Below are 288358 nucleotides of genomic sequence, written 5' to 3'. Positions count from 1 at the left end.
CTTTTTTTTCTTAACTGGTCTTTCGTGTTCCGAAAGGGTCATGTTACGGTCCTACTCGTGTAGACTCCGCTTTGGTCTTTGATAGTTATTTGACGCACTGTTCGTCAGTTTTTATTGCTTGATTGTACTCTAACCGCATATGTAATTAATGAGTGGTCTATACTTACACTTCTAGGTAAATTGACAACTCTTTCTTGTGAAGGCGAGTAAAATATACACACATATTTCGATCCATCATACCCAATTTTTTTTTCATTCCTTTTTGCTGGTTGCCTAAGGGGCTATATCAGCTATGCCCGGAAGGGTAGGTGAGCTCACGGGCTAAACCTGAGAGAAGTTGCTAACACTAGCCCTGGTAAGAGCAGTGATTCGGCGAGTCTACCACCGGGTCGGAATCGCGACTAACTGAGAAGATCCGGCGAGAAACTCATTGGGTTGTGTCTATGGGTTAGTTCGTATAGACGTCGAAAATACCCCAATATCTTTACTGCTAGTAGGGCAATTTTTGAACACACAGTAACAGGTACCGACCTTCTATTTCTGATCTAAAACAGGAAACATTCATGGCTTTCGATATGAAGGAAGGGATAATCGGCTTACAATTACAATTTCGGCTTCATTCCTCAGCTAGGTAGTGACATTCACGTTGTCATGTCTACGGGCCTTGGTATTTCTTCTCTATCTACTTCTACTTCATATCAGGTAGAACATAAGCTCGTTCATCCATTATCAGGATCGAACGCACTACGATAACTTACAGCGCTTTTCAAGTATTTTTTACAACTCATTATCCGGCTTTTTGATTGAATCCCGCTCATTGATTGGTATCCGAGTGCTATGACATATCCTCCCTTGAACCGCATTAGACAGGAGTTATTTGGGGTAGCCTACGATTTTTCTGTTCTCCGCCACTGCTGACATTTATACGGCACCAAAGCATCTACTATCAAATGCATACGTATCTCAAGAGATGAGTTTCCTTTGGGTTGAATTTTAAAAAGGGACAATGCTGGAAAATTCTCTTAAAAAACTGGGTAAAATTATTATTTTATTTGTAGCTATCGTAGGATGTTGGAAATACGGTCCACCTGATGACAAGTGGTAACCGTTGCTCTTGAATATCAACAATGCTAGAGACACAGCCGAGCCATTGTCAGGATTAATGAGGTAAAGTTGTACAAAGTATTTAGTGGAATGAAGGATATTATGTCAGCGGGCTACACGAATTACTCCGTAAATACTGGAATCAAATTGGATATAGAAACAAGCATGGATAAGTTACCCCATTTCCAAGCGCTGCCATAATGAGTAAGTCTTTTGTATAGTGCATTATGAGGGTCTCGGAATAGTTCGAAGACCATTGTTCCAGGCCCGGCAAACCGGTATGTGCGAGAGATTTTAAGACCACGTGTTTTGTAAGGGCTGATGTAGTTTTACGCTGAATGCATTCTGACGTCATAATAGCTAATAATTATATCTACGAGTGAAAAATTTTCTTTTTTATTGCTTAGATGGATGGACGAGCTCACAGCCCACCTGGTGTTAAGTGGTCACTGGAGCTCTTAGACATCCATAACGTAAATGCGTCACCCATCTTCAGATATAACTTCCGAGGTCTCAGTATAATTACAACGGCTGCCCCAACCTTCAAACTGAAACGCATTACTGTTTCACGGCAGAAATAGGCATGGTCGTGGTTTATCTACATTATTACTATTATAATTGCAAGGAGTATCAATCACAGAAATAATAGATCTTGATTTATTTCTGTGGTATCAATACTAACAACATTTGGTCACAGTAAATAGACACATCTTTTTGTACCTAAACTTGAAAAATCACGTTTATTTTGCTTTTTAGATATGTTGTTTTCCAAAGTCGATTTTAAAACAAATCTTACTGGTAGGCAGCAGTCAGATTTTATTGCCAGCATCACTGACACTGAAAGATTTTGGAAGCAAACTGGCTCTGCCAATGTACGGTATTTCAGTGATACTGATGTTCGGATAAGCAGATGCCGCAACGCAAATGGTATCACCCATTTTACAATAATATGTCGCTGAAGTTTCCTACTCCCAGAACAAAGGCTGTTTTATCCTTACCTAAGCCATGCTAACCGTACCAAAGTTATTAAAAATTCGTTCCATTACAATTCGAATTCGAACATGTTACGCGTAAAACAACACTCCGCTTTTCACCACGTGCAATCGTCACGTGTTTAATTCCATCCATCGAAGTAAAATATCCAAACATGGCATGGTCTTATTGTGGCCAGAATATTTTAGGCATTAAAATCTAGGCCCTATAGCTTTGTCCAGATTGTAAAGAGAACGTTCTCTATCTCCAAATGGTACTAAGCTACGGCCGAACGTGAGCGAAAAATAATATTCATTTACAAATAGTAAATCCTTGTTGATTTTTTTATTACCCTTGTAGGCAGCCGAGCATACAGCCCACCTGATGGTGAGGGGTTACCGTCGTCCATGGACTTCAGCAAAGCCAGGGGCAGAGCCAAGCCTCTGCCTACAAAATAAATAATATCCAGGTAATAAAGATGGATATTATTTATTTTGTAGGCAGGAAAGTGATTGAGATTAATGGGGCTTACTTGTTAGTGTTACAAATCATCATATCAACTACCTATTTAATGCTATGACGCGTCTGGAGATCAAACCTGAACATTGAGTTACTGTGTGTGTGTTATTGTTATGAGTGTGTTATATAAAGATCAACATCCTTGAGATCTCGTGAAAAATTAAGTTAATAAGAGCCGAGGGAGTTGAAGTCTCTCAATGTGATGCCATATAAATCTATACACTGAATACTATCTGTAAAATACGGTAGGCACCATCGTTCCGCCTAATTTTATCGTAGTCCTGTTTTGTCTAGAAGGGTGTGACAGGGGCTATTTAAATAAGACTACGAATGCGTGTCTTAAGATGGTGGCAGTAATTACGTGTCACCACTTCATCATTTAACTTTTTTTCATGATTGAGGGATTACTGGTGGTCCGGAGGCCTTTCCAGTTTCACCAGGAAACTCAATTTGCTGATGTATGGGTTAAGTTGCATGTCGAACTCTTTGCCGAGTTCGGCGAGTAAGGTTACCAGAGTCCCTAAGCTTGCTCCTAGTGCTAGAGCTGAATGCAACTAATGGAACTGTTGTTAGATCTGATGGACCCGTTAGGACGTGTAGGTACCATTTAACATCAGCCGTATAATAATCTCGTCCACTCATATGTGCAATGAAAACAGAGCAACAAGTGACTGACTTGAGCCATTTAATATTGTGCTTAATAATAATATCGCAAATGTAATATAATATGAACTACATCCCAACTACAACTGTCTACGTCACGAAATACCTGAATCTGAATTCAGTATTAGGTATCCTCATTAACACATAATACTATGAACGATAAGAGGCTTATTGTTAGACGTGTATGTAGTTTCATATCAATTACTTAGGCTTTAAAATCACTATGTAGAATCTAGATTAATTTACAGCGAAATTATATGGTTGTAATATGTAAATTTTGCAATATATTGGTCGAAGTGGAATGGCGAACTCACAGCCTATCTTGAAATACGAGGTGGAAATTTCGAGTCGGAATAAATGTCAGTCGAAAGAGATGGTTCAAAATGTGCAATATCACACCCCATTGCCGGTATATAGACTTTCAAACATCATCACGATCAGCCCAATGGTAGAAATAGACGCCCAAATTTGCTTTTCCTTTTGCCTACCAATCTGCCGATATCTTCAAGAGGCTATTTTGCCTTCACTATGACTGTAAGAATTGCCAAATATTGCCCTACCAAGGGCAGTTCTTCGCTGAATCTACCACCGGGTCGGAACCGCGACCCACTGAGAAGAACCAGCGAGAAACTCAGTAAGTTACCAAACTCTCGCTACTGAGTCCAATTTTTGAATATCCTCAGTCGCCTTCGTCGCTGGTCACTTTTTCCATGTATTCACTATCAGCAAGAAACAGTTCACCAGGATCAAAACCTTTTAAAATTCAAATTGAACTCACAACATACTCAAAGCTAATACTTTCAAAAGGTAGTTTAATCGCAGTCATCGTTCAAAAATCGGTAAAGGACAGCCCTCGCCAAAAAAATTCTTAGAAAATAACCTCTGTTTCTTGGAAGCTACCTGCAAGCTACAAAAAAAAAACAGATATTTCAAACAACTAATATTGTTAGACCTCTACGCCTAGATGTATGGATTGTGTATCTATTAGGTTAGAGTTGCATCCAAACAATCTTTGGGTCTCCACATTTTGGATTTTAGTTAGGGTAGCAAAAACATCTCCGAAATAAAACAAAGGCATACATCATTTTCTATCTGCGCGGGGGCTGTCATAAATCACTCTTCCATATCATAATGTTTGGTATTTTTGGATCTATAAGGAGAGATCTTATCGTGGATAATCCATAGTTGGTTGAAGGTATCTTGAAAAGTTTTTTAGTTGTACTTGAGTCGCGGATTTAATGTAAATTATTTACTGAAAGAAAGGAAGTGCCAATCGTGTATTCCAGAATCTTGTGGCCCAGTGATGTCACGCATGCTTCGTATGCAAGAAGTAGCTGTTTTGAAGCTATATATGGTCGCGTATCAACCATGATTTGTTCATAGCACGACTTGTTCGAAACTTTCGTGGTAATTTATGAGTAGACTCTGTCATCATGACTCGTGATCATGGCGCGTAAAAACAGCTTCGAAATAAGCAGCATACATCAAACCTGTAAATGGTCAAAAACCTGTTGTAGTGTAGTACAGTATAGTGTTTTTAAAGTACGTAGCATGTAATGTGCTGATGCGCTGATCGTTTCAGGGACCTCCTAGTGGTTACCGGACCAAACTTTAATTGTAAGTTTCTTATGCTCCAAGTTTGAAGTCCCAATTCGTATTGTACAACGGCTATCCGACCCTGCGGAACCGGAAGGCAACAGCAAAGTTGGCCCTATACGGGCTCATCATATACTAGAACACCAGTAGAAGTTATTTGAAGTAGGCAAGAACTATGCAAGCCCACACTGTCATGTCTCATAATACGCTCAACCACAAGTTGCTACTCAAAAGCATACATTTTGAGCGCTTGTTTAAAGTTACACTATATTATTCCTTAATTGTTGAAGTTCTTCTTGATGACATGAGGTGGTTAAGAGAGTTTTAACTATGACTGTGGACGACTTCAGAGGAAGAGGTAGACCTAAGAAAAAATGGATGGATTGCATGAAAAACGAAATATGTAAGAGGGGAGAGGAGTGAAGCAATGGTATATGAAATGGAAGGAGAAAACATGTTGCGCTGACTCCAGGTGACTGGGTGAAGGGCGGGAGAATGATTTTTTTTTTTATTGCTTAGATGAGTGGACGAGCTCACAGCTCACCTGATGTTAAGTGGTTACTGGAGCCCATAGACATCTACAATGTAAATGCGCCACGCACCTTGAGATATAAGTTGTAAGGTCTCAAGTATAGTTACAACGGCTGCCCCACCCTTCAAACCGAAACGCATTACTGCTTCACGGCAGAAATAGGCGGGGTGGTGGTACCCGTGCGGACTCACAAGAGGTCCTACCTACCAGTAATAAAATGATGTGGTAGTTCTTCTTGAACACATTGTCATGTTCTCTTTAAGCTTTTAAGGCTTCAGATTTCTAGTTAGAATTCTCGACGATTATCGTACGATATACGTACCCAAATAGATCAGGTGTTTTCTATTTGTCGACAATTCAAATGTCCCTATTCATTTGCTTGTTTAAAATCACTGTACTTGACTATTTATGGAAAAATTGTTCAGAAATCAATGGCAGTTACTATATTATATATTTCCATTCAAAGACGGATCAGAGCCCGTTTCCATCATGCACTAATTGCAGTCCTCCATGGAAATTCCCTACAAAATCCTCAACTATTAACTGTGTATGAAATAAAGTTCGCTTTCACTACTAAAGGACGTGACCTCGTGACGTTATTAAAATTTAAAGCCGGTCTTTAAAGTTGTTAAGGATCGACAGTGGTCGTTCTTACAGGTTTGGGAGTTTATTTATTGTTCATCGTGGGTCCTTTAACTCGTTTTAAATTTATTTTAGTTCGTCGCTCGACCCTACCTACTTTTCGTTTTGTGAAGAACGATATGATATCACTTTAGGGGTCAAACTTAAACTAGTCATCTTTGATAGCTAGTTACCGAGGCGTCCCATCCCGATCGAGAGAGAACCCATTTACGCCGAAGGGGGCGAGATAGTTTGAAACCATTTGCTGTCTGCCCGAATAATGCATTGTTACATGCATCTTGAGGATGCTCCAGTCGATTAGAACGTGATTCACCAAGCGTGGTCTTTTCGCGCCCGGGTATGAGCGCGCAGTTAACGCGTTCTTCTTAAAACCGCCTGGAAAAACCAAGATAAAGAAGCATCCGAAATGCTTGAGGTCGAGTTTGGCTTTCCGTGATGCGTCAACAAGTGTCGTAGCCACAACGTTGGGTAGCGTACTGTCTCACAAGCTAGACATAGTATGTTCTGCTGTATCTCGTTCATTTAACTTATAATTGCTAAGACTAAGTGCGTCGCCCTAACTGTCCGCAGATCAATCACTTAAACCACTCACCATTTCGATCCCAGTTTTAGTTCTACTAAAAATACCCTTGTAACACAAAAATGTTCTTACAAAATTATGAATTTTCGGAAATATCCTTAGTGAAAACGCACCTGTCATCTGACGTACTCATCGACTGCACTCGTTTACTATATAGTTAAATCGTCGAGGGAGCGGTGGGTAATTAATCGGGGTTGTCGCTGCTAGGGGCCAATGCTCATTGCGCAATAGATATAGGATATATATTCGAAATCATTGTTCATATTCGTGTCAGCTAACATTAAACCCAATTCGTGCTAACGATATTTATAAAACCTTTGACATGTTGCGTTACTTCTTATAGTGTGGGATAATTATCTGGTCTCATGGTGCATGAGTACTTCGCAATAGAAATTTGAATAGGTGAGGATTGTTTTGATGGTTCCATCATCTCGTTCTTACCATCACACCGCCCGCCACCGGCGCAAAATTCATCCATACTACCTAGGGCCACTGCGTTCATCCACGTTCCAGAGATCTTTTTTACCACGTACCGTCCGACTTTGGAATGAGCTCCCCTCTACGTTGTTTCCCGAGCGCTACATGTCCTTCTTCAAACGAGGCTTGTGGAGAGTACTTAACGGTAGCTTGCTGTAACAGCTTGGCTCTACCTCTGGCATTGCTGAAGTTCAAGGGCCAAGGTAATCACTCACCATTACGTGGGCCGTATGCTCATATGCCTGCAAGGGCAATAATAAAATAAGAAGGAAATAAGGTCATTTCTGCCACAAGTACCCACTTGTGGCAGAATGACCTTGGGCTTACTCGTATGCGCTCGGAATACGTCCCACCTCCATTACTACACTCGTATCTTCTAACTGATACCAGTCGGCCGGTCTTGAACTCACGACTAAGATTTAATCAAATGATACCTAAAACTTTTGGATCACAATTACAAAATACACTTAACAATAGTTCCAAAATAACGAAAGCATCAATTTGTACAGTATTTCAGAGCACAAGCATTACCTAAGTTCCAATAACTTGAGATTCTTCTTAATTAGGAAAACTAGAGTTAGCTAAACAAATAAATACAAGACAATAAAATAAACTTAAAAATCAGAGCTCTTGAAACATAAAATTGCCAATAAAAGCTCAAGAACAAAGCTCCGTAAGTTAACTATGTAATGAAATGAGAACAAACATCCAGATAAGTTCAATTAAGTCGAGTGCCGACTGTGCTTTTGGATTGCTGGTAATAATTTAAAGGAGATGTAGACTGCATCCTCAAAGTACACAGTACAATAAAATGTACAGCTTGGCAATAGTGTCTATGTATACTACTGTTTAGATATTTCAGTAGTTAAAGTTTTGCAGGTTTTATTTCAAAAAAAACTTGGGATTACTTACTTACTGCGATTTGGTGTACGGCTTGGAATAGTACCAGACCATTTCTTCGCGTGGGTATTAGATGAACCAACTAAAGATTTTATCGGCTAGCATTCTTTGTGATCCTGAGGCCCTGGTTAATGTACCACTGGATCCTGTTTCGATTCTATATCACTGTTAAACTTATTTGGTATCCGGTACCCTGAGGACACGAGAAATTCTTGGGTATGATGAATGTTTGTTTTTTGAAACCGCAATTGTTAATTAATGTATTTCTACACTGGAACCCTGATGCGTTTTTGTTTCAAATGAAGTAAATGCATCATGATATACAATTGAGGCTTTGACCACGTGTCTCAAGAGTGAAGGTTGTGTTGTTGCAGGCCTCAATCATTGCTTATCATGAGGGGGGGTTGTCAATTAATCGTTGAGACGTATTCACATTATCAAATGTAAATTTTCTCGATACATAGAAACCTTGTGATCTTGTACTTGATTATATAGTAAATACTTCAACATAATTATTTCGCTTCGTTTGACAATCAGAATATCCCCAAGCGAGAGCAGAGCACGGTATGAGCAACGCAAAGGAGGCCTTTAAACAGACAAAGTGAATAGATACGGCATTCGCTTATTAGATCCGATCGGGTCCAAAGGATTGCCGCTTCTAATTGTTGTATAGGCATTCCGGGCTGCGTATTGTTTTACACGGTACTCTGTTGCCTCGTGGTGTGTGGTCCAAGCCTTTAATTGAAATGGTTTCATGATTTTTCATTATTTGATGGAGTTTTTTCATAGATTGGGTCATTATTGCATCACCTCACTTATTTAAAATATATTTAGTTAAAGAAATAATTACATGATGTAGTAATATGTTTTAACATATTTTAGTTTTATAATGTTTATTCCAGAAGGTTCAAACTCGGTCGAAGAGCAAAAGGCTATGCTAGGAGTTTCTGTGCGAGCTCTAATCAGGGATTAGAACATTTGAGATTGGACTGAGATTATGCTGTCCAAAAGATTACTAGAATGAACTACCAGTAGGCAAGACACATTAGTCGTAGAAATTATTGCCGTTGGAGCCAAAAAGTTGTCGAGTGGCAACTACGCACCGGCAATGAAGGTCGCAGGAATCCCCAGGATTGAGTTTGAATTTCGATATTTATATCATAGAAGGAAAGTGTATGCGTGCTTTTTAATTCATTGTGATATTTGATATTCATTCAGAATTCATTTGATAACGTGATAATAACAAATTAATGTTTTGTATTGATGATTTGTACCGCCATCTTGTTTTTGTACAGTAGTAAGCTCATTATCGCTACCGCTCATAATATAGACCCATCAATAGAGGTTCATTATCATTGCATGGCATGTGTCGCCATGAATATTTCTCTTTGATTAATTTGTGCGCCAGTGACGCCTGTGCGCGCAATGTATAGCCACCGTACACAATGCGAAGCTTACAGAATATTCACATATTTCATGCTTATTTTTCAATTTAACGAAGATTTTTATTCGTTAGGTGGATGGGCGAATAAGCTCATCCGGTCTGAAGTGGTTATCTGGTCTCAAATGAATTATGTAGCTGCTTCCTGATCCTTCAAACTCGAATGCACGATTGCTTCGCAGAGAGAGGCAAGGTGATACCTTCCCATACGGATATCTTGGTCTTGCGTGTCTTTTATTCAAGAATCTAGAGGCGACGTATATATTGTGTTGTTTTTTTTTTCCAAAAATATTTTCGATTGTAGAAATAGGGCTTAATATTTTTTTCCGAAGATATTTTCAATTGTGGAAATGGAGCTTAATATTTTTTCCGAAGATATTTTCAATTGTGGAAATGGAGCTTAATATTTTTTTCCGAAGATATTTTCAATTGTGGAAATAGGGCTTAATATTTTTGCTGCGACTAATAGTAGGTATTCCATTGAAGTGCTTCATTTATATAGCAACAGTTTTCTAGTAAATTACAATTGGACTTGGTCATCCTAACTCGAATTACGAAGTTGCCGTAATAACAAACTAGAAATGAAAACCATGAAAAAATTTTAAAAATTATTTATGTGTAGGTATTTAGGACATGTAAATTATAATTAAATTTTAATTAATTAAAATTATTGTCACGAAGAAGAAGGTTTTTGTTATTACAGTTAGGAGGACGGGACATCTGTGTTGCTATATAATTGAAACTTTTTTTTATTGCTTATATGGGTGGACCAGCTCACACCCCACCTGGTTTTAAGTGGTTACTGAAGCCCATAGGCATCTACAACGTAAATGTGCCCCCACCTTAAGATATAAGTTCTAAGGTCTCAAGTATAGTTACAGCGGCTGCGCCACCCTTCAAACCGAAATGCATTACTGCTTCACGGCAGAAATGGTCAGGGTGGTTGTACCTACCTGCGCGGACTCACGAGAGGTCCTACCACCAGTAATTACGCAAATTATAATTTTGCGGGTTTGATTATATTACTTCTTATCTTAAAGTGCCATTCAGGACCATTCCCTTGATAAGATTGAAGGCGGGGACATCTCGCATTGCGTTTTCAAACCGTCTGTTCTCGTTATGACTGCGGAGCCGGGAATACAGCTTTATTAGTTCAGCGTCAGAGGTGAGCGCTTTGTATAATTATTGTAATGCCACCATTAATCCTCGACACAGCCTAATTAAGCGTTACACGCACGCCGCCGCTCAGAAGCCCCGCGAGCAGCTCGCTTCGAGACCATATCGACCTAATGTTTATAATATTTTGGGGAAATATATATATATATAGGTATATTATATATATTATGTGGGATCGCGGTTCCTAATGAAATAAGCGAAATTGTTGATTTTATTTAATAATCAACTTACAAAAAAATTACGTCTTTTTTTTTTTTTTAATACGCTTTTTATTAGCTTCAGACGTATGTATGAACATAATTTTGACCCCCTTCAAAACGTCGGATTAACTCGAAATTTGGTATACGGTAGGACCGATGACAATTTAATATTTAAAAGAAAAGTTGAAAAAAATATTGAAAAAATTGAAATTCAACCAAAAAATGAAAAAGAAATAATAGGTTGGCGGTTGTTTGCATGAGTGTAACAGGTTCACCACAAATCGGGAGAAGTGACGATTGCCCGTGAGGCGCATAACATCTGTCCACAGCAATAATACTAAATGACGACCGCTTTGACAAGAGTGATACGAGAAAGGAAGGAATTATTCCTGATTCGGGAACGTGCTAGGTTCCTATTCCCTGATTTAAATAAATTGATTATATCTACTATGTCCCGGCAAAGTCGCATCTCTCGGTAAAAGCCCTCTCGGCATCTTAAAAATTAAATCACATAAACACTTTATAGTGACAGTTAAAGTTTATTTATATATGGACACAACTTTAATATTATTGTTGAATATTGAGCTCGTCCATCCGTCTAAGCCATGAAAAGAAAAAAGAAAAAATCTTGTGTTAATACAAGAAGAAGCACCATTTACAGTCGGCTTTGAGCGTGACTGTTAGACATGTGGAACATAATTTATCATCATTATCTTTCGATTTGCCACCCCCCAGCGAGATAAGCTGCAGATTTTATACGTCAACGATTACTAGCGGTTTATTAACTACTGGATGACGTATATTTGTTTGGCCAACTTCGAAAAACAGTGTGCTGTAAGCTGTAAAGTGCGTGATTACTTCGCACTGGATGTACCCAAGACTGTGGCCTCTAAGAAAAGGATTGGAACATGCCCTATAGTAGTATAACGGGTAATCAATCGGGTAATCAGGTAATCACTCAATCCAATTTGGAGAACAGAGCAGCAAATTAGTTTCAGTGAGAAAATTATTATTATTTATTTTTTTATGTAGGAAGAGAGGCCGTCCCAGAACAACTTGGCGTTGCTCGGTGGAGCAGGAGTTAGGTGTCTTGGGCGTGACGTGGGAGGAGCTAGAACAAACTACTCAAGACCGTAGTAAATGGCAAAAATTGATTCGAGCCCTACACCCCCAGCAGAGGGTAATAGGAAAGAATGATGATAATTATGATTTTTTATATAAGTCAATAATTATGTCAATAATCTTAACAAATCAAAATAATTTAACATAAATCAATTGATACAGTGCTATCCCCGCTATGACCTACGGCGCGGAAACCTGGACACTGACGGCAGGGCTGGCCCATAAGTTAAGAGTCGCACAGCGGGCGATGGAGAGAGCTATGCTAGGTATTTCTCTAAGGGACAAAATCCGGAACGAAGAAATTCGACGGAGATCCAAAGTCGACGACATAGCTCTCAAAGCTATCAGGCTGAAGTGGCAGTGGGCCGGTCACATCTGTCGAGCCAGCGACGCCAGGTGGGGGAAGAAAGTCCTCGAATGGAGGCCACGGATGGGTACAATGAGCGTGGGGCGTCCTCCAACCAGGTGGACTGACGACTTAGTGCGCACGGCAGGAAGTCGTTGGATGCGGAAGGCGGAGGACCGCATTATGTGGAAGGCATTGGGGAAGGCCTATGTCCAGCAGTGGGCAGATAAAGGCTGATGATGATGATGATGATGAATTGATACAGTAGAACAAATCTTCCAATGCGCTTAGAAAGAGGCACAGTTCCCAAGATACTGGCTGCGTTACCTCAGTGGTCAGCCAGACTCACTCTTTGCGCAAAGTATCAGCCAGCCTGAGCATCACGTGAACTTCCTTCAAGCGTTCAGTGAAATTAAATTTCAATTTCAAACTCAAGATAATTACGATGATCTTTTTTTCTCTGGTGATATTTTTACTGGTGGTAATAGAAGCATAAAGCTTATTGGCGTAGGTACCACCATCCGTCCATTTCTGCCACAAATCACGCGATATGGCTTAGATAGATAGCCGTTTCACAATAAAGTTTTCCGATTTCGATTTGGAATTTGCATCTTAACCTACCCACCCATAGGCGTTATCCACGGCCACGGACTCCGTAATTATCATGAAATAATTTTATATTATTAAAAGCGCACAGGCGAGCGATTAAAATAACTAGTGATAGGACCTCTTATGAATCCGCGCGGGTAGGTACCACCACCCTGCTTATTTCTGCCGTGAAGCAGTAATGCGTTTCGGTTTGAAGGGTAGGGCAGCCGTTGTAACTATACTTGAGACCTTATATATTGAGAACTTATATATCAAGGTGGGTGGTGCATTTACATTGTAGATGTCTATGGGCTCCAGTAACCACTTAACACCAGGTGGGCTTTGAGCTTGTCCACCCATCTAAGCAATAAGAAAAATAAAAATTAATAAGTTTTCACTGCTTCACTTTGAGTGGGAGTGCTAGTTTCCGAATCACAATACCATCACAGTACCACCACCACATAAGAGTACCACCGCTAGCCATCAACTGGGCGCAAAACTCTTAAAAGGACAAGTAAAAAAAAATACTTTCACTAAGAACGTTTAATTAAATGAAAAGGCCAACAAATCTAAACAGGGTTAAGAACGCTCCTACAACACGGCACTAATTCACAATTAATGTCCTCAGTAAACCGGATAAGATGCAGTTTAAACCGGCTAAGTACACCCCTGACTAATGGGGGACGTGTTGTTGAATAAATAAATCTAATGGAGGTAACATTCTTTTTGTTTGTTAGATCACAATCCTGTCTCGGTTTTTAATTGGTTTAGCAAACGCTTCGCGGGAGACACTGGATGTCGCCAAGCCTGCCATTTTTAGTATACGTAAATAATTCACCGCTTTATTTCTAGTCTTGTCTTGAAGGACGGGATTGATGTATCCCACGATATTTCGATTCTTAAGACTCTTATACAGATCTTGTTGATACTAAATGACATAGCATTAGAGGACAATATCTTGTTGACGGCTTAACCGGATATCTATATCCCAAGATATCTATTTAGTTCTTGTTAGACCGTCTCTTTCGCAGAGTATGTATGCATGGTTTAATTTTTTCATGCACAACGCCTAATCTTGGAGTCATTGGAGTGTTCACTTAAATTCATCTTGCAGGGATATTTTCCAGTACTTGAATGTCTAGTGAGCACCCCAAACAGAATCTTTGCTGACTTCGACATCGTATCTTAAAATGGACGATGAAAAACCAAACTTCTTGATATTTACTAGCTACGATAAACACTTAGCAACAGGTAGATAATGGAATAAAATCTAACTAGATGGGAAGAAGAGAAAACTAATATCAGATTTCTTAATAAGGCCTTTAAGATTATTGATTTGATACCGGTGGGAGAGCATCTTGTGAGTGCGTACGGGTAGGTAACATTATCCTATTTCTGCCGTGAAGCAGTAACGCGTTTCGGTTTTAAGGGTCCTTGTACTACAAAACTGAGACTTAGAAGTCATGTCCCGAGGTACGTGGTGGCATTTTGCGTTGTTGATGTCTATGGGCTTCAGTAATCATTTAATACTCGGTTGACCGTAAGTTTCTTCACACATCTATGCAAAAGAAGCCTAATTGTTGGAGAAAGCTATGGTGTTTTTATGTTTACCTTTTTTACAACATTGATAGATGTACGAGGGCGGCACTGAAAATTTCGGGAATTAACGAAGTGACACAACATTACTATTTAAAAATGTATTTATTGCTTTTCGAAGTATTCTCCGCGAAATTTGACACATTTTTCCATACGATGGAACCAATTATTGAAGCAACCATTCCATTCGGAAGTTGGGGTCTCCAAAATGGCCGTTTTGTAGGCGTCCACAGCTTCTTCAGGTGATGAAAATCTCTGTCCACGCAATTTATTATTTATTTTAGGGAAAGTATAGAAATCATTAGGGCTTAGGTCGGGGCTGTACGGCGGATGGTCTAATAATTCTATGTTTTCTTGCTCTAAAAACTCTTTTGTTCTGTGCGCGGTGTGAGAACTCGCATTGTCGTGATGGAGGATGATGCGGCGGTTGCAGTTCTCTTTACGGAGTTCAGAAACGACTTGTGGCAAACAAATGCTAGCATACCATTCTGTATCAACCGTTCTTTGTCCCTCAAGAGGAATAGTCGTAACATGGCCGGTTTTGGAGACAAACGTGGCCACCTTTTTTTTTGCAACACTCCGTGAACGAACAATTTTTGTTGGCTTTAACTCATTTTCGAACACCCAAACTCGTGACTAGTTTTTTGTTCCGGGTTCGTACGCGTATATCCAGGATTCGTCACCTGATACAATGTTGTATACAGCATTTGAGGATCCTGCGTGGAATCTTTCGAGAGTTCTGACGCACCAAGTAACGCGAGCCGCTTTTTGCTCTTCACAGAGCGAATGCGGTATCCATCGGGAAAACAACTTTTTTACACCTAATTGTTCATGCAAGATTATTTGTATTTGACTCATGCCAATGTCTAAAGTTGCTTGAATTTCGCGGTAGGTCACATGTCGATCTTACTCAATCAGCTTACGCACAGCATCAACGTTTTCTTGGGTGACTGCAGTTTTTGGACGACCTTGACGGGGATCATCACTGAACTTGACACGTCCACGTTGAAACTCAGCAAACCAGCGATAAATTGTGGTTTTGGATGGGGCTTCATCACCAAATGCAGAAATCATCCGGTCAACACACTGTTTTTGTGTTAAACCACTTCGAAAGTCATAATAAATCATCGCTCTTGAATTTTCTCGAGTCAATTCCATTTTCTCAACGACTAAACAAGTTTGACAAAACCTCGTAACAAGACCGAGAATCTTTTTTTAAATAAATAAATGGTATTCGATTTTTAAAACCAAGGAGTTTTCAATTAAAAAGATTTTAATATGACAGGAACAGTGGAAATATTCCATTCCCGATACTTTTAGTGCAGCCTAGTACGAGCTCGCGGTCCACTTGGTCTTTAAGTGTTTATGGGAGTCTGTAGACATCAACATACCTTCATAAATGCAGTTATTGTAAGAACCACGACTTATTTCGTAAATTTGCCATAACCTCAGGGCTGGGCGTCGAAGTATTCGTGAGCCACTTTCAAGTTTGACCTTTATACATATTGTTAATGAGGTCACCGTTACAGACGCGTGAACATAATTGACATTGCTGATGTCACTGAGCATCGGCAATTCTTCACTATCAGTTGGTGCTCGTTTGACTTTTAAGGCAAAATCTTCTTCTTCTTAGTCGGTATCATCATTGCTAAAAGTCGTGTCTATGTTGGAGGGCTGATCACTTTATGCACTATGCTTCCCCACGTCTTACTACCCTCAGCGGTCTTATAGCAATATAAATATAGCTTAAAGGCTTCGTCAAACAGAACGCGTAATTAGCGCGGCGTTAGTGTAGCGCTCTGACGCGCGCTAAGTACGCGTTCTGTTTGACGAAGGCTTAACGCGACCATCGCCTTCCTGGTCAACGGTGCTCATAAGAATAGGCTTGTGCCTTTTTTGTTGTTCCATTCGCAAGCACACAGCCCACTTGACGATGAGTGACAAACGTCGCTATTGGAGTTTAGTAATGCCAAGCCGCCGTGATTTACATGCGAGTATTTGTTAGTTAATTCTGTAAGGTTTGTTGTAAAATAATTAAAATAAAATTTATAATGTTAAAACTAAGACAATTTTCGGATTGCCAAATAGCAACACTGTTGGTGGAAGTAATGGCAGTAGCGGGGACGTGACATAATAAAAAAGGCGGTAGTCAGAAAAAACGAGAGAAAAAGCGGTGTATTATGTAGTGAGCACATACTTAAAAATTGTACAAGTGGAGTTAAAAATAAAGACAAAATTATTTGAACTATTACTACATACAGAATTAAGTGAACTATTACAATTCCTCTATACAGAATTAAGTGAACTATTACAAATCCTCTATACAGAATTAAGTGAACTATTACAAATCCTCTATACAGAATTAAGTGAACTATTACAATTCCTGGCTTTGGAAGCGGAGTTCTACAATTCTTATCTTGTTTGTTTTTTAAAGACTTAATTACCATTAATGAATGTACCATTATTATCGTGATGTCTATGAACTCCAATAAGTCGTAACAACAGGCGGGTCGGGAGGCTGCTCGTACAAAAAGTTAATATCATTATTACATCGGACTGTCATTCCAGAGTTCATAAAAAAAGAAACAACAAATCTTATAAAATGTTAAAGTTACTGATAATCTAGATTTTTCATTGAAATCATCAGCCATACATTTTGTGGAATCGCTTCGAACGGTCATGTAGAGTTCATAAGATTGCACAATCCATAAAATACATTATTAACATCCATAAAATTTCATGTGGAGCACACTCGAGTACGAATTCGGATAAGTCTTCGATTTATTTCCGACCGACTCTACATACGAATAGAGAGTTCAAAATAACAAACGTATTTTACAATACATAAAGTACTATATTTACATCCATAATAGCTCTACATACAGCGTGCATGAACTCTACCAGTCCAATTTATTCTCTCAATAGAAACTTTAAATTACGGCACCGTTCGAGCAACCCATAGCTTTTATGACTCTACCGTAGAGACTACGTAGAGCTTGTTGTACAAGACAGCATGTGCGTATGACGGGTCGATTTTCAATTAAAATCTGAACTATAAATTGGTGTTAATTGGTTTTTGACTTGCTTTGTCAAGTTTAATATGCGATGAGTCAATTAATGAGCTTAAGTGATTTTCAAGATATTTAAGAAAACAACTATATCGTCTAAATTTTTTATACAGCAAACGAACCAGAATTAAGATAATAAATACTTGATGTGACGTATTTTTAGGATGAGAAAAATCTGACAACCTATGAGGTTCCCGTGTTATTAGGGTGCATTACGTAATTACGTAACATTAGCGGTGGGCAGCGGCTTGGCTCTGCCCCTGGCATTGCTGAAGTCCATGAGCGCCGATAACCACTCACCATCAGGTGGGCTTTACGCTCGACTGTCTACAGGGACAATAAAAAAAAACGTATTTTTATTGTATCTTTTTTATTACGTTTTTAGGTAACGAGCAAATAACTCCCTTGTTTGTAAGGGGTCACCGTCGCTCATGGACATTAAAAATGCTAAGGGTACAGTCAAACTGCAGCTTATTGATGAGTATTTTTTTCAAACTTCGTCTGAAGAAGCACCATGGACGGAAGTTCATCCGATCCCAGATGGTCCGTGGTTAAATATAAAAAATGGAAGCTTTAGTTCTTTAGAATATTCTTTCTTGTCAATAAATTTTCTTAAGGAATTTTCTTGCATTAAGTATCAACCATGTGCATCAGTCTGAGTACATTATTTAATTCGAATTGATCTGACATGTCAATAAGCAGCAGACTACAAAATTTGATGCCTATGGACTACAAACACTGCTACAGTTGTGACTCATTGTTTATTTTTTTGTGATCGCGTGAAAAAAATATACCGATTTATTTATTATTATTATTAAATACATCAATCGGTTACTGCGTCACGAATCGGTTGAATCGTCAAAGAGAAACATCAAACAATCCGATTGGAAACTTACACGTCAAAGGCCAGAACGCAACTGGATTTAACAATGGTCTATTATCTTTCATTAATTTTCAAACAAACACGGTCGTACTATGAGAAGTCGAATTTGTTTTGAACCGAGAAATTTGTGACATCTGTCTAGTATTTAGTGATTTTTGGAGCCAATTGACGTTTTTTTTCAGTATAGATGGGTAGACGAGCTCACAGACCTAGTGTTATGTGGTCATTGGAGCCCATAGACATCTACAACGTAAATGCGCCACCTACCTTGAGATAAGTTCTAAGGTTTCAGTATAGTTACAACGGCCCCACCCTTCAGATCGAAACGCATTACTGCTTCACGGCAGAAATAGACAGGGTGGTACCTACCCGCGCGAACTCACAAGAGGTCCTACCACCAGTAAACTTGACGTACTTGCCAACAACGTAAATCCGGTCTTGATAATTATTTTTAATTGTATTTTAACTTGAATAGGCTCTCCCATGCTCCAAGCTCAAACGCATGTGCTTTCCGGTAGAAATAAGTCGAATAGTTACGGAAGTAACAGTTAATAAAGTAATTATTTAATTTTAGATTATGAAAGATCAAAATTGTTTGTTCTTATTTCATAGCAGATTCACTTAGATGACAAAAATAGTTAATAAAAAAACAATAAAATTAATTATCACAGTGCATAGTCGATTTAATAATAATAATTATTTTGACTCAAAAGTTATGGAAATAAACGTAGGCATGTAGCTATAAAAATATGATGAGCCTTATTTTAAACTAACGACCCGCCCTCGCTTCGATTCGGAAACATTAAATTTTAATATTAATTGATAGGCGAAGCCCGCCATGTTGCGCGCGGTACGACAATAACTGCAGGTGACGCCGCTGGGCGAAGTTAGTCTAAAAAAGTTAAGTCTAAGTTACTCCTTATATCATCAGCTACTTATCAGTGAAAGTCTTGTCAAAATCGGTCCAGCCGTTCCAGAGATTAGCCGGAACAAACAGACAGACAGACAAAAATTGTAAAAAATGTTATTTTGGTGTATGTACCGTATAGATATTCATATGCATGTAGTAAAAAGTGGTTATTTCAATATTACAAACAGACACTCCAATTTTATTTATATGTATAGACGAGCGACCCGCCCTCGCTTCGCTTCGGAAACATTAAAACACACATGAAACCAAAAAATAAAAATAAAAAAAAATATTAAAAAAGTAGCCTATGTTCATCAGGGACAATGTCGGCTTCTAATGGAAAAATAATTTTTCAAATCGGTCCAGTAGTTTCGGAGCCTATTCGAAACAAACAAACAAACAAATCTTTCCTCTTTATAATATTAGTATAGATAAATTAGAATCGAGTTTGAGTAGCATAGTACTCAAATCTAACTCCATCGCATTTCCTTTTGCGCGTAAATTTTACGTTACGCCGCAAAACTATTGTCCGATTTGTACACATTAGAACACACGTGACCGATGGAAACGCATTTATCAAACAATAGTAACAGTACGTGCATTGTTGATCATTACATATGTTATGTATTATTACTATAATAAAACTGAATTATAATTACTTTATTAGTTTCATTAATATTTACCTTTGAAATTTGTTTTAAGTTGTATAGTTTATTGATTTTTATATGAAACTAGCTGACCCGGCAAACTTCGTAATGCCTCAATCGATAAATAAAAGACCTAAACTTTATTTAATTCCGAGAATTTCTATATTTATCTACCTTTTAAACCTTCCCTGGACTTTCACAAATAATTCAAGACCAAAATTAGCCAAATCGGTCTAGCTGTTCTCGAGTTTTAGCGAGGCTAACGAACAGCAATTCATTTTTATATATATATTTATGATAAGTAGATATATCTTAAACCACAGCGACGTCATTTAAAAGCCTAATCAAACCCGCAAAATTATAATTTGCGTAATTACTAGTGGTAGGATCTCTTGTGAGCTTACACGGGTAGATACCACCACCCCGTCTATTTCTGCCGTGAAGCAGTAATGAGTTTCGGTTTAAAACAGCAGCTTGGGACAGCCGTTGCAACTATACTGAGAACTTAGAACTCATATGTCAAGGTGGGTGGCGCATTTACGTTGTAGATGTCTATGGGCTCCAGTAACCACTTAACACCATGTGGGCTGTGAGCTCCTCCACCCATCCAAGTAATAAAAAATAAAAAAGACGGTTTATCATTTTGAAGACCTATCCATTGGTAGAGCCATAGATCGCTACGAGTCGTAACATATAATAACATGCCCTATGCTTCAAGACCTGAATTCAATTCGTGGAAGTAAATCGACGACTCATAATACAGTTTTAGTGATGATATGAAAAATATAAATATGAATGCAGTCCTCATCGAGTTTCGTACTAAAAAGCCAGCTATCGCAGGATCGCAGTGCATCACACAAACGCTGAGTACACAAACGTGGTCGGCGTGAAACCACTGCGTTTTGTCGACCAGCCTCCCTGGAACGGTGATGCCCATTTGCGGGCCGATCGTCCACTGAAGATAGGGCTGACTGCATACCTTTATTAATACGCTTTTATTAGCTTCAGACGTATGTATGTAACGGAATCTATGAACATGATTTTGACCCCCTCTCAAAACGTCGGATTAACTCGAAATTTGGTATACTTATTAAGGACCGATGACAATTCAATATTAAAAAATAATTGAAACAATTGAAATTCAATAAAAAAATTAAAAATAAATAATAGTTTAAAAAAACTAACAAAATACGCTTTTATAGACAATCCAACTAAAAAATAGAAAATAAATTTTATTAAATTTGAATTAAAAATAGTGTAAGAAAAAATGATTTTATTGTAAAAAAAAGTGTGGGGTGCATAGTATCATCAGTAGTTATAAATAATTTATGAACAGATATAAGTGTAAGGGTTATTTTGATAATATCCTGAAAAGCATTCCTTAGTTGGATTTTCTTTAAAAGCGTATTTTGTTAGCTTTTTTAAACTATTATTTATTATCTATTAGATTTAAACTTTCGTTATTTACTTTAGTGCTATTATTAAATTTGGATGTTTAAATTACCATTGTTAACGGAAGACACGATGTTGGTCTACCCAAATCACTATTACTAATAACTCAAGCAGTACTGGTAAATTGATTTAACTTGGTTTCGTACGTTTTGTGTCCCTTTTAGGACCTCAAATCCCAAGCTCAGTTTCCAAGTCCAGAACATTTCTAAGAAACCGTCTGTACACATTAAACTAAAAATTAAAATCCTGATATTCTGACAAGAAAATACATTAGAGAATCGGGACATGTTAAAATTTGTCTAAATAATATAAATAACCACCAACCCTGAGCGAAGCCATGCACACAGAGTTCAAGTAACGCTGGTCTTTCGAGGACTTTGACGATTTACAACCGGCTTTGATTTACTGTTAATGGTGACCACGTAAATTGCTCATACCGTACATCAGAGGTCGGAAAAATTGGTATTCCACACCTAGCCTTTGAAATCGCGTTTCACTTCTCTTTATTTTTAAAGGATTTTGCACTTCAATAGTGGTTGTTCAGAAGACCGAAATGAAGTAATTATCGGTCTAGACTGGTAAATGCAGTTTTCCAGTTCGAGACGACTGTATCATCCGTTACATCAGCTGTATCCAAAGCCCACGTTTTCTTTCATTGTTGTACCGCCTTTTCATGTTATTCTTTAGACAAGCTTAGGAAAAGTTTTAGAGGTAAGCAGGGGCTTGGTGGGCCCATGGCACATCTTCGACTCACCTTCGACGGCAATAACATAAAACAAAAGATAACCTAAAAAGTCAGATCGGCATTGAACTAGGACCAGATTCTCGCAATATGGATGTGGCGATGCATTTCAAAAACACCCAACATTGGACACATTAAGTATATTCACGATTATTGATTCAAGACAAATTAGATAATAGATTCGATCGTAAAGGTTATTAATATTTCTTACCGATGTGGACGGGCACTCGAGAAATTAATATTACCAGACTCAATGTTAACAACTTAATAGCTGTTATTTGCTTTGAGAAATGAGATTAAGAAAGCCTACCTAGCCAGGCAGACTACCTATGAAATATGAAATCTATGCTAATATTATAAATTCGAATGTTTTGATGTTTGTTTGTTTGCTTAATCATGATTTGGAGGGAATTTCGCATAATTATAATTCATAGCCTGCATTTAATGTTTAGGACTATTTATCAATGGTAAATCATCAAACGACCAGGATATATGAAAAATAAATATGTTTGCTGATTTGTTATTTTTCATTTTCAGATCACAGATCGATTGTTTTTATTTTATTTTATTGCGTAGATATTCGCGTCTATCATAAGGCGTACGACGTAACTAAAATTATATTTAAGGTTTTGTTTCGAGCTTTTTATTGTCATTTAATTATTTACGACGTTTCAAATAACATACAGTTGTCGTGGTTCCGAAATATTTACGCCACGCCAATAATATAATGACAGTGTTGCGTCGTGGTAAATGGGCGTGGACTGTACTTATTGCTTTTGAGAAATTTATCTTATACCTTTAAACGAACAATTATTGTATACATGTATATAATCGGAATCTCGGAAACGGCTCCAACGATTTTCATAAAATTTAGTATACAGGAGATTTCGGGGGCGATAAATCGATCTAGCTACGATTTATGTTCAGAGAATGTTGTTTTATTCGTGTTTTCAATAATCAACTCTTCCCGACATCTATTGGCGAATAATAATACAATTTTTCTTAATTGAGGGCAACTAACCAAGATGGCGTTATCAAAAAAAAACCAAGCAAAGCTCGGTCATCGTCTAGTTAGTCCTTATGTGACAAATTAAAGATTGAATTTAACAGAAGTATGAAATGGATACGTCGCCTTTGGGAGCTGGAATTGAAAGGGAAAAAAGTGTCATAGCAGACGTCGCTTGTTGACACTTTTGACGACCCGTCAAACAGACAGTAAAAAACTTGATATTCAACTTTAAAAATAGTTTTAATTGTGCCCACGACTCGCGAGAAAATACCATAGTCAGAAGACATTGACGGTTAAAAAAAAAACAATTGACTGTATATTTAAGGCTTCCCCTAAAATGGAACCACTTTGACAGCTACAAGAGGTTTAGTTAGCCTCAGTAATGTAATATGCATATAAGACAGACGTAACAATGACAGGTGTCAGTCCTGACACTAATTATTAGGGGTTCGCGCCTGAATCCAGTATTACGCGTTACAAGCGTAATTGTTGCTCTATTGATTTTTGTATGAGTACAGGAAAAAGCTAGCTTTTATTTGGGCCTTGTTTGGAAATCGGACAGGAAACACGTTCCTTCTTATTTCTACCGAGAAGCAAACGTTATTTGTACGAATTATCTCATAGCAGCGTTTATAATGTTACGGAGTATAGGCTATTTAAGCCCTAAAGCTTTGAGTGGTAGAATTCATTTTGTAATGTCTAAGTGTTGTAATAGCCACTTAAATGTTAATCCAGATTCTAGAGAAGTAATTTTTTTTGCGTAGATGGGTGTACTAGCTCACAGTCCACCTGGAGTTAAGTGGCTACTGGAGCCCATAGACATCTACAACCTAAATGCGCAACCCACCCTTGAAACCGAAACGCAATACTCCTTCACGACAGAAATAGGCAGGGTGATGTTACCTACTCGTCCGGATTCACAAGAGGTCCAGTAATATAAAATACCTTTATCTCGTAAAATATATAAATGCGGGTTCATAGCACTAGTCAGGTTCAACACCGAGTGCTTTTGCTGGTCTTCCACATGGTACAAGATAGCGTCTATTAACTCTTGATAAAACAGACTTCCAGTAGAAATATTTTTAATTAAAATTTTATAAAAAATAAAGGGCTGCTTGTAATAACGGATATAATCCAGCGCATTTCGGTTTTCGCACGTCACGCGGTGTGAAAGATATTAAAGTTTAAAAAATCTGTGGAAATAATTTCTTATAAATTTATTTATAGATTTTTGTTTCAGATTATAAAAAATCTTGTTTTTTTATTGCCCTTGTAGGCAGACGAACAAACGGGCCTTCTGATGGTGACGGGTTACCGTTGCCCATGGACTTCAGCAATGCCAGGGGCAGGGTCAAGCCGCTGCCTACCATAAAGTTGTTTGTTAGTGGCAAGACTGTTGACTGCAGTTATGTAGATAATTGCAGATTGAACGTGTGATGACGCGATGGTATAGTTTTATTATCTAACTAGCGACCCGCCCTCGCTTCGCTTCGGAAACATTAAAACACACATGAGACCAAAAAAAAAATAAAAAAAAATAAAAAAAAAGTAGCCTATGTTCATCAGGGACAATGTCGGCTTCTAATGGAAAAAGAATTTTTCAAATCGGTCCAGTAGTTTCGGAGCCTATTCGAAACAAACAAACAAACAAATCTTTCCTCTTTATAATATTAGTATAGAAAAAGATCGTATGATCCCGTTCATTATGGGACTCAAAATATAATGACATCATCCACCTTCCAACGTCAAGACCAAGTCAAAAATGTTTAACGGCTGTCTCTGGACTTCGAATCCCGGTCATATATCTTTGCTGAGAGATTTTTTCATTATTCGGGATGAAATATAATTAGCTTCGTTTCACATATATACCCATAAAACCAGAAGGAAGTAATGGGTTAAGGTGGTTAAGCGCGGAAGGTTGTTTGAAGTGATTACCACTGTTGCGATTTGAATCTCGATGAAACGAAAAAGTGACTCTAAAAAGAGATAAACATACAACTATATAGCATTTAGCTTGCGAAAGAGTGAGATAGTGTTTTTTTTATTTTTTTATTTTTAGACGAGTGGACGAGCTCACAGCCCACCTGGTGTTAAGTGGTTACTGGAGCCCATAGACATTTACGACATAAATGCGCCACCCACTTGAGATATAAGTTCTTAGGTCTCAAGTATAGTTACAACGGCTGTCCCACCCTTCAAACCGAAACGCATTACTGCTTCACGGCAGAAATAGGCAGGGTGGTGGTGCCCACCCGCGCGGACTCACAAGAGGTCCTACCACCAGTAGTGTACTTCTGAAGGTTTAGACCTATATCACGTGTGAACGACACGCATAGTTTTTTGTAATTAATATTTGATAAAAATGTTTTGTTATATTTGCTTAATGGAAGCATACATTAAGGAAACATTACGATTAAAATAATAGGAGAATTACTCTGTCACCTTTGAAACATGAACCTCACGTCTGATGATTGACGGTATTATCTACATTCCACACCTTATCACGCTTAAAGATTCAAATATAACCTTTGATCATAAAGCCGAATGAAATATGAACTTAATAAATAAAATAAAAAACTAATGATAATTAATCTCGGATGTGAAGACGCGCACGTGTATAAGTTTCGCAAGTGCATTACGTGTATTATAATAATAATAAAAAATCGTATGTCGATTTGTGAGTCACGCGTGACAAGAGCGATAAGACACGTGGCGACAAAAAAAAATGGCGATTTGTATATCAATATCCTATATAAAATTAATGTTGCGGAGACATAATTTTTTTTCATGGAATAAATTTTTTTTATTAATGTACTGTGTTATGTAGGATGCCGAATACTGGCCGAAGTGGAGGAGTTTGAGTCGGAAAGCAGACCCTGGGACTCGACCGGAAACGATTCCCTACGATACTGTTACGCGCTGGGGTTCGGGATAAGTAAATGTTCCACTAAAGTTTTTTTAATTTTTTTTATTGCTTATATGGGTGGACGAGCTCACAACCCACCTGGTGTTAAGTGGTGTGGTTACTGGAGCCCATAGACATCCACATCGTAAATGCGCCACCTACCCTTGAGATATAAGTTCTAAGATCTCAGTATAGTTACAACGGCTGCCCTACCCTTCAAACCGAGCAACTTAAAACTGTATTTATTATTTAGAGCATTTGAAATTCTTAATTCACTTCTTCTGCTTCGCTTCATGTGATCCGTCCACTGTTTCGCTTTGAGTAGTTCCGATTACTAACTAACTGCGTGTCATCCCTGCAACGCTTTTATAGTCGATACGATATCCCTAGAATCGTCGAGAACATTCCTCACAAATCGAGTACTTTCGAGGTGTGTTTCCGCTATCTGACAATAAATGGCGTTGTACCTCTCGAGCGTTCTAGATGTTACTAGATACTTCGATATTCGTTCGGCTATTCGGCGATAGATGGCATTACTACCGGCGTAACAATACTATGTGATTCCCAAGGTTCTAGTTTCTATTAACTAAAAGTTCTATTAACTAAATAACTTCTACTAACTATTTAATGTATTGAACAGGCAGAAACAATGGAGAGCTTGTAATTGCAATTGAAACTGCAATTGCATCAGAGCAACCGATATACTGGTGGTAGGAAATTTTGTGAGCTCACACGAGTAGATCCCGCCATCCTACCTGTTTCTGCCTTGAAGGAGTATGTAATGCTTTTGTTGTATGTAACTCGAGTATGTAACTCGCGAGTATGTAACTCGTCTTTCTAGGGGGTGGCATTTACATTGTTTCTATCTATGAGATCCTCCAACTATCTAATCAAAAACATATTTAGTTTCTTCAAACTCGAAAGCAAGACATTCCAACAGAAATAGCCGGGGTTATTTTATATAACTAATAAACTTAAGATGGATCAGTTAGCTCGTAGCACCCTTTTAAGTGAATACCTCAGTCCACGGACATCGTCAATATATGCCATATTTAACTATATTGCAAAATTATCTTCTCCTTTCAAACTGTCGTACTAGTCAAACTTAAACGCGGCAGAAAAAAGCTCTATGGTAAAACCTCGTTTTAAAACCTTATTGCATTACGCTAGCTTTTAAGTCGAAGTTCGCAATAATTTATTAACTAGGAAACCTTCTATTCAGTTCCATAATTGCATAAGCGAAGTAGACTGCAGACCAATTACCTTATCAAATATTTACATCCCGTCTCGTTGTGTTGCCAACGTTTCGCTTTGTTTACGGGGAAAACGTAATATTGGAGTGTGCGGGAAGCTTGCTACGGTAATTGTAATTGTAATTGTCAGTTCGGGTTGTGTTCGTAAGCTGATGGAACTTGAAATCGATTGTCTAATATTTTCCTACCGCTAGTCGGGCGACGTTATGCCCCGACAGTATCTATTGGAGCGAAATATGGACACTGACCTCAATAAATTTTTGTAACCTAATTGTTTTTTCGGAATTTTATAGTTATTTTTTTATTGCTTAGATGGGTGGACAAGATCACGATCCGACTTGTGTTAAATGATTACCGGAGCCCATAGACATCTACAACATAAATGCCACCAACTACCTTGAGATATGAGTTCTAAGGTCTTAGTGTAGTTACAACGGCTGCCCACCCTCCAAATCGAAACGCCTGTTAAAATTCCGAAAATCAATAATTTACTCAATTATTTTACTGGTGGTAGGACCTCTTGTAAGTCCGCACGGATAGGTGCCACCACCACCACCACCCTGCCTATTTCTATTGTGAAGCACTAATGCGTTTCGGTGTGAATGGTGGGGCAGCCGTTGTAACTATACTGAGACCTTAGGACTAATATCTCCAGGTGGGTGGCGCATTTACATTGTAGATGTCTATGGGCTCCAGTAACCGCTCAACACCAGGTGGGCTGTGAGCGCGTCCACCCATCTCGACAATAAAAAAAAAGCATAGTAATGCGTTTTTTTAAATGCCTATTAATGCCTATATCTGCCGTCAAGCTACTGCTTAGGCAGAATAGGTGGTTGTACCTTCACGTGCAGCCGTTGTAACTACACTGAGACCTTAGAACTCATAACCTAAATGATTTTCGGAATTATAACACTCTACAATTGAAAATCTAGACACACGTACAAATGTAGAAGGAACTGACAAATGAGGTTAATCCTCGATTATTAATTACTCAAGTGAGGTACCATCCGGCTCTAAAATAAACTTCAGGCCATAGGCACAACCCATTGAGTCTCTCGCCGGATCTTCTCAGTAGGACGAGATTTCTATCCGGAAGTAGAATCAGCTAAGCACTGCTCTTGCTAGGGCTAGTGTTAGTTTTGAAGTTGAGCCCGTGAACTCACCTACCGGTCCGCGCGAAGTTTGAATAGCCGCTTAGGCTACCAATGATTAGGTAGGGGATAAAAAGGACTCCACAGCATTTTCAGAGCACTATGACATCATAGCCTTTTTCAGTCGAAAAGACACCAGAGCAGTGGGCAGCAGCTTTCTAGAGCTCTTGGCACCACCGTTAGGCGGCAAAATTCATAAAAAACGAGATAATTTGAAAACTCTGTTTATTACCTTTCAAATCTACAATCGCACGGACAAAAACGGAAAGGGCATCATTAGATAAAAAATACGAATTGTACAGTGTTTTATATTGCTTAGGGCAAATAAACAAATTAGTTCACTGAGTTTCTCGCCGGATCTTCTCAGTGGTTCGCGTTTCCGATCCGGTGGTAGATATTTAGATTCAGCGAAGCACTGCTCTTGCTAGGGTCAGTGTTAGCATCACTCCGGTTTGAGCCCGTGAGCTCACCTATTAGTTTAAGTTACGCTGAAATAGCCTCTGAACGCTATCAGCTTAGGTAGGAAAAAAAAAACAATTTATTTATAATTGTTTCTAGTGTGGTAACACATTAAAATGTGGCAGCATTAGTGGTTGTAGCTGTACAAAATTTCTGGTCATACTTAGCATGTGTGTTGTGTACCAATTGTGTACCAAAAAAACAATAAAAGGCCTTCTTTCTAAGTTATCAAGTTTCATTGATATTATCAATATTGAAGCTAAAATATTACACTCCATTGTGCTGAAACAGATATATTAAATTGCCGTCTCTAACTTTTTGTATTTCTTTTACTATTTTATAAGGACACCTGACTCGTGAGTGCTCTTTATAATCTGGATATTATTCATATGTATGTCGGGGCGAACGCATTATTAAGACCATCGTCAGACATCATAGAGGTGAATAGCTAGGGTGATCGGGTTAAGAGAAATATTGAGTACACGAAACACGTCTTAGAACACTTTAGAAATCTTCTCATGACGTTAGCAAACGAATGACAGTTCTTAGGATGGAGGCACTGCTCTTCAAGAAAGCTGATTGATCAGTAAAATGGCGTTTATACGTGCCTTGATCGACTAGGCTCTGTCATAGCATGAAGTTAGCGGAGCTTCGACGATATATCGATAAAATTTTTAATAGCTTAGATGGTTGGACGAGCTCACAGCCCACCTAGTAGTAGCTCAGTATAGTTACAACGGCTACCATACAATTCAAACCGAAACGCATTACTACTTCTCGGCAGAAATAGACAGGGTGGTGGTACCTGCCCGTGCGGACTCACAAGAGGTCCTACCATCAGTAATAAATCGTGTTGTCACCTCTCGGGTATCGTGCCGCGCCTCGTTTTGCTACCAAACTAATGACTGTTTCCGAAATTTAAATAAAATAGCTATTATACAGACAGACTCTATGGGTTTCTTGTGCCATAGATATTTAAATGCGGGACCAATCAAAATGTTTCTAATTGTAGTAGGCTTCAGAGAAATGGCATACCTCTGCCTTACCTGATTACAAGTCAGACTATTCGTATAAAAGGCGAAACCTCAGTAAAAACTCTCAGTAGAGTACATCCAGACTACCTGGAGCCACTGCGATCATTCACAGAGCGTTTTCAGAGATCTTTTTTGCCACCTACCATCCAGCTATGGAATGAGCTCCCCTCTACGGTGTTTTCCGAGCGCTATGATCTGTCCTTCTTCAAACGAGGCTTGTGGAGAGTATTAAGCGGTAGGCAGCGGCTTGGCTGTGCCTCTGGGATTGCTGAAGTCCATGGGCGACGGTAACCATTCACCATCAGGTGGGCCGTATACTCGTCTGCCTACAAGGGCAATAAAAATAATTAAAAAAAAGAATGCAAAAGTGCCGATGCAATATTATTAACACTTAAATACTGTTGAAATATACGGATGTATATGTCCGCCTGTCACCGTTGACGGTAAATAGGGATCGCGGTCATTCAACCCCACTGAATAACCAACCAGTGCTCGTAATATGATATGCAACGTGAATAACAAGTACAGACGCGTGGTAGTGACGTATAGACAGACAAGTTAATCGCGCCCTTTACTTAATATAATCTGATGATCGGATCTAAATTAATGCAATATGCGAGCCTCCGGTCGTGTTTGTATCTAACGCGGTGAATTCGCCTGAGGGTTGGCACGCCTGATGTATTTTTAGATATTTTTTTTGCTTTCTTTAGCACGCTATACAGGGTGTCCCAGAAAGAATGGATAATCCCGAAAACCTCATAGTAGAGCTATTGGGGACTCAGAATAAAAAATAAAATAAAATATTTCTTAGGTAGTAATCAAAATCATAATCGGTTGCTCTTGGCAGAGCAGTCGTGGTCATGTGGAATTCTTGCTTATTAAAAAGCCTTGACAGATTTTGTTTTTCATTTTTAGGTACTCAAATTAAAAATAAACAAAAAATGCCAAATTTCATGATTAAAACTTAACTTTTAACTTAGTAACTTAGCTTAGCTTAGCTTTTAACTAGTAAGTTATACTTTTATAAAAAAATTACACTAGCTGCTCATACGATTTCCTGCATATTCCTTAGTATAGTCCATGTAGAATATTATAACATCAAAAAGCTTATGTATTTCATTTATTTGTAGCTGCTGTATATTCCAGAAAAGCACAGCAGTATGGAAAATATAAACTTTTTTTTTAAATACCTAATTTGGGTACTACCTGAGAATATTTTTTTTTATTGTGTCCCCAATAGCCTACTATGAGGTGTCTAGGATTATCCATTCTTTCTGCGCCAGCTTCTATATTGAAGAGGACTCTATGTAGCTTGTTTGTTGAGGGATGTTGAATAAACGCTTGAGAAATACAGTGTTATTCCATTATTCCATGGCCGGATGGTTCACATCAAAAACGATCTGAAATTACCTCTGATGAGCGCAGAAGTTCCGCTGACAGGTAACGCAATAGTAAAAATGCATGTCAGGATTCTTGAACAATTCCTGGACACATTTCCCATAGAATAGATAGTTCAAATACCGCTCTGGAAGTTAATACTCAGCGTAGACCCATTTGCTCCAGAGTATTATTTATGGACAGATTAAGAGACGAGCTCAATACTTAATTCGGTAAGGAATAATGTTATTTTGAAAATCATACACGCTAAATATAGAATTTAGAATTGACAATACGCGAATTATAGAAATATAGAAATCACTATGTAATTGAAAATTTGACGTCAAATCTCAAGCAGAGTTTATTTTTATTGCATTCATTTTATTGCATTTTGAAGTCGTCATGGCCTAAAAGATAAGACGTCCGGTGCATTCGTGTTGAAGCGATGCACCGGTGTTCGAATCCCGCAGGCGGGTACCAATTTTTCTAATGAAATACGTACTCAACAAATGTTCACGATTGACTTCCACGGTGAAGGAATAACATCGTGTAATAAAAGTGAAACCCGCAAAATTATAATTTGCGTAATTACTGGTGGTAGGACCTGTTGTCAGTCCGCGCGGGTGGGTACCACCGCCCTGTCTATTTCTGCCGTGAAGCAGTAATGCGTTTCGGTTTGAAGGGTGGGGCAGCCGTTGTAACTATACTGAGACCTTACAACTTATACCTCAAGGTGGGTGGCGCATTTACGCTGGAGACGTCTATGGGCTCCAGTAATCACTTAACACCAGGTGGGCTTAGAGCTCGTCCACCCATCTAACCACCTAGTGTTAAGTGGTTCCACGGGTGACGCCATTAACGTTGTAATATTTTTGAACTACGATAATAATTTTATGGAACGTGAGCTTGTTTACCCGTTTATGTAATAGATAAAAATAACTTAAACAGGACAAGATTACTACTCAGGCGCTAGTAATTTAAAAAAAAAATTATTGCTTAGATGGCTGGACGAGCTCTAAGCCCACCTGATGTTAAGTGGTTACTGGAACCCATAGACATCTACAACGTAAATGCGTCACCCACCTTGAGATATAAGTTCTAAGGTATCAGTTTAGTTACAACGGCTGCCCCACCCTTCAAACCGAAACGCATTACTGCTTCACGGCTGAAATAGGTAGGGCGATGGTACCTACCCGCGCGAACTCACAAGAGGTCCTACCACCAGTATAGTAGTTAACAGTTAACTATCGTTATTTTATTATAACATTAAAAAAAACAAACAATTAACAACGCAATTAAAGCCTCCACGCAATTATCTTCAAAATAACAACAGCTTATCACGTGCCTTCTATTTCGTTGAAAGCTACACAAAAACTTGTAATAGCGACAAAGTTTCAAGGGAGTAGCTTAAGGCGAGCTTTCAATGGACGGAAGTCGCGGCTGTTAGAATGAGTTTGCGCGGATTTAGTCTGGCACCATCAGTACTAGCGACCTTTTGGTTATTTGACTACTATGTCTATATAGTGCATCTACTGATCCCTATTTCAAGACATAAAAACAACTTTAAAAAAAAGTATTACTAACAAAAGTAGAACAGAAATGTCTATTTTTTTTAAGAGCAGTGCTTTGCAGAATCTACCATCGGATCGGAAACGCGATCCAATGGGAAGATCCGGCGAGAAACTCAGTGGGCTGTGTCTGTGGGTTAATTCGCTCGTAGAGCCCTTCGTCGCAAGCGACGGGTTCGACGAGGACGGTGACCAGTGCTTGCGGTACCTAAAATCACAGTTAATGGATCGAGAAAATGACTGCATAATGTGACTAGGTGCTAAATTATGAACAACACAAATTTGACTGTTTCGACTTCAAATATCACGAGGTTGAAATTTTGTGTGGTACACATGACCCCTCCTGACCGCACTGTGGTACGTTCTGAGAATCTTTTTTTTATTGCCTAGATGGGTGGACGAGCTCACAGCCCACCTGGTGCTAAGTGGTTACCAGAGCCCATAGACATCTACAATGTAAAAGCGTCACCCACCTTGAGATATAAGTTCTAAGGTCTCAGTATAGTTACAAGGGCTGCCCCACCCTTCAAACCGAAACGCATTGCTGCTTCACGGCCGAAATATGCAGGGTGATGGTATCTACCCGTGCTACCACCAATGAGCTTTAGGCTACAATCGGCTATAACCATTAATATTTTCATTTCAATGGAAATGAAGCTTTAGTTTCGTAACAGGAAAGTCTGTAACGCACCTAATTTACGCAGAATCGTCACCGACAACGACACCGCTACAGATATGGCAATCTGTCACGCTATTTCCAACAGAACTCTTAAACAACGAACCTAAGAAATAATTTCACTTATCGCGCACCGGTCGGTATTTCCGTAATATTTTACGGAAATGCAGCTACAAGTTTGAACTCAAAGATATAACTCGAATTAATAACTGTTTATCTCAATTTCGTTTTGCTGTCGATTTTCGCACAAGTCACGTGATGCAGACATCAAGCTTAAAAAGTACCATCCAAGTGGCTTATAGAATTATCCGTTTGCTCTAAATTCAAACGCTCAAAAACCATCAGTGTATAACCTGTTCTTCTAAGTACATAGGTGCAATTAACTAAAATCTTTATTAAGTAATTATTTACATTATGAATCTATATTCTATTGTGTGTATGTTATGTATATTAAGTTGTTAAGCTTATACTTTAAGCCTTTATACTTCAGTTTTATTTATTGGTGGTAGGACCTCTTGTGAGTCCACACGGGTAGGTACCACCACCCTGTCTACTTCTGTCCTGAAGCAGTAATGTGTTTCGGTTTGAAGGGTGGGGCAGACGTTGTAACTATACTGAGACTTTAGAACTCATCTCAAGGTGCGTGACCGCATTTACGTTATAGATGTCTCTGGGGTCCAGTAACCACTTAATACAGGTGGGCTGTGAGCTCGTCCACCCATCTATGCAATAAATAAATAAAATGATATTAGTTCAGTAAAAAGTTAAATATCAATAAAAATATGTCCAAGTCCACAGTTTAAGTGCAAGCCACAAGAAGGCACATTAAAAGTTAAACTGTTAATTTCGTAGTAAAACTCATTCGTGCAAAGATTGATGAGGAAATGGATTCCGAAGTCAAGATAGCCGCCGCAATAATTATAATAATACTGAAGTTTCACAAGCTATTTTGGTACTGGGAAATAGCAGGTTATTTAGCGTTTTGTATTTGTTACACTGAAGCCTTAATTGTAAAGAGACTTGGCAGGTTAGATTTTTAATAGCAGATACAGGGTGTAAAGAGACCTTTTACTTGTCATGAACGGAAAATTATAGTATTTTACTATGCGTGTTATAAATATTTGAAGTAACGCGAACATAGCTAGCGAAGACCTTCGCCACATGTTTTCAATTACATTACGTTGCGAGTAATAAGTCTTAGCGAAATTTATATCGTGTATGATTGTTTAAATTGACAGAAATGAATCGTTCCACAACCTTACCCCTTTTTCAATAACTTACTTTCTACGTAGGAGCATAATATGCGTAAAATAAAGTGAATTTCACTATTAAACCTAAAACATAAGTCGGAGTTTCCATTGAATATCGACTAATCATCGTCATTATCCTACCCTTCTCCCAGTCACCTGGGGTCGGTACATCAGTCACCATGTTTTCTCATTCAATACTCTTCTATCATATACCATTTCTTCGCTCACTCTTTTCTTACTCATATCGTTCACGGAATCCATCCATATTTTTTTAGGTCTACCTCTTCCTCCAAAGCGTTCCACGTTCATAGTTTACGCTCTCTTAAAAACCTCATTGTCATTTCGTCTCATCACATGTCCATACCATCCCAAACGCGCACTTCTCAACTTCCCAGTCACAGATGCCACTTTGAGACTTCCTCTAACATATTCATTCCGTATTCTATCCATTCTCGTTACCATTGAATATCGACTGTTCCATCTATTAAGACCGACCGCATGATTGCTTCATGATAGACAGGCCGAATAGTGAAGTCTTCCGTGCGGGTTCAAACCATGTGCCCTGTCATACCCTTTTGGTAAATACCTTCAGTACCTATACGGGATCGCTGTGGTGAAATCGTTCGATTGCCGAAATGCAAAGGTAAGACATAGTGTATGCCACCAGCTTATCACATAAGATCTAAGTCTTAATGCTAGTGTAAAACTTCTGCATATCAAATAGGCTAGTGTGAGCATTTCGCGTCATCGGGTGCCAACGCACGAAGATTCAATTTTAATTTAACTAGAGCTTTTCCGTGCAAACACTCGTAACATTTTTAGCATTGTTTTAAAACCTAAATAGTTTACGTGAACGATTCAATACCGGACGGATCCGGATAAAAAATGTTATCCGGGCACAGAAAACATTTTTGCCTGGACAGCGAACAAAGTTTTGATCAACGCCAGGCTCTCAGCGGCCCGGGTAATAAATAAAAATAAAAAATCAACGTACTGCATCGCCCAGGGATATGCACTCACAATCGTTCAAACATATATACCGGAACATAATGTATACACGGCCACCATTTTATCCGGGTCCGGTAGCTTACACCGGGTTCCCGAAACCCGGTGAAAATGGCCGCCTACCTTTAAATATGGAGTTCAAATTATATTTGCTACCGATATATGACTGCGGGGGTTTGTAACTGAATTTTTATTTCCATTCATTCGTTTCAATATGGTTTTTATTTCGTGAAAATGAAACCCGCCAATAGGGAAGTTGAACGATGTCGTATTTATTAAAGCAATTGGAAATAATACTATTTACTGGTGGTAGGACCTCTTGTGAGTCCGCACGGGTAGGTACCACCGCCCCTCCTGTTTCTGCCGTGAAGCAGTAATGCGTTTCGGTTTGAAGGGTGGGGCAGCCGTTGTAACTATACTGAGACCTTAGAACTTATATCTCAAGGTGTGTGGCGCATTTACGTTGTAGATGTCTATGGGCTCCAGTAACCACTTAACAACAGGTGGGCTGTGAGCTCGTCCACACATCTAAGCAATAAAAAAAAATTATTTATTAAATTGAAAATGTATTTATTAAACAGCAGCTTACGGACTTTCTCGCTCTTTTTTGTTCAAGCTGCAAGAGGATGCTTTAAGCAATAATACCGCCATTTTACAAGTACATTGTTCTAAATATATTTTTACCATGCTCAGTTTTGTTAGCTCTTATATGCAAAAAAAACGTTTGTTATCAATTCGCGAGCAAAACTTGTGTTTAAAAATCTTCGTGAGAGCTTACAGAATGTTTTATTAACATTATTTAAGTTAGGAATTAGGGAATATTTATTAGAAAGACGATTTGACCCGTTAATCTTTTTCATTATTATTTGTTTTCTAAGGTAGATACTAAATCTTAAACAAAGCTTTTTTTTTATTGCCTAGATGTGTGGACGAGCTCACAGCCCACCTGGTGTTAAGTGGTTACTAGAACCCATAGAAATCTACAACGTCAATGCGCCACACACCTTGACATATAAGTTCTAAGGTCTCAGTATAGTTACAACGGCTGCCCCACCCTTCAAACCGAAACGCATTACTGCTTCACGGCAGAAATAGGCGGGGCGGTGGTACCTACCCGTGCGGACTCACAAGAGGTCCTACCACCAGTGATAAGTAGATACTGAGTCTTAAACAAAGCCTCTTGAAGGGTTTGTTTACTACCCCTGCTAATGAACTCTTTCAAATCATCCTCCTTAAACGTAAAAACAGCCCTGAAAAAATTAAACACATATGTTCACATTCCAATAAATATTCTATTTAATTTTTCCATTAGCGCGAACCCAGGCACATGTTTGCGTACAAACTCGAGCTTTTAAAAGCACATCAAATATATTTTCCAATTTCATATGGTAATGTAAAGGATTATTCCTTTACAAACAACAAAAAAAAATTTGGGACAAGGATTTGCGGACGCGGAAAGGGATTTTAAAATAATTTAAGCTCGCATTATATATTGTGTGCTCCATTTTGTATTTTTACAAATGAAATCGTACCTAGTAACGTAAGCACGTATGAAGTGTCGATGGGACAGTCGGCAGTTGCACTTGTCTTGAATAAAGAGAATAAAATCTATTCCTAAATACTTATTGAACTTGTAGCGTCAGCCATCATAGAACGTAAGACATTTGACAGATTCCTGAATCTCGCTTTCAACATTTTCAAGATAAGTCTGCATATATACAAGTTCTGAAAAATAACATTCCGACCGTCGGTCTACCGAGCAATATCACCCTCTCGTTGGAAGATCTTCCCTTTGTCGTTTATATCTACACATTAAATACGTCGAACGATACGAAATATTCTTGAACTCATTAAAACTAAGCATCGTGCTAAATAGCACGTTCAATAATTGTGTTTATTAAATAGCTCAAATAAATTATTTCGCTGATCGTTACAGATATATTCTATAGGCAATTTACAATCGTAGCCAAAAAAAAAGAATAAAAAGCATTAAATAAATTATCGCGGGTAAGGGTCCCCGCCGTTATACTGTGATACCTTAGAACTTATATCTCAAGGTGGGTGGCGCATTTACGTTGTAGATGTCTATGGTCTTCCAGTAACCACTTAACACCAGGTGGGCTGTGAGCTCATCCAACCATTTAAGCAATTATTAAAAAAATGTGTGGTGTCGTGGAACACCGGATAGGAACGAAGTTCCTTATTATACACTGTGTGCATTACTAATAAAAATCTTACGTTACGGAGGTTTTTTCCCGGTTAGGGTACCCCTCCGCATCGTCCCGTAAGGAACTTCGTTCCAAAAAAGACAAATAAATTAAAACATGTAAAATCTACAAAACGCATGTTTAAATGCATATTAAAATGCATATTGACTTTAAAATTATACAAAACCTCACCAGAGAAAACTGAATAAACTGAAAAAGGCTTTCATGAAAACGTAGTGCATGAATTAAATTATTTTTCACAACACAAAAGACAAAGATTGAAATATAAGTTGAGTTTGTTCCGGCTAAGTGGAGAGTCAAAGAGCGTATTACGAGAGCAAAAACTGTTTATCTAGACTCGCCGGACGCTGCGGGTTTCCTTGGTTTTTTTTTGTTTTTTTTTGTTTTTTTTCCATGCTTCACAACAAAAACCGGTAAGAGATCCGTGAATTGATATCATAAAAATACGATTAAAAAAAATAACTATACATTATCTGTTCTCGGATGAGGCCGTTTCCGGGGGTGGGGTGGCTTTGGCGGTGTCACTTGATATCGCCAATGCGTTCAACACCCTGCCCTGGTCCGTGATAGGGGGGGCGCTGGAACGACACGGAGTGCCCCCCTACCTTCGCCGGCTGGTGGGTTCCTACTTGGAAGACAGATCGGTCACGTGTACCGGACACGGTGGGATCGTGCACCGGTTCCCGGTCGTGCGCGGTGTTCCACAGGGGTCGGTGCTCGGCCCTCTTTTGTGGAATATCGGGTATGACTGGGTGCTGAGGGGTGCCCTCCTCCCGGGCCTGAGCGTAATCTGTTACGCAGACGACACGTTGGTCGTGGCCCGGGGGGGGAGTTTTGCTGAGTCTGCCCGTCTTGCTACGGCTGGGGTGGCGCATGTCGTCGGCAAAATCAGGAGATTGGGCCTCGACGTGGCGCTCAGTAAATCCGAGGCCATGTGGTTCCACAGGCCCCGGAGAGTGCCACCTGTCGATGCCCATATCGTGGTTGGAGGCGTCCGTATCGGGGTCGGGGTGCAGTTGAAGTACCTCGGCCTCATTCTAGACAGTCGTTGGACCTTCCGTGCTCACTTTCAGAATCTGGTCCCTCGTTTGTTGGGGGTGGCCGGCGCGTTAAGCCGGCTCCTTCCCAATGTTGGGGGGCCTGACCAGGTGACGCGCCGTCTCTATACAGGGGTGGTGCGATCAATGGCCCTATACGGGGCGCCCGTGTGGGGCCAGTCCCTGGCCGTGGGGGTAGCGAAGCTGCTGCAACGGCCGCAACGCACCATCGCGGTCAGGGTCATCCGTGGTTATCGCACCATCTCTTTCGAGGCGGCGTGTGTACTGGCTGGGACGCCGCCTTGGGTCCTGGAGGCGGAGGCGCTCGCTGCTGACTATCAGTGGCGGGCTGACCTTCGTGTACGGGGCGTGGCGCGTCCCAGCCCCAGTGTGGTCAGAGCGCGGAGGGCCCAATCTCGGCGGTCCGTACTGGAGTCATGGTCTAGACGGCTGGCCGATCCTTCGGCTGGTCGTAGGACCGTCGAGGCGATTCGCCCGGTTCTTGTGAACTGGGTGAATCGTGACAGAGGACGCCTCACTTTCCGGCTCACGCAGGTGCTCACTGGGCATGGTTGCTTCGGTGAGTTCCTGCACCGGATCCGAGCCGAGCCGACGGCAGAGTGCCACCATTGTGGTTGCGACTTGGACACGGCGGAGCACACGCTCGTCGCCTGCCCCGCATGGGAGGGGTGGCGCCGTGTCCTCGTCGCAAAAATAGGAAACGACTTGTCGTTGCCGAGTGTTGTGGCATCGATGCTCGGTGACGACGAGTCGTGGAAGGCGATGCTCGACTTCTGCGAGTGCACCATCTCGCAGAAGGAGGCGGCGGGGCGCGTGAGAGACGCACAGGCCCGCCGCCGTCGAGCGGGGGCCAGGGAGGCGGATATCGCCCAAGCCCTGGCCCTCTAAGTGTTTCGGGTCCCCTCACATGTCGGCCTGGGGACCGGCGAAGGGGGCCTAAGAAGACGACGTGCAAGCTGCTCTGCACGCGTTTTATGCATGAGCATCCGGGTGATGGAAGGCCGGCTATCCTCAACCCACGCTGGTTCTGACCCAGCGGGGTATTCCGTAGGATAGACCATTCTAACCGGCGCCATCTAGGCGGGCTTCGGATAGCCTGCCGACCGAGAGGGCTGGTGGTCGTGGCGCCGACGACCGCCAGTCCGGCGTCCCGAGGGGGAGGGTGATGGGAGAGATGTGCTCCGCACTAAACGCTTCACTTTCCCCCCTTTGCCTTTTCATGAGTTTTGTCTCATGCGAGGTTTGGACGTTGGTTGTTGAGAGACAGGAGGTTTTAGTCGGTTCGACTCCGACATGCCCCGCCCTTCATCCCCAGTGAAGGGCGGAAGTCCGGCGATTTCCTCCTGACAAAAAAAAAAAAAAAAAAAAAAAAAAAAAAAAAAAAAAAAAAAAAAAAAAAAAAAAAAAAAAAAAAAAAAAAAAAAAAAAAAAAAAAAAAACATTATCTGTGGTCAACTATAAAAAGTTCACATTTAAAAGTAGTTTCAATGGATCAACAAATTAACTATATTTTTGTAAAAACTGAATTATGTAAACGAAGGATGCTATGATAATTAAGTTAGTCTCAATTAGATAATGAAAGATAAAGTGTCATTTAATTTCTGCTTACCATTAGACCTGGCCGACTTCATAACTCATTTTTTATTTCGATTAAACCATCACCATAAGTCTAACCACGTAATTATGTTGTAATGTTTTTTAGGCTGCACAAAAATAAGTTTTTTTTGCGTCACCAGACATCAACCCCCCCTTATGCCGCCGCCCTCCCTGATATCTAAGTCCAAATTCTCACGGGTATTATATAACCGAATGCATTGCTACTTCGCGGCAGAAATAGGCAAGGAGGTAGTACCTATATTAATGCGGGCTCACAAGACGTCCTACTACCAGTAAAATATTATAATCTAAATTTAAACAGGAGCAAATTTTATGCTTTCTGTGCGTTATAAAAAGGTTATTGACCTATTTCTATAAAAAAACCGTTAACCGTAAAAAAAAATTAAGTATTTGTGTACATATTTTAGTTTTAAATTTTTTTCTTTATTTTAAAAATGTATTTTGTTATTTTCGTAAATATAATGATTTTTTTTTGTGATAATAAAGCCTTTCTCTATAGTACCCTAGTTAATTATTTAAAATGAATATTCATCTACTATGAAACACACAAGCGTACATACATTCATTTATAACTATTAGAGAATTTACAAGCCGACTAGAATGCTAAAGAGAATTTTTGAAAAGCTGTCGACATCCGAGAGCTCGCTAAGTAGCCTGAAATGTTTAAATACTGAGCTTAGTCGAAAGCTCAGTCGGACTTGAGTACTTTAAAGCACAGTGATATGAGCAAAAAAATGCGGAAAAAGCTCTTTCATTTCGTTGAAGGTTTTTAAGTGGGTTTGTGTCCTTATTATAGAAAGACTTTACTTTATTGTTCGCGAAAACAATAGATTAAGCTTATTACTAAATATAATTACATTATTTAAGAAAACAAAAATCGACTGGTTCTATATGAAAATATTATGTCAATGCTTTTTGTGTGCATTAAGGTTTAAAAAACTTAGTCTACTTCAGAGGAGACTTGAATAACGAGAGAGTTAATTAAAAAAATATATCTTATTGTCTCTTCATTAAGGCCCGTGTTATATAAAGGAACATTGATAAGGGCGGAATAACTAAGTAATTAATGATACATTAATTCTTCACATATTTTTCAATGAGAATAAGTCCAGTATGGACATATGAGAAGTTCAATTGAATCTACAAATTGGAGAAATACACGTAAGTATTGTATAATTGTATACAATGTAATCCTTAAAATGTAAGTTAATAAAGCTTTTGTAATTTCTGCTTTCACCTGGAAAATTATTGGGAAAGCTGTCCTTGGCACAGTATGTTCTTTTTCCTATTGTATATTCTAAATGTTTGCAATCGTTCTATGTGGCTTTTTATAAAATTCTGGCACATCTATTTCTTTTACTTTGACATATCGCTACCAAATTAGGCTAATTCAAAAGATTCCTGTAATTTTCATATAAATCAGCCCAGCAGTTTCGAAGTGTAACCGAAACACACATCGACTTTTCTACGGGTATGTACGTGATATAGATGTGCATTTATTCAAAGTTGTAGTCGTCGTGGCCTAAAAGATAAGACGTCCGGTACATTTGTATCGAGCGATGCACCGGTGTTCGAATCCCGCAGGCGGGTACCAATTTTTCTAATGAAATACGTACTTAACAAATGTTCACGATCGACTTCCACGGTGAAGGAATAGCATCGTGTAATAAAAATCTAAACCCGCAAAATTATAATTTGCGTAATTATTGGTGGTAGTCTTGCGAGTCCGCACGGGTAGGTACCACCACCCTGCCTATTTCAGCCGTGAAGCAGTAATGCATTTCGGTTTGCCGTTGTAACTATACTGAGACCTTAGAACTCCCATCTCAAGGTGGGTGGTGGCATTTATGTGGAAGATGTCTATGGGCTCCAGTAACCACTCAACACCAGATTCGCTGTGAGCTCGTGCACTTATCAGAGCAATAAACAAGGTACATACATAACCCCACAACGTACATTTATTAGGTCGTATAGAATTGAAAAAGTTTTTTTTAATAGCTATGCCCCAATGTAGGATTCCCTGTGTTGTAGTACCAGAGACTGATAAACATATTTATATAAGTTTAAATGTATACATATATACATAATAAACACCTAGTCAATGAGCAAACAAACCTGTTCATCACACAATGTTTTCCCGATGTGGGAATAGAATCCACGACCCTCGGTACAACAGTCAGGGCCGTTAGCTATTGCACCACTGAATCACTCAATCAGAAACCAGCCCACTGAGTTTCTCGCCGAATCTTCTCAATGGGTCGCGTTTCCGATCCGGTGGTAGATTCTGCGAAGCACCGCTCTTGCTAGGGTCAGTGTTAGCATCACTCCGGTTTGAGCTCCGTGAGCTCACCTACTAGCTAAGGTTACGCTGAAATAGCCTTTTAAGGCTAGATGTAGGAAGGCTTTAGATCAGGGGTTCCCAAGCTTATTTTGTCTATTGCCCACTTTGAGAATAAATTATTTTTGAACGCCCCCTTTTTTCACCTAATTAAAAACCATTTTAGCGAGAGCTAAGTCGGTATGTAAGAGTCCTCCTAGATGAAATTACAAATCTCCTCCCAAGCCTATACACAACGCCCCCTTTTTTTCTGGGTCTCTTACCGCCCCCCTTTAGGCCTGCAGCGGCCACAAGGGGGCGTTATCGCCCACATTGGGAAAGGCTGCTTTAGATGTAGAAAAAAAAAAGAAAAAAAATCAGAAATATTTGACATCATTCATTAGTTAAAGATGAAAAGGCGAATACGTATGATCAAACGAAAGACGCGCTTACTATTAGCGTCACAACTATTAAAGCCATTCGTTAGCTTAATTTAGCATTAAAATAACGTTTCATCGTATCAAATAATTACGTAGTTCGCTGACTCTGATACGTAAACTTAGTAAAAATCGTACAACAACACAAGCAATCCCTCCCCCTATATTAATCCACTAGAGTGTAGTAGGCAGTACTAGAAATCGGACAAGTACACTAATGGCCAGCATTTACGCCAAAGGGCCGTTTCCGACGAGTGGAAAGCTTTTTTAGATCAAAAGGAAATCTTTATATCTGAAAATATAGTGGAGCTTTGCGAAGATATTGGATCTTTTATCGACGCATGGGGTTGACGAGTTTATGGGACTTCTGTTGTTAAGTTTCATCAAAGCTCTTCGAACGTTTTGGGCTACCGCAAAGATTTTTTTTATTGCTTAGATGGGTGTACGAGCTCACAGCCCACCTGGTATTAAGTGATTACTGGAACCCATAGACATCTACGACGTAAATGCGCCACCCACCTTGAGATATCAGTCCTAAGGTCTCAAGTATAGTTACCACGGCTGCCCCACCCTTCCAACCCAAAACGCATTACTGCTTCACGTCAGAAATAGGCAGGGTGGTGATACCTACCCACGCGGACTCACAAGAGGTCCTGCCACCAGTAAATCTAAAAATATAGTGGAGCTTTGCGAAGATATTGGACCTTTTATCGACGCATGGGGTTGACGAGTTTATGGGACTTCTGTTGTTAAGTTTTCATCAAAGCTCTTCAAGCGTTGTGGGCTACCCCTAATAGATATTAAAATAAGATGTAGTGGATTTAGGAATCATGGTGTTGTATTGATTAAAGAGCTTTGTCTCTATGAGGATACTTGATGAGGCTGGAGTCCTATATTCGTATCCTTTGTAAGAGAGCTGATCATACTGTGATTAAAATATTTTAACCTATAACATTTCCGAGAAATGTATGGAAGCTTTCATTATACCGCTTACGTATTATAACGCATATGGGTATGGTTCCCACACTGGATTAATTGTAAAATATATATTTTTTTGTTGTAAAACAAGTATCTGTTAGGATTTACGGAAATAATGGAAAGCTCCACGTATAGCTCTGTATTAATGCTTAAATTGTAGTTGCGTCCCTATTTTTTATTATACCAACGAGCTTTTGTTCGGAGATTTTTGTTAATAATTCGTACTTTTGTGAAAGCTTTGTATTCGCGGTGAACTTTTGATCTTTCGGTAAATCAACTTTAATCGTATTAATTACTGAATTATTGAATGTATCGATAAATGTAAAGTAGATGCATTCGTTGTAGCTACACGCGCGCTGTCTATTGCACTTAGGTGTGGAAGAGTACAACCATCCTGCCTATTTCTGGTCAGTAGCTGACATTGCGGTGTGAAGTGAGTGTGCGGTGAAGAATCTAAGCAATAAAAACACGTCCGTCTGGTGTAGTGGTAAGTGACATGGTCACTACACTAGGGAGTCGCGGGTTCGAGTCCCGCCAAGGGAAGATATTTATATGATAAATATAAATGTCTTTTCCAGGGTTATGGATGTTATAAAATAAATGTACCTGTAACACAAGTTCTTTATGAACTTATCACGGGACCAGTTAACGTGACGTGATTGTTAGTAAAAAAAAAAAAAAAAAGAAGTATGAGACAGTGGTCAGAGCATTCAGACTTCGACTTAATATCACAACGTGAGCGGTAATATTCTGATTGTAAAATCAATGGGCACTTGGCACCGTGTGGCCCGTTAGCTCGTTCACCCATTTGTGAATTAATAAAAACCAGTGATCCTGCAGTAGTCGAAATTCGACTATAATTCTATTGTCAAAGACTTGCACTTCTTAATTCACAGATTTCACTAAGACTACACTATAGACAAATAATATTAAGGACAAACAATACATATTGATCTATTCTCAATTTGACAACAGACTTTAAATAATAAAAGTTTGACAATAGGTAAACAAAGTACAAAATAAATATATATATATGCGTGTGTGTGTCAAATATATGGTAGTGTGTGTAATGATTTTTTTATTGATTTAAAGTGTTTTTTGTGTATAATTTAAAAAAATATTAGCATTCTGCACTCCTTCTCTATATTCTTTATAAGTGTGGGAAATTTCATACTCCTCCGTCCGCGCAATTTTCGTAAAAAGGGATACAAAGTTTTTGCTTTACTTATTAATATATAGATATGTTAGATATGATGTTTATGCGACTTCTAATAAATCAAAGAATTTAATTTCAGATTTCTTATCGTTAAAGTTTATCTAAGCAAATAAAATAAACACAATAAAAATATCGACACGTGTGTAATAATAATAATATTGTTTATATTATCAGTTTGTACATACGCAGCGTCAGTGCCTACTGATAGAGGGCACACCTGTCTGGAAACCCAAAGGAGCACGTTCGGATCTTGTCGTATCTAAAGTAGTACTTGCTTGATGAAGATTCTTAATAAACACGGGCGTTTAATGAATTTAATTAAAATTTAAGTAAGTTAAGACGCATTTTTTTTATAGCTTAGATGGGTCGACGAGCTCAAGACTCACCTGGTGTTAAATGGTTACTGGAACCCATAGAAATCTACAACGTAAATATCACCACCTACCTTGAGATATAAATTCTAAGGTCTCAGTATAGTTACAACGGCTGCCCCACCCTTCAAATCGAAACGCGTTACTGCTTCACGGCAGAAACAGGCAGGATGGTGGTACACACCCGTGCGGACTCACAAGATGTCCTACCACAAGTCATTACGCAAATTATAATTTTGCGGGTTTCATTTTTATTATACGATGTTATTCCTTCACCGTGGAAGTCAATCGTGAGTGTTAAGAACGTATTTCCTTAAAAAAATTGGTACTTGCCGGCGGGATTCGAACACCGGTGCATCGCAAGGACCGAATGCACCGGACATCTTATTCTTTAGGTCACGACGACGTCATTATCATTTTTGTGGAAAAATCATGATGCTTTATTTTAAACAGAACTTACTGTAGAGCGTGTTGTAAGCCTATACGGCTAGGTACCAACATCCGGGCTATTTCTACCGCGAAGTGCCAACAGCCGATAACACGTCTGGCTCAAGGTTGATGTCAGCATTTATGTTTTGATTACTCCGGTATTTTTTTTTATTGCTTAGACGAGCTCACAGTCCACCTGGTGTTAAGTGGTTCGCCCATAAAAAATCTACAACGTAAGTACGCCACCCACCTTGAGATATAAATTCTAAGGTCTCAGTATAGTTACAACGGCTACCCCACCCTTCAAACCGAAACGCATTACTGGTTCAAGGTAGAAATAGGTAGGGTGGTGGTACCTACCCGTGCGGACTCACAAGACATCCTACCACCAATGTAGTTTAGCTTTAGGAGTGCCGTGAGCTCGTTCAAACATCTAAGAAAGAAATCTGTGGAATAACATAATTTAACTTGTCGAAAATTAAGCCGATTTAACTCTCTAATATATTATTATATCGTAATAGAGGTCCCGCAGTAGTCGAAATTCGAATATAATTAATTGGAATTGTAAGTTTGTACACTATTATGATTGTATTTTATACTTCTATAATCACAAATTTCGCCAAGAATCCACTATAAAAAATATTACCAAAGACAAACAATATTTATTCTCAATTTGACAACAGACGTCAAGAACAAAAGTTTTACAATAAATAGTATGTATGCGTGTGTGCGTCAAATACATGGTAATTATGTAGTGTGTGTAATGTTTTCTTTATTGATTTAATGTATCTTTTATGCATTATTTTAAAAAAAAAATAGCATTGTGCACTTCTTCTCTATATTCTCTATAAGTGTGGAAAATTTCATACTCCTCCGTCCGCGCAATTTTCGTAAAAAGGGAAACAAAGTTTTTGCTTCACGTATTAATATTATATTTATCGTATAAAACGATACACATAAATGAAAGAGTCATTAAAGTAATTTAATTGCTCGCATCAAGAGGTGCTAATGTCTCATACGATCGCAAGGAACAAATGCACAGTAAAAAAACGCTTCAGCCGTCTCGTAAACCCGTGATACTTCACAGAACGTTCCGAATTCGTATCACTGGGAATGCACAAACGATAATAATCTTCCGAAAATTTATTTATTACTTTTGGAGATCTGTTCAATTTGTAACGGAACCGATCTTTTCGTTATGGTTCCGGGATTACGATGAAATCAGTGGGCGATCCACCAGGGATGCTCTACATAAATAGAGTCCTATCAGAGTCCATAGACATTGCTACTTGAACGGCATCGCTCAACATATATGTATAGGGCCTGTATATAACTCTTGAAGCCGACAAGATAGCAGCAAAAATTTGCAGGATGGTGGTACCTATAAATCGGGTGTAGAGTAAAGTTAATAACGCAAACTTATCATTTTTGTATATTAGATTTTTATTACACGATCATATAATCCTTCATAGTGAAAGTCTTTCTTGAGCATTTGTTACGTATTTCCGACAAAAGGCCAGTGGATTTGGGTCCCGGCATTGCAGCATTCCTTGTTCCGAGGGTGTAACATTAGTTAACTTAAACTTTATAGCATGGTGACTTCTCTACCCTAACAAGCAACCGCTTTGGCTTCGCCCTCCTACCATTTATAGGGCGTTCTCTCCTGTTGTCCTCTCGGGGGTAATTTTTTACTATTACAGTACATATCCCAAAGGATTGCGACGTTACAGTGACAGTGGACAGGGCACATTTCCCGTAGAACGCATGCCCGTTGGAGGTGAAAAATTCTTGAGTGGCGACCGCGTACTGGAAGACGTAGGGAGAGTAGGCTTCCCACAAGATGGGCCGACGATCTATTGAGGTTCGTAGGGATCCCCTGGATGCAGGCAGCGCAAAATTGATCTTTGTGGCCAGGCTTATGTCCAGCAGTGGGCGTCTGTGGGCTGATAGAATAGAATAGAAACAGTCGCCAAATTAAACGTCTATTTTTTGTATGTTTCTATGTTTTTGTTTCGCTAGTGTTTTTATTTATTTATTTATTTATAATTATTTTAAAATATATATTAATAATTATTTTTCTCTAGTGTTTTTAATTTGTTTATCTTGGTGAAGACCATTTGGATTGGCTTTTTGTTTCTATTATTTGATATATTATTATACTATGTTAGTTGGCTGTTGATTCTCCTTGTAGTAAATAAATAAATAATTAAATAAATAATAACGTGTAATAGCCTGCATAGGACATAGAATTGGAACATTATATCTATCAAGTATAGAACACCTCAATATTATCCTGGTGGCTATAAACTGGACTGTTACTCTCTCAGACTCTCATCGATGAAATTTTAAGTTAAAAAAAAGTCGAGAAAGTGTTATTTTTTATGGCAAAGAAATTAGAAGTATCACTAAGTAGTTTTATTAATAATTAGACGGTAGTTAGCAGTCCGTACAGTAATAAAATATAGACGAATAATAAATTGGTGTTCCGTGACTAAGAAAACTATAAAATATTCGAAGCGACGAATATAATAAAAGTGAGATTACGCTGTAAATGTAGTTTTGACTGTGTTTTAGACTCGTGAACACCAAAGAAAAGGATAAATTAATGGTCCCTGAATCAGCAATGGCGATCGATCAGAAAAATTCCCACGAACCCCATCAAAATTTAAGTTAAGCTCCCGCTTGACCGAACTTTACGAGTTTTCAAAAAAAGCTTCATCCAAAGTGCAGATTGCATATTCATCTGTCTGGCATAAGCGGGCATTATTGCGGGTAATTTACGAGTATTTGGCATTTACCGCCGTATGTCAACTCGCGTCGATCCGTGTTTATGACCATGCGTGCGCTTTGTGATTCATTCGCCAGCTGTCATAGAATGTTGTATGTGTAGAATGGGTAAACGATAAATCTCTTTTAACTATTAATATACCTGGCGGTATACTGAAACAACGGAGATGAAGACAACGGGGCTAACATGGCTTTTTACTGGTGGTAGGACCTCTTGAGAGTCCGCACGGGTAGGTACCACCACCCTGTTTATTTCTGCCGTTTCGGCTTGAAGGGTGGGGCAGCCGTTGTAACTATATCTGAGACCTTAGAACTTATGTCTCAAGGTGGGTGGCGCATTTACGTTGTAGATGTCTATGGGCTCCAGTAACCACTTAACACCAGGTGGGCTGTGAGCTCGTCCATCTAAGCAATAAAAAAATTAAAATTAAACATGGCCCGAAGTAAAGGGCATAAGTTCAGACCGACCGCGATGACGAAATACTGTTGAAGCCCCTTTTTAGTCTATGAGTCGGAAAGGTTTTTCATATTGGTTTTCTTATTAGTAAAAAGGGACTATTTTATTTATACTTTATTTCTGTTTTTTTTTTAACCATAACATAGTTATATCAGCTATATCAGCTCCATGGAAAGTGTAGGCGAGCTCACGGGGCTCAGCCTGAGAGACAAACAGACAAACCTCATGAATTTTATTACTATTCATACTATTCATGAAATAGAAAACCAATACTTATCGACATTAGTAATACGAGTGGCAAAACCAAGCCCGCTGGCTTCCATAAAATAGAACGGGGATTAGAAACCCCTTTTTCAGCAACATTTATCCTGTGAATATCTTCATCACTCCTTTTTTTTTCATTTGAAAACAGAGAGAAGAAAATGTTACATCTTATGGTTTTCAAAAAAAAATCTATTACTTCTCTACACCCAGTGATATTAGGATTGAGATTAGAATGAAATGGCACCTCTAAAAATATATATTCTATGTCAAACATCTTTCAAAACACAAGATTAATCCACGTTCACGGCCTTACAATGTAAAAATACGCTGTACAATTTTACGACTCTTCATTGTCAGAAAAAAATGTATATTATTTTCATGTTACGATCACCTATTGTTGTAATATTTAAAAAGAAAAATTTATCTAATTGGACAATCTGTATTAAATTTTATAGTCTCTGTCATAAAATTTGAGTGAATTAGCATTGTGGTTTTATTGCTATTTTTCGGTTCAATGTCACCGGGTATTTATTGTTAGAAATATTATATGGTTCGGCTTTCGGCTTTTGTGGTCTCTTTTGCTAATAGCCGAACTCAGTCCAGTTCACTAAAGCAGATGAGCAAACAATTTCGGCTCCCATGTTATCGGAGCTGATGACGTCTTCTTTAAAGCAAGAAAAGCAGTAACATTTTTTTTTTATTGCTCAGATGGGTGGACGAGCTCACAGCCCACCTGGTGTTAAGTGGTTACTGGAGCCCATAGACATCCACAACGTAAATGCGCTACCCACCTTGAGATATAAGTTCTAAGGTCTCAAGTAAGTTACAACAGCTGCCCCACCCTTCAAACCGAAACGCATTCACGGCAGAAATAGGCAGGTTTGAAGTCATCGTGGCCTAACGGATAAGACGTCCGGTGCATTCGTGTTGAGCGATGCACCGGTGTTCGAATCCCGCAGGTGGGTACCAATTTTTCTAGTGAAATACGTACTCAACAAATGTTCACGATTGACTTCCACGGTGAAGGAATAACATCGTGTAATAAAAGTGAAACCCGCAAAATTATAATTTGCGTAATTACTGGTGGTAGGACCTCTTGTGAGTCCGCACGGGTAGGTACCACCACCCTGCCTATTTCTGCCGTGAAGCAGTAATGCGTTTCGGTTTGAAGGGTGGGGCAGCCGTTGTAACTATAATTGAGACCTTAGAACTTATATCTCAAGGTGGGTGGCGCATTTACGTTGTAGATGTCTATGGGCTCCAGTAACCACTTAACACCAGGTGGGCTGTGAGCTCGTCCACTCATATAAGCAATAAAAAAAAAAAAAAAAAGGTGGTGGTACTCACCCGCGCGGACTCACAAGAGGTCCTACCACCAGTAATTACGCAAATTATAATTTTGCGGGTTACATTTTTTTACACGATGTTATTCCTTCACCGTGGAAATCAATCGTGAACATTTGTTGAGTACGTATTTAATTAGAACAATTGGTACCCGCCTGAGATTCGAGCACCGGTACATCGCTCAATACGAATGCACCGGGTGTCTTATCTGTTAGGCCACGACGAGTTTGTGCTGGAATGCAAGACTGAATCTCCACAATAGCAATCGGCGATGATACCAACCTGTACGTGTTCATAAGATATATTTTACTATTATCAGCAGTCGTGTTAATTATTAGAATTAGTTACTGCAGCACTGTTTATCTTAATTAGGTATAGGAGAAACTGCCTACTAGGCGAAAGGTGGTTAGCACACATATTTCATCGTGAATAAATCTTAAAGGATAACCCTACCATGAAACCGGAACTCCTGGTGCCTTTTGGACGGAAGCAGGTACGAAATCAGTAAATTCTTTCCGACGAGTCCTTTCATCAGTCCTAATTAAAGGATAATACAAATACAGATGGAAGATAACAAACCAACCGACAGAATTTTGTTAGTAAAAACGCGCACCAACCATGAGCTATGAACGCAATTAAGCAGTGACCCTAGAATCCCATTGTTGCCAAAGTGTCCCTTCGCGTCTTTAAGTCATAAAATAGTGCTGGTGCCCTTATATTCAAGTTGGTATTAGAGCAGATGTGTTTAATATCCGTTTTTTACAAGTGCTGAGTGTGGGACATGTGGCGAGTGAGAAATGTCGCGGTTAGTCTCGAGAAACGGGCTTTTAGCGAAAATATAGATTATTTGCTGACTTTCAAGTAACATCAGCCAAACAGCTGCTATTCTTTTGAAGACTCCTTACAAACGACGTTTGAAGAGGCGCATTTCACAGCACTCTGGAATCACACTGCAAATGAGTTAATTCCAGTGTGGAACGATACATAGCATGAGCTATTTTTGAAAACGTACTGCGGATGAACACGATGTGGTTCCAGAGGGTTCTTCTGATGCAAGTGGTGAGATAATAAAAATCAAGTCACGGATCTAACTCAACAAATGTTGCAGTGGAAGTTGCAAGTACTTTGCACAGTACTAACAGTTCTTAAGGTAGAAATCAGGGGAGTAAGATAAATTATCAACGTAGAAATACATGATCCCAAAACAGAAGCAGTAGCCTAATTGCCTTTGTAGGCAGACGAGCATACGGCCCAGCTGATGGTGAGTGGTTACCATCGCCCATGGACATCAGTAATGCCAGGGGCAGAGTCAAGCCGTTGCCTACTGTTGTTACTGTATACAATTAAATTTTAAATTTGTCATATGCATCTTTGGATGCTATTATTTATGGCTGTTCTTGGGTCTGTACTGGGCTTGCTAATCGTAATATGGAGAACCCGAACGATTACGTATCATAATCTTACTTAATCCTAAGTCAAACAATTCATTCGTACTAGTTTTAGGGATAGGACAACTCTATAATAATACTATTAAGGCTTCCAGTCTATACTTGTTAGAAGATGGAAGCCATTTTGTGTTTCCTATGGACTTCGATAAGCATTGAACATTAAGTGAACTATGAGTTAATTTGGGAATTTAAGGATCATAAAAAAGTTATTTGATAAAAGCTGAACAAGCATTAACATAATACATAAAGCTACCTTTCTGAATGCTTATATTTAAAACAGACATTACAATTAATGTCTCAATCTAAACACACCTAGTGGCATTGTAATACATTATCTTATGCAAATACCTAAGATAGCGATCTCGAATATCAATTACAATTCATTGCGTTTCTTGTACTGATAACTCCAGTATACTTATTTACTATCCCTGTATTGGTTCGTTACAGTTTTTTTTTCCATTCAAACTGTGTGTGTCTTCGGACCCCACACTACGATCAGCGATTTTTTTTTTATTACCCTTGTAGGCAGACGAGCATATGGCCCACCTGATGGTGAGTGGTTACCCTTCGCCAATGGACTTCAACAATGGCAGGGGCAGAGCCAAGCCGCTGCCTAAAAATCCTCGTCGATTGCTATTTCTAAATTGGAAGTTGAAAGAACTAGGAATAAATTCTATTTTTTTATTTATTGCTCAAATGTTTGGACGACTTTACGGTTCACCTGAAGTTATTACTGGAGCCCATAGACATCTAAAATGCCAATGCCACCACCTTGAGACATTGAGTTCTAAGTCTCAGTCTTTACAGTGCAATGGCTGCCCCACCCTTCAAACTGAAACGCATTACTGCATCACGGTAGATATAGGCAGTGTTTTAGCACTTATCCGTGGACGTCCTCCCACCCGTGTCTGGGGGAAGAAGCGATGGTAAATGAGAGATGATGGAATAATTTCGTATTGAAGATAGTTTTTTTTATCACATCTATGATTCATTTAGTAGTAGAAAACGATGTTGTAGAAGTTTTTTTGTTTTTTTTATTGCTTAGATGGGTGGACGAGCTCACAGCCCACCCGGTGTTAAGTGGTTACTGGAGCCCATAGACATCTACGAGGTAAATGCGCCACCCACCTTGAGATATAAGTTCTAAGGTCTCAAGTATAGTTACAACGGCTGCCCCACCCTTCAGACCGAAACGCATTACTGCTTCACGGCAGAAATAGGCGGGGCGGTGGTACCTACCCGCGCGGACTGACAAGAGGTCCTATCACCATTAAAATAAAAAGTTAGTTAAACTGGATATGTTGTTGCCATGGAGAAAATTACACTCAAATTGAGCACGTTTTATTTTAAAGTAATTTAGAATAGGGAATTCGTTCAATATAAAAAAGCGAAGATAAAAATTGGAGCTTCTTAAACAAAAAAAAAACAGTTCCAGTTTTCAATTCCCCCCGAGGTTCGACGAAGGTTCAGAATTACCAAATAAACGCCAAATTTCCACGCCATTGTCCAGCGAGCAATTTGCCGTGACTTGTTTAAAATCCCGTTGATATTTCATTCGTTTTTCTTTAATAATCAACTCTTCGGTTATTTTTCGTGTTTTGAAATACTTCGCTCAGTTTTTTTTTTAATGCTTAGATGGGCGGACGAGCTAACAGCCCGCCTGGTGTTAAGTGGTTACTGGAGCCCATAGATATCTACAACGTAAATGCGCCACCCACCTTGAGATAAGTTCTAATGTCTCGGTATATATAGTTCAACAGCTGCCTCACCCTTCAAACCGAAACGCATTACTGCTTAACGGTAGAAATGGGCAGGGTGGTGGTACATACCCGTGCGGACTCAGAAGAGGTCCTCCACCATTCAGACCAGTCACCACCAGTTTTTATCAAGCGGGCTGTAACGAAAAACAGACAATAACTCTGCCTGCCTTTGAGAGGCGCAATATAAGTAGTGGCAGCGGGCTAATCATCTCACGAACATAACCGCCATTTCACATAATCATGGCTGGAATTAACCCGGAGCACAGTTAGTTTATCACTCAAAACGAATTGAGGCTAATATAGTTTTTTACATATGAATAATGTTCCAAATCGCCATAACGCAACGGTGTCACAGAACGTCGTACAAGTAATTTATGGCGACAGTATATTTAAAGCTTTAGAAGGTTTGGTTTCCTTCATTTTTCTCGAATAAATAAATAAATATATATATTTTATCGCTTAGATGGGTGGATGAGCTCACAGCTCACCTGTTGTTAAGTGGCTACTGGAGCCCATAGACATCTACGACGTAAATGCCGCCGCCCACCTTGAGATATAAGTTCGAAGGTCTCAAGTATAGTTACAACGGCTGCCTCACCCTTCAAACCGAAACGCATTACTGCTTCACGGCAGAAATAGGCGGGGTGGTGGTACCTACCCGTGCGTACTCACAAGAGGTCCTACCACCAGTGTGAAAATGATATAATTACCAACATCTCGTTTTTGCGGTTGGACACTTGGACCGTTGAAATTCATTCGTATCATCAAAAATGGATGCGTGTTTAGGTTTATGACGTGATATCCACTATAGCTACTAATCGGTAAGGTTCGTCATTGCCTAATGAGTAAGATGTGACTATAAATGCAAATACAAGTGAACATTCATACCAAATAAAGACAGTTTCTTGAAAAATTCCTACATAAACCTAGTGTCTAATACTGGTCCATTCTTGCAAATTTAGAAAAAAAAAATCCAACCAATCTTCTAACGATACCCCTACCAGACTTTCGCGCACAACAATTCATAAATTCTACACACCTAACAAATTACCAAAAAAAACTTAAATTTCTGAAACATAACTGCACTGTGTAATCGTAGTCTATGGCGTATGACCATCATGATCGAGCCATAATAATGGACATCTTTGTCCGAATAATTACATGCTACGGTTAATTGAGGTCCGTGGGCCCACGAGTATTAACGAAACGAGGTTGGCTTTGTATTCCGTAGAGGTGGAGTTCAAACATATAATTCAGCGGGTTCTGTTGTATATCTTGAAAGTAGAAGTCATTTGTGAACATGCGTTTCGGTTTGAAGGGTGGGGCAGCCATTGTAACTATACTTGAGACCTTAGAACTTATATCTCAAGGTGGGTGGCGCCCTTACGCTGTAGATGTCTATGGGCTCCAGTAACCTCTTAACACCAGGTGGGCTGTGAGCTCGTCCACCCATCTAAGCAAAAAAAAACTTGTTTAGGACCCATTGTTTTTGAAAAAGTAACACGTTAAGAATTGACCGACAGCATACTCGTATCGTGGTGATGATGATGCTTTTACAGGCAATTTCAAATCCATATACCACCGACTCGAATTGCAGTTGCACGACTGAGAAGAATCCGCGAGAATGTAACTTGGGACGCCCCCTGGCTAGGTGGTCCGATGACCTCCGAAGGATGGTCGGCAAGAGATGGATAAGGAGAGCCAAAGACAGGGGTAAGTGGTGTGGATTGGGAGAGACCTATGTCTAGCAGTGGACGACAGTGGGCTGATGATGTTGAGACAATTGCAGCCATGGTCACCATTTTACTATTACGTTTGAATTTTTATGAATTGCGAATTATCTTTAATTTTTTTTTTGTGGTCTAATCGTGGAATTCTCTTGGGACATTTAAATTAGAAAACTGAATTGTATAGACCAACCGTATAAATAAGTGTTGCGTAAATATTGGACGTCTTGTCAGTGGTTTCGGGTAAGTTTTACGATTCTCTCTCTCTTTTTTGTCTTCTTCATCCTATGTCCACCTAATGCTCTGTACCTTCACTCTGAAGGTTTCCTCATATGCACTCCATGCTTTTTGGTCTCTTGCCTTGCGTATCCAGACCTTACCTTATTTTGAAGCAATCATGCATTCCAATTTGATTTGTGGGATAGCCATTATAATAATAATACAATTGAATCTTCGACTTTATCTCTCATGGTGGCAGACGGTATTCTGCTCAACTACATACCTCAAGAACACAGTACAACAAAAGAAGACAAAAGTATAAGAATTCGGCGAGCTTTTAAATGGAATAAGCTATTTCTGGATTCGTCAAGTCTTTTGAGACTCTCCATAAAACCCATGGCTGTTCTTTGGAACATTTTAAGTCAGCATTTTAAGTCATCATTAAAACATGCTCATTTATATTCATGGTGCTGATTATAATTGAGCTAATGAGCATTCTAGCTTGAAGGCTGTGGCCACTGTTCCTCCTAATAAAGTCACTGCTTAACGTGAGATATACTATCAACTTGATAATTCATATAATAAGGGGTTCAGACAATTTTGGCTTAATCGTTCGGTTAATATCTGATCTGTTATCGAGATCAAACATAATCAAGGCCGATACAATTTCGAATCTTTTCCTTTGAAATTGATACTATCTGAAGATCGATCGTCTAGATTATCGATTGAGTCACGACATTGACCTCTGTGCTTATTGATTGTTTCGTTCCAATATCGATTTACAAGAACATAATTCTTTGAATAAATTACGGATGTTTTGGGTAGACTATAATGATAAGTATGACTTGTAAGTTTTTTTCTAATTATTAAGGTCAACGAACTTACGTGGTGGGTATGGGTAATTGTGTTTGTACAAACAACTTTCAGGACGAGGTAACATCGTCTGTCAAAATGAATACTAGTAATAAATGTCTGGTTCACCTTCTATTGCATTTTAATAAATAGGTAGACGCTAATCACGTATCGCTTATCACTAGTCTTATTTCAGTCTTCTTGAGGTAGTTTCTTTTTAATTGTTTAGATGTGTGGACGTGCTCACAGCCCACCTGGTGTTAAATGGCTACTGGAGCCCATACAAATCTACAACGTAAATACCGCCACTCACCTTGAGATATAAGTTCTAAGGTATCAGTTAGTTACAGCGGCTGCCCCATCCTTCAAACCGAAACGCATTACTGTTTCACGACAGAAATAGGCAGGGCGGTGGTACCTACCCGTGCGGAGTCAGAAGAGGTCCTACCACCAGTACTATTTCATCGATTGCTCCAGAATTAAACAGAATGGTAAGATCTACACATTAGACCTCATAATAGCACTCGTTGATACAACACGGCGTCTCTGTAACCTTTTGCCGTGGGATGACAGTGAGTTCATTATTTTGATCCAACTGCAATAGCAATCAAGTATGATTTCAGAAGAGAAAAGACCCAAAGTCAAATTGTTGTGATATCAGTTGTTGAAACTGTTCAAATTTACGTTACTTTTTTCGAATTCAACTGGTAGGATCTGGTCGGTCGGTAGGCGGGATATTGTATAATTATCATAGATCTTAGAATTGTAGTGTAGGAGTCTAATTAAAAAAAAACTATCGGTGAAAATTAGGTTTTTGCAAAAAGTACATTTTGTCAAGATTTTTGGATTAACTCATTCGTTCTAAAATCTTCTACTTATTGTATATTGTCAAAGCGTTGTCACTATATATAATATACGCTGTTGATTGACCTTCAAATATAATGCCAAAAAATTTTGAAGGTAGTGTGAAATTATAAATGCAATATTAAAAGTAACTTTAACTATACCTGTCATTAATGCGCAGAGATCTAATTTTATTTCTGTTACCAAAAACTCTAACTTTACATACATTTTCTCTGGTGATATAATAAAATGTAGAAGAAAAATCCCCACTCATAATCTTCCCCTAAATTTACATAAAAAGTCGTAGGTATCGGTGTCCTTTCGAGTAATCAATGTTACATATCCCTATTTTTTCCACAAAAAACTGACATAATAAGACGCATACCTATATAGATAAGTGCGATCACCTATGGAACGGACGGTACAGTTGTCAAAAAAAAAACTATGTTTTTTTTCATATTTTTTTTATTGTTTATATAGCTGGACGAGCTCACAGCCCACCTGGTGTTAAGTGGTTACTAGAGCCCATAGACATCACGCAAATGCGCCACCCACCTTGAGATATAAGTTCTAAGGTCTCAAGTATAGTTACAACGGCTGCCCCGCCCTTCAAACCGTAACGCATTACTGCTGTACGGTAGAAATAGGCAGGGTGGTGGTACCCACCCGCGCGAATTCACAAGAGGACCTACCACCAAACATCATTTATTGATGTTTCAGATAGAAAGGTATCAGTTTTCAATACAATGTATTTTAAATGAAATGTTGGTATGGAGTGTTCAAATAAAGAGTCCACCGTATCGAACACCATCTAACATCTAACTGGATCCCATACACATCTACAACGTAAATGCGCCAATGGGCTCCAGTAACCACTTAACACCAGGTGGGCTGTGAGCTCGTCCACCCATCTAAGCCATAAAAAAAAAAGTTAATACGAAAAACAGCCTTAAAAATAATTACGGTAGATATTTTTTTTGCTGTCGGTACTTCGAATCCCAACTGACCGAAGCTCGGTCGAGGGCGCGATCTAAAATAAGATATCCAACGCTGACCTGTGACCGGTACGCATAAATACACAAAATATTATTTACTTAATTTCAAACGAAAATATACCTTAAGCTTTAACAATAAAATACTTATTCCTAAAATGTGCATTTCACTTGCCCAAGCAACGACATATATTTGTGGGTATATGTTAGTGATATCTACGCTAAAAGGACTCCTTGGAGCTGGTGGTTCTAAAGCTCTGGCATAAAGGTGAAATGAAATGTCGTGATAGGATTTGTGATGAAGATATGCCCTGCCTATAACCGACTATATGTAACGTCAGTTAACTCACTCACCTTTGACCTGGAAGACAGGATTTCTTTGTGGCTGAAGTTGATATGGCTAGTACACTCACAGTACCCTATCACTGGGAACTAGGTACAATACCAGGATAGCAAACCAGAAATGTTGTGGCAAATAGCCATAGAAGCATTAACATTTTTATACCTCTAGACTTCTGACATTTAGAATTGACTTTTAAAAAACTAGTTACGATTAGATCTTTACCTATAACTTCTCATTTTCTTTTATATCTTTTTACTACGTCAACTTTTTACTAGACAGCATAACTCCAAGAATATCACACGACCGTGTCATCAGCATTTGCAAATTACATCTATTTTTTTAAGTTTCTTAAATGATGATTATCATTTATATATACAACATGAACAAACTAGGTAAAAGAAAAGAATACTCACCTGTGAACTCCACAAACTAATTCCCGTTGGTTGGGGATGCATGACAACTTAACCGCAGAAATAGGTAGGCGTCATGATAATCGCCTTATCGTTGCTACCGCTGACTACTTACAGAAGCCAGTCACCTTCGACGCCCTAGACACGTACGAATCCATCAGATCCAATAACCATTGCATTAGACGCCTTCAGCTCTAACACTAGGAGCCGGTTTAAGGACCCAGGTAACCGTACTCTTCGAACTCGACAAAGAGTTCGACGTGCAACCTAACCCATGCAACACCTCACTGAGTTTCTCGCCGGATCTTCTCAGCGGGTCGCGATTCCGACCCGGTAGTAGATTCATTCTCGAAGCCGCTATTAGCAAATCCCACCCCTCCGGACTGAGCTTTTGCTCGCCCACCTATCCCGGTGAAACTGGAAAGGCCTCCGGGCTACCAGTAATCCTTCAATCCTAAAAAAAAATATGTTGGGAAAAAAATGGTGGTACCTATGTCCACAATCTATATACCCTCTCATCAAGAATTACGTTTTGGAAAATTCCATACCTCTTGGCTGAGCCCATGCTCGCCCGTCCTGTTGCAATTGGAAAGGCCTCCGGGCCACCAGTAATACAAACTATAAAAAAACGCTTTGTAAATTTTGTGCATCAAACTTATTTGACAAAGTTACTACCTCATCGAGGAAGTGATTTGTAAACACATATCAGAAACGTATACACTTAGATCAGGGGTTCCCAGACTTATTTTGTTTACTGCCTACTTTGAGAATAAATTATCTTATAGCGCCCACATTTTTTCACCTACTTAATAACCACTATAGCGAGAGCTCAGTCGGTGTCTAAGAGTCCTTCTAGATGGAATTACAAATCGCCTCCCAAGCCTCTATACAACGCCCCCATTTTTTTCTGGGTGTCATACCGCCCCCCTTTAGGCCTGAAGCGCCCACAAGGGGGCGTTATCGCCCAATTTGGGAAAGGCTGACTTAGATAGACTAGGAACTACCAGAAGAACAAGACAAGCGGTATATTCACAACAGCCTCCTTACCTATTTTTCCATCATGGCTCTTGCTCAGAGCGCTAAACAGCTACAATAATTTTAATAAACTATCTCAAACCTTAACCCGTTTTGCGAAAGACCTCAACAACCTAAATGGAAAGGAAGAGATAAGAATAAACGAACATTTTATTGTTCGAAGTGAACATAAAATGAAACTGAACACTGTTCATTACCGATCGGGATCTGGTAATGAAGGAACAGGATATGTACGATGCCAATAAAACTTGTATTACTACCGTGGTATGATCGGATGGGATTATTCAAGATTGCACAATTCTTTAATCTGATTACCTGTTATTTGTTTGTCAGTGTTACGGTGCCGGCTGTATGGGCCAGTTGCTGATATAAAGAAAACTTGTGCTTGTGCTGCAATACGGTTTATTTGAAAGTTTATACACACACAATTCTTGTATACCTATATATATAATCAGAATCTCGGAAACGGCTCCAACGATTTTCATAAAATTTAGTATACAGGGGATTTCGGGGGCGATAAATCGATCTAGCTATGATTTATTTTCAGAAAATGTTGTTTTATTCGTGTTTTCTAATCAACTCTTCCCGACATCTATTGGCAAGTAATAATACCCTCAACTAACCGCTTTAAAGACACAACAAGATGGCGTTATCAAAAAAAAAACCGAGTTTGGGAGTTTTAACGACGAAAGGAAGATCTTCCACCAAGCAGGTGATATTTGCTCGGTAGACCGACGGTCCGAATGTTGTTGTTCGGAACTTGTATATATGCGCTTTATCTTGAAAATGTCGTAAGCGAGATTCAGGCATCTGTCAATTATCTTGCGTTGTATGATGGCTACCCGCCACATCACTCCCCTCCGAGACTGGAGGTCGTGTCATTTTTTTTTTAGTTAACGTTGTCCGTGCTGAGATTAGCTTGCAAGGGCCAGTGCTGCTCGAAGCCTGCGGTGAGTCGAGGCTGAGCTTGAATGCTGCGTGCGTGTCGCCAGTGCTGCTCGAAGTTTGTAGTGAGTCGAAACTGAGCTGAATGCTGCGTGATTGTCGCCAGTGCTGCTCGAAGTCTGCGGTGAGTCGAGGCTGAGCTTGAATGCTGCGTGCGTGTCGCCAGTGCTGCTCGAAGTTTGCAGTGAATCGAAACTGAGCTGAATGCTGCGTGATTGTCGCCAGTGCTGCTCGAAGTCTGCGGTGAGTCGAGACTGAGCTTGAACGTTGCGTGCGTGTCGTGCGTAGTCCATGTGTGCAGAGCTGCCACGCCGGAGATGTGTGACCCCAAGCGTTGATGATCCGGTCGTGGGCTGCGATGAACTGTAGCGGCGTGATGAGGCAGTGAAGTTGTGTGCCGTAGGACCAGGAAGCGCGGTGAGCCGGCTGCGATGGTCCTGTTGAGGATGCGATGCTGGCTTGCTGTGGGACGACTGTCAATTACGTGCTGCGAGAATGCGGGGATTGTGGTAGCCGAAGTTCTTGATGCGCTGATGATGAATTAGAAGGTTGCGTGTTCAAATCACGTCGGGGTCACCAGTTTGGGGAGATATATACGACAAAGGGAAGATCTTCCACCGAGCGGGTGATATTTGCTCGGTAGACCGACGGTCCGAATGTTGTTGTTCGGAACTTGTATATATGCGCTTTATCTTGAAAATGTCGTAAGCGAGATTCAGGCATCTGTCAATTATCTTGCGTTGTATGATGGCTACCCGCCACACGAGCAAAGCCTGGTCATCATCTAGTTTTATTAATATGATAAGCACGTCCGCTTGCGATGAAAAGTAAAAAAGGAAGACAGTGACATCAACAATGTTGCCAGTCATGTAATTTTATTTTCCATGCTAAAATGTTGGAGTTGCCAACAGTCAGGCACTTATGAAAACTCCTTCTTACATACATAATTCAGGGAATTGGAAAATGTATACATACCCGATTTCCATCACCAGCTTTTTCCATCTCATCATTAATGTACGAGAGGTGTTCACCTATTTTAACCAGCCTATTTTTGCCAGCAATCGCGTTCCGGGTCATCGGAATTCGGTCCGGTTATTTTAAAGCAATACCTTGGTATCCATCACATTATCCTAAAAGTACATTGCTTATTAATGTACTATTTTTGTACTTTTTCCTAAACTTTACAAAGGGAACTTTGGTATTGAATTTCATGCTACTTCCTTCAAAGTGACCAACTTCCAATATAAACTTTCAACCCCTAATTCACCCTCTTAGGGGTGAAGTTATGAAAAATGCCGATATACGTGTACATATTTATTTCTAACTCGAAGCAGGTGAATAAAAGTTCAAGCCACTTAGTTTGAAAATGACAAACTTTCTCCATAATAATATGTTCGTTTATTTCTTATTATACCTTGTTGGGGATGAAATTTCCGAAAATCCTTTCTAAGTGGCTGCTTAAAACAAAAAGATATCAGCTGCCAAAATCTTAAGTTAGTAGTCCAAGCGGTTTAGCATTGAAGCAGTCAGTCGGTCAAGACAACTAATTTTATGTTTCGATATTTGCGGATTCTTGGTTGGACTTGTGGTTATTTATTGGCAGCGGTAACCATCCAAAACCGAACAACACAAATTCACAATTGCAACTGACAATCTATCAGAACAACATTGAAGTTGTTATAAGTACCAAGCTACTTTATTTTTACGTATCATAGTGAATAAATAAAAAAGAATTACTGTCACTTTACAGCATTATCTGATCAGAGAACCAAAATAGTATAAAAGTGTCTTCTTATATCACTCCCTATTCTTCCAATAGCACCATTGATTGACAATGGCTTACATTCAAAATTGTAACTACGTCATACTACACACGAACTTCACCTCTACACCGTTGATGTAGCCATCAAAATCGCTTGCCAATAATTTTATTTACCCGAAATCATTCAGGCTTTCGGTGCGCTGTCATAAAACAGCCTATTTTCATAAAACTATTTCAACAAATTTACATTGATCTCTATTGTGTTCTTGAAAAGAGCTTATTTCGAAAGCGCTAAAGTTGCATTTCGTTTGAAATTTCAAAAGCCAGGTGTATGACTTTTGGTTACTTTTACTGAATAGTCAAAGAGATTTATATGATGCCCGATATGGAATTATTAGCAATTTTTTATTAAGTGAATGAAAAAATATTTTTTTATTGATTTCTTTACACAATTCAGGTTTCGTGCTTGTGCATCGCCGTTTCGGTTTATGGGTTATAACTTCGATTCGAGTATGATTTAGTTGTTATGAATTTATGATGTAGCTTAATTTGGGAAATGATTTACTTCTGTTTCGTAATTGTGTCTTACTAGGTCGGTGAGTCAAAGGTTTATCTGGCGATTGATGGTTACTGTAATTCAATGACTCAACGCGGACATTATTTTGAGATATGGAATCGTAGTCTCAATTTAGTATTTGTACTGATGATAAGGCAAAGAGCTGGGTGGATACTACCATCATGCCTACTTCTAGTACGTCATCGTTAAAAGCAGCTGAGACTTCGACCTGCCTTAAAGGAAGTAGACAAATATCATATAAGGTATAGGCTCTGCTAAACCTAAGATTAGATGGGTCGTGTTTTCGTTCACTCAACCCAAACTGGTATTAAAGGCACAGGTAAACCACTGCTTCATGTGAAGTATTTTTCATAAGCCTCATTTGAAAGAGCACGTGCTGTATCTATATTCTGATGATGCACCACGATGAGGAGTTGTAGAGTTTGATGGTACGGGGCAGGAATGACCTCTGGAAATACGCGGAGCATTTGTACCTGTAAAAGATTCCCGTTGGTAGGAATATGAAATTAATAGCAAGAAGACAAATACGTATGAATAACGTAATGAAAAAAAATAACTCAAACAATTCAGTACCGACCAAGTCTCGAACCATCGACCCCATAGTTACGAGACGAGCTTGATTCCGCTTGACGAATCCCAAGAGGCCCTGTTAAGTTGGACTCTTGTACATTTACAATGATTTTTGAAATTACACAGACCTACTGTGAATACTTCAATACTGTATACGTCCTAATAGCTTGAGGGGACTAGTGTTGTGGCCAACTAGTGTCGATGTTTTATTATATTTACTGGTAATAGGAAGTATTGTTAGCTCACACAGTCGCATTTTTGCTAAAAAAACCGTTCCAATTTGAAGGATGTGACAGCCGAATTACATTAAAGACTTATCGACCAATTTCTCAAGGCTTGAGAACAATCTAGGTTAGGCGGTAGGTAATGGCTTGGCTCTACCCTTGGTATTGCTAATATCCATGAGCGATAAGCCGCATGCTCATCTGCCTACAAGGGCAATAAAAAAATCTACTTGTTTTGAATTTCATACGAGTTCATACATAGATAATGTAAAGGTTGCATTAGTTGTATATCTGACGCGCTAATATCAAAATAATCCTTCCAGAGATACTAGCAAGTTTGCAAGGCCGTCTTTAGAATAATATAACAAGAACATCACTAAGCCCAGCCCAGCCCTTAGATTCTCCAAGCTCAGATTTTGCATTAAGGACAAGTATATAAGAATTGTGTAACTTAGCCAGAACATTTGCAGATACCTAAAGTTGAAGATATTGGTCACGGTGTATCGATATAATTTATCGATACAATTACCGAACAACACTAAGGCGAGTGCTTCAAGTCACGACTGGTTAACTTCTCGCAAAGAATTTTCCTTTTTGTTTCTGTGTTACATTTATTTTATTTTGTAGTCTTAAACATACATTTTTATATACATAAAGTATAATATATTATTACCAAATCCCCAAGAGTCGAATTTCCGGGCAAACATTAGCCCAGCCAGGTATTCAGCATTAAGAGATGTGGTTGAAGTACCGATTGGATTGTAGGACGGTAAGCTATTTTCCTATTTTTAAGAGTGGATTGAAAACCAGTATTCAAATTGGATTTCATGCCTTATTTTAAGCTGAAAGAGCTATATTGATAGGACTTTTTAGGACAATTGACAGTTGGTCTTGAAAACAGACTCCAAGGGCAAATGGTAAGTTTTCTTAATTCGTTGCTTAAAATGTGAGATTAAGCCATAAAAATAGTATCATACATATCTACGAGTCGCGAAGTATAGTATATGTTGGATATACTGGTCAAAGGCATTTGCCAAGAATTGTCCTGACGTACGTACTTCATTTTGTGTCCTAAGTTTTTTTTTTTTTTTTTTTATTGCGTAGATGGGTGGACGAGCTCACAGCCCACCTGATGTTAAGTGGTTACTGGAGCCCATAGACATCTACAACGTAGACGCGCCACCCACCTTGAGATACAAGTTCTAAAATCTCAGTATAGTTACAACGGCTACCCCACCCTTCAAACCGAAACGCATTACTGCTTCACGGCAGAAATAAGCAGGGCGGTGGTACCTATCCGCGCGGACTCACAAGAGGTCCTACCACCAGTAATTACGCAAATTATAATTTTGCGGGTTTGATTTGAGTGAGTTTCCGACACCCAAAATACGCGAAAGATCGGTGGCGTTAAATTTTGTTCGGTAGGGACGCAGTATGTCGGTGGCTGGGACTACAAACCCCTATTTTGTGTTAAGTGGTCGGACGTCAATTACCATGTTAGATCCTCAAGCCACATCTGATATATTTTATTTCCGACGATCACCCATTTTCCGGCCCCTCCACTCTCCACAGCTTAACTTTTCTAACATAGAGTATAATAGAAACACGAATAATATTACTTTGAATTGGAATCAGTACAGAACTTGCTTTTAATCTGAACTGATCGTGCGAGAGATATGATTTGATAGATGAACGCATGGATTCTGTAACCGCTGTTGCTGTGGACTTGAGACTAATTTGAATTAAGCTTTTTTAGTTCGATTGATCTACAATTTTAATGGTGGTAGGACCTCTTGTGAGTCCGCACGGGTAGGTACCACCATCGCCGTTGTACTGTAAAACTGAGACTGAACTCATTTCTCAAATTATGTGGTGGCATTTAGCTTGTTGATGTCTATGGGCTTCAGGTGGGCTGTGAGTTCGTCCACCCATATAAGCAATAAAAAAATAAAAAAACGTACAGATCAGTAATATCAAAACATTTGGGGCTCCATGATGTTCTGCGGCCAGTATTTCTTGGCATTATTTATGAAATTATAAGATCAATTGTTACTATTCCCGCTGCGTAGCGGAGTGAAGACAAATTTAGCATTAAGATCTTTGATTCTTTTTATTGGCGAGTTTATTATTTGAGAACTTAACCTCATGAGGATTCCTAAGCTCAAAGCTCTGTACGGATCACTTGTTTTCTTTCATCGTAAAGACAAAATGCTAAAAGTGTTTCCAAATTATGGCCAACAGGACAATGGCAATGAATTGAAGATTATCTTAAAACTCATTTGAAGTAGAACAGGTCACTTCGTTCAAGAAACACCATGGAATATTTAACCAAAGCCGAATGGTACGTGGCAAAAATGATACCTATAATCATTCCTACCTATGCTGATAGCTTTGAGAGGCTATTTCAGGTTCGCCTTGACATCTCGGTGAGCTCACGGGGCTCAAACCGGAAGGATACCAGACTCACTGTAAATGAAAGCAGTGGTTTCAGGTGAGGGATGAACTCAGTGACGATGGTACGATGATCGAAAAAGCGAAGTCAGGATCACTCTAAATAAATTCCCAGAGAATTCCTCCATAGAACATACGACACAAAACATAGATAAGTTTCAAATAGTAAGTAGTTAAGGATTTTAATATTTCTCTTTTTTTTAAATACACAGATTTTGTACTTAATTTTTTGCTTAGATGGGTGGACGAGCTCACAGCCCACCTGGTGTTAAGTGTTAAGTGGCTCCAGTAAGCTCATAGACATCTACAACGTAAATGCGCCACACACCTTGTGATATAAGTTCTAAGATCTCAGTATAGTTACAACGCCTGCCCCACTCTTCAAACCAAAACGCATTTCTGCTTCACGGCAGAAATAAGCAGGGTGGTGGTACCTACCCACGCGGACTCACAAGAGGTCCTACCACCAGTAAGTTTGAAATAGTAGATAGTTAAGGATTTTAATATATCTCTGACTCAAAAATACACTGATAATCTGCTAAGAAGCAGCGATTTATTGCTGTAAATGGAAAAATCGTTTAAGTTCTTAGTTTAGTGAGGACCGGCCTCCGTACGTATACCGGACTATCTCAGTCGACATTCATCATACCAATGTATCTACCGGTGTACTGTTACATGCGGTAACTTCACGACTAGCGCTTTCTGTGTTGCCAGAGAAATATTATTAAATGGAAGGCCAAGAGTGGATAGTAGAAAATGGCTGTAAGTTCTTCAGCCTTCAGAATCACATGTTTTTTTTAAATTAAGCTAGGAGATTTGGCTCTTGCTGCTGTTAAATGATATTACATCATATAATACCTCTTGTAAAAATGAATATTAAAAAAAAATCTAATATTTAAAAAAAAGGACATGCCCGCTCAGGTTTTTGCCAGTTCTTCTCAGGACGGAGGCTAGTTTTTGTGAATTGGCGGTAGTTCTTTTTGACGTTCTGGTACTTGTAAGTACTGTAGGTACTTTCATTTATGTTGAATAATATTTTTTTGATTTGATTTGATTACAAGTGTGTCGGCAAACTCCTTGACGTATAAGCTGCCTACTGTTTCAGATATAGGTAGATTGCTGATTTATATACCTGTGCTACTAATAGTAATAACTACTAATAGTAATAACGTAAATTTGTTAATTCTGTGGGTTCCATTTTTAGCACACGATGTCGTTCCTTAATGGTGAAGCTCGTCGTTGCAGACGTGCTTACGGCACACCTGATGGTGAGTGGTTACCGTGGCCAATGGACTATAACAATGCCAGGGGCAGAGCCAAGCCGCTGCCTACCGCTTAATACTCTCCACAAGCCTCTTTTGAAGAAGGACATGTCATAGCGCTCGGGAAAAACCATGGAGGGGAGCTCATTCCATAGCCGGATGGTACGTGGCAAAAAAAAACTCTGGAAACGCACTGTCGATGAATACGGCGGTTCCAGATGATATGGGTGAACTCACCAATCATCAATTTTTTATTATTACGTGAAGAAAAAAACAGGACGCGCATGTCAATTTACTTATGTTTGTAAAATAATTAGAGAGAGAGGGAAATAGAGTGAGAGAGAGAGAGAGAGAGAACATACTTTATTGTACACCAAAACACATAACATCAGAAAACAGTCAACAAGCAGATACGTTTGTACAATATGCGGTCTTATCGCTAAAAGCGATCTCTTCCAGACAACCGTTTAATTACCCGAAAATCTGGACAGATAAAGATACAGCAAGTATGTTGCGGTGTACTATTAACAGCTTATTATTAAAGAAAATACATACATACAATAAATATAAATATAAGAAATAGATGCAACCTCTTATTGAGTATTAACTTAGAAACAATTGATAGAGGAGCTCACGGGGCTCAACCTGAGAAGATTCGCTAACAGCAGTAAGAGAAGATGCGGCGAGAAACTCAGCGGGCTGTGTCTGTGTATATCGATATGAGTACCCATTAGTTCACAAATGCTTTGAATCCTGCCATAACAATAATACGATTACTTCGATTTAAACAATATACACAATCCCTTTAACCTCAAAATGCATTTTCCAAAATCATTAGAATCGTTCATACGACCACAACACAATAGCGAAAATATCAATTTCAATAAACGACAATCGATCAATACTTCATTCAAAATAGATGTTTACATAACGCTGTCGATTGAAGAAGACCTCCATGCTACATACAATGAATGATATAGGGGGGAGATCGAATTTCGGCCGGGTTATAGCTCATTACGTTACCGGGCATAAATCTAAATCAGGCAAAAAGCCACGTTTGCCGATAATCTGTTAAAGAGCTGGCTTTTTTTTGGGTGTCTTTACACGTTACGTTTTGTTACTGTATTATTTAGTGTTACGTGGTTCTTGTGTTTCGTAAATACATATAGAAGCGTATTTACACTCAATGTCAAGTGTGTATTGAAATATTACCAGTTTTTGTTGTTCGTTTATTTAAAACTAGTTTTTGGCCGCGACTTCGTCCGCGTGAAATAGTTACTTTGGCATAACCCTAAATTTTACCCGCCTCTTCAATTACGTAGAACGTGAAAATATTTTTGGATAATAGAATGTTAAGGCGCTATTTAAGGTTTTTTAAAACTCAAATTTTTTAACCGACTTTAAAAGAAGATGCTACCAATTCGACCATAATTTTTTTATCTATGCATGTTCACCGATTTCTCGAAAATGCTTGAACAAAAATCCCGATTTTGAAAAATGCTTTATCGGTGCTCTTCTTATTTTAGCGAGTGTTATATAGCCTTTCTCAATAAAAGGGTTATCTAACACTGAAATAATTTTTCAAATCGGGCCAGTAGTTCTTGAGATTAGCGCGTTCAAAAAAACAAACTCTTCAGCTTTATAATATTAGTATGGATACCTGATTTTTCACAGCAGATAGACACCGAGCGCACAAGCAATGCGTTACATGGTAACTCAACTGAAATCTGTGAATTTGAGATCCAAGTACACACACTACCCCCAAACCTGAATGTTGTTTACATTGATGGTTACAGTGATACTTTTTGTTAAACCGATAAATCGTATCGTCTTGTATAAAAATTATTAATGTATTTTATATTCATTTTTCTTGCACGTAAAGCAATAAATCAAGTATCTATTCATCGGTACATTAGTTGGATTGAGTGATCCCATTAGTTCGAGTTTTGCATATCCATTATCATGGGATCAAGGGATCGTTATTGATTACTCAGTGCTTTCCCAAAAAATACGGGACTTAATTGCATTAAAATCCAATACAAAATTGAACTTAGCTATTAGTATAGGATAGATTATTGCATAATATCGAGTCCACCACCCTGTCCAGTTCTATGGCGAAGCAGCAATGCATTCCAGTTTGGATGGTGGGATAGCCCTGGTAATTGTACTCATGTCCTTCAGCCATTTAAGTAAAATTAAAGACATGGGTAAACAGTAAGGTCAGCAATTGTTTTGTTGGTGCCGCAATTATAATCCGCGGTCTGAGACAGTTTTAAATACATATGTCTGTAAGGCCAATAGGCAAAGATCTCAATAACAGCAGAGTCATTTTGAAGTCGTCGTGGCCTAAAGGATAAAACGTCCGGTGCATTCGTGTCGAGCGATGCAACGGTGTTCGAATCCCGCAGGCGAGTACCAATTTTTCTAATGAAATATGTACTCAACAAAGGTGGTGGTATCTCAAGGTGGGTGGCGGCACTTACGTTGTAAATGTCTATGGGCTCCTGTAACCACTTAACACCAGGTGGATTGTGAGCTCGTCCACCCATCTATGCAATAAAAAAATTAAAAAAATAAAGACATAGGTAACATTAGCTTAATTGAATTTATAGGTATCAAATGCTGCGAGTATCATGGAATATCACTTGAACTGCTCTATTTTGTTTTTCATTGTCCCCGTAATTGTCAAAACAATGTACGTAGAAAAAACCGTATGGCAATTGAGGACTGCCGCGGTAAAGCTATTGCATTGCGTTTTTTATCAAGTTATGCAATTATAATTAGACAATAATAATTTAATATTTAAACAATAATAAAATAAGACCACGCTATATTTATAAACATTAACAAAAGCAAAATATTAACTGTCCCCTTCACATTCATCAGCTAGACCGCGTGAGAGAGAGAGATGGGCAAACTTTTCATGATGCGCATGCAGTGCGACGTCACGCCGCGCTTATTTACAAACACTACACAAGCGCAACGTATGAAGGTGTGAAGGTGTTGAACGCGATCTACATGGTAGGCGGGGTGGGGGTGTTAGGTTTTATTTTCGTTACGGAATTTCTTGATTCGCTCGCCGCGCACAAAGCCCGCGAAAAAAGCTATGCAATAGCTTAAAAAAATGTTTTGAAAAATAAACTGTAAATATATTTTTTTTATATTGATAATCATTACATGAAATGAGTCACCACTCCAAAAGATTTGCTGTCAGTACAAACTGACAGGACAACAATTATAGTTGGTTCAGTTAGACACAATAAATACGTTCTTATTCAAACGCAACGAATGGTTACATAAATTCACGAGACTTACACAGACCGTGGCGTAAACTTACATGGCGTAATTCCCCATAAAATATGGTGATACCGAAATTACACTCAATTTCAAATGGGCAATGATAAAACGCCGTAAAAGGCCGCTGATTCGTGAGAGCGCTTCACCTTCTCCACCTTGTTTCTTGGAATCAAAACACGTATTTCGGTTTTTAGCTCGGATAAGAGGTAATTATTTCTTGCTTTCACATTTACCTATTAGATTAATGCAGCTAGATAAATTGGATGCAGTAATATCCGATGAAACCGTTATGTGTTGGTGTCGTAATGAGCCGCTCGTCTTTCCTAGTGGTAGGGCCTCTTGTGAGTCCGCACGGGCAGGTACCACCACCCAGCCTATTTCTGCCGTGAAGCAGTAATGCGTTTCGGTTTGAACGGTGGGACAGCCGTTGTAACTATACTTGAGACTTTAGAACTTATATCTCAAGGTGGATGGCGCATTTACGTTGTAGATATTTATGGTCTCCAGTAACCACTTAACTCCAGTTGGGCTGTGAGCTCATCCACCTATTTAAGCAATAAATAAATAAATAAATTGATGAAATGTCATTCATGGCTAATCTGTTGTTTAATAGTTACAAAATCCATAGACATGACAAGCTGAACTGTATTATTTTGTATATATAGGCTATCCGATCCGCCAAAACGGACTTGGGATCAAAAATGAACACGATCAACTTTTACTTTGAAACTTATAATTCTGCAGATTCAGTTTTGTTACACATATTATGTATAGTCTATTCTATCATGGTGAAAGTCATCCGTTAACGCCTAATACATATTCTTTTTTTTGTTTTTTGTTTACGTTCTGTTTTTGTAATCTTTAACCTAATCATTTGGAGGCATGAAGTACGTGAACAGACGTGGTTATCTATTACAATAGTTCATTATAATAACAGGTGCAGTACCGGGGTTGGGTTCGCCCCGGGCGGCTTCAACGTGCGTGGTACGTTGCTCTTTGGGGAAGGGCCCGAGATATGCACTGAAGCTTTTTTTGGTATCATTTTGATGTAGTCGTTTATGGCTCTTGTTTTTGCTGAGCGTATGATATACACAAATACCATAAATTGTGCACTGGTGGTAGGACCTCATGTGAGTCCGCATGGGTAGGTACCACCACCCCACCTATTTCTGCCGTGAAGCAGTAATGCGTTTCGGCTTGAAGGGTGGGGCAGCCGTTGTAACTATACTGAGACCTTAGAACTGATATCTCAAGGTGGGTGGTGCATTTGCGTTGTAAATGTCTATGGGCTCCAGTAACCACTTAACACCGGGTGGGCTGTGAGCTCGTCCACCCATCTAAGCAATAAAAAAAAGTTTGAAGCTGTTCAAAGATACACAAATTTGCTTTGAGTAAAAACCGATCAGTCTTCTAAAGGAGAACATCGTGTAGCCTCTACGACTATCTCGACGAAGGAAAATATCCTGCAGACAAAAACCGCTGAGTTTTTCGACAAATATTTTAAATCAGTTAGCAAAGCACTGCCTTCTACTAGGGCAGATGCTACCAAACTCTCTCAGGCTAAGTCTCGTGAGTCTACGAGTCTGTAGAAGGTGGTATAGTCCTCTCAAGGCTAAATAGACATGGCGATTAGGTAAGGCAATAATTCTTTTCATCGCAGGAGATTCAGAGGTTGAAAGTGTGGTATGTCTTTTTTTGGTTCCCCAATTCGACATAGCGTTCCTCCCATAGTCCGTCCCGTAGTCGGTTGGCGGTAAATCATACCAGCAATTAATTTTGAAAGGTCAGTATTCGAATTCAATAGAGATTTTAGAATTTCGCATCTGCATTATACGCTTGCAATATATTTCCGAATCATGAACGTAATTAACAGAGATGACAGCGCTATCAAATTTCCTTTTCACTCTCGGATTCTCTGTGTTTGCACCACACACAAAATGCTTTACACAAGCCCGGCCAAAGTGATGTTGGCTTGTTTCACAGAACTCAAGCCCGAACCCGGCTTCAATTTGAGCACCTAATTGGCGGATCTGCATTTACTGGTTAAATACTCGTACGATTAAGCATCTACGTGTATGGCTAATTAGCTTTTTAATTAAGCTCATTTTTCGATAGTTTACCGTAGTATCGTTCTCCAGTGAACCGAGTAATTAATTGTATACGATTATGATAGTGGAAAATCGTTTTCTCAGGTGAATATAAGCTTTTATTGGTCATTCAATTGGAATTGCATTTATCATACCCACTTCAGGATTTTTTTGACATAGGCAACCACAGCTTTTTTTTGGGTTGTATTTGATATGACAGCAATATGGGTTCATGTTATAAATTAAAACTTCCAAAAACGTTTTCTTTATTTTTATTTTTATTTATCATCAAAGCTAGACTAGTTAGTACACAACTTATCATTGACTTTGGCAATACTAATGGCACAGCCGAGCCGTAACCTAAAGCTGAGTATCCTGTATAACCTGGTTTGAAAAATGGCATGTTATAGCTTCGGGAAATACGCTGGAGTGGAGTTTGGTCAAGAGCCTGTGGCGTTGTGGTGTCGAAATCAAGACTTGTGTTATTGGTCCAAAGATTGACGCAGCGACAGACCGAGTTTTGTTATTTAGAACTTGATTATTTATTGCATAGACGGGCGAGTGAGCTATTTGTTGTTAAGTGGTCACCAGAGTTCATGGACACCACAATGTGAATGACGCCACCTTACTAGAAGAATGGGGTGTAAATCTCAATTATAATAAACGCGCATCCACAATTCTAATTGAAAAATGTATTTAATTTACGTATGAGATTGCTTTTGGGTAGAAATAGACAGGTTACGACCGGTGAGGGGTTAAAACGCGCCCTTATTGGCAGCTTTACAATTTAACCCTTCAAGTTCACCTTGGATTCATTAGATATTTTTTGGTGGACAAAGGTCAAGCCATATTGTTATGTTGTATTTTATAGGGGTAAATATAATTTAAAAATAATTGTAACTTATTCTCCAAATTAAACATGCTAAGAATAATTACAGTAACAAAATTAATAATGTAAAGTACACCAAGCCTTTTTTATTTTATTTTTATTGCTTAGCTGGGTGGACGAGCTCACGGCCCACCTGATGTTAACTGGTCACCGCAGCTCTTAGACATCTACAACGTAAATGCCGCAACCTTCTTTGAGACATGAGTTCTTTAGGTCTCCGTTTTTATAGTAAAACGGCTGCCCCTACCTACAAACCGAAACGCATTACTGATTCACGGCAGAAATAGACATGGTAGTGGGATCTACACGTGTAGGCTCAGAACACGTCTTACCACCAGTATAATTCCCTTCACTATATTGTAAGACCCAAACGACAGATTTGGTCAGCTCGGTGGTCTGGTGCCATTAAATCACTGGGTTCGGCTTCGATTCCACTACTGAAATGTCGTGTCTAGCTTTTTAAGGTCCTGAAATCTGGACTTTAATTTTCAGATCAATTATTTAAACGATTATTACCGTATAACCACGTGCACACATAAAGATAGGGAACAATGCAATTTGTATTAATAATTCGAATAGCTTAAATATGGTAAGCCGGCCCTTAATTTTTTATTGCCTTTGATGATATATGATAGCTAACAAAAAACCTGATTTCGAATGGTTACAACGAAAGCCAGGGGCATAGATGAGTAGCCGCCTACCAAACGTCGACAAATGCGTCCCGTATTCCCCAGGCAAAGCTGGATGAATTATTTTACGGCAATGCACTGTCAGAACAGGTATCTGACCTATAAATACATGAATACTTTCTTTTCATCAGCCACCTGCTTTTGTCACGCGAACTTGTTTATTCATACAAGCTTTTGCTCGCAGCTTTGCTCACACTGTGTATAAGTAATTTGTTGATGGCTATATACGTACTTATGTATGTAATGAAAATAAAAGACAACTGGTTTAATTAAATATATTGTTTTATATATCGTTTAAGGCCATCAGAATTCTCAAATACCAAGGTCCCGAGGTCGCAAGGTCACTATAAGCTCTGAGCTATAAAGCAACTGTCTATGCGTCTTTTTATTAGGAGAATAGATTATACTCGTACGACCCTTGTTAGCTCTAACTATTGCTAGTTCATTCCGGTCAATCATCCGTAATATAATTATCCTTTTCACAATTTTTTTTATTGCTTAGATGGGTGGACGAGCTCACAGCCCACCTGGTGTTAAGTGGTTACTGGAGCCCATGGACATCTACAACGTAAATGCGCCACCCACCTTGAGATATAAGTTCTGAGATCTCAGTATAGTTACAACGGCTGCCCTACCCTTCAAACCGAAACGCATTACTGCTTCACGGCAGAAATAGGCTAGGCGGTGGTACCTACACGTGCGGACTAACAAGAGGTCCTACCACCACCAGTACCAAATCTTTCTTCTTCTCATATTTACCACTTAGAGCTAGATAAATATGAAAATTTTCGGAATTAAATAAAAATAACAATTCTGTTTTTCCTTTGATGTCCCCCCCGTCGGACGGGTTCCTTTTGTTTGTTTTAAGTTTATTTTATACAAAAGTTTAGGTCTTTTATTTATCGATTGAGGCACTGCGAAGTCTGCCGGGTCAGCTAGTCATACAATAAAATTCTACCTCGGAGAAGTCTTATGCGAAACGTTTCATTCTTTATTATTTAATTGTATATATATATTATCGACTGTTTCTATACGACCATGCGGAAAAGGTGCACATCCCTGATTCGCCGGGTCCGGGTCAGCCCTAACAGCATCCTGAAGGCATTAACAGACCGTTATGACTGTCTGTACTTGAACCATTGTACCATGGTTCACTTGCGGACTAAATAATAATAATAATAATAATGGTTGGTTCGAAGTAAGTATCAGTTGAATCGATTATTTGAGATGTATTCAACTGATAATTACTTTTAATAAATGTATCTTTTTTATTTGATTGGTTTTGTTAATTTTGAGTATGTTTCAATGATACTATGCACAAATATGAACTTATTGTTGTCTGAAATATAAGAAATCATTCATTCATTCATTATTTAATTTAATTGTATCATTAAGTATTGTAACGTGCATAAGAGACAAGACAAATTACTAGCTTTCTGTATTATGGATCTGACTAATGAAAAGTGAAATCGAAGTGGCGAAAATAAATGCAAATTTCGATTTTCTTATCTTAATATTAAAGACAAAATTTCCGTAAAGACAGGTGCGACTGCTCATTAATTGCGTTATTTAATTCAGTTTATCTGATCGGAGGATGCACCGGACTAAATAAGAAAGAAGTAGCGTTTGAAACAAAAATATGTGTCTGTTTAAAGGAAGACTGATTGATGTGTGATTAAGTTTGGCAACGTATTACGGGCATTGTTATTGGCGATGGATAAATAAAGCTGCTTACATTCAGTGGAACAATACATGTGTCACTTCTGTACAATCGTTTGCATAATGTATAAGTAGATATATTAAATGAATAATTTTACTGGTGGTAGGACGTCTTGTGAGTCCGCGCGGGTAGGTACCACCACCCTGCCTATTTCTGCCGTGAAGCAGTAATATGTTTCCGTTTTGAAGAGTGCGGCAGCCGTTGTAACTATGCTTAGACCTTACAACTCATATCGCAAGGTGGGTGGCGGCATTTACGTTGTAGATATTTATGGGCTCCGGTAACCACTTAACACCAGGCGGACTGTGAGTTCGTTTATACATCTATGCAATAAAAAATGTAATGAAAAACTTTTTTTTTATTGCCTACATGGGTAGACGAGTTAATCTGACATCTTGAAATTTACTTTAAAAACTACTTTGCAAGATTTCGTTACATAATGTACATGTAAAATCAATAAAAGTCGGTTAAGAAGAGACTCTCTCTCTTCCCAGCTATTTATCCCACATGGTGGTGGGGTCAGCTTTCCTGACTTTACTCCTCCACTTCGCTCTGTCTTCGACATCCTCGTCAGCAACATTGCATTCTCTCTTTTCCTTCAGCACTACGTCCCTCCACCTTGTCTTGGGTCTACCTCTAGGTCTCCGACCGGGGAGGTCGAGCAGTAGCGCCAAATGTCCGACGTAGTCAGGTGGCTTCCTTTTCACGTGACCATACCATCTCAGCCTACTCTCCTGCATCTTGTCGGCGATGTCCGGTACACCTAGACTTCCACGCACGTACTCGTTGCGGATTTTATCGAGCCTAGTCACGCCGCACATCCACCTCAGCATCTTCATTTCAGCAACTTGAATGGTATGTACGTTCCTTTTGGTTGCCGCCCATGTTTCGCTGCCACACATAAGAACAGGCCTTATTATGGTCTTATAGATCATACCCTTGAGCTGAACGGGCATCGGTTAAGAAGAGACTATTAATTTAAAAGTTATAAAAATTTATCATCTAATCTATTGCTAATCAAAGTACATGAGTTGAACAGTGGTCAACAGTAAATAAAGTGGCTGGCGCTATATTTATTTCGGGTGATGCAAATATGACTTCAAATCATAAAAGAATTACTAGTTTTTCTAAATAAATACGCCCGCAAAAGTCACCTTACGACGAAAAATCATGTGTCTGAATAATTAAATTAAAATCTGTAAAATTATGAATTACCCATACTGGGTAGTCGGCATGGGTAGTGAAGAGTACAGCAACTATCCCTTAAAATTGGAACGCAAGTTTATCTCGCAGCAGAAATAGGAAGGGTGATGGTAGACACTGACGAACTCAACTGCTGAGTTTATCCTTAAAAGAAAAGAAAATAAATTCCCAGTACGGCTGGGTTCAAATATTCTAACATTTAGAACCTTCGCGATAATACAATAATGCTCCGAGCATTAAGTTACTTTTACCTTTTAAAGAATATACTTCAAACTGGTCATATCCGGACGACTTTAAGCAAAGCGTCAACAGCTTTATTTAAACTGCATTACACGAAGTAAGTTTTATCGGAGACCATAGACATCAGAAGCGGCAATCATTGGCAACCTAGAGACATGGTTGAAAACTCAACAGGTTAGTATGAAAAATGACAGTCCCTCTCGTGGATTTACCAGCGAATCAGTCATGCTGATTAGCATGACTGATTCGCTGGTAAAATTCAAGGGTCTAATACGCCACCAGACACTGCTTTTCCTGTTGCCTCCTCAGGGTATTGATAGACTTTAGGATATGAAATGTGGAGTACATGGTACAGTTTCAAGGTATGTGGCGCATTTACTTGTAGATGTATATGGGCTCCGGTAGCCACTTAACACCAGGTGGACTGTGAGCTCGTCCACTCATCTAAGCAATAAAAAAAAACAGCTGATTAAGTGCACAACCTTTCATTAGATATAAAGCCTAGCCATACGGTTATTTATATTAAAACTATGTATCAAAATTAATTGAATTAAGACGATTAATGTAGTTTGCATAGCACCATCCACTCGACTATTAGCAGGGTTGTCACGCGCGCTATAAATGATAATAATCGGGGCTTTGAAAATGTCACATTTTGTGAGAACTACAGGGTGGCCCATAAGTCCTTTGATATGAAAAAAAATTTATTAAAATAAAACTAATTACATTATGAATTAAATTTTTATTTACATAAAAAGCTTAAAAAACGGGAATTATTTTTTGAAAATAACATCTCCTAAATGTAATCCGTTGCGATCACGGCACTCTTGCAAACGACGTCTAAAATTGTTGATGACTGCGCGGCACGTCACTGCTGAAATGCTTGTCATTTCTCTGCGGATGTTTTCTTTTAGGGCCTCAATTGACCGCGGGTTTGTGTCGTATACTTTAGCCTTAAGGTAGCCCCACAAAAAAAAATCCATCGGGGTCAGATCTGGACTACGTGGAGGCCAGGAAATGTCTCCTCTCTTAGAGATAACTTTGCCAGGAAAAAGTTGACGGATAACGGGCATAGCAGTGTTAGAGGTGTGAGAAGTGGCCCCATCCTGTTGAAACCACGTCCTGGCATTAAAGCCTGAAAAGTTTTGCAATTCTGGTATGAAAAACTCTTCGATCATAGCCACATATCGCTCCGACGTAACAGTAACTGCGCGCCCTCTGCCATCCTCAAAGAAGTAAGGCCCTAGGATACCATGGGCTGACATAGCGGCCCAAACAGTCACTTTCGGACTATGTAAGGGCTTCTGATGCTTAAGTTTTGGATTGATGGGGCTCCAATAGCGGCAATTTTGTTTACTAACATGCCCGTTAAGATGGAAATGAGCCTCGTCAGAGAACATTATGTTATTGAAGGAAGTAAACCGATTCAACATTTCATTCGCATAATTTTGTCTTTGAATACCGTCAGTTTCCTTTAATTCTTGAACCAACTGAATTTTGTAAGGGTGCATATGTAAATCTTTCTTCAAAATCCGTTGTAACGATGTCCTGGATACGTTTAATGCTCTGGCGCGCTTACGAGTTGACTGTGTCGGATTTTCGCGAATAGACTGTGTCACTGTGTCTATGTTTTGTTCCGTACGTGACGTCCTTGGGCGACCCAACCGCGGTTTATCTAACGTCGAACCGGTCTCCTCGAACTTAGCAACCCAGTTCTTAATCGTTTGAAGAGTTGGAGTGTCGTCAAAGTTGTGTAAACCTTTGTGTTCTCGAAATTTACGCCGCGCAACGGTTGCCGAATTGTCGTTTTTATAAAACTCGCGCACACAAAACGCACGGTCCGCTCCGGTAAAACGCTCCATCGCGACTAAATTCCCAGAAACCGAAGTTACTCCCCCCGCTTCCCCTGCACCGCTCACGCGCGCCCTGTTCGTTTTATTCAAATTTTACTTTTCAAAGGACTTATGGGCCACCCTGTATAAAGAAATAACGAATGATAATATTCTGCTCTTTAATACGTGATTTAAGAAGACTGTCCCATGTATAATCTACCATCAGCAACCAGCCTAGGCCTAGAGAACCCTTTAATGTTACGCGAGAAACACACTCTTATGAAATTTCTCCGTCATATGCGTCATATAATGATCTAATTGTTTTTTTCGTATCAAACATATGAGTATTATTGGAGGGGAGCTAACGGATGTCAGTATCGTCAGATATCGAAAACATTTTCAAACATTGAAATTTAGAACATCAAATAATTTCTAATTTAATTTTTTATTTCTACGCGTGTGTTCGTTCGAGCAAATCATTTAAACCGATTTTGTTTATATTTATTGTAAAGATTATATGATCCTAACTACGTCTAGAATCTATTATAGTGTATCATTTACCATAATATAATAAAAATTACGAGATACATAGTATATGTTTGGTCACTATCGCGATCAAGCCAAATCCTATTTTAAATACTTTCATCATCACTACATAGTATAAAACAAAGTCGCCTTCTCTGTCCCTATATCCTTATCCTATGTCCTTAAATCATTAAAATTACGCAACGGATTTTGATGCGGTTTTTTTTTAGGTTGGACAGGAAGGTTTATATGTGTAATAACATTCATTAAATAGTAAAAAAATCAATAATAAAGTTTCTGAAGCGAAGCGAGGGCGGGTCGCTAGTGTTTAATATTTTGTATTTAACGCGTTTGACGTATTGCGGGCGCGAATGCTTCCGTCGTCCTCAGTATAGAAGATCAGAGCATCATTTGTATTGTGATAACACCTTTTACAGCATTTATGGCATAACGCATCAGTAATTCTGCGCACGATCCGTCCGTGTCTTATCTAATTCCTATACATTTTTTACTGGTGGTAGGACCTCTTGTGAGTACGCACGGGTAGGTACCAACCCCCCGCCTAATTCTGCCGTGAAACAGTAATGCGTTTTGGTTTGAAAGGGCAGCCGTTGCAATTATTCTGAGATTTTAGAACTTATATCTCAAGGTGGGAGGCGCATTTACGTTGTAGATATCTTTGGGCTCCAGTAACCATTTAACACCAGGTGGGCTGTGAGCTCGTCCACCCATCTAAGCAATAAAAAAAATCATTGCCAGATGAGCTTAGAGCCGATCTGATATTAACTGGTAAACTGAACTAAAGGACATTTACAATCCTAGGAAAAGACGTGGAACTAGAAACGTCCTACTTCGCAGCAGAAATAGGCGGTAAATATGTTGGAGCCCCTGGGTCTGCGGAGGGACTTCGGTTCCCTCTGTATTTTGTACCGCATGTTCCCTGGGGAGTGCTCTGAGGAATTGTTCGAGATGATACCAACGTCTCGTTTTTACCATCGCACCGCCCGCCACCGGAGTAGAGTTCATCCATACTACCTGGAGCCACTGCGGTCATCCACAGTGTGTTTCCAGAGGTCTTTTTTGCCACATACCATCTGGCTATGGAATGAGCTCCCCTCCACGGTATTTCCCGAGCGCTATGACATGTCTTTCTTCAAACGAGGCTTGTGGAGAGTATTAAGCAGTAGGCAGCGGCTTGGCTCTGCTCCTGGCATTGCTGAAGTCAATGGGCGATGGTAACCACTTACCATCAGGTGGGACGTACGCTCGTCTGCCTACAAAGGCTATAAAAAAAAAATCGCGTTTGGTAGAGTCTTTCGTCTAGTAGAGTAATTTAACCAGAATAAATGAACTCCTCGCTCGGGGCAGGTTAAGTGATGGAATCTTCAGCTTAATTTTTTTATTTATTTATCTAAATTAAAAATCTAAACAGTGCCGGAGCCTATTACGAAATTTAAGGTTGTAGGGCACACACGCTCGTTATGCCTTCGTCGTGACTCCGGCGAATTAATTTGATTGTCTGTGTGTGCACACGAAATTAGATTCACGGTGCTGGATTTGAGAAAACGAACATTACGAGAGATGTTATAAAGGCTATTTTCGCTTGAGTTTACGATTGATTGACCAAAATAGATTTTTTTGATTGACCGTTGTGTTCTTGAATATTAATGCTGCTAGTGGTGGGGCATATTGGGAACTGGGGTTCCGGCTTAAATGATGGGATAGATGTTGGCAGCCATCCTAGGTGGATCGTGAGTTCGTTGGCTAATCTAAACATTAAATCTCCCGTTTTGAAGATGCTTATGACCCACAGAAATATTATCGTGATACTCAATATTGGTACACATATATCCAAAGAGAAGATTCCGTGACAATGTCTTCTGCAGCGGCCTATGCTGGGTAGGATACTTCACTACAAAACTCATAATTGGATCGTTAATAAACATTAGGACGTTTAGTACCCACCAATAGTGAATAATTCCACCTTTATTAAATTATCCATGTTTAAATCTAAAGTTTTTTTTTCATTGCCATTGTAGACAGACGAGCATACGCCCACCTAATGGTGAGATGTTACCGTTGCTCATGGTCGTCAGCAATGCTAATGGCACAGCCAAGTCGTTGCCTACCCCTACGTACTCTCCACAAACTTCTTTTGAAGAAGGAAATAATGATTTAGTGTCTTAATAGTTTTAATTTTCATCTTTAAATAGTTGAGAGATAGGCCAGCTTTTGTTTCTCTACATATGCTAATAGCCTTGAGAGACTATTTCAGCTTTGCCCTAACTTGTAGGCGAGCTCACGGAGCTCAAACCAGAGTGTTGCTAACACTGGCCCTAGCAAGAGCAGTGCTTCGTAGAATCTACCACCGGATCGGAAACGCGATCTACTGAGAAGATCCGGCGAGAAACTCAGTGGGCTGTGTCTATGGGATAATTTACTCGTCGAGTCCTTCATCGCAAGCGACGGGTTGGGCGAGGATGGTGATCGGTGCTTGAGATGCCTAAAAGCACCGTTAATGGATCGGGAGGATCCGTAATGACGTGTTTTGGGCGACGTCGACTTTTTACCATTCAGTCCATAGGATCGGGTATGATAGGCAAGCGGTGACAGTAAATAGACAAGACCAAAAAAATAATGTCACTGCATTATGGCGTCTAATAGATGATCAATGTAAAATGACCGTACCCTTAACAATAACACCATCAGTGTGTCGTATAATGCCCATGAAACTCCCTATAAATGTTTGATACTGGGGAATCAGCCTTAATTGACTCTGCATAGTTTAGGAGTCAATGATGTTTGTAAAAACGTTCAAAATACAGGACATTTTTTTGAGCTTGAGTCTTTTTCGAGATTGTTCAGATCAGACAAGGGTAGGCATTTTCCGCTACCTGCTAATAGTTGCTAGATACCTTCTATATGCTTCTATGAGCTCTAAGCCCACATCGATTAAATTCAATACAACGAAACTCATCGAGATACTACCAATAGTCTCCAAGTAAAATAATTGTGAAGTAAAAACAAATAAATAAATAATAATAATAATAAATATTTACTAACGATCACGCCACATTTACTGGTCCCGTGCTAAGTTCGTAAAGAACTTGTGTTACAGGTACCAGATAACGGAAATAAAGGCAAGATTTTTATTATACACATACATATATTTAATATACATCCATAACCCTTGGAAAAGACATTTTTTTATATTTATCATACAAATGTCTTTCCTTGGCGGGATTCGAACCCGCGACCCCCTTGTGTAGTGACCATGTCACTTACCACTACACCAGACAGCCGTTAAAAATTAATTGGCTTAAGAGTTCTCTTTGTACCTATTGGTAAAAATCAGTTCATGAAACAATTACAGTTCCATTAATTTAACAACTTACGGAAAATGAAGACACAAAAAGTTATATGGCATGTCACAAGTCTAATAAATGTCAGAAGAAACGCAACCGCCAGTTCTGAAAGATTTACAGTCCTCAAAACAACCTTCAGAATGAAGGCGGGCCTCTTTGCTTTGTATTAAATTTATTGATTTCGAATTCCATAATGGCGGTGGAAATAACTTAATAAAAGCGTGATAAAACAATGCAATTAAATGACTCGATCCCGCATCGTGCTATGAGATAAATATTTATTAATTTTGTAATAAGTTTCATGCACATACCGTCCTTGATGGATAAAATCTATGATAAGGTAGTAATATAACTTTTTGAAGGATGTTGCTGTGAAAGCAACTTGAGACCTTAGAACTTATATCTAACTTATATATATAACTTATATGATGTCTATAAGCTCCAGTAACCACTTAACCCCAGGTGAGCTCGTCCACACATCTAAGCAATAAAAATAAAATAAAAGCGCACATAAAGTTTCCCAAAAGATTTCTAGCTCCCCGACTCGACAGTCAATAATCAGGCGTATAAGACGAGTAATAGACAGTAACCCAGCTTAATTAAGTAGATGCCGTTATCTCGAGTTCATTACGTGTTTAGGCACCGTACCTAATCGGTCGGGTTATAGTTTTGCTTGTTTACGCAATAGCGCTCTCGGAATTGAAATAAAAAGTTTCGTTGACTCGTTGTTTGATTTTAAATTCAACGGAAATTGTCGTGGGAAATATCAATGGGAGTTCAATGAGCTGCCGAAAGATCCAGTGATTACTGTGGATAGATACTCTTGGGGAAAACTAATGCTAGGTGCATTGTCACCCCCGACCGCTCTGGGGGAAGGTGTAACGCGGCGCCATCAAAGCGGGCTCTCGGCCCGCTGAACGAGGGAACCGGTGGTCGTGTCGCTGGCGGCCACCGGTCCGGCGTCCGTGGGACGGTGGGATGGATGTAATGTGCTCTGCGTCAACCCTATCCCGCCGTTTCAATAGCCCCGACTGGGCTCCGGCCCGGTCCGAGGTAGGGCGCCGGTTGTGAGCGGCAGGAGTTTTTAGTGAGGTTCAACTCCCACATACCCCACCTGCCGCGCGGGTGGGGATACGGCGATTTTCTCCTGTGGAAAAAAAAAAAAAAAAAAAAAAAGTGCATTGTCAAGTCTATTGATATTTCAATATTGCGGAGACTTCGCGTCACATTGGTCACAGGGTCGCCTTTCTTATTTTATTTATTTATTGCTTAAATAGCATGAAGAACTCACGGTCTGCCTGGTGTTAAGTGGTTACCGGAGCCCATAGACATCTACAACGTAAATTCCGCCACCCACCTTGAGTGAGATATGAGTTCTAAGGTCTCACTTGTAATAGTACAACGGCTGCCCCACCCTTCAAACCGAAACGCATTGCTGCTTCACGGCAGAAATAAGCACACAATTGTGTTGCCAAACAAAGCCCACGTAATTCAAAGCTACGATATGAACGCCTACGTCCAACTTGAGCCACAAGAAGTCTAAGAAAGGCTCCTTCAGACTATGTATCGCATGATTGCTTCCGGCGGAAATACATAAGATTTTTATTTATTTTATTGCCCTTGTAGGTAGACGAGCATTCGGCCCACCTAATCGTGAGTGGTTACCGTCGCCCATGGACTTGTAGTATGGATGAACTCTACTCCGGTGACGGGCGGTGCGATGGTAAGGTGTTGGCGACTACCCGTATTGACGCATAATACTATCTTTAAAGTAATGACATTTACATATGTACGTGAGGTCAGTATACAGACCCGTAATCGCGCAAGGGTGATAAAATGAAATTTCAAAGGAATCTTAATGCATTTTGTTACCATCTATTGTATTTGATTATATGTTTTTTGGTCTTCGCTCTCCTCATCCACTTCTTGCCGCCCACCGTTCGGAGGTCATCGCACCACCTAGCCAGGGGGCATCCCACGTTATGTCTTCCGTTGCGCGGTCTCCACTCGAGAACCCGTCTGTGGTGTGGATTGGGAGAGGCCTATGTCCAGCAGTGGACGACTGTAGGCTGTTAATGATGGTATATTTTCCGACTGTGCGTGAAAATACCCGCCTGATTACTTACAAAAATGCGCTAATGCAACAATTCGAATTCTAACAGACAAATTTATAAAATATTTATCTGACTGTATTGACCAGATGCAGAATTCCAGGGAAATCATGGAACGCCATCACTCTGAGTACATATTCAGATATCCTTATATATAAAAATGAATATGCATAATGTATGTACGTGCATAACTTCAGAACGCCGGCAGCAAATTGAATAATTCTTTTTTTGGTGCGTTTGTTATTGTCAGGAGAAGGTTCTTATTTATATAACTATATAAGAAAATTGCCCGCGAAATTTGAAAATTTAAGAATAAATAACCACCATATTAAATTTTCTAATGATTTTCTAATGTAACCTTTGACATAGCATTGACAGAATGCGTGCTGCGAATATCGTAAAAGAGGATGTAAAAAAAAACGGAATATCGTTTAAAACAAATGTATAAAAGAAAATTCAATAAAATCAAAAACTAAATTATAGTCCCCGAAATGAAGCGAGGGGGGGGGTCGCTAGTACTCATTATAAAACAAACATATTTGATTATCTTCTTTTAATGATGTCCACTAAAAATATACCTGTATTCGTATTCAAGGAGGTTGAGCGTAGTTTAGCTGTGTGAGTTGAAACTTTGTTGCTGGCACTTGAAATAATATTTCTGTCATAGTACTATCAGCATACGACACGTGATAAGTTCAATAAATCAAGAGCCTGACTGGACTGGACTGGATGAAGTATGAAAGTAGCCCCGCTAATTAACAAGTTAAAGTTAGCGTGGTATGGACATGTGATGTGTAGAGAGAAGATGCATGTGACTAGGAGATGTATGGAAATGGTAGTGCAAGGTAGAGGGGGAAGAGGTCGAACGAAGAAGACATGGATGGAGTGCGTCAATGGCGATATGAGAGATAGAGAGAGTGCTGAGCTGACGGCTGATAGAAGAGAATGGAAGAGAAAAATTAGCGATCACTGAGAAGATCCGGCGAGAAGATTTGTGGGCTGTGTCTATGGGTTGATTAACTCTCCGAACCCTTCTTCGCAAGCGAATGGTTCGACGAGAACGGTGACCGCTGCTTGAAGTACTTAAAAGCACCGATAGTGGATCGGGTGGATCCGAAATGACGTGTATCTTACTCTCTTTTTATTTTCCTACCTAAGCTGATAGCCTTGAGAGGCTATTTAACCTTAACTAGTAGGGGAGCTCACGGGGCTCAAACCGGAGTGATGCTAACACTGACCCTAGCAAGAGCAGTGCTTCGCAGAATCTACCACCGGATCGGAAAAGCGACCCACTGAGAAGATCCGGCGAGAAACAACTTACTCTCGTTTAATGTTGAATTTTTTAAAAGCACGTTTAGCTTTATTAAGTTATTAAGTGTTTCTGCAACTAGCCTCGCCTTCTACTGCTAGATTCCATAACCATATTGTTAGAATTGTTGCATGTTAGATCGATTTCGGGATTCCGGGCGAGCACAATTAGTTAGTCAATCTATTTCTCAAATATCGGATATCAACTGATGACTCAGCGCCCAGTTTGCACTTTCGCCTGGTCGCAATCGTTTGTACGATTGGGGATCGCGATAGTTGGACGAAATACATTGATGCATTTTTTTTTTGTTTTTTTAAAGCTATTATTATCTAAATGGGTGAACGAGTTCACAGCCCCCTGGTGTTAAGTGGTTACCAGAGCCCATAGACATCTACAACGTAAATGCACCACCCACCTTGAGATATAAGTTCTAGGGTCTCAGTATAGTTACAACGGCTAGCCCACCCTTCAGACCGAAACGCATTACTGCTTCACGGAAAAAATAGGCAGGGCGGTGGTACCTACCCGTACGGACTCACAAGAGGTTCTATCACCAGTAAAAAAGGCTTTTATAAGACTCAGATAGAGGGGCGCGCCGGTTTTTATTGAATCCAGTATCACTCTGAGCATTACTACGGCTTCTAGAAATCCGTAGAAGGAGAATCATCGCCAATTTTTGTACTAATAATAAAAAACAAAAAACTCTGTATTTCTCTGGGATTCTTACCGACTCTACTGAATTGTGATCTGAATTCCGCATCAGTGGTAATGAAAACGCCCGTGAGGGTTTGATTCTCATCACGATTTTATAAATAAATTGGGATATATAATATATATATATATATATATATTTTGGTGCACTCAACGTAATCCTAATTAAAATTAGTTAATCTCCAACGCCAGTGTCCGGTAATGATTTTACTACTAGCATTCGCTCTAGGTAGTCGCTTTAAGAAAAAATCTCATACCATAAAGTTTTTTTCAGGGTAGTAAATTAATAGTACTAGTAATTAATTAAATTAATAGTAATTTTTTGTTTTTTTTATATTGTTTAGGTGAGTAGGCGAGCTCACAGCCCACCTGGTGTTAAGTAGTTATTGGAACCTCTAGACATCTAGGACGTAAATGCGCCACCCACCTTCAGATATAAGTTCTAAGGTCTCAAGTTTTTTTTTTATTGCTTAGATGGGTAGATGAGCTCACAGCCCACCTGGTGTTAAGTGGTAAGTGGTTACTGGAGCCCATAGACATCTACAACGTAAATGCGCCACCCACCTTGAGATATAAGTTCTAAGGTCTCAGTATAGTTACAACGGCTGCCCCACCCTTCAAACCGAAACGCATTACTGCTTCACGGCAGAAATAGGCGGGGTGGTTCTACCTACCCGTGCGGACTCCCAATAGGTCCTGCCACCAGCAGTATAGTTAGTATAGCAAGTCCGTTCGGAACTTAGCGAGTAATGTAAAGCATTCGCATAAATATCTCGCTCTGACTCACGGCTAGACGCACGCGCATCATTCGGCCGACGTTACGATGACTCATAGCATTTATTAAATCGTGTTTTACATTTATATTTACTTCTTTTTTTATCGTACGTGTCTGCTGATTCGTTGATTAGTTGAATTCTAGTTTACATTAGTTTGTTTGGTGCGATTTATCAAAATCATCTCTTTAATAATAATACAATTTTAAGAACTACGCTATATTTTGACTACCGTGAAACCTTTACTAAAAGTTCTGTTGCTCTGTGATTGGCTGCAATTGTTAATACCACATCGGTGCCGAGGTTTATTTTTTGTCTTAGGGACAGAATTCAAGAAACTTAATTTTACAATTGACATATGAATAGAAAACAGTCTACCGTGCTAAAGCCCACGCAATGAAAGGTCTCCCCATTAGTAAATAAATACCTTCAACGCCATCCTCTAACAGTATCTTACTGACTTAAGCGAGTATCGCTTTCTGGTTTCATATTGGATTCATCTGGATTTTGTATTTGAACTCTATGGTTTTTTTCTTGTTGCGTGGTTGGGTGGACGAGCTCACAGTCCACCTGGTGTTAAGTGGTTACTGAAGCCTATAGACATCTACAACGTAAATGCGCCACCCACCTTGAGATATAAGTTCTAAGGTCTCAAATATAGTTACAACGGCTACTCCACCGTTCAAATCGAAACGTATTACTGCTTCACGACAGAAATAGGCAGGGATTACTGGTGGCCCGGAGGCCTTTCCAACTTCCCAAGGACAGGTGGACGAGCAAGGGCTCAGGCAGAAGTGGCGGGATTTGCTAACAGCTACCCGAACGCCACCAAGAGAGACCTAACCACTCAAGAGTGAATGAATCTACTACCGGATCGGAATCGCCTAAGAAGATTCCCGCTAAGAAGATCCGACGAGAAACGCAACGGGTTGATATTTAGGTTAGGTTGCACGTCTAACTCTTTGCCGAGTTCGATGAGCACGGTTACCGGGATCCCTACTCCTAGTGCTAGAGCTAAAGGTGTCTAATGCAAGGGCTATTAGATCTGATGGATCCGTAAGGACGTACCTAGGGCGACGACGGTGAATGGCTCCTGCGTGATCAGGATTCAGGGAATAGTCAGAGGCGGCAACCATAAGGCGATTACCACGACGCATTGCCTTATTGACATATCAAAGTGAGGTGTTCACTTACGACCGCTATCATATCTATTGACTTTGCCAACTACTTAGCCAACCATATGCCTTAAGTTCAATTCCCCATTAAGCCCAATAACAAAAAAGCACGACAACAGAATAAACTATGTTTCAAGATGGCGGTAGATGCGTTGATAATAAACCCTTGTTTAATAAGGACGAGGAACAAAAATTCTGTTACATATACGATATGTTTCGTGCGGTTGGACAATGTCATTAATTCGTTTAGCGTGTCCAGACCGCCTAACGCAGTTACAAAAGGACAAGTGGCAATAATTTCTCTAAGTAATAAAGGTGAATACACATAAACGACCAGATATTGCGTGGCTATAAGAATATACCTATGTACTGTATCATTTTATTTATGCTGTCTAGAGTGAATGTGCTAAAACTTTTTGAATAATCTCATGTTAGCCATTTTTTCGGCACCGAAGGATTTTAAGGACAGTCTTAATAAACATGACTGGTAGTAGAACCTCTTGTGAGTCCAGGTAGGTACCACCACCCTGCCTATTTCTGCCGTGAAACAGTAATGCATTTCGGTTTGAAGGGCGGGGCAACCATTGTAACTATATTGAGACCTTATAACTCGTATCTCATGGTGAGTGGCGGTATTTACATTGTAGATGTCTATGGGCTCCAGTAACCACTGAACACCAGGTGGGCTGTGAGCTCGTCCATCCATATAAGCAATAAAAAAAAGCCTCCAAAAATGTCCTAATATGTATATGGATTGCAATAATTGTCTTGAAGATAATTTAGCATGAATTAGTTTTAATTTATTTGTAATTGAAGAAAATAATCTCGATTTTATTTATTTTATTATATAATTTTCGATGATATCAATTCTTTCATACTTAATGACTGCGTAGCCTGTGAATGAGCTTATAATGTTGTCGGTGAGTATTCACTGTCACTGCCAATGACATTGGGTTCGTTTAACCAATCAAATAAACTTTATGCTTGAAAATCTAACAGTTAATTCATAAGTTGCTTCGTCCTTTGAGTAGTAGCTCTCTGTATGACGTTACCTTAAGAATGTTTATATCGTAAATCATTTAGGAAATGGCAAATAAATGTTTTCGTTCTCCTTATACTGTGGACACTTTGGCAATTAGAGGAAAGCTCAAGTCGGATGAGCATAGTTTAGCTTTACTAACTTTGCTACATCCTCCAGTCAGAAAAAACAATTCAAATTATCGAAAAATATTTTTGAAGTGAAACTTCTTTATCGACGTAGGGAGGAAAAAACCTATGTAACGTTTTTCGGTTACACGCCATGTTTATTTTATTTCTATTTAGTTTGTTATCAACAGATGTCGCTGCACGTTGTTCAACAATTCCTGAATCGCGGTGACGAGATGTTACACAGTTGATAGTCGTTCTCGTATTTATCTTGCTAAATCAGTCATCAGGTTAGAGCCCCGTGAGGCTACTAATTAAGGCGATGCTGATATAGCCTCTCAAGATTATCAGCTTAGGTAGGAAAAAAAAAGCTAAATCATACCTACCTGGCGTCGGGATACCGTGATCGTGCAGGCGGTTTCCTCGGGGTGCGGCTGCTCCATTGCACTGCGGAGTGGTTGACTCTTGCGATTATTTTTATATTTTATAAGTTTTACTTCTACCGTGTGTGACTTGCACACACGCACACTTTTTTTCATTAAGAAGTCTCATATGATGAGCACGAGACTGTTAAGTACTTCCATGGTGTACAGTTTGTAAATTAAGCCGTTGCGTTGTGCCAGACCTTGTCAAACGCCTTCGTGATATCGAAGAAGAGGGCTCCCGTGGGGACACGGGTTTGCGTCTATTTAGCCCTACTAAGATATGCTCCGTTGCTGAATGCACGAGTGCTTTGCGAGGCATCCGAACTGTTCATGGGTCATGGCTTTCGAAGTGATGAAGTCCCAGAGGCGTTTGCGTATTAGCCGTTCGTATAATTTGCCCAACGCTGGGAGGAGGCTGATCGGGCGGTCACAAAATATTTACGCGTTGAATGATAAGTTATTTGCTTAAATATTATTTATAATTTAGAAACTGTGAACTGTAAACAAATAATAAATAATAATCTATCTATATACATAATATATAAAAATGAATCGCTGTTCGTTAGTCTCGCTAAAACTCAAAAAAGGCTTGACCGATTTGACTAATTTTGGTCTTGAATTATATGAGGAAGTCCAGAGAAGGTTTAAAAGGTAGACAAATATGAAAATTCTCGGAATTAAATAAAAATAACAATTTTGTTCTCCCTTTAATGTGTCCCCCGTCGGGCGGATTCCTTTTGTTTGTTTTAGGTTTAATTTATACAAAACTTTAGGTCTTTTATTGATTGATCTGCACTACGAACTCTGCCGCGTCAGCTAGTAAATAAATAAATATTTACTAACAATCACGCCACGTTAACTGGTCCCGTGCTAAGTTCGTAAAGAACTTGTGTTACAGGTACCAGATAACGGAAATACATGTAAGATTTTTTATTAAACACATACATATTATTATATTTAATATACATCCATAACCCTGGAAAAGAGATTTTATATTTATCATACAAATATCCTCCCTTGGCGGGATTCGAACGCGCGACCCCTTGTGTAGTGACCATGTCACTTACCACTACACCAGACGGCCGGAATGGACATAAACTTTTTTTTTTATATCCCTTGTAGGCAGACGAGCATACGGCCCACCTGATGGTGAGTGGTTACCGTCGCCCATGGACTTCAGCAACGCCAGGGGCAGAGCCAAACCGCTGCCTACCGTTAAAATAATATTAAAATAATTCCATAATTTTGTTATCGTTCTATAAAAGATAAGTACAACAAATATTATACTCAGTTAAGTTACTAAATCACAATACTTCCTACAGTGTCATACCGCGATCATTAGTAACAACAGACCACTAACAAAAAGCAATATGCATAAATTGTGTCTTGTATCGTATTAGAAACACGTTCCGCGTAGCCCAGAAGTGATCGAGTCGAAGACGATTTCTAACGTACGATACGATATTGGTACGATTCTGAAGAATTTCTATTATTTTTTGTATTTTGTATAAGTTTTCGTCGAAAAATAGCAGCGTCGCTATTTGCAGTTAAAATAGTCGTAATTTTTTATTTATTTATTGCCTAGATGAATGGACGAGCTCACAGCCCACCTGATGTTAAGTGGTTACTGGAGCCCATAGACATCCACAACGTAAATGCGCCGCCACCCACCCCGAGACAAGTTCTAAGGTCTCAAGTATAGTTACAACGGCTGCCCGACCCTTCAAACCGAAACGCATTACTGCTTCACGGCAGAAATAGGCAGGGTGGTGGTACCTGCCCGTGAATAATTTAACATTTTAGGCTTAAGGTTTATCTCTAATTCTGCTCATTGATAAGCGCATTACTCGTGAAGAGAAAATAAATCTTTGTGAAATTTAGACAAGGCATCGTTTCCCAAATAAGCTAATATTAGTTGACAGACATTTGGTAGATAATTAAAGTTATCAAAATTATAATACTGGTTTTGACGTAGATACGACATTAGGAAAACCTTGAGAGATTCAGTCGCCTTTTAGTCTATACCATACAAATGGAGTGTCTATTTACTTTCGGCATGATTAGCATTCAAGTTATCTTTTTGATTTCACTACTACTATAATCTTTTTAAATAATAAACACTATCTTGGATGTGTCTTGAATAATTTATTTTATTATGGCTTAATATCGTTTGTTATAAATGTCTTCGGGACCGGTTTTTATTAGCCCATGGCACTGGCCTGTGAGGGCAAGCGCAACACGATGGTTTATTGGATAAGCTCCGTGACCGAGGTTTCGGATTCTATTCCTGGTTCCACGAACACGTTTGTGAAGAATGAAAGCAGGCAAAAAAACAGAGCCCTTAGAATTTCGTGTAGTCCGTCTGTTTGTACGCGTGTCATTTTGTAATCGTACTATTGAGAAACTTATTTCTTAAAGCGAACAAGGATTATATTTTATGTACTGACGGAAAAAATTGAGAGATTTAAGATAGTATTACATAAGCTTCAAACTCAAGCTTTTAACTGTTAAGTAGAACATTCCGAGATCAGTTTATCATTAAATTATGGTACAATCAAATAAATTTTCTTCAAAAAGGACTGGTTTAAGTTAGATGCGTGAAGTACTTTTTGAAATATGCCCCATTTTTGATACAACGCTATTTGTTGTTGAGTTATCTTCAAAAGAACTTTATTATTACATTTACCATGTCTTTTAACCTTGAACGCCAGCTAATACGATTTTGTCCGGCTTTTGAGTACATAGAAAAGAGTATCTCTAATGTTTTAACGAAAAAATAATGTATTCATTCGAAAAATATATTCATTGATGTTTAATTAGCATTAGCATTAATGAATATGTTAGAGGAAGTCTGAAAGTGGCACCGGTGATAGAGAAGTTGAGAAGTGTGCATTTGAAATTGTATGGACATGTGATGAGACGAAATAAAAATGAGGTTGTTAAGAGAATATTTAACAATGAACGTGGAAGGATTTAGAAGAAGTGGTAGACCTAAGCAAAAATGGATGAATTGCATGAAAGACGATATGTGTAAGAGGGAAGTGAGCGAAGAAATTGTATATGATAGAGGAGTATGGAAGGAGAAAACATGTTGCGCAGACCCCAGGTGACTGGGAGAAGGGCAGGAGAATGATGATGGTATAAAATTAGCACCAACCGGTTTATCAACTGAGTTTGTGGACAAATCAGAACCCTACTTACGGACGACTTTTGCTGAAATATAATAATTAACTCTTAATCAAAATTAACTGAGACTTGAATTACGGCACACGTAACGTATACGTACGTACAGCATACGTGTACGGTTTTATTACATCGTGTAATAAAAATGAAACCCGCAAAATTATAATTTGCGTAATTACTGGTGGTAGGACCTCTTGTGAGTCCGCGCGGGTAGGTATCACCACCCTGCCTATTTCTGCCGTCAAGCCGAACTTATATCTCAAGGTGTGGCGCATTTACGTTGTGAATGTCTATGGGCTCCAGTAACCACTTAACACCAGGTGGGCTGTGAGCTCGTCCACCTATTTAAGCAATAAAAAAAAAACTTTAAGCGGCATCTTTCTTATAAGCTCCATTTAAGAAAATCTTTCGTTTGCATAAATAGATAGTGACAGTGAACTGGATTGGATAAACGTATGCATCTTCATATCTTTCAAGTTTCAATTGCAAGTTTTCTACTATGGTAATAACAGCTTAGTGAGTGGAAATCAAATGCAACCTTAATATAAACGAAATAAAGTTACTTACTTCATCCTGATTTCCGCTCTATTTATTCTCTTCATAGTCATTAGCATAATCGTTCAAGAAAAACGAAATGTATGCAAATAATATTTCTTGACCGACGTCGAAGCTATGATAACGTTTACAATGCCTTGCATATTTTAAAGCTGCGATCGGAATTGAGTAAAAATCTTTGTCGTTTTATGCAAAAACAGTAAGTCTATTTCATTTTTTCTGGACGTTGGAATGTTTTTTGTCCCTTAAACAATGTGAAAGTCACAGTACGAAATTAATGATACCGGTATAATTATAAACATTACTTACATGATTCCTTTCAATACGTAAAAACGTAAAAATGTCAAAAATTGATCTAGCATTTAATAAAGCAACGTGTGATATTTTATTGTCCACTATAATTTTAATGATTACAAGTATGTATTATATGTATATTACTGGTGGTAGGACCCCTTGTGAGTCCGCGCGGGTAGGTACCACCGCTGTGCCTATTTCAGCCGTGAAGCAGTAATGCGTTTCGGTTTGAAGGGTGGGGCAGCCGTTGTAACTATACTGAGATCTTAGAACTTATATGTCAAGGTGGGTGGCGCATTTACGTCGTAGATGTCCATGGGCTCCAGTAACCACTTAACATCAGGTGGGCTGTGAGCTCGTCCACCCATCTAAGCAATAAATAAAAATCTATACTATTTTTCAGTACAAAATCAAGTAGCGTCGATCATCATAATTTAAAACTTGCTTTATTGTTTAAAGTTACACTTGTGTTACTGTAGGTAGCTTTAAGCTTTAAATACCAAATTTTGTATTAGCTTTCGAAAGCCACATTCGCATATCTGTATTCCTATATCCATTGCCAGTGATAGCAACACTCCCGGCTTGAGCCCCGCGAGCTCACTTAAACTTCAAGGAGAAGCTGAAATAGTCTCTATAGGCTATCAGCATAGGTAGGAAAAAAAATGTATCCCTTGACTAATAGCTACACTCTAACAGTCAAAATTATGTTATTGAGTAATATATACAAAGTGTAGTGAATAAAAATGTATAAAATAAAATAAATAAATAAAATAAAATTCATTTAATTCAGACCCTCTTAAGTCCATATGTTGTAAGTAGAATAATACTTAGAACTATGTTAGTAAAATTAAAATTAGCAATTAAAACATTTAAACATTTAATTCATAAATCTGCGCTGCTTTGAGGCACCTGGTATATGGGTATGTATATGAACCCAGTGTCTCAAAACAGCACATTCGGGTTTATTACCTATAACCATCAGGATATTATTAGTAATCGCACGAACCAGTACTCGTATAACAGAGGTGAACATTAATTTGAAAACCAATGATATTCCAAAACGGAAAGAAGCTGTCGGTCCATCTTAATCCAGAAGCTTTATTAAGTGATTGAAACTGATGTTAAGTTAGATACAGGTATGATGCGGCTTATCAACAATTTTGGGCAAACTTTCGTATGGATAACAAGTTATTGCGTAGTAAAGATTTAGTATATTGACTATCCACTCATGAATTCGAGTCTAACGATGGTCGAGCGAAATTCTACCACGCACATAAATAAAATATCTTAAATCCCAGACTGCACCATTTCATTCGAATTCATTACGAATTCCGAATCATTATTTATTGACAGGAAATCTTAATTTAGTACCAGCGCTATTATAATGTCTTCCAATTCTTTTTCACTTATCTCAAAGCCCAGTCCAGTAAGCCTCACCATTCAAACGAGTTTAGTAATTGCGAGTGTCACACTAAACTGGACGATCGGTTCTAAAGTTTTATAAATTATTTATGCCCCAAACAAAAGCAAGTTATCGTAAATAATGTTTAATATACATATAATACGGAGTTGCGCGTAGTTCGGTAGTGGGACAGACTTCTTGTCGAACCGGTTACCGGCCAAGATACGAATTTGCGGTCAACGTTTTTTTTATCTCGTGGGTTATAAAGTCGAGTTTCCGCTGATCGTTAGTTTTAAGAGTTTTTGTTGTTTGCAGCGAGATCTGGTCGTTGTAAAGGGCATGAGGACGAAGGTAACTGTTGCTTTGGTTTATTTAGAAGTAGAGATTTGAAATTGAGACGATGTTTTTTTTTTAGTTAGTTTTATGCGTGGGCTAAGTTTAATTTAACTTGACTTTTTGTTGTTGGTTGTAGTATTTGATATGTAAAAGGTAAACGACCACATCCAAACATCTCAAGTATTTAAAAATATATATGATTTTAAAATATTCCCAACTCCTTGCATCGATAATCCTCAATGCTGAGGGTCGTGGTCTCATGAAGCTTTCTTGGTTGGGTCCAGTGTCTTTCCACGAGAGTGCTTTTGGAAGAGATTTAGTTATCCGATGCCGCTGAAGCCTTATTTGGGTCCGGCTGATTAACCGCCACCAGACATTCGGCGTTGACTGTTTTACGGTGGAAAGGTTAAACTCCAACTCAACCCTGATCTTTTCTCATCCGGACTTAGGATCAGCATTGGCAGAGTTAAATACTGCGAGCCTGCTAAAATCGGATAGAGAAGTAATAGCATAGTATACTAGTAATCTGTTTATATATATATGTCGGAGGCAGGGCGCCAGGGATGGCTAAGCGGTAGTTTCGTCATCACTCGTATTCGATTGAACTCAGTTTAGTCAATAAAACTTTTTAATAATAATTATTGAAACTCAACACCCACAACTTTCACAATGACAGGATAAACCGACAGTTTCGTTGCACATACCGACAGACCGACTGACTGACTGACTCACTGACTGAGACGGACGGAATTACTGTCTGACACGGAATGCCACGACTCTGTCCACGTACCGCCATTTTATAACTTTGGCGTTACGGAGTCTACCCTTCATTTTGTGATATTTATCAAAACAACATTTCATCATTTAAAATAATAATCAAAACCACCGTCTTAATATTACTAAAAGTCGTCAACCACGACACGGCCATTCTGTCACTTTGACGTTTGTGTATCGTTGATATTCCGAACTATTGACCCGGATGCGACATATATATCATCATCGATGTCATCAGTCTAATATTCGACCATACATAAGGTCAGCACATATCGATTTGTCTCTCATACCTCAATTAGCTGTTACTTCCACTAGCACCAAGTCTCTATCATTTATCTGCAGCAGTGAAATATCACCTCAAGTGCTCGAAGTGTGTTCAATGAGTCTGCAAGGGTCTTTATTATCGTCGTCGTCACCATCATCATCGTGGGCTTAAAAACATTTTCCGATTGAAGAATAAGTGGAAATACTGCCTTTATCTGGCATAGCATTAAATCTGTCAATACAAGGTAATGCAAGGCAACCCTCTTTGGAAACGGTAATAATGAGATGAACTTACTCAATATAAACGAAAAATAATTTATGTTTACTAAATTAAGTATACATAAGTAAGGTGAGGTAAGTAAGTAAGTACGGAGATGTATGGAAATGGTAGTGCAAGGTAGAGGGGGAAGAGGTCGACCGCAGAAGACATGGATGGAGTGTGTGAATGACGAGAGAGAGAGAGAGAGGAGTGAGCGTTGAGATGACGGCTGATAGAATGGAAGAGAAATGAAATTAGCTTTGTCGATCCCACCTAGTGGGATAAGGTGGAGAAAGAGAAGAAGAAGAAATTAAGTATACATAAAACTGGTCCTTTCAATTTCACGAAATTGAAAGAAGAACAAACATAGCCTGGAAGAAATTTTGGTCACTCAGAGAAATTTTAAAAGGAGACTACTCAATAAACCTTAAGAAAACTGTATTAGACACCTGTATACTGCCTTGTCTAATGTATGGCTGCCAAACTTGGGTATACACGACAAGAGCAAAACAAAGAATCATAACAACACAAAGAGCTATGGAGAGGAGTATACTAAACATAAGACAAATTCAAAAAGTCAGGAGCAAAGTAATAAGACAGAAAACAGATGACAGATGCCCTCACACAAGCTCTAAAATTGAAATGGCAGTGGGCAGGTCACGTATTGAGATACACAGACACCAGGTGGACAGTCAACACTACAATCTGGAAAGGGCCAATTGGCAAAAGAAGGGTAGGGAGACCGAAAAGACGATGGGCTGACGACATAACCGAAATAATAGGAAAGGACTGGCAAACGATCGGCAAGGACAGAGATCAGTGGAAAGGACTGGAGGAGGCCTTCAGCCGAGGAGGGGTCCATAACCAAATAACAAAAATTAACTCTTACTAACATTTAGACAATAAGCATTAATAACTAACTAAACACTAACAAATAAATGCCACATTGCAAATGAAAGTTCAGGATAAGGAAATACAGGCTTTTTTATTTTTTTTTATTTTTATTTTATAAAACTGGTCCTTTGAACGAAAGTCAATTTAAAAGCTGCTTATTTCAAAAGCGAGTCTAATACGAAATGAGACCAAAAAGACAATATCACATTAAATATTTTAATTAAAACCTTTTGTTAAAGCGCATTAATGAAATGGCTTAATGCTTCTCTTCGAAACGATCCAAAAAATAAAACAAGTTGATCACATCGTCACATAAGGTTTGCATTTTTGCTTTTAGCGGTTTCGGTAAAAAAAGTTGATGGCAACACTAAGCTCTACTGTACAAATAGTGACGTCACGGTTAGAAGCCACGGTGTTTTTTTCCCCTACCTATTCGCTGGTAGCCTAAGAGGCTATTTCAGCTATGCCCGGACGTGTCGCCCATAACATTAGAGTCTACGTCATTGACTCTGTTTTTTTTTTTTTTTTTTCCTACCTATGCTGATAGCCTTGAGAGGCTATTTCAGCTTCACCCTAACGTTAGTAGGTGAGCTCGCGGGGCTCAACCGGAGAGTTGCTAACACTGACCCTAGCAAGAGCAGTGCTTCGCAGAATCTACCACCGGATCGGAAACGCGACCCACTGAGAAGATCCGGCGAGAAACTCAGTGGGCTGTGTCTATGAGTTAGTTCGCTCGTCGAGCCCTTCGTCGCAAGCGACGGGTTCGACGAGGACGGTGACCGGTGCTTGTGGTGCCTAAAAGCACCGTTAATGGATCAGGAGGATCCGTAATGACGTGCTTTGGGCGACGTCGACGGTTTACCATTCGGTCTACTGGGTCGGGTATGTAATTTCCAGCGGCTACGATAAGAGGGTTCTCATGTCGTGCGGCCTTCTCAAAATGGCGCAGCGATGCCGACTGTAGATACTTACTAAAAGAGTCGAGTTCCAGGTCGTCGTGGAGATCCACATTCCTAAGGAACCAAGGCGCTCCGACGGCTATCCTGCAGAATCGTGATTGAATAACCTGAAGGGATTTCAAGTGGGTGCGGGCTGCGTGAGCGAACACTACGCTTGCATACGTCATGACGGGGCGTATACAAGTTTTGTAGAGAGTTACCTTATTACGGAGGGACAGTTTGCTTCGACTGCAAAGCATTGGATAGAGTCGTCCTAGAATAAACGCGGTGCGGTCGCGTACCGTTTTTATATGGGGACGGAATGTCATCCCTCTGTCGAGGGTGACGCCTAGATATTTGATCTTCGAGACCCACGGTATGGGCTGGCCAAAGAGAGTGATGGGACTAACGGCGGAGGTGTTTGCGCGCCTACTACGGAGTGGGATGCTCGAAGTGATGTTCGGAGGGCGACCCCTTTTGAAGAGCACCGCTGCGCTTTTCGTGGGGTTGATGTCTATTCGCCACTTCCGGAACCACTGTCCCATGGTGGCTACTGCGATCTGGAGTCGCCGATGAAGCAGCGACGTCTTCCTACACGAGTAGTAGATAGCCGTGTCATCGGCGAAGAGCGCTAGATGGGTCTCCGGAGACCGGGGTATATCATTGATATACAAACTAAATAATAACTGGGAGAGCGCGGAGCCTTGCGGGACTCCGGCGGTCAGTTGACGGGGACGAGAACGAGTTCCCTCGATATCGAAACGAACGGTTCGACAAGAAGTCTCGTATGATGAGCACGAGTCTGTCTGGCACTCCCATGTTGTACAGTTTATAAATTAAACTGTTGTGCCAGACTTTGTCGAACGCCTTCGCGATGTCGAAGAAGAGGGCGCCGGTCGGGATTTGTTTACGCCTATTTAGTCCTATCAGAATGTGCTCCGTGAGGCGGTGCACTTGTTGTACGCACGAGTGTTTAGAGCGGAATCCGAACTGTTCGTCTATGAGAATTTTGTTCGCGGTAACAAAATCCCAGAGGCGTTTCCTAAGGAGCCGTTCGTAAATTTTTCCTATCGTCGAGAGGAGACTAATCGGACGGTAACTAGAAGTTTCGTTTGTCGGTTTGCCCGGCTTATGTATACCGATAACGTCCGCTTCTTTCCACACCGCGGGAAAGATGCAGTGCGTCATAGCGGCATTTAAAATTGTAGCCAACATTGCTATAAGTTGGACTGGCAAGAGTTTTAGCGCGCGGTTGTGGATGCCGTCGGAGCCGGGTGCCTTCCTAGGTTGGAGGTTGTGGATCGCGTCTCTAACTTCGTCAGTGGTAATGGGGGGTAACGCGTCCGAGGGCGGCAGGGAAGCTCTGCGCTCGACCTCCCTGTCGACTAACTCGGTGTGTTCGGGGTCCGCGTGTTGAGTGCTGGTGGTGCACTGCTCTTGCAGTGCATCGGCCAGCAGCTCAGCCTTGTCATCGTCATCGAATGCCGGTGGTTGGCCTGAAGGGCGTATGAGGGGAGGCATAGTAGCGGTAGTTTCGGATTTGAGAGTCCTAGCTAGTCGCCAGTATGCTTGGTGGGAGGGCGCGAGTTGTTCTAGATAACTATGCCAATTATCGTTACGCGCGTCGCTTAAGCGGGAGTGGACTTCGCGTTGTAGACGACGCATCTGAATCCGGTTTGAATGCGTGGGAAGACGATCGTAGGCCCGGATTGCCGAGTTCCTAACTCTTAAGAGATTCCTAAGATCGGGGGACAGTCTGATGCGGTGGAAGCTGTCCTCCACATCGACTTCTTTTGAAGATCTAATGATCGCGGAAGAGATGTGATCGGTAATGATGTTTATGGATTCGACGGTGTCCTCGGGGGATGGATTCGAATCCGGGCCGCAAGGGAGGATTGGCGGAGCGGCGTCGGCTAGGCACGTGCCCAGCTTATTCCAATCCACCATGGTCCTCGTAACAGTGACTGGGTTGTGAGGGCGACCGAGCTGCATAACGACAGGTCGGTGGTCTGAGTCGAGCTCTGACATTGCTTCGATGGAACGCAAGCGCAGAGTTACGTTCCTAAGCAATGCCAGGTCTATAGTGCTCGGACGGAGCGCGATGTTATACGGATAACATGTTGGAGTTGGGGGACCGACTATTTCAAAGGTGAGGTCGTCTATAAACGCGTCGAGACGCCTACCGTTGACGTTTGTACGATGGCAGTTCCACCTAGTGTGGTGGCAATTTAGATCGCCTGCCAGGATGACAGAGTCTCCCATGCCGAACAGTGACTCGATGTCACTGCTCAGAAGGGGCTTGTCCGGGGGGAGATAAACGGATGCGATGACGATCGGCTGGTGTCCCGTCAGCGAGATACGGCACACTGACGCCTCGATATGTGAGAGCGAGGGAGTATCGAGAGGGACAACGTGCAGGGCCCGCCTATAGTAAACGGCAGTCCCGCCTTTGGAGGCGGTGAGTCTGTCATTCCTAACCATGACGTAATTCGCGACTTTCGGGTCGCGACGCGAGGGCTTCAGACAGGTTTCCTGCACTAATAGAATATCTACAAGATTATCGCGGAGGAATTCAAAAATTTGATCGCGTTGCCGCGCGAGTCCGTTAGCATTATAGAATGCTAACGTAAGGGAATACGGTTTTTCTCTACCTTTTTGCGCCATTGATTACCGGTAAAGATTTTATAACGTACGCGACACGGACTCGTAGACGTCCATGTGATCGAAAGCGGCCGCGAGCCGCTGTTCGGGGGTTACCGACCTACGTATCGCGTCTGCGAACGATCGCAGACGGTCGAAGTTGACCGCGGTGACGAAGTCACGCACGAGCGCGAAGTCGTTGACGGCAGAGGGTTGCGGGGGACGGAACGCGGGCGCGGGGCGAGGTGCGAGCAGGGGCTGGGGCGCGGGGCGTGTCACGAGCGGGGGCGGGGGTGCGGTTTCCGTTCCCGCCTTCGTATACGGCAGCTTTTTCCACGCCGAGACCGTGGGAACTGCAGCCGGCACGAAGGTGGGTTTCGGCACTGAAGGTGCCAAAGTCTTTGGGCCGACGGTTCGCGGAGCTGGGTGGGTTGGACGTTTTCGCGGAGCCCTGGGACATCCACGGTAGTTCGCGGGGTGCCCTTGCTTAAGGCCGTCATTGACTCAGGAATTTTAAGCACTATTATGTGTACTAGAGGTCCCGCAGTAGTCGAAATTCGACTATAATAATTAATTGGAGTTGTAAGTTTGTACATTATTATGATTGTATTTTATACTTCTATTATCACAAATTTTGCCAAGGCTACACTATAAAACAATATTTAATCTATTTTCAATTTGACCACAGACATCAAGAACAAAAGTTTGACAATAAATAGAATGCATACGTGTGTGCGTCAAATACATGGTATGTAGTGTGTGTAATGTTTTCTTTATTGATTTAATGTAACATTTATGCATTATTTAAAAAAAAAATTGCGTTGTGCACTTCTTCTCTATATTCTCTATAAGTGTGGAAAATTTCACACTCCTCCGTCCGCGCAATTTTCGTAAAAATGAATACAAAGTTTTTGCTTCACGTATTAATATATAGATTATATGTTTGAGAGCACTTCCTTAACATATAACAAAAACATAAAAATCTTCCAAAATCGGAATGCTGATTACAATGATTTCAGAAAATCTTGCACAACTCTTCCGTACATACGAAACGTTGTTGCGATGGTTTCCTACATCTCATTGTCTTCCATCTGAATTGCTTCATTTTCTTTGACTTCTTTTTCTTCTTCTTCTTGTTCTCCTTGACTTCTTGTTATTCTTCTTTGTTTTCTTGATATAATCATTAGCTAACAATTTAGTTTATAATCAAGATTTCGACTTTTACCGTTGTTCATATATCTGACGATATGTCCAGATTTCCTAGTGGTATTCACTAAGTATCGGGCCACATTCACAACTATTTCTAATCACGAAGAAACGATATTATATTTTCTTCGGTCGTCAACTAAAACAAAACTTGTTAACGAACACATCAAGCTCATTAAAACGCGGGCCGAAGTGAATTTGAGACCCTTACGGTCTCGCCAAATAAAGGCCCTTTGTACGAATCTCAACAGATACAAGAGCTTGTCTAGATTTTGTTTGCAAAAATCTAAAGATATTTTTTTTACTGTAGATTACTGTAGTTTAATTGACGGTCATTCTGCTACTTTTTTTAATTAGATACCGAAGGCCATGAACATCTGCGAAGCAGAATTCATTACTGCTCTGCATCATAAACTGGTTTAGTACATAATATGTCTTACATTCAGAAGATTTGCATCTAGAGTCAATTGTAGTGGAACTCGGCGAACATGACGTATGTTATATAAATAATCAAAATCAAACACAACTATTTTTTTTATTTAGCCTTTGGGGGTTTTTTTAGCTGATATATTCTGGACCCGTCGTTCTGTGTAAAAACTTTACAAAATAATATTTTTATTTTATTTCGTTGTCTTTACCCCATTATGTGGGGTTCTGTGCTGCATTTCCCCTTTTCCATTCAGGCCTATCATACCTCCTCTCTTTACTTACATCCTTCCCTAGCATATCCTCCTTCACACAGTCTGAGTCTTTCATTTAAGTCTTCATAGGACACACCTTCTGAACAAACTAATAAAAAAAAACATTAGATGAGATCCATGAATACGAACTAATATAATTATACATATTTCTAACGAAGCTTTAATACTTATTTGAGTTCGAGCTCTCTGCCTACCCTTTAAGCGGATGCCTGAGGCGCGTGGACGACCAGCGTCCGTCGCCGATAATTGGAAACGCATGTACCCAACCATGGCCTTCGGGTTCTCAGCCCGTGTTACTGACACTCTACACTATACGGTATAATGAGACATGACTAGTAAGTGATTATTACCTAACCCATGCATCAGCCCGCTGAGTTTCTCACCGGATCTTCTCAGCGGGTTGCGATTCCGATCCGGTAGTAGATTCATTCGCGAAGCAGTTGCTCTTGATCTGTTAGGTCTCCTTCGGAGGCGCTCGGGCGGTTGTTAGCAAATCCCACCCCTCCTGGCTGAGCCTTTACTCGCCCACCTGTCCTGGTGAAACTGGAAAGGCCTTCGGGCCACCAGTAATCTTTCTATCATAAAAGAAAGGTAATTCGTGCTAGAAATTAAAAATTAATATCTAGCACGTTTTCACAAAATACTTCCGGTAATAAGGAATTTTAAATCTTATAATAAAAATATAAACAAATCTTCAATGAAATACAGGCTCGAATAGGCCGCATGACTGCACACTGCCTATTTCCGTCGCGAAACAGTTATGCGCTCCGGTTTTAAGTATGGAAAAGCTGCCAGGTATACAATATAATTAGGACATCGATCCCATGTGCCAAGGTGATGGCATCTATTCAGATCGTTAAAAGGACTGAAATGATATGCAGCACCACCTAGTAATGCATGATTGATGTGTTCAATTTATGCTCACTACAATTATTGCCTTCAGGAGACGATCGTCAATCGCAAGTGACAAGGAGTTACCGTCGATCATGGAGATCAGCGATTCCAGTGGCACATAGAAGTCTTTTTTTATTGCTTAGATGGGTGGACGAGCACACAGCCCACCTGGTGTTAAGTGGTCACTGGAGCCCATAGACACCCACAACGTAAATGCGTCACCCACCTTGAGATATAAGTTCTAAGGTCTGAAGTATAGTTACAACGGCTGCCCCACCCTTCAAACCGAAACGCATTACTGCTTCACGGCAGATATGGGCAGGGTTGTGGTACCTACCCGTGCGGGTTAACAAGTGGTCCTACCAACAGTAACTCGCTAAAACCAGTCGCTGTCTAACATCTAACATGATTTATTCAACATTAATCTCATTTAAGAATGTTGCATTTTTTTGCATTTTTGTGTCTATGGACTTCAACATGTAACATCATGTGCGCCGTAGATCGATCTACTGAATTAGATTAAATAAAAAACATCATCAGCACAGTTGAGCATATTACGATAATCATCAGTAACTTAGTAATAACAACAATTCTGAACACACATTCTGATAACTGGGATTTTCGTGAAATGGCCTATTTCTACACAGTACCCGAAACAGTTTGACTGCATTTAAAATAATTAGCATAGAAAATAGACAACACGTAATGTAATGCATTTAAACATTACACGAGCCCCAGGTGTGAAATGGTGTAGTTTTAAATGGTTTCATTATTGGAAGACTTTTAATCTGAAAATGTTTAAAAATTTTAAATTTTGTAGCTGCTGGCGGTTTTCATCGATATAATATAGTCTTTAAAACTGTATTAAAGATGAGCATCGGACGATAGATTATCTTATTCACTTCCAGAAGCTGCTGCACTCATCTTCAATGCAAGATCAAATATAATATAATATAATATAATATAACGTAGTATAATGTATTAACTGTAATATAATGTAGTATAAGTAAGCTTCGTATAGAAACTAGACTGTCGACGATTTGCTACCAGAAGGTTCTTGGTTACTTTGGTCACATTTCTCGGCGGCCACCAAACAACCTTGAAAGATTGACTGTGGTGGGCAAGGTAGAAGGGAAAAGACCCGCCGGCCGGCCACCAAACCGTGGGTCAGATCAGATAACTGCGCTCACTGGACTCTCTGTTGCGACCGCCCTGAGAGAAGCCGAAAACCGAAGCAAATGGTACAAAAAGCCACGAAGGGCTTTCAGGGACACGACTTTCAGCAATGAAGTATGCGACTAAGAAGAAGATAATGTGTTATGTAGTATGTGGTATAATGTAGTATGTACTATAATATTTGGAAAATAATCTAATAAATACCATGCACCGCCATGAAATGAGCTGCCTGATTAAAGTGACACAACAGATCACGTACGTGTTCAGAAATGAAAACGTGGGAATTCTTACCCGGTACACATCAGAAGAAAACCAACAAGAGCTCAGAAGTAATAAGGGTGTTTCGATTCCATCTTACTTCGAACACCAATAATTAGAACTTTTAAACTTTCACGAACTCACCGCGCTTACGTAATGATAAAGCTTAATGTTTATATTTCTGTTTTGGGCTTCTTAATTCTTCTTTGTCAAAGATCAGTAATTAGTTCAGGTAGATGTGCCACTCTTAATGTTTCATTAATATTAGTGGCACAGTAAGAAATATCTATATATATATGTCGGCGGAAGAAGACTACCCACCAGCATCAGCCGATGAACCTCTACCATCTACTTCACAAACCAGGACGGTCGAACAACAAAATCAACAATCGGCATAAGGATAAGTTTTTATTTTTGATTAATAAAATTACGCCACCACATGAGTACCACAGTGTACGCCACCACATGAGTACCACAGTGTACGCCACCACATGAGTACCACAGTGTACGCCACCACATGAGTACCACAGTGTACGCCATCACATGAGTACCACAGTGTACGCCCACTACATAAGTATCAAGTACCACAGTGTACGCCCACTGCATAAGTACCACAGTGTACGTCCACTACATAAGTACCACAGTGTACGTCCACTACATAAGTACCACAGTGTACGTCCACTACATAAGTACCACAGTGTACGTCCACTACATAAGTACCACAGTGTACGTCCACTACATAAGTACCACAGTGTACGTCGACTACATAAGTACCACGGTGTACGTCCACTACATAAGTACCACGGTGTAAGTCCACTACATAAGTACCACGGTGTACGTCCACTACATAAGTACCACAGTGTACGTCTACTACATAAGTACCACAGTGTACGTCCACTACATAGTACCACAGGGTACGTTCACTACATAAGTACCACAGTGTACGTCACAATATAAAACTACACAAAATAAGTTACTTTCAAAGTAACATAAAAAGGTACACAGATACCAATCTCAGAAACAGACATTCCATTGTTTCAGATGGACTCCAAGAACTCTCTGGTGATACACCATACATGGGCGGCTGGTGCAGAGCGCGCACCGCCTGTCAGTATGGCCGTGTCGGCGCAAATATGACTATTTACCTACTGATCATCAACTAATTACTCTGTGATAAGAAATTGATGTTAAACAGTTCCTTTTATTGTAATTTCAATACTTTAAAACGTGTTTGAAAAACGTGTAAACCCGCTCACGTGTTTGAAAAACGTGTAAACCCGCTCACGTGTTTGAAAAACGTGTAAACACGCTCACGTGTTTAAAACGTGTCAACGCGCTCACGGGTACGAAGCCCCATAAATACGGCCGTGCTGTCTAGCACTGATTGATTCGTGTCCGAGCCGTTGTACTGTACGGATATCTCTGTAACGTTGTTATGCTTCTCGTGCAATATACGAAGTTTTCGTGAAGTTCTCGTGAAGTTTTGTTTCGGAAACCCAAACATGAGTCATTCGTCAACAAATTAATGACCGTGACGTCGCAAGGCTGACGTCACACTTTTTATAAACATTACGGACGTCCCTACTCCGTCATATATAAAAATGAATTGCTGTTCGTTAGTCTCGCTAAAACTCGAGAACAGCTAGACCGATTTGGCTAATTTTGGTCTTGAATTGTTTGTGGAAGTCCAGAGAAGGTTTAAAAGGTAGACAAATATTAAAAAGCTCGGAATTAAATAAAAAGAACAATTTTGTTTTTCCTTTGATGTGTCCCCTGTCGGACGGATTCCTTTTGTTTGTTTTAAGTTTATTTTATACAAAAGTTTAGGTCTTTTATTTATCGATTGAGGCACTACGAAGTCTGCCGGGTCAGCTAGTTTCTTAATAAATTCATAGTTAGTTTGTGTACTAAATTCATAAATATTTAAAGTAGAAACAAAATGTCCGCACGGGTCCGCACGGGAAGGTACCACCGCCCTGCCTATTTCCGCCGTAAAGCAGTAATGCGTTTCGTTTTGAAGTTGTTCATTTAATGGGGAAGGCTCCTGATCCCAAGTGTTCAGTTTGTGATGTAGTGGAAGATGCTTTTAACATTAAGATGGAGTGTGCGCGGAACGATGATTCGAGACAACAGTTCTTTGCAAAATATACAGATTTTCGACAAGTTGGAGGTGTAAATTACGTATTAGCCTTTCCGGCATCCGAAATGGCTAAGTCACTTTATAAAATTGTTTTGGTGGACCTTCAGAGACGATAACATTTTCCATTATTTTTATAAATAAATATTTTGTTACTCTCTTTTGTTGCACAATGGAGTGGCATGTCCATGTGAATAATCTCCTTAAATAAAGATAATAAAAAAAAAACAGAAAATCAACTTTGGCGTTCCATACTACTGTCCACGGCATCCTATTACTAAAATTTTCCATATTCCCGCAAGTAGAACAAACCCCCTTAGATATATTCCCCTTTATCAAAGTTTTGTAGTGAATATAACCAAATATGTGGATTAATTGAAGGCATCGACATTTTTTACGACACATGTCATGGTCTCAAAAACAAACTAGTATCCAAGTTTCTTTGTTTGTAATTGATGAGAGAATGTTAAGTGGTTAACTCTTGTTTTCATGTTCTTTTTACATTTTTTTATTTTCTTATGTCGTACTGTTAACATTTAAGTTTAACCTATTTTTTCGTTGTTTTAAAATTGCTGTAACATGTCATAGTATGTTCTAAGAGATTGCTGTACATGCCTGTAACTGGTTTACATACCTGTACTTAATTTTATAATTGTTAATTTTAAGCTTGAGTGTTTTGTGTGTATTTCTGTTGGTGTGTCTAACTTACGTACCGTATGTACGTAAGGATTTTACGAGCTGAGTAATAAATATGAGTAAATACTTAACGTGATGCAAACTTTAATAAAAACGTGATAAAGTTTTAAGAACTTACGTTTGAGAAGTTCAGCCTTTCTAAAATTTATTAATCTTTGACCTAAAACTTTTAAAACTGTCCACGATTTAAGTTTGGGCGTTAAAAAGCCTATTAACCTATTTTAATGGAAAGTTTATTCAGGCCCGTGGAAATTTCAGCTTTATTTACGTGGGCATTAAAGTTATATCTGCATGTGAGGCTTTCGATCGTAAAACGGAATTAGTATTGGCTATTGTCTGAAGACTTTAGTTCATTGGACACGAGTTTTTATGGTACTGACAGAAAGGAATTACTGTTTGTAAGTGTGCTTTGTTTATAGGTTTATACAAATGTTTTTTATTGGGCTAGATTGTCGAAGTCCATAATCCAGCTACTTAATTGGCTATACCCTGTCTCATAGATGCTACAGCATGAGATCAAGGTCTCTATGATGCTGTAATTTCAGCAATTCTAGTCCCAACTAACTACTTAACTGTAAGCTGATAATAATAGATCAATCCTTGCTATAATTAAAACTGTTATTAAGGTTACAAGTTTTGTGGTCTCGGACGACTTTTGTGTTATTCGTCGTCATTTGAATATTCTACTAACTGTCAACTATTCTGGACCGTAAAAGTAATATCCACTGTATTTTATAAATTTGCGCCTAGGGAAAACTAAAGAAAATACTATAAAATGTTGCTATTTCTATCGCGAAGCATTTCTTTTTATAAGGTAGAATGTTCTAGAAAATTGAGGCAACACTTTTTTTGACGACTCAAGTAATCATTTAACAACAGATCGTGAGATCTTCCGCTCATATTTGCTAATTCGATAAGTAAAAAAGCGCAAATCAAAATTGTCGATACGAAAAAGTCATTTAGAACAATGAATTGTCGTCAACAACAATTATCGCCAAAACTATGAATAACGCAGTATGGTATCAAAGTCTAAGTTATATTTTATTTTATTTTTCGAATATACGTCCTGAATGTCGAAACTGAAGACTTTTGCGCAAATTTTTTATTTTTTTATTTACTAACAATCACGCCACGTTAACTGGTCCCGTGATAAGTTCGTAAAGAACTTGTGTTACAGGTACCAGATAATGGAAATAAATGTAAGATTTTTATTATACACATAAAAATATTTAATATACATCCATAACCGTGGAAAAGACATTTTATATTTATCATACAAATATCTTCGGTAGGCAGCGGCTTGGCTCTGCCCCTGGCATTGCTGAAGTCCATGGGCGACGGTAACCACTCACCATCAGGTGGGCCGTATGTTCGTCTGCCTACAAGGGCAATAAAAAAAAAAAATCGTCCCTTGGCGGGATTCGAACCCGCGACCCCCTTGTGTAGTGACCATGTCACTTACCACTACAACAGACGGCCGTTATATTGTATGACAACTGTATCAAATTCATAACTGCTTTGCGAACGAAAAAAGCAGGATAGTGATAAACGTCCCTACGCTACCAGCATGCCCTAATTACAATAAGCTGTTAACAAATTCTCACAGATTTTATGTGTTTTTAACGAACCCCTAACGTGTTTCCGTATTACGTATAAATAACCCATTAAGACCACATAAACGCGTGAATTAATTGCCGTGAAAAATATATACATATTAACGCGGTAGGGCTTTTTACGTATGCTTTTATTGGCATTCATAGGCAATGACTTTCTGTCGTCTAATTCTGAGAGATATACACGGCCCAGGGAGGACGCTTAAGACAATTGACTGCAAAGATCTTAATCAAATCACTGGGTCTTCCTTGATAGTTGATGTTAAGCTAATTACTCGTGTTAGTTCGCACGGGTAGGTACCATAGCCTTGTCTTTCTGCCGTGAAGCAGTAATGCGTTTCGGTTTGAAGGGTGGGGCAGCCGTTAACTATAACTATACTGACTACTATACTGAAACCTTAGAATTCATATCTCAAGGTGGGTGGCGCATTTAGGTTGTAGATAGATGTCTATGGGCTCCAGTAACCACTTAACACCAGGTGAGCTATGAGCTCGTCCCATGTCCCATGAGTATCTGCCTCGCCCGAAAGGGGAACCATCCTACCCAACTACCAGATAGAAATATGACTAATAGTAGTTTAAAATTGCGTAGCAGTTTTTTTTTTTTTTTAATATGATTTAAAATATTTTTTTAGATGAGTGGACGAGCTCACAGCCCACCTGGTGTTAAGTGGTTATTGGAGTCTATAGATATTTACAACGTAAATGCGCCACCTAGCTTGAAATATAAGTTCTAAGGTCTCAATATAGTTACAACGGCTGCCCCACCCTTCAAACCGAAACGCATTACTGCTTCACGGCAGAATTAGGCAGGGTGGTAGTACCTTCCCGTGCGGAGTCACAAGGGGTCCTACCATCAGAAAAAATAAGCAAATAAATAGCAAGCAGCCTGTTTGGGCTGACTTCAACAAAGTTCTTAAGTTTTGAGCATCGGAGTATCTATATACCTGTATATTATCCACAAAAAGAAAAAAATTATAATATATATTTCCACTGTTGAATTTCAACCCTAAGGCACACAACTTGACATTGTACACAAAATATTCCTATATCATTTAATTAAGTATTTAATTTCGTGCAAGTCAACGCGAGGAACAGTTTAAAAATGCGTACGACTCCCATACAGTCATATTTATTTAATTATTCACCGACAAAGCGAAAACATTACATCAATCAAACCGGTCGACTTGTGGAAAAAAATGTACCAAAATGTACAAGAGGCGGCTTAGTCGCGTTGACCTAACTTGTGCGTACGGTGACAATGATTTTATGTGTACAGTACCCGGCTATAAATATTGCAAATCGACCGTGTGAAAGAGACGGTTAATTTTTGCTTCGTAGAGCGTTATATCTGTCGCACATTACCTAATTGACATTTAGTCTCCATAGATACCGGATCATTAGTGTTTCGTCGCACACAGGTAACGTCCTACAGCAAAAACAAAATTAGACGACTGTCTCTTTCTAAATATCGATATGCAATATTTATTGCCTGGTATTGTAAATATCATATTGGTCAAAATTTCATTTTTGGTATGGTTTTTGTTAGGCTGAATATCAGATGTTATGCGTATCTTAGTATTTATAATAGACATTCGCTTGGTACTGCAGTCGTATTGAGGCATGTTTTAACCACGTTATTTTTGACCTCAACTTCTGTAGCCACTGTGCTTACGTATTTATCCTTATTTACGGGTTCTATCAAAGGTCGAAGTCATCCTCAGCTAAAAAAATTAAACTCTTGCATGTATCACATTCAAAATAGATAAATACCTTTTATTGATATCCAGACTTAGGATAGATCCTTGAATAAATTGAATCAAAAGCTGCTAGCCGATTTTTTTCTTAAAGCATTCAATAGTGCTGACTGTTATGTTTTATTTTTTGTATTAATAAATCATATTTCAAGTCACGTCATACGTCAAGAAAATATTTACTAAATTAAGAGGATTTTATGGTGAACCTACAGTCATGGGTCGTTTGGGCCACAATTAACATAGAAGTGTTTTTTTTTCAACAACGATGATGTTCCACTTTGTAGATAAAGACGGATTAACTGGAAGCGATACCGTTTTGGTGGAACACGAGATAATATTAGGTGCAACGTGCTTCTACTTTTGTCCATATCTCAGTAGTTTAGTTTACGTTAAAAAGTTCCACATAGACAACTTAAATATTAGACGGTAAGATAAAGAGACATTTCTTCGACAACCCTATAAATATGATCGGTATGGTGTTATGCTAAAAAAGGTAAATTTATTATGCTTTATGATGCTTCTTTTATCATTTTTATTATAATACTAGCTGACCCGGCAGACTTCGTAGTGCCTCAATCGATAAACAAAAGACCTAAACTTTATTTAATTCCGAGCTTTTTCATATTTATCTACCTTTTAAACCTTATCTGGACTTCCACAAATAATTCAAGACCAAAATTAGCCAAATCGGTCCAGTCGTTCTCGAGTCTTAGCGAGACTAATGAACAGAAATTAATTTTTATATATAATAATATAAAATTTTAAAAACATTACATGGTCTGTACTGTTTAAAATACTTTTTAAATTCAAAGCGTATTATATACTTTTTAGCCTAGTTCATTTGCTATCTACAAAACAAGAAGAACTAACCCAAAAGGTATTTAGTAAAAACACAACCACAACAAATTTCTCAAGCGCTCACACACTATAACACACTTATAACATTTTTTCGGCATAAATTACGGCATTATCACATGCCTAATTACCATTTTCACGGTGCGTAAATAGTATAAACAGTTTGATACTTGTATTCTTACTGAATTAGTAATTAAATGAGAGAATTGAGTAGATGGAGTTTTATACAGAATTTAATTGTTGGGGTCACGCGATTGCTTAACATATTTAGGGTTAGTATGCGATCGGAGGTTCACAAAACGTGTGAAAAAACTCACTTAATTAGAAGTCGGTTAATCGAGAATCAAAGCACATAGGGATATGTATACGGAAAGGCGATCTGTGATCCAAGCCATGCGGTGTGCTTGAATCTGATGAGGCGACAATCGAGAATTAGCGATGATGATGTGTTTGTGATCTGGCTAGAATTTAAAAAAAAATACATAAAAAAGACAAGATCGTTGAGTTTATTTTGCGCGGACTGTTCTCAGAACTGTGGCTGTACTAGGTGAGGGTGATAGAGATAACTATGGCATTAAATAACTGTATTACATCTAAGCTAAAAATGAATGGTTTTGAAGCTTCAACATCTTTGGGATACAATTGAAATCAAACATATTTTATCCGTAAAATATGACACGTTTCAACCCTTCAGCCTTAACACACCGATCGATTAACATCGCGTTGGAATAGCCTTTTTAGGATAATGAGAATGTAGTTAATTAGACCGTGACCCAATTCTAGTATTAGTTAGCTTCGACGGTATAGTTTTATTTTTTTACCGGCTATAGGCAAACGGACTCTTTCGAGGACCATGATATGTTAAGGGGTCTTGATTTTATGGGTTATTTTGTTGTTTGTGCACCAGGTGGAAACAGGTGAAACAATAAACTGGAGTCCATAAACGTCAAAAACGTAATACAGAAGCACTTTGTGACACAAGACAATTGAAGCCTTATTTGTTATGTGTGATAGAGATACTATCTTTAAAATTTATGACTGCTTAAGTCCTAGCCAGGATGGTGATAGGTTACCTGCCTGCGTATGTTACCAATACGCTACTACTACCTAAATATTAAGAATTATGCGGATATCATCTTGAAAATAGTGGAAGTTAAACTGAAGCACTTGAAGATCTGGTCGTCTGCTTTTAGGTATTTATTGAGTTAAAAATGGTACTTACCAGAGGCTTTGAAACCCGGCATATAATCATATCATTCGCCTCGAACATATGAAGTATAATGTTCCCGTGATCCTTGTTCAGGTGGGCTTAAAAAGTATTATAATTCCACTATAATATCTTGGAATTATAAACAGAATGATATAGCTAAATGAACCATGATTAAGTTGTCAAAAAAAATGAAATAGTTTATAGAAAAGCATGGCATCGCGTAGCAACGTAAGGCAACAGATTCGAAGGAAATAAGTGGGTCTCGTGGCTGACAACACCACGCTTATGCCCAAAGGCGCGCACGGATCAGCAGTTTAATTATATCCCCGTCAAAGGGTTATGGATTCGAACCTTTTAGCGTTACTTAAAAGACGTCCCGTTGACTTCCATTTTGTGGCTTTCTTTTTTGTTTTAAAGAAAATAGGGTTGGGACATGTCAAATTTGGTTAAGACGTCGGGAAATTAGGTTATAGCATGCATGAGTAAGTGCTGTTGTCGGCAGAGAACGGAAGCAGAGTAAAGCGTGTACAATTTTTAATTTTTCAGTTAAATGCGAGTCCTTACCACTATGCCTTCCTGTCTGGGCTCTTGACTTTGCTTATTTGTCATATTTAAGAGACAGTCTCTGGATAAGTCACGATCCTTCCATCCAAAATAAGACAAATCTTCCAACCATATTCAAGTTTATTGAGTTTCCAATATTTTGGTAGACCTTAAAAATTCGCATAGTGCATAACCCTTTATTTCCTTTTTTGTGATTGTCTTCAATTTGTGCCATATGTGCTTTAATTTGTCATATCATATGGTTTCCATGTTAGATTTTTTCACAGCCAGTTGCTGTGAGCGACAATGTAAATACTTTAATTGACAGGCAGCCAATCGTGAGGAATTTTGAATATATTTTACGGTAAACAATCAAAGGGCTTTAAGTGCCTTGATACTATAACGAGTTCTCGCCTGTCTTCATTTCTACTGCTTCAAAGTCTCCTTAGGGCGCCAAAGGAAATTCAATTTCCTTAATTCGTTCTCGATTCCGAAAACTTCACAGAGCCGAGCTCGCCATGTTGCCTCGCCGATCGTTTACAATGATTTTAAACGAACACAAATTTGTGAAAAGGCTGTTTTATTACCCCATTGTTTATGGCGTTGAAGGATTTTTTTTTGTTTGATCACCCAATGAGATAATTGCTGATTTGTGGGGATTTCAAATTAAAGGAAATTAGATTTGGGGTCGCTATTCTCCTGACGGCAACTGTGGGTCGGAATGAAAGGGTATTAAATTGAAATACGCAAGTAGGCGTCGCTAAGCGCGTCTTTTTATGATGTAGTCCCGGGTTCGAATCTGGATATTTTGTTAGTCGAGTCCTCAAGTTTCTGGAAGTGACAGACTTCACAAAGTGAATGCCCCGAGCCACTGAACCGTGAGGTCGTACTCTCTATTTCAGGGAGTGAAGGCTGGGCCAAAACCTTAAAGTAAGACACACTGCGTCAGAAATATACAAAATCAACCCATCGTCCGGTTACGCTGACAGCCTCTCAAGGCTTCTTCTTCTTCTTCGTCGCTTTCTTCATTGCTGAAGGTCGTGTCCCTGAAACTCGACCGTTGCCTGTCTCGTGAGCTGTTTCCATCTCGTCCGGTCCTCAGCTGCTCGAATGGCGGTTGCGACTGGCAACCCAGTTAGAGCGGTTACTTGATCACACCAACGGCTAGGTAATCGGCCGCGGGGTCTCTTTCCTTCTACTTTGCCCGTCACAATCACTTTGTCAAGGCTTAGGTAGGAAAAAAAATCAATCAAGTTGTTTTCTTTTATTTATTGCTTAGATGGGTGGACGAGCTCATAGCCCACCTGGTGTTAAGTGGTTACTTGAGCCCATAGACATCTACAACGTAAATGCGCCACCCATCTTGAGATATAAGTTGTAAGGCCTCAATATCGTTACAACGGCCGCCCCACCCTTCAATCCGAAACGCATTACTGCTTCACGGCAGAAATAGACAGGGCGGTGGTACCTACCCGTGCGGACTCACGAGAGGTCCTACCACCAGTAATTACGCAAATTATAATTTTGCGGGTTTGTTTTTTATTACACGATGTTATTCCTTTGATTTAGTCTTTTAGTTCTAGTTCTAAGTTGGTTCTTTAATTTTGTGATGTTCAATTTTTATTATGCGACTTAATTACTTACATCTTGGCGTACGCATTCTAGTGTAATATACAGCAGACAACATCTCAACCACCCATCTCAATTAAACATCAAAACAACTATAACAGAAGTTAAAAGGTAATAACTTGTAATCTATTTGAGGAACACGGACAAAAAATCCTAGACGTAATTAAACAGATTTAAGCTTATTACCGATTTGGCGATGTGTGAACTAAATAACTACACGCTTAGCATTAAAGCTGTTATCTTCACATCTTAAACTTAAATGCGATTAAGTTAAAAGTTTATGAAGTGTTTGATTTAGTCTAAGAGGCCGGCATTGTTCAGAAATACATCAGGACATTGTGGAATGATTCTTCAAAAACACAAACCCAAAATAACAGATTTATATACGTACAAGTTTCTACTCTTGACAATATCTATGTCTACGAAAACCGGGGATTGAAAGTATTTTATTTTATTAACTTCGTAAGCGGTTGAATTACTATCGAAGTGAGCCAATGCGAAGAGATAAACCAATGCCAGATTTTACGCTGAAATTTTTTTTTCATAGACCCAGGGTTTTAAAAATGAGACACGAATAAGTAGTTGGTCATCATCATTCTCCTGCCCTTCTCCCAGTCACCTGGGGTCGGTGCAACATGTTTTATCCTTCCATACTTCTCTATCGTGTACCATTTCTTCGCTCACTCCCCTCTTACCCATATCGTCTTTCACGCAATCCATCCATTTTTTCTTAGGTCTACCTCTTCCTCTAAAGCCTTTCACATTCATAGTTAAAACTCTCTTAACAAGCTCATTGTCCATTTTGTCTCATCACATGTCCATACCATCCCAAACGCGCACACGAATAAAAAGTGAGTAAACATAGATATTTAATAACATTGGTACTAACAGATCAAGTGAATATAAAGTTTGTGATGAGGGAGAAACGTAATCTACATAAACATAGAAAGCTCCTAAGCTCCTTAAACTTTTACACCCATTAAGTCTTTTCACAACAAAACCATCCGTGTATGAATTTGTATGAGTTTTATTATCTTTTTCATACAAATCGTTGGGTTATGTTAATTCCTCATTGTTGCTTCACGGTTGAGCACGGAGCTTGTCGGAGTACGGTGGTAGAAGCTTACCTACTTGAACTCTCGTCATTTATGTGAAAATTAGCATTTCTAGTTTACACGATACCTATTAACTTTTTAACATTAGGAAGAGTCTTGGTCATGTCCCTGGCATTGGTAATGTCCATGATTGGAGCCACTCACCTTTATATGACCTGTATGTTCAACTTCTTGCAATGATAATTAAAAAATTCAATAAATGACTTCACTAAAACTATCTTTGTAGTAGAATTTATCAGTCGTGTTCTCGTCCACATCTAACTGTCCAACAGCTTCAATTAATATAAGTATTTCATGGCTACTGCAACATAAAAAAAGATTTTAAAGGATATACTTAACCCGGTCAAAACCTTAATCACAATTCCTTCGAAAATCTAAAGTTCACTATAATGTTACCTTTCATTACAACAATACAACGTAAAATCAGACTAATTTCTTACAGTGTAAGACTCATACTTGTTGAAAATATTATTTATTATCACGAGCCTCTACACGACCACTCATCCCTTATAAAGTGTAAATTCGTGGAGGCAAACACTATTTGTTACGGTTATGTATTTCACTAAACATTGAACAATCTCAAATTACCATATAGCAGGCCTTTATTGCTAGCCGCTAAAGTACATTTTCGTTTACCAATAAGACGCGAGGTGAGCACACCAAATATTGACACAAGACTCAGAATTGACGACGCTGAGAAATGTGTCGAAACATCTAGGTGTAAATGTTTATTTGTGTAGCAATAGAACTGGCTGTGAGATGTGTGTGTACGAGATTGGTAGTGGGCGCTATTGTAACGAAATGCGGTGTTTACCCTATCACGATGCGTAAGGAATCGAACAGGGATTATTTTGTTTCTGTTTGTTTTCGCTGGCTTGAGTGCTGTTGGCGGAACACCATTCATTTTAGGATGTCTTGTAGTATAGTGCGTCTGTTTGTCCCTGCTAATGGTTAATGTTGTCGCCAAATTGTGCTTAGCAAAATAGACTTAGTAGGGTAGCTACCACAATGACGGTTTCTTCAGCGTGTAGTGTTTTAATGATTTCGTGGTCATCCTATTTCCTTGTATTTGATAGATGAGTTCCACCAAACATGTAATGCAATTGGATTGGACTAACAATTTTAGGATCGAAAGTCTGCATAACGCCACAGACAACTCTTGTTGTCTCGCATAGAGAAGTCACGAAAATAATTAGTGAAATGTTACCATTACTGACCTTCCTGTTTTTTTTAATACTAAATAAATCTAGTGTAGATATAACTGGGAAATGGCTATTTATATACTCGTATATATGTGCACACTTTTTTTAATTCCTGTATCCGTATGTATGAAGAGCTATCCTGATTGTAACTTGTTGTTGAGCTTTTAGGGTTCCAGTTCTCAAACAGAAAAATAAGATTAGGTAACACTTTGTTATTCGTCTGGGTCTCGAAGGTGTATCAAGTTGATATTAATACCATATTGTTGGAAAGAAATCAAATATCAATTTTATCACTCATAAACACTCATAGGACCCGATGACCGATATTATCATAATTTGGCAAAAGGCAAGCTCTTATATGTAGTAGAGATAAAGGCAAAAGTCTGAAAATAATTAATTGTATGGTTAACGCATAAAAAATGAAATTTTTATGATTTACAACTTTTACTGTGACCGACACCGACATGTGCAATATTTTATCAATAATAGTATCATTACAGAAGAATTGCACACGATAAACCTCCGTTTGCACAAGAAGTAGTGGGCCGCGAGTTTCAATCGCACTTGTCCAGTTTTAGAGCAGAATTGTTACGCTGGTTTTGGTACGCTAATCATTTAGGGAATTATTAACGTCTGTGTTGGTAAATATTTAAAGTGTCCATAATCACGGACGCTTATTTCAGACAGTATTTTACCATAAAGGTGCGCGTACCAACTCAAGTTCCGTTCCATTTGTAAATTCGATGGGAGTTATTTTATTTACTTATTGGAGTTATTTTGAAGTCGTCGTGGCCTAACGGATAAGACGTCCGGTACATTCATATTGAGCGACGCAACGTTGTTCGAATCTCAGGCGGGTACCAATTTTTCTAATGAAATACGTACTCAACAAATGTTCATGATTGACTTCCACGGTGAAGGAATAACATCGTGTAATAAAAATTAAACCCGCAAAAATTATAATTTGTGTAATTACTGGTGGTAGGACCTCTTGTGAGTCCGCACGGGTAGGTACCACCTACGCCTTGCCTATTTCTGGCGTAAAGCAGTAATGCGTTTCGGTTTGAAGGGTGGGGCAGCCGTTGAAACTATACTCGAGACCTTAGAACTTATATCTCAAGGTGGGTGTGTGGCATTTACGTTGTGGATGTTTATGGGCTCCAGTAACCTCTTAACACCAGATGGGTTGTGAGCTCGTCCACCCATCTAAGCAATAAAAAAAAAATTGCTTTCATGAAAGTAATTTTCAACTTAAGCTTCACAAGTACTAATTGTTGGAACCCTGCTAACAATATCCATTTCATTGTGGCGAAAGTTTAGTGTTAAATTGTTATTTTTTCTGTTAGTTTACAGTCCGTTTTTCAGAAACAAATCACCATCGATATAGTCCATCCACAGATTCCTTCACTCATCTATAAAGAGTCATTACCAAAAAACCTCGCCCTAATTAAGCATTCGAACAAACGACAACCAAAAATCGTTTACATTTCCTATCGTCTCTATTTAATGGAGACAAAACCGGTCTTTATATAAATTAATTGACCTATCAAATACTTGGAGGAGTCTCGCTTCACAAAAGGCTCACTCAGTCTCTCTTTTAAGGGGTTAATTATAAATTCACTTTGTGCAATTCTCGGACGAATCACTTACCCCGTTTCGGAGTTATGAATAATATATATTGGATGTACCCTGTAGACTTTGCCTAGTTAATGTTTGAGGTTGTAAATTGGTGTGTACTTTGGAGACAGTTATTACGGAGTCTTCTGTACTTCCTGATGAGGACTTAAAATATGGTTGCTATGGTTATAAAAGTATGGTTTTGTGGACAGGATGAAATTTGTCTGGTAAAAATTTGTTATGTGTTTTACCTATCTAAGGTGTACGTAGACAACACTATCTTAGCTTAAGTAGGGAAATACTTAATCGTTGGTAGTCTAAGGGGCTATTACAACTACGTAGGGATAGATAGATCAGTTCACGGAACTTTCCAATACTAGTCCTTACAAAAGCAGTACAGAATCTATCACCGAGTTGGAATTGCGACCCCCGACAAGACCCGGCAAGTAACTCAGTGGGCAGTGTCTATAGGACCACTATGACTCGGAACTTTACACCTCAATGTGGCGGGATTCAATGTCGATCTTTATGATCCGTCTCATGATCTCATAACCACTTCAGGGTGGACTGTAAGTTCGTTCAAATAACTTGGACATTGATTGAAAAAAAAAATGGTCATCTGGTAGGGATCCCTAACTCGAAACTCGAATATAGTTACAGCCTTTTGCAACCCTGTTCAAGGAAGAATTTAGCAAGTGCTTTACCAAATTATTCTTTTAAAAAGCACCGTACAATTTTCTAGAGCTGAACGGAATATCGGAAAATTACGTGAGTGTAGATCTGATACCGGGAATCTAAATAATACATGCCTTCAACAATGAGTTGTTTCACAAACATATTATTATGCATACGAAGCATTGTCAAAACTGATAATAGTCAGTATTATGAGTACATTTTAATTCTGGGTGATCGGCTTTTTTATCTTTATTTAAAAGATGCGATCAATTCAGTAAAATTCGGTTTAACTTTAATTAAAGAACCTTAAGTCGTTTAGTCGTCTCGTCACAAAATTTGCAAATCGTATGAAATTTCATAATCCCAGAACGAACTGAAGATTAAACCGCAAAAGTGATTAATCATGTATTCGACTCGGAAACCTTGGAGAATACTCCCTGTGCGTCGTATTCCTCAGTTCTGAGGGTCGTGACCTTTACTGAGCACTTTTGTTAGGACTATATTCCTCCATTCACTCCTGTCCTCTGCGCAGTGGATAGCGACATTGATGCTGGAGTCCAAAGTCGTCTTAATCTGATCGGACCAGCGCATGGGACTACGCCCCCTAGGCCTCTTTCCTTCCACTTTGCCGGTGATGAGAAGTCTTTCGAGATTGTCACCCTTTTTCCTCGCAACGTGACCGAAAAACTTTAAAATCCTAGATAGAATAGAATCCTAGATGTTTCATTTAAGTGATTTTTACAACTTTATTGAAAATCTACAAACAACTACTTCACAAGATAGATTTTTACTAAAAATAAAGAGCTCAGAGGTATTTTGATGAAAAAAAATCACAACATCATTTCCCGTTCAATATAAATCGGAAAAAAAAGAGATTGGGAATCAAGCCCACGATTTGTCAGCTGCCGTGGAAAATGAAAAAATAAAGAAATGTTTGATGAAACCTTCTGTCCAGGGTGGGGGATTGAGATGGCTACCATTTCTCAATCAAGGCTCCCCGCCCTGTCATTACTGGATATTTTGCTGTGCCACAGTCGATTATTTGTTCAAAAAATTCTGTGGTTCTGTTAATAATACTATATTTGATGTGAATATCTCCATTGGTACTTTGTAATGGCGCTAAGATGCCTTGAAAGCTCACATGATTGTTTTTAAAAAACGAAAACCGGTCTTTTAGAAATATTCATATCAAAACGTTGCTCACAAACTACCTCCTCTTAGAATACTGACCGACGCATCTTTTTTTTTATTGCTTAGATGGGTGGACGAGCTCACAGCCCACCTGGTGTTAAGTGGTTACTGGAGCCCATGGACATCTACAACGTAAATGCGCCACCCACCTTGAGATATAAGTTCTAAGATCTCAGTGTAGTTACAACGGTTGCCCCACCCTTCAAACCGAAACGCATTACTGCTTCACGGCAGAAATAGGCAGGGCGGTGGTACATACCCGCGCGGACTCACAAGAGGTCCTATCACCAGTAATTACGCAAATTATAATTTTGCAGGTTTCACTTTTAATACACGATGTTATTCCTTCACCGTGGAAGTCAATCGTGAACATTTGTTGAGTACGTATTTCATTAGAAAAATTGGTACCCGCCTGGGATTCGAACACCGGTGCATCGCTCAACACGAATGCACCGAATGTCTTGTCTCTTAGGCCCCGACGACTTGAATTGTAAGCTGACAAAAACATTACCCTTTGCTCTCGACTGACTCCTTTTTCTTGCGAGTGCTTTAATTGAACCACCAATAAATTAGAAATTTCTAACTATGAATTCATACATATTCCATCCAAAACATACCAGACCAGTCGTCGAAATTTTTGTAAATATTGTTTTATTTTTTATGACTTAGGACGTAAATGCTGCCATTCACCTTGAAACACAAACTCTAAAATAGGCGGGTGGTACATACCCATGCAGCTTGAAAAGCCCTATCTCCGGTAACAAGCACCAATTTGGCATTCTAAACAATAATTTGTACCTACTGAAAATATTCAGCAGTTCCAGTTCATGAATAAACCGTTAATTTTGAGCTCGTAAATATTCGCTTTCAAAGAAATTCACGGCGTTCATTGCCCTTGAAACTTTACTGAGAACTTATTCAATTCCATTTTAAATAATAAATTTTCTCGGACAGGCGTTGTAAGGTATATTTTGTTTAAGTACAACCTAGTATTTTTTATTTTTTTCATTGCTTAGATAGGTGGACGAGCTCACAGCCCACCTGGTGTTAAGTGGTTACTGGAGCCCATAGATATCTACGAACGAAATATAAGTTCTAAGGTCTCAAGTATAGTTACAACGGCTGCCCCACCCTTCAAACCGAAAGGCATTACTGCTTCACGGCAGAAATAGGCACATTGCGGACTCACAAGAGGTCCTACCACCAGTAATTACGCAAATTATAATTTTTCGGGTTTGATTTTTATTACACGATGTTTTATTCCTTCACCGTGGAAGTCAATCGTGAACATTTGTTGAGTACGTATTTCATTAGAAAAATTGGTACTCGCCAACGGATGCGTTTCTATGTGTGTCATGTATTTGAATCTGGTGTTTGTGTCATTAGTTTCATTTAATTTCGAGATAATCAATCGTAGATTCACTTGGCCACGTTCTACGATATGTAATATGTTCTTCGAGAGATTAAGGCGATTCGCCCTATTATCTGAATCGTGACCGGTGAGCTAGTATTTGATCATAAACATTAGATTACATTTTTTTAAGTCGTCGTGGCCTAAAGTATAAGATGCCCAGTGCAATCGTATCAAACGATTCATTGGTGTTCGAATCCCATAAGCAGGTACCAATTTTTCTAATGAAATACGACAATTTATCAATCACGATTGACTTCCACGGTGAACGAATAACATCGTGTATTAAAAATCAAACCACCAGGGTAGGTACCACCCTGCCCATTTCTACCGTGAAGCAGTAATGCGTTTCGGTTTGAAGGGTAGGGCAGCCGTTGTACTGTTAAAACCGAGAATTAGAAGTTATGTCTCGAGGTAGGTGGCGGCATTTACGTCGTAGGTGTAACCACTTCACACCAAGTGGGCCGTGATCACGTCCACCCACCTAAGTAAAAAAAAAAAAAAAAGATACTGCCCCTTGTGTGATTCGACAAATACTGTGCCGCAGCAGGTCTCCAAGGTGAAGAGCCTCTAGTCGATAGAATAATGTAGGTAAGGGAAATTGGCGTAGGTAACTTCGGAATAAGGATTGACTCTGAGGACCGGCGCGTGTCGGGTTTGGACAGGAAGCGGATGCGGCCGGTGCCGGGTCTGGTCGATGTTCGTGCGCTATGTTCATTTTAGTGAGTTAGTCACTACATAGTATAAAACAAAGTCGCTTTCTCTGTCCCTATATCTGTCTGTCCCTATGTATGCCTAAATCTTTAAAACTACGCAACGGATTTTGATGCGGTTTGTTTTTAATAGATAGATGATTGAAGAGGAAGGCTTATATGTATAATAACATCCATTACATAGTGGAAAAACCAATAATAAATTACAGTTTCCGAAGCGAAGCAAGGGCGGGTCGCTAGTATTTTATATAATAATGGCTTTAAGACGGGTCCGATATATTGAAAATATCAGGATCCACTCGGTTACAAGGTCCGAAAGTCCTTTTATCCCGACACTCTAGTTTCACCCATGTGGTCAAGGATTAGTAGCCACACTTGTTGCGACAATACCTAACGCGACTTGAGGTATAAACAGAAAAACCTACTCTAGTCCTTAAAGTAAAAAACTAGAAGGCACGATAACTTCACAGCAGAGATTTAAGTTCTAACCTATGCTTTATTACACATTTCATTTATCAATTAGATCGTTCGTGAATGTTTGCTTTAGCTATTCATAGCTGAACTCTAATGCTGTGTCTAACAGCTTCATTAAACATGGCCTTTTAGCTGAAGCTTCGTTAATTATGATAACGGTACTAATATCTGTATGTTATTCGGATGTTTGGTTTGTAACGCGTTTCCTGATGACCAAAAGCTTTTAGTCCACACACGAGTCCTTGGGGTATACTGCACATTAACCATGTTTTAAATTATCTTAAAATTTAAAAATCAAATGTCTTCACAGTTAAATTTATTTTATGAAACGTCCAAGACACGCTTTACTTGTGGTAGGACCTCTTGTGAGTCCGCACGAGTAGGTACCACCTACGCCTTGCCTATTTCTGGCGTGAAGCAGTAATGCGTTTCGGTTTGAAGAGTGGGGCAGCCGCTGTAACTATACTGAGACATTAGAACTCATATCTCAAGGTGGGTGGTGGCATTTACGTTGTAGATGTACCTTTGAGATATAAGTTCAAAGGTCTCAGTTTTTACAGCACAGCGGCTGCTCCACCCTTCAAAGCGAAACGCATTACTGCTTTACAGCAGAAATAGGCAGGGCGGTGGTACCTACTCGGCGGACTCACAAGACGTCCTACCACCAGTAATTACGCAAATTATAATTTTGCGGGTTTGATTTTTATTACACGATGTTATTCATTCACCGTGAAAATCAATCGTGAACATTTGTTAAGTATGTATTTCATTACAAAAATTGGTACTTGCCTGCGGGATTCGAACACCGGTGCATCTCTAGATACGAATACTCCGGACTATCTTATTCCACGGCCACGACTACTTGATATTATAATATTCCACGCGTTATATTCGCCAGTTAAGTATTCAAATGTGTCTATTCACCTTTTTTTTTTTTTTTGGTCAGGAGGAAATCGCCGGACTTCCGCCCTCCACTGGGGACGGCGGGCGAAGCATGTCGGAGTCGAACCGACTAAAACCTCCTGTCGCTCAACAACCAACGTCCAAACCTCACATGAGACAGAACTCATGAAAAGGCAAAGGGGGGAAAGTTTAGTGCGGAGCACATCTCTCCCATCACCCTCCCCCTCGGGACGCCGGACTGGCGGTCGTCGGCGCCACGACCACCAGCCCTCTCGGTCGGCAGGCTATCCGGAGCCCGCCTAGATGGCGCCGGTTAGAGTGAGCTATCCTACGGAATACCCCGCTGGGTCAGAACCAGCGTGGGTCGAGGATAGCCGGCCTTCCATCACCCGGATGCTCTTGCGTAAAACGCGTGCAGAGCAGCTTGCACGACGTCTTCTTAGGTCCCCCTCGCCGGTCCCCAGACCGACATATGAGGGGGACCCGAAACACTTAGAGGGCCAGGGCTTGGGCGATATCCGCCTCCCTGGCCCCCGCTCGACGGCGGCGGGCTTGCGCGTCTCTAACGCGCCCCGCCGCCTCCTTCTGCGAGATGGTGCACTCGCAGAAGTCGAGCATCGCCTTCCACGACTCGTCGTCGCCGAGCATCGATGCCACAACACTCGGCAACGACAAGTCGTTTCCTATTTTTGCGACGAGGACACGGCGCCACCCCTCCCATGCGGGGCAGGCGAGTCTATTCACCTAGCGCACTAAGCGAGGTCATAAATCAAACAATGCGGCAGTAAACTCGTATGATTCGCGAAAAAAAAAGGATGAAACAAGTGGCAAGATAAAAGCAAACAAACCATAGCACATCGGCATTACATTTAGATGAAATCGTTTTTGTACGAACACACAACGCGTATCTCTTCAGTCGGTTGCCGTGTCGCAATTACAAAGGAGCTCAGGATTTCATTGACAAATATTTTCCTTTATCCCTAAGATTGGTGGCTAAGCCATAGATAGAGGCGGTTTGGGGATATTAGTTACTTAACATTTTAGTTGCTTGTGTGATAAGGCAGGTCAGGTTCATTTTCGTGTCGGTTATTACAATTCACAGATATCACATAACTGCCTGTCTGGAGTCTCCTTTCACTTCTATTCAACTTCTTATAGAAGAAGGTCGTTCGGATTTTCCAGAGCTCTGATCGTATGTGAGTTCAACAGAGAGTGTACCAGGCAATTGCTTGAGATCACTTTTTATATCATTACAACACCTGTGACCAAACCAGAATTTATCCATTCTATTTTCATGGAATAACTGTGCTTATCAAGAGTGAGTGTGAGAGTTTTAGGAGACCGTTTCTACAAGACAGCATTTGGCTCTGGAATCTCCTCCTCCTCCTACAAGCGACATTTAAATAGAGCCCTAACCAATAGGCAGCGACTTGGTTGTGCTTATGTTCACAAGTGACTGTGATAAGTCACCATTAGGGTAGTCATATACTCGTCTACTTTCGGAGCCAACAAAAAAAACTGTGTTTACATAATGGCTGCAACAACGAACATACTAGGGGGCATGAATACTTCACCCCCCAATTGACAATACCATGGTACAAAACTGACGCGGCAATTTCAGAGGCATCGTTAAGTTATCTTACCTGTGTTTTACCTCTTTATGTTGTGATCAAAATCACATTGTAAAGTTTATAGGCTTTGTCCGTAGCATTGGTAGCCAGCTTGGTCTTTTCAAATCTTTTAACCTTTCTGCTATTTAAGCACATTACAACCTATTTCACCAGTTGAACATAGCACACGATCTGCAAAAGCCAAACACGGTTTTCAATGGCTTCATTCAAAGGCTTTTGGGTTCAAATCCAAGATTCGACTGAATAATTTTTCAACAAATTTAAGACACAATACCACAAATCGCTTTCGCTCGTCCCTCACATCACGCCCTTAAGCTTTTCCCCCTGTGTTCATTATTGAAAGGTCGCAATATAGCCCGCTCCCGCCCATGCCTCGTCCCCTTAATTAGGACATCTGCTGGGATATTACGCCGAAAAGGTGTGTGTCCAACGACTCGACCAGATAACCGGACGCTTAAAGTTCGGACTTCCGATTTATTTGAGTTCGAAGCGCAAACAAATAGAAACTTTTGGGTTGAGTAAAACAGTAAGCTCGCAGGACCCTATAGAAGACGACCACACGGCATACATATTTAAAGAAGGAGGCCATATTTAGTCTTCTTTAGTGGCCGAGAAATTTTCAGCGCACGTGCCTATGAACTGCTCCATTCTTGACAGCGAAACGCATGATTGCCTTACGTAGAAATAAGCTTACATCTAGTTCATACTTATGAAAATCCCAGTTAACTAATTATAATTAGTCTATTCTAGTAGATTTTTTCGATAGAGCGCTTTCAAATGCGTCACAAGTTTGACTCATTAGAAGTTCGACCTGCTTTATTAATTTTGTTATTTTCGGCAAGTCCCTAGTTTCAACTGTTGCCTTATTCCCAATATTGTATCCTGCTAAGATATTTAATGAAACACAAGCTAATTTCCTTGACGGCTTTTCTGCAATCTATTAGTATAGATACTATCGAAAACCTATAGTGATTTCTTCAGTCGTTTCCTCTTAGCGGTGTTTGGCGATCATCAAATCACACCTCAGCACACTGTAGCCTTAGGACATCAATCATTCATAGAAAAATTACATTAAATTATAGATAGGTCACCATAAAGATTTTTATGTTGCTTTTTGTCATGTTGTCATGTTGTTTGCTTTGGTATGGAATGCGCGTATAGCTTTGGCTATTTTAATGGTAGATCTATTGAGAACCTAGACCAATACGTAACCAGGTAGTGGTACTAGTAGAACTAAATTTTTTTTTAGGGAAGGATAAATCTGATAATCAGAAAAAATATCTTGCCCACTTACTGCTAATCTAACAATGCGCCGGATAATCCTAGTTTAACAAATCTTCCAGCCAATATTTTAAGGAAAACCTTCAAAAAGATTAGCAAATACAACTAGACGAGGAAAAGCCGAAAGGGAGCTATGATTTAGGCATTGGGGTGAAATGGTTGTCGTAAATAATAAGGGAAAAGATACCCCAAATTTACGCAATAATTTACCTTGTTGGGACGACAGAGGATAGTACTCCGTAAGGTTTTTGCGAGCGGTAAATGCTTGTAAGCTTTGTTTGTAATATTCATGCTCATTCAAGCAATACTTAAGAATCAACTTCGGAAAATACAAATTTTGAATGAATTGTATTTTCCTTATTTATCATATCATGCTGTTTTAAATACACAATTATTTCTACCTCTATATGAGTGTTGATCTGTATACCTATTCACATCAGTTCCAAAAAAAAGCCAAAGTTCCGAAAATACCCTCAAAGAGAACTCAGCGGACTTTCTTTTTTTTAAGTTCGGTACTAATAGTTCGGTATACATAATAATATATAATACTTTATATGTATACCGATCTATTTTCATATTATTAAATAAATAAAATAAAAAAAGTAATAACATATCAACAAACAATATATAACAAAGTACTAACATATAAAAGTAATAACATAATAGTGTATAGTAAGAAAATAAAGTTTGGAAGAACATGCTTTATCTGCGATCATTATCATGTAACGAAACTTTATAATACGCCTTGTTGTACAAACGCTTTTCAAGAGAACGTCTCAGCTGATCTTAAGTATTTATTTATTTAGCCCGAATTTATGCCCCTAAAACTAGCCTGATCTCTTGTTTGAAAGACACATTGTCATAATACTGCAGCTTCCAATACCCATTCCTAAGTAAACATTACCAAACTTCTATACTATAAGGCTGAAAAATCATCACTCTCATTACAGAGCACAGAATTGCAATTTTCGCTTCCATCCCCTATTTTTGTATTCAGAAGTGAAGTAAAAAAAAACCATGTTCCAAAAAGTAGGGTAAATAAAAATTTGTGAGCGCGTAGACAAAATTCAAAGAGAAACCGACTACAGATAATTTGATGTAGCGTGTAGTACATTAAAAGTGAGGTCACTTTTTAAGAATATAATATGTTATTGGCTTCGAATACACAGGCTTACCTACTTTGAGAGCTTAGAAAAATAGTTTGGTAAAATTCAAAGTATCACCCTATCAAGTCGGTACTAGATTCAAAGGTAATGGTGCTATCATCACGTTACATAATATTCAACCATCTGTCTCAATGTGGCGCAACGCTATTTGCTTTACCTTTGAACTCCCGTAACAACATCAGCTGGGCCTTGAGTTATTCTGGACATACTAGTTAAGAGGGTATTTAAAGGAATTGCACCTTCAAATCTATAAGCTAGTCGAAATACAATTGATTTCTTTAGAACTATCAATTCTCGTTCACCTATTACCCCTCTACGCTTGTAATAAAATACATTCAATTAGATCTTTTAATGTAACAACACTCAAACTACTCTAATTTTATTCATGTAGCTTTTTAACATGTGTCCATAATTGCAATAACAATACGGTATTACGATTCCGTGGAGAGTTGGTCAGATAACGAACATGGGAAGCAAGCAATAGAATACTTGAATGTCTTGGACAATTTTGAATCAATTTTTTTCTTATATTTTACTGGAGCCCATAGACATCTACAACGTAAATGCGCCACCCACGTTGAGATATAAGTTCTAAGTTCTCAGTATAGTCCCACGAATATAATAGTGCATACAATTTATTTAACGATTTCAGACGAATTTCACACATTTTTTCTTCCGTAGTCCGACGAACAGCCCTAAGGTTTTTTCCTTCACGATGTAATTTCTCAGAAAATATGGTACGTGATGTACGTCGATGGAATCAAGGCTTGAATCATCTGTACGTTACCGTGTAATGGTGGCGTGGTTTTAGGCCAGCTGTTCATGAAGATATGCGACACTCTGTCGAATGGATAGTCAATTTTCGGCATTGTCATCGCAAAATCATTATAACGTTTTTGAAAAACTTTGAATGGATTGCATTTCCGACGTCTTCGGATGATACAAATTTTGAATGAATTGTAATTCCCTTGTTTATTCGTGTTATGCTATTCTAATTTTTTTATTTATTGCTTAGGTGGGTGGACGAGCTCACAGCCCACGACTTAAATGCGCCATCCACCTTGAGATATAAGTTCTAAGGTCTCAAGTATACAACTGCTGCCCTACCCTTCAAACCGAAACGCATTACTACTTCACGGCACAAATGGGCAGGGTGATGGCAACTACACAATTATTTCTATATTAGTGTTGTTCTGCATATCTATCTACGTCAAAATTGCCCCATGGAAACTCAAGTTGATCTTATACATTTCCTCGGTAGTGACGTAAAAGCTCTAAGTATATTTTTGGCAAATTTTACCTCAGTCAGTAAGACTATTTGATTGCTGTAAGCCGGTTGATCGTTCCGCTTTGATGGTAAGCAATAAAGCATGAATGCCATCTGTTATGAAATAAATTTATATTCTCAATAGCTCTATGAATTAGCACGAGCGTTGAATCTTTTAAAGCCGAGATGCGTGGCCATTTTGGGAATAGGTGGAACAACGCGGAATCAGTGACTGGTTGTCGACCATCTATTGTCAGTTTGAAATTGAACTACTATCACCGAAGCGTAGCGGTTAACAACCGATAAGTCAAGGTGGTAGTTTAAAATCGCACAAAACTGTGGCTCGTCGCCCACGAATGGTTCGCTTTAGATAAGGACACGCCACATCATCAAGATGATAAACACATTCGTTACAAGAACGCGAAGCATCCGAACTATTCTTGTATAAACATTAGCAAGAAAACTATCTCGTATCTAAAATATTTGAAGATCAAATAACAGCTCATTGTAATTCTATGTTACATGTTTTAATGAATTATCGAATTTCCTTGAAATGATCTTGGGATTTTTTTTTCAGTTCACAAAAGCAGCAAATTTATATGTGCAATTTAGGAAACTTCACAGTGGCTTGTACACGCGGTCTACCAGAAACCGTGGGTGGAGTCTTGAACTGGCAGTTGCTTCCTTCGAGTTAATAATCACATAGCAACAATTTTTCGAGTAGTACCATCTGTCTAATACGAAATTAATATTAGATTAAAAATCGATAAATGCCGGCTATTAGCTTAGATCTGATTTTAGGGTTCCATACTCTGATATCGAAACTAGCGAGGTGCAAAATTAAAACGAGGCTTCCCAGTATCTGTCACAAGCTAATCTTAGAGTACTTCGGACACATGGCACGAAAGACGGAGACAATCTTGAGAAAACTGGAACTGGAAAGGGGGAAGGAAAGAGATTGCGGGTGCGCAGGTAAATGTCTTAGTCTGACTAGATCAGCACCACCCTTAATCCACCGTCTATGATGCTCTCTAAGTAGCCGAAAATAGGATAACATGGCAGAGCACCGTAAGGATGAACGTTACAGATGAAGATATTCAAGAGTAGAAGGAGTCAGGTGGTAGAATGTGGTATTGTCGTAACTAAGGCTTGGTCATGAACAAGTTGATAAAGAGTTGTTAGCCACCATGGGCATTCACCGCGCTGTTTTATACTTATATATTGTATGTACTCGATAGTATGACTATGTCTCATAGTGCTAATCATCAATCTTAACACCAGACTGATTATGAGCACTGGTGCCCATCTAATACAATAAAGGCCCGGAATTGCTGCAGCAAAAATACAATTAACTATAATTACGGTCGTTACAAATCTTAAAAAAATGGGTTTTTTTTTGCGTAGATGGGTGGACTAGCTCACAGCCCACCTTGTGTTAACTGGTTACCGGAGCCCATAGGCATCTACAACGTAAATACCGCCACCCACCTTGAGATGTGAGTTCTAAGGTCTCAGTATAGTTACAACGGCAGTCCTAGCCTTCAAACCGAAACGCATTACTGCTCCACGGCAGAAATAGGCAGAGTAGTGGAACCTGCCCGTGCGGACTCACAAAAGGTCCTATCACCGGTAAAAAAAGTTTGTAATTTGGAAATTTGTAAATATTGTGACTTTGAATTTTTATTATGACTCATTATTCATTGCGCTATTACTTCATGTACGTGCTACTTATGTTTTAGAACGATAATATACCTATCTGCGAGATATGAACACTGGCATAGTCGCATTGCATGATATGAGTACAATATGCGTTTTATTTTTTAGGCCACTTACCTCCTCGTGTCGCTTTCCTCATTACTGAGCATCGTAACTCCTTCGCTGCATCATTTTCTCACAAACAAAGTCGTTGTGGCCTAGCGGATAAGACGTCCGATGTATTCGTGTTGAGCGATGCACTGGTGTTCGAATCTCAGGCGGGTAGGTACCAACTTTTCTAATGAAATACGTACTCAACAAATGTTCACGATTGACTTCCACGGTGAAGGAATAACATCGTGTTATAAAAATGAAACCCGCAAAATTATAATTTGTGTAAGCAGTAATGCGTTTCGGTTTGAAGGGTGGGGCAGCCGTTGTAACTATACTTGAGACCTAAAAAAAAACGATATCTCTCCATCTGCTACGATCTTTGGCTTCGTGAAGGGCACCGTGGAACTTGCAACTTCAGAGAAGATTGAATCTGGTCCGACCACAGCGTGGGATTGCGTCCTTTGGGACGTTTGCCCTCTATCTTGCCTGTCACCATCAGATGTTCGAAATTGTGACCCTCTTTTCGGGCAATGTGCCCAAAGAATTCCAGTACCCTACGGTATATGGTGGAAAGTCTAGTTTTAATGCCAAGTTCTTGTAGGACTGACACATTGCTGCGAAAAACATTCCATGAAATCTGCAGAAATTTCCTTCATTCCAGCATCACATTTCGAAGGCATCTATACGCTCTCTGTCGGCCAGTTTTCAGTGTCCAGCTCTTCGCTCCGTAATTGAATCATCATTTCCCTTCTCCCAGTTACCTGGGGTGGGCACAACATGTTTTCTCCTTCCATACTCTTCTATCATATAACATTCCTTTGCTCACTCCCCTCTTACCTCCTTCTTTATTCTACTTCTCCGTAATTGAATATGGAGAGTTATTTGAATGATCAATTGAGGCTCTGACGGTGGTTTGTCATATTTGGCCGTTTGCTGATAAGCTGTTTTAAGTAGCTTTTAAAATTGCCTTTATTTCTGAAGTCCCAATGACATGAATTTTAACGAGAAATGTTTAATCAGATGCACGGAATCTATTTATTGATACTAAACATAATTCTGCGAACGTCTCCATTGCGGTGTAACGGTGAAAATATTTTTGTTTCAATATTTGCTATTACTTAATTTAGTGGCATTGTACTACATTATTTAAATATAAGTCACCGTATATTGCAAAGACAGGTGACTTTTTTATTTATTGCTTAGATGGGTGGACGAGCTGACATCCCTCCTGATGTTAAGTGGTTACTGGAGCCCAAAGACATCTACAAAGTAAATGCGCCACCCACCTTGAGATATAAGTTCTAAGGTCTCCGAATAGTTACAACGGCAGCTTCACCCTTCAAACCGAAACGCATTACTGCTTCACGGCAGAAATAGGCGGTGTAGTGGTATCTACCCGTGCAGACTCACAAGAGGTCCTACCGCCAGTAATAAACCTTGGTGAAAAGCGCTGAATGCAAGCCGAAGACTGTGTTCTTCTTTGTTCACAGATGAAGAATATCTCAGCTTGTCTTCTTTTCACAAAAGAAAAATATTATAATTCCTTTTTTTTGTATCAGTGCTCTTTGATATTCTCGAGCAATGAGTGATAGTTACAAAATCTACTTTAAGTGTTAGAAGCTATTTGTGTTTTAGTGGTTACAAGTTTATAAGTAGCCTACTTACATTTTAAAATAATTTATCACCATTTAGAATGCAGAAGGTTTTTCATAATATTTTCATAATTTACTGGTGGTAGGACCTCTTGTGAGTCCGCGCGGGTAGGCACCACCAACCTGCCTATTTCTGCCGTGAAGCAGTAATGCATTTCGGTTTGAAGGGTGGGGCAGCCGTTGTAACTATACTAAGACCTTAGAACTGATATCCGAAGGTGGGTGGCGTATTTACGTCATAGATGTCTATGGGCTCCAGTAACCACATAACACCTGTGTGTGGCTGTGAGCCCGTCTACCCATCTAAGCAATAAAAACGAAAAAATTATGAGGGCCGTAAGCGATTTCTGTCATCTGTCTCTTTTTAATGCTCAGATGGGTGCTGGACTTCTCGACCCGCCTGGCGTTAGACCGTTAACGGGCCCATAGACATCTACAACGTAAATGCTGCCACCCACCTTGGGACATGAGTTCTAAGTATCAGTTTTACAGTACCACGGCTGGTAGTATCTACCCTTGCGAGCCCATAAGACGACCCACAAGCAGCAATTACACAAATTCCCCGCTCCATTAACGGTGCTTTTAGGTACCTCAAGTACCGATCACGGACCTCGCCGAACCCGTCACTTGCGACAAAGAGCTCGACGAGTAAATTAATCCACAGACACAGCCCACTGAGTTTCTCGCCGGATCTTCTCAGTGGGTCGCGTTTCCGATGCGATGGTAGATTCTGCGAAGCACTGCTCTTGCTAGGGCCAGTGTTAGTAACACTCCGGTTTGAGCCCCGTGAGCTCACCTACTAGCTCGGTGAATCTAGAACGAGGTTACTAGAATAGGTAAGAAAAAAAAAACAAAAAATAATATATAAATTTTTGCAGGTTTTAGTCCTTCATAGAAAAATAATAAATATCTGTTAAGAACGTATTTTATTACAAAAAATGATACCTGCCTGCGGGATTCGAACTTTGGCACTATCGCAACGTTCCACACCTATGTACCGGGCGTCTTATCCTTTAGGTAACGACAACTTCAAACTCACTTAGCAGTAGATGTGCTCAACGTCTATGTCAATCAATAAAATGTCATCAATCAAATCACTTCATATCCTCATAGTATTTATCTACATAAATATATAAATTAATTGCTGTTCGTTAGTCTCGCTAAAACTCCAGAACGGCTGGAACGATTTGGCTAATTTTAGTCTTGAATTATTTGTGGAAGTCCAGTGAAGGTTTAAAAGGTAAATAAATATGAAAATGCTCAGAATTAAATAAAAATAACAATTTGTTTTGCCTTGGATGCGTCCCCCGTCGGACGGATTCCTTTTGTTTGTTTTAAGTTTATTTTATACAAAAGTTTAGGTCTTTTATTTATCGATTGAGGCACTACGAAGTCTGCCGGGTCAGCTAGTACTAATATATAAATCTATAGTGGTATTTACGCATGTTCCGTTACAACTATTGAACCGTGCATCCGATTGACTTGAAACTTGGTATCCATGTAGAAAATACATGTACTTAATGGATAGGCTAACATTTTTATATGAGTGTTGGACTCCCTAACAATAATGACAATAAATAATAATGTTAAGTTTAAATGCGCAGCGAAGCGGGCGAGTACGGTTAGTTATTAACTAAAATCGTTCGTATTTCTTTCAAACAGGTGTTCTCAGACTAAAGTTAAGCGATAATTAAACATTAAATGAAAAATCAAACGAACATTTCACACGAATATTACTTTGGATGTATACACTTTCTTACATTGCCACTTGACGCGACTCTTGCAGTTCAGTGTTCTTGGTAACTTGACGGTAGTTTCAGCTTATTTACAATTTACGTGAGGGTTATTTGCAAACATATTATTATAATCTGAAGTCGTCGTGGCCTAAAGGATAAGACGTCCGGTGCATTCGTATGTAGCGATGCACCGTTGTTCGAACCCCGCTGGCGGGTACCAATTTTTCTAATGAAATACGTACTCAACAAATGTTCACGATTGACTTCCACGGTGAAGCAATAACATCGTGTAATAAAAATGAAACCCGCAAAATTATAATTTGCGTAATCACTGGTGGTAGGACCTCTTGGGAGTCCTCACAGGTAGGTACCACCACCCCGCCTATTTCCGCCGTGAAGCAGTAATGCGTTTCGGTTCGATGGGTGGGGTAGCCGTTGTAACTATACTGAGGCCTTAGAACTTATATCTCGAGGTGGGTGGCGCATTTACGTTGTAGATGTCTATGGGCTCCAGTAACCACTTAACACCAGGTGGGCTGTGAGCTCGTCCATCCATCTAAGCAATAAAAAAATAAAAAATATATAACAACTTTTCAATGTCACTTTGTGTAGCTTCTTTGTATGTTTTGTAGATTTTGGCGTGATCATGGACTGATAGACGAGCTTAAGTATAGTCTTATATTAAAGGGTTACCAGCGGCAATAGATTTTATATCGAGGGGTGAAGGGCTTTCGCTTAATACAAGACTTATCTTTGTAATTAAATGTCCGTTTTATTTGGTATTAGCATCAACAGTTCGGTGTTTTTAATTGGACTTCAATTATGTTTACACATCTGTCCTGTAAAGTTGCAAAAATGTCACTTAAATCAAATAACCTTTTATCTCTCGACATATTTCAGGCATAATAGGCAGAGCGGTGAGAATGAGCTGGTATATTGGTCAGAAAACGCTACTGCCCATTCTTGGGTGAACTCCGTAATCGCCTATTAGGACATTCACGGGAAGAGTTATAATTACTAACAAACTAGCTGACCTCTCAGACTTTGTAGTGCCTCAATCGATAAATAAAATACCTTAATTTTTCTATAAAATAAAATTAAAATAAACAAAAGGAATTCGTCCGACGGGGGACACATGAAAGGAAAAACAAAATTGTTGTTTTTATTTAATTCCGAGCATTGTCTACCTTTTAAACCTTCTCTGGACTGCAAAAAATAATTCAAGAACAAAATTTGCCAAATCGGTCCAGCCGCTCTCGAGTTTTAGCGAGACTAATGAGCAGCAATTCATTTTTATATATATAGATATACAGAAGAGAAGATATTCCGTTTTTAAACATAGTGTTCTATCTATTGTTTAGTTTCAATTATTTTGTTCTACACTGTACGCGTAGATGATTTATCTCGAGGGCATGTTAACACTTACTTGATTTAATTATTACAATTATGACGACTCAAAATGAAATCGTGAACTGCACGATAAACCAAATGATCCATAGACTTCAATTCAAAGACTTATATGAACTACTGAAGACGAGCCTGCCGGTTCTTATTATCTGTTTTACTTAATTTATCTTCAAAATTTTTGGTGTCAATACTATTTCGAGAATGGAAGATACGAGTATGTACTTCATAATATTCTAAAACTTTGCTTCCAATTATGCTTATACTTTCAATCCATTCCAATCCATTCATCAAATCTTTAATCCACATTTCAATTCTTTGATGACAATCCTGAGCAGGAAAGAGTCAATTAAGAAGGTATACTGGTGTGAATGGATGTAGAAGTTAAGTCCAAAATCGCACAAGTAACGAGCAATCATATCCAACCTGTGATCGAATTCATAATATCCTGATGTCTCTTCAAGTGTTCATGAGGTTATACTAGTTTAAGATACATATAATGCATTCTCTTATGACATGGTAGCGATATCATCTCCTTAAATCTCCCCTCCTTTTTTTTTTTTTTAATGCTTATCTGGGTGGACGAGCTCACAGCCCACCTGGTGTTAAGTGGTTATGGTAAATGGTGGTGGTGGTAAATGCGCCACCCACCTTGAGATATAAGTTCTAAGGGCTCAAGTATAGTTACAGTTTTTTTTATTTTTTATTTATTAGGCTCACAATGCACATCAACAGCTAAAAAGATACATAAAAAACACAAGTAAAAAGAAACAAAATCTGGCTTGCAACATGAGCCATGTGCGCACGACTAAGCAAGACATAGTGCTGAATTTGTACACAATGCTCCTTACAACTATACGACAAAACAACACGATAACGAAAACTAATCTATCTAACTTATAATGTAAGGAAAAAAAGATGTGTGGTGTCGTGGGACATCGGATAGGAACGAAGTTCTTTATTATAAAAATATTAATTTTAAGGTCTATTCGAGGTATAAAGAAAATAATTATTTGGGTATACATTTTTATTGATAAAAAAAAATTAAAAAAATTACTTTACAAAGTTATCAACTTTATTTTATTCACAATTATTTGTAAAATGAAAATATGATATTTTTTGTACGCTATTACAAGTTAGGTCGTACATTGTGTGCATTACTAATAAAAATTTTACGTTACGGACGTTTTTTCCCGCTTAGGGAACCCCTCCGCAGCGTCCCATAAGGAACTTCGTTCCAATAATTTTACTCACAATGTACATTAAACAATTACGCTACTTAACCTATTATTAAGGTGGAGGGTGCCCTTGAACATTTTTATAAACGTCACTAACCTACAAGTAAATGTATCCAACTCAGTTGACGAGTTTGCCAGTCGGTTATAGGTGTGACGCATTCGGGTAATTGGATTATAATAATATTTGATATATTGTTTTTGTAAATTAACATTGCTAACACATTGTTTTGGTTGGTATGTAATTACATCAAGAGAAATTTACAACTAGTTCTTTTCTGTAAACTACAATTATACTTACTGGTGGTAGGACCTCTTGTGAGTCCGCGCGGGTGGGTACCACCACCCTGCCTATTTCTGCCGTGAAGCTACTACGAGCCGAAACGCATTACTATGCGTTTCGGTTTGAAGGGTGGGGCAGCCGTTGTAACTATACTTGAGGCCTTATAACTTGTATATATCTCAAGGTAGGTGGCGCATTTACGTTGTGGATGTCTATGGGCTCCAGTGACTACTTAACACCGTGGGTGGGCTGTGAGCTCGTCCACCCATCTAAGCAATAAAAAAAAAAAAAAAATTGTAATACGTGAAGCAAAAACTTTGTCTTCCTTTTTACGAAAATTGCGCGGACGGAGGAGTATGAAATTTTCCACACTTATAGAGAAGAAATGCACAATGTTAATATTTTTTTTAAATAATGCAAAAAAGATACATTAAATCAATAAAGAAAACACACACACTACATACCATGTATTTGATGCACACACGCATGCATACTATTTATTGTCAAACTTTTGTTCTTGACGTCTGTTGTCAAATTGAGAATAGATTAAAATATTGTTTGTCTTTGTTAATATTTTTTATAATGTAGTCTTGGCGAAATTTGTGATAATAGAAGTATAAAATACAATCATAATAGTGTACAAACTTACAATTCCAATTAATTATAGTCGAATTTCGACTACTGCGGGGCCTCCGGTTACAATTATTATGTAATAACAAACCGAAATGTCATTAAATACAATTGACAATCAGTCAAAACAGTTCCCACAACGTCGTGTTATCGTTATTTGTAATAGATAAAGAATAAACGGGCTCGGTTAATATATACGATAGATTGCAGGGCAGTTCATTTGTTTGGTGATAATGCATTAAGGGAATGCTTTGAGCTAAATTTTCATAATAATATAAGTAAATTTACAAAAGACATTGAGAGCCACGATCGAAACGCATTTATCCATGCATCTCATATTCAAATACTCTTATTTACCAATAGATCAATACACATATGATGTGCTTTTTTTTTTCTTTTCTTTATTGCATAGAAGGGTGGACGATCTGACAGCCCAGCTGGTGTTAAGTGGTTACAAATACAACGTAAATGCTACCACCCACCTTGAGATATGAGTTATAAGGTTTCAGTATAATTCAACGGCTGCCCCACCCTTCAAACCGAAACGGATTACTGCTTCACGGCAGAAATAGGCAGGGCGGTGGTACCTACCCGTGCGGACTCACAAAACGACCTACCACCAGTAAAATTACGTTATAATTTAATTACATTTTAATTACGATGATTGATATGTTAATATAATGCCAAATACTTACGTTTGCTTGAAGTCTGCAGCGTGTGCCGGATGCACTAATGGCCATTAAGATGACTTTATAAATTATACTTTAAAATATTTAGTTTTTATTTATAAAGAAATAAACAAAAAAAATTGCACAAGATGGACCCGGACCTCGTCTGCATAGGTAATTTGAGGTCGTCCAATTCTTACGTATCTGTGTTCTACTTAAAGAAATAATAATAATAAATAAATAGCTTAGAAGTCGTTAGGACGTTCGGTGCATTGGTATGCAGCGATGCACCGGTATTCGCATCCCGCAGGCGGGTACCAATTTTTCTAATGAATTACGTACTCAACAAATGTTCACGATTGACTTCCACGGTGAAGGAATAACATCGTGTAACAAAAATCAAACCCGCAAAATGATAATTTACGTAATTACTGGTGGTAAGACCTCTTGTGAGTCCGCACGGGCTTGTACCACCACCCTGCCTATTTCTACCGTGAAGCAGTAATGCGTTTCGGTTTGAAGGGTGGGGCAGCCGTTGTAACTATACTGAGACCTTACAACTGATATCTCAAGGTGGGTGGCGCATTTACGTCGTAAATATCTATGGGCTCCAGTAACCACTTAACAACAGATGGGCTGTAAGCTCGTCCTACAATCTAAGTAATAAAAAAAAACTTACCTATGATATTACTCATCATATAAATGAATAAAATTTACAATGTTAGACAATTTTTGCGTAAGCAGTAGCGTCTTTGATTTGTCTCGACGGTTGCACCAGCTGGGCTTCTCCTATATCGCAGGCGTTGTCTTGGGCGGGGGTCCGAAATTGGACGAAAGTGGAGGGCAGTCGTTTAGTGTTTGGCCGCTACCATCTTTGCAGTCCCACAAACCATGCACGCATAGAGAGAGGTGACAAGCGCTCAAAAAAAAAAATGATTGTTTCTTACACAAATTGCTTTCTCGCATTAAAAGTGTAAAATTTTACTGGTGGTAGGACCTCTTGTGAGTCCGCACGGGTAGGTACCACCGCCCTGCCTATTTCTGCCGTGAAGCAGTAATGCGTTTCGGTTTGAAGGGTGGGGCAGCCGTTGTGACTATACTGAGACCTTAGAACTATATCTCAAAGTGTGTGGCGCATTTACGTTGTAGATGTCTATGGGCTCCAGTAACCACTTAACACTAGGTGGGCTGTGAGCTCGTCCACACATCTAAGCAATAAAAAAAAAAAAAACCAAAATATTCGAAATTGAGTTAATATGCGGAAACATTTGGTATCACCAGTATTATTCTCATAAATACTTTCAGAAGAGCGTAGTTTACTTTTAGTTTTAATTTTACCTATATTTTGACTACTATTAACAAAACTAATACATAATTATGTCTTACTTTAAAAGATAGATAATGTAACTGGTAAAAACTAAAAAATAAATGTTGCAAATATGATTAATATTAAAAATATAACATGTAAAACCTTTAACACACTCTCCTGTAAAATTAGTAAGTTTTAAGATTAAGTATACAGTTTTAATGCGAGAAGACGAAATGTTTCTGTTGAGGAAATCATGTCATGAAACACCCAACGTAATGTATACTGTTTTCATAGCCCTTATTATGATTTTGAGATTTCTTATAAACATCAAGGTAATCTTTAAGGCTTTATTATGAAACCAACCCCATCGCATCGATACTTTTGTTAGGGCCTATCATCCACTGTCTACGTTCAAAGAAACTCCAAATATTTTTCCGTTCGATCCACCTCCTAACCAATAAAAACGAAATACACATCAACACTGACCCTTAACAATTAAAATAGGACATGTGTAATTAAATCATGTTAGTATTAATTAGTTTTCGAGATCGTTGTCCTATTAAACTATTTGTTATAAGAACGGCGTGACAACTAACGCACGAACATCATTATATTGTATTTAATTAGCGTTTACATGTCTCTTGTGAAGATAAGATGAAGTTTCGCCAGCTTTGAAGATTGGAGTTAAAGTCACTAGGAGTAATATAGCATAGATTTCGAGCGGTGGTTTTGTTAGAGATATTCATTGTTTGGAGTATGGTCTAGCAATTCAAATCTCCTTTTTTTTTGGCTTATATGGGTGGACGAGCTCACAGCCCACCTGGTGTTTAGTGGTTACTGGAGCCCATAGACAACTACAACGTAAATGCGCCACCCACTTTGAGATATAGGTTCTAATGTCTCAAGTATAGTTATAACGGCCGCCCCACTCTTCAAACCGAAACGAATTACTGCTTCACGGCAGAAATAGGTAAGGCGGTGGTACTTATCCGCGCGGACTCACAAGAGGTCCTACCACCAGTAATAATATGCGTAATTCCTTTTCCTCCTATTCCGATCCTTCCTATTCCGATTTCTCCTGTGTGATTTGAGCCAGTGATTTTTTTTATTGCCCTTGTAGGCAGACGAGCATACGGCCCACCTGATGGTGAGTGGTTACCGTCGCCCATGGACTTCAGCAATGCCAGGGGCAGAGCCAAGCCGCTGCCTGCCGCTTAATACTCTCCACAAGCCTCGTTTGAAGAAGGACATGTCATAGCGCTCGGGAAACACCGTGGAGGGGAGCTCATTCCATAGCCGGATGGTACGTGGCAAAAAAGATCTCTGGAAACGCACTGTGGATGACCGCAGGTCAATTGGTTACCATATTCAGTAGAAGTCGCAACGTGAACGCCGCTAGCTCTGTTCAACTGCATAGCAGCTGTCCACCCTTAGAACTAGACTGTATGACTCCTATGTAGCAGAAATAGGCATACCTAACCTTATAAATTTCAAGCTTTTGCGGGCTTAATTTTAGTTCCATGTTTTTAGTTCTTTATCGTGGTAAACGTGGGCAAGATAGGTATTATTTGTTTAGTAAAATCAACAACATAGCCAAACCGACTTTATGTACTGAATTGAATTAGCCCGATAAATAGTCGGACGACAATTACCAAGTAAGATCTCGAAGCTGATTACTATTGCGATACTTCCTACGTTCTGTCTATAGTTGCTAAGGGCTTACCTTGGCATATTCACATGCGCGTACAGAAACCTTGGAGCCTTCTAATAAATGAGATTGTGGATAAACGCTATACGCTAAGCTGTTACAAATCTTTTGCTATAAAGCAGTGCAGCTATAATTACTATTCAGCTATTCTAAGTGTGTCAATGTGGTCTAATGCATGACTTTTGGCTTGTACTGACACTGCCAGTAGCCGTGACATGGTAATAATCTAAAGAATCTTAATTAGACCCAATTTGTATTGCGTAAGGGCTGCTTCACCCTTTGGAATTCAAATAGACAGTATGGTGGTAAGTACTCTTACAGACCTACTATCTAACGAAATAAAAAAACCCTAAAAATCTCCTAACACGAGTTCTGTGTACACTTTAAAAGTCGAAACTTGTAGACGCGTACAAACGACAGTGATCGGTCGATATAATCCATTTAATACAATTGGAATTACAATGCAAGCTACGTACGAAGATTTACAAGCAGTCTCAACTTCGAAATGCATCGCACAAGGGAAAAATAGCAATGACAGATAAATGTGGATACTCTCTATTGCCATTTTTATCGAGGCTTTAACTTGTGACAACATTACGAGTACCTATAGTGTTCAGATTACAAGACTTTTTTAAATTTTTATTGCCTTTTTAGGCAGACGAGCAAACAGCCCCTCTGATGGCGCGTGGTTACCGTCGCCCATGGACTTCAGTAATACCAGAGGCAAAGCCAAGCCGCTGCCTACTATGTCAGGGGCAGAGCCAAACCACTGCCTACCACAGTTATTACCTAGACTACAATTATTAATATTCATACACTAAAACATCCCGAATATACACTTCTATTTAGTAGAATTGAGTTGTTAATAGTTGAGTCATGGGAGAGAAAATCATGTATATTACCAAAATATTTATCAGAAAAATAATTTAATATAGAAAATACATTATTCGTGCTCCTTCTACTTTTAACGAAGGCCGCTATTACTTCTGGCGCAATAGACATATTGAATACATTCAATATTTACTTGTTAGGGCTACTATCTTTTTTAATAGTGATAGTTCTGGACAGTAGAGGAAGAGAAATAGGTAGACCTAAAAAAAATGGATGAATTGCGTGAAAGACAATATGTGTAAGAGGGGAGTGAACGAGGAAATGGTTTATGATAGAGGAGTATAGAAGGAAAAAACTTGTTGCGCCGACCCCAGGTAACTGGGAGAAGGGCAGGAGAATGATAATGATGAGTTCTTCCATTGAAATTGTAATTAAAATTGACGGGATAACTTGACCGGTAATAACATACTAATAAATGTGTCTTCGGCATTGCCTTATTTAATACCTAATTTTCCGCGTAATTCCTGTGTTTACCTAGTACTACTACTAGTATTAGGAGGCCGACAAGCCGGCGTAGTGACGTAATGCCTACTTACTTCTGCAATGACGCAGTCGGATTATTTGTGAAATAATACAAATCAGAGTTCTATCTTAAAAAACAAGGTTGGAGAGTGCTTTGATTTTGTGATATCTATGGACTCTGGATTAGATTGTAATTTCCGGCGGCCAGCACTCCCTTGGGCCCATAGCAACCTTGATAAAAGAAAAAGGAAAGCATACAGCATGGCCTATGATAACACAGAAGGTATTTTTTCATTTATACTTTATTTGTAATTTTTCGTGAAAATCAAAGCTAAAAGTATGTACCACAATTTGTTTTGAATTTTTAATTAGTTACTTCGTAGTCTTAAACAAGAAAACTAATTAGTTCAACAAAACCAAGAAAATTAAATACTTATGAACAGATATTTTTGTTTATAATATACACTACTAGATGGCGTTAGTGGTATGAAATTCTCACATATTTAAGTTCTTTCGTTCAATCGGGCCGAGTTTGCTTACTTAAAAATAAACATAAATTACTATAATATTAAATACTTACTTAAATCGACTGACCCGCTGACTAAACACAGATAAATTCACAGTCTTAATTATTATTAGCATTAAAATGTAGCCTGAGTCTATAAAAACAACATTGTGCAAACCACCACATTTCTTCAGAGAAGACGTCAAAGAGACAATTTCACGGTATTACGGGTAATTATCCTACTCCTCAAACACGTGTAAATAACTGCCACATACGTGATAGCTATAAACATTCGTTATTTATTGAAGTAAACACTAACAAAACACACAATACGTATGTACGTATTTCGATAAATATTATTTTAATTCAGTCTTATCAATGTTATCCTGGCTGCCACTTGTAAGGGAGCACGGTAAACCGGTTAAAGAGTGGGACACCTATATTTCCGCGCACGTATGAAAGAGATGCAAGACGGGCAGGATTCGTGAGCGATGTATTTCGGCTTGTTGCGTTCTGGATTGGGGTGTTAAATTTACTTTAAGATTTGTTTTCGAAAAAGACATTTATTGAGCTTAGATGTTCGTTTGGTATCAATTCTGTGATAGTTTGAATGAGTTATTACTAGATTTCTTAGAATATGTGGGGGGCACACTAATTCTAAAGTAGAATATTCATTATCTGGTCATGTTTTAAAGCGCCCGGCGGCACTTTACGCTGTTTTGCACTTATCACGACCGCTTACCGTCATGTAGAGCGTGAGCCTGTTAGGTCACCAAAAAAAACCCGCTCTTGTATCAAAATTGGCGATGAGACTTCGTAATGTGACAAAAAAGATTACAGAGTCTAGCCTTCAATAATAAACTTTGCCTAATTTTAAATCAAACAAGCAAAAAATATTTATGTTCTTCCCACAAAAACTATATTCGAAGCATTGGAAATAATATGATGACTATAAAAAATGGGAGATTATTTGGTACAAATATTTTTAATGAATGAATGAATGAATGATTTATTTTATTTCAGACAACAATAAATCCATATGTGTGCATAGTATCATTGAAACATACTCAAAATTAACAAAACCAATCAAATAAAAAAGATACATTTATTAAAAGTAATTATTAAGTACATTAATTATGTCTACGACTCGCGTAACAAGAAATTACAGTTTTCATCGTCACTAACTGTTAAAACCATTCAGGGAAATTTTCCGTGGATTGCCTTTGATAACCAACAAAGATTACAATCCATCTTAATTTAAATGGTCATCGTCTTTCGAAGCCATTGGCGATCTCAATGATACAGATGAGGATTCATTTTAAATTTCCTTTGAAGAAACGTTAAGCCGTCGGAAAACTCCGCGGGGTGCAGCTCATTCCTGAATCGGATGGTATATGATAGGTATTTTCTGTGGAACGCATTACAAATGATACAGTTAAAAGTAGAGAGGATGAATTATTTTGACACAAAACAGAATCAATACGTGTACAAAATGTTTCCACGGATGTTAAAAAAATATCAGTTCAACTATTTCTATGTTAAACACTTGCTTTGTAAACCTTTGACATAAAATGAAACATATTATTATAATTGTAATAATACTCGATAAATTCAATATCGAGTACCGTGAACAGCGGAAGATGATTTGTTCCTATATTATTTATGATGTAACACAATCCGTAATTACTAATAATCGTAATGTCAGTAATTGTTTCCGTCGGTGACTCATGACGTGTGTCATGTGGTCAAGGGTGATGCGTCTTGTGTTGTTATTTGAGACTTTCTCTGGTGTTGGACTATAATAAGTGGATGGTTCTCAAATTTTCAACGGTCGCGTTTACGATTCTATTTTCGAATGATATCCACGATAAATGAATAGCAGTGTAATTGATCAAATTCCTTCTTATTTTTGTTACCGACGCACCATCCGCTTCCAGAGCATAATTCAAGGATACGTGCTTTCGAACACTATTTCTGACGCGTATCGATCGACTTTGAAATGAACAAGGAGTCGCCGTACTCATCGAAGAGTTCGGACAATTCGATTAGTTTCTCACCAGACCTTATTCCCTGTACAGACCTTGAGCACAAACCCACACATCCAAAACAAAATTAACAAGAGAAGGCCTTAGTATGGAGCCATAAGACATGCTCTTCATTAAAAAGGCTTAAAACGCATAATACGTGTTACTGGTTCTTTATCGTAAATAGTGTCGTATATGTCCACTTGTATTCAATCTACGACGTCAACGGCTTACGCATGGCCACGACAAGTGACGGAGGTTTCAGAAGTGGTAGGTTGCAAGCGTCATCAACACAACTTTGACAGCCATCGATTTATAAACAAATTCGCTTCGCTAGCGTAAATCTAATGATTCAACCACCTAATTTAGCGACACATGCAATGAGTCATCATACTTCACTTATTCATAAAGACAGATATTAATTTAGTTTTCGCTATGTAAGCATTTTAGACATCAATTGTAACATCAAACTATTCGGTAAGCGTCACCTCTTGGAGTCTCGGTGTCTTAAAATGTACGATATTTTAAGAGTTTTTATCGCCATGACGTAAATAACTCACCCGTTGACAAGTCGCCCAATATATTCGTGTCGAGGTATCAGTATTCGTAAGTAAATTCAACGATGAGGCAATAACATCGTGTAGTAGAAATGAAAGCCGTCGATTGTCAGGATTTGTTGGTAGCGGCGCATAGTTCTCCTCCACTCCATCCTGTCTATCTCTACCGTGAAGCAGTCACGTGTTTAGGTTTGAAGAATTGACAGCCGATGATGTAATAGAAACTGAGCTCACATCTCGCCATTCATGCTGTTATGTCTTGCAGCCATCTGTAGCTCTTGCAATCCTCACCAATTTTCTTTAAAATAAACAACATAAAATTCTAACTAAGAGTTCTTGAAGTCGATTAATATTTCCAGGTGGTTGTTGAGCCTATTATACCACAAGAACCGGATTCATATCGAATAGGTATGCCTGCGGAATATCTAGCTATCTTTCAGCCCCCAGAAGTCCACTACTGGATAAGGGTCTCCCCCTCGGCCCGGCTCTGGATGCAACAGCGGATTCCAGTGACCCGTCGGTCCGCCTTGTGGCCTACCCGTGTTACTTCTTCCAGTACGCTTTCGCCACTCGAGAACTTTTCGAACCAATGTAACCAACCGACCAATATATTGTTTTTTTCCTACCTAAGCTGATGGTCTTGAGATACCATTTCAGCGTAACCGGGCGAGTAGGTGAGCTCACGGGGCTCAAACCTAACGACATTGCTAACAGATTGTTGCTACCAAGAGCCGTGCTTTGCAAAAACTAACACCGGATCGCAAACGCGACCCACTGAGAAGATCCGTCGAGAAACTCTGTGCGCTGTGTCTGTGGGTTAATTTACTCACCGAGCCCTTTCTTGCAAGCGACGGGTTCGATGAGAACGATGACCGGTGCTTGGGGTACCTTAAAGCATCGTTAGTGGATCGGGAGGATCCGAAATTACGTGTTTTGGGCGACGTAGACTGTTTACGATTCGGTTTACCAATGTACCTAATTTAAATAATGACTATTTATACAGTTTTCGGCGTCCTCAGCTTAAGTGGATGTACTTAATCTTGTCGAATGATCTCTTGATTGAGCACTTGTGTGTTTTATTTCCGTATTTACTTACGAATACTCGATCCACAATGCACAAATTATAAGTCGTGTAACGACGATATGTAAGCACCGACGAAATTATATTAGGAAGAGGAAGTGCTTACATTGACACAGCATCCGATTTCTGGGAAGATGACAAACAAACACTCAAGATTGTCGCTCTCGAAGCAAATCTTTATGAGATCAACAGATACCGGCCTCGATTTAACAATATTTTACTTGCATCTCTTATCGTCCGATGCTTAGTTTAGAGATTACGTCTTCGGAATAAGAACAAAATAAGATTGAGCGATCGAACAGAAGATCTGTTTCTAACTTAAAAGAGAAGCGATTTTCTCTGTCGTCTGATTCCTGGTAGGACCTTCAAATAGATGTTCTTCGACGTGTGAACAAGCCATAGACACAACCCACTGGGTTTCTAGCCGGGTCTTCTCAGTGGGTCACGATTCCGATCCGGTGGTAGATTCATCGAAGCACTACTCTTGTTGGAGTCAGTGCTAGCAAATCCGCTCAGGCTAAGTCCGTGAGCTCACCCTCCCGCTGGAATAGTCCCTTAGGCTACCGGCGATTAGATACGGACAAAACTGTTAGTGGTTGCTGTTGCTACTGGGTGTTAGCAATTTATTTTTTATGAATTTTAGTACCTTCTACGTAACTATGTTTATTCAAAACAAAAATATCCTTTTTGTATTCCGTTTAAGCGGATATTGCTTTGAATAAGTTCTTCAGTACATATTTTTGTGGTACAATAAATGATTATGAAGTATGGCATTTCAATTTTATGTTAGTACTAGGATCATCAAACGGAATTTACTGATTGAAGCTCATATAGGGGAGCTTCGGTAGCTACGTAGGTTTTAAGGTAGGGTAGGTGGTAGGACGTGCTGTGAGTCCGCGCGGGTAGGTACCATCACCCTGCCTATTTCTGCCATAAAGCAGTAATGCGTTTTGGTTTGAAGGACGGGGCAGCCGTTGTAACTATACTGAGATCTTAAAACTTATATCTCAAGGTGGGTGGCGCAATTACGTTGTAGATGTAACCACTTAACACCAGATGGGCTGTGAGCTCGTCCACCCATCTAAAGTTTGTGTCTCACAGTAGGCAATGTTCGCTTTATATCTATAAGACTCATACAGTATATGGCATCTGGTAGGCCGCGAGATTATTCAGGCATATAAGCAATAAAAAATATCTGACGAACGCTTAATAATCTTTTGCCAATAATTTTTTCATTGGCTCGAATTTGAATGGAAACTAAAAACGGTCGCTCCGAAATTATTTCGCAAATTTGCTAAAACGAAATTTAATAATACGAACGATTCGCGTTCAATTCGAAAACGAATTACGGAGCGGACACATTAATTACAATTTCGTTCGACGTAAAAATAATAATCGTCCTTTTCATTTTGATTTCTATGAAAAAATCTCGTGATGAGGGAATGAAATTAGTATTTTTGGTAATTTAATTTCGGACCATTTAAGATATTTTTGGGCCATGTTTCGTTCTTGAGCATCGATTGCTCAAATTATTATAACTGTAAAAAAATTACTTACGTTCTTGTAATGTTAAGACATCAATGATAAACTGATGGGTTAATGCTCCAAAAATGTTGTTGTAACTAGATATATAAATAGTTTATTGATCTATTATTAATTGTAGGAGTTGGGCAGACGAGTTCTCGGTCCACCTGGCAGTAATTCTGTCTGCCTGGCACAAGTCTCAAATAGTCATAAGCCACTTGGCTAGTTTGATTGTCTATCTACACTCGGGTGCAATGAAATCGCACATCTGTACATTTTTTGAAAAATATTATTTACTTCTTTTTATTTAAAAAAATACATATATTTTTTAACATAAGGTTAAAGGATAGTTCAATAACTATTCAATGATACCACATAAGACATGATAAGTTTACCTGCCTGCTGAAACAAAACGACAACAGCAAACTCCAAAAATTGCTCCCTCAACTCACTGCAGTTTGCAAGACCAACTGCAGGTATAAAAAGGCATGTTTTGTGTAAAACGTCATCAGTTGCAAGCCAACGCTTAACCTGATAAAACCTTTAGTGACTCCAATTGCATTTGTCTGAAAAAGATGGATACTACTCCGGAAAAAGCCGCTCAAGTCGTCGCTCTAATTGAAGCGGGCCAGAACCAGAGTGCTGTAGCTCGACAACTGAATATCAGCCGATATTCAGTTCGTCGTGTGTACCAGCGCTATCGGGAGACTGATGGCTTTGAAAGGCGACGAGGATCTGGTCGAGCAAGAGCTACAACATAGCGCGACAACAGATTTCTTGTAACGACAGCGTTGAGAAATCCTCGTTTGACTGCCGTTGAACTTGCACAGCAGCTTCAACAGGTGCGTGAAGTGGTAGTCAGCAGGTGGACAGTCAGAAGGAGACTTGCCGAAGGTGGTTTGACTGCGCATAGGCCAGCAAATGGCCCTAAATTGACGCCAGCTCACCGCCGGGCTCGTTTTCGATTTGCACAAGAACACGTCAACTGGACAGCCGACCAGTGGAAAGCAGTCCTGTTCTCAGACAAGTCCAGAATGTGTCTTCATGATAATGATGGACGTGGAAGGGTCTACAGAAGGCGCTCAGAGCGATTTTCCCAATGTTGCATCACAGAACGTGTAGCATACGGCGGTGGTTCGTGTATGTTCTGGGGAGGTATCTCACTCGAACGAAAAACAGAGCTTGTCTTCATCGTTGGGGCCAATATTAGGCGACGAACAAGAGGTCTAATATCTCAACGATACATAGAGGAAGTTCTACAAGAACATGTCGTACCATTTGGCCGTTTAATTGGAAGTAACTTCCTTTTTATGCATGACAATGCAAGACCTCATACCGCTGCGATAGTGAGACAATACTTACAAGAAGTAAATGTACCCGTGATGGAGTGGCCAGCTCGGAGCCCGGACCTTAATCCGATTGAACACTTGTGGGACGAATTAAAAAGAAAAATTAGAGGTCGAAATAGTGCTCCAGCTAATCTCCAGGAGCTACAAAATGCGCTCAAAGAGGAATGGGACGCCATGCCACAAGACTTTATCAGAAACTTGATAGAGTCGATGGGGAATCGGTGTGAAGCTGTAATTCGGGCAAGAGGGAGCAATACTTGTTGTGTTTTTTTTTTATTAATCCCCAAATTTTAAACGGTTTAGTTGAGTAATCATTTTGTAATAAAGATTAAACTGTTGTTGTATTTTATTTTCCTCAAGAAAGTAACCTTATCTCCACTTATATGGTATCATTGAATAGGTATTGAACTAACCTTTAACCCTATGTTAAAAATATATGTATTTTTTTAAATAAAAAGAAGTAAATAATATTTTTCAAAAAATGAATAGATGTGCGATTTATTTTGCACCCGAGTGTATTTAGTACACGTTTTATAGGATCTACTATTAACGACCTTGCGGCCCTACAACAACAGCTGTCTCTTCCAGTAGATGTCGTAAAACGCCACTAATGGATTCACCCGAGAACGGGCGTTCTTTGAGTCCTACATCAGCATACCCCAGTCGCAAACCATGATTGGTCCAACCATCCCAACCATAGAGACAGTCTGGTTAGAAGTGTGGGACGGATGAGGAATACATTCGAACGCCAAACTGATGTTTGTTACCGGTGATAGGGCTTACTATGAGTCCGCGTGGGTATGTACCCTGTTTCTGCCGCGAAGCAGTAATGCATTTCGGTTTACTGGATAGGGCAGCCAATGTACTATAAGTCGTCGTGACCTAAAGGATAAGACGTCCGGTGTATTCGTATGTAACGATGCACCGGTGTTGGAATCCCGCCGGTAGGTATCAATATTTCCGATGAAATACGTACATAACAAATATTCATGATTGACTTCCTTGATCCATTAACGGTGCTTTTAGGTACCACATGCACCGGTCACAGTCTTCGTCGAACCCGTCGCTTGCGACGAAGGGTTCGATGAGTAAATTAACCCATAGACACAGCCCATTGAGTTTCTCGCCGAATCTTCTCAGTGGGTCGCGTTTCCGATTCGGTGGTAGATTCTGCGAAGCACTGCTCTTGCTAAGGCCAGTGTTAGTAACACTCCCGTTAAGCTCAAGTGAGCTCAAGTACACGTCAAGGAGAAGCTGAAATAGCCTCTCAAGGCTACCAGCATAGGTAGAGAAAAAAAGATTGACTTCCGCGGTGAATAAAAATCAAACCCGTAAAATTATAAGTTGCGTAATTACTGGTGGTAGGACGTTTTGCGAGTCCACACAGGTATGTACCACCCGCCTGTTTCTGCGGTGAAGCAGAAATTCGTTTGATGGATATGGCAGCCGTTGTACCTATAAAACTGAGACTTAGAATTGTCATGTCCCAAGTTGGTACTATGAGCTCCGGTAACCACTTAATACCAAACGGGCCGTGACCACGTGGTGTCCGCGTAGAGCAATAAACAGAATCGTTTTCCCAAAACGTTGTTTTCTTAACGCAAAAATGAGGATTGAGCAACGAGAACAAATAAATTGTTCACGATGAAAATCCTCGAATTAAAACTTCGGAAATCGCCTAAAGAGATTATCATAATAATTTCTTGTTAGGAGCCGAGCCCGAGGATGTAGTACATTAACATAAAAAACAATTAATTTATATTAAATTATGTTCTAATTTGGCAGCGCTCCGTACCTGCTCTCCGCGGAGCATCGGAATATTCCGCGATGGAGAATTTCGTAATTTGATTAATTTCGTGATGGTCTCTCGATTTTTCTAGAATCATAAAAAACAAACAAATTACAATTTTTATCTATGTATTTTGTTGTTGTAAATATATTTTTTATTTATTGCTTAGATGGGTGGATGAACTCACAGCCCACCTGGTGATAAGTGATTACTGTAACCCATAGACATCTATAACGTAACCTTGAGATATTCAGCGGTAGGCAGCGGCTTGGCTCTGCCCCTGGTATTGTTGATGTCCATGGGCGACGGCAACCACTCACCATCATAAACCACCACTCATCACCGTATGCTCGTCTGCCTACAAGGGTAATAAAAAAAATTTAAAAAAGCTGTAAGTTTTAAGTATATTTACAGTCTCAGTATAGTTACAATGGCTGCCCCACCCTTCAAACCGAAACGCATTACTGATTCACGGCAGTAATAGGCAGGGTGGTGGTACCTACCCGTACGGACTCACAAGAGGTCCCACCACCATATCGTGAACATTTGTCATGTACGTGTTTCATTAGAAAAATTGGTACCCGCCTGCGGGATTCGAACACCGTGTTGCATCGCTAGATACGAATGCAACAGACGTCTTATCCTTTAGGCCACGACGATTTCAAAATACGTTTTGTAGGCAGCGGCTTGGCTCTGCCCCTGGCATTGCTGAATTCCATGGGCGACGGTAACCACTCACCATCAGGTGGGCCGTATGCTCGTCTGCCTACAAGGGCAATAAAAAAAAAAAAAAAAAAAAAAACGTTCCCTTTGTTGGTCTATGAGACGCAAAAGTTAATTACTAATGATTAATGCATAGCGAAACAGCCGTAGCGTTCCATATGCAAATACAGGTAGTTGGTTTTTCATTTGTTTCATCGCAAACCTTGGCTCCGTGTTTACATAAGTGAAATGAAAACATAGACTAACAGCCGAAAGGCATTTGTTTCGCGAGAGCATTATTTACTAAATACGATACGGAGCCGGACAAATTAACTTAATTAAATGTCCCCGGGCAACATGCATGCGAGGCAAGAACACCATTTACCTACATATAGAACCGAGTCTAACTCAGAGCCAAAGAAGCTTAACAACTATAACCAATTCGGATAATGTCGAATCAATAACATGACATCAACATTTTACTGGTGGTAGGACGTCTTCTAAGTCCGTACGGATAGGTACTATCACCATGCTTATTTCGGCCGAGAAGCAGTAATGCGTTTCGGTTTGAAGGGTGGGGCAGCCGTTGTAACTATACTGAGGCCTTAGAAGTTTGAACTTATATCTCAAAGTGGGTGGCGTATTTACGTAGTAGATGTCCATAAATATGGGCTCCGGTAACCACTTAAAACCGGGTGGGCCGTGAGCTATTCCACCCACACAAGCAATAAATAAAAATTTGGAAGTCACGAAGTTGTACCCGAAAGGTACCATCCTGCCCATTTTTGTCGCGAAGCAGCCCGATTTAACCTTTCAAGGATAAATAATCAAGGTTTTCACCTCTTATCTCAAAGTAAGCTTTAATGTCTATATGCCTCATTGTCCTACTACGATCATCCTAATGAATAGCAACAAAAAAAACTAATAATACTCACTTAGAAAATGGCAGTATCTTTATCGAACCCGCTACCTATTGAACTAAATGACAGCACGGATCGTGTATAACATAACATTTCCTTAGAAGTCAAATACTTATACAAAGAACACATTCATGTTTCGTAAAGGAGTTATTCCGTATTCCGCGTAAATAAGACCTTTTATGCACAAGTCTAATGATACGATTGACTTATTTGAGAAAACTCCTGATTGTAACGTCGCTATGTTAACGTCATTGCCAACACAAGTCGACCGTGAGCACTCGTGAACATAATTACGTAGTTAGTCAAATCATTAACGCTTTTAAATATGTTTAAAGAAAATCCTTTTCATTTAAAACCTTTAAAACTTTTTAGTTTTAAAAAAGATTTTTCTTAGGCTTCCGCACTCACCTGTCTGTCGTTCAGTGGAAAGAGAGTTCAGTTTTGTATAGGTAGTATAATAATACTGTTAAACCTAAGGGCTTTATATGAGTCGTCTATTATCAAAGGTGGCAATCTGTGCATTTGGACAAAAAATTTTTATTGATATTTCAATACAGATTGATTTGAATATAATCGTCTCCTTCAAAGAATACGGTTCAAAACCTGCATTAAATAAAGGTTAATACTTAACCTGTTATTTAAGATGTCGTTCAGAAGAGTTTTGTGACTGCCAATGGAATACAAAGTCAATAATTCGTTTTTCTGATTTACCAATAATTATCCACAAGTCACATTGCCGGCTTTGATACTAGTCGACTCATATGTTGTTTTCTTATTACGAGTATAATACAGAATAGGCACTGGTCGTCGTTCTCGTCGAACCCGTCGCTTGCGAAGAAGGGAAGTTCGGCCCCCGGTCCCAAAAAAAATCCTTAGGCTACCAACGATTAGGTGTGGAAAAAAAAATAGCCAAGTCGTTGAGTACCGCAGAGTACTTTCCATAAGCCTCGTCTCAAAAAGAACATCTACTAATAGATAGAACAGTAGTGCACATTCAGGCGGTCTTACAACATTACCGATGACTAATATTAGGGCATGAAACATTTGATAGATAGACGACAATTTTTACTGGTGGTAGGACCTCTTGTGAGTCCGCACGGTTAGGTACCACCACCTTGCCTATTTCTGCCGTGAAGCAATAATGCGTTTCGGTGTGAAGAGTGGGGCAGCCGTTGTAACTATACTTGAGACCTTAGAACTTATATCTCAAGGTGCGTGGCGCATTTACGTTGTAGATGTCTATGAGCTTCAGTAACCACTTAACACCAGTTGGGCTGTAAGCTCGTCCACCTATCAAAGCAATAAAAAAGAAAAAAAAGTATAAATTAAAGAATTATAGCTACAGTAGGATCGCGTGGCCGTGTATCCTTGTGACTAGTACAGTTAATACACCATTATCAATATAGGATCCTCTTGTTTGTACACTTCAAATAGAGGCCATACTTTACGCATATCTAATCAATAAAAATGTAATAATATTGAAAAACCTTATCTAAATATCAAATTTGGTATAGAAAATTCAAGTGAGTCTCGAAAATATTCAAATGAACCTATTATGAATTCAATCAGTGTATATGGTTTGAAGCATTTCCGAACATAAAAATAATTATTGCTTGTGGTAGGTAGGATCTCTTGTGAGTCCGCACGGGTAGGTACCACCACCCTGCCTATTTCTACCGTGAAGCAGTAATGCGTTTCGGTTTGAAGGGCGGGGCAGCCGTTGTAACTATACTGAGACCTTAGAACTTATATCTCAAGGTGGGTGGCGCATTTACGTTGTAGATGTCTATGGGCTCCAGTTACCACTTAATACCAGGTGGGCTGTGAGCTCATCCACCTAAGCAATAAAAAAAAAAAAAAAAACATAATAATATCATTAAACATTGATCAGTAAATTATTCTAACATCACATTTGTCTAATATGTATTTTTGATTTATCAAACATTACTTAATGTGTAAACATTTATCAAAATAATGTTAACTTTAGAAAATTATAAAATAGTAGCAATACCGAAAAGACATAAAAATATTTAATTATTAAACTTGATTTTATATTTCAAATATCATTTTGACAGCGGACACTTTTTAATTAATATCAATAAAAAGTTTCACAAAATATTGTGAACCAACAAAACGTTACATTATTAAAAAAATATCCCCCCGTAAACAAACACACGGAATATTAAAGTCAAGTTGAAAATCTCATTTCGTAAAGCAAACGATATATTCGATAGTAAATGTTTGTTTATGTGCAAGCGTGCATTCGAAGCCAGCCGTCGCTGGCGATTGTTAGGCGGGGGGAGGGGCATGCGGGGCGCGCGGGGGGACGGGGGCGAACAGCTGAGCGCGCTGGTATATCGAATCGACAGTGTACTCGCTCGCAGTCAGTAGGTTCGCCGTCACCGCGGAGTGCGACCGTAGCCGCATTCAAATAACAAGACAACTCGATTGATAATGATTCGATCGCCCCGCAGTGCTAACTGAACTGCGGTCGGGACCCAACGCTAAAATTATGACTTTTGGATCGTACGCCTGCGAGGAAGTTAGTAGCAGTTTTCACGTTCACGAAGGGAAAGTAAGGATAGTTTCGAGATACTGGGAGATCTTCGGTAATACTGCCGCCGAGAGGCTTCGGTACTGGAACAAGCAGAGGTTGCTGGAACCACTCGGACTGCTGTAAAACTACAAATAAACTTTAGAATTTGGAACTCGAACAAATCGCTAGTGCTAAAGTGATATAGGTGAACTGTGTTTGTGTTAAGTTTTTTTTTGTTGGGCTTTTTATTTTGGATAAACGAAAATGGTGCCCCAGCAAGTGTCGGATGTGAGGTCTTTGACGCCAACATCCAGTGGATTGCCCGTGTTCGGGTCTCAGCTTATCGATAAAAATTCGTCTACCCCATACACAGATGCCACACAGGTAAGCCAACTTTTTTCTACGCTAGGTAAACTATTAGTGACGTTGAGAAAGTGTTTAGAAATCCCGGAAGAGTGAATATCAATTCACGCAAAAATTAAGTAAATTAAACACATAGTGTAAGTTGTCCTTTTTTAAAAAAAAAACCGTTACCACATTTTTTTATTTAACTGTGGGTCAATAAAATAATAATGCGAGTGCTCAAAAAAAAACAATTCGGAAAATCGAACAAATAAACTACGGAAATAAAACGATCAAAGAACGTAATTCGCGATAAAGCAACATTTAAAAAGAAACGTCCACAAATAAAAACATACGCAAATCATTTTTATCACTTGGAAAATGGTCAACACATGGCTAAGGAGGTGTTTTTAAAATTTGTAAACATGTTTACTATAACAGCGTTCGTTTATCTCGTTTTGCTTACATACGTAAAAAAATAAATAATGTTTCTGACGTATTTATAAATACCTAGATGCGATGGTCCGGAATTGCGACGAAAACAAATGGCGCTTACCGCTTTTTTCATTTCTAAAATCAATTCAATTTTTCATTCGAAATTCGAATTTAAAAAAAAAACATCAGAATATAAACAAACTCAAAATTTATTTTTAAATTAACGACATAAGTAACTCATGATACGTAAGATGCCTGTTTCGAATTAAAATTATATGGTTATTTAAAAAAAAAAGTCATGACCACGGAAGACATATTATTCCATTTTTGTCGTCAAATAACCATTGCCTATAGTAATGAGGTGCTCGCATGCAATTGATGTGTGCAATACGTGGGAAACATTGAAACTCCCACGGGGATCAGAGCCTATATTTCCTGCGAAAAAAAAACTGTGTAAATTCATTTTATTTTACGTAATAAAATTTTTACGTTTCCAATTCCAACCTTGAATGTTACAATAAATTAATTACAACGCTCGCGTGCAGTGCATTAAATTTTATTCGCTCATTAATTCTTGTTAATTTGAATCTTAATTTTTTGACTAAAAATATTAATTTTATTTCACAATAAATTCGGCCCGTTTCGAGGTAGGTATGTTTGAAAATTATTTAATTTTCACGAAATAATAACGCTCGAACTCTTAAAAAACAAATAATCATATCACAGAATAAAAATGCCTCAATCTTCGATCATCAATAGTAACGCCTCAATTTAAGTCCGATTCTAACTAACTACTTTTAAATTATTGATTTCAATATACCTATCAAACGATATTGCTTTTTTAAAAAAAAGGTCCAACATTAAACCTCCTTGTTTTGTTATTTATTACAATTTCCTATTTAGAAACTTTGGTCAAACTCAAAATCGTTAGAGCCTCTTTCTAATTTAAATGTTAAAAATATTCACCTAAATAATTCATAAAACTTACCACCGCCTAACTATAGTTTATTAAACAAACAAAATTCTAGTGAAAATGTCACGTTACTAATTAACCGAAGAAATAACCGGAAATCATTGACGTTAAAACGAAAACTCTTAAAGCAATTAAAATAGTCATCAGAATAATCGATAAAATGTACCTACTCATTTGGTATTCAGTTTTAAAAAACTATTTTTTTTTTAAATAAAAAATTTTACTCCGAATACTGAAATAAACAGACAATTAAAATAAATTTCTAAACGTTTTCAATAACGCATAGAAGAAAACTTAGTAATATAGTATGGAAAAATTTAATATTCTCCCGAAAAAACGCTGGAAAAAACGGGTGACAACATTAATAAAATTTAAGTCAACTTCAAGCTAAAGAACGCTTATTCGATTTTTAAAAATTATAAACACGCGCTTTTCTTACAAATAACCTTATTATTATATTTATTTATGTTAACACTAAAATCGTGTAAAATGACTTATTATCGATTTCATGAACGATTTTTATAACGCGAAATGCTCAGATGAGTTCCGAGAGTGCAATAACACTTCAATGTCAACGTTTTAAACGTATTTTTAGTCGCATTTGTATGTGTGCGTGGCCTTTCTCGCATGCACCATCCGAGTTCATATGCCCGCTGCTAGGAAACGACAATCTTAGGTCATTCGCGCTGAATTTTAACTTTTTGAATTAATGCAAGCAAAAAAATATCACGTAATCTATACTAATATTATAAAGAGGAAAGATTTGTTTGTTTGTTTGTATTGAATAGGCTCCGAAACTACTTAAACCGATTTGAAAAAATCTTTCACTGTTTTGAAGTTACACTATTCCCGAGTGACATAGGCTATAATCTCGTTTGAAAAAATTTGTTATCCATACTAAAACTCCATAATGTAACCCAAGGTGTAAAAAAAATACCTAAAGTATCCGTTACATCGCGTGCCCTGCGAAAACTATTGATGATAGAATAAAATAATGTACTACGACTTTGTAGAACACATTATTATTTACAAAAAGTGTCACGACAGCAGCATATGTCTCACTATTATAGTGGAGCCGCAATAAGTGTTATTTTATTTTTAAAAATAAAACAACGTCAAATATCGTTAAAGACCCGAGTGGAGCCGGAGCGGGACGCTAGTACACTAGAAAGAGAACACACGATTTATCATCACGATTAATATGAAATTTCCTCAAATGCAAACATTTTTAATACATATAGTTTCAATGCAACTTAAATAACGTCGAACGAACTCATGATTAAGCAAATGGGAGGTGTTTTACGTTGCCGTTGCGTTAACGTATCGACTTTATCAGAGTTTTCAAAGCCAGGGTCGCGTTTGAAACATGACACGTCACAGAATCGATGTTATCTGGACTGACATGTACGTATGTGCGTGGTTTTAACGCGACATATATGTGTATACGCTACCGCATTATGGGCCACATGAACCTGACGAAGATGGGAGCCAGCGCGATCTACAATAACACATCTATCTCGCAAAAAAAGCACAAAATTAACTAAGGGCGGAGCCGGTAGATCATTACAATCCTGCCGTTTTCAGATACGGCTTCGTTGTTTTTTTGTTCATAGTTTTTTGTCGCTTCGTACATGTAGCCGTGTTACCAACCGTCCGTATCAAGGTTACCATGACTTCATTACGAGATTGTGATCCATTCTAAACTCGAACACGCTTCACTTAATTCTAGAACAAGTTGTGTTTACTTGTACTTACCGTTTGAATTTAACTTTGTTTTAATCTTTATCCCTTTATGTACGTAACGTCATTAGTTTAACTGGTGGTAGGACCTCTTGTGAGTCCGCTACCTATTTCGGTCGTGAAGCAGTAGTGCGTTTCGGTTTGAAGGGTTGGGACAGCCGTTGTAACTATACTGAGAACTTAGAACTTATATCTCAAAGGTGAGGTCCCATTCTCTCGGATCGTTTGGAGCCTCTGGGTCTGCGGAGGGACTTCGGTTCCCTCTGTATTTTGTACCGTATGTTCCATGGGGAGTGCTCTGAGGAATTGTTCGAGATGATACCAGCATCTCGTTTTTACCATCGCACCGCCCGCCACCGGAGTAGAGTTCATCCATACTACCTGGAGCCACTGCGGTCATCCACAGTGCGTTTCCAGAGATCTTTTTTGCCACGTACCATCCGGCTATGGAATGAGCTCCCCTCCACGGTGTTTCCCGAGCGCTATGACATGTCCTTCTTCAAACGAGGCTTATGGAGAGTATTAAGCGGTAGGCAGCGGCTTGGCTCTGCCCCTGGCATTGCTGAAGTCCATGGGCGACGGTAACCACTCACCATCAGGTGGGCCGTATGCCCGTCTGCCTACAAAGGCAATAAAAAAAAAAAAAAAAAACGTGAGTGGTGCATTTACGTTGTAGTTGTCTATGGGTTCCAGTAACCAATGCTACGAATAAATAAGAATATAATTAAATTTCCTCCAAATTAAGGGAACGCTCATTAAGGGAACGCGCGTCAGATGAAAGTATTTGACGCAACGTTTCAGAGATGTACGCTTGATTAAGAACTCAATTTCGATCGTAATGCGGCTACATGTCGGCAACTAGTATTTCTCTGGGTGGTTTTTAATAGCTCCATTATGCTCATTACAGAAAACGGCGAGTGTTACCCGAGAAAATTACGGGCCTTCAAACGCGACCGGTCGAGTATTTACTGCATGAATTAGAATGCGCTATTAAATTTTTATAGTGTACAAAATGTACTAACACTCTCTTTAGTTGCTCGTTCCGAATCTTAAGATCATTTTTGAGAAATCATAGAAAGGTGAATAGATGCAATAATTGCGTTTCATTGGCAAATCTTATCTTATACCTTTAAACGAGCAATTTTTGTATATTAATATATTATATGTATATAATTTGAATCTCGTAAACGGCTCCAACGATTTTCATAAAATTAAGTATACAGGGGATTTCGGGGGCGATAAATCGATCTAGCTACGATTTATTTTCAGAAAATGTTGTTTTATTCGTGTTTTCAATAATCAACTCTTCCCGACATCTATTGGCGAATAATAATACTATTTTTCTTAATTGAGGGCAACTAACAGCTTTAAAGACACAACAAGATGGCGTTATCAAAAACAACATCATCATCTATACAACTTATTTACGTGAATATTTTTACTTCCAATTCGTGTGTTCTAGATAGTTCGTATAGTTGACGTCCGCGAGATCAGCCATACTTTGCGGAGAGAAGTGTAGCGGGTGAGGTTTTTGTTTTTGCAAATTCATTTCGTGATAATCTCAACATTCGACAGTCGCGTTACTCTTGATTTGTGTAATGACAAGGTAGTCGTTATCAGCTCAACGATCCAAATTAATTTTCACCGTGATAAGATTAAAACGAATTCAGTGCAAAACGCTGAAAAAACAATCGGATGTTTTTTTGTTTCTTTACAACGTATACAAATAAATAATAAACGAACGTAATAGATATGGATTTATTTCGTTTTTTTATTGCCTTTGTAGGCAGATGAGCATACCTTATGGTAAGTGGTCACCGTCGCTCATGGACGTCAGCAATACCAGGTGCAGAGCCAAGCCGCTGCCTACTGCTTAATACTCTCCGCAAGCCTCGTTTGAAGAAGGACATGTCATAGCGCTCGGGAAACACCGCGGAGGGGAGCTCATTCCAAAGCCGGATGGTACGTGGCAGAAAAGAGCTTTGGAAACGCACTGTGGATGACCGCAGTGGCTCCAGGTAGTATCGATGAACTCTACTCCGATGGCGGGCGGTGCGATGGTAAAAACGTGACGTCGGTATCATCTCGAACAATTCTGCAGAGCACTCACACAGGTGTGATGATAAAAAGGAGAATTTTGTGGCAGAATAAAGTTGTTTACTTTTAAGCTATTGGCTTTTTTAAGATAGCCAAGAAAATATTTGACGACGCTCGCTCGTGCCTTTAACAAACAGCATTTGGACATTACTAATTTCAAACGGCCGTAGAAATGAATTCCTCATTTCGATTATTTTACAGTTTACAATTAACGAAGCATGGAACGTTTTACAGCGGTTATTGGTCACCGATGACCGGAGAGGACAAGCTCAGCATCCGAAGTTTAGTGCAGATACGATAGTGATTATCTTCTTCGATCGAACGCACGCACACACTCGTTAAATTGTTTGCGAAAAAGTCTTCGAGTGATCTCGAAATACGACCGTAATAAAACCAAAAACGAAAACCCACAGCGTTCCCAAAAGAAAGATGCGCGTGTTTTTTTGTTATTCTCGCAGCTTGGCCGCTGTCGATTTTGGTTCGGCGTTTGATTTATAGCTATTTTCGGTGCAGAATTTACTGTTTTTCGCGTGTCGTAGAATTCGAGTTGTACAATCTCCAACTTTATCCGGGAGTTTGATTTCAACTAATTTTATAAGCTGCCCGCTAATGCTGTTTTTGGCAACGCTTTATGGCTCGCATACGGCTCTTTTGGAATCGGTTTTTAATTTCTCTTCCAAAGGAAAATGACTCTTGTCCTCTTTTTTTTTTAAGCTTAGATGGGTGAACGAGCTCACAGCCCACCTGATGTTAAGTGGTTACTGGAGCCCATGGACATCTACAACGTAAATGCGCCACCCACTTATAGTTGCAACGGCTGCCCCGCCCTTCAAACCGAAACGCATTACTGCTTCACGGCAGAAATAGGCAGGGCGGTGGTACCTACCCGCGCGGACTCACAAGAGGTCCTACCACCAGTAATAAAGTAAATATTCTATTCGGATTGAATCCTATTCTATAGATCCCTAAGTAGCTAACTAATTGCATTGGCTCAGGGACCGAAGTGGGTCTTGAAACAAACAGATCCATCCCTTAATTTTGTTAACTCACCATCCGTGTCTCTCATACGTTACCAGAAGACTAAGAACTCTTGTTTCAATTTGGAGAAAATCTTGGCCTGTAAACCTAAATATATCAAAAGCTCTTATTACAGAGCTCTTATTACGTTGAAATTGTCCTAATCAGTTTCGTAATGGCACTAGAAGTCAGAATTGCAAACACATTGGTTCCGAAGCAAATAAATTTGTATAAAGACGACTTAAAAATCCTCATTGATTGAATGCCAATTGAATCCTTAAGTCTGATTTTATGCGTGGGGGTTTTTTTCTTAAAGATTTCCGCTTGGAAGCAATCAGCGTACACATATCGTTAAATGGGCCGACATTTCGAGTGGATTCCGTCGGTGAATTTATACATGAGCACACATGTGTATGAAGTTTCGTTTTTACACGTTCGTGCCTAGAATATGGCGTATTTTACTGCGAAGGTTTCTTTTATGCGAGTGTCTCCGGGTTATTATGATGAATCTTGTTTGACGATCGGTTTTTTGGATGCTGTAATTTTTATTAACGCTGTCAGATCCACAGTTAGTCTGGTGTTAAGGATTGTTGGAGTCCATTGATAGCAAAATGTGAATTGCTTTACCTATTGTTATAACTGTCGTCCTATCCTTAAAATAGTAACAGATTAATGCTTCGTGACAGCGATAGGAAATATTGTTGGGCTTAAAACGTATGGGTTTAAAATCTAGCCACCACCACAACTTACATTTATGCCGAACTTTTTTATTTACTTCTTGAGTTTTAAAATTGGAAAACAAAAAACATCGTTCGTAGGCTAATGTGAATCAAGGGGACCTTATTATTTTCATATATTTAGTTTATTACATGTTCATTGGAAAATTGGTGAACTTGTGTATACTGTATAATAATATGTACTAGTGATAAAGTTATTAAAAATACACAAATATTTACAAGAAATACAAAAGATTGAGAAATACAGAAGATGTAACAAATACAAAAATATTTAATAATGGTTTAGTTTAAGTGAGTGCTATCGTGTGATTAACATCTTGCTATAAATGTATTGGAAATATTAATATCTGGGGTGAATGTTGCCTTTACAATAATTAACTATACTAAATGTGAAACATTTCCAAGACGAAGATTAATGTTTAAAGTCTCCGAAACAATTTAACGAGGTGTTTTCAATCAGCCCGGGTGGTACAGCGTTAATCGATAAGAATGAACACTTAGTTTAGATTAAGTATACCAGTTCGATCTTTTAATTAATTGTTCCAATCTTACGCGTTTAATACACGTCATTACGGATCCTCCTGATCCATTAACGGTGCTTTTAGGCACCACAAGCACCGGTCACCGTCCTCGTCGAACCTGTCGCTTGCGGCGAAGGGCTCGACGAGCGAATTAACCCATAGACACAGCTCACTGAGATTCTCGCCGAATCTTCTCAGTAGGTCGCGTTTCCGATCCGGTGGTAGATTCTGCGAAGCACTGCTCTTGCTAGGGTTAGTGTTAGCTACTCTCCGGTTTGAGTCCCGCGAGCTCACCTACAAACGTTAGGGCGAAGCTGAAATAGCCTCTCAAGGCTATCAGCATAGTTAGGAAAAAAAAGGAAAAAAAAAAACCGCCTTTAATTTTAATACCAAATTTAAGTTTAGTTGAAAGCATTTTTGGTGTAAAGAACTTTAAAATCTTGCTATATCAGACTATTATGACCTTCGGCTTTAAGACAACGCCACGGTTTAATCCCTAGTGGATAGATATTAAGTGCTTGCAACGCCAAAGATTGTAAGATGATCAAAATAAACACTAGAATTAAACTAAAACGGACAGCTCGCAAAGACGAGGGAAAATTCTTTTTGACGTCATTTACCGAACCGAATACCGAAAATTCTAAAATTATTGACATCAGATGCGTTAATGGAATAGCCTGTAAAATTTTTTGGCACTAAATCTAACACGTTCACGAAACTATGATGCTCAAATGGTTGGCAGACAGATCTAGACTGAATGTCGGTATACAACTTATTATTTACATATTTATTGGGTGTCTTTGGCTCATATAATTGGCTGGTTGAACGACTACCGCAATGAGCCCATATGTACTACACGAAGATTACTATCCAATCGACCGATCAGGTTATCCAGATAACCCAATAAATGTTTTATAACAATAACTGATAGAATTTCAATTTCGTTCATGCCACACCGCGTTCTACGACTAAGGCACTTCATAGCCCTTTGATTATTTTAGTTAGTCGAGTTAGATTAACGAACCAATGTCTAGTCCAGATTTTGGCTCTTCTTATTATTGTTTGATATGTACGTATCTGTGTTTTGAAATCGCTTCATATTCTAGACGTTTTAAACGCAGATTGATTGGATCAAGCCGGGCTACTCAATATATTTTTGGTTCTTCCGGTCAACAAGGATTATGTTTGAGATTTAGCTTGCCAATTCACACTATTAATGGAAGAGCTATCTTAGGTGTCAACTCGTTTGCTAATATTTACAATGAAATTATTTAAATCGCTTCCCTAGGTCCTTGCCAAACTTGTTGAAATTATTACAAGTTCGGAGCACTCAATATTTTACGAGTCGGCATCAAGTGATGATGTCTAATCCGTTCCCCTATTCAATTGAACGAAATTGGACCGACTCGAACCACCCTTTGCATTCTAACCCCCGAATTTTAGTCGATTTTGTTTCCTTGAACGTTTATTTAGCGCCCTCAGTAGTGAAATGTTTTAGGGGCCCTTAATCGTCGATTCCGGTACGGTTCTAGATTCAATTTAAGCTGTCAAAAAAAGCAGTTGCAAGTCAAACGAGGATCGTGTTAAAACCGATACCAGTTTTCTCATTTCGTCTACTGAGCGTTGAGAACGATAAAGTTTACGACTCGCCTTTAAAACGGACGTTTCGATCTCAGACACTTTCGAAAAAGGAAATATCGCTGCTGCTAAAACTCCATTGCCCCCTCTTCCACTTGTTTATCTTGATTCCCCGTCGAGTTATGGAAAGATATATCTTTAAACGTTAAATTTAGATTCAAGTGAAAACATAATACGTAATAGTATTTTTACTTACGTAACAATAAAATTTGTGGAGATCTTGATTTCATGGTGAATTAAAGTTTCCACTTAATCGTAATGTGGTGGTTGCTGTTTCATGTGTTATTGTTCAATGTTTGGTACTTTTTGAGTGCGGTGAATGGCAGAATTCACATATTGAATACCGCTAACTTTAGGACATAATATTTAATTCTAAAATTTTGATTCACTCCAATACCAACCATTTCGTAGGATAATATGAGTGATAATATGAGTCCAACGAAGAACACCAAGCAAGCTGTTTGTTAGTCCACTAAGAACAAGATTCTGCAAGAGCTTCTGGTTTAGGCTAACTAGAACAGAGACGGAATACATATTGGCATCAGCCTAGTTCTGAACGTCCACAAGACTCAGCAGGCATAGGCTTGGCTCTAATACTGCCATATCCACGTCCGACGGTAACCATCAGTCAAACAGATAAGTCAATATCGAGCGAAACTTACAAAGGAAAAGTTTAACGCCACAAATCTCTGGATTAACTAGTCCCTAATTAGGGTACGATCAAACCGAGGCCTCGGCTGAAAACAATCAATCAACCTCGGAACTTTAGGTACGTATACTTTGTAAGTGATTTATCTATGATTTAAAATTCAATCACTGTTTTCAATTGGTTCTTTTGTAAATAAAATACACCATTATATGAAACAAAAGAGACGAGCAAATGAATAATATTAAGATAGCAAAGTGATTGCACAAGTTTCAAAAACATACAAATATATTTTATTTTTGAAATATGAACACAATTTTGAAATCAGTCAAGCAAAAATGTTCAGATCCAAATTAAGTGTATTCTAGTATTGTTTCAATTTTGCTCAAAGTTACGTATATTATTTAGCATGTGGCCACATATGCTCATGTTTAGCAGCGTATTGGCAACGTATTGACACTGTTATTCACTACAGAGTATAAAACAAAGTCGCTTTCTCTGTCCCTATATCCCTATGTATGCTTAAATCTTTAAAACTACGCAACGGATTTTGATGCGGTTTTTAGTTAATAGATAGAGTGATTGAAGAGGAAGGTTTATAAGTATAATAACATCCATTAAATAGTGGAGAAATCAATAATAAATTACAGTTTCCGAAGCGAAGCGAGGGCGGGTTGCTAGTGGAATATAAAACGACAGCCTTTGAAATACTGGTACGTGTAAATGTAGGCTAATAGATTAAAAATAGCATCGCCAAAATTATGTATGGAATTGATTTTTGAAACACCCTGTGTATATCGGCAATGACCTTTCGGTTTACTTTTATTCCGTTCATTACCTACAGCAATTGAAACCTGTTCTTGAGATCGTGTTTCACGAGTCCACTCCAGTACGGTCATCATTTAATGCCATAAATGTCATGTGCTTTTTAGGTTTTTAGTCGTTTTATTATTAGTCATAATTTATTTTTGGATGTTCCTTTATTGGTGTGATTTGGGCTCGCGCTTTGAGACGTGAGGTCGTAGTTTCAACGGTATTGTGTAAAGGCTATCTTCACCTTCAACGCACTGCATTAAATCCTTTATCATCACGTGGTTTGGGACAAATTTTAGTTACGTATTTACACTGTTAACCAGAGGGCCCGATAGTCGATGCTCTACTACTAAAAAAAATTGTTAGTAAAACGTTTATAAACCGATAGCACCGCCGAATAAAGACACCCATATCAAGCCAGCTGTATAAGAAGAGTAATCTGCCAAATGCTAGTACAGGAGAATCAAACGTAAAGATAATTGACGTCAGTCGCATATGACCCTAGAATTCAGGAAGCGACATTTAGTACCTGTTGAAAATATAAAATATTCATATTTTCTTATTTTATTTATACTTTATTTCAGTAACATTTGTTAGTAAGAATTGCTTATAATCTATGTTAGTAACTATCACACATACATTATATATCATTACAAATTTTTCCTTCCAAATGCCTGCTGCAAAGGCTATTAGCAGTCCCTCGATCTTGCTCGATATGATTTTTTTTAATGATTGAATGATTACTGCTGGCCCTAGGGCCTTTCCAGTTTCACCAGGACAGGTGGGTGAGCAAAGGCTCAGCCAAGAGGGGGGCTCAGCCAAGAGGGGTTCGATATGATGTTCAGAAGACCGTTGCCACTGTCACGCACTCGACGCAATAACGATGCACTTCTCTTCCGCATTATTGCAAAGAAATCATCTGTGTGAGATTTTTGTGTTTACAAAGGCAATGTCGGGCAGCTACCTACCAGATGGATCGACAACCTAGTGAAAATTACTGGGTCACTTTGGGTCCAGATGGAAACGGTCTGGCCGCACTGGACATTAATTGGAGAGACCTATGTTCAGCAGTGGACAGTGGACAGGCTGAGATGTTGATGATGATATTTTTAAAGTACTGTAGAGATATCTCCCGAAATACTTGATTCGAAATTAGATGTGTGCATATTTTGGTATATCAGGTAATTTATCTACATATGTACCAATTTTCACTAAACGGTCATTTCTTTTGTCCCATTTTATCAAATATGTAATACTCTTTGGGTTTTGGTAGTTAAAGTGTCGCTCTATGGGTCTTAAACTACCACGTGCTCTTTTTTGGTATAGTTAAAAAAGCCTTTAAGTGTAATTAAATACAGTTTTCAATTATTTAGTAATTTTCTTACTGACAAATTTAGTTTATAGAATTTTAACTGTAATTTTACTTGACTGAGGATCGAAATTTGCTTCGCGATATTTCTTATTATTGCAACTGGGAAGCCGACTCTAGCTGATCATTTCGTTAATACAATAATTAAAAAGGTAGTTTTCGAAATTCACACCTACATTTAAATATAAAAACTTACAAATCCACTAGTGACCAATCGACCCGCCACGATCGCAACAAAAAACTAGTCGAAACCAACTGGCTATTTTAAGTAGTTAGGAAAATCGTGAGCATGAATGTTCAGGAAGTGTCGGAGGCGGCCTTGCCTTCTAACTTCACTGATTCGATAACTTCCCAACTCGGAATACACTTGCGAACGTGATATAGATCTAGAGTTTTTAAATGTATTAGCTGGATACTCCATACTTTTTGGAACTATTGAAATTGGGTGCATGGAATTATAGTACTGTTGGATTAACCCGTTACTCGGTTGTGAAGCTAATCAGCTGCTGTAACTTCTTAATTGTTGTAGCTCAAGTCCCAAGCTACATATCCTAAATAACCTCTTATAGTCAATACAAATTTTCTATTCCTACAATTTTCGCCAGTAAATTTAGCCTAAGCTGATTACACAGTATAGTTTGAAATTAAATTACAAGTACCTGTAAAAAGTTTTCAAAACGATGTATAATGTCGTGAATCCGGAAAACCTCCGGATTCACTAGCTAAATTAATCAGGCCCGCCTCGTATTTTACCCTCAGCGTAAAATTTCATCAAAAAACCCTCTGGAGGGGTTCGTGTTGCATCTCTGATGAGAAATTACATTCGTGGCCCGGCGGCACGATGCAGTGCCAATTAAGAGGCCGGGCATGTTCCATTATATTCTGTCTTATTCTCAAATTTTCTAAACTAAGCGATGCCCATGATATGGGCTTATTGTTGCAACTTGAATGGCTGGAATGGAAATCCACACGTGCGGGTGGAATTTCGCGACATACCCCATTACCAATCAAAAAGGTGATAAAGAACTGTTAGGCTGACTCTCATATGAGATACTTAAACTTCATTTAAGTCAAAAGCAGTCAACCGGTCACCGTCTTCGTCGAACCCGTCGCTTGCGACGAAGGACTCGACGAGCAAATTAACCCACAGACACAGTCCACTGAGTTTCTCGCCGGATCTTCTCAATGGGTTGCGTTTCCGATCCGGTGGTAGATTCTGTGAAGCACTACTCTTAGGTAGGAAAAAAAGGTCCCGAAAATATCCAAATACGTCCATCAAAGCCGCTCCCAAACTTTACATTAAACAAAACAAACATAAGATTATTTGGACGGCCACGTTCACTAAATTGCTTTAAGAAAAACACTGTTTCTACTTCCGAATTAAATGAGTGTTCTCTAATTTGTTTTTCGTTTGTGCAAAGTTTCCGTTATTCATTTAGGTGGCTTAACGATTCGGACGCGAACTTGGGATCCCGGGATTTCTGGTCCGGGACCGAACACGCAAATGCTGTGATGTGTGGTCCAACAACTAATTAGACGGACGGAAATAAAATTAAATATTTGTTGTCCTTTCTAGACACGTAACTAATCAAAATGGTTGCGTAGTGTTGCCACGACAATCATATGCTTTTCTGTGTTAATTTTAATGATAGCGTCTAATTCAATATTTAGTCTTCGAGAACACGAAAATGAGCAAATATTTAATGGGTCTAATTAAATGAACTTAAGTAAATTTCAATTATTCTCTGCGATCCGACAAATCGTAAAAAAATAATTTTGGGAGACGTAACTATTATTATCTTTAATAGTCTTTAATAATAATACCCTATTATTTTTATTAGTGAAGGTAGGCAGCTACGATAATTATATGCTGCGGAATCTTTAGTGATTGACGTCACAACGATAATGCCCACCTTAAGGCATGTGGTCGAAGCCTCATTGATAGGACAGCTGTGCCGATCAGATCGCAAATTACGAATGTCATACGGCAGGATTATCACCGCGTCGGTGACTTCTATTTCTGTCAGTTATTACACCTAGAGACAACATACACAGGTATATATACATATATACATATAATACGTATAATTGACTAACAATTTCAATAATAATAATAATAATAATAATAATAAGCCCTTTATTTCTTGCTTTACAAAGTTTAAAAAAAAATATAATAAATATAAATGTATGTATAAGTATTTAGAATGTAAAAGAGTTTTGTAATAAATCAGTAAAATTTAGTTAGCAAGAACCCCGGATCGGGTAAAGGCCTCCTCCAAAGATGCTCAAGCGTCTCTATCCTGTGCTACGTCTATCCAGTTTGGGCCAGCTGTTCGTCTAAGATCGTCTTCCCATCTGGTTAGTGGTCTCCCTCGACTTCTCTTGCCCGTTGGGCCGCTCCAAGATGTAACTTTCGCAGTCCATCTCTGGTCTGTATATCTCGCGACATGGCCAGCCCATTTCCATTTTAGTTTTAGTGCATAAGTCGGGGCGTCGGTCGCGTTAGTGGTTCTTCTTATCTTAGTATGCCTTACCTTATCCATCTTCCTTATTTTGAGCATACTCCTCTCCATCCCCCTTTGACAGTTTCAATACTAACGATTAAATAAGTTATCCTAATTATGTTGCGCGATAAGAGAGCTGGGACGCTAATGGTCGAGATAATAGTTTATATAATTAACTGCGTAAGGAATATAATTAGAAATATTAATGGAGTATTGGAGTTATTTAGAAAAACACTTAGCAATACGGAAATGTCATAAAATGCATATATGCGTTATGCACTTTGAGATGTGTTCGCTAGGGTTCACTATTTATAAACTAAAACTAAAAGAATCAGATAAGAGAAGAAGGCTCGTCTACAGTTTAATACTACGTAAGTCATCATCATCAATATCTTAGTCCTTACAACCCAAGGAGGGCATTAGCTTGGTCCAGTATGTCAATATCCAGGAATGGGTTTTACTGGTGATATCCAGGAATAGGTTTTACTGGTGTTAGGAGCTCATGTGAGTCCGCACGGGTAAGTACCACCAACCCGCCTATTTCTGCCGTGAAGCCGTAATGTGTGCGTAATGAAGGGTGGGGTAGCCGTGGTGAACTTATATCTCAAGGTGGGTGGCGTATTTACGTTGTAGATATCTATGGACTCCAGTAACCACTTAACACCAGGTAGGCTGTGAACACGTCCACCCATCTAAGCAATAATTTTTTTAGGTAAAATGGTTGTGTCAAATCATTTCTAAACATACTCCGGTAAATATTTGAGGCTACCGCTGGTACTTATTCTCATAGCCGATTTCTTGAAGTTCATGGTCACTCGTGTATAGTAAAATATTCGGCTTCCTCACACCAGAGCGTCGTGCTGAAAGACGATCATCTAAAACCGGCTTTGTGGCTATTAAAATAAAGCTTCAATTAAATTACGTCAGCACCGCTCAATAGATCGCAGTGCTAATTTATTGTTTGTTCATTTAATTAAAAGTAATTTGTAGTTTTTAATGACAGTTGTAAAATATGATCGTTTTATTGTTATTAAATAATTATTTTGGATTGTGAGCTTTTATTGATTTTTGTTCGTCGATTTACTACCATTTTCTTGTCATTAATCTCTGGTAGCAGTATCCTCAAAGTGTGCTACCTAATGAAGGATGGTGCCGTCCACGTTGTATTCAACAATGGCGACCCAGTTTTTCTTCTAGAGCTTGCACGTGGCTGGTGAATTCGGACTTAGTCTTGTACTGTTGATTTATACTTTTATATGTCGGTTCAAATCTAATTAGCTCCATAATTTTGTAACTTAAAACCCTGCTAGATTGACTACACGGGAGGGTACCAGAGTCCTGTCAATTTCTGACGCGAAACGATCAGAAGTGGTTACAGCCGCTTTAAGCAATTGCGCCTGCAACTGTATGACTCGAGATGGACAGTATACTGTTTATGAGTTCTGTGACGATTAACACTTAATACGCCGTGAGCTTGTATGCCCGTCTTATCCAAGTCTACCAGCTATGCGAATCCAGAATAGCTGATAGAGGCTACCGGCGATTAGGTAGGCAAAAACATAATTAAATCTGTTGTTTTTGGTTCACGCTGAGAAAATTGCTTTAACACCAACGTGGTTTATGACCTCGTTGGTTTGGTGGCTGGTATACCATGGAACCGGTCTCAATCTTTTTTTTTTTTTGGATTGAAGTATTACTGGTGGCCAGTAGGCCTTTCCAGTTTCACCAGGACATATGGACGAGCAAAGGCTTAGCCAGGAGGTGTGGGATTTGCTAACAGCTGCCCGAGAGCCCCCCGTAGGAAACCTAACGACTCAAGAGCAGCTGCTTTGCTAATGAATCTATTACCGGATCGGAATCGCGACCCGCTGAGAAGATCCGGCGAGAAATCTCAGCGGGCTGATGCATGGGCTTACCGGGGTTCCCAAGCCTGCTCCTAGTGTTAGAGCTGAAGGCGTCTAATGCAAAAGTTATTGGATCTGATGGATACGTGAGGACGTGTGGGTCTCAATCTACTAAGTGCTCCGACATTTAAATCGGCCATTCTCGTTTTCGCTCACCCTACACGGATGCACCATCATTAACAACAGAGATGATATCATCCAAATGAAACACGGTAATTTTATAATATTAGATTACTATTATTAATTAAAACAATTCGTTACGGACACAACCGCCATGTTTTAATTTAATTATTAAAACGTTTTGATTGCGTTCGTGGCTTTGTTTAATGTCCGCCATTACGCGTTAACTCGCCGTGATTGCCGGGAATTAGAAAAAATATATTATGTTATTCAATATTGTGTTTGTAACCTCAATTAGATAATGTCTGCGGTTCTGAAGCTTATAAACAGTCGAAGGTAAAGGTCGCCGCTCGACTTGAGATGTCGAGTTCAGAGTGACATCAAAATAATGAATGTTCTTTGCGGCTGATACGGGCGTCTTCAGTCATACTGCTTGGTAATAAGGGTCGTACATATTGTGTGACGAAAAGTAATCTGTGAACACGATTGATATTAGACTTCACTTACAGCCGTGACTTTCTGCCGTGAAGCAGTAATGCGTTTCGGTTTGAAGGGTGGGGCAGCCGTTGTAACCATACTGAGACCTTAGAACTTGTATCTTAAAGTGAGTGGCGCATTTACGTTGTGGATGTCCATGGGCTCCAGTAACCACTTAACACCAGGTGGGCTGTGAGCTCGTCCACCCATAAAAGCAATAAAAAAAAAACAGCTGGTTACTAGAGAAATTGTTCTTTTCTAACTCCCATGAAAGAGAGAGATGAACATGTTGGAAATAATCGTAGTATATATTCTCGAGCTAAACCGTCTGTTTATCTGCCAGCAGAAGATGAACAGAACCATCTAAGTTAATTCAAAACGAAGCCATTAAAAAAAATAAACTTACAATTATTGCAATATATTTTAACCAACAAAAAAAAAACGCTGATCTTGATCTATGTATTCTTTCACCTTTTGCCGTCAATTATTCGTAATTGTAGTCCGATTTGACTTACGTTGCAAAACTCAGCCCTGAACTTTACAATGCTCATTCAAATTTGAATAACAATAGATCAATCATTGATAAGTAATAAGACGGAGCTGTTACTGACAGTATTTTGTAATTAAATGACGATAATATAATAACATTGTAACACATTTTGATTACGTTCTGTAATATTTGATGTATTGGATATTTCTAATACTAAGTCAGTGGTGGTAGTTGTGAGTCCCATCATTTCTCTCCGTTGACAGACCTGTTAATAACAAATGCCAGTCCGAACCGGTACACTTTACCTTAAGTTTTATGTAGACAATAACAGTAAGTTATATATTACTTCAATAACCACGAGATTATTAACTCATCTATACCTTGTAAATAATCTCCGCCTTTTAAAAGAGCCATTTATCGATAAATCCGAGTAAAGGCTATTTAAAGGTTGCTCCAAAACCACGCAAATAAACACTAATAAGATAGAATTTGAAAAATGTCTGTAGCCGAGCCAAAATCTATGACAGCACATGACTTATGCCCCGAATAACGTAACTAGATAAAGATCATCTAGGGAACATTAATGTCAAAGAATTTGAAAAAAAATATAGAGGAAAAGTCTGTACAATTCGGAAAGCGACGATCTCCAAGATATGTAGATTAGTATGAAGCGCTGACGATTTATGAAGAAAGCTCGACAAAATATGGCGACGTCTGCCGCATTTTCATTGAAACTTTTTTATAACCTCCACCCATTGCAGATGAAAGATAAATTTGCAAATAGAAAGCTAAATGGCAGAGGGAATTTCTTTATTATATCGTGACGAGAATCGCTCTCTGTAATTGTTTTAGAGTGTATCGAAATGATCAACTCAGAATTAATGCTGTTGTTTTGTATATATCTAATAGAATAACATCAAACTATTTGCTTCAGGATTTAACTATGACATAACCCATATTCACATACTAGAATATTCCTGATAGTGCTGCGGCAAACAAAATTCAAAGTTTACATCTTGTTAAAGCTCTATTGCCTCAGCGCGAACTTTAAATAAACAGCAAAAACACAGTGTTCTGGCCCTAACGCCATTAGTCACTAACCTCCTGAGACGTTTTCGAGAACGCATCCCGGACATTGTTTGTGCTCCAGCCAATCCCAGTGGAGTCGGCTCCAGTGCAAATATTGGCAGTGGATTAGCTCGGTACGATTGTATGTAGCTTCCCACCGTGCTTTTAGTGACTTTTTCACGTTGAACCGGAGGGAACTGGTGTTAGTTTTTGTGAGATGCGATCGCATTTAATTCAGATACATTTGGTTTGATGGTACTGAGGGAGTTAATTGAACAACAATGAAACGAGAAAAATGTTTTTGTATTTTTTATCTTGTATATTTTATAGTATAGCACGGAGTCGAATAGCGCGCGTGCAAACTGAACCTTTTGGAAACCATAGCTTTTGGAAAGCAATAGAGTTGCAAAATGGTAGAGCCAACCTTTAAGAGCTGATAGCACTCAACGTGTTAGAGCAAAAACCCTTTCACGTAATAATTGTGTTTAATGTTTCCCACCATAAACGTGTTGGTTAACATTCCTGTTTAATGAATTGGCAACATTCGAAAGCTGAAACTCTGCCAACTTCCTTTGGGGTGGTGCGGTGGAGTGTACAGCACACACACGCCGGATGTCACTTCCAAGACTTTGTATAAAACCAAACAGGGACGTGTGATCAATGTTTCTTGAAATTTAAACGATCGTGTTACTTCATCGCCTGGTAATATATAATTAACAAGGAATATATCCAATTCTATTACTGATCTATTGATGATTTATTGTTAATCACGAATGATGTTAGATTTAGTTCGTGCATTTTTACAGAGCTGTAGTCTTGTTTCATTCATGTCTTGTCTCTTACTTATTTAGAATCAATATTGAGCCACATGCGAGCGAAGAACGATTCGATAGATGAAATATACAAAAGCAGTTTTTATAACCTTAAATAAAATTTCACACTAGCAATAAAGTAGGAACAGTGAGACTCGGATCTTCGTGTACATTTCACAAAAGGAATAAGGCGAAAGTTGGAAGAAGTCGATTCTGTAGAAGTTACACTCCCTTGAGGCACGAGTTGTCTTGTCCAGGCGAATATCGACTGAATATTTTGTATTGTTACACGGGTAGTTACGGAGCGATGTCGGTTTGTTTCGATTGTATCTTTGAAAATGGTTTTAAGATTCGCCTTTTGAATGGCTTTTAACAGCGTGCATTTATTTTTATTACCTTGCTGACGAGTAACTATTTAAAGAGAACCGTCGTCTGTATTATAAGCCGCACCTAGAAATTGTGAACATATTTACGTGCAGACTCATTGAAAACCTATTTTCGTGTCAATCGAGAATTAATTTACAACATATGTATATTCTAAGGTGACTTTGTCATAAAACAAACCTATTTTAGTTTTTTTTGGAAGATTAGCATTATTATTGGCTTTTCTATGATTTAAATAAATCTTAGAATTGTCAGAAATATCATCGGATTATTTATTATCACTGTGTCGTTCTAATTGTAAGGCGTAGTTTTAGCCTGTACGAAGCTGTCATGAGTTCTATTCTAGCTAAGTACCCAAGTGATGTCCGTGGACTCTGGCATATCACTAATAAACACACAATTCTATGTCATACTTAATGAGTGAGCTAGCTTATTAACAGTAGTATACATTCATTAATTTCCTCGTTTTGCGTCGCCTAGAAACATTTTGACCAACCATCTCTTAATATATTTACGCGATGCAAAAATTCGAATGCTCTCCCCAATCGTCGATACAAAACGAGAATATTATTCAAAATAACGTAACCAATACGTCGAACGTGCGCGAATACAAATTGAAACAGATGTAAGCTATCGAAGTTTGCATAGCGGACGCAGATGCGCCTGTATCGGTACTATTCGCTTTTTATAACCACCCTTCCGTTGCTAGGTTATAAGGTTTTACACTTTTATAACTCAATATTGTGTGTTCGCATTCATAAATTTTCTTTGAGATAAATAGCTTTTTCGCGTCTCTCGTGAAGCCCAACATCGGAGTTCTTTTAGCATTTAAGCTTAAATTTAAACTATCCAGAATGATTCTGTCGATGAGGTTCTTTGAACATAATACAAAATTAACTCCCAAGCTATTTGCTCTACATAAACTTCGAAATACAGTGTAAGATCTTTCAACCAACAAAGTGGTCTTTGAAAGCTGTAAACGTTAAATTTACTGCCGACTCGCTGATAATAAAAATTCGGCCGAAACGGGCAGCTCTCAAGTGGTCAATAGCGACCGCAAGTTTAACTTCCTATGCCATTAATAATGCCATTTACGATTGGCTTACAGAACGATAATATTTTTTATGTTCTTTCCTAATTCAAAGGGCTGCGCTGATGCAATGGCTCTGTTGGGCATGAGATCGTTTTCGTCGTTAAGTTTATTGTAACATTATTTCACACTTACTTTCACATTATAGTTTAAAGCAGAATTTATGTCATATTTTCATATCGTTTTGAGTAAGGCCGCTTTTAATGAGATATCGATCCAATAGGGACTCGGCCCTTTCTATTTTAAGGTTCATTCGGGTATCAACTGTAAAGATAATTTCAATCTTACGTAAATTGCGGTGCCTAGAAACTTCTATATATTATAATAATATGTTAATGATGTCATTAATTAGCTATTACTGTTTTTTGCTAGCTCGCCGCATTTTTGGTCAATATATAATAGGAGTATAGATGCACATTGGATCTCATTTTATGGTCAACAACCGCTCTCTCACACCCAGATTAGAAAATGAGACTGATTTTTTTAAAGCTTCAGTATGTTTTGGCGTATTATCAACTAATTTACAATCAACAGTAAAATCTTTTAGGCAGTATAATTCATTAAACAAAATTAATGCGCTATCAATCCAATTGACATCCAAATCGCGAATTGTGTATTGCTAAAAAGCTGTAATACCTTTAACAGCTAAGCTCTACTGAAAAATTCTTATTAAACCTTTAGGTCGATATGAAATGGTCAGTTTGTAACGCACGTCTCCCAGCTGACCTATCAACGATAGACGGGGTAATTGCTTGGGGGATTTCGTTCAGAACGATTGGACTAACTGCCAGCGACTTCCTTTGAAACTTTAGGTGAGGTATATGTATGTGGTTCGTTGACTTTGTGAACGGCAAACGTGTTTAAATTTTGCGAATCCTTTATTGCCACTTAAAGGCTGCTCTTTTACTCAACACGTATTATTGTATTTAGAATGATACTTGACTTTTTTCGTTAACAGCATTAGGCTTGTTTCTATTCAAGACCATTTCCCGTGAACATCACTTTTATGATAATAACTTCATTCCTATCAATATGACCGCAAACGAATAAAAAATTATATTATGTGTAAGCAGGAAGTATTCATACTCCAATTTATTTTTAATTTGATTTCGCGTGTTAAATATTTGTCAAAGTAAAACTGCACAAGTTCGAAGTATGAGTAAAGTCACTATAGTTATTGGCAGGGTTAAGGTTTTGTCGTCAATCTTGAAACCGTCTCATTTATTAGTAAAATAGTCACCAAACTGCTATTTCATACAAATCTTAGCTTGGGGTCAATGGAAGCATTTTTTTTTAAATCAGGTCTATTCGTTCGATTTTTATTGAGAGCTACTCGATCTGGTTAATTAATCATTCCAGTATCTGTTCTGATTTCGTTTTAATTATAAAACTCATCTCTCAAAACACTTTATTTTTGAATGGAAAATTTTAGTCAACATCAAGATATCTCCAATTCCACATGATCTAGTTTAAGCCGACATTAGACTTCGTGGAAATCCCAAATTTATGTTCTATATGTCCATGTCAAAATGCAGACCGAATTCATTGATTTTTTCTCCAGTCATCACATACAAAAAACAAATATTATTACATATATGTTAAACCCAGTCAAACTTCTTTGAGGCTATTGCATACATCACCTCTTATAAATTGATGGTGATGTACCTAGATTGTCAATCAATACGAAAACAAAACTCATTCCCAAACGATGTAACAAACCCAAAAATATTAGTCAAATACAGTATAATGTACATATATTGTGGCCAATGTAAGAAAAATCTGCACCAATTTAAGCTATTAAATAAAAAAAATATCACTAATTACACTTCGATAATAGATTTAAAACTATAAAGATCCAGAATAGTAGAAATCCAATGAATTATTCCAACCGCGTTTACCAGCAGAACTTAGCTTAAACGGGAACGACTCAAAGGCGTGGATCTTATTGACTGCCACGCCGTTTTACTCGGGGTATTGACTTTGTAATGTTCCCCTATTTCCCGAACAGCTTTTGGGAATAAGAAAAGTTCACTAAAGGAAATGAAAGAAAAGGCCCCTTGTCTTCCAAATGTACTTTGATCTTTGGATCTGACTTCGAATTAACACGAAACAGGAAGGCATCTATTTAGGGTACAACTAATTCCGAAGTTTAATGAGAAACTCGTTTATGGTGAATAATTTAATTTCTTGTAAGGTATTCGAGCTGAATTTGCTCATTCCGTTTAGCATTGTAACCGTTTGATTTGTAACAAATTAAATTCCTTTTTATCTTGTGCACAGAATTAGTACTGCGTAAATTATTATTAAATACAATTTTAATTGCATATTCCTTTGCCTATGAAGAGCTTTAGGCGGAGATTTATTGTTATTTGTAAGTTTTAACTTAAATCATTTTCAGTGGTCTAGATGCGGATAATCCATTCAATGTTAGGCTTATGGCTATGCGCGGTCACGAACTATGAATTATTATAGACGAACGAACTCATACCCTAAATGACACTAAGCTGTTACGAACTCCATACACACGACGATGAGTTAGCAAATCTAAACTTTCCTTACCATTGGAACATGACAAGCACACTTTGGACAAGAAATTACGCACTCTTAGGCCCTTTGCGAATTTATGTATTATTACACGATGCCGTTTCCCGCATCGCATATTTTAATAATGAATAATGCATTCCAGAATCATTGAAAGTAAATAAAATACAATTGATATTACGGATTGTTTTTAACATACCTGTTCGAAATTGTTAACTTGATATTGTCTTTCGAATGTCTGTTTATGTGTATAAAACATTATTGTTACAAAAGTCAGCATATCAAACAATTCACTAACATGTTCTATTATTTCTTTATTATCCCTTATCCTTTTGTCCGCGTCGGGTTCGCTCTTAAGAATTTCACTCCCCCTTTTGTATCTTTCGCTTGATAAAAATATATTGAATTTTGAGACATAAGGTCTTCTTTTTATCTTTTCTTTTTCTTTTCGAGATCTCTCTATATTTATAAAGGGTAAGTGATTTTTTTGATAAGTATTTCATATTTATGTTTTCTTTTTGAGTGGTGAATAGATGTTTTTGTGTTCGTTTTGGTTGTTTATCTTTAGTAAAAGAACTTATTTAACTTATTGATATGAATTGTAGTAACATTTTTGATGGAATCTACGTGACTGTAACTAGGATAGTTAATTATCTTTTTTAATTAATCGTAAAAAAAAGCGTCTATTTTAATAGATAGTACAACTTACCGAATGTTACTGAAAAATTCAAAACGCCACTCAAACGCCAATGATCTTGTTTTTCAACGTCTTATTCCGAGGTATATAAGGAAGCAATAAATCGATCGTAATAATTCATATTTCACTACTTCAGTTTCAATAAATCTCTTTATCAATACCTATAATTTAAAGGTAGCAATAGCGGCAAATACAATTTGAATACCGTGTTAATGTCAACGCGTCATCGTCGCACGTTACTGTAATTTCTAAAAACTCTACGACTCCCAGTAACGAACCGTAATGCCTTTATAATTGCAAACGCATAGTTTATTTCGGTCGTGACAGAAAACACTCGGTAATAACCATGAACATTAAATGAGAATTGAATGGGTTGGAATATGGAAACATATCCAGAATAAGTCGAGTGATTTTCCAAAATGAATACATTTAATGTTGACACTGAGCTCGCACGGCATGGTACCATAGATAGTTTATTTGTGGCCTTCAATTCTTTTGTGGCATGATGTTATTCTAATAAATTTTATTTTTCAAGACACCTAAGCATGTTCAAATTAGATAAAGGATACATTAGAATGAAATTGAATCCGAGTTGTAAAATTTTAAATCGTAAACTATTACAATCGTAAAACACTCAAAATTTAAACATCGGAATAAATCTTCAGTAAGCACTGTTCCTAAAATGATCTCTACTTTTTTTAATGCGCCCCCTAGACTCTAATTGTAGTTACCGTCGCCTCTATATATAAATAGTGCCAGTGACTCATGAAAATACCCGGTCTATTGCAGTCTACTATACCTCGACATCTTAGCAGCACAACCCAACATCAATCATTATCACAGTCACAAAATGCTGACAACTGCAAAGATGCCCTCTCAAACAGAACTCCAGAGTCCGGTTGCGAACCGCCTGCTTGCAAACGGTTTCCTACAAGTAATTAAAACATTAATATCGTTCCCATACGTATAATACCCACGTACAGCCATTTAGCTTCCGTTACGACAAACATAGTGCTATGGACTGATATTATTTCAATCTATACTCGGAAAATTACTGCAGGTCTAGTTTTTGTTCCCATCCACTCATTATCCGACTTGTTCTCTGATGTCGTAACGATACATCATACTATGATTTGTTTACCGTTATCAAACCGATGGAGATTAAGTTTGAGTTGATAGAGTTCGGACATAGCCCTTACAAATGCCCATTAGGCATTAGCCAATACAGAAGGCATTAGCCTAATGCGCGTTATGAGCATTATCTCATAAGCTGTAAATTGATAGCACTTGAATAAGATACTTTAGCTGCTTAGAATTAAAATACTGAAACTGAGATACATAAGCGAAATTTAAATCTTAGTTGCTAAATTTATTAAATTAAATATTTCCGCCTTTCAAATCTAATCAAAATTCACAGTATCTTGATGTTTTGTCGGAGTTGAACGAATAGTTGTAGCGAGTAAACTCTAAAGTTCACGAGACTTAATATTTATACGAGCAAGACTTTTAGATAAAATCATTAACAGCATAATTTCATTCGGTGAACATTCAGTTGTAAAGATTTCAGCTCTATAATAGATTAGAGGGAAACCTGTCAGAAGCGGCTGAGTGGAGTTCACGCCGTAATAAACAAAGCAGAAGACGGCAATCAACAAGTTGAATAGATTTTGGGAAAAGAATCACAAAAAAGTTCCAATAATTTTATTTTAGATATTAAATAAATTAATTGAGAATACAGCTCAGAAGAGTTACTGGATAAAAGCGGAGAGTCATTTATTTGAAAAGTATTCCACACTAATAAATTCACACAAAAATGACCAACTTTGGGTTCAAAATACAGTTAATTTCCTTTTAGTGCAAATCGGAGATTAGGAAACCGTTAACAGATTTTGATCAGAATGTCTTCCGATTCAGCTTCCTTGGAATTGATGAATTTTAGAGATTATTTATTTATTTAAGTATTTGCATTTCTTTTATGTATTTATGGGTTTCCTTCCTCAATTATAAAGTTCAACGACTGTAGATTTCCGTGAGATTCTAATCCTTTAGGTAATGTTTACGATGTTGGAATCAACTGCTTTTACATATGCTTTTATATATTACCACGAATACGATAGGAATAATAAATTTGTAGGCAGCGGCTGTGCTCTGCTCCTGGCATTGCTGAAGTCCATGGGCGACGGTAACCACTTACCATCAGGTGGGCCGTACGCTCGTCTGCCTACTAAGGCAATAAAAAAAAAGAATATACCTATCAAAGCCTTTGTATATTAAGCTAATTTTTTTTTTTATTTCAGTCAATGAATTCATTATTGTATGTACTTTTAGACATCAATAAACACCGGCTTTATAGTTTCTCAATAAAATAACTGATTTAATTGCCTTTATCGTTTTTTTATAACGTATTACCTAGAAACTTAATAGGTTTATAAGTGTGCTATTAGATATACGATGCTATTAGATCAATTTTAAACTTGCTGTCTGGATTGTGAAGCACAGAATACTAACAGGCAATTTACTTACTTAAGCAGACAGTATCAAAATCGGAAACATAAATTTGTACCCTACATATAAAACTAATACGATATTTTCACTAAGATAATATCCCACTCTATTGCATCCAATATATTTAATAGAGAAACAGATAATAAACCTATATTCTCGGGGCTCCGAGCGCTAATCTAGTTTCGCTGTGCAACTGCAAGTTACCGACTGGTAAGTACCACAAAACTACAATTAAGCGAACAGTGTAACCAGACTAACTGCTTTCTACTAAACGTTACATTATTACCCATTACTTGAGGCTTGTAACCGTTCGGTTATTAAGGGCTTTCTGTCTCATTCTGATGTTGAGGATATTATCTTTAGAACTTATTTACTTGCAAGTAGGACCTCAATCGAGAGATAGCGAGGGGCTATCTCTTGGATGGGTCGATCGATTGATTGGCGCTATCTCATCGGGATTGGACGAGCTCACGGCCTGATGTTAGGTGCCTATCGAAATCCATCTTCTTCAATCCGTATCCATCCAATGCTTAGTGTAGGTCTCTTCAAAAGCACGTCATTATTTTCGGTCTCTTGCCTTTCACATCCAGTCCCTACCAGTCAAAACACCGCCATCTTGAGACATGAGTTCTAAGTCGACAGAAATAGACGGGATGCTGGTACCTACCCGCGCGGGCTCACCAGACCCTACCACTAGTAAAACTGCCCAGACTAACGCGCCTGACAAACTTTAGGCTAATATTAATTTGCTATTACTATACGAAGTTTAGACCAAGCTATTAGGGAACTATAAAAATTCAGTCAAAAATTATTCTTGTATAACATAATGTTTAGCTGTTGGTTTTTTGACGACCGATCTCCATCTTGTCACCAATAAAACGTACGACTCCTCAATGATTAATTGTATATAACCAGTGTAATCAACAACCTGACCTTTAGTAATTGTGACCCACTGAACTGTTTTAAAGCACTCTTTAAATAAATTTACATCAAATTAATTGGTGAACACCATTTTGATTAGTTGAATAAAAAAAACAATTCCAACAGTGACTCATCCAGTTTACTCATCAGGTTTTAACTATTTATTAATATAAGCGCATTTTGTAATTATCGTGCCATTTGTTTACACGTTGGAAATAATCTTTCGTAAAATGTTCATGTGCGCACAATTCACATGCTGTCAGTAACGTTGTTAATGTCATGGCGACGCTTTATTAGCCGCCGTCATAGTCCAACGAATAAAATTTCAATCAATTCACTTCAATCGCAATGATCGTAAACATTCCAAAACGTTGGATCATGCATTAGATTCCGCTAAACAACACGTTTATCAGCTGTTTCGTGTTTACACTTACCACTCTTGTTACTGATAGTACAATAATTTACGAGTGTATTTGTGTTCCCAATGGAAATTCGACCATAATCGTTGGTGCCTTAAGATCTAGATTCGTTTTATGCTGCTGTAAATTTAATTACCATTTCTCTTTTGTATTGTCATCGACATTTTTACTTGTAGAGGTGTGAAAAATATAGTATGTTTCTCCTTTGATTTATAAAAATTAAAAAAGCCACACGGGTTGACAAACAGTCTTTTTTTATTGCTTAGATGGGTGGACGAGCTCACTGCCGACCTGGTGTTAAGTGGTTACTGGAGCGTATAGACATCTACGTAATGCGCCATCCACCTTGAGATATAAGTTCTAAGGTCTCAAGTATAGCTAAAACGGCTGCCCCACCGTTCAAACCGAAACGCATTACTGTTTCGCGCGGACTCACAAGAGTCTGGTCTGGACTGGTCAGACCAGTCCAGACTGTTTTGTCTTATATCCTATTATAAAGATCGATTATAGTGTCAAATCTATCCACGTGTTTTGAATTTAACTGAAGCAACGACGCAATGTATCTTGAAGGTAGTCGCCAAAAGCCGACCGCATTCCCTTCGAAACCCTAAATCCCTGTTCTGTGAGTGGCACCGTTCTTACAAGCTAAAACACACCGAAGTTATAACTTCTTCGACTTTATGAGGATAATCTCATTTATAGATTTATTTCGTAAGGCATGATCAGGTTGAAGTGTGATTTTATTGTTCTTTTAGGAACTTAGTTACTGAAATCCCTTTACCTATATGAATCATCAAATAAATGTATTAAGGCTGAGTCGAATTTCCGTTGTTGATAGAATTGCAGTAATGTGAAGCAGTAATGCGTTTCGGTTTGAAGGGTGGGGCAGCCGTTGTAACTATACTGAGTATTACTGAGACTTTATCACTCATAGGTAGGTGACGGCATTTACGTTGTAGATGACTATGGGCTCCGGTAACCATTTAGCACCAGGTGGGCCGTAAGCTCGTCCACCCGTCTAAGCAATAAAAATAAAATAAAAAAATGCGTCGTTGTATACCGAAATAAAACAAGTAATGTACCTAAGACATGTCTGATTAGTATTTCTGCTCGATTTTTTAACCACGATGTTGTTCTCTGATCATTGACGTCATTGATAATGCACCTTAAGTATACGTACGTACAAAAAATTATACCTGTCACATAGTAGCAGCGGGCACCTAACCTAAACATCTGCCCTCTGAGTTTCTCGCCGGATCTTCTCAACGGGTCGCAATTCCGATCCGGTAGTAGATTCATTCGCGAAGCATCTGCCCTTAAGCTGTTAGGTCTCCTTTGGAAGCGCTCGGGCAGTTGTTAGCAAATTCCACCCCTCCTGGCTGAGCTTTTGCTCGCCCACCTGTCCTGGTGAAGCTGGAGAGGCCTCCGGGCCACCAGTAATACCTCAAACATAAAGAAAAAGTAGTAGCGGACTCGACGTATCCAGGCCACGGACGAAAATAATATCGCATGTTTTCTTAAAATATAAAAATAAATATTGCACTCGTTGTGCGCACAGCTTTATATCGAAATGAGGTGATCTCGCATTGTCGAAGCGTCGGGTTCGTGTCTTGCCAAAACTAAAATTTATTGATGTAAAGACTCCGATCTTCGAATGTGATAGGGTTGTGGGTGTCGATGTTATTTCGCTAATGCGTTTCGCGTGTTAGGGTTAGCGAGCTTAAATTCAAGTACCCGCTAAGATGTATTTTGTTATACATTACACGTTAATGTCTTTTGCTGACGCGTCTTTTACTGATTAAAGGCAGTGAATTCCAGAGCCCATGGAGATTCGATTCGTAAACCAACTGACCTGATCTTCAATGAGGAACGCGCTATTGCTCCGTAGCAGAAATAGACAAGTTAGAGAGAGAGGGAGAGAGTATTCTTTATTGTACACCAAAAAACAAGTAAACAGTGCGATACATTAAATTCAAAAAAGTACAAATGGCGGTCTTATCGCAAGTTAGTTCAGTGTTCGTAGATAGAATTATAAATAGCCTAAGACCAGATGAGAAAATAACGTGTTTGACAGCATCAGCGGTTTAATATTGTAAAAGACAAAACGTGTTTACGATTTCCGTTTTATAAGTAAAAAAATATATATTAATAAATTTTGGATAGGAATTCTTTTCTTGGACTTATTTTCTTTTTATTAAATGCCAGTCTTAAAATTCTCCTTTATGCCGCAAAGCAATCTTTCTTTTGGATTTCAAGTATGTCACAGCCGCTTATATGCGCTTGAGACTGTTAGCTTATGTCTCAAGGTATGTGGCGCGTTGTGTTTTTTTTTTATTGCTTAGATGGGTGGATGAGCCCACCTTATGTTAAGTGGTTACTGGAGCCCATAGACATTTACAACGTAAATGCGCTGCCCACCTTGAGATATAAGTTCTAAGGTCTATAGTTACAATAGCTGCCCCGCCCTTCACACCGAAACGCGTTACTGCTTCACGGCAGAAATAAGCAGGGTGGTGGTACCTACCCATGCGGACTCACAAGAGGTCCTACCACCAGTAAAATGTTCAAATGTCTCGAAGACATTGCTATTAATAAGTTCGCTCTGTCTACTTTGGTTTGTTCACATAACTTTGTTAGTACTAGTTGTTAGCGACACTGGTTCCGGCTTCGATAGCTGACGTAGAGCCATTGCTAAATGTATTATTAATTGTTGTAATTTCAGCTGTCTCGTATGTCATTGTCATCAATGGCCAAAGAGAATCTTAGCTCGAGGTTGCTTCCAAAACAGTACCTAGTATTGATTAGTAACCCGGCAACATAATAAATAATAGGTTATCCTTTCTGAGTATTAGGTACATACACGTGGTGTGTCAACAAAATATATTTAATGTAATACATAATGTAATGCTGTAACCACACTAGGCAAACGTGATAGGGCTGTCACGTACATTACAATAAAAAAAAAATAATATTTTCCTTAGATTCGAAATTTGAAAACCAAATTTCTAATTTGGATGTCATTGAAAATTTACTGATTGGATATCAAAATACATTATCGTTCAAAGCGAAACCATAGGGTGAGATGATTTGGAATAATTAGGGGTGGGCCTGTTTTTCAAGGACATTGACAATGTCTAGGCCTGACCAGCACATTAATACATCAAACGTCATTTAAACTGTTGTCAATTTTCGACTATTAAACCCGTTTTTTTTTTAATTGCCCATTACTCAGACACTATCACAAAGCCACAAGGCCACTGATACGTGTATTGCTTATTATCATAATTATTTTTTCGAGTACAATAAATCGAAGTGCAACACTCAGCCCTAAGTGTGTTTTGAAACGCAGTAACACCGCGCACAAGTTCAGTTCTGCGCGCAGTTTATTAATAAGCCGACACGTGTATGATATGCGCGTTTGCAATGCGTTCACGGTGTTGAGAGGTAGCGTTTTTTTAATTATGATGCAGTAAACAGTACGCAAATAAGCGCAGGTTTTTTTCGAGCGTCAATTAATTTAATCATCTTTGTATGTTCTTTTTTAACTGCATAGGTGCGTGGACGAGCTCACAGCCCATCTGGTATTAAGTGGTTACTGGAACCCATAGACATCTACAACGTAAATGCGTCATCCATCTTGAGATATAAGTTCTAAGGTCTCGGTATAGTTACAACGGCTGTCCCACCCTTCAAACCGAAGCACATTACCGCTTCACGGCAGAAATGGGCAGGGTGGTACCCGCGCGGACTCACAAGAGGTCCTACTACCAGTAAAATATTAGTTAATGTAATATTAATGTAATTTGTTTCCAAATGGTCCTTGTCCAAATCAAAATTAGTATTTGCAGTTCGAAGCTTAAACCCACCTCTTGCTCGATAGGTACCGAAGCGCCTACCTACCTGTAGACACGGTTGTACTGCACGGCTTTTCCAGCCTTTGAATAGGAACGCCTGACTAACTAACAGGAATAGGCAGGACGAGATGGATGACAGACCCTTCAATCTCATATCTGGGCCATAGCATTCACCTAAACATTCATCATGAGCTAATCTGCTCATCTAATATAATGAAACTGATATATCTTTGTTAATTAGTTACACTGATGACTTACGTTTCATGCAAAAGTGAACCAACAGAAATAAAATAGTTTTTTTTTTTTGTTATTATCTCGATATCGACTAACATATCCTATATCTAACACAGTCCATATGAAATGCATACGTGATAGCAACAGACGAGTCAGCGACAGTTATATGCAAAACGCTATCTAAAATGTATGTACATAATGTGCCTTTATATATTTTATATATGGATATAAGTACGAGTATATGGATCTAGAATAAAAAAATATAAATTATATGGTAATACGTTGTGATGTCTGGTCTCAATGACAGGTGGGTGGTGACTTCGGTACTACCGTCCTGCCTATTTGTCGTGAAGCTCGTGAATTGTAGGCAGCGGCTTGGCTCTGCCCCTGGCATTGCTGAAGTCCATGGGCGACGGTAACCACTCACCATCAGGTGGGCCGTATGATCGTCTGCCTACAAGGGCAATAAAAAAAAGGCTCACTCATCCTGAGCTCACATGAGGTCGGAGTTCTGAGAAGTCTAATACACATAAATATTGAAAGATTTTTTACTAGTGGTAGGATGTCTTGTGAGTCTGCACGGGTAGGTACCGCGCCCCTGCCTATTTCTGCCGTGAAACAGTAATGCGTTTCAGTTTGAAGGGTGGGGCAGCCGTTGTACTGTTAAAAGTACAACTCATGTCTCAAGATGGGTGGCGGCATTTACGTTTTACATGTATATGGGCTCCGGTAACCACTTAACTTCAGGTGGGTCGTGAGCTCGTCCTCACAACTATGGAATAAAAATATTGATATATGTTGTTAATTAATTTATTATGATACTCTAGTCTAGCCCTGAGGTCAAGATCTCAACACAAAAACCACACAGGAACTTGCATAAAGCGCTTCTGTTGGAAATTACAGCTGATGTCATAAATTATAATTTAATTAATTCACATTATATTATAAATGATCATAAATTAGCGAAGTTTATGAATTTCGCGTTGTAAACACACAAGGAAATAATTGCAACTTATTAAAACTGTCCGCGTTTCTAAACATCAACAAATTAGTTTCAGAAATCATAACCGTGCTTCATGTTTCGAGCATCCTATAAAATGGCAAATAAACGTTGGCGATAAAACATTGGACGATGTGTTTGTCGCGCTAGCGGAATAGATTGGTGCCAATGTTGGTCGCCAATTACGTTTCGTATCGGTTGCCAAAAAATATCCACGTGGATGTTGATTTAATTTATTGGAGAATAATAATTTTGAATTAAAAATACATGTAGTTAATGAGAATTTGCTGGCGTTACTGTTTGAATAAATTTGGTAAGGTCGATGCCAAAACATTTGTCCAAATCTGTATGGAAGCATGTTTGTCTGAATTTCATTAATATGGAAAATTTCAAATTAATATTCAGACATCATTAGACTATAAACATCTTATTATGTCTGCATCTCGCAAATGCATCAGGAATTATTAACGGCATAATATCTCTAAACGGTAATGTGAGGATAAGATGTCCTAAAAAGACTAGGATGAATTTTGTGAATGAAGATATGCGAGAGAAGAGTGCTCAGTGATGATGTATAGACCTGAATGGAAAATTATAATATGATGCGCCGACCACACGTAGCGGGATAAGGGCAAGACGAAGAAGATAGAAAATAATATCCCTCCCATTTTGACCTAAACGATGTGAGTTGAATCAATGAAAGAACTACTGATAAAACTTGTAAACAAAATTGACAGAGCTCAATAATTCACAATAGCATTCCCAGCTATCATTTAAATATCCCGTAAATTAATGAACAGTTGCGGATCATAAATAATGTTGGTCGCACACTCGGACGTAAATAGCTATTATTAGTTCGTATGCACTCGTGACGCTAATCTAAAGATATACTATGTTTACTTTAAGGCGTTCAACGTGAGATTGCTTGGCTTTTTCATTTGCATATTTATGATTTGATGGATATTGTTGTTTTTTTGCAAATTGACAGCTAGAAGACACCCGACCTAGAAACATAATGGACTGTTCAACTTCTTCTAATGCGTGATTTACACGCCCAAGAGCTTGTGCGATGTCTTAAAACAATGTTCCATAGTGAATGACTCCAATATGGTTTTTCAGGGAGTTACAGATACCGCGAAAGGTATGGGCATCTTAAGGGACAGGGATAGGATCACTGGCGTCCAAACATCTTTCATAAGGACATTGACTAGACTCGAAATTTTCGATGAATATTTAAAATCAGGCAAATAATCAGGTAAAATTAGTCAAAATAGGCACGTTTGGGGTTTTGGATTTTTCGCATGTATTGAATCGAGAATTTCCCCACTTTTTCGAGTCAGTTCAAACAAGTACGGTCTCCACGAAAGAACAATTAAACAACAATAATTTGATAAAGTCCCAACCACTGTAATGTTTTAACGAAATTAATTTTGTTCTTCTGCAATTTAATTAGAAGTTTTTAATTTACAAAACAATAGCGTAATTTAATAATTTGAAGGGTGTAATTAGAATGTTTGATGGTTATTAATAATAATGGACGCAAAATGTAAAGGACAAACCCGAAATCCATACAAACTTGGGCCTGGCGTTACAGTGCTAGAATTTGGGCATAAGTTACAATACCTAAGAAGGTTTCATGAGCCCAATTTTCAGGTCTCCCAGCAATGGCCAAATTGGTAAAATCAGACAATGTTTACATTTTAGGTTATGTTTATTGTTCGAGATATTTTAATAAAAACGATATTTTTGAGCCTGTTTCCTACTAAAGATGAGTAATTTTTTACGAAACCTGTTGCAGCAACAGGTTGCTTTAAAATAAAAATGGAACCTATTACGAGAAATCGCGCGTTAGGTTGTTTACGAAAACGAAGAAAGCCAAAAATTAAAAACAACGTAATGCGAAACGCGCTGCGCACGAAATGATTTATTTAAGGGATTTTATGACCTGGTAACTAAGACCTTTAGGTCAGTCTTATTTTAATTTTAATGAAAACTTTTTTATATGAAAAACTATATTTACTTATATGATAACTTTTTTATATAAAATATAAATCATTACGTGCTCCCATATTATCTCATCACATTTCATTTCATTTTATTTCATGCCTTTTTTATTTTTATTTTTTATTGCTTAGATACCCATCGACAAGCTCACAGCCCACCTGATGTTAAGTGGTTACTGGAGCTCATAGACATCTACGACGTAAATGCGCCACCCACCTTGAGATATAAGTTCTAAGGTCTCAGTATAATTACAACGGCTGCCCCGCCCTTCAAACCGAAACGCATTACTGCTTTACGGCAAAAATAGGCGGGCGGGAGGCGCGGACTCACAAGAGATCCTACCACCAGTAAAATTATTAATGTAACTACACCATAGAAAAACTCAAAGTACCAAATCGACTTTTTCATGTTATATTTAAGATTGCCAGTTGAAAATATTTTGAATTGCCGCAGTTGCCGACATGATTTCGTGTCATAACTAAATGGCACAGTTATTTATTTCTTTTAATGATTTTTGTTAGTAGATTTTGGTGATTTACGTTACGTTATTCAATGAGATTAAGTTTATAGTCTGGCCAGCGAATCATGGCACAACTAAATAGCGGCAATCCAAAATATCTTCAGTTGGCAACATTAAAGATAACATAACACGATTTGATACATTTGTGTTTTTCTATGGCATAGTCACATTATTATAAAAATGCAAAACTACCCTTTCATGCTATATTTAATGTTGTCAGTTGTAGATATTTTGAATTGCCGCCATTGTAAGTAGTTGTGTCACGATTCGATGGCCATACTCTATTTACATTGATTAAAATACCTATAAAAACAGTCATTTCTCCTAAAGCAAAAGAGTATTAATTATTTTTTACACTCTATTTCCACTAAATCGATCCTATTTTATGGATGCTCTAATTCTAATCCGCACGTTTGTGGAGCTAGTTACGTATATTGAAATAAATGTTGCAGATTGTTTAAAACAAAAAATTGAATTCAACTTATTTTCTACACTTGGCCATTGTCAATGAAGCTAAGATTTCAATAGGTTAATCAAGCAAGATAGACGAATTTTTTGGTACATATCCCATTCGTGTAACGCTTAGGCCCAAAATGGGGTTTCTCCTTTATGAATACTTTCGTGACGAGTCGACGTGAGCCGAGTTTTTAATATTCAGTTCCATGGGGGGTGATCTAATGATACACGAAATGACTTCGTCACCTCTTTTTCATCATCACAACATCTGCCATGGGGCAGTTCATGCCTACTCCCCGGAAACATTGCTTTTTTTCAAATTCCCTTCCCGAAGATTGTGTTCTTCACGTAATTAACGAATGGAATGGAATGAACGAAGTTTAAAAACAAGTTCATTTTGGTTCCCAATGATTTTATTGGCCCCGTCATAATCAGCGTCTATAGGCGGTCATAGATGGGGTTTCACTGAATGTTTTGTGAGAGAAACGATTGAGATTCATGCATGCTCAGAAGGTATGGTTGGAGTATAAAATAAAGACTCAAATCTCAAAGGCTCAAAAAAGTATCAAATCTCAAATCTTTAGATTAGTGAAGCTCCTACATACACCTCACTACAGTGTCACGCTTTCATCATAATCTTAAAAATTGCCACGTACCATCCGGCTATGGAATGAGCTCCCCTCCACGGTGTTTCCCGAACGCTATGACATGTTCTTCTTTAAAAGAGGCTTGTGGAGAGTATTAAGCTGTAGGCAGCGAGCGGCTTGGCTCTGCCCCTGGCATTGCTGAAGTCCATGGGCGACGGCAACCACTCACCATCAGGTGGGCGGTATGCTAGTCTGCCTACAAGGGCAATAAAAAAAAGATTTACGAGTGAATATTTAAGTATGATTCGAATAAGAAAGCTTCATAACTCGAAGGTTATGACGTCTTGTACACTGCCAACGTCGCGCCACGAAATCCTGAGGAGTACACAATGCATGCACATGTAAAGAGTGCGGTGAAAGTATGCTAACATTATGACCTATAATTTACAAATTATTTTCATTGTACATTCATTTTGTGAGATTGAAAAAAATGTACGTGACACCAACAGGGTTGCTTGTTAATGTACATTGAAATAAATTTATAAACAGTCATTAGATAGAATATATAGTATATTTTTTTAACAAACAACACATAATTCAGTTAACTAGTGGACGCCCAGTGGTCGAAATTCGAACATAATTAATTGAAATTATAAGTTTGTACATAATTATTTTTTTTTTTTTTTTCCTACCTAAGCTGAGAGCCTTGAGAGGCTATATCAGCGTAACCCTAACTTTAGTAGGTGAGCTCACGGGGCTCAAACCTGACGATGTTGCTAACACGAACCCTAGCAAGAGTCGTGCTTCGCAGAATCTACCACCGGATCGGAAACGCGACCCACTGAGAAGATCCGGCGAGAAACTCAGTGGGCTGTGTCTGAGAGTTAATTTACTCGTCGAGCCCTTCGTCGCAAGCGACGGGTTCGACGAGAACGGTGACCGGTGCTTGAAGTACCTAAAAGCACCGTTAGTGGATCGGGAGGATCCGAGATGACGTGTTTTGGGCGACGTCGACTGCTTTCCATTCTGTCCGCAGGATCGGGAATGTAGTTACCGGCGGCCACGATGAGAGGGTTCTCGTGTCGTGCCGCTTTATCGAAGTGGCGCATGGACGCCGACTGAAGATACTTACTGATGGACTCTAAGTCCAGGTCGTCATGGAGGTCGACGTTCCTGACGAACCACGGGGCTCCGACGGCTATCCTGCAAAAACGGGATTGAATAATTTGAAATGTTTTTAGGTGTATGCGGGCCGCGTGAGCGAACACTACACTTGCATAGGTCATGACGGGGCGTATGCAAGTTTTGTAGAGTGTCACCTTATTTCTAAGGGACATTTTACTTCGCCTACATATCATCGGGTAGAGACGTCCTAGAATGAAGGCGGCACGGTCGCGTACCGTCTTAATGTGGGGGCGGAATGTCATCCTACTGTCGAGGGTGACGCCTAAATATTTGACCTTCGGGGCCCACGGTATGGGCTGGTCGAACATCATGATTGGGCGAACGGCGGGGGCGGGGGTGTTGACGCGCCTAGTCGGGAGAGGGATGCTCAGCGTGGTGTTCGGAGGGCGACCCCTTTTGAAGAGCACCGCTGTGCTTTTCGTGGGGTTGATGTCGATGCGCCACTTCCGGAACCACTGTCCCATGGTGGTAGCTGCGGTCTGAAGTCGTCGATGAAGCAACGCCTTCTTCCTACACGAGTAGTAGATGGCGGTGTCATCGGCGAAGAGCGCCAGATGGGTCTCCGGAGACCGGGGTATATCGTTGATATACAAACTGAATAGTAACGGGGAGAGGGCGGAGCCTTGCGGGACTCCGGCTGTGACGTGACGGGGCCGGGAACGCGTTCCCTCGACTCGATATCGGAACGAACGGTTCGACAAGTAGTCTCGTATGATGAGCACGAGTCTGTCTGGCACTCCCATGTTATACAGTTTGTATATCAAACCGTTGTGCCAGACTTTGTCGAACGCCTTCGCTATATCGAAGAAGAGGGCTCCTGTCGGAATGGGTTTCCGCCTGTTCAGCCCTAGTAAGATGTGCTCCGTGAGGCGGTGCACTTGATGGACGCACGAGTGTCTGGCGCGGAATCCAAACTGCTCGTCTATCAGAATTTTGTTCGCGGATACAAAGTCCCAGAGGCGTTTACGAAGGAGCCGTTCGTATAATTTGCCTATCGCCGGGAGGAGACTGATGGGGCGGTAACTCGCGGTTTCATTCTTTGGTTTGCCCGGCTTGTGTATGCCGATAACGTCCGCTTCTTTCCACGCCGCGGGAAAGATGCAGTTCGTCATAGCAGCATTTAATATCGTGGCCAACATCGTTATCAGTTGGGCTGGTAACAGTTTTAGCGCGCGGTTGCGGATGCCGTCGGAGCCGGGAGCTTTCCGTGGTTGTAGGCTATCGATCGCCTCCTTAACCTCGGAAGTGGTAATGGGGGGTAACGCGTCCGAGGGCGGCAGGGAAGCTCTGCGCTCGACCTCCCTGTCGACGAACTCGGTGTGTTCGGGGTCCGCGTGTTGAGTGCTGGTGGTGCACTGTTCTTGCAGTGCATCGGCCAGCAACTCTGCCTTGTCATCGTCATCGTAAGCCGGTGGTTGGCCTGAGGGGCGTACGAGAGGCGGCATAGTGGCTATAGTTTCGGACTTGAGGGTCCTAGCTAGTTGCCAGTATGCTTGGTGAGTGGGCGCGAGTTCTTCTAAATAACTATCCCAGTTTTCGTTTCGGGCGTCGCTTAAGCGGGATTTGACCTCCCGCTGTAAGCGACGCATCCGAGTCCGGTTTGAATCCGTGGGATATCGATCGTAGGCCCGGATTGCCGCGTTTCTAATTCTAACGAGGTCCCTAAGTTCGGGGGAAAGTCTGATGCGGTGGAAGCAGTCCTCCACATCGACTTGTTTCGAGGATCTTATGATCGCCGTCGAGACGTGATCAGTGAAGATGTTTATGGATTCGACGGTATCCTCGGGGGATGGAGTTGAATCCGGGCCGCAAGGGAGGATTGGTGGAGCGGTGTCAGCTAAGCACGTGCCCAGCTTCTTCCAATCCACCATGGTCCTCGTATCTGGTTCGCGGTTGAGTGGGCGACCGAGCTGCATGACGACAGGTCGGTGGTCTGAGTCGAGTTCTGACATTGCCTCGATGGAGCGTAAGCGCAGAGTTACGTTCCTCAGCAGTGCCAGATCTATTGTGCTCGGACGACGCGCGGCGTTGTACGGATAGCACGTGGGGGTCGGGGGGTTGAATACTTCGAATGTGAGGTCGTCTATGAACGCGTCGAGACGCCTACCGTTCACATTCGTGCGATGGCAGTTCCACCTAGTGTGGTGGCAATTTAAATCGCCTGCCAGGATGACCGCGTCCCCCATACCGAACAGTGTCTCGAGGTCACTGCTCAGGAGGGGTTTGTCAGGGGGGAGATAAACGGATGCGATGACGATCGGCTGGTGTCCCGTCAGCGCGATGCGGCACACTGACGCCTCGATATGTAAGAGCGAGGGAGTATCGAGAGGGACGCAGTGCAGGGCCCTCCTATAGTAAATGACAGTCCCGCCCTTGCGGGCGGAGAGTCTGTCATTCCTAACCATGACGTAATTCGCGACTTTGGGGTCGCGACGCGAGGGCTTTAGGAAGGTCTCCTGCACCAGAAGGATGTCGATGAGATTATCGCGGAGAAACTCATATACTTGATCGCGCTGACGCGCGAGTCCGTTAGCATTATAAAATGCTAACTTTATGGAACGCGGTTTTTCCCTACCGTTGCACGCCATTGATTACCGGTAATCAAACCAGCGTGCGCTGGACGGACTCGATGACGTCGATGTACTCGAACGTCGCGTTTAGGCGGTCTTCGGCCGTGACCGCTCTGCGCATGGCGTCGGCGAACGCACGCATGCGGTCGATATTTATCGCGGCGATGTAGTCGCGAATAATTGTAAAGTCGTTTGCAGCAGGCCGCGCGGGGCCGGGGCGAGGCGCGGGACCGGGCGCGGGGGCGGGGCGCGGCGCGAGCAGGGGCTGGGGTGCCGGTGGTTTCCCTGCCAGCGTGAGCGGCAGCGGTTTTGCCCACGCGGAGACGGTGGGCACCGGTGCCGGCACGAAGGCAGGCTTCGGCGCACGGGGCGCCGAAGTCTTTGGGCCGACGGTTTTTGGGGGCGCGTTGGCCAGACGCTTCCGCGGGGCCTTGGGGCATCCGCGGTAGTTGGCTGTGTGGCCCTGCTTTTGGCAGAGCACACAGCTCGGAGGTTCGGTCGCGGTCTCTTTGACCCGCGAACAGTCGGCTGTCGCGTGGTCACCGAGGCACTTTACGCACCGCGGACGCGCGTGGCAGTTACGCGCGGAGTGGCCGTACAGCTGGCAGCGGTGGCACTGCCCGGGAGTGCCTTTTCTATATGGGGCCTCGACGGTGACCCCGGATAAGCCGCAAACGGTGCGGAGGCTTGAGGCAATTCGTTTGCCTTCGGCGGTTGGTTCCAACGCGACTAGAACCATGTTATAAGCGAATTTGTCGCGCCCGCTGTGCATTCGGTGCACACTTATAATCGGGTACGACTGCCCGATGAGGTCCTCCTTGACCAGCTCGACGTCGAGCTCCTTAGGTACTCCGCGTATTACTACGCGGAGCTCGCGATCCTCCTGGAGCGCATAAGTGTGGAAGCTTATGCGTTCCTTTCGGAGGTGGGCTGTCAGCGCCCTGTGGTCGTCCGGTGAGGCCGTTTTTATTTGTATACCGTGCGCGATGTTACGCGCATGGACGACGTTAACGTTTTGTGCCTTACAGGCACGGGATACGCGATCCCACGCGGTCTTGTCTTGTAAAATTACCGGCGGCGGCGCGGGAATTTTGCGGACGGACGCGGGTTGGGGTCGCGGCGACGGGGTTGCGCGGCGAGGGGAGTCGGGTGAGACCACGACTTTTGGCCGCGACGCGTTTGCGGCCTTGGATTGTTTTGGCGCCGCGGACGGTTCCACGGCGCGGGCGCGTTTCTTTCCGCGCTTGACGGTTTGGAACCCATCGGAGGTTCCGGGTTCGGGGCTGGCGGCCGACTCGAACTCCATTTCCGACTCGGAGTCGGAGCCGGAGCTCGATGCGCATGACGCGATCGACGCGGGCGCGGGGGTGGGGGGCGACATCGGCGAGTCGCGGAGTACCGGCGCGGGAGGCGACAGCGGAGAGTCTCGGATTATCGCGGCGGCGGCGGACGAATCGTCGGGGTTCGATGCTAGCGTGGCCTTGTAGGCCTCAAACCGGGACATGATGTCCGGGCATATTTGTTGAACGAATTGCGCGAATAGCGCGCTGTTCGCGTTGTTCATGGTTCTTCTGTGCCCGGGGGGGGCGTCCCCGGGACTTAAAGCAAACTCGCCGAAAGGCGAGTCCCCTGAGTGGGAGTTCACCCCCTGAGCTTTACCAGCTCCAAGGGGGGGGAGTGCCTTTGCCGTGAAAACGGCAGTCGGCTGGGAATTGGGGTGGAAAGTTGGGAAGGTAGGGCTCCACTGGGTTGTGAGAATGCCACAACAAGCGGTGATCTCAGTGGAGTTTTAGTCTCGAAAGAGACTGTTTTGCTCGCCGAATATATAAATGAATTTAATATATGAAATGGGTGGGTGATAATGAGTTAGCGTTACGAGTGCACAACTCAAGTACAAACTGTTTTTACAACTCAAGGTCGCGACGCCAGCGACAGCGCGTCAAGAATGCACAACAATGCCGCGATCGGTGCGACAACGACAATGTTGGACAACTCGAGACTCACGTTCGCGACGGCAGCGACAATAATTTGCAAAAACGCGTCCGGACCGAACGGCGATGCAATCGGAACTGTACATAATTATAGCTCTATTGTCACATTTCTATAATCATCATTGATCTGTAATCACAGATTTCACTAAAGCTACACTATAAACAAATAATATTAAAAACAAACAATATTAATCTATTCTCAATTAGATCACAGACTTTAACAATAAAAAAAGGGTATATATGCTTGTGCGTGTGTCAAATACACGGTAGTGTGTGAAAAGTTTTTTTTATTGATTTTTTTGTATGCATAATTTAAAAAAAAAAAAAAAAAAAAAAAAAAAAAAAAAAAAAAAAAAAAAAAAAAAAAAAAAAAAATTAGCATTCTGCACTACTTCTCTATATTCTCTAGAAGTGTGTGAAATTTCATATTCCTCCCGCCGTGCAATTTTCGTAAAAAGGAGTACAAAGTTTTTACTTCACGTATTAATATAGGTATAGATAACCCAATGTAGTAGTAAATCACGAAATTATCTTTTTCTCAAATATGCACGATCAGAAAAAAAAAACAATTTTCCAGTTTTTTTTTTTATTCTATAAAGAACGGCGCGACTTTGTGCGAAATTAAGAAACTTGAGAAGTCTCTAGAAACTTCTTAATCTTTCCCGAGAAGCGGGATGAGGTATTTTATCCTGAAAGCTTGTAATATCTTAGTCTGACCCACAGGAATCGACCTAAAGTTCAAAACTATACCTCGTAATATTAAATCGTAGTCTGGTTGCATTCCCAAACTCACAATGGTTTTGTAACGCTAAATCTCATAAACTTCAAATATGAGTTTGGTTTCTATCAAAGTCAATACGTATTGAATGTAAACGCGCAATGAACATCGTCATCCTCGAGATGGCCTGCATCTAGACATTCGCTCAATTCGAGATTAAATCAAGAGTTTGATATCGATCGACATCCAGCTAACCGTCATATCTGACACGAGTAAAAGCTGCCAGCGATTGCCAACTTTCGCGTCTAATTGATTGATATGTTTGAGGAAATGTTGAGGAGTTTTCAAACATATTTTATACATCAGAATAGATTGGGCAACTGGATTCAAATAGTCATCTATTTTATTAGTAGTAAGGCGTGTTTCTTTTTATTAAAAATACACGATTTTGTACCGATAATGATAGAAAATCTTTAACTCAGTATTTGGCTGTCTTTATAGACAGACCAAGTCTGATAAATTTGAGTCGTAACTATAGGACTAGGATTGGTATTTAAAGAAAAGACATCTTGTCTGATAAACTGGCCATCGAAAACTATTCCGAGAAAACCGGATAAAATACCAAAAAGGCATTATTAAAAACCTGAATGAGACTTGAGAGACCAAACCATTTGTTTTCGCAAGTGGCTGGCTAGTACAAACAGAGAGGTAACAATTGACAACTGTTCTGAAATTTCCGTGTTCGCGACAGATGGCGGAATTCACCGACAAACGGGCCAATGCAAAAAAATTTGGCACTGTTAGGACAGGTGGTTTTGCAACCTACAATTCGTGACTCTTTTGGAATGAGTAATGCTGCAAGCGTTTTTGGGCCACTTTGAAGTCGTCGTGGCCCAAAGGATAAGATGTCCGGTGCATTCGTGTTGAACGATGCATCGGTGTTCGAATCCCAGGCGGGTACAAATTTTTCTAATGAAATGCGTACTCGGCAAATGTTCACGATTGACTTCCACGATGAAGGAATAACATCGTGTAATAAAAATCAAACCCGCAAAATTATAATCTGCGTAATTACTGGTGGTAGAACCTCTTGTGACTCCGCACGGGTAGGTACCACCATCCTGCCTATTTTTGCCGTGAAGCAGTTATGCGTTTCGGTTTGAAAGGCAGCCGTTGTAACTATACTTGAGATCTTAGAACTTATATCTCAAGGTGGGTGGTGCATTTACGTTGTAGATGTCTATTGGCTTCAGTAACCACTTAACACCAGGTGGGCTGTGAGATCAGCCACCCATCAAAGCAATAAAAAAAAAAAAAATGAATATAATTTGGTTATGTTTTGGTGGTCTATTAATTCGTAGTACCGTAACATTTAAATAAATAAATTTATGATAACACTTATTCAGAAATTATTTGCAAATTGAACAGAATTAAATCATTAAAACTCACTAAGAAAACTAACATCAATGAAAATAAAAGCATAATTCAAACACTGAACAACACTAATGAATATAAATAGAGAAGAAAAAAGCAAACATAAAAATACAAGTTTTATTAGCACCACGTAAAGAAAACCGCAGAGCCGCAGCGAACCTATTACTTAATATTAAAACAACGCCACCTTTTTATTTTATAAGCCTCGTAAAGTAAGGATAAGTCTGAAAGCGGCTTGGCTTAGAGTTGTTTGATCTGATGTCGACATCAAGTGCTTGCAAGAAAATATTGTTCCAGAGCTAACATTTGCTGGCGGCACAACCTTGCGTGGTGTCTTATCTACGTGCAAATAGTTGTTGTAGATGCAATGTCGGTGTGAATAAGTGGATTAAACGATAATTGACGTACAGTAGTCTTTTGTAAATATTAGTTTGATTGACTTATTTTTGATTTCGTTTGCACAGAGTGCCTATGTTGGTAACGCCTATGTTGGTAATGTTTTTGTGATATAAAACAGCGTTCTAAAAAATTGCATAGATAGGTCGACCAGCTCACAGTCCATCTGGTGCTAAGTCGATAGCGGAGCCCATAGACATCGCCCCGCCCTTCAAACCGAAACGCATTACTGCTTCACGGCTGAAATATGCAGGGTAATGCTACTTACCCGTGTGGACTCACAAGAGGTCCTACCACCAGTACACGTTTGAACTGGTACTGTGATATTATTATTGGCATGTTAATGTAGAGCAAAATTTACTTTATTTTGGTCTATAGAACATAAAAAAAACACCACAGCAAATTTGGCTATTATGTATAATTGTTTACTTAATGTAAAAGATGCTTCCTTATTATCTGATAAAATTAACTCCAATAAACTCTTAAGCTAATAAATTTGGCTGAATACACTCGAAACTTCTGGCTTCATGTCTAGACAGTTTTTTTGCTCTCACTGTCCATTCACATCCGTGAATAAAGCAACCCAGAGAAATTTCACGATTCTAAAAAGAAAAAAAAAACCACTAAGAATTCTTGAGAGAGGTTGATATTGTTTTCATTTTACAAGCAGCAGAATGATTTTAAAATTCCCGTTAATAAACTTGAGAGTATTTCCCGAGATCCACTTCTGTCCGTGGCCTGCCCGGAAGGAGCGAGCTAATTAATTACCTATTAATAAAGTTACGTAGCTATTTTCTTCTGGAGAACACTATTTTTAGTGAGAGAACTCTTTATTAGGGTTTTTATGTCGATGTTTCTAGGTAGACGACGATACTCGTTCTTATCGTGGTCATAATTAGGGGGTATATTCCAGAAATGTTCTCGATTTTTGGCTATACAATTAAACTAGTCTGCGCTTTTTATAGTATGATTTCTTTTTTAAATGATTCTAGTTTTTTACCAAGTCAAGAATTAAGTTTTATTTATTGATTATTCACGGGCTCTCGACCCAAATGGGATTAGGGTTAGGAGTTACCAGAGCCCGTAACCTGTGAATGCCATTACCCATTTTGAAACATGAGCTCTTGATTGTCACTCTTTATCTCTCACTCTTCAAACCAGTGTGCATTACTGCTTCGCAGCAGAACTAGGCGGGATGGTGCTACCAGTAAACGTAATATTGTGCACCTCAGTAAAACCTACAAATAAATTAGTACGAGCCCAGTTTTAAATCAACGACCGGGATTGCGAATGCATAGCAGAAACAAAAGAGAGCAAATATTACCGCAATACTAAGGCACGATAAGCTCTTTAATGCCTTTTTTCAAGATGAGGGCCCAGTCGTTTCGCGCAAATTTTAAAAATGAAAGAACACGTCATTTTGACCGAAAACGCGGGTAGATAACGGGCGTTTTTGTTGTATTTGAGCATGAAGGCTGCTGAAATCTTTGGTAAAGCTAGATTTAAATGGATGGATTGGCTACCATTGAAGATTTGCTACTCGTAAAGTAAAGTTTGCCCCTCGACGTTAAAAAGGTTTTACAAAAATCGACGGCGCCTCCTAAGTTAATATATACAAACTTGTAACGTTTCATCTTTTATAATTCCTCTACATTTTAAGATAAAATTGCATCTCTAAGTAAATATATTTTTGGCACAATCATAGAACATGATTTATCTTTATAGCCTTCTATGCTTCTATAGATATGTAGAATTCCTCGAATCCCGTATTCCCAGTTCATCATCACGTTACCTGTCTTCATCAATTACAATTTTTATCAGTCAAGTTCCTGTCGTTGTCTAACATCCAAGTCGAGTTTGATTGATGCGTTTTAAACACAGATCCGTTCGTCCTTACGCTTCGTTTGACTGGAATAATGTCAGAACGAATTTGGTGCGGGATTATTTGTTTGGTTTTATTAGGTACCATTAGCATGAATTCGGTAAAATTGTTGTTAAAAGACTTACCGAAGCTCACCTTGAAAAACGACCACAAAAACAAGTATTTCTTTGATGTAAAAAAAAGCATGATTATCTTTAGGCCAAAGATAAGCATATTCGTATTCTCAAAATTCCTTTTAAATGAAAAATATAATGATTTCCATATATCACAAATGAATGCGAAATCTCAAAATTATTGGCCTTAATCGATGCAAATTAGTTGAAGACAAAAAATATGGTCAGGTCAATACAACAAAACACTGATTAAAAATCGTCTTATAGATTGCAGGCGCTATAAAGCCCTGTTTTAATTTGATAACGTAAAAACCAAAAGTCATACTTATTCAAAAAGAAGAGAAGAAGCGAACGATGCCAGACACCGTCTTAATGAAACGCTAAGTTATGTAAAATGAACCGGAAAACTGCTGACTGAGTATTTTACGTACTGGTAAAAAGAAAAACTAAAGAATTTACTTCGAAGAATCAGTTCAGATATAGCATTAAGAAGAATCAATTTAGTTTACCTATTAGCCTCACGAGCGAGCAATTCAAAGACAAATGTCAATAACATCTATTGAGTATGTGGAATACATTACTTTTAGCGATATGTAGTCAACGTTAAACCTCCGAATTCTGGATGTGAAATAACGTAAAATTGTATCCAAGGATTTATTATACATGCCTTTTCAGGATTTTATTCTTTCTGTTTTGTTGTTTGTAACGTTGCTAACGGAATACGTACTAACTCATTTAGTCTCTGTAAATATATGGGCCGTCGATAAATCTCATTCGTGAGCGGGATCCGAAATGTCTTCGCAAGTGAAGTGTCATAAACGGATAGTGATGAATATCTTCAGAATCTGGTTTGATAAGATTTTGGGTTTATACGTCTGTTATTTGCAAATTATTTTGATTAGCTTGAATAGGCCCGAAGAATAATGTATTAGTATCGAGCGACAATCCCGGGATTCAAATTCCTCTAGAAGGTACCAACTTCAAGAAAATCCGTATCGACTTCCCCAACGCAAGAATAGTATTGTGTGCTAAAAATAAAATTACTAAATTTAATTGAACAAATACTAGTTTAAGGACGTTTTTTTTCAGTCAGCATCTGCTGTTATTATCTTGCCTATTGAGCCTGTGACTTATTGACATGTTCCCTTTTTATGGTCGCAAACCGTTATACGATATAATTAAGCCTAATTTCATTGTCAAAATAGGTAACGAGATCCTCGTTGCGTTGTTAAGCTTTGGTAACTTAAAGTCAAATTGGTCTGTGAGATGGTCCATTAGTATAGAACAAAACTTGTAATAAAAAATATTAGCAAAGAGATTCTAATTCGGATATAGGATATAGCATTTGTGTTTTTAACCTCATTTCTCAAGGCCAGTGTTTTATGAGCGAGATATCAAAATTTGGCAACGCTATATAAAAGCTATTGTGTTTCGGCACCTTGACGGATTATGTCAAAATCTTTAACTCGTTAGTGTTTGAATTATCAACTAGATGTAAGAATATTAAATCAAATAAAAGCTATTAAACTGTTTTGTTTTTTGTTTCAGGTAAATGCGATGAATTATTCTCTCCTTGGCGAGCAACATTGCTAGTTAGTACCCACAATACATTACCTAGATCCTTTTATGACTCCACGTGAAGCTTTTAAGTAAACTATAATAATAAATTAACGAGAACTTTGTTCGCTGTAGAATGCAACGATAAAATACACGTCATTTATGAGTTCATACTATGAGGTTATATTTTCCTAACTTTGCAAATGGAGGAGCATGTGTTTAGCAGTCCCTGCAAAACCTGGTACGTACTAGGTGATCAAATCAATATCAAGTTGCTGCTCACACGGTGGTGAGTGGTTAGTGTAGCCCTTGGACATAGCAACGCCAATGTCGCCGAGTCTAAATAATTGTATTGTTTAAAAGTTGTTCCACTTTCCTCTCACGGGCTTGGAGCTCGACTATCATCATGACCATCATATCATATGAACGAGTGAGACATGGAGTAAAAAGTTTTATATTCTTTGTATTACGGCTTCACAAAATGATACCATGATACCATAACAATTAAAGTATTTGCTGTTGACTTACCAATTGAGTATCGTTTTCTTTTGTTACTTTCACACACACACTTCTGCGAGTAATAATAATTGTTCAATGAATAAAAATCGAATTAAAATAAGAATTATGTAATCATGTGCTCGGTAAAACTATCGAGAGCTTAAAACGTTGGCGATTACTTGTCCTGTCATGTTAGCCAACACATGTCATATTGTCGTAAGATAATGGAATAAGCTAGCTATCTGAAGATATTTTTCAGTGTTGAATGTCAAGCCATTAAAAACAGATTAACACCGTAAAAACACCAAGATCCCTTAGTGGTATACAATTAGACATGGGCAAGCATTGGGCTGTTGCCAGTGCGTGAGATGACCAGTAAATAATATCGTTTTAAGAATTGATAACAAAGTGATAAGATGTGAACTATAATAATTGACACAGGTGTTTGACGTTCATGACACAGAACAGATATTCATTTATTTCAACACTAAATCCATTATTAATTTACTTAGTAATGTGAGTCATATCTATGATGTAAAGCTTAATAATGAAGGGAACATTTGTAGCTAATCTTAAATCTAATCTTGCAAAAAATTCTAGCAAGCAAGTGATCCAAATTTCAACTGCAAGTAGCGTTTCAAATACTTTTTCTATTTTCCCTGCACAATGCCTGAGCTTTCGGGGAAGGAAAGTAATTAAAAACTTACTTTTATAGTTTGAACTTGCTTTAAGCTCGAGGGTGGTAGATTAATATGAAGATCGCGTGTTCAAATGTTAAAATTTTATTTTAACTATTTCGCTTTTTTTATTATTTATTGTACGACTGCTTTTAAAAATGCATGTTCATGTCCCAAATGTAATGGTGTATTTGCACGACAAACATTATTTGTTGTTTGATATTGTAACATTATGTCGTTTATACTGACAAATCTATGTAATCCAAGTTATATTCCTAATGTTCTTGGAGTTTCAAGACAATGATACTAGTCTAAATTCACGCAGGTACCCTCCAAGTGAGAATTAATTAGTCAATGTTAAAGATTACCTATTACTGCTGCGAAGCATTAAGTAACTCAGATGGCGGCCTCAAAGTGCATTTAAAAGAACTCTCATCCAAATCAAGTAAACGCTCACAAAAATAGCTTGCTACAAATACGTAGCATACATACAAATAATACGTGTGTTACATAGATTATCCTCATTAAACTAGGCTAGCACAACACAGCTATTTATACCAATAAACACTAAGAGGTACAAATTGCTTGTTTTTTTTATTCTTCCTAGAAACAATCGCGCCTAATTAAAACATCCAATTTTAGAAGCGACCATTAATTCTGATGTCGTCCTTAACTAGACCTAATCTAGATTTAATTTTGTACGCCGAGTTTCCTGTCCCGCAACTGTTTTAATATTGTCATCTCTAAGTAGTCACTTCCTCATTATGACATTTGTTTATCAGAGTCCGTCACTTAAGTCACCTCCTTATTTTAATGGGTCAGTTTTAATCTATACAGTTTTATCTTTGCTGATTAGGCAAAATTATTATTGTTTAAAATAATTAATTGTCTTAAATATAATATATAAATAGTTTTTAATAACAAAGGGGCATTTCCATTTCCTATTCTCAATCATTTCATTGGTATTCACAATTAAGAACTTTTGAATTATTTTAAGAGCTTCGGTAATATTTTCGGTTGGTTATTACCAGAGTGAGCTTATAAGCGAATGGTTTATTTACATTCGCAGTAAAATGGCGGCACGATTAAAATCTTTATAACACGGGTGTACCACTGAATTCGCTATCAAATCTTTAACTTGTTTATGTAATTTGCAATTCGTTATTAGAATCGTTTCGGGTTTACGAAGGCCGTTTCAGAGGTACTTCTGAATTTTAATTACCGTAAAGTCTTATTTTAACAATGCTTCTCATTAATCGTGTCTGTTTATGCAAATTTGTACCTCTGGATTTATCAAATATTTTTGTAAGTGTCTTGTTATTTTGTTTTTTCGATTGTTTTTAAACAGCTTCACGCCTGGAAGTTCTTTTTATGTTAAGCGATAGTCCATTCTGGATAGTACCGTCTGGCTGACGTACCCAATTTTCTAATATTTTATAAGTAATGCACGTTATCTATCTATATATTAATACGTGAAGGAAAAACTTTGTATCCCTTTTTACGAAAATTGCGCCGACGGAGGAGTATGAAATATACCACACTTATAGAGAATATAGAGAGGGAGTGCAGAATGTTAATATTTTTTTAAATTATGCCTAAAAATACATTAAATCAATAAATAAAAAAATTACACACACTACCATGTATTTGACGCACGCACGCATGCATACTATTTATTTATTGTCAAACTTTTGTTCTTGACGTTTGTGGTCAAATTGAGAATAGATTAAATATTGTTTGTCTTTATTAATATTTACCTAAAGTGTAGTCTTGGCGAAATCTGTGATTATAGAAGTATAATAATTATTTGACAATAGAATCATAATAGTGTACAAACTTATAATTTCAATTAATTACAATCGAATTTCGACTACCGTGGGACCACTAGTAACTATAAAACCAAATTGACAACATACATACTCGAAGTGTGAAAAGAATAATCCTTTGAGACTCAATGAGATAGTCTTTTTCTAGATTAAAATACATCTGTAGAGTATTCGTCATCATTACTTTCCTCGTTTGTCGAAGTAAGACAGTAAAGTTTCAATTAAGTTTATCTAAGTATTTAGATGATATTCCAAAACAAATTGTTCTCGTTCCGAATTGTAATGAAAAGCGAAACTAACCCTCGTGCCGATATAAATTATTACAAGATCCCGAAAACACGACAAACTTAAACAATTCCGCATCTTTTGTTTAATACAGAATCCATTGTTGTACCCATTGAATTTCTATCAGGCTTGACAAATTGAAACAAACTGGAAAGTCGAGTTCCGAAGTTCGTTCCCTTCGAAGCTGGGGATCCATTAATTTACTGTGAGAAGTTGAATTAAATCATCCAAACCTTTAGCTGTTCGAGAATTTTTGGGACGTTCCTCGTATATTTCTAAATTGTTAAGTTATTAATTGGTAAAACGTAAAATTACGAATTTAGAAGTTGTATTTTCCTCTCCTGTTTATTTTATACTAGCTGACCCGGCAGACTTCGTAGTACCTCAATCGATAAATAAAAGACCTAAACTTTTGTGTAAAATAAACTTAAAACAAACAAAAGGAATCCGTCCGACGGGGGACACATCAAAGAAAAAACAAAATTGTTATTTTTATTTAATTCCGAACATTTTCATTCATTTATCTACCTTTTAAACCTTCTCTGGACTACCACAAATAATTCAAGACCAAAATTAGCCAAATCGGTCCAGCCGTTCTCGAATTTTAGCGAGACTAACGAACAGCAATTCATTTTTATGTATATAGATGTAATTATTGCAGGCTCTAAAAATATGTTCTCGAATGTTCTGTTTTGATCCTATACCTCATCGTCAATAGAACTTCAATCTTAGGTCTAGTGGTAAACCTTGGCTTTGTGGGGTGTGGGTGTATATGGGAACAGTTAACGCATAATGTCAGACGCCCGTAGACACTAGTAAACAGATTACATTACCATACAAATCACATTTGTCTGGTAACGTTTATGATTACGATATTAAAATGAGAACAAAACGAATACAATTCAAACCCTTTAGATCACATTTTTTTCCAAGCGAAATTATGAAGTATAATGAAGCAGAGGGAAGTTAGTTAGCATTAAGTATTCGTATTTCCAGAGCTGTCTCTTTCGAGGCAGTTAAAATTTCACTTGGCTAAGCAAAATTTTCTGCCCGCTGCAAAAATCTTTCCCTTTTAGGGCGAGGGGAATTCTTGCATAAAATTTACATCGGGCGGTCCATACAAATTACCATTTCAGTTCTTACTCTGATTAAATGTTGTAGAAAAAATATTGCGTTCTAAATGGAAGAGAAAATTCTTGGTTTTCCAGTCATTAAAAATGATGTTTTTTTTTGTTTTTTTGTTGCCTCTTCATCAAATGTCCGCTTAGTTGACATTTTAGTTTATAGCTTTTGGTTTTAAAAAAATCCACGTCACGTCGTAAGATTACTATCGAGTTATTCGCAGACCACTTCCAACAAGTCACTTTAGGAATCAATCAATTTTATGTTCAGCAGAAGTCCTATTGTACGACCATAACATTAATTTCAGAACACTTTTTTTAAATCATAAATAAACGTTATTGAAAGCAAAAACTTCCTTATAAACAGATTCGTTCCTCGTGTTCAAAATCAACAAAAACTTGGCAAGGTCTCCAAGATGGGGCATTCCAAAAAAGGTGTACGTTACAACTTCTTCAACGCTTTAGGGTGAGAAAACATCGGAGTCTAACTGAAGATATTTGGCAGGCCTCTACGGGCTAATGATCCACTTGATTGCGGTTAACTGTCGCTATAAAAATGTCTAGATGCTGCCAACTAAGGGAAAGGCGGTTGCTTTTACAAACTGTCTATTTTCTGGCTCGCTCCCGATATCACGGGACGATTGTCTATTGAGATCTTTCGCTATCTCCTCAACGATACTCCCGTTACAAAGAATTCTGTCTCTGTTTCTTTCACCTTTGTAACTAATGGTTCTGAAGATTTATTTTTCGATATTCTTAAGTACACAGTATTTTATTACCGCACTTTTGAATTAGAACTACAGTATAAATGTGCTAAGCATTTGATTTGATTTTTTATTTGATTTTGGGTGGACGTACTCACAGCCCACCTGATGTTAAGTGGTTACTGGAGCCCATAGACATTTACAACGTAAATGCGCCACGCATCTTGAGATACAAGTTCTAAGGTCTCAGTACAGCTACAACGGCTGCCCCGCCCTTCAAACCGAAACGCATTACTGCTTCACGGCAGAAATAAACAGGGTGGTGATACCTACCCGTGCGGACTCACAAGAGCTCCTACCACCAGTAATTACGCAAATTATAATTTTGCGGGTTTGATTTTTATTACACGATATTATTCCTTCACCGTGGAAGTCAACCGTTTGTTAAGTACGTATTTCATTGGAAAAATTGGTACCCGCCTGCGGGATTCGAACACCGGTGCATCGCAAGATATATCTTGCCTAAAGGCCACGACCACTTCTAAACAAATTAGTCTAGTTATAAATATTTCGATATCGATTATTCCGCAATCTATGTACCACTTAACGCTGAAGAAAGTAATTTAAATCACAATCGAAGAAGATTATCCTATTAGAGGCCTTGATTTGAAGTGTTACAAAAACAGGAAATAATAGGTACAACATGATAAATAAAGCATTGAATTCGATTTCCTTAAACAAAGTGCTTACTCATGGAAATGTACTAGGAACTATCAATAATTTTTCCATTAAAGAAACGTAAACGGGTGGCATAGGAATTATAGATTTCGTACGCCATTCATACAACACAGCGGGGGCTACTTGAAATCAATTTTGAATTCATAATTTAATTTCGACTCAGAATCTGGAAATGTTTAATTCGGTCTCTCGACACAGGGGACACGGTGAAGCGGCGTTCGTCCAACTTTGGCGTTCAACTTTTGAATGCGACTTTGAACAAATATGCGAATGTGGGCCCTCGTCTAACGTTTTCGATTCCCTAGTGCCCTACCAATATGAGTTTTTGACGTGGCACTCGAAGTTACATGCATATTTCATTTCTGGTGGCGGCGCGCTGCGGGTTTGCTGGTTTCAAAAATGAATTGTTGGAATTCGAAATTGTTTTTCAGGTATCGATTATTTGGTCGGCAGTTTTGTATTGATGATTTGTTTACGCGTAGTGTTGTTTTTGTGCATCTTTGATATAAACGGGGGGATAATAATAGTAAATTAAAGGGATGACATAAATTGATTGTAATGGTTCCGATAATGGTGGGGTACCAATTTTAAACCCTACCCTTTTCAACGACAGAAACCTAGGTTGACTTTTATTTAGTCGTCGTGGCCTAAATGATAAGACGTTCGGTGCATTCGTATCGAGCGATGCAACGGTGTTCGAATCCTATAGACGGGTACCAATTTTTCTAATGAAATACGTAGTTAACAAATGTTCACAGTTGACTTCCACGGTGAAGGAATAACATTGTGCTATAAAAATCAAACCCGAAAAATTATAATTTGCTTAATTACTGGTGGTAGGACCTCTTGTGAGTCCGCACGGGTAGGTACCACCACCCTGCCTATTTCTGCCGTGAAGCAGTAATGCGCTTCGGTTTGCATTGGTGGGTGGCGCATTTACGTTGTAGATGTCTATGGGCTCCAGTAACCAGTTAACACAAGGTGGGCTGTGAGCTCCTATATCAAAATGAATATGCTTACGCTGTTGATTAATGTGGACTAAAATAAAAAGCACCGAATTATGGTCAAGTTAGTCTTCATCCACATAATCCATACAATCGCAGTACCGAGTAATATTACACTTTTCCGTTCACATTATAAACGTTTCAATATTCGGGGCCTTCATTAATCACTGTAATTGACAGCGAGGGGGAGGACTTGTCCGTCGTCCGCCTCCCCAACTTCTGTATCGAGTTATAATGTTTTTGTTTTACTATCGAAATCGTAATGATAAAAATTTCACGCGCCGTAATTTGAGTTTTGTGGGATCCGTTTGATTGATTCCGCAATGGAATTATTAAAGTTATGAGAACAAAATTTTCTAGAATCGTTCATTTGGGCTGTTTATCTCTCTTCTTTAGTATATATGAATGGCCACCAAGTTTATTTCGTGGCAGATATAGACAGGATCTTAATACCCTACCGTATGGACCATTAGAACTAGCTTTGCCTAGTACCGCACGAAATAACCTCTTCGTCTAGAAGTTGTACGTGAAAGCGCATTAAGTACGCATTTACTTCAAGAATGCTATCTGTCACTAATCTTTATCCTGGTATAATCGCTTCTATTGAGCACATTCATCTTATAAATTGCTCAAAATTCTATGGTCAAGTTTATTTCACGATCGTCCAAACTAATTCCAACGCACATCTCAAATTACGTTTTCAAACTAGCAGTTTGATACCCGGTCTCCGTTACCATCGAAGTCAATTATCATTCGTTACGTAACAAGTTAATTCCACCCAAGTGCCGAAGTGAGTTCAGTGCGCGACAAACATCCTCCGCCCATCAATAATTCTCGGTAATAAACAAAAAGGAATCGCAGTAAGCAAAACTTGTGTTAACAAAACAAGAACTTATTTATATAATGATCAAAAGTTTTTTTTTTTCTCTCGGCTCGATCGGTTATGCTTATCCCCTGTCGAAAAGAATATACGTAAAGCAATTTAGGGAAGAAAAGGGAAATATTTCTTGCTCGGAATAGCATTGCTTAATGTAGCATAACGTTATTAATTTGATTGTTGATTGTATCTTTGATTACTAAATAATGCTCTGGGTCTATATAGCAATTCCGGTTGGGCCTTCCGAATTTGTTTTTAGTTTTCGAGGAGTTGTCTATAGCCCCAGATTGATATTGTTTCTTTACGCAATGAAACAATCCGATATTCTGGTTGATGATTTTTGATGGTGATGAAATTTCAGCTCCTTAATTTTTCATTGCTTAGACTGGTGATCGAGCTTAACGCCCACCTTATGTGAAGTGCTCACCTGAGCCCATAGACATTAACAAAGTAAGCCGTTACTCACTTTGAGACGTCAGTTTTAGAGTCTCAATTCTATTGTAAAACGGTTGGCTAATCCTTCATAACAGAAATATTACTGTGTCGTGGTAGAAATAGACAGGGAAGCGGTACCTATCCGTGCGGGCTCACAATCCATCGCACATCCAAACGCAAATCCACAGTGCGTTTCCAGATATATTTTTTGCCACGTACCATCCGGCTTTGGAATTAGTGCCCCTCCACGGTGTTTCCCGAGCGCTGACATGTCCTTCTTCAAACGAGGCTTGTGGAGAATACTTAACGGTAGACAGCGATTTGGCTCTGCCCCTGGCATTACTAACGTCCATGGGCGACGGTAACCACTCAACATTAGGTGAGTCGTATCCTCGTCTGCCTAAAAGGGGAATAATAAAATTATGTTTTTTTTTTGCGGTCTTGATATTACACGTTGTTATTTCTTCATCGTGGTAGTAATGCGTGAAATTGTGTTAAGAAAGTAGGTCATTAGAAAAATAGGTACCTGCTTGCGAGATTCGAATACAGCCATAGTTGTATACCTCAATGGGAATGCACCGCGCATCTTATCGGTTTCCAATCGGTTTCAATGTGTAATATAATATCTAATAGATATTATATTACACTACATAGTATGTATTATAAACAGCGATTACCACGGGGCTAATAAAAAAACACAATCTAATTGAACAATAATAAAAGTGGCAACCTATGAATATAATTCTTTCTGCCTTTCGAATAGGGTCTCTAAACAGACAACGCATGTTGCGAACTTTGCTCATTTACCCCACGTCTATGAATACGAGACTTTTATAAGGCTGCAAATGTTCTTTGGTAAAGTCCAGTCGGGTACAGCTGGTATCAGGCATCCCTCTTATTTATGAGGTTACAGGTTCGAAACTGGTAATATACCTTTGTTTATGTTAGATTTGTTGGATACCGTATTCAACTTCTAATAACAAAAGCCCACTAAAAGCTTCTAGTTAATTATTCAACTCTGGCAAAGTACTTCATAAGAAAACGACAATTTCAATTACGAAAAGTCAATGCCTTCATAAAGTAAAGCTTCGCCATTTTCTAATCTTTCATCCGAAAGCTCTCATTCATCATTAATGAATTCATTAATCAGCGTAGACGGGCCGAACTTTCGGAGCTTTAATCGCGGGGACTCTACGTGTCTTTTACGGTTTAAGTTCTGTAAATTAACATTTTAAATTGGAACCTTTTAGATATTTAGTGATTAAAATCTGTTTTGTCCGAGGAAATAGACAACGTGCTTGACTGATTAAGTTTAATCAATGCTGCTAATGGACATCATAAATATACAAACAGGCAAATTGTTCCTTTAGCGATGGTAAGGGGGGTACATGTGATTCTAAAATCTTAACTTATGAAAATATATAAATCGGTTGCTTAGAGTAAGTACATGATCTCATTGAGTCGAGCATTTGTGCCAGTGGACAGAAGCTTGCGGAAGGTTTCAAGCGTATTACTACGAAAACAAAGGCTATAACTACAGTTTTATGTATTTTTACTAGTTAGACACACTCTGATTGGCACTCACTGAAATCATCTACAGAATTAATTGTATGTCTAACATTCACCCCGAACATCATTAGATGTTCAAATGCAATTGAAAAAGTGTTGCCTAATAAAATTAACGTTTTACTAAATGCTATAATTAACCGGCTTGAAGTAAACCAAGAACCGGTTGTTACTGTCAACTAATGACTGATTTCTGAATCGGTAGAGGAGCATTAAAATTTGTCACCCCTGACTGTAGAGACGCGGCTTCGATTCCGCATGGGACAAACTTACTTGTGTTGAACGCGTCTATTTACTCTTCGTCTGGGCATTTAATATTTGTAAATAAGTACGTCTCTGGTTCCTATAAAGGAATTGAAGTTGAGCGTCGGAGATGATCGTTTGTGCCCGTTATTTATTCATTCAGAAACTCACCATGAAGTTTGTTTTCGGGTGCTCACGGCTGGCCTCAAGAATTGATTGAAACGGTTAAGTCTATTAAGTAAAGGCTGATTTTTTTAAAACAAAATACGGTTCGTCTACATCGAACATCCCTAGATTAATGAAGAGAATAAGTTGTCAGCTAAATCACTTTGTAGTCTTTACCGATGAATGATAGAGAGCTATACCACAATAAAGGTATTGGCCGAAAATAGCTAATTGAGTGTTGCCTTAAGTATAACATCTCGACTGAGCACCGGTTACAGTAAGCTTTTTTTATGCTTCTAGCTTAGTAGCGTTGGCTAAAAACCAGGATTAGACCCTATTGCAGTTAAGGCGTCTTGTGAGCCCGCATGAGTAGGTAGACTACTCTGCCTATTTTTGCAGTGAAGCAGTTAGGTTTCGGTTTGAAGGGTGAGGCATTCTGTATTGTAAAACTCACACTTAGAACTCTTGTCTCAAGGTGGGAGGTGGCATTTATGTTGTTGATGTCTATAGACTCCGGTAATCATATAATACCAGATGGGCTATGAGCTTATCTACCCATTTAAACAATTAAAAAAATCAAACCCATGGATCACTTACTCTTAATTAGTTCAAGGCGATCAAAGGTAACAACAAAACCAAAAATAATAATTTAAATAAAATTCCGACGTATTAGAATTTCATCTAACCACGAAGGAATTTTAAAACCAGTATCGGCTTGTTTACAGTAAAGTTTTCCAGAATAATTTGCAAGCGATTTTTATTAACTTTCAAGCCTCGATAAAAGTTGCGAGGCTCGAAGCTTTTTTCTGTGTTCAACTTTTATTTTGTTGATCTTTTTTACGATACAGAAACGAGGTTTTTCGCTTATTGAATTTATTATTGCGTTTCGATTCTGATGGCATCTGTTATTTGGTGTGCGGCATCTTGTTCTTGAATTCGTCTTATTTTTTTGATGATAAGTTATCCACTTAACGAATTAAATGCTAAATCTTGGTCTATAAAATCACGACTTCATCGATTGGTAATAATGAGTGCAAAGTAATTTCTAAACTTAGCTTTTAGTGAACATGTAAGCTCGTACCTACCGTGAGCATTTGTGAACACAGTTAAGGCTACTATTAACTGTGGTTAACTGATATAACGTGAAATGGGTCACTAGGCTGCGACAAAGATCTCATCTAATGCAAATTTTAACATGCTAACCCAACCTGTTTATAATATTATCTAAGTAACGGAATATTCCCGATTATCTTAAAAATTGCACACTTGGGTATCAACGACTGATACTACAAACATTTATCTTTATTTTGACTCAATGTCCTGACCTGTATAAAATGCATATGTTTAATTATAATGGTTTTTTGCTTTGCTATTAAATATCTTCAATTTTAATTATTTCGTCATCTTGTCTTTCTTTTTGGCATGAAGACAAATTTTAACTTTTTCGATGGGTGATTTTTACCTCTTTCTTTCTCATTTATGGCTCACATCTGTATGGTCTTCGGTCATCAGTCATCATGTTTAGATGTATTTTTTCCTTTCCAATAATTTCCATTTCACGGCCTACAATCATCAAGAAGGGTTGACGACGGCAAGGAGACCAGTAATTTAACTACTACATGATACAAGTCGAGCTATTTAGTACAAATGACAAGGTTAAAATGGTACACGCAATTTCTGTGGGGCAATTTGATTGATTTTGTTGTCTGTTTCCCAAGTAAAATAAATTCATTATCCTCCCTGCTATAATACCTTTAACTCCACTTTATCAGTATTAAGAGTCACAAAATAACATAAATTAAGCAACATGCAGCGTTTATTTGAACGTTGTATTTCGTAAAATCTTGCGAAATCTTTCATTTGTATATACCGAGCGTCGTTTTCTTAGCGCCTACGCAGACCCTGACACAAGGCTGTATGACTTAACGTTCCAAACTATAATCACCTTTAGAATAACACATTTACAGACTACATTCGTGTGTACGGATATTTTTTAGGCTCAGAACCCAAAACGACATGGAATTTTGAACTCTATTTTGAAAACGTTAAAGAATATATTTCAAATACTATTTTGTGAGGATTCCGTATTATTTATTATCAATTTACGTTTATTTTTTACGTTTTATGGTTTACTTTATTGTTTGCTTACGATAATTGGATGCTAAAATCATCTCGATTAAGATTGTATCTTCAAGATTTTATTTCACTTATGGGTATATATCTATCCATATATGTGGTATCCATATTTGGTAAAATACAGCTATATTTCAGAATTAACTGTTTGATAAGACATATGTACTTACATGGCATCAAAAGGTCTCAATATATGTATGACCAATAACCAAACGACATATTTTACATGGGACTCCTCGCTGTTTCTTAATGTTGTTGAATGGACTATTGGCTTATCAAGCCACGCAGAGCCAATAATGACTTAGAAGTACTTAGTGGTTGTATTGTATAAATCACTTGGTCACTTGGAGAAAATAAGGCTTGAAATGGTTAACTGGTCCCGATCCTCAGATCTTTAATTCCTTTATAATATCACCATAGCCCTAGAAATGTTAATCTAATTATATCAGAGGGAATGATCGAATATTATTTTGAAAGGGATACAAAAAGATTAAGAAAAAACTAAATCAGAAATAAACAGTGTCGCATTACAATTGCCAAGAGAAATAGTAAACACCGCAGAACGCGTAGGTTCACCACAAGCTAATGGTATGCGCATTATTATAGCAAATTCGAAATTAACAAGCATATTAGCTGTGGTTTTATGCGACAACGTAGCTCCAAGGTTTATTTATGCACGAATTGATTTGCAATACTCAATCGCCCTTCTAGTTTGTATCTTGTATCCTAATTTATTCACTACGATTGCTGGAGACTTCGAGAAATTTCGTATTATTTGCGGAAAACCGGTTTTTTAACCTCCACGAAGAGTGCATCCAAATCTTAATGTTTGTTTGGTAGCGCTTCGCTGTTTTAATAATAGAAAATGTGCCACTTTCAGTTTCTTGGAGTTCTGGCGTCTATCTATACATGTAGACGGGTAGTAATTTAATCAACTTTCTGCATAACGTTTTAGTTCGTTAGCCGAATTCCAGGACTAAAGTTTGCCTTTCTGCAGAACATTTCGTACGCCCGTTATTAGGATCAAATTTACTATCAATTACCTTCTGATTTATAGTTTCTTCATTTTCTTGATTTACACTAAACAAAGTAAAAGTTTCGTTGATTTCGATTTTAATTTCATTTCTTTTGAGTTCGTGCTAATCATTTATAGCATAGAAATTGCTACAGGACCATTCTACCTGTTTCTACTGCATGTACTTCAATTAGATGGTGCAAAAGCCTTATCCGTTCTAAACTTTTAATCTATGTCTGAGGGTTACCATACCCGTGTTGCCATAGTAAAAACTCAAAAACCCACAGATTGGTTTCGAACAAGTAATGTAGCTACACCACCTTGATGACCATGTTGGCTTAGTGCTAACCTATAACAACGGAATTTAAGTTGAATCCTAGTCGGATTCAATGCCTTTGTTAAAGACATTTGATATTTGGGGTATTCAAGTATGTGTTTCGTCATTACACAGGATTCAATTCTTGTTTGAGGCTGTTTGATGAGACACGTCTGATGATTTCATTTTTTAAATCAAGGATGTTGAATATGTTCCTAAATCCCTACGCCAGAATACCATGACATTACTGTTTAATCTTACCACCAGCATCCACCAATCATCTGTGACTCCGAAAGCATAAGGAATAAACATGATGAACGTGAAATTAATTCATTAACCTTAGAAGGTATCTGTTCACAAATCGCCATACCTTTTAACTTAGTTTAACTCAACTCTCAATTTACAGTTGACAAGTTAATTACTAAGCCACTATTAAGGCGGAAGATTTGTAAATAGGTAAATTTTATGTTCACTATATTACGAGGGGAATGTACATGGTGTTCTAAAGATATATTCAGAATAGCATAGAAAACTTTTTAATGCGAGCAATTGGGTTTTTTTAGTATTAATACTTAGTCTGGGTACAATGTTTCTCGTTAACTAAGTAAGGTAAAAATATGTAGAAATAATATTACTTCTGCTAACCTACAGCTTACTGAAACGTCGTGAACGGTAATAACTATTACCGGTGGTAGGACCGTCTTTACTGGTGGTAGAACGTCTTGTGAGTCCGCACGGGTAGGTACCACCATCCTGCCTATTTCTGGCGTGAAGCAGTAATGCGTTTCGATTTGAAGGGCGGGGCAGCCGTTGTACTGTTAAGAGTGAGACCTTACAACTCATGTCTCAAGATCAAGTTGTAGATGTCATGGGCTCCAATAACCACTTAACACCAGGACCGTGAATTTGTCCACCCATCTAGCACTAAAAAAAAAGGGTGCGTGTACTTATGTACGCACGTAAGAAGTTATATATTTTTTTTATGTTTTTTTTTTAAGTATTAAATAATTAATAATAAATATTTAACGTTAATCATTTAATCATATTTAGTATGAATTATATTAAATAATAATTTTGTCATTTATATTACTAAAAAAATGAATGCTAATAACACTTTTTTTTACGAGTGTTGCGCGAAAGTTCACCTGCGACTATATTCAGACTCGCCATGTTACGTCGGTCGTATTGTAATGAGTGACTTAGTGGGCAACTTCATTCTGTTAATTTTGTGTCACGGTGCGCGCGCATCGTAAAATTTCACTCTCATCAATTTTTCATAACGCCCCTAAAGAAGTATAACTTCAAAAAGATCCTCATCAAAAATATTTAAAACAGTTGTTTTGTAACACTCTGTATAGTGGCCGGTCGGAAACAGAGAAGGAGCACGCAAACTAATTCACGATTATAATCAGTTCAATGGATGGTTTTATTGTTACGAAATGAGTTTCAAAAAAAAAAAAAAAACATAAATACGTTACTATGAAGGTTGTGCGCTAAGGTAGGTGTTTCTGTGATGTTGTTTTAGCGATTCAACTGTTTTTAATTTTTGGTGTTAATTACACAACGATGTTCGATAATTTGACTGGTTTTATGCGCGGCTTCGGTTACTATATAGTAAACTAGCGGCCCGCTCCGGCTTCGCTCGGGTCTTTAACATTTTTTTTAGTAAGGATACCTAATTTTTGTTAAAAAAAAAATAGCCTATGTCACTTGGAGATAGTGTAGCTTCCAAACAGTGAAAGAATTTTTCAAATCGGTTCAGTAGTTTCGGAGCTTATTCAATACAAACAAACAAACAAATCTTTCCTCTTTATAATATTAGTATAGATATCTTAGTACTCGTTTACTGGATATTATCGGTTAGGATCGGTTAAGTAAAAAACTTTAAAAAACACACTAACTTACTTTCGGATTTATAATATCAGTTTGAATGATGAAGCTTACTGAAGCTTCCTTATTGTGTTGCGACTATGCCAAGATAACATTCTGAAGAAAAGTGAACTTGGAAAAACATAATGATAACATCGTGTAATACAATGTACAATGGAATGTCCTATAGATTGGTGCAGCAGAATAGTCTGGAACAGAGGAGATGGTGGGACATAGTAAGACGCGTCAAATCTATTCCCTATCAGCTATATAACGATTATGCACGCTGTGTCGAAAATCGATTAAGAAGAAGAATAACAAAATTAAACTCATTCTGTTTCATTAATTGACTTAATAATAACTGGTGGTTAGGTATTATGAGTCCAACGAAGAAGTTTTGCACTATCATTCCCATTGCTGTGACAAAGCACGCATCCATTTAATTGGTCAAAAAATTCCTACCAATTTATAACAGAGCAATAGTAGATAATAAAGTTGGAAGATCTAGGGCAAAAAAAGAGTACACCGGTCATCATATTATATTTACATATAGATGTATGTTTTTATTGAAAGGTATGTACCAATGTTGAAAGTATTAACAAAAATTATTATAATATTAGACAGCAATTTGACATATTATATTTAATGATTTTTTATAAGTTTTTCCGTTTGCATAAATTAGATCTATTTAAATTATGTCTCAAAATAAATAAGGAAGATATATATTATTTTGCTAATATGATGGCCGCCCGAGGTAAACGAATATTCAAAACTTATTTCATATCATTCTATAAATTTGACGTGAGTAACCACTGAACTCGCTTCGTTTATATCATTATCGACCATCATCTATCTATCTTAAATTTAAACGGCCGTCTGGTGTAGTGGTAAGTGACATGGTCACTACACAGGGGGGTCGCGGGTTCGAATCCCGCCAAGGGAAGATATTTGTATGATAAATATAAATGTATTTTGCAGGGTTATGGATGTATATTAAATATATGTATGTGTATAATAAAAATCTTACATTTATTTCCGTTATCTGGTACCTGTAACACAAGTTCTTTACGAACTTAGCACGGGACCAGTTAACGTGGCGTGATTGTTAGTAAATATTTATTAATTTATTTATTTTATCTTTTCCCGCGATCTGCATATTGCTCGGAAAACACCGGATAGCTTAGAGAGACTATTCGTGACAGGGAAGATTGAGGGAAAGAGACCGCGCGGGCGCAGTCCGACAAGGTGGTTCGACCAAATCCGCATCACACTATAGATCCCATTCCACGACGCCCTTCATGTGGCCAATGATCGAAGACGCTGGCGGGACATTACAAAGACCAAAATCCTGTCGACATATAATGGTCACGACCCTCAGCAGTGAGCAAACGACGCGAGGAGGAGGAGCAAATCGCTTAAGCTTGTCGCCGTAACTCGATTAATGTGACATGGGCGTTACACAGCACAGTGCGTGATTCCGTCGATGAAGATCGTAAGAATACCGCACTATTTAGTTAAATTATACACACACAAAGTGAATAAGCGTTTATTACTATTTAATACCGTATTATTGTGAGCAAGTAATTCTTTTTAATGTTCAAAATGTTTTCTTTTTTAACTTTATTTACTAAATTAGCTATGGTAAAGAAGGGGTTAAAATAATACAAAATTATATGATATAATATATTTTTTACGTCAGAAATTTAAAAAATAACACAGTTTAAATACTGATTTTGGAGTATATTGCTTGAAGCAAGGACTCTATTATCCTGTTTATTTCTGTCGCGACTATCTTGCGATTGAATAGATAAACTCGTTGTTTGGGTGGTTAACCACAATGTCTGTTGTACCACAAAATCCACGTTCGATTCCCGATCGAAAACAATATTTGGTATTTGCCCTGTAATTGTTATTATATTGTGTGTTATCGGAATACGAAACGATTAAGTTTACTTACAGTGTGAAGTGCATATAATTTATTTTTTTTGGGTAGACGAGCTCACAGCCCACCTGGTGTTAAGTGGTTACTGGAGCTCATAGACATCTACAACCTAAATGCGCCACCCATCTTGAGATACAAGTTCTAAGGTCTCAAGTATAGTTACAACGGCTGCCCCACCCTTCAAACCGAAACGCATTACTGCTTCACGGCAGAAATAGGCATGGCGGTGGTCCGTGCGGACTCACAAGAGGTCCTACCACCAGTAAAAACTTTCTTCTTAATTCCTTAGTCCAAATGACCTTTTACGAACCCTAGAGTAGCGTAGACTACTTCGTTAGCTATACCAGTTCGTGAAGATGGAGAAATTCCGAGATTCCTTAAAATAAAATAAAAAGTGAACACTTATTTCATTAACCAATCCACTCTAAAAGGTTTTAGACATAAACACATTTAAACATAGCTTGAAGGTCAACAATCGCTGGTCGCCTTCCTAAAAACTAAAAAAAAATCAAACTATATCAAGGTAAATGTACTAGGAAGTGTGCTATACAACAAATGAACTTAGGGCTGTCTTATCTAAGTAAAGAAATGTGTAGAAAATTACGTTGAGTATTTTTATAATAAAAAAATACAGTTGGTTTTGAAATAAATTATATTTTATTGAGCACTCGTGATCACACCTAGGAATTTGTTACGACATTATTGTGTTATCAGTGATTTCAATATCGTTGAGTAGATCTTCCCCTAGCGGGCTTCTATGCTAGTATTAGTACTAAGTGCTAGCCCTTGGATAATTTAGCAGCCACCCCTTAAAATTATTGCATTAAACTTTATTGAGTATGTGTATATTTATATTTATGGAACTCTATATAAATCTAGCAAAAAAGTTTATTTTGGCTTTTGGATATCCGATGTACAATGCCTTAGGCCTTATTTTCGCCAATAATCTAACATCTATGTATGTTTTTTTGTTTCAACTGTATTTCATCTAAAAAACTATGTAAGTCACAACCCTGTTACACAATGACCTCCATGCAGAAACTTAAGTGAAAGCAACTAACCATGGTCTATTATGGTTGCTGCCGATATAATACATAGTAAATTCTAAATGTTTCAATGACATGAACACAAGGACTACGGGAAGTGTTGAAAAGTCATTCCTTAGCGGGACTCGGCGTGAAAACTTTTTATAGTTTAAACAAGTAGCCGAAAATCGACCACAATAACTGACAAAATAAGGTTTAAATTTATTTTAAGCTTTACAAAAAAAATTGTTTTGTTTTGCGTAACATGTCATTTTTCCCTGGAAAAGTGAAGATATTTTTTTTTCAATAATTATTATTTGATCACACGATAAATTTACTAAACAAAAATGAATATCGCTTCTCAAACAGAAGAGAAAAAAGTACTGAACTTTTTTTGGTTTTGATTTGTTCAAATATAAATTTAGTGAATCCGCAAACTAAAGTGAAGGTAGGCAACGCGATCTCCCGTCACACGGGGTCGTGTACCCCACGTATCAGATTTTTAAGCGGGTACATTGCGTGCAGTGAAATTAAATTAAGATCTAGTTGGATTAGATTTTAGATAATCAGTGTTGTTTTTGTGGACGCTACGAATGCTTAATCTAGCCTTTGTTTAAACTATTTACTTACTACTATTGAAGTACCTTCTCTAGGCCTGCAATTAGCGGACTCTTAGGATTTAGGGTTGCCATCTTAGAATGCGCAAGATAAAAAGGCTTTAAAATACAAAATTATATGCATATACTTATAAAACACGGTCAGCTCTGCAGTATGATATTTGGAGCGTCGTGTAATCGTTTCTTCCACGCCACAGAACCGTGTTTCACGTATCGATAAACAAATTTAGCCGAGAGCTGGTTACCTTATTAGAATTTTTATCTGATCTGATATATAAAATGTATTATATTCGTTTTGGTGCTAACAATGGTATTATTATTTGTCAAATAAAAACAATGGACTCTCTGCTTTTCAACAATGTATAAAACTCCAGTAACCGGGTTCATCTGATATTAAGTGGATTCCCCGGCTGATCGACATCACGACAAGAAAAATCTTAAAGTTGAAGATTGAAGTCACAATCATATTACTCAAAGACTTTGTGCCACCATTCAAATTAGAACGGGGATCCTGGTCTCCACCTACCGCACTGAATATGATTGATTAACTTCTACATAGACTAAGAGTATTCTATCTGGGGCTACTGCGTTCATCAACATTGCGTTTCCAGTGATCTTTTTTGCCACTTACCATCCGGCTTTGGAATGAGCTCCCCTCCACGGTGCTTCCCGAGCGCTATGACATGTCATTCTTCAAACGAAGCTTGTGGAGTATATTAAACGGTAGGCAGCGGCTTGGCTCCGCCTTTGGCATTACTGACGTCCATGGGCGACAGTAACTACTCACCATCAGGTGGGCCGTATGCTCGTCAGCCCACAAGGGCAATAAAAAAGGACAGAATTCATATTTTGCCAGTAATCTAGAATACAACTCTCAAATACTAAGTGGTTCTATTATACACAACAATAAACAAATCATCGCAGACCGACTGAACAGATTATACTAATTAATCGAAAATTGTTGATTATCATATAACCTAAAAAAATTAAATTTAAAATATTCATTACCAAAATTTACGATTCGTAAAATTATCCGGACACAACCTAACTTGGCTACTACGATGCACCTTCGTATGCTTATAACAAGCTGTTAATAACCGCCCACATTTGACGGGTCACCATATATGTACAACGGGATTTAAATACGAACGAATTATCAGGAGTCTAAATTTTATAGTTTAAATAAGATAATTAAAGACGTTACCTTCTTTGGGAAACCGTTTTTTTTTTACTCGATTAAAAATGTTATGGAAAAAAATTGAGACTTTTTTAAAGTCGTCAACGTTATACATCACCGAGAAGATTGAGGTCGAAATTTTTACTGGTGGTAGGTTCTCTTGTGAGTCCGCACGGGTAGGTACCACTACCGTGCTTATTTCTGCCGTAAAACTGTAATGCGTTTCGGTTCGAAGGGTGGGGCAGCCGTTGTAACTATACCGAGACCTTAAAACTCATATCTCAAGGTGGGTGACTGCATTTACGTTGTAGTTGTCTATGGTGTCTATGGGCTCCGGTAACCACTTAACACCAGGTGAGCCGTGAGTTCCTATATAAAATTAGATATGCTTATGCTGTTGATTAATGTGGATTAAAATAAAATGTACCGAATCATGGTCAAGTTACCACTCGCCTATGCAATAAATAAATAAAAAATGGTGAACGAGCTCACAGCCCATCTGGTGTTAAGTGGTTACTGAAGCCCATAGACATCTACTAAATGCGGCACCCACCTTGAGACATAAGTTGTAATCTCTCAAGTATGATGCATGCAAGCATATAACTTTTTTTGCATTAATTTGGCTGTTGACGTCTTGATATTGCACCACGTATTTTACAAAACCTGTATGATCACGAAGACTAGTAAAATCAGAATTAACACAATGACAATATCTCGTCAAACCGACAAAGAATTTGCCGTCGTCATCTGCATGTATGATCGTGCTTGACGCGTGTCACCTGATTTTAATTTGTTTTTCATTGCGTATTTAAATCAAATTTTTAACGGTATCCTATCAGAAATTACCAGAACTTCTACAACTTGTTAACGTTTCCGACAATGGTCCCGATGTAGCCACTATAAAAGGGGTTTTTGTCAAAATAAAAAAGTCTCGTTTACTTGTATAATAAGCGATACTTGGAACTAAAAGTCGTATTTACTGCTTATGTGTGTACCTGATACAGATACCCTCACAATTCCATGCTTGGTTGGCTGCCTGCCACCCCGAAGGAAGTGGTTGCCCCCCTCTTATTCCCTTTTGCAGGAATGGATCGAGGAAAGTAATAATATTACCCCCGCGAGGTTATTAAATGGAAAAGATGTGTTCGAACTCTGGAAATGATGTGTTCAAATTCAATGTTCTATACGTTATTGTAACACGTACATTGTACATAATCTTAAGTGAAACATGAATGATTTTAGTTATTCCTATTCTAACCGCTTATCGCTAAGTGGGACTTAATGGATGGCGAGGGTAGGGAAAGAAGAATCCTTCAAACCAATCTTACCCGGTGATATTTTCTATTAGCGTTTTTTTATACAAATACAAAAAAAAAGTCTATATATGTTATATCTAACTATATAATGTAAATTAAATAATTAATTAGCAAACTTTTTAATACCGAGAAAAATTAAGAGAATCATGTTATTTCTACTTATTTTACACTCATTATATAATAGACAGATTAGCTTAAACTGTAACAACATGTTTTAGTACTGTACGGTAGGCAGCGGCTTGGCTCTGCCCCTGGCATTGCTGAAGTCCATGGGCGACGGCAACCACTCACCATCAGGTGGGCCGTATGCTCGTCTGCCTACAAAGGCAATAAAAAAAAAGTTCTGGGGGTTTAATGTTCACTACAAAAATGACCCCCTAATTAATTCCAATTCCGTCCCTGCATCCGTAACTCTAAATTACCGTGGTACTCAACGAAAACAGAATATACGCTTGCTAAAATAAAATCTCGCTTCGTTTATTTTACCTTCATAAGGTCTGGTATTGAAATAGATTCTATATTATGGTTGTTGTTCGGTTTTGTCTCGTGAATTATTATAATGGTTGTTTTGAACTATTTGAATTTGATTTTAGTTCTTGTGTTGTATCTTTATTAACTTAGTTTGTCGCACGAGTGATTTCAGATGTGTGATTTGTCGAGTTGTGTAAGGTTTTATGGATTGTTCACCAAGCTAAAACTAATTTTTGTTTTGACACATTAAGAGTTCTAAGGTCGAGTCTGGGCATAGGTCTTATTTATATGGAATTTTGTGTTATTTATTCCTTACTATTTTGTCTAGCATATACTTTTAGATCGCTATTGTAAATAATGTTGCTAATGTTATTATGACTATACAAATACAACAACAATTGGAATTTAAAATCTTTAAATTATTGGCACAAGTCGAAATGTTCTTAGCTTATATTTTAGCATGTTCAAAGCTCGCATCCAAGATGAAGGCATTTATCGTATACAGAACACAAGTCGCCCCCGTGCTGCAAGAGTTCATTGAATCCACGCCTCAACTGTTGTTACATTGCTGCGTTATAAAGGTATTTAGTGCAATGTAAAAAAAAAGTATGTGTGTGCAAGTCACACACGATAGAAGTGAAACTTATAGAAACAGTGTACAGTAGTATTAGCTCACGTAGTTTTCACATACACTAACACACGTTAAATGCTCAAATACAAGCAAGTATTAAACAGTGTGCAATATACATACACACCGACATCTGCTCTCTCGCTCTGGCTCACTAATTACAGGCGACTATGCTTAGAAGACGGGAGTGGAGACGCTACGAAGTATGGCACAAAGAGGAGAGACCGATAATATAAAATAGTATGTATATCCCTGTCTCATTCTTTGCTGGCTTCATCCTACACATATTTGTATTTGTGTCTCTTACCTGTCGTTTTTTCCGTTGCATCCGGTTTGAAATCACAACGATTCTAAAGAAGTTTCACTTCAAAACACATTCTTTCTTTCGTTTCCACTGTCGTAATTTCTTGTCTCCTGGAAACACCATGACACGACCATTCATCTACAGGATTAAAAACTGTCACTGGCCACCAGATGTTCGAAGCTCATAAGCTTTTTATAGACGTACAAATTTTAAAGTTCCCATAAAAATATATCCTGAGCTTTTACGAGTAACGTAAATCGGAACATAGTATGTTGCAACGTTGTACTTACGTTTTTTTTTTTTTCGTAAATACTTTTTATGTTGATACAGCGATTGCTTTTTAATTTTATTGCCGGCCATAATCGTTATGCGGTATATATTTTAATATTTTTAAAAACTTTTATGACGTGTGGGCGCGCACCGTGTTCTCTATGTCGGTAGTAAATTTTACGACAGAACATGCATTAATCTTTTCGAAAATACAATATAAATAGTTGAGCGATCGTTATGACTAAATCCTACTTGATTCCAAGCGGCAATATCGCTTGAACGTTTGTGACGTCAGAGCATAGTCGACTAGTTAGGACTGATACTTTTTACTGGTGGTAGGACCTCTTGTTAGTCCGCACGGGTAGGTACCACCACCCCGCCTATTTCCGCCGTGAAGCACTAATACGTTTCGGTTCGAAGGGTGGGGTAACTGTTGTAAATATACTGAGACCTTAGAACTTATATCTCAAGATAGGTGGCGCATTTACGTTGTAAATGTCCAATAACCACTTAATACCAGGTGGGCTGTGAGCTCGACCACCAATGTAAGCAATAAAAAAAATATGTTCCGGTTGGACCCGACCCATTGTTAAAGATTTTTGGCAATTGTTGTTTCTAAGACGGAGAATTCGTAGGGCCGATGCATATAGAACCTCCAGGCCGTTCTAAATAATATAATAATAGTTATATTCGCAATACCACGCTTGAGGAATTAAAGTTACATTCACGAGGAAGGTCAAAAGAAAAAAAAACAGAATATAATCCATGCCTTTGATCCTAGTTTAATCCTTCACATGACTTCACTTCCAAATAACTAATAGTTGCGACTTGTCAAAAGTTAGCCAAGCTTCGATCGTGGTACCACGGTTACGAGAACTGCACAAAACACCGCTGACCGTTACAACTAACACTTCGACTTCGAAACCAAGGAGTCGTATCAATAGTCTAGTGGTATAAGACAAAAATATTGATTCACTCATCGTAAAACATAATAAATAAAGAGCAAGCATTGTAAATCAAATTTACTTTATAAAACAAAGTTATTATTCGTTTATCTTTGGGTCTCGCAAAACAAAAGCTGTAAGATGTATTGCAGTCTGAAAACAGGCAATATAAGTAAGTAGGGTTGTCAAAAAACAAAAATGTTGGCGTCTGAGGGGGGCAGAGAGTAAAGTAACCAGTTAGCAGTTGTATACTCGTAAGTAGACAACATAGCTTAACCCTGCAGACCGACATTAGGTACAACCACTAGTAAACCCCAATTGTATTTGGCTTGAAAGTTAAGTTAGTAAGTTGGACGCTAAATTGAAAATCTTGTAACATTTTTTGGAGTCAGTCTTAGGGTGCAATTTTCGCAAACAAACTTATAGATGAAAATCTTATTTCGATCATAGAATTCGTAAGATCTCAGCGAAAATTTTAAGCCGATACTTTGGCGACGGTAGTTTGAGCCCCCTGAGTTTCTCGCCGGATCGTCTCAGTGGGTCGCGTTTCCGATCCGGTGGTAGATTCTGCGAAGCACGGCTCTTGCTAGGGTTCGTGTTAGCAACGCCGTCAGGTTTGAGCCCCGTGAGCTCACCTACTAGTTAAGGTTACGCTGAAATAGCCTCTCAAGGCTATCAGCTTAGGTAGGAAAAAAAAGGTAGTTTGAAATAATGAATCTAACTCTGTTTCATATGACATTGGGTTCACTTCATTCTTATTATACTGTTTACCTTACGACTTTTTTGCACTTCTGTTCCACAGTTACACTTAAACCAAAATAATAAGTGTTCACTATGTTAGATCAAGTGGGCCACTAACTCGACAACTCATTCAGCTCACTAAAAATCCCTTCAAATACTCAACCCTACCATTAAAAGGGAAAGGTAAAAACCGAATTGCAACAATAAAAATGATGTACGACTTTGCAAAGTAATCATAACTTTGGATCCCTCCGGAACGGATCCGGACCGAGCACGACTACTGAAATATGTTCTGACCGGCTTACTGAGCTTACTTAGAGCTAATTTAGGATGCAATTTTAATAAGACGATAACATAAGACATTTTTATTGTGTGAACAAGTTCGGTATATCTAGTCTCATGTGTTTATCGAAACTATTACTCATGCATGCCTCAAATCAAATGACTAAATTGAATTACACATTGTCCTCGCCTTCAAGCGAGGCTTGTGGAGAGTGCTTAACTGTAAACAGCGGCTTGGCTCTGGCCCTGGCATTGCTGACGTCCATGGGCGACAGTTACCACTCACCTACAGATGGGTCGTATGCTCGTCTGCCTACAAGGGCAATAATAAAAAAAAAAGAAAAAAAAAAAGCTATCCTACTCTCTAAGTCGGATGATACCTACCCGCGCGGACTCACAATCCGCCCTTCGACGAGTAAACGTGCTAATAACAAGCACGAAATTAAACTCCATTCTGAACACACACAGGACGGGGTCGGAGAACTCTAACAAAATCTGACTACACAATTTAGCGACCACGATTACATATTCCCGATGCAAACCGTTCAAGTTACCATGCGACACTAAAAACCTATGCGGATGTGTTTTTAAAGTATAATACACGCATACGCTCACTCGAAATTCGTTATTTATACAACACAAACGGATATAATACGAATAAACATGATATATTGGAATAAATGAATTAATGATGCTCGCATGCAAAACAGCGTAAGGGCCTTTACGTTAAAAACTCAGAGAGCGGAAGCGATTTAATGAGAAAATATTAAATATCTATAAACGCTACGTTGGTAGAGAATAAGCATCTTAAATTTAAGCTTCGCCAGTACCATGCATTTTTTTTTGTCCTACCTATTCTAGTAACCTCAAGGGGTTATTCTAGATTCGCCGAGCTAGTAGGTGAACTCACGGGGCTCAAACCTGACGACGTTGCTAACACGAACCCTAGCAAGAGCCGTGCTTCGCAGCATCTACCACCGGATCGGAAACGCGACCCACTGAGAAAATCCGCTGAGAAACTCAGTGGGCTGTGTCTATGGGTTAATTTAATCGTCGAGCCCTTCGCCGCGAGTGACGGGTTCGACGAGAACGATGACCGGTGCTTGAGGTGCCTAAAAGCACCGTCAGTGGATCGGGAGGATGTACCATGCATAATGTGCTTTCGTAACAAGCTCACGGCAATCTTGCAGTTGTTAGGAACCTATAGGAACCATGATGATGACCGCCATCCGTCTTGATTCTCGAGATTAAAGTCTCAATTGCACCGTAAATCGACTGTCAATTAATTCACAAATCAGATTAATGTATTTATTACAAACGTTTGATAAATTAATGCGAGCCAGCCCTAACGTCGCGTTCAATATATGCCATGTATTATTCAAAGTTATTTTTTGGCTTTAAAATCTGGGCGATGTATTAAAAAAATTGGTCGGTCATTCAACCGAAGTATAGTTGTATCGACACAATGGTGTGTTTCGTTGTAGTTTCCGGACTTAATGGTTTTACCGTTAAATTACCGTAAGTCGTTTTTTTCTTTCAGGTAAGAACGGAGCATTTTTAGCTAAGCATTTTGAAAATAAAAATCCAGAATCCAGTTGTAGCGCTTTAGAGACTAAAGATATGTAGAAGATGAAAAATTGCAGTTGTCGGTAAGTTCAACTTCAAATATCTACGCATTTTAAATAATGACGTATTAAAACAATATAAATGCATAAAATATATAGAGTGGGGTGGGGCAGATAAAACATTTAACAATTACACTACGTATGGATGATTTGTAATTAATAGTTGATGCTGGAGAAGATGAGTGGTATGGCTATTCCAGTAGCGACATAGATTATTGAGAGAAATTCAAATTGAGAGAGCACAACCATAATAGCTCATCAAGATCTTCATTGGCGTGGCTTGAAATCATGACCCATCTATCCAGAATACCTAGAGACATGCTTTACTACTTCCTCACCTAATTTTTCCATCTTACCCTCAATATCCGGTACCTAAATGCTTATAAATAATTCTAGTGTCATTCTTAGTTTTGTATGGACTATAGATGACATCGACTACTACTTCTGTTATATCATTACGTTTCATCAACACGACCTTGAGAAACCCCACCATTTTTTTTTATCACACTTAACCTAACCCAAATATGCTGATAAAAATACTTCATATTATATTATGTGATACAGAACAAATACGCGATTTGTCATCACAGTGGTCGCAGCCGTATCGCGGAGGTGAACGACCTCATTATCGGCAGCTATTGAATAAAATCTGGACCGATTTTTGACGCCAGACTAGGCTACACGTCACCACTGCGTCATAGTGTCGTTCGACTTAATTATTATCAAACGTTCTGTTAAATTATTTATCATTTGTAAATTTTTTAAACAGCAACGGTATTTTTTGTAAAAATACATTTACATGTCCTCTTTTCCTCTCTCCGACTAAGAAAGAAATATAGCGGGAATGACGTCAGAAATTTCGCACGAATGCACAAACCATTTGACTTAACAATACACAATTGGAGTCGTTGTGGCCTAAAGGATAAGACGTCCGGTGCATTCGTGTTGAAGCGATGCACCGATGTTCGAATCCCGCAGGCGGGTACCAATTTTTCTAATGAAATACGTACTCAACAAATGTTCACGATTGACTTCCACGGTGACGGAATAGCATAGTGTAATAAAAATAAAAAACGAAAATTATATTTGCATAATTACTGGTGGTAGGACCTCTTGCGAGTCCGCGCTGGTAGGTACCCATCACCCTGCCTATTTCTACTGTGAAACAGTAATGCGTTTCGGTTTGAAGGGTGGGGCAGCCGTTGTAACTATACTATACTTGAGACCTTGGGTGGCGCATTTCGTTGTAAATGTCTATGGGCTCCAGTAACCACTTAACACCAGGTGGGCTGTGAGCTCGTCCAGCCATCTAAGCAATAAAAAAAATAAAAAAAACACCAGAAGCTTATAACTTTTGATCTATTTAACTATTCTAACAAGACTTTCTTGTTTCAAGTAAGAGATTGACTTATTGTTATTAGTGATATTTTTTTTATTGCTTAAATGGGTGGCCGAGCTCACGGCCTACTTGGTGTTAAATGGTTACCGGAACTCATAGACATTTAGAACATAAATGCCACCACCCACCTTGAGATATAAGTCCTAAGGTCTCAGTATAGTTACAACGGCTGCCTCACCCTTCAAACCGAAACGCATTACTGCTTCACGGCAGAAATCGGCAGGGTGGTGGTACCTACCCGTGCGGACTCACAAGACGTCCTTCCACTAGAAAACAATAAATACTAAAATTTAATTGATTAATAAAGAGACATTTGCAGACCGTTTTCGATGGAATCCAAAAAGACTGAACATGAACTCGTAAATTGAGCCTAAAATACTTGTACTATTTTTTTTGTTTTTACATTGTTTTTACAAACGCAACATAAACTTGTCAATGCCAAACGGTACACCTACATTGAGATCTCATTATCAAAGTCCATGAACATTGGCAATGATGTTAATCTATATATTAATACGTGAAGCAAAAACTTTTGTTCTTGACGTCTGTTGTCAAATTGAGATTAAATATTGTTTGTCCTTGTTAATATTTATTATATTGTAGTCTTGGCGAAATTTGTGATTATAGAAGTATAAAATACAATCATAATAGTGTACAAACTTACAATTCCAATTCATTATAGTCGAATTTCGACTACTGCAGGACCTCTAGTATTTTTAATTTCATGAACGGCGGTCGTTTTAAAGACGGCTTTGTTTCACCCAGTATTTTTTTTGTTGTTGTTGAGATATCGGAATCACGCAAAAAACCGTCGTTTCAAAGCCAACAAACTCGTGGTTCAAGTTGAAACGGACCGGCGTTAAGGTTGTTCACCTCTGACCTCGCGTTAGCGGCGACAACAAAAACAACAAATTTTAAAACTATAAACTGAATCTCAATTACGGTAGTTAAAATAAATTTAATGTGACTTGATTATGAACACGAATTAGATTTGTTACTTCTGATTAAGGTGATGTGGTTTGCATAAGCGCAGCGATTAGCGGGGGCCATTATTGCAGAGTTTCATAGCAAACGACCACCTTGCTGCACATGTTTGCCGAGAAGCAATAGTATGTTCCGTTTTGAAGAATACAACAATCATTATCACAAATGAATCTAAGTCTTCGATCTCATATCTTAAGACTGCTTTTACGTTGTAATGATTACGCATTACCTGATTGCTATAACAAAACTAGCTATATATCTTATCATTATCCAAAATCCAAAATTAAAGCCGTTAAAACACTTTGCTGTTGGGAGGAAAGCAAACTCGCATATGTATGTACCGCCATCCCATCTATATCTGCCGCGGAACTGAAATTTTTTTCGGTTTGATAGCTGGAAGATCTAAGAAAAATAATTGAAACATTGATCTTAGTTTCTCGATTCATCCTTAATACCAGATAGGTCATGAATCAATTTACCCATGTTCAATAAACTTTAGTTATTTCTTGATTACTATTTGAAAATCAAATAGAAGAATTTAATAGGCATTCCAACATTTCAAACTTACGGTTTTACTTAAAAAAAAACCGTTTGGTTAATCTGAAAAGTGGACGCAAAACTGTGAGCCTGTTTATTTAGGAATATTAATTTAAACGCAGGAAATATGTCTTTAGTTACTGATAAAAAAAAAATTAATACCATAACATACCATAAACAAACTCGATATACAATACTAGCTGGCAACGAATTTTTTTGCCTAGCAATCGCAGTTTTGCAGTATCAGATGTCTCTATTAAGTGTGTGTTGAAACCATATGGGCTTTTCTTATTTTCTATATCGCGAATTATTATTCTTATTTTTTTATTGCTTAGATAGGTGGACGAGCTCACAGCCCACCTGATGTTAAGTGGTTACTGGAGCCCATAGACATCTACGACGTAAATGCGCCACCCACCTTGAGATATCAGTTCTAAGGTCTCAGTATAGTTACAATGGCTGCCCCACGCTTCAAACCGAAACGCATTACTGCTTCACGGCAGAAATAGGCAGAGCGATGGTACCTACCCGTGCGGACTCACAAGAGGTCCTACCACCAGTGAATAGTAGTTAGGTGAATAAGCTCACCGCCCTTTTGCGGGTGGTTAGATGTCAGATCCAAATCTCAATACATAGTTGTATAGAAGCTGTCCCATCTTTCGTACCGGACGCACGATTGCTTTGCGGCAGAATCACTACTAAAATTATAATTAGGAATTAAAATATGTGGCTTATTGGTTCACTGAAGAAAATCTTATCCTAGGACCGTTAACTTCAGAAGACTTAACATCAGCTTTACAAGCGACAAATTTATATTACCACAAAATAAAGCATTTAAAATAAATTAACGCAAAACACTAACATAAATCACACCGGACTTTAAAGCACTTCGCACTGCAAAAGCTCATTAAAGCGAAAAAAAACAAAACAGCAGACAAATAAATTTAAACTAATATACATAATACATGTCAATGACATTAGCAAAAGTAAAACATAATAATTATAATATTTTAATGTTACGAATTGATAATTGGAAAAGGACTACGTCAACTTTTTAAGATAATTCAAGTAAAAATGTGTGTCTTTTCGAGAAGCCAGTAAATCGTGTTGTGTCATTAGACAAATCGTTTGTACGAGGCGAGACGATTCCATTATTCTGGTTATTTAATTTATTAACTTATAGCGGGTTTCTAGAACGTCGAATTATCTGCCACTAAAAAAAGTGACGCAGAAGTATAACAAACAAAACTCTGTCCCATTATTTGAAATGGTAAGACAGGTCTTATGTAGTTTGTCCATCATCAGTCCATAGTGGTGTCTACATTTACCCGTCCACTGGTGGATGTAGGCATCTCTTAAATTTCGCCACGGATCCCGGTCTTCGACTCTCCTCATACATTTCTTGTTTATTTATGACCGAACACATAAGCATACTCAGTTTGCTTCAATAGACAAATGACCACACAACTGGAACACTGATCCCATCCCAAGTGATCCCACAACTGGAGTTGGAGTTCTGTTGTTGTCAATAGACTTTCGCTGCCAAAAACGATGACATACGATAGAAATCTTGCAAAAGATTTTTTCTTAAATTTATTAAATGAGTTTAGTAAAGTTGAAAAAATGTATAAAAATATATGTAAACGGTAGGTAACGGCTTGGCTATGCCCCTGGTATTGCTGACGTCCATGAGTAGACGGTAACCACTCACCATCAGGTCTGCCGTATGCTCGTCAGCCTACACGAGCTATAAAAAAATATATACTTACAAATGAGTTTTCTGTGTTTCGCTTTTGTTAATTTGTTTTTTAATCATTCATATTTATTAAATCGCTGTAACTCGCAACTAGCGCCAAACGGACAGCTGAGAAATACATTCGCACCAATACATTCAAAGCGTGACAGAGATAATGAGGTCGTTGAACTTTATTCCTCTGAAATACGCAATTTATGTAAATCTTTAAATGGACATTAAAACGCCGATTAGAATTGAATAATAAAAAAAATATAGGTTTTGGACTGAATTAGTTTGAATAAAATCACGATCTTAGGCTGGATAGAAGAATCTTCGATTGCTATTTAGCTAGCGTTAATCTCGTTGAGTCTGTTAGAGAGGTACATTATCGCGACCAAATATAGTTCTTACTGGTAGAACTGGGCAGAGTAATGATCTTAACACAAGTCGTGGCGTAAAGGACGTCCGGTTCATTCGTATCGAGCAGTGCAACGGTGTCCGAATCCCGCTGGCGGGTACCAATTTTTCTAATGAAATACGTACTCAACAAATGTTCACGATTGAATTCCACGGTGAAGGAATAACACCGTGTTATAAAAATCAAACTCGTAAAATTAAAATTTGTGTAATTACTGGTGGTAGGACGTTTTGTGAGTCCGCACGGGTAGGTATCACCACCCTGCCTATTTCAACCGTGAACCAGTAATGCGTTATGAGACAGTAAAGTCGTTGTGAGGCCGCTCTGGTAGATTCCATACAGTTTATAACAAACACTCTTCACTATGTAACAGCCCTATACTATACAATTGAGAGTTAGAGTTCATGTCTCCATGTGCATTACGTCATTCGCATTGATGTCCATGTGTTCTGACTGTGGGCTAGTTCACCCGTTGAGGCTATAAAAAAGAATGGTAAAACTGTCTGGCCAAACATTGAGAAACTGCATTTTGGGAGCACATTTATATTCAATAAACCTTAGATGTTATTACTGGCGGTAGGACGTCTTGTGAGTCCGCACGGGTAGGTACCACCACTCTGCCTATTTCTGTCGTGAAGTAGTAATTCGTTTCGGTTTGAAGGGTGGGGTAGCCGTTGTAAATACACTGACACTTAGAACTTATATCTCAAGGTGGATGGCGCATTTACGTTGTAGATGTCTCCAGTAACCACTTAACACCAGGTGAGCTGTGAGCTCGTCCACACATCTAAGCAATAAATAAATAAAAAGTGTATAAAATGGATCATCTTGTTACTTTCGCAGATCCCTACTGTTACCCGAAGTTCGATTTCTCTGTCGAAATCGATATCTTCGTTAACAGCGTTCGCTATCCTGAATTCTGGGTGTATTTGTTATTATTTCGAACGTGTTTCCGGGACACCCTATAACATAGCTCGAAGCCGTACGCTGTATACAGTCTCACGAATTCGCTCAAGTAATAAACATTCATAAGATTACGTTGCAAAAATGAGGTAAACCCGTCTCGGTGCTAAGATATTTCGTGTTGCGTTGTAGAATGTAAGCGAAATGGAAACTTCTTAAGACACTATCTAGATAAGGGGGCCTAGGTTATCTATCCGACATTCGGTTAAGTGGGTCGCTTCGGTAATATCTAAGGAAATGAAAGCTGTTCTATGCTGTCGCTTTGGAGATATAGCGACAGTCAGCGTGAGCGTGAACAATCTGGATCGATACGGGGACTGGCACCGATTCTTTTGAGTAACGGTGTATTTTGCACCATCGATTGCGAATCCTAGCGATTTGCGTAATTTATAGTGGAATAATAAATAATAAATAAATATAAATATTTACTAACTATCACGCCACGTTAACTGGTCCCGTGATAAGTTCGTAAAGAACTTGTGTTACAGGTACCAGATAACGGATATAAATGTAAGATTTTTATTATACATACATATATTTAATATACATCAATAACCCTGGAAAAGACATTTATATTTATCATACAAATATCATCAGACGGCCGTTTGAATGATCTGTGGGATTTGGTCTTTCGTCTCGAGTTCGAAGCCGTCATTATCGGCGTGATGGACAGGGAATCGTGCTAATAAATCAATGTATTATCCCTAAATGATACAGATAAAGTTTGAGTTAGTCGGAATTCCTAAAAAATATACCAAACTGAATTGAAATTTTTGTATCGCGATCAGGATTAACTGGTGACGTCACGACAGTTTTGATCCGGTGTTATCGGCGCATGCCGGCTGGCGTCGTCCGTTAAAACCGATTGACAATTAAATCCTTTCTCCCCGTGCTGGCCGGCTGTGAATAATTTAAAATTTCATTGGCGTAGTCCGGGCTACGGAATGTGGGATTTGGTAATTTTGGGACTATGCTGTGTAAAATTGAGGTTGTAAATTTTGGTTTTCGCTTTTACTGGTCCTAGAGTGAATTGTATGCTTGCTCAGATGGGAACCACTATACCTACTGCCCAACGCAATCAGTCGTGCGGCTTGAAACAGGGGACTGTAGGTAGTACATTTGAGACTGTGACCTCACTGTGACCTGACTGTCTCTAGGTGCGATCTCTATGCGTTTCTGTATCCAATTTCGGTAGTTCATTGTTTTATGGTGGGCCGCGGCTTGGCTCTGCCCCTGGCATTGCTGAAGTCCATGGGCGACGGTAACCACTCACCATCAGGTGGGCCGTATGCTCGTCTGCCCACAAGGGCCATAAAAAAAAGAACATTTTTGTAAATACATATTGAAAAGACATACATATCGACGCTTGAAAGGCAAACGTGACTAAGCGACAATAACTGCTTTGTACATAAATGATAGGCAATAACCATATTCGATGCGCAAAAAAATATATTTCTAGGTCTATTAAAATCATTTCAATCCTACAGCTACTAGCTAGATTCTACTACAGCTAGATTCGTTAAAATAAATTTTGTTTTCAGGTGTTTCAACTTTAAATTAGTTAAATTAGTTAGTTAGACGCATTGTCGCTTAGTCACGTTTGCCTTTCAAGCGTCGATATGTAAATAGATAAAATTTACTCAAATTTGTATAGAGCGCTCTGATATACTAACAAATCTATATTACACGAAAAATTGGCACTACACCGACCCAAGTTTTCGTTTCAGCTTAGCGAACTTAGACAAAAGATGAAAAAAAAAAAAGAGTTCACCAATTTTTTCCTCGTGAATTTTTCCTGCCCGTAAAGTTAGTTCTATTGTGTAAATGTGAAAATTTTGGCAAAGACAACTGACAAAAGTTTCTCTTATTACGTAATATTTAACTTATTCTTTATCTTATTCCGTGTCGTATTTTTTAAAAAGTATACTTTAACGTTTTACGTTACTTTTGTTAGCTTGACCTATTATGTATGTTTTTTTTTTTTATATTGCCATTGTAGGCAGACGAGCATACGGCCCACCTGATGGTGAGTGGTTACTGTCGCCCATGGACTTCAGCAGTGCCAGGGGCAGAGCCAAGCCGCTGCCTACCGCTTAATACTCTCCACAAGCCTCGTTTGAAGAAGGACATGTCATAGCGCTCGGGAAACACCGTGGATGTAATAATCTTTAAACGTTTTTAGCCATTTCATTTCTCCAATTAACTTGGAATTGTGCACACGTAGAACACGATGATAAATGATACTTTGGCTTAGTATCCTGACTAAAATAACACATTTTTTTTATTTTTTATTTATTGTTGAATTTACTATTTAAGCTTGTTATTAGTTTAGAGATACAAAATGGAAACTTCCAATGCGAGTGACCTGTTTCCATAATGTGGCTCGTAGATGTGTAAAAAATTTACGTGACATATTTTCTTGCACACAAATCGGTCGACTACGGCCGATACTAAGATGTCAACACGTGTATCTTCATTCAACACATTCACGAAACCGGTTAGGTACCACCACCCTGCCTATTTGTGCCGTGAAGCAGTAATGCGTTTCGGTTTGAAGGGTGGGGCAGCCGTTGGCATACTTGAGATCTTAGAACTGATATCGCAAGGTGGGTGGCGGCGCATTTACGTCTATAGGCTCCTTTTTTTTCCTACCTATGCTGATAGCCTTGAGAGGCTATTTCAGCTTCACCCTAACGGGGCTCAAACTGGAGTGTTGCTAACACTGACCCTAGCAAGAGCAGTGCTTCGCAGAATCTACCACCGGATCGGAAACGCGACCCACTGAGAAGATCCGGCGAGAAACTCTGGGCCTATAGGCTCCAGTAACCGCTTAACACCAGGTGGGCTGTGAACGTCCATCCATATAAGCAATAAAATAATAATAAAACATTCGGTCACTTTACAAATTCATACATTACAAACAAAACTAGGAACATCAAAGTTTATGTATTTAACTACTCATACAATAGTGTCCGTAAAAGTCATAAGATTTTTGTAAATATTTTTATTATTATTCGACTGAATATGGGCGCATCTGTTGCAGTTTCGAGGGTTGGTAAACGATTGAAAATTTAATATCTTCGTTTACATTTTTTTCTGCTATTGTTATGTGAGCTAAACTTACTCGCTGGGATCTTCAAACTTGATGCCTGTCTCAATTGATTATTACTTGGCGGTGAGCGTTGAGGGAATAGTCCTACCTACTCGTATGAGCTCCGCAAAGTTCACCAATTGTTCTTTTTTGGAATAGTTGTACCTCCCCCCAACTTGCGACCTTAGGAGGACGTCTCAATAGTCCAAATAGTTATACCATTAAAACAGAAACGCATGACTCCTTTGCGGTCAACAAGCAGGATCGTGGTAGTTATCCGGATGCACTGTCACCACTGATTACGAATTTTTCCGGGTTCGATTTTCAATACGCGACGCTATTTCTTCGTCGTGAAGTTCATGTTTCTTTAACAATTTTGTAACTGCCCGTGGTGTACGAAAACCAGAATAGTCGGATCGTTGGATGTGAGTGAGTAGAAAAGTTTCTAAGTGGATTTAAACGTCTGTCGTCTCTATGCTATTACGGGTTTTGGTATTCACTCAGCAATGTTCAAGCTATTTGAAGTCACACTTTTCAATTAAGCAAAGAATAACATTTATTTTTCTCGAAAGTGCCAGCCCTAAGCGCAGCTTTTTTATTTGGTTTTTATTACGGACCGAATGGCGGTTTCGCGCCATTCTCGCATCGATAACTCATTCTACTAGCATTTTTCAGTTTTATGAAATAGATTAAGTACACGCCTTTTGTTTACTTTACATTTGTTATAGTTCATATAGCAGATATTATATTACTAGTTCTTTTTGACCTACAATAGAAAGGCGAGTGAGGTGTTTATTCGTAATCGTAATTATTAGGGGCAGCCGTTGCAACTATACTTGAGACTTAATTCTCAAGATGAGTGGCGCGTTTACGTTGTAGATGTCTATGGGCTCCAGTAACCACTGGGCTGTGAGCTCGTCTATCCATCTAAAACACAGGAGAAAACCCTACACTGAAGGCCTTTGTTTAAAATTATTTTATAAATAATTGATTAACAACAGTGAGCAGTGAGATACGCTTTCCATTGCTGGTTAAGTTTTGTTGTAACGTTTTAACGTACGAAGGGTAACGGGAAAACTAATATCACTAAAGAGATAAAATGATTGGATGCCTTTTCGCTCGAGACGGCGGATTTTCATTCAACAAAGTAACTGCAAAGGGTGTCGGCGCACAAAGAAATCGACGACTTTGTGTAGCGCCGCCGCGCGGGTAGTTGTTTGTTTGTGGGTAATCTTATATTTTATTATAGAATCTTATTATACTCAAGTAAGTAACATTGTAATACAAAAGATGGGGCTTCTTAATATTTTTTTCTGTGATGAAAATGTTCGTCTACACCGGTTCACATGCCTGTGGCCCATAGACATATCGTCTTCTCGCATTAAAACTGTATAATCTCAAAACTTACTAATTTTACCGGATAACAAAACATGTCATATTTTTAATATTAATTATCTTTGCAACATTTATTTTTTACCAGTTACATTATCTGTCTTTTAAAATAAGATAAAATTATGTGTTAATTTTGTTAATAGTAGTCAAAATATAGGTAAACTAAAAAAAAAAAAACTAAAACTAAACTACGCTCTTTTGACAGTATTTATAAGAAAAATACTGGTGATACCAAATGTTTACGCATATTAACTCAAATTCGAATATTTTTGGAAATTGTGCACTTTTAATGCGAAAAGACGATATGGCGTGTATACTGCCGCTTTAGACTAGAGATCTTAAATGCTTTCCATGAAACGAAAACTATTTAAGGAATAAACATAACGTTGGTGCTTACGGGAGTTTAAAATACGCCCCGACACGAACGCGTTCAGATAAATGCTTTATCAATACCAATATGTACATACTAGTGTGAATTGAAGTATACATGTTTATATAACTACTACATATCTGTAAAATTGGAGCGGGTTATCTGACACGTTGTACGTGTTTTATTTCATTTATCTAATTGTGGATTGTTTAGGCCAAGTCAATATAAAATAAGCGCGACCTGAAAGTTGTTCTATAATGGAGGATTTGTAAAATTGATCCGTTGTAGTTTATCACCAAAGTGTGCCGTGTGGCACTCGGGGACTGCCGCGGTAAAGCTATTGCATAGCATTTTTTATCAACTTATGTAATTAGAATTAGACAATAATAATTTAATATTAAAACAATAATAAAATGAGACCACGCTATATTTATAAACATTAACAAAAGCAAAAAAATAATTGTCCCCTTCACACCCATAAGATAGACTACGCGAGAGAGAGATGGGCAGACTTTTCATGATGCGCATGCAGAGTGACGTCACGCCGCGTGCTTATTCACAAACACGACACAAGCGCAATATGTATATGTGTTGATCGCGAGCTACATGGTAGGTGGAGTGGGGGTGTTAGGTTTTATTTTCGTTACGGAATTTCTTGATTCGATCGCCGCGCTCAAAGCCCGCGATAAAAGCTATGCAATAACTTGAAAATCATCGAATAAGTCGATAGAGTAATGGGACAATCTAGACTCTAGTAATGGACTTCTATGGATTAATTTGTAACTTAACACCGGATTTTTTTTATAGCTTAGTTGGTTGGACGAGCTCACGGCCCAACTGGTGTTAAATGGTTACCGGAGGCCATAGACATCTACAACGTAAATGCCGCCATTCACCTTGAGACATGCTCTGTAAGGTCTCAGTTTTAACAGTACAACGGCTGCCCTGCCCTTCAAACCGAAACGCATTGTTTTCTCGTTCCATATTGCCATACTTTTATATGATAAAAAATATTAATGAACAGCGAAAAAGAGCAATAAAATCAAGAGGTTCAGACAAACTGACAGTTAGAGAGGTAGCCTTCGAAAGAATGCTCACGAAAAAAACGAAAGATAATTTGAAGAAAATAACCACAAAAATTCAATTGAAATATACCTGGCTTCATCGACTATTACCTTCTGTGTGCACGTTTGTTGCATAACAACGAGTAATTGACTTGAGATTTTACTCATAGGGCTGTGTGGTATCGATAGTACTTAGTACAATTACGATTATCGATATTGCGTGTACACTGGTTCTAAAAAACTGAAGAATATACCACAAGATCAGGTTCTCGGTAGACAGCGGCTTGGCTCTGCCCCTGGCATTGTTGAAGTCCATGGGCGACGGTAACCACTCACCATCAGGTGGGCCGTATGCTCGTCTTCCTATAAGGGCAAAAAAAAAAAAATTACGAGACGCAAAAACAAATTTCGACGTAATTTTAATATTTTTCCTTGTCGTATCACTCTTATCAGAGCGGTTGTTGTCGTTATTCAGTATAATTGTTTTTTTTTTTCAATTTTATTCCTGGTATTAAGTGGTTACTGGAGCCCATAGACATCCATAACGTAAATGCGCCACCCGCTTTGAGATATAAGTTCTAAGGTCTCAAATAAAGTTACAACGGCTGCCCCACCCTTAAAACCGAAACGCATTACTGCTTCACGGAAGAAATAGGCAGGGTGGTGGTACCTACCCGCGCGGACTCATAAGAGGTCTAACAACCAGTAACACGAGGTCCTATCACCAGTAGGGCATAACATCTCACGAGCAATCGCCACGTCTCCCTGCTTGTGGTGAGCTTGGTACATTCATGTAAATAACCGCCAACTACCAACTTGAATTGGTCGGTCCATCGCATGGGCAACCTTCCACGCGGTCTGGTGCCTTCTACTATGCCCTGAACGACAAGGCGCTCTATGGAGTCACTTTCTCGCCGGAAGATATGTCCAACAAATGATAGTATGCACGCACGTATCATTGGATATGGAATAATATCATTATGTCTAATTACATACAACATAAAATTGTCTGAATACACTGTATTGAAATTATTGAGCACTTGTAATAATAAACATAATTATTCTAATTAAAATTATGTAATCAATAAATTAAATAGGCTGTAACCATAGACGGATACGATAGTTGCGTCCCTATTTGATAAACTATAAGCACATGGCAACGCGAATTTAATGCCGGATTGCAAATTAAAAATTCACATATTATTATGTGCGATCTGAAAGTACCTTAAATGATAATTATTGGTGTACTTTAGGGAGTCTTAAGAATTTATACTGGTGGTAATAATTTTACACTGGTGGTAGGGCCTCTTGTGAGTCCGCACGGGTAGATACCACCACCTTGCCTATTTTTGCCGTGAAGCAGTAATGCGTTTCGGTTTGAAGGGTGGGGCAGCCGTTGTAACTTGAGACCTTAGAGCTTATATCTCAAGGTGGGTGGCGCATTTACGCCGTAGATATCTATGGGCTCCAGTAACCACTTAACACCAAGTGGGCTGTGAGCTCGTCTACCCATCTAAGCAATTAATAAAAAAAGAATAGAATAAAAATTAGAAAAAATCATTTTTGTTTGCGGTCATTCACTTCGAAATATCGATAAATTAATTAACAGGTCATCCAACACTAGTTAGACCGGTCTCAATCTTCACAACCACAAGTATAATAAGCCACCTAATATAATAGAGCGTGTTAAATTCGAACTAATGCATCATCCTATTCAGCTATCCGAGCCAATTTGCACAGGACCCGAAACAATAGAGACAGCGTAGCGTTTGTGGTTCATAATAAATTTGACGAGTGGTAGTTGCAAATAAATTGCAAGCAAGGCATCCGTTATGCCGCCCTCTGTAGTCGAATTATTCACTCTCGCAATCCGGGTAAAGCTCCCTCTAGAACCGGTCCGACAGGGCTGGAACAAAACATTGCTGAGGCCAAACATTTTTCACTGTCTTAACACGTAACCCTATTGGTACGCTTCGAATGACTTACTTAGGAAACGGTTTGATCTCACACAAACAAAACTGACATTTCAAACTTTAAAACCAACTAATATGTCTTATTGATTTTTGGAGGATTCGAAAACGCTATTTTTTTATTACAGGAATAAAAATATTCGACACACGATTTAATCTTATATATTTCGTTGCTATAGGACTAATAGTGACATATAATAAATAAATGTAACTATGCTGTTTTATATAATTAATACTTACCTGTATCCGTTGTACTTTTAGTAGCGTTAAATACCGCTCATATATTTCCGGCTCAAGAATTACATTAATATCTAAATTCATCCAAACGATACATACCAGAATATTCTTTGGCTCCAAAATAGACAGCCCTGTGTAGCTAAGCTTGTGCCTGCTGTAATATTAAATTATAGTGGCCCGAGTAAGGCATTTCGTAATGGAAAATTGTATCCGACCGTATGTTTTGTTTGAAACGTTATAGAGAGAAATAATTTTCGATTTTTATAACATTCCCTTTTTAGATTTCGCTTTAATGTTGCATTTGATCGATATGAGTATGTTTCTGCATAAGTAGTTGTTAGAGTGGTGACTGAAAGTTTAATGGTCTTTGATAGCACTGCTTTCTGCGCTGTCCCAGTATATTATTACTTAAATACATGGTACAGAGAAAGAGGAACCATACGTATAGTTTGGATAGACAACGATGATGAACGAGCTAGCAAATTTGACCTTACTCCAATAAAATACTGAAAACGTACTTCAATTACGGAAAGTTTACTATTTAATATAAAGAATATTTTACGCATGCACGGGTATGTGTTACTATCACGGATATTTCTTACACGAAGCAGTCATGCGATACAGTTTGATGGGTGGAACAATAGAAATGAGAATTCGAACTCACATCTCAAAATAGTGTGGTGACTATAGGTTCCGGCAACCCCTAATCACCAGATGGATTGTGAATTCGTTCGCCTATTAGAGCAATACAAATGGAAAAAAAATTGATCGTATCATGCATAGGAAATTCAAATTATTAATACTATTGAGAGCAAGCAATAACAGAGCTACTAAGAACACGTTAGGGCGTGTCGAATATTATAATGTATAACGGAACACAAAACAATGAAAATTATTGCAATACCATATGAGATCAGGAAGGCAATGTTTGCAAAGATAAAGTAAAGCAAACCTTAAACAAAGATAAAACCCGAACGGCGGATGTAGGAAATTGTGAAATATGAACCGGGGATCTGCACGTCATTTCTTTGCGTTGGAGAATTTATCATATAGTTAGAAGTGAAACCCGCTTACCGCATCGGGGACTTAAAGGAATTGGATCTTCAATGTTTGTTTCTTACCACATTGCTTCTTTTGTTCCTAGAAAACAAAAAGGAAAACTCTTATGGCACATTCACAAAATCCAATCAAGACAAGATAAATTTCACAGTAGTTACTTTATTTATCAAACGACTTACATCTAGAACTTGCATGGAAAGGGAATCATTTACAAGCACGCTTAAGGCCGCAATGCGTTTCATAAAAATCTAAAACCTAGATATATTTACATAAAAGAACACGCTAAATACGATGAAATCTTAAATAATAATTGGGTATGCCTTTAAAACGCCAGCGAATGATAAAATCGACATGCAAACGAATAAATTAACGCTAAAGCTGTTTAAATTGCGCTAAGATTCTTTCCGTTCTACGAGCCTTGAAATTATTAGTTTGCATTTTTTTATATATATTCAAAACTATTCCGCTTTATTCCTGTGTAATTATGATAATTTTATTAGAGGTTTTAAATTAATTTAGTTTAAGATTGATCGGAATATCTCGTTGAAAATCCAAACTATATAATGGTTTGCTAAAGCCATTATAGTTAAAGGTTTATCTATGAAGTGGTTTTTATTACCTTAGTTCAGCAGACAAGCTCACGGTTCGTTTGGCGGTGTCCGCCCACCTTGAGATGTGAGATTATAGTCCATGTTGTTTAACTTTAAAATTCCTATTAAAATACAAATTTTATTATGTAAATCAAATCATTTTGAATTAAGATGTGACCATCGACCAAACTACTACGTCTGTTGATGATCAATTAATAATAAGGGACTTCTGAAGCACAACAGGGGCCAAAGGTCAGTTCATATCACCGATTTCGTTTAATAATACAAACGATTTTAATTTAGAACTTTAGATACGGTTGAGAGTCCTTACATATTTCAGCGGTTCCCGACCAAAGGCCTCCGAAAATTGGTCATTCAACCCGATATTTCACGAAATTCCTCAGTCCTGAGACCCTTTGGGGACGATTTTGACAAATAGTTGCCGGACTAATAAATTTTCATTGAGCTCCGTTGATCCGAGGCTGTGATTTGAATCGTGTATTAAAATTTCATGAAATGTATCCGAGAGTTAAATTTAAGGATTCATTAGAATTCTTATTCCTTTGGAAATAATAAGATACTTCTGGCAAATGAGTCGCAATTCTATGCTCTAGTTTGTGTCGATTGGATATTGTGCATATCCATTTTCATAAAATTCGTGATGGATAAACTGTAGCCTTTGGTAAGTGCTGGCAAAACCTTTGCTGCTGAGTATCAACTGTCGTATTATCCAACGACTGACCTCATTTCTCATATAAATTACATAACTTTCACAAGGCCGGTAGTACAATTATGAAATGGTTACCCAATAGCTATACAGCTCCACAACTCAAAGAGAATTATGTCCCATTTGTTATCATTAGGAGAAGTTGGCATGTTGCTCACAGGCGTGACCCTGTCAACCGTCGACAAAGTTATATACCCGTTCTAAATTTAACACAATTAAGAGTTGGATTAATCCACAACTTAACTGTGATTATAACTTCGTGAAATACACGCCTTCGGAGTTCGCTTTCCGTATTAAACGATGTCATATCTCAAATCAACCCTGTTGTATACGGCATAGATCCCCAGCAATCTAAAAATTCGAATGAAGTACGTATCACTAATAATTCATTTTTATTAATATTCAAGCAGGGTCAGCAAATCATGAATTAAATTCACAGAACTTCTATCAGTAGTGTAACCGGTGCAACGATAATTACGCATCGTTACTGGGGCGTGAAATAATTGTTTTCCGATGATATTGACTTATGAACAACAGGAAAGTGTCCAATTTTATAATGATCGTTAAAAAAGCATTGAATATAGAAATTCTTAACCTAAATGTTTGAAGCAACTTGATTTATATCTAAATATGAAAGGAGCGATGTCCGTATCATGGTATAATGTTCTCTTTCCCTTATATTTTTGTTTATCAGGTTCCACAACATTAAATCTATGTTTAAATGTTTCATCATCACTTTGATCCTTAAGTATCTTTAGTTTAATCTGATTTCTTTGAATTAGAACACGGTCGGCTACGGAATCTGGATCCTCGGAAACTGTACCGTTTTATTTTAGTTGTATTTATTATTTGTTGTTTCAATTTATTATTATATAAAAGTAGATTTTTCCTTGAGTTATTTTTGTTCTATTCTCTCTATTTCAAACAAATATTATGAATGTGCTCATTTTATTGTGCGTCTTAGGTTCCAAACTTAGCAGTTATTAAAATACATATTTGTTTTCAGTGAAATCATTAGATTATAATCGAAAAAGTAGGTTTAGTGAAATTTTTGTCATACTCGTACGTACAAATACAGAAATGAGAGAAATCGTCCGTTGCCGAATAAGACGCTCACTTTAGGGAACGGAGCCCACAAATTATATTTTTAGAAAGGCTAGTTGCGGTACAACCTATTGTGAATCAGTAAATACATATACTGGTAACTACCACTATTCTATCTATTCCTTAAGGTAAAGAAGTCGTGGGTCCCTGATTAAGTAAAGACAGCAATATTATAATAAAATTGAGAGTCGATTTCATATTTCAAGGTCGCTGGCGGCATTCACTTTATGATGCTAATGGAATCTGATAACTTCGTAGCACCAGGTGTGCCGCGAATTCGCATTTTATCTAGAGCAATAAAAATAGTGGAATACTCAATTTTTCGCACAAAAAACGTTTCAAACTATTTATTTTTTGTTGCCTTTGTAGGCATACGGCCCACCTGATGGTAAGTGGTTACCGTCGCTCATGGACGTCAGCAATGCCAGGGGCAGAGCCAAGCCGCTGCCTACCATTAGGAATTCTCCGCAAGCCTCGTTTCAAGAAGGACATGTCATAGCGCTGGGCAAACACCTAGAACTCACTTACTCGGGAAACAAACTAGACTTTGAAAACATGTAATTTTCTAATGACAAGTAAACTTTTCAATATTTTCAATTCGGTCAAATTGAAAGAGCATCTAGTCAAGCCTAACGGCAATCTGTTGCTCCAGTTTTATTTCTCCGATAGTCGATCGTTGCCAGCTGTCCAAACCTTCCCTGTTTTGCGGTCAAGAAACTCCCATCGAGTTAGGATCCAATAGTTTGGCGCTAGCTAGCGCAGGACTTAACCTTTAAAATTTTTGGAGTTTTACCTTTTTGTTTTATAACGTACTTATAATTTTTTATTCTTGGTTTCAATGGAATTTAGGGATTTTTTGACCCCCAAACAGTAACAATAAATAAATTATTCCATTATTGTATCTACGAGTTTTTCATATGTTCTCTCAAAGCTATTTATCTTAACTTTATAAGGTTTCAATATTGTGAAACATCTATTTCTCAAAGCATCTCTCCATTTCGATCTACGTGTATAAAGAAATTCAAATCTGAATGGAGTAGAAGACGACCAGAGTCGACTTTTTTGTTCCCGAGTTTTTATTTCTTTCTTATTTTAAACTGTCTTCGCATGTCTCTGTTACAATGTTCGTGTTTTTAAAGTAAATCTTTTGGGAGCCACTTCAATTGCGGCTTATTGCTTCCACGGCTGTTCTTTTAACGGTCGTCCCTTAGAGAAAACGTATTGTTTAGTTTTGAATATATATTTTCAGTTAAGACCTTGCGACACATAATACGCTATTTTTTTATTGGCAGTGGAGAGTTTTTCTGGCGTTTGATGATATAATTTTTTGTTTCTCTAAAATTATTTTTCGCTTTTCTTCGAGTAAGTTTGAAGAGTGTTGTTAAAAATTGACGTATTTATAATCTATACTAATATTATAAAGAGGAAAGATTTGTTTGTTTGTTTGTTTCGAATAGGCTCCGGAACTACTAGACCGATTTGAAAAATTCTTTTTCCATTAGAAGCCAACATTGTCCCTGATGAACATAGGCTACTTTTTTTGGAGTTTACTCCTTTAGAATCGATTTACATATATAGGCCCGGGGTATGAAAATTATGGGGACCAAAATCGTACTAGCATGTCACACGAAATGCGTTATGCGCATTTCGTGTGACATGCTAGTACATGCGCCGGCAGTCCGCCACAAAGCCTCGTACTGATCGCGCGTTTCTCTCATTATTGTATTTTCATATATTTGTTAGTCGTTTGTTTTGTGTCTCGTTAATTTGTTAATAATCTGTAGTGTATCGTGTTGTCGTAATATAGAACTATTTCTCGTATTGTTTCGTTTAATTTTTTATATCCAGTAAACTCCAGTCGTGCGTCGGAGCGGACACACACACTTTTTTTTTTTTTTTTTGGTTTCATGTGTGTTTTAATGTTTACGAAGCGAAGCGAGGGCGGGTCGCTAGTGACATATAAAAACATCCTAGTATTTATGTTGATGACTTATTTACAAGAAATAAATTTATTGAAACGAATAAATTGAAAATGAACAACGATAAATAAAGTAGTACAATGATCACTTATGAACAAATATTTTTAGAGGGTAATTTAAAAAAGAAAACTGCGTATTTTCGGGAAGCTTCTATAAAAGTTAGAAGGGCCTCGTTACGTACTGTCTTCGGTGCTCAACTTACGAAACAATGACGGTAACTTTAACGGCGTTATCTCTGTTTGACGACGCAAACAACAGACGCTTTAAGCTCTTCAATTGCGAGTATTAAAGTTCGGAACTTGAAATTTGTTTAACGAATAAAAGTTTGTTGAATGCGTCAAATTTTGTGAAGATATAGAGTTGAGTAGGGGAGATTTTATTGCATAACAAAAAATAATATGCCGTCTTGATATATACATAAAACTTGACGTATGCATTAGCAAGATTGGTTTAACCTAGTAACGAATTCTTCTGGACGACCATTGTAGAAATAAATGGATCTAGATAGCATTATCTAAGTAAAATGCTTATTTTTATATCCGAATCTGGAAAGCGATTTCATTACCTTAGATTTTATCTACGTATGTCTATAAAAATGGCGTACCGCTATAAAAGCAGTACGATCAACATTTTACATAAAAGATCAAAATCGTTTCAAAATTTCGGCCATACACATCAAACGGCGTCCAAATATTTAAAGCTCAGTTATTTCAAGTTAAAATTATGACTTACTTAACTCATAATAACGCTTCGCCCGGATTCACGAAGAGAACTCCGAGTCCCGGCAGCCGTCCGCAACTTTAAACAAACCGTTGAGTGAACGAATGAAGTTCTGAAAGAAAACGTCGTCTTTCGCTGAAAGCGAAAAATATGGAAAATATTTTAAAGCAATGTAAAAGCCAAAACGTGTTGCTTGGAGATTAAATGACGTGCCTCCGGAACGAGGTAAACGAAACGACTCTTGGCTGCTGCGGATGTTTTTGGAAATTTCCTACAATAATATTTAGACGACATTATGATTACTTAGCGCGTAAGGTAAGAACTGAAAAGAGCGAAGAACTCCGTGGCGTATTAGACAATTAATTCACTAATGAAAACTCATTTTACTTTTGAGATATGACGCACAAAGAAATATTAAGTAAAGTGACAGTAAATACAACAAGCTATCAAATGAAAATGATCAAATGCCGTACATTAATAAAAACTATAAACATATTCATTTCTAGATCAATTTTGGAGTTCTAACGAACACCATTTACAATGGCTCTTTAAGGGGGTGTAGTTTTTAAAGAATCTCTTTTGAAGACTAGTGACGCTACGTTAACATTGCTGACGCCCGATTTCGACTCAGCATTCCATGCAAAACAAAGTTTTAGATATTGCTAAACAATACTACGCTAGCTTACCCGAATTTCAATTCTAAAACGTATGCGCCAACAAATATACCTTACCCGAATTTCGTTTTGTCCGAACAAACAAGACTAGCAACGCAAGCATAATTTCCGTAAACGTATTTCGTCTGAAAGTGATCGTGTAGCGCTCAGGACTTCGGTACCATTGTTCAGGGGTCGAAATGGCTTGCAAAATTTGTGAGTTTTAGCTTCCGGCCAATTTCGATTTGGTATTTGCTTTCTGGTACTGCCAGAAATTCTTTTGAATCTTCTGTACTTTTTCGTGCGAATAAAGTGAAATTACCATCCGAACCGAGCGCTTTTATTACAGAGGAAAGATGAAAAATCTGACAGGAAGCTAGAACAAAAATAGGGTTCCTCGTTTTAATAAATGTCCATTCAGAAGACGAACAAACTGAAAAAAACTAAAGGTTCTATGATTGTAGAACTTTACTTAAGACTTGCTTCAAGACTTGATAGTTCTACTAATAACGATCACAGCAAAAATCCCTTTTCTTGCTAATGACCAATTTATTGAGCAATATTTCTCAGTTTTGAAAAACAAAATACCCCAAAATATTAGATTGGTTTTATTTTGTTTGTGGACAAAAATAAAACGTTTTATTATCAAGACAAATATAAAATTTTCCGTGAATCTTCCCTTCAAAGTTTTTAATTTGATACATTGACATCAAGAAAACTTAGTGAAGTTTGTACACGTCTGAGGGTATTCTGCAAATACCGTAGATATTTCAACGGTTTCATACAAGGGGGCGGAATGGCTGGAACAGGGTGTGTCTTCATTAGAATCCGGAATGTGTGCCTTGAATTTTTAACGACATCCAAGGTGACAGCTGCATGATTGAGAACCGCAGTGAATATCCACAATCACGACCAGAGTTTTTTGTGCCATAATCCTTGAATATGTACTATGATCTTTGACAGCATGACACTCGTGATCTAGTGCTAATCATAAATCTTTTTAATAAAAAAATTGGAAGGTCTCAAAATTTGAATGCCATTTTATCAAAAGCCCTATATCTAAATAGTACATTCGCAAGGTGTTAGTTAAAACGCCCCTGCTTCCCTCCCATTGAGTTTAATTTATTTTTTGTCGTCTCCAGTTCAAATTTCAGTACATTTCGCGATAGATAGTGTCATATAGCCTCTGGTTTATCTTTGTCTAGATCGCGAACCTGCAATACGGCCCGCATCGCCTGTCGTTGTTGACAATCAAAACAACAGACTGGAACACTCAAAGAACGACTTCATTAAAACGTTAAACGTTTGTCGACACTTACATTTTTTCTCATGGTCTTGTTTCTTTTATTAGGCCCTATTGTGGTTCATAGGCCCCGTGAAAATCTCCATCAAGACGATCGGTCACGGTGCGACTGGGCCTTATCTGTTCGGACGTGATTTCATAGCGTGGAAATAATTTCTTATTATGACGTTCCCTTTTGTAACTTCAACGTGTACGGTTAGACATTTTAAGATTTCTTTCTTACTTATTTGTTTGAGTTGATTAATAGTTGTGAAAAGTTTTGAAGTGTATTCTTAAACGCGCCATTGGCTGTGGGTATCTTGTTCAAATGGCCTCGAGTTAATAAGGCACGTTCTGTTTTCAGTTTTTAATGTTCGATTAACGCATTATTTTTTTTATAATTTATTGCATAGATTTTTTTAGTTTCTTACGCTGTAATTTGTGAGTTAAGAAAGTACGTAGTATCACCATGAACATTTATATCGATTTCTTTTAATGTTAAGAGCTATTATTACCTACCTTCTTCAGAGTCTGCGTCACGATATTAATTAAAACATCTCTGTCAACAGCGCAATAAGTATCCATAGGAAAAGACGGTGCCGTGTTTCAAAATTTTATATCAACATTTGAAAATACCGTATTAATAATTAAATTAACGTGATAAATGAAGCTTCTCAAAGTTAATGTTTTCATTAAGCATTCGGCTACAGTAAATCAAGGGAGGGACGACGGAAGATCAAGGCTTGTGTTTGCACGAAAGACGTAATTACATAGCGCTGGAGAGGTAGCAAAGTTAATACCATTCATAACCGAGGGCTCGGGCTTATTGCGAGCGGTTTCATAAGCAAAGCGGGACTATTTATATGTTATAGTTAAGATACGTCTATTAAAAAAGTTCTGAATTTCCGGTACACTTTGCAAATTCATAAAATATTTAAAAGTTTAACTAGTTTGCAAGATTATTGACAAGATAAAATGATTACTCGATTTACTTAGTATCTTAACTTAGTGTCATCTTAATGTTTAAGAAAACATAGTATAAATATGGCACTGTTAATTCTTCTTGGGTTAGACATTATTTTGTTCCGAAAATAAATGTAATTCAGTGCTCTAATATTTTATTTTTCTGTTTTAAAAAAAAATGCTTTATTTTAAATAGTCACCACATTCTTGATTCTTTTGCGAATACGCGTATTAAATCGCTCTGCTACCATCTCCGCTGCGCCGAAACCGATACTTAGAAGTGGCAATAATGTAGACAGCGCCAGGATTATTTGGGACTCTAATTAAACAAGTTTTAACTTGAATTATGTGTTTTTGTGTGAGGATTTGTCAGGATTTCCGAGTTTACAATGTTGACAATATGAAAACATTAAAACATACATATGTATAATACATATATTCGAATTGTTATTGCGTATCATCTTTCCCGTTTGAAAGACCTAGGGTATGTGTTAGAATAGCATTTTTTTTTATTGCTTAGATGTGTGGACGAGCTCACAGCCCACCTGGTGTTAAGTGGTTACTGGAGCCCATAGACATCTGCAGCGTAAATGCGCCACACACTTTGAGATATAAGTTCTAAGGTCTCAGTATAGTTACAACGGCTGCCCCACCCTTCAAACCGAAACGCATTACTGCTTCACGGCAAAAATAGGCGGGGCGGTGGTACCTACCCGTGCGGACTCACAAGAGGTCCTACCACCAGTAATTACGCAAATTATAATTTTGCGGGTTTGATTTTTATTACACGATGTTATTCCTTCACCGTGGAAGTCAATTGTGAACATTTGTTAAGTACGTATTTCATTAGAAACAAAAAAAAAAATTCGAACACCCGTGCATCGCTAGACACGAATGCACCGGACGTCTTATCCTTTAGGCCACGACGACTTCACTAGCATCATCCAGTGTGTCCTCACCTTCGAGAGAGTATCTTAAATTGCGAAAAAGTTTCACCTTTCGCCGGAGAATGGGCAACAGCAATATCTGTGTACTATACACGGGTATACCGAAGATCGCAAAACCGGAGTTTCTTGATACGGCGAATTTCTGTCGTGAATCAATGATGCGTTCTAGTTTGAAAGGAATAAATATGCAACAATATAGGAAAGGATGTAACCACCTGACTTACGTGTCATTTTAGTTGGAAACCTAAATTCTGTGGTTCTTAGGATTGCTCATTATAATTCAGACAAGTCACTCTTGACCGCAAGACTTCGATTGTATAGGGATTTGTCATAACGCTGAACAAACACCACAGGAAATAATTGTTAGACATACAAAAGATCATTTACGCTACATTAATCCCGTAACAAATATGAACAGTCTTGATACTTGGGCCTCTAATCTCTTCGCCGAACCCAAACTTGTTGAAAGTTGCGTTAATAACAAAACATGTGGTCTTTAGTTACCGAACTATGTACATACTATACATACGTGTTTAGGGTACCGCAAATATCGGTCATATGTATCATAATATATCTGCAGACTGTAAGTTTGTTTTTTTGCCTTTGTAGGCAGACGAGCGTACGGCCCGCCCGATGGTAAGTGGTTACCGTCGCTCATGGACGCCAGCAATGCCAGAGGCAGAGCCAAGCCGCTGCCTGCCATTAAACCATTCAGTTTTTGGAGTCACCGTAGTAGCAATACTAGATCCCAAATGAATACTAGTTCGGATGTATTTTGTGTTGGTCAAATTAAAATGAACACGCAATGTAACACGAACAAAAGTCAGCTGAGCGGTACCAATAGATATTCATTGCTGACGTTTAAAAAAACGTTGCTAAAACGATCAGAATCGAGAATATGATAAAGTATGTGATAGATATATGAGAAAAGAATATGATAAACATGCTTCCATCCGCGAAGAAATAAAACACACCATTTTTATTGCCCATGTAGGCAGACGATCATACGGTCCACCTGATGGTGAGTGGTTACCGTCGTCTGTGGACCTCGGCAATGCCATGGCTAGAGACAAGTCGCTACCTACCTAAAAGCTTACCGACTGCAGTAGCTTACTTAATTTCGTACTGTATTTTTACACATTTACGGTGTAGATGTGTATGGGCTCCAATAACCACTTAACACCAGGTGGGCTGGGAAGTCGTCCACCCATCAAAGCAATAAAAAAAAATTCCTGACTACAAAATTTAAAGCTAAAAGCTTCCTTATCTGATGATTGACTCGGTGGTACAATAGTTAACGCCTCTCACTGTTGTGCCGAGGGTCGTGGGTTCGATTCCCGTCGATTACGTCGGAGAAACATTTGTGTGATGAATATTTTCGCTTGCTCTGTGTATGTGTTTATCTATACTAATATTATAAAGAGGAAAGATTTGTTTGTTTGTTTGTTTCGAATAGGCTCCGAAACTACTGGACCGATTTGAAAAATTATTTTTCCATTAGAAGCCGACATTGTCCCTGATGAACATAGGCTACTTTTTAAAAAAAAAATATTTTATTTTTTTGGTTTCATGTGTGTTTTAATGTTTCCGAAGCGAAGCGAGGGCGGGTCGCTAGTTATCTATATATGTATATGTTTGTCACTCTCTGGTACCCATAACTTTGGAGCTGGATGACCGTGCGTGATGTGTGACCAAATTATTATCTAATACTTATACAAATAAGTTGACCTAAAAAATACAGTTTATATTTAGGCAATGTTTCAATTTAATTTCGGATTCGAATGGTGTGAGCATTGCAATGATTTTAATGTTTTTTTTTACAAGTATATACTTCGTTGTTTGCATTACATTGAAACAGTAATGATAAAACGATCAAAGGTCAAACGGGCAGAATTTTGATATTGATCAAAACACACTTAAAATATTCAATAAGCGTTTGGTAGCGAGGCATAAAAACTGCCTATTCGCTGCCTATTGGCAAACATCTAGCGTCCACATGTTAGTACGTGATCGGCTTTGATGAATAACGATAAACAGAGAGGTTATCGCACGCTACGAGAGTGTAATGAATATCTTTTAATGTCTCTGAGCGACACACTGCTCTGATTATTCTTAGAAGTCATAGCACTTAAATTTTGTTTCCGCTTCTATTCGCTGGTAGCCTGAGAGAGTATTCCAGCCACGCGCGAACGGTTAAGTGAGCTCACGGGCTCGACCTGAGAGAATTTGCTAACACTAGCCCTAGCAAGAGCAGTGCTTCCCAGAATCTACCTTCGGATCAGAATCGCGACCAAATAAGAAGATCCGGCGAGAAACTCAGTGGGTCCGGATTTTTTAAATCACAAGTAATCACTGCTTGTAATTGACATCATTCTCCTGCCCTTCCCAGTCACCTGGGGTCGGCGCAAAATGTTTTCTCCTTCCATACTCTTCTGTCATGTACCATTTCTTCGCTCAACTCCCCTTTTACACATATCGTCTTTCACGCAATCCATCCATTTCTTCTTAGGTCTACCTCTTCCTCTATATCCTTCCGCATTCATAGTTAACACTCTCTTACCAACCTCATTTTCATTTCTTGTCATCACATGTCCATACCATCCCAAATTCGCACTTCTCATCTTCTCTGTCACATGCGCCACTTTTAGACTTCCTCTAACATATTCATTCCGTATTCTATCCATTCTCGTTACTCCACACATCCATCGCAACATTCGCATCTCTGCTGCATGCAATCGCAAAAGTTACAAGCAGTGTTATAAGCACTTAGAGCAACACTGCTTGTAACTGACGTTTGCAAATATTTAGTAAACAAACAATAACGATTTGTTTTGTGAGGCCGCAAAATCATTTGTACTGTAAAAAAAACAACCACGCAATACCTTAGTCAGTCACGAAACTACGTACAAATCGAGCCAGTCCCGTCTACAACGAATTATTCTATGACAGCCTTCGGTAGTCGGCATGAATACATTAAATTGAGGAAATCACGACGATTCAATTTACCGATTTATCTTTCATTGAATATCATAAATTTTACGATAATTACATTTCGCGTCCGCTCTCCGACAGAATATGTGTAGCTCATAAGCGACTATTGAGAGACATATAAACACATTGCTTTTCTTTTTCTTAGGTGATCGGACGAACGACCCATCTGGTGTTAAATGATCACTGAGGCCCATAGACATCAACAACGTAAATGCCGCCACCCACCTTGAGATACAAGTTCTAAGGTCTCAAGTATAGTTACAACGGCTGCCCCACCCTTCAAACCGAAACGCATTACTGATTCACGGCAGAAATAGACAGGGTGGTGATATATAAATTACATTGAACTTAGCATCCGATAGGAACGATTGGGTCTTGTACTGCAATAAAAAGACTAAGATTTAAGACAGTTTTATATGAACGGTCTGTGTCCGCGAACTGTATAAATAGAAGTTTCGAGATAAAACTGTAAATCTTTATATTAATTGACGCCTATGTCTCAGGTCTCACGGTTGTTGTTGTTGTAGTCCTAGGGTACCCCGCTGGTACATAGGGCCCTCACAAGTTGTCTCCACTTGACCCTGTCATCTAGCGCTTAGGTCTCGCGGTAACGTGTTGTAACTTTGATTCAATAAAATAAACTTTTGCGTCGCTTCAATCCTTGTACTGTTGTTGTATAATTTTCTATTTGTACTTACCTACTTACTAATAATAATTATTTTTGTTTCTTTTCAGGTAATTCGATTTCTACAACGCCACTAAGGGTATTTAAGAATAGCTTTTAAAGTATCTTCAGTTTCAAGGTTATGTGTGATTACAAGGCTAATGAAAACGTCGTGGCTTACGGAAACTTTGACAATTCCACTATTTCACTGATTTTTCCATTTAGATTCAGTAATCTCTTTCTCGGTCATAAGACCGAATCTAATCTGGACTAGTTTTTATAAGCACCCGATTGTTATAAACAGATGTAACAAAATCAACGAATTTACTCTATTAATTTATAAAAGTGATTAACGCTCAAACCTTTTGGTTGTTTTAAACTTTTTACAATTGCCGACGTTTAAACCGCTTTTTTGTAACGCGTTCTCCTTGGTCAAAATTCAAATTCAAAAGCAATTTAATTATGGATCTCTAACGTAAACTAATTGAATGTTATCCACCATCGGTCCCGATAGGAGCCACAGTAGGTACTAAGCGGAGATGGCGAGGCTGACTTAGCCGGCTTGTTTCGACGATTTCATAAGAAATAACTTAAGTTTTTTTTAATGAATAATAATATTAAGAAACTAGCTGACCCGGCAGACTTCATAGTGCCCCAATCTATAAATAAAATACCTAAACTTTTGTATAAAATAAACTTAAAACAAACAAAAGGAATCCGTCCGCTGGGGGACACATCAAAGGAAAAACAAAATTGTTATTTTTATTTAATTCCGAGCATTTTCATATTTATCTACCTTTTAGACCTTTTCTGGACTTCCACGAATAATTCAAGACCAAAATTAGCCAAATCGGTTTAGCCGTTCTCGAGTTTTAGCGAGACTAACGAACAGCAATTCATTTATATATATATAGATAGCTTTGAACAAATCACGCACTGTCATACGGCACCAAATTAAGATTCCCTGTGTTATTGATACCAGAGATTGACATGCATATATTTTTTTTATTGCTTAGATGTGTTGACGAACTCACAGACCACCTGATGTCAAATGGTTACTGGAGCCCATAGACATCTACAACGTAAATGCACCACCCACCTTGAGATATAAGTTCTTAGGTCTCAAGTATGGTTACAACGGCTGCCCCACCCTTCAAACCGCATTACTGCTTCACGGAAGAAATAGGCAGGGTGGTAAAACCTACCCGCGCGGACTCACAAGAGGTCCTATCACCAGTAAACTCACGAGAGGTCCTACCACCAGTAAAACTACCTTTAAATGGACAGTAAACACATAAAAAAGCAAACCTGTTCATCACACGAATTTACCCGATATGGGAATCGAACCCGCGACCCTCAGCGCAATAGTCAGGGACGCTAACTTGTTGCATAACTGAGTCGGTAAACTGACCAAAAACAAAAGTCTTATCTAATTTGTTTTTATGTCTCTATGACGTAGTAATGTGCATCGGAAACCACGGCCTTGACCGCTTGTGCTCGACTAACGTTAATTAATTGTAGACGGTTTTATGATATTTCGTCCATAAAAACTTAGTCACGTATTTAGTTCAGATAGTGGTTTTTTTTTTAAGTTAACCAGCGAAGGCTATTTCGTTGGCACATGATTTTCTTGAACGCGACCAAACAATTAAAGATGAATTTAGGTAGAGATTTCGTTATTACTGGTGATAAGACGTTTGTGAGTCCGCGCGGGTAAATACACCACCCTGCCTATTTTTGGCGTGAAGCAGTAATGCGTTTCGGTTTGAGGGGCGGGACAACCGTTGTAACTATACTGAGAACTTAGAACTGATATTATTATCTCAAGGTGGGTGGCGCATTTACGTCGTAGATGTCTATGGGCTCCAGTAACCACTGAACACCGGGTGGGCTGTGAGCTCGTCCACCCATCTAAGCAATTAAAAAATAAGAAAAAAAAGCTATTCGGAAAAAACATCAGTTCACTAATATGTATCAGACGCGTCATAATGGCGATACCCAACCCCCCGATCAGAATAGTAGAGTCCTCCCACCAATCCCCAGTTCTATTATTAAGTTCTAAGACGTAGCTTTGCCACATTCTATCCCATTCTGGAACGAATGGTCCTCCACTATGTTTCACCAGCTTTTTTTTCCTACCTATTCTAGTTACCTCGAGGGGTTATTCTAGATTCACCGAAGTAGTAGGTGAGCTCGTGGGGCTCAAACCTGACGTTGTTGCTAACACGAACCCTAGCGAGAGCAGTGCTTCGCAGAATCTACCACCGGATTGTAAATGCGACCCACTGACAAGATCCGGCGAGAAACTCAGTGGGCTGTGTCTGTGGGTTAAGTCACACGAGGACGGTGACCGGTGCGAGTGGTACCTAAAAGCACTGTCAATGGATCGGGAGGATCCGTAATGACGCGTTTAGGGCGACGTCGACTGTTTATCATTCGGTCTATAGGATCGGGAATTATGACCCAGCCATACACCACACTATTGAAATCACTTTCAGATCAAAACAATGTTATTAATGCACCTAGAAACATAACATTATTGAATAAAACGTATAGCAAACACGTTGCATCACAAATTCCTTTTAAAATTCAAGACGACCGGATCGAGAGCGGCGAGATACAACGAGATACGATTTAAATTTCAATGGCCGTCGGCGATGGTAAGTGCGCCCGGGAAGGAAGCGAATATAAAGTGATAGATTGACGTTTGCAGAAGGCCATCGCTGTTTTTGAATTCAGTTTCACATTTCCTTTTCCTTGTAAAACCAGTCGACGCAACTCCAGCTAAGGAGTTAAGTCACTAGCTAAAATTAAAAACGTACCTAACAAAACCGTATTAAGAGATATGATAGAGAAATGTAAATGAAAACTTGAATTGTATATGAGAGGGTCCAATATTAAGTATCCAATATATGGTTATAGGATCCGTATAGGTATTATAGGCAGGATTTTACAGGCATTAGTTAATCGGGTGTTTGTTCTTGATTTGCGACTTTAAATCTCATACCTTAAGGTGGGTGACGGCATCCAAGTAGCGATATCTATGAGCTGCGGTAACCATTTAACTATAGCTGGGCCGTGAGCTCATTCATCCATCAAAGGCAATAAAAATGTAACTCAAATAGGGATTCCACTTCCCATAACACAAGATAATGCGACATGGGATCGTTGTGACCAAATTGTTATGGAGTGGTTTATGCCATCCTACTGTCTATGGACTGATCCAACAGCTTGGCTCTCACCGAGTTCTATCGGTTCACGTCAGTATACAAATCCGATCAGGAGTATAGGCTGGTAGTGGACAAACATTGTATCGAACACATAGCCAGTAATTGATAGCTAATAAACTAGTTGTAATGTATTTAACAAACAATAGAAAGCACACGGTACCGTTCCATATAAAGCACCAACAGTGAACTTTACTAGAGCTCTTGTGCGACCACTTTGTCTCATAATCGCCTATTCACGGAACGCTGCAAGAATCCTAATAAACTAACCTAAATATTATAGTACGTGTAAAATTTGAATATACATATTACATATGCTAAATGAGCGTAGAATCGATATGTGTAGAAGGTGCATTTGTTTTTGTTAGCCAGCCTAGAGGATAGACCGCACTTTATTTACGATGAATTCTACGACTTGAAGCGACTACATCCACTCGATTAATTGTGAAAAACATTTTATTTTTTTCGAAATTGATTCCGGTTTGAATTACCTCTTAGTTAACTTTTTATCGGTTGCGAAGGAATATTTCGCTTAAGGGAAGATAGTTCATAATGATTTCCAGTATGATGACATTGAAATAGTCTACACTACGCGCTGTATAACACATAAAAATCACCTAACGAGCAGAGTCAACCTTCAACTCCAACTGCCTTTGCTGTATCTTGCAGTTCCTTGCAATATTACTAACAATAATTTCGATAGAAGATGATAGTGTAATTAGTAGTCTGCACATAAGATCAAAGCTATTTCGCGGTCTTCTAGACTTAGGAAATCAAACACAAGCAATCACTGATATTCGTATCATTTGGGATGTGAATAATTTGCTTTATATCACTAAATTCACTGAAAACAAAAAAAAAAAAATACTGGTGTTATTTACAAATTGTGAATTTCGCTTCTGCCTTTGTTGTTAGTCTATGATTTTTACAAATCCAACGGCAAGTGGGTTGTTCGTATAACTTTGTAGTACACGCGAGCACTAATATGGCCATGCCAAACATCGCTACGTTCTTTTGATTTCTTTGTTTTGATTCACAATGGCTATGCCAGGTTAATGATCAATAAATTAGTGTTTAGTATTTTGTGCAAATTTCATTGGCTCTTCATAGATCGCTGCGTTAAATAAATTTAGAAAATGATACCATATCAAAATTATTGTTAAAACTGAAGGATTGATTGTCTCTGAGCACAAATAGGCCAAACTGACCCACAGACACAGCCCACTGAGTTTCTCGCTGGATCTTCCCAGTGGATCGCGTTTCCGACCCGGTGGTGGATTCTGCGAAGCACTGCTCTTGCTAGGTAGGGCCAGTGTTAGCAATTCTCCGGTTTGAGCCCCGTGAGCTCACCTACACACGCTAGGGTAAGCTGCTCTCAAGGCTATCAGCATAGGTAGGAAAAAAAAAGGCCAAACTGCGTTCCTTCCTGTGTAGGGCACACCGAATCGATTAAAATAAAAGAAGCTAAGTACAGCTACCGATGTTTTTTTTTTTTTTGATTAAATATATTAGGTTTCTTTTATTATTTAAACATCTAATATATATAATTGAAAATAAACATGCTTTAACCGACTTCAAATAGAAAAAAAAAGATATTCCAAAACAAATTAATATACACTAAAAACTATAATCATCGAAATCGGTTGGCGTGATATTGAGTTATTGAGTTATTCATCTATTTGTCGCGCACGTACTTAATGCAAATTTAAGACTTATACGGTTTTCTCATGGACACCATTATCAGAACTGGACTTAATTTCAGCTTTCTAATAAAAATAGAATCATCAACATCGATTCACCCAGTCAAAAGTTATTAGGTAACAAACATAAAAAAAACATACAGTCGAATTGAGAACCTCCTCCTTTTTTGAAGTCGGTTAAAGATCACATATATAAAACATGTTTTATACTTCTGATAAATTTAACATTCACCAAATTCTCCACAATTTATTTTCATCTATTTCCAACAAACATATTTAGTTTAAATAATAAACATAGAAACAAGTCTTTACTATTGTCGAATTTTAAAAGAATTGCGACTCGAATTTATAAAGAGTCTAACCAAAATTAAGTAAGTTCCATTCCTTTCACGTGGCACCTCTGAGTTAGCGTACAGTGCTATTTCTGAGGTCTGCTTCCCGCGAAATGATAAAATTCTGGAACAAGTTTCCTTCCTCGGAATTTCTTGCGCATTTCAGCTTAGACAGTGGTATGGTTCTGACACTGCCAATGTCGATGTCTTTATAAATAGCTTGCAATATTTTTTTATATTTTGAAATATGCAAAAATCCATAAAATACCTTAAGCTTATGACTTGTACTGTAAAATTGAATGGAACAGACTAAGTCTAAATCTATTTCCGTGACTTTTTTACTACATTTTTTTTTTAATAAACCACACTGATTTCTAGAAAATACTCTCAAGAGCATTAGATAAATATCCGTCCAATACTTCCTAACATAGAGAGACCAATAGAAATAACGCATAGAGATAATAATTATGAACTGCACTAAAATACTTACAATCCAGAGGTCTTTTTTGCCACGTACCATCCGGCTATGGAATGAGCTCCCCTCCATGGTGTTTCCCAAGCGCTATGACATGTCCTTCTTCAAACGAAAGCCTCGTGGAGAGTATTAAGCGGTAGGCAGCGGCTTGGCTCTGCCCCTGGCATTGCTGAAGTCCATGGGCGACGGTAACCACTCACCATCAGGTGGGCCGTATACTCGTCTGCCTACAAGGGCAATAAGAAAATAAAATAAAAAATCCCAAAGTTGACGTTGGTGATACCGTTTGATACGGTATCACACTTATTCAATCTAACCTAGCATCGAATCTTCGTCTCTTGTAACTTGATCCGAAGCCTCAATCAAGCGCCCCCAGAGATTTCAGGGTAAAACAAATTCTCCAAGGAATATAAAGTTAATAATCTGCAAGATGTCGACGGAATTTTCCAATCTCTATTCTGATGAAGATCGGATCAAATCGCTTCAGTAATAAGAGCCTCTTTTAATAAAAATCAAATGACATTTGTGCTCTGTTGCTCTGAATATGATGTCAATTTATGGCATACGTACATCTATATATTAATACGTGAAGCAAAAACTTTGTATCCCTTTTTACGAAAATTGTGCGGACGGAGGAGTATGAAATTTTCCACACTTATAGAGAATATAGAGAAGAAGTGCACAATGCTAATATTTTTTTAAAATAATGTATAAAAGATACATTAAATCAATAAAGAAAACATTACACACACTACATACCATGTATTTGACGCACACACACATACATACTATTTATTGTCAATCTTTTGTTCTTGACGTCTGTTGTCAACTTGAGATTAAATATTGTTTCTCTTTGTTAATATTTTTTATAGTGTAGTCTTGGCAAAATTTGTGATTATAGAAGTATAAAATACAATCATAATAGTTTACAAACTTACAATTCCAATTAATTATAGTCGAATTTCGACTACTACGGGACCTCTAGTATGTTAAATTGCGCTTATTAATATTCTCTAATATTTAAAGAATAGATATTTGTTGTTGTTTTTGTGTTTGCGGCATATGTTGTTGCTGATTTTTTCTAATTCACTTCAAACAACAACTATATATCATAAATTCTTAAATTATTGCATGTCTGTTTGATCGTACAAAAAATCTACTGATTTTGATGATGAATGGTGTTTGAAATGCTACCAAGACTTAAATAGTGGTTTATTCCTTTAATCTTAATCACATAATCACGTAACTAATGAATATAAAGTTAAGGAGCATTATTAATCTTTTGTTTGACGACTGATTTTATGCAAGGTCCCTAATCTAAATTATATGCAAATCTAATTATCTATACTAATATTATAAAGAGGAAAGATTTGTTTGTTTGTTTGTTTCGAATAGGCTCCGAAACTACTGGACCGATTTGAAAAATTATTTTTCCATTAGAAGCCGACATTGTCCCTGATGAACATAGGCTACTTTTTTTTATTTTTTTTTATTTATTTTTTTTGGTTTCATGTGTGTTTTAATGTTTCCGAAGCGAAGCGAGGGCGGGTCGCTAGTAAGTTAATAATTTAACTTCGTCAAACTTCCAAAAAACCCCGGTACTAATGTCAACGAAAACCTATTCAGAAATTTCCGTAGCAATTTTTTTTTACAAAATTTCACAATGGCCACAGTAAAATTACACAACAACTTCAGCAAAAATATTTGATTAACATAATAATAAATTAAAAGAAAGCATTTATCATGTTAATTAAGTGCCCGCGAAAACATTCATCTCGTTCATTGTAACTCATTATGCTCAGACAATAGGAGTCGGCAGGATTCAGGATTGGACCCAGTTGGCCCGGCACAAAAGCTTCAATCGCTACACGAAAAAGTCTTTTGTTTTGTCAAAAGCTTTTGGAAGTCTACTACATCTTCATTTTGATATTTCAGAACTTGAGCACAGAATGAAGTCATTGTTCTCTTTTGTAGTACTAAAATCACCTGTCGAATCAATCGGAGCGTGCTTAGCTTCCTCAGTAAATCTAAATGTATTACAATGTACAATTATAACTATAAAAATCTATAGAACCCCAATGGGTAATGTTGTTTCTTATCTTTAGATACGTTACCGACCAATATATAGATTTCAGATTATTTGGGTATCTGTAAAACTACATTACCAAATGTTACATGTATTTATGTCAATTTAAATCATCTGATAGTCATATTGATCTTATTCACTATCGCAACTATATTTAAACTATTAAATAGTTAGTTTAAAGCGTTTAAAAGATATTCGTTCAAAGCTACATAGCGAAAACCTAGAAATATCTAGAAATATCGAAAGTTTGTGATATACCTAAATTACCCTAATTTTTGACAGTAAGTTTCTTACACTCACTATGCTAATGTCTTTTTAAAACACAAATCAAATACATGTTTTTGGCTACCGTGAATGCTGAATGACCCCTTGTGAGTCCGCACGGGTAGGTACCACCACCCCACCTATTTCCGCCGTGAAGCCGTAATGCGTCTCGGTTCGAAAGGCAGCCGTTGTAACTATACTGAGACCTTAGAACTCATATATCAAGGTGGGTGGCGGCCATTTGTAGTTGTCTATGAGCTCCATAACCACTGTTAACAGGTGGGCTGTGGGCTCGTCCGCCCATCTAGGCAATAAAAAAAAGAAACAATATCGGTTGCGTTAGAAGGTCTTATCTGTTAACTGTTGTCAAGTGCTCCCAGCTCCGACGCCTACAGTTAAAACAAGTTCAGCCGCAACTAGCCGCCACAATCGACCCTTTACTGTATCGAGTTAGACCGGTGTGGGCTCATTCGCGTTTCAAGGCTGAACCGATTTCCGTGTGAGCTTGCGATTCCGGAGTTTTTCGCATACAGAGGTCATATTAGACGCTATTTAAAGACGATTAATGTTACTTCCTTTGAGGAAGCGACAGCGAAACGACAATCCGTTACCGGTTATTTGATAAAACTGTTATTTATTTCATTAGCATATTGATCGATAGTTTCGCAAAATAGACATCACGTAAATGAACCAGCGTGTTTTAATGTTTTAACATGTAAGATCTTCTTCTTCTTCGTCGCTTTCTTCATTGCTGAAGGTCGTGTCCTTGAAACTTGACCGTTGCCTGTCTCGTGAGCTGTTTCCATCTCTTCTGGTTCTCAGCTGCTCGAATGGCGCTTGCGACTGGCAACCCAATTAGAGCGGTTACTTGATCACACCAACGGCTAGGTAATCGGCCGCGGGGTCTCTTTTCTTCTATTTTGCCCGAAACAATCACTTTGTCCAAGTTATCTGACTGTCGGCGGGCAATATGACTGAAGTAGCTGAGGATCCTCTGGTAACAGATTGTTGAAAGCCTGACTCGGATGCGAAGCTAATCCAGGATAGATTTATTTGTCCTCTTGGCCGTCCATTTTTTTTTGTCAATTTGATTTCGCTTCCATACTTTTGTTTACTTGCATTATGTTTTTACAATGAAGGTATTTTCTACATGCCCATTAAAAATATACTACGTGTTACAAAATACCCCATAAAAATATAATTAATTATTAAAGCCAAAAATTTTGTCAACCCTAATAAGCTGTCATGTCAGGGAACCAGATTATTTAACAGAAAGGCCTACGTACTCTATTTTACCTAATAATTGTTTATTTTCAATAGTTTTCCTATTTTCATTCATAAATGTTACCTCAATACAAGGATGTCATTGTACTCAAGTACTGGTTTCAAAAAAATGTCAAGTTGGATGTCAATTTCAATGTCTTTTATTTTTTTGTCGTTCCGCGCATTTGGTAGAAATATTAGGTACATTCTACGTAGTTTACTCTTTAATTTTACTGAAATAGGGTTTGCACATCAGTGAAAATAATTTTATTTTATTATTTTCTTGGGGTATAAAATATTATATAGCGTTACTACGGTTCTTAAATATTGTGAATGGACTCGTTATAAGACCTTGTAACACCCTGTATATGTGTATATTAAAAGAAAAAAAAACAAGATTCAATCTAAAATATAAAAATCATTATGTGTTATCCCTTTTCATATACATAGTTTGAGATTGCCTGTTAATATCAAAGACCGACATTGATATAACAAATTTCTATGTTTTATTAAAATCTTAGGTCTGTGTTTATCAGTTTACAATGCTTAAATATTACGCTGGTTAAGAATAAGGACGCATAAACTGTTTCTGATTTTTATTTATTTTCTAAATTGTGTTTTTATGTTTTTTATTTCTATTTTAGTATTTTAACGAATAAATAGAAGTCGTGAAGTAAATACTCGCAGATGCGGAACGCTAAAGATTTTTATTATATGACTTTAAAATTTAAAACCTTAACTCACATATAAAATATTTATTTGCTAAGCTAAGTATATGTGTATGTATATTTTATTTGCTTATGGTGTTTCTTATTTATTGCTTAGATGGGTGGACTCCCCAAACCGCTCTTCAAACCGAAACGCATTTATGTTGTGTAGTCTGCTGGCTTCGATAACCACTTTATTGATCTATTGTTATGGTGTTGGCTGATTCTCACATCTATGCAATAAATAAATAAAACAATCATTATCACTATGCAACAGACAAACTTCTCGAATATATTAATGCTTTATATTAGGTTGGTCTAGATGATGACCGAGCTTTGCTCGGTTTTTTTTTTTTTTATAAATTGTGTTTATCTGGTGTCTTAACAACGCCATCTGCTGAAATACCTTTAGTGCTATTGTGTCTTTAAAAATAGTATTATTATTCGTCAATAGATGTCTGGAAGAGGATTATTGAAAACACGAATAAAACAACATTTTCTGAAAATAAATCGTAGCTAGATCGATTTATCGCCCCCGAAATCCCCTGTATATTAAATTTTATGAAAATCGTTGGAGCCGTTTCTGAGATTCAAATTGTATACATATATTATATTAATATACAATAATTGCTCGTTTAAAGGTATAAGATTTGATAAGAGTTACGGAACCATGAGTTATATTTAAAAAACATCTTATCGTCGATAACTACGTCTGCCAGCCCGTAAGCCAACCTTCCATTTAAGGTTCGTGTGTTTAATTATTATTGCAAGCGCGTCGGAACGTGTACGCTTGTTGCCGGCACTTGATCCAAGGGCGCCCGGTTTGCTTCCTGGGTCGATACAACTAGGAACTGCTGCCTTAAGTCATATGAAGTATCGGAGTGAACCGTAATACATAACCGACTAAAACAGTTCCGTCGTTTTTTTTTTACCAACTACCATCATATCCTAAAATCCACCACGAAATCAAAAAATAAGACCACGCTATATTTATAAACATTAATAAAAGCAAAACATTAGCTGTCCCCTTCACACTCAAAAGCTAGACCGCCCGATAGAGAGATATGGGCAGACTTTTCATGCGCATGCAGTGCGACGTCATGCCGCGCGCTTATTCACAAACACTACACAAGCGCAACGTGTGAATGTGTTGAACGCGAGCTACATGGTAGGCGGAGTGGGGGGTGTTAGGTTTTATTTTCATTACGGAATTTCTTGATTCGGTCGCCGCGCTCAAAGCCCGCGATAAAAGCTATGCAATAGCTTAACAATTTAATAGTTACAGCCATATCTGTGTCACGCAAAACCGTATCTCAGTTTTAGATGTGTCCAGTCTTGAAAGTGTGATCTCTTAGTCGAGAAGTAAGCGCGTTGCTGCTGGGTCATCAGTGATTTGTAACTTACCAGCAGGTGTGCCGGAAGCTCTTGTAAAGCTACAAAAAGTAAGGTCAATCGCGGGACGTTTCACGAACCGTGCAAGAGAATAAAAATGCAGTAACATTTTATTTTTCGAGTCGCAAAAAAAAAACACAACTCGCTTCCTTCATCCTTCGGTAATAAAGGACCGCTTAAAGTCGTTTATCCTTTAATCTTGTCGCGCAAATGTCATCGTTAATGTCGAAATGACGTCGACTCGAGAACGCGCCTCAAATATATTTTACGACTGGTAGGTGTCATCTTTTGTACGTGAAAAATTTAAGCGTTTTAAAGTCACTTTACGGTGTAGACAATTTGGAGGTGCAAATTTTAATATGGCACTAGGATATAATTAAAATATTAATTCACTAAATCATGTTATTCGCCTCACTTTGTGTTAGAAAAACATGATAAAAGAATTTCTTTTATTAATTAACGAAAAACTATAGGAATGAAACCAATAACAAATTACATCGAAGGAGTCATGATCCTCAACCACGAGAGAACCAATCAGAAGAAGGGTAATAATGTAGTTGAAGCTGAAAGCTGAATAGTGGAATATTCGATTAGAGATGAGATATCGAACATTTACCATTAGTAAGCAGTCGATGTAAACTAGCTAAACTGCCACTGATCGACAATCGTAGATTTCTTAATTACATTCATCCCTGAGATGAAGACAATCGGGCCAACTTGATGCGAAGTAAAGCACGTAGACCATGACCTACCGCGATGGTTTGCGGGTGGAAGCGATCTGCCTGGGGTTCATTAAAACCTTTAACAACAACAACAGCAACAACATAGGATAATTAATCATTCCGTGTCCTCAATGATCTAAATTTAGGCAATACGAAAATTGAGCATTCGTAAACATATTTGAGTCAAACTAAAAACACGTCGTCAGTTTCCGAATTATCATATCTACTAAATAACATCTTCCGAAATAATGAACTGTCTCGAACTGATTCTAAAGATTAAAAAAATAAAAGGATATATATCAGGATACGATATCGACCTTCGTGAGATTGAAGTCATTGACTGGTGAGTTCGCGTTGGGCAGAGAATAGTAGACGGTCTCGTTTTGATCAATGACCCAAAGCAGTTTCTTTTAAGAACTCGTCGTATCCCATTACTTTAAAAAATACCTTGAAAAAAGGCAGTAATGGGATCAGCAGCGAATTTGAATGAACATCATAATAGTATAACATCAATGATCAAATAATACCCGGGAAAGTCGGTCAACATTTTATTTATTGCATAGATAGGTTAAAGGAGCTCATAGCGTCTGTGTTGGTGAAACTGGAAAGGACTCCGACACATCAGTAACTCCCTCCTCCTAAAAAAAGAGCTCATGGACCACCTGGCTTATTAATTGTTGATTACAGAGCCTATGGATATGGCTGTCATCTATCTTGAAACATGAGGTTAAAGTTTAACCTTGTATGAGGGCTATCCAATGCTTCAACTCAGAAAGAAGAATTGCTTCGCAGCAGAAAACAGTAGGATTGTGGTACCTACCCGTGTGGGCTAACAATTACAAGCTACTCCATACTGGGAATCTTTAAAAACCGTCGTTAGGTTTATCGGTCTAAAAGCAAACAGGCCTTACCTAATAGAGCACCTATTTTAAGCAGAAAAAATCTAACCTAAATAACCTCCCAGACTCAGCGACCGTAGCAACAAAGAAACGATTGGCGAACAACAAAAAGCGCGTACTCACAAATTAATCAAAAACGTACCGATACCAGTGACTGGGTGCCCGAAAACGAATCGTTAGCGCAAAAAATATTACCTGATAATAATAAAGCGGTTCAGGTTTGTTTGTGGCGCAAAAAAAAAACGGTTCACCTTGAGATCGACGCCGAATTGAGCTGCGTTTGACTCGGTTTATGTAAATCTGTTAGGTACCTTTTTTTGGTGAACGAACTAGCTAATGGCCGGGTGTTAAGCGGTAAATATAGCCACTGTGTCGAATGCCACTATGGGATGATAATGTCGAAGTGATATCGGAGCATGATTTGTTTGTGGAACAAACAATATAGTCAGGTCTTTACGAACTCGGTACTACTGGATATTATTGGTAATTTTTTTCTCCTACCTATTCTAGTAACCTCAAGGGGTTATTCTAGATTCGCCAAGCTTGTAGGTGAGCTCACGAAGCTCAAACCTGACGACGTTGCTAACACGAACCCTAGCAAGAGCCATGCTTCGCAGAATCTACCACCGGATTGGAAACGCGACCCACTGAGAAGATCCGGCGAGAAACTCAGTGCGCTGTGTCCGTGGGTTAATTTACGATAACCGGTGCTTGAGGTACCTAAAAGCACCGTTAGTGGATCGGGATGATCCGAAATGACATGTTTTGGGCGACGTCGACTGCTTTCCATTCGGTCCGCAGGATCGGGATATTGGTAAAGATGCGCTGGCGAAGTCAAGAGCCTCGTTATCAGGTTGCTGTTATCTGTTATCCTTAGTGTATGCTGGTATCCGTAGGCATCTGCAAACGTGAACTCCTCTGGCTTAATATAACTACTTACGTATATTTCAATGTGGAACTTTGGGAAAGAAATCTATGTGATAGCGGCGTAATACATATCGGTAATCTTTATCCATTTCACTAACAACTTTCGCGAAAACAAATTTCATTAATTGCAGTAAGATATTGTATATCAAAGATATAATAAAAGGAAGATCAAATAAATGTAAAATAAGAAAAGTTACATGGAATGTTACGATGATATGAAAAACAAAATTTTGCTAGAGATGATTCTTGACACTATCTCGAGAGCTCATCTCAGATAAGGAAGTTGGGAGTAAAAACAACGCACACTGTTTTATTATTCAAATCTCTCTCCCGGTTAACAGTGGCCCTAAGGGATAACGCATCAGTTTTTTGTACGAAAATATTTTTTTGGTTGCTTCAAAACTTTATAGTGAGGTAGGTACGCATTTTGGAAAACTTATTACTAATAGGACAATTAAAAGTTATCATTTTAGAATTGTAACCGAAGCGTGGCTTGAGAGATCCATCTTGCGGTGCACTGTGCTTGACCGGCAGTGCTGAGTTGTACGAAAATTAATAGTCCAACTTGTGGCCCAACTTTCAGAAAGTGGGCTGATAAGCACTTTAGTATTTAAGAGCTAATGACCATGTCATTGCGATGCGGTATAAATAGGCATAGCAACAACTAATGCGTAAACGAATCGCCAGAAAAAGACATACATGCATCATACTCTTGCATTTTTTTGTTTTCTTTTGAACATTGCTTTAGACTTATTTCCTTTCCGTCTCTAATCGGTATTTCTTAATATTAGCGATGGTCGCATTAACCTGTGCGGACATTGAAGTATTAGCTCGATGACACACTAGTATGGGGACATCACACGTCCTCATTACACACCTATCTCCTGACGTTTTAAATTGTATATTCTTATCGGACTTTTAAAACGATACAATTAATTACTGAATTTGTTAAACCGTTTCCGGATGCCGTCGCGATGCAATGTAACATTGATGTAAAGGATGTGATGAACAGAGGAAACATCAAATATAGGAAGTGTTTGTAAAGGACGCGTTGTATATGGGATCGCTATCGTTTTCCTCAATACAATAAAGGTCTCGCTGTCAATGACACGTAATTATCACTGAAAATACTGTAAGTGCTGTAAATTGCAGGCTTAGGTAGCGAGAGGCGAAAATCGAACCCTAAAATGTACTTCATGACTATCCGAGGACCACAATTTATCTTAAAAAAATAGGCACTATCCGCGTTTAGGTTTATGTAACGCATATAGCTCAGAGATGGAACAAAATCGAGCGAACACAAGCTTGTTGGGTATTCTCAGATTTATTTTAGAATCCTTCGGGTCTCCAAATGGGTAATTAATTGAGTTGGTGAGATATAGTATGGTTTACTGGTGATAGGGCCTCTTGTGAGTCCGCACGGGTAGATACCATCATCTTGCCTATACCTGCCGTGAAGCAGTAATGCGTTTCGGTTTGAAGGATGGGGCAGCCGTTGTAACTATACTTGAGACCTTAGAACTTATATCTCAAGGTGGGTGGCGCATTTACGTTGTAGATGTCTATGGGCCCCAGTAACCACTTAACACCAGGTGGGCTGTGAGCTCTTCCACACATGTTAGCAATAAAAAAAATAAAAAACGCACATACAAATTGTTTTCATAACTATCCAATATCCAGTACTAAATATGCTTTTGGTAGACTTAAAAAAAATCGCAGACCTCCAAGTACATTTGTAAATGTTGTCGAAAAGAGAATGGCTTATAAATAAACAAAAGTTTTATTTAATCGTATTTCTAGTGTATGTCGGAGATTATTGAGCGAAGCCGAACACACTCACGTTCCCTTATCATCAACTATTAAATGGCCCAATAAAATTTTCCACTGTTGAATATCATTATATTTTGTCCGTAATAATAATAATTTCTATGATAACAATATCATTAATAGTAAGGACACAGAGTTAATGTTGCAGCGTCGTGCATACTAATTGAATACACAACTCGGAACGGACACGCCTGAAATATTAATGCTCTCCACGGTTATACAGATAACATTTTACGATTTGATTGTCAGTATTTTTTTGCCGAGACAGACGCCCTTCGGCTTACGATGTTTCTTATTCACCGTTCGCTAATCGATCCTTTTCTTTTGTCTGCAGACGAAGAAGAATAACCCCAACCACATCAAGAGACCGATGAACGCGTTCATGGTCTGGTCGCAGATAGAACGCAGGAAAATATGCGAACAAACACCGGACATGCACAACGCCGAGATATCAAAAAATCTCGGACGCGTTTGGAAGACTCTGAACGACGAAGAGCGCCAGCCCTTCATCGATGAAGCCGAACGCTTGAGGCAACTTCACATGAGGGAATACCCTGATTACAAGTACAGGCCTCGCAAGAAGACCGCCAAGACTGACAGAAGCGGTACGCGAACCGGTTCAGTGCAGAAACCGAAACGGAAGCAAAGAGCCGATTCCAATAACAACAGAGGACTGTCCAGGCGACGACGACCCGTGCCGACTGTCCCGAGCGTCCCCGTGGAAACGCCGGCCCCTCCCCCGCTGCCCGCCTCTCCTGCCGGTGCACCTGATTCCCCGGAATCCGCCTGTCTGTATGATGACCACAACAGGCGCGATCAGGCGGATCTGACGGATCTCTATTCGATCACGGATCTCCTCCCTCTCCCGGCGGACTGCGAGGTTGACTTAGATGCGCTGACGACGGACATCGACTCGTTCGAGACCGCCTCCTCCTCGTCTGGATCCCACTTTGAGTTCTCGTGCACGCCTGACGTCTCGGACATGCTCAGCGAGATCGGCGTGGCGGGCGACTGGGTGGACCACACGTTCTCCTCGTATCTGACGTCATCTTAGAGCGGCGTCCGGGCCGCCTCGGCCGCTGCCGGCCGGTTCCACTGATCTCATGCGGTCGGCCAACGCGCCGCCATACGGAGGCCGATGACGCGGCGACCGCTCGCCGCCCCGCCTAGAGAGTGCCTATCCAAAATGACGTGTCGACATTTGGATTCAATGTACAAAGTTATTTAATAAGGATCGAGGGTGAAAATTGTTTTGGAAACAAACGACCGCTCCGGTCGCATTCTTCTTGTTTTCAATGTTCAGTTGAATCAGACGACGCCGTTCGGGAGTTCAATGTTCAAGGCTGTGTTCAAGATGCTTTTGTTATTCATTAATTTCAACAAATAGTTGAGATGATCTGTGAGAGGGCACGTCTCGGTACACAATCCGTCTACTATCCGTCGCCTGTAGTTGGTCGGGAGAGGGCTCTCGGCATCAGCATAGCATAGCATCGCATCGCATCGCATCGCATCGTCGCTTCCGTACTTTTTACGTGTACATTACACTTGGCTTCTAACGCGTTCAGTTACAGCAATGTTCTACGTCACAGACACACTTTCCTTTTTTTATATTAACATTTGTACGATTAGGATGAGCGATTAAAATTTAAGTTCTCGTTTGATATATAACCGTCTTAGATGAATGTATCGTTCGTGGAATAGAAAATAATTAAGACTAGATTATAGTCAAGTTCGCCTTGCGTTCTTTTCACTGTACGTATATTTACACTTTATATTTTGATGCACATGTAGTTTTATGGTAAGACATTATAATTTTTAATATCGGAAGCTGATCGTCATGTCATTGTAAGAATTTCGGGGTGCGGAGATTGAGTTGGCACAGGCGGGACCCCTACCAAAATGCTTCGATCGGACCACTAATTCTTTCAGTTCCATTTGGCTATTGTCTTTAAGATTACTGTAGAGAATTACGGTTGATTCGTTACCCTGTTTTGTTCTCTTGGCTCTTGGTAGCGGTCTGGCCGCCCGTCTTTTTTGTAAATGTGCAAGTTGGTATTGTAATGTTAGGTATCGAGTAAGTAATAGTAATCTTTGTTCAATAGTAAGGTATGTTGTATTATGTAAAGAGATGGCACTTGTGATTGCAAGAGGGACACTTTAAACCTTTCATTTCTTTCCTTCTTCACGCTGAACAATTCGAAATAACGTAAACAGAAATACATATCAATAGGAATGCTATTCGCGGGACGGTGGGGAAATGTGGTCAAGAACAAGAAAATTAAAGAAAAAAAAAACAAATTTTGCTGTTTTCGAGAAAAAAAAAATCTGTGATTTTAATTTTTAAAGGATTTTCTAAATTAAGATTCTAGTGGAGACTGATACGCATAGATTAGTTTTAGCTGCGCTAGCTTCTCTGACGTTTTAATATTGTTTTTTGAAATGTACATACATAACGGGTCATTCAACCTATTTTATATAGCATCGATGTATATAATGTATATTTTTGTATACCGTCACTGTGGCAAGCTCTGTTGTGACAGCCTATACCGTCTGTCGACTCGTCCGGACAATGTTTGGTTCGAGAAAAAACAAAAATGGTTTTATTTGCGGGGCAAGTATTCCTAGGTTACAGTGTGTTTTAAGGCATCGCGTGTGAAACAAACTCAGTAATGTAAAACTCGGAAGGCTCTTTATAATTTTAAATCAGTACGTTAATTATTAAAGTGGGTGTCTGATCGTGTGGTGATGCTTAAAAATTTTTGCAGGCTTTGCATGATCGAAACAGATCAAGCAGTAGACAATAACTTGTTGATCCTGGCAGTCCTGGCACACACGACCGCCGATACTCGGAATAAAACATAGTGTAGGCTAGGATTCCTTACATCGTTTTTAATAATGAACCAGAGATTTTTAATTTAGTGAAAACCTTACGTCAAATGCGACAGCTGACGGTTCATTAGCCACAGCTTGACACGGTTAACGACACCCTCAATAGTTCAGGCCGTCAAGAACACGGTATTGTCAAATTTAATTGCTTCGTGTCCGGTGTCTGTCAAAAATATTACTTTTTTTTTTTTAAGATTTCCGTTGTGATTTCGCGTGATCGCGGTGACGATCTCAAATCGTACTGCGTAAAGATATGCACCTTTCGTCAATTGATTGAAATCCATGTCAGTTACTTAGTTATAAAGTTGATATAAACACGCCGATTTGAAACTAAATAAAAAAACACTAACGTGAAATATTCGAACTGTCCCTAAATTAATTAAAAAAATAACGGAGTATTCGCTCTGTTTGTTAGGAAAGAAAAAAATGCTTTACCTATAATTATATTCTTGTAAATTGTATACTTATGTAAAAAAAAAAAAAAAACCTTCATGTAAAAATTATTTTAGTAATATTAAAATACGCTGAAACATGCTACATTGTATTATTCGCGTGTGCTGTTCTATATAAAAAAAAAAAATACATTACATGAGTATTGTTGAGAGGTAAATAAATAAATAAAAAAGCGTGCCTAATTAAAACGAAAAACAAAAAAAACGGACCTCTCACAAATACTCATCTAAAAAATAGTGAAGCTCAAAAGTATATACTTATTGATAAGGACGTAGCGAATAGAATAGAAACTGATTGTATTCTTGTAAGGTTATGTAAGTTCTTCATGCATTTTATGTGACTTAGTAACGAGAATTGATAAATTAACTTTTAGCGTATTTCTGTAACACGAGGCGTTATTTCAAAAGACGGATAGATGTCGCGCGAATACCAGAATTTGTGGTCTTAGGGTTTATGTTGTAACTATACTGAGATCTTAGAACTTATATCTCAAGTTGAGTGGTGCGTTTACGTTGTAGATGTCCATGGGCTCCAGTAACCGCTTAACACCAGGTGGGCTGTGAGCTCGTCCACCCATCTAAGCAATAAAAAAAAACACGTCATTGTCCTGCACGTTTTCTTTGTATTCGTTATTTTAACTTACAATATTGGGGTGTTCATACGGTAGATTTTCATTCGTGTAAAAACGAACGTGTGAGCGAGACAGAGCTATATTATACGCCACTGCAACATTGAAGGATTCGTCGCGCTCTTTACATGTCACACAAATTGACTAGATGAGCCCAACGCTCCTTAACGCAACGCATTCGCCAAATCATAGTGCATTTCTATAGCAGTCTGAAAATTTAAAAATATTAAGATGTCAAGTGATTCACATGTGGCATTGTATAACCATAGGTATTTTCTAACTAATTTTATCAATTTTTCAGTATTTCCAGTATTTTAATACACATTTACTCGGACGCTAAAATAAAAATTGTAAAAAATTACAACGCCTGACGTCAAAGCGTTCTAACGCCGCGACAGAGCGTTGAGTACTTATAGCGCTGGGGCTTTGTTTGACGGCATGTTACCATAGTACGTACGTACGTCATAGCGCGCCGTCAGTTTAGCGCTCTGACGCGCGCTAATTACGCGTTCTGTTTGACGAAGGCTTAAAGTTCTTTCGATTTGCTTGACAAGACCGTTGAGTATTCGTTTAAACGTATAAGCGGTATACGACATTTTGCAGTGCAAACGACATGTGAACGCTACTGTGTACAATGTACTATGTGCCACTATTCATTCGTTAAGACGTATACTGCAAATAAACGTGCAGGATAATGCCGTGTGAACCCAACCATATAATACTTTTGGTATTCATAATCGCTTAACATCGGATTGACCATGAGCCCTGTCATGCTAACTTTGTGGAACCACATCAATAAAACCCGCGATCAACACGCTCACGACCCAATTAAATACACAGGTCGCCCGTCAGCATTAGCTATTAAACAAAACCTTGTCAGTTAAAAATTAAAATTCCATTAAAACTTGCATTAATTCTCGTTATTACGTTAAAGGTATATTCTTCGTGCATTATTTTGCTTATGGACATGGAATTTGATGGTAATCGTGTACTTAATACCAAATGGATCACCTAATAAATAGATTCTCGAGTTGTTCATATATTCTTTTAGCAGAACTGATGTTTTTAATAATCGGATCGAATACTAGAAAAATCCTAGCAATTTGAGTGAAATTTATTGAGGTCCTTGTATTTTATAACAAATGTTGTGTCAAAACCCCTCGAATGGCACCTTAGGAAATACGAGGTAAGAAGGTTTAAGGGCACTGTTTGAAATATCCCTGAACACATACTTGGGTGGGATTGTGACATTATTGGTCATTAAATTTGGTAAAAAGTATTTAAATTCATGTCCACTTTACCTTATACTTAAAATCGTAATTTAACAGTAACATCGTGTATTAATTTGAAAAAAAAAAAACAATGAGCCATTTCTGAATCTGTTTAAATATTCAAATCCATCAGAATATGTCGGAGAAATTCATCTCAATCACATTCCGTTCAGTTGAATTGTCTCAAGGGCGAAGAACAATCACACTGTGTCCATAAACTCCAGTCCCCATGAAAACCAATAAAAAACCATCAAAATTCATGATCTTCCATCTCTATGCAATATTTTCTAAACTATCATTTGATTTTCTCTCTTTTGGAAGATTTTCCTTCACTACTTTACTTTCTATGCAACTTCTATTCCCTTTTTATTTGTCTTAATAAAAACACCGAATCAACGATATGAAAAGCAATATTATGATAGTGACACGACCGCTCAAATTAGTTTTAAAATGTTTTTTCAATGATAAAATTTATCACACAAGTGCTACTTAATATAGACTTGTATTATTGCAGTATCTAAAGATTTTTACACATAATAAACCGCTGGAAAATGCTTATTTTGTAACAAATTATCAGATAGACACTACAAAAATAGATCACACGCCGATTGATGATCAATTTGAAGAGTAATACGTTAATTTTCGCATCAAGCACCATTGGTGGACGATGACTAGTGAAGAAATTTTATTATTGAAAACGAAAATCATCCCGAACGCGTTTCGGTAAATCAACATCGAATTTAAATGTTGTATAAAATAGTTTAAAGCTTAATGTTGTTGTCCTCCATTAAGATTTGGAATTATCAGGGTTGATACGATTCTTTTAGATGTACGAAATAAAAAAAAAAATGATTCTACTAAGCCTTTCTCGTGTATTTCCATTCTTTGCTAGCCTTACTTCCCTCTCAGCCTTCTATCCTACTAAAGGTATATTTATAATATAATATGTACATAAGTTATTAAAAAAAATGTTTATATAAACGAGAAATTGTCAAAGCTACACTGTGAGAAAAAATTAGAGGGTATTTAATAATGATTAAGACGTCTTATATAAAAATATCAGAGACGCCATAGTTCTTGTAGTATACTATATATTTATAATATAATATGATACGATGTTATATACTATTCTAACTATATATGCGTGCATGAATGCTTGAGAACTTGCTTCGATAAAATATTAGGATTTTTCTTTAATTATAAAGAACAGTACAATAAGGCTATTTATATATGATGTAATGTGATTCAAACGATTATAATTAGTGATTAACAGAACTGAAAATGGTTGATAATATTCTCGTTATGTTGTTTGAAAAAAAAAAAAAGAAACTATCATATGTATTTATTACGCGGCAATATAACGCGAATTAACGCGTTTTGTCATTTTACATTGGATTGCGCTACACTAAGCTGTCTCCAGCGAAGCACCCGTATGACAATCGTTAATTCTCGTCATTGACCCACGAAAATGAAGGTGGAGTTTAAAATTTTTATCTATTTATTGTTGTTTTAATTCTAAGAAGTGCGTATTACCTATAAGGTTTCCGTTTTTTAAAACTGTCAAACAACGAATATTATGTAAAGATAGAATGCTACTTCACTAAAATAAGTTTTAATTAACAATTGTAATGATAACGTATAAATAATTGGTGTCTATGTTAAACCCGTGATTGGTCACAATGATACAGCGGTTGATGCGTGTTAAAATAAAATAAAAATATATAAAAATAATTACTCAACTTTATATAACAGTAGTTTCGTCTATTGATACGTATAATTATAAAATTAATGATAAATAATGAATAAATAAATGAAAATCGCACAATTCGAGTCGAAAATCTAATTTAAGAGTAACAATAATAGTTATTAATGGTAATTCTTAAGGGAAAGAGGTCAAACTCCTCTTGTTTACGTTTTGAAGCATTAATACGGGATATAAAGAATTTTATCTTTGCTTGACATTACGAGCGGGTTATCCGTGCATAGACATAATAAGTAAGCCGACTTGGTATAGTCAACTTATTTACTCTCAGCTCGTGTGTACGATCGTAAATGATAGAACCACATTTTCATTGTATTCGTCAAGTAAATTAAAATGGTAAACTAAATAAATACAGCAATTTCCGTCATATTGATATGAATATGCCACGAAAGTTTACGATATTCTTATGCAGTTCGCTCGTGAGTAGGTGCATGGTCACGGCTTTAGAAACACTTCTTGTCCGTACAATAATAACTTTGTTATAGCCAATTTATTTTCGATTATTTCACTTCTGATCGTAACTTGGGATAAAAACAAAACGGTCCATTATGTTACTGAAATCGTAATTAATATGTGTATTGTATTAAAAAAATAAAAATGTCCTTTAAAATATACCAAATCTACCATTGAACGTTAGTGAAATTTAGGAAGTGTTTCCCCGCAATTTCCGTTTTCGCCTCCCGTGTACATATTTCTTGTCGAGGCCACATTTAGGTGTTCGGAATAAACAGGCTTCCAATTCTAGTCTATGGAACTATTGGACGATCACCGTTTTCGACCAGTCCTCCTATCCCCTCTACGATGATGGCCACAAATAATTGATACCTGATATTTTTTATTTTGTATTTTTTTTTATTCAATTTATACCAAAAACTCGTACGATGCTTTTAGATACCGTTACCGATGGATCTCTTTTTTTTCTAATTAGCGTAAAGCTGTTACTTATTTTTGGCTGACCAAATGAACGTGAATACATTAGCATCCAAACAATTGGGATTTGAAGTGTGTAAATATTAGTAATACGTTTTTTGTGTAACGTTCAAAGATTGTGGACCCCTGTTGGGTTTATTTTATTACAATCAATTTGTCCAGCGTTAGTGTAAGGATCTTTATTTTTAAAATCAATGTAATATTTAGGTTTTAAAATGTGGATTTTGTGGTGTTTTTATTTCGATCGTGGTCGTTCCGATTTCTCGATTGGATTTCTTTTGTAAATTATTGTCTTATATATTGTTTAAGATACATAACTATAATTGCATATAATGTACGTAGTGTTTTTAATTGTTAACTATGAATTAACGACGTAGTTACTGTGTTTTAAGCGAACGTGTACATTTTTAACGTACTTGTTTCAATAATGAATATATATATTATTATATGGTAAAAATAAATCATCCAGTTTTTTAAAAATACATCAGATTTTTATTTTAATCTTCCCCGAAATCAACCCTAATTTATCCTGCTAAATAGATTGATAGAAACAGAACACTTACTAACACAACGCACACACTGACTTAAGATCTCTTATTTACATGAATTAAATATGAATAGAAATAGCCCATAGAATCTGGCTTGCTATAATCAATCACATAAAACAGATAAAGTATTAACTGGTGTGGTAATACCTACATCATTTTGCTGAAGAAGAAGAAACTAATGAATTGCAGATATCATATCATAGTTAAAGTTATTCAGATTGCGAGCAATAAAAACAGCGCGTGCTACCTCAGCCAATAATTTACTGAGTACTGGTGATTATTGACATATTCATACAAAAACAAATAGTCTTTTATATCGAGAATATTTTTCATAGCAACCGATGTATGAAGAACCCAATTAGGAAGGCACGTGGGATCTACTGTTACAAGAGAGCTTCGGTTGTCGTTTGCCTGATACTATTTACATGTAGAGTCAACAACAATGAAAATAACAAGCACATAATGTATGCTTAATTTAGCAAATTACTTGATTGAAAATTTTTTTTATTGCTTAGATGGCTGGACGAGCTCACAGCCCACCTAGTGTTAAGTGGTTACTGGAGTCCATAGATATCCACAACGTAAATGCGCCACCCACCTTGAGATTTAAGTTCTAAGGTCTCAAGTAAGCTACAACGGCTGCCCCACCCTTCAAACCGAAACGCATTACTGTTTCACGGCAGAAAAAGGCAGGGTGGTGGTACCCACCCGCGCGGACTCACAAGAGGTCCTACCACCAGACATCAAC

The 288358-nt window shown here is 38.5% G+C and overlaps 1 protein-coding gene across 1 annotated transcript; it reads left to right on the top strand.

Annotated features, from left to right (window-relative positions):
* Window positions 1-159622: 159622 nt before the first annotated feature.
* LOC114243809 (uncharacterized) lies at window positions 159623-287544 on the top strand. Its single transcript, XM_028175427.2, has 2 exons — window positions 159623-160281; window positions 279467-287544. The coding sequence occupies exons 1-2, from the start codon at window positions 160162-160164 to the stop codon at window positions 280184-280186; spliced, it is 840 nt and encodes a 279-aa protein (XP_028031228.1). The 5' UTR covers window positions 159623-160161; the 3' UTR covers window positions 280187-287544.
* Window positions 287545-288358: the final 814 nt, after the last annotated feature.

This window comes from Bombyx mandarina, chromosome 19 (assembly GCF_030267445.1).
Source record: "Bombyx mandarina strain Sakado chromosome 19, ASM3026744v2".
Taxonomy (NCBI): Eukaryota; Metazoa; Arthropoda; class Insecta; order Lepidoptera; family Bombycidae; genus Bombyx; species Bombyx mandarina.
The sequence above is the reverse complement of the archived record's forward strand: the minus strand, read 5'-3'. Positions and strand labels throughout refer to the sequence as shown.

Excerpts from the sequence above, each read along its gene's own strand:
- LOC114243809 (XM_028175427.2), top strand. The coding sequence starts at position 160,162 with ATGGTGCCCCAGCAAGTGTCGGATGTGAGGTCTTTGACGCCAACATCC. Across the intron at positions 160,282-279,466 it reads CATACACAGATGCCACACAG|ACGAAGAAGAATAACCCCAA; the intron begins GTAAGCCAACTT and ends TTTTGTCTGCAG.